The following is a 258981-nucleotide window of genomic DNA, read 5'->3' as shown; positions in this document are numbered from 1 at the left end:
TTCCGGAAATTTTGAATCCATTAGAAAAAAATCATTTGTCCGGAAATATTAGCAAAAGTAGGAACATATGGTTTAAAAACTATTTCTTGGCCTGATGCTAGTCATCTTACTTGCTGTAACATGACTGCAGCATATACAGTAGGAAGTCGAAAATCCGAACTAATTGGGACCACAGGTAGTTCGGATTTTCGAAAATGACCAAGAAAATGCCATTTGGGCTTACATATACTGTACGGTATGTTCTTCTATCGATACAGTGGTTATTCAGTACATGTGGGTACTGTACTGTGAAATAGTGGGTACTGTATTTGGTGCAGTAATTACAATACCGTATGAAAGGCTACTTACATTTAATGTTTCTGAAGAACCTGCTCATACACTAAACTACATTGATCTTGTAAGTCACACTTAAAACTTATAGTCCTAAGAGAAAATAAAAAATAATAAATAAAAATATGTATGACAAACAATTACGTATGAATGAACTTTTGTAAAAACACTAACTTCATACAACGTCGACGGACACACTATTGTTTGTTTATCGCTAGCGTTATATTAAGACAAAATGTAAAAAGCTTCTAGGGACCGCGTTCGGATTTTTGACGTTCGGATTATCGACGTCCTACAGTATATACAATGTATTTCGCTAACGGAAAAATACTTAAAGCAACAGGTTTTAATTCTACTTTTTAGTTTTCTGATTTCTGGTAAAATCCCTCTTTATTCTTTGCATATTTTTCGAGTAACTCAAAAAGAGAGATTACCTTATTTACATATACACACATATACCTCACAAGTGAGTAAATTTGAGCAGCGAGAAATATATTAAAGGGTTGAGTATGTGAAACTTCCGTTCGTTATTATTACAAACTAGCAAAGTACCCGTTCTTCGGACGGGGAGAATATGTTTCATTTTGGATATAAAGGGCACCAAAACTGTCACCAATGAACTTATGGAGCCTCAAAACTATGAATTCGACATTAATATCAGTAATTTTCAATTATCTTTACATGTCACCATTCAGAAATGGAGTGGGTCAGTGGGTCGGTGGGTCAAGTGGGTCTAGTTTTCTGGGTGGGTCAGTGGGTCGTGCGTCAACAACATGTGACCCACCACCCACCATGACCCACTGTGACCCACCACCCACCGAGACCCACTGTGACCCACCACCCACAGTGACCCACTGCGACCCATCACCCACCATGACCGACTGCGACCCACAGACTCAGTCTGACCTACCGACTCACTCTGCTTAGTGCATTGTAGACAGTACCTCATGAAGATTGGTGAATTTGTCTGCGTTTTACTTTCAAGACCTTCATTTCCCTTCCTTTTCCATTTATTTCTGGCTACTTACCTGAGGTGAGTAGGCTATATCTAAGTGAAAAAAGAACTTCAGGCATTTTTGGATATTGATACTTTTAATTGTAATAATAGCAATAGAACTTTCGAGATCTGTGAGTTTTTAGAGGAGCTAACTACTGGAAAAAATACATTTTTGAATCACTGTAATATATAATTTTTATTATAAAAAATTGAATGTAACTATGTGTGCCTGATCATCACGGCCAAATTGCAAAGCCAAATAAAATGACTTTTGGTATATAGTTAGGCCTTAATCCAAACTGGGATGTATATTACTTTCATTATAATACATATCCTAAGGAGGTAGTGAGGATCCGAATTTTTGCGGAAAAAAATGAGTATCTCGCAAGTCGTTCGACTTACGGAGCTGAAATTCAGTGTATTAACTCTTTATTGAAAATAACCAGAATGTGTCCTAGCATTTTTTAAATTCTCCTTTATAGGGGGGGGGGTGCACTTTCTATATACGGAAAATTGGTAGTGAGTTGGTTTGTAAAAATGATCAAAATCGATCGATATTAGTTAAGAAAAAAATTTAGAAACAAAAAATACAGTGCTTCGCTTCATATATCCATTGCTTTCTACTATAATAATTGCTGAAGCTTATGTTTATTATATGGAGCGCTTACAGCACAGGGCAATCAACCCATAAAGCTGTGAGAAAAATATACATAGAATTTGTACTGTAAGCTTAATTACACGGAAATTTTAAGTTTGGATTGTACGCATAATTATATGGAAAATTTTACCCTTTACGTTGGTCTACTTACCTTGATTTGGGACTTTCAAATTTCATCCTTTTTTCCACTGAAAAGTATCGATAATTCATCAAGGAAATAATTACACTATGATAATTTAATTGAAATTCATAGTAATTTGGCCCATGGCAAACAGCAGTGTGGTAATTGAAGGGGAAAAGGGGGGAAATTTCCAGGTACCTCTGAACAGTTCTCGGGAACCTCGTTCCCTTTTGCCTTCTAGGGGGGAGGGAACTTTGTAATGACATCAAACCTTAATGTGTAATTTAAAAAAAAAATAAATTTATAAACAAATAAGAAATCATCAGTTTATCAGGTTTTAATTGATAATTTATACACAAGGTTTTCTATCGAAGATGTGGTAGATGAAGTTTCTGTTCTCCATGAGTCGACATTGCCAACTGACATAGTCGATATGGAAAAGATGTTGTATGGTGATAGAGAGGTGATACTTCTTGCTGAGAATTTTAAAACTGACCGAGAAAAATCGTTATCAGACTTAAGTCTAACAAGCAGATTGTCGATGAGATGCAGAAATTTCTACGTCGGATAGAAGTATTATCAATTTCCACGACAGAGTGCGAACGGGGATTTTCCCTTAGGAATTTACAGATGACTGATATTAGAAATAGATTAAGTGCTCAAATATTGTCTAACTTGTTGTTCATCAATGTTAATGACCACCGGTAGACAAGCCCAAAGTAGACGAGCTAGTTATTTCTTGGCTGAAGGATGGACATCATTCCGCTGCGGATGATTTACTACGAAAAAGTCCTGGAAGCGAATAGGAAATAAACCCGATTTCACATTTGTTTTAAGGTGGCAAACGAGTTATAGAAAATATATACTTGTATTGCTAATGGCTTATTTGTGTTATTCAACTTTGTACGTAATTTTTAATAAGTCTCTTATTTGCTTTAGGTAAACTACTTTGAATAAATATTCATAATAATGGCAATTATGCATATTTGTAACTTAAATTTAACGTAGTGTTTTAGTGATTACACAAATTACAATTATGAGAATACTTTATGGAGATGTTCTCAAAGAGGGTACCCGAGCACCTTTATATGCTACGAAAAACTGATTTTTCAAGTCTTTTGGAGAAAAATACTGTGAACTGAGAAATCATAACCTTTTCCATATTGTACAGGGGTATTTTCCTGCGAATAGAAGTTTCTTTTGGAATACGTTAAGAAATTAACACTTCCAAGAATACTCTCTTAGTACAAGTATATTTTATTCACACACTAATTTCCTCCCACCTCGAAGTGCTACAATTTCCTCAGTGACGTAACACTTTACTATTTTATATCGTAAAGGTCAGATCCACCGTTATTGTAACAGATTTGTGCTTGAGCGATTGACCGCAGATATTCAAACTCCGATTAGTGACAATATCACAGTCTTGTTTTATTATAAGTGTAAACTCTTTAGTCAGTAGAGAAGAGGACATGGATCATGTGTCAGAGTTGATGACGATAGATTTTGGTGAGTCAGAATAGGTCACAGTGTATGAGAGTGGTTCATGGTGGGTCAGAGTGGGTCACGGTGGGTGGTGGGTGAGAGTGGGTCATGGTGGGTGGTCGGTCAGTGGGTCGTGGGTCAAGTTTTCATTGACCCACGCCAACTCTGTCACCATTCCCCCTTAGAGTACTAATGAGACTGAATTTGGACTTAAACGGCCGGAAGTGTCACTGTTCATATCAGCGACCACGAAAACTATCGATTCGACACTAATATATGTCATTTTCCCCTCTCTTGTTCCCTCAAGTTGCACCTTCAAAGTGAAATAATAAAACTATCCCGAACCTCATTTATGTTGAAAATTTTATCGAGATCGGTAAAATTTCCAAAACTTTTGAAGTCGTTAATAAAAAATAGCAAAAACAGGAAACTATAATTTAGAAACTATTTCTTCGTCTGATGCTAGTAATCTTACTTGCTGTAACATGTTTGCAGCATTATACAATGCATTTTGCTAACAGGAAAAATACTTAAAGCAACATATTTTAATTCTACTCTACGAAAAGTATGGATTCGATGGATAATAATAATAATAATAATAATAACAATAATAATAATAGACCTAATAATAATGAGCACAATATATAGCACAATTAGCTTCCAATGTTCAGACTTCAAATCCTACATTTTTGAGTAGAACAGCATTTTCATAAAACAAAATTGAAATATAAGCACGTACGCAGGAATTTTTTCGGAAGGAAAAATGTAATGAAATCTTTAAGTTTTACGTCCCACAGTTATGCTGGTTAGGCTAAAGGAGACGGTGATAATGAGAAATGAATGAAACGGTGGAATGAAGAAAGTGGAAGGAAACGGGAGAACCCCGAGCAAACCCACGAGCGCGGTGTTTGTCCAACACAAAGTCTACACATCGCTAGCTGGGATCAAACCAGGGACCCCAAGCACGGGAGGTGAACGCTCTGCCACTGAGACACCGCGCCCCTGTATATTTCGGAAGGGTCAAAGGTATTCAGGGGGGTTCAAGTTCAATTTGAGGATAAATTATATTAAAATTTGTAAGCTTGCCCCTAGAATTAGACTAAATTTGCACAAAAATCAAGCTTTCGGGGGTCCGGACCCCTAAATTCCACCCCTGCGTTCGTCCCTGTTGAAATATCTAAGTTTATAGCCTATTCTAGACAGCAACGTAAATTACGGAAAGACAGCGTAATATTTTAAAATATAGTTCATAGGATAAGAAATATACTCACATGGTCCTTGGCAATTTTAAAAAAGCAACTATATTTTTTCTCATGTCTGAAGATAACTACTCGACGTTCCTTTACACACTACACTTCTACACACAATCTTTTCCACCTGAAATTAAGCAGAAACTCAGAAAAAGTCCGGTCGGTTCAGAGCCTTTATGGTTTATATTAGCCTACCGTGCGAAAAAGGAATGAACAAAGGGAAGCAAGAGGACGTACCAGCGAGGGAAAGATCCCTGAATATTATTAACTGGCTTCAAGAAGGAACAAAGATTCTCAGCTCTTTCTCCTGAAAGAAAAAAGGAAAACGAAAACAAACAAAAAAAAATGATTTTCAATAAACCTATACATTTACTATACTAAGAAAAAATCGTTCTCCGGACAGCGATATATTGTACAAACATAGGGAATACTCTTGATTACTACAGAAATCAGTACGGAGCATACGTTATCCGTATGCTACATAGGCACTGCCCTTAGATGTTACATCATGCCCTTGCAGGATGTCTGACATCTAATGGTTTTCTGTATATCACATGCATATACTTATGTTACATTAATCAGCTTTATGTTATATACGTCCATTTGTATGTGAGATCCTGACCGCCTATATTGCTTCATACAGAAAGTACGTATAGATGGAACACTTATACAGAAAGTATTATAAGTACAGTTATACGTCTACTGTACGTTAAGTCCAAAAACTACAGGAATTACTTTAAGAGTCGGCGGGACTCAAGTGACCTTGACAAATCGAAGGTATCAGCCTTCCTCAGTTTCTCCATGCAGTGCAGGGGCCGCGGTGGCTCAGTGGTAGAGCGTTCACCTCTGGTGCTTGGGGTACCGGGTTCGATCCCAGCCCCCGCCAAGTGAACTTTGTGGTGGACAAACACCGTGTGCGTGGGTTTTCTCGGGGTTCTCCCGTTTCCTCCCACTTTCTTCATTCCAACATTTCATTCATTACTCATCATCACCGTTTCCTTTAGCCTAACCGGCATAACCGTGGGACGTAAAACTTAAAGATTTCATTTCATTTTTTTTTCATGCAGTGCAAAATGTTTCCTTATTTTGGCAACAGATGGGGTTGTTGCTGAAATGCCGTCAAAGCAAATGGCACCCCTTCTTTTTCTTCGTTTTCCCCTGCATGTGGTCAAAGTTGGACAGCGCAGGAGGGGGTTGGTTACGGCTGTAAATGGGACAGAAGAGTGAAATTCCTTTCTTTTGCCTTGAAGAAAAAAATAAATAAGAGGGACCAACATGATATCTGCCCGTGTCTAGAGAGCCACTCAAATATCTACAACGGTCACAAACATATCATAGAGAACTAAAGCACTTGTCGCCTATCTCTTTCTCAAAGGATTCTACCTATGGTAAATGACAGAATAGTGCGGGAAAAGTCTGATATAAGATGAAGAACCATGCCGATATTAAAAAAAAAAAAAAAAAAAAAAACGGGAGAGCCGATATTCTAATTTATTTAGGGCCTTCGTGGTTAAAAAAACTTGGAATTGAAAGGCAGAAAACCCAGGCAAAGATCTGAAATGTATTGACAATGTGACTCTTTTTTAGTGGAATCCATTTTCTTATTTTCTTTTCAAAATATGACCACCAGATTTACCGTCTCTCTCGCCCTCACATTCAAATGGTCCTGGGTTCGATACTAGTGGCTGACCATCCAGAGTTTTTCCTATTGCAACAGGAAAGGGCCCCAATGTTGCATTCAGATTGGGGACCGGCTTAGAAGGCCAGGGGGGCATATGCCCTGCTTGATGTTGGTTCTTATTTGGGGAAATGGACCACTCAGTAGCGTAGCTAGAATATTTTTCAAGGGGGCCAACGAAGGGTCAAAGAAAATTTTGAGGGGACCATTTCCAATGAATGAAAAACTTGATTCACATAAATTATATATATATATATACATATATATATATATATATATATATATATATATATATATATATATATATATATATATATATATATATATATATATATATATATATACTAGCAGCGTTCACCCCGCTTCGCTGCGGTCACCCCGGAACGCAATAAACTTTGTTACTTAGATAATTTTTACTTTTTCGCTTTCAAGTGATATGATAAAAACCATAGAAGATTGCAGTAAATGTTAACATTATATCGCCTGTCATTTATGTTAACCCGCCCCGCTTCGCTGCGGTCACCCCCGAACGCAATAAACTTTGTTACTTAGATAATTTTTACTTTTTCGCTTTCAAGTGATATGATAAAAACCATTATAACGCCTGTCATTTATGTTAACCCGCCGAGTGACACGGTCATGCGGGTTGCATATACATACGTTTATTTTTATACCTATGATGAACTAACAAAGGATTTGTACGTAATGGACACCTGAATGGTCAATTATCTCAAGACACTGGTAATTGAAAATTAAAGTTATATGATAAAAACCATCTAGGGTCCAAATCCTAATAACCCCCCAAAAATAAAAGAAACTGGTTCAGCCGTATTAGCGTGATGAGCGGACAAAGGATTTGTACGTTCTCTTTTATATATATAGATGTGTGTGTGTGTGTGTGTGTGTTCAAAGATGAATGTTTCCATCTTTGTTGTTCATGATTTTACTGTTTTCAAAACAGTGAAAATATAAGAATTTACTACCTCAAACAACTAGGGCATATTTATACAATTGATTTCCATTCTAATATAAGTAGTTACTTAATCACGGCGTTTAAAATATGTGTGACTGATTGATTTAGGTGGAACGTAGAAGCAGAGAAATATATACACACGACACACATAGTCAAAATCAAAAGGGAACAAAGTGCCTTGTTGAAATTTGCACTTATATCATGATGCTAGTTATTTTAGGAATTTGCTTCTTATATACAAAGGCAAAACTACCAGAACTTAGGTTTACTTTCGAATCAAGCTGATATGCATACGGCTATGTTAGGTTTTCACAAACAGACTAGTGGAAACTCCATTAAAAGTAAACTGAACTTATTCTATTTATTGTAATGATTTTCCTCACTCTCACAACAAAGGAAAACATTAAATATAACACTTGTATAAACTATACACTTTCGTTACCTATCTAAATCTTTTAATAAACAAGTATTATGACGTGACAAGGCAAATTAATTTAATGCTGTGTTAAACGGTAGTACGGACAGTATTATTTCAGAAAAGGCGGAAGATTATAAATTTCAAAAACAGCGCTTCGTCTATATTGTCTTGTTGAAATAGCTAATTTCACTTGTGTGCTTGGCAGCTGTAACACATAGAAGCATTGATCAATACCAGTTTGTAACAGTTTACTTTACAAAAAAAAAAAAAAAAGTATGTAGTTTACTTAGGTAGTTAATAAAATTGCTTATGAATACAAAAACAAAAGTATGATCAACCATGTGCATTTGAGCTTAGCGGTATTACAATGACTTCAGATTCGGAAGATGATGTGATCTATCCCTCGTGGGCAAATATTTCGACTTAGGAGTTTACCAAGATTCTTCCTTAGTTCACTAGCGAAATGTTTATGGCCCAATTGACTCATTTCCCTCATTTATATTCTCTGAGCCTAAGATGTTTCAAAGCCTTAAAATAAATTCAAATGTAGTTGAAGTAACTTAACGCTACTATCCTGTAGTCGATGCTAAATTAATATTGTTAGTTTTGAAATTGGATAGGAAGGCACAGCATTAACTAGTAGGCTTATATCCTGTTAAAAATTCACGTCACCACTAATTTACTGTTCTGCATAATTCCTACAATGTAATTTTCTCGGAAATGGTTAAGCATATTTTGACGAAGAATAAATATAAATCTGCGATAAAATTTGGTATTCAGTGACTGAACTCACTGAATGGAGTCTTTATAGAGCAGTTCCATAAACTCCTGATATCTCTGATTACTAAGTATCAGATAAGATAACGGGATGACAGCCTGGTTACGGGAGTAACTATTACTTTTATACAAAATAACATTACTGCCGCGACCAACTTGTATCATCTCGGTATGTTACCTGATGATTAGCAATCAGGAGATTGTACCACTGGCTCTGTGATAAACTATGGAATTTCTGTATGAAGTAGCATTTTAGGGATGAAACTTCAGTTGCAATTTTTAAAGGAAAATATTTCTGAACGATTTATTTACAAAGAATCACTGAATTTTATTACATTTCCCCAGGCTTTAGTTAGTAGTATCGGTCCATCAAGCTCTGACTCCGTTTTCCTGGTGGCCGCTAGTATCACTTGTTAACATTGAACCACAAGGATTCTACAGAATTGCTAATGGCCAAGAGCGTTAGGAAACTAGACGTGCTAAAGGCAAGACCAGAAGGTAGTCGAGCAGGAGAACCAGTATCGGTAGCAAATAGTACTTGCTCGTAGTATTCAGTATCTAATTTTTCTCAAACGATCAGGATGCGAACAACAGAGGGAATATTTATTTCACAAGTAATAAAAACTTCTGCTCTCTTTTATTGTTAATGGATGCTATGCATTTGTTCTATGTCGCCATAATCAATGGTAATTAATTACTTGGTGCACAAATTTTAATAAGTAATGTACGGAAACTTGTTTCCTCCAACGCAAGTGTAATGTTTTTCTGTAGTGTATGTTATTTGTAAGTAAGCATCTCATATTTTAGTACATTTTAGTTGACTTTCAACATTGAAGCGAATGAGAATGCCGAATGATTTGATTTTTCTCTCTGGTTCTTTGTCTAAAACAAAGGAGATAACTAGATAACAGACAGAGGTTAAAAGGAATGTTCAGGTGGTGAGGTCAATGCATATGCATCGATGCATATACACCGCACAGATTTCAGTGAATTAGATCTTGCTGAACTACAAGCAAAAACGAATGACGATACGTTGAATTTGCATTTGTAGCAAGCTTTCTCTAATTGGCCTTTCACTATTTGGTAATGGATTTTTAGATTGATAGCGATTTCAAACATGTCAGTCTTGCTCGAATTTTACCATAATGTAATCCATTTTTGCTGTGAGGAGCGTCTTCGACATTGAAATTTCCTGATTGATAGTAACTGAACTATATTTCTGTACTTGCTTTTGATAACGTATCTTGCCCGCATTTTCGGCCAAGGAACAAGAGTTGATTCTATTTCACTTTATAATTTATGGAAGAACTCGCCTAAGCCTTTCACTGTTAAATTGTTTTCTTGAGGTGCTTTCTTGAATTTGATGTTGAAAAATCTCAACTGACGTCTATAAGCATTTAAGCGATTAAGTCATATTGTGTCGTATTTAGCTACTCCGATGCAGGTTTTGTTTTTTTCTTTGGCCAGAGAATAGATAAACAACCTTCATTCATCGCAGCTGCTCCGGTAAGTTGGCAAACTTGAGGAAGAATGTGTCTTAAGGCCATCAGTGTAATTGGGCTCTTAAGCAGTACCGATAAAAATATTTCTTTGTTAAATGAACACGCCAATAACTTCAAAGCTTGTTGAAGAGTACCGCAAATAAGTACATTAAATCATCACTGTATAAAATACTCTCATGCTCATTTGTTGCTCTAAACTAAACACGAAATCACATAAATATATCTACGGCCTTATGCAGAGTTGTTTTGAAGCGCGATTAGAGCCATACTAAAGAGTTTGACTAACATAGGTCTCCTGCAGTAGTCAGTAGCTTAGTATGACTCTAATCATTTGTCGAAATGACTCTGCATAAGGCGGGTAATTTTTAACCGCATACGAAAATTCCAGGTTCATTTGAAAAGTGATCCGAAGTAAGCATCGTCGGGTTCCAATATGATGATTTTTGCCAATGTTACAATGGTCGTCTAAGTACTTGACTTACGTTCAGATCATTAATTTCGAGCATGTTGCCTTTTGGTTGACACGTGGTTAATAGCAACTAGCTAATATGAGAGTATCATGTGGCATATTTCACGGCGTATGAACTGCTACCTCACGAAGCTAATGCTTAAGAATTACACAGATTTCTACCTAAATAATACTAAAGTAGCGAAAATCTACATTGGAGAAGCACTACTCGTCAAATTTGGCTATTAGTTTCATGAGAATAATTAGTTTCTGAAAGTTACGTTTTACGATGTAAGTTTCGAAAATATCCAGCAAGATGTCACTTTTACAGCAGAGCCATTGGCGACTTCTACAATAGAATCTAGGGAATTCCCATCAAATTATCTTGCTGAAAATGGGCTAAAACATACTTTTGTTGTATCTCTGTATAGGTAATTAGACCTACCAATATGACGAAATAATGGATTCTGCTTTTATGTACGCGTTCTTAACCATAATGATTTCCACTTCAATCTGTGAGGCAGTTTCAAATAGCTGTGGAAACCAGATGTCCAACGTTTTGGCGAATTTAAGTAACATTTCAGGAGAAGTTTCTGTAAATTGTTAAATGAAATTCATGCAACATGTCCGTTGAAATATCTGTAAATTTTTGTGTGAAATATCTAGCACTTGAGGTTATGTATATGCTATTATTCCCGTAAATTCTATAACGCACAAATAGTGAAAAGGTGACCAACTCGACACAGACTTACCCCGGGACCTCCGACATATCGTGTCGATGCATTAACCACTATGCCACCCAGTCCTTTTCCCAGAAGAATCACTCACTTTCGAGGTCGATGCTCTACACTCAGACCATGGGTTGTACCAGAGAACCACTGCTGTGCTCGGACAATGCCTGTGTCCGTACATTGAGCACCTATGACGGTTGTGATTTCATATAGATGTTAATGTAAGAGTAAACAACATATTTTTTAACGAGTTTTCATATTTTTTTACGGAATAAGCATATCACACTGACGTGAATTAAATGATCTTGGGTTTGGTTACACTATATGTAGTTCTCCATGTATATAAGGCATACAAGAAAATTATTAATTGAATGAAATATATTGGATTTTTTGAATCAGGAGCCAATATTTCTTTACATGCCGCTTGACTGTCCTATGCACAGTCGTTTTAAACCTAATCTAGATCAAAGTTATTTTTTACATTTTCACACACACCTGATCAGGAAGCCGTTCATTTATCATCCGTTGCCATTAGCGGAGAAGATATAACTGCAATACGTTAAAGATTTCGTTTCATTTAAATTCTTCTTCCAAGAGTTGATTCTGTACTGAGACAAAATAGATGAATCACACCTATGTATCTCTCTTTCTTTCGAATTCTGAGTGTTCTTCTAACTTGAACGATGCACTATTATTTTTGAATGTTGAAATCTTGCACTTGATTGTTGTTGATTTCCTCATTCAACGTTTGATGAAATACTCAAAGGAATACTCCAGTTTCTTCGGGAGTCATCCTTGCATCGCCACTGCACTATATCCGCTTGTACACTAATCTAATCTACGACTAAAAATAATGTTCATTCTTTTATCCAACTTCGATCCGATGTTTTGTTCAGGAGTTATGGTTGTTTATACATTTTTCCGATAGATTTCCGGGTGTTACACCCAGGTTGGTGTATATTTTTCGTTCACCTAACGACGTTTGTTATATTAATTAACTTACACACTCTATATATACGGGCGCCATTTTATGTATTAAAACCACCAAATTTGTTTAGTAACGTAAATAACTAAACTATGAAAACGTCTTTACTAGAGAAACACTTTCTAGTTCTTGTAATAATTTTATGTCAAAGTGAAGCTAAATATATACCAATAAATCAATGTAACTATATTTTAGAAATACAATAGGCACTGATTATTCGAACACTGCTCTAAAACAAATAGGAGCAGTCAAATTTGTAAATAAAGAGTTTTTTTTTTTAATGAATTCTTTAAACTGCGCTATATCGATTGCTCTTAGCTTCTGAAAGTTTTTTTTTTTTTTTTTTTTTTTTTGCAATCTATGAGTAGCAGCACGAACAATTCCTATATTATCTTACATGTTAATTGTTTTACTGGCTTTACACATAGTTTTTTGAAAAAGAGATTGTACTCTTTACCTGTTCCCTGCCAAAAGCAACTGTATGAATGTATGATTCAAAACTGGTATATAAAAGAATTGAAAAAAAAAATATTTATTCGCAGATCGCCTTTTATAAGGGCGCACTGTACCCTTCACAGGTTCTTTACCTATATGAATATACCACTATGTGAATTTACTATACAGAACTGGCATACACAACAACAACTAAAACCACTTATCTATAATGTGATGTTTCGCAGGGCGCACTGTACCTTTTATGGATTCTTTACCAACAGTAACAGTATGTATTCATTGCATAGAACTATGTCATACTCAAGAATAAATAAAACCGTTTATCTTTGATGTGGTTTCGCAAGAGCGCCTTATGTAAAGAGAGCACTGTACTTATGACGGGTTATTTACCAATAACAACTGTAAGAATTTATTATATTAAAATAATGTACCTTATTTATAATGTTATGTTTCGGAGAGCGCACCGGGACACGTCCGGTATCTCGCTGGGCCTGCCATGATCTCATGTATGTTGAAAATTTGATGGAGATTGGTCGGGGGTTCAAGAGATACGAAGTCACATAGTGACTTTCAATTTTACATATTAAATTACATTTCGTCTCCATTCTCAACTCTTTACTAAATACCCAAAGTGTTTGAAGTTTACAACTTCCGGTTTGAAAATATATACACGTGTAGCAAAAACGAGAACAGGTAATGACTTTTCTTTAATCGATGAAACGTTCTAAACATAATTACCATATTCTCTCAATCCTCTGTTGAAACTGGAAGTGACATCAAAAATTACTTCCGGTTTTAACATTGATTCCTATTGAACCAAAACTGTAATAACGTAAATAGCGAGAAGCAATTTTCTGTAATCAAGTAAGCGTTTCAAAAATACATTTCTTTTCACTGTAATCTCTCTGATAGAACCGAAAGTAGTAGAAATCAGCCATTTGCAGATCTAACGTTGATCGCTATACAGTAAAAACAGTAATAAATAGAAGCAGAATCCTGCAATCTATTACACGTTTTAAGAACACATATCATTTCCATCCCCTGAGCTCCTCCGTGGCTAAGCGGTTAGCGTACGCGCCTTTGGCGTGGGAGACCCGGGTTCGATTCCCGGCGGGAGCTCATGTGGTTCGGATTCCACGTTAATCAGTAGGTCCACGTCTCATATAGCCTCGCTGCTGAAAGGGACGCTAAACTAAAATCAACTCAACTCAACTCATTTCCATCCCAAAGTATCTACATACACCCGGAAGTGGTAGGAATCCACTACGACTTCAGGTGTCAACATTGCTCGACATCCAGCAAAAAACATAAGAGTCCGTTTTCAACGTTCATCTTAATAGAGTGAAAACGTTAGCATGTAGCAGGAAGCGGCTTTGTGCAATCAATTAAACATCCTAAGAATACATTCCATCTTCACTCCAATATCTCTGCTAAAACCGGAAGTGATATAAACCTACCACCACTTATGAGTTCAGTAACATTTCATAAAATATTATATCATAGAATCCAAACTCTATAATGTGGTATTCATATGGCACTGTTACTTGCTTAATGAATAAAGGGAGGATGAAAGGTTACTTTTCTAATTCAATCTTCGTTCGTTTTAAGTACTATTACGCTCTTTCTTCTGAATTTGTAATGTATAAAGCAATTATAAACCATTGCGTTGTTATCCAATTCGTAAGTGCCTCCAGCTTTAATTTCAAAGTTTAAAATAAAATAATGAAATATAGTTTATTATCGAATCGGTATTCTTGTCAGGTATTATTATTATTACTGTTATTGATCTTTTTATTTTTCAATTGTTAAAACAAACAAGTTAAAACAAACACGAGGACAGTGCAGCGATGGTTTAACAAATTTAAGGATGGTGACGAAGCACTCGAAGACGCAACACGTGCCGGAATATAAAGACATGTATAAAATGAAGATCTTCAGGCAGCAATTGAGGTGAAGAGTAGCCAAACATATGAGGAACTGGGCCTACAATTCAGTGTGAGTGGAGAAACCATTCGACAGCACCTCCGTCAACTTAGGAAGCACTACAAATTGTGTCGATGGGTCCCACATGATTTGACTCCGGGCCAGATAGCAACACGAGCAGACATCTGTGTTTCTTTGCTGTCTCGTCTGAGCAGGGAGCCATTTCTGAACAGGGCGTTGGCATCTGACGAGAAGTTTGTCCTGTACAAAGCTCCACGGCACCGTCATCATTGGTTAGCATCACGTGAACCGGTTACAAAACAGCCAAAACAAGCACTACACCAGAAGAAGGTCCTCCTGTTTGATTGGTGGACTGCTTACCGCACAGTGCATCGGGAACTGCTACCAGCTGGCTAGAGCATTAATGCAACTGTGTACTGTTATCAGTTGAGCCATGTTCAAGAAAAACTCAAACTCTGCATCCAGAACTCCTGGATCTCAAACCGGTCATCTTGTTACAGGAGAACGCTAAGCCCCACGTGGCTAGAATGATCCGGGACACCATTCTACGCCTTGGATGGGAAACACTATTGCATCCGTCATACTTCCCGGACATTGCACTGTTCGATTATCACCTGTTCCATTCCTTGGATCATCACCTTCGAGGACGCCAGTTCAAATCCTTAGTAGAGGTGCAAAATGCACTTGACACTTTCTTCGCTTTACGGTACACCAAATTCTACCGCAATGGAACCCATGGTCTTCGAAGACGTTGGCAGAAGGTCGTCGATGCTAATGGGAACTACTTTGGATCTTCCAGGTACGTCTTACGTGACATATCGATGTTCGAAGGTGAAAAAGCGACAGAACATTCTTGGTTACCTGTACACTAGACATACTACAGAATGCAAATATATATTCTAATGTTCCAATCCTTACAATACAATAAAGTTTCATAAAACAAAGTAGAAGGCCATTTTCATTATTCTACGTACAAACTATACTCAAATTCATTTTATATTTCAGTATCTAATAACGAAAATTAATTATGAAAATAATTTTAAAAAATGATTCATTCCTTATAATACAGTATTCTCTTGTTTCTCGACTCAACCATCAACATGGACATTTTAAAACTTTTCTCTTCCTTGGGAGAGCTATTTTATACTTTGATAAGCTCTCTTTATCGTAACTACATTTAGATATTCTATCCTTGGTCTTCCTCTTTCTAGTTCTCCTTCTTCCTTTCCCTCTATTAGCATGGTGATCCAATCGGAGTGCCGAAGATGGCCAATCATACTGTTCCTTCTTTTTCGTATTTTCTCCAGTGGCGAAGGGTGATAGTTTCTAGTGGGTAGGCCAATGTTCTATTACTTCTACTACTACTACTACTACTACTACTAGTAGTAGTAATAATAATAATAATAATAATATAATAATAATAATAATAATAATAATAATAATAATAATAATAATAATAATAATAATAATAATATGAAACAGATTAGACAAATATTTTACTACAGAAACACAAGAAAACAAATTCACATAAATTTAACGTAATTGTAGTCCATCGACAGTACTTATTCGATCCGCATCTCAATTTTCATAATGAAATTCACGTATGTGACTCATAACTTATTTTAATTCGCCGTAATGCAGTTTGTTTTAATTGGGCGTGATCTGGTGGGGAAGGTGAATTATCACATTATTTGTGCTTTACAAGAAACATATGGGGTCGTATTCAGAGTCGTTCTGAAGCGCGATTAGTGCCATACTAAAGAGCTCCACTAACATGTTTCCTGCAATAGTCAGGCTTTTAGTATGACGCAAATCATACCTCAAAACTACTCTGCATAAGGCCCATGTTGTTTAGTCTATGACTGAAAGAAACCCTGCTTGTAAAATTTCGTCGTTAATTATATTCTTCAGAATACATGAAAAGCATTCAATCAAGTCATTTTGTGTCATTTAATTCCCCTTCAATCATACTTAAATATTTTTTTCATACCTTGCTCTTTATATGTCAACAGCCCCAAATATTTTTTGTACTAATGCATGCGGAACTCTCTTGCTCTCTGTTATATTTTCAACACAGGCATTAGTCTTCGTTCCTTAATAACACATGAATTTTCATAAGACTATTGATAAAGAAGATTGTGACCAACCTTGGTCCCACTGCTCATCCCGCAAAGAGATCTCTGAGTTAGCAACACTGTAAACAGTGAATAGTCTGTGCATAGTGGAAAGAGAAACAAACGTGCTGCTTGCAGAAACTGTATGTGCGAAGATGAAATAATTGGTTATCTGTACCAATCCGTCTTAGCCTGTGCTTATACAAGCGTGATATAGTATTCTTTCAGTGACAAAGGTTATTAACATATATATTTTTACTATATTACTATACATTAGCAGTTTTGATTCTTGATGTACTCACGAAAACATATGGCGCCGTGAGTTGGTTATCAGTGTAGCGTTGTATTTATTTGCTATCATCGGGTGTAATAAGTGATAATCCAAGACGCAAATGTGAATATATTGTGACTAACAGTTTATATTATACAAGTGATCTTATATATTACTTGGAATTGCAATAGTACAAGCGGATGGCTTACAGTATGTGTGATTGGCGAAAGGTTCCATTGTCATAGGCCAAGATACAAATCATCCTGTACTCTAATTGTTCTTATGTTATATTGCATAGTCTAAATATATTTAAATACGTTCCAGTGTATATCCTATGTTCTTTTATTAGCACTTATAATCTGTGTGCATGATTACGCTTATATGCGCGTTATCGCTACCAGAGCTCGTTTACTAAGTTTGTGTTGTGTACGATTACTAATCCTCACACACCACGTATACTGTTAAACGATCCACCTCTACAAAGTGAAATAATTACCGTTACATACAAGGTTATGAGACTCAGAAAATAAGCTGTAAGTGCGTACAGTTACAAGGTGCAGACGAGAGAAAAAAGAAACATTGGAATACAGTTCCGTGCAGATATATTTTAAGTGAACCATCAAGATGAGTGACAGTGAGTCAGCGTCATACACAGTAGAACCGATGGACAGACAAGACATGATGTTAGAACTATTGAAAAGTGTGAAGGAACTCAAAGAAACCATGACGACGCAGCAAAACAAAGCAGATGCCCGAATGGAAAAGCTTACAGAAAGTATAGGAAACATGTCCATACATGTCACGGAAATGTATGGGGAAATACAAACAGTAAAGAACAATATTAACCAGGTCACAGAGGAAGTGAAACAACTTAAAGAAGAAGTGCGGGCAGACATTTTGCACATCAACGAGGAAGTGCAAGATGTAAGGCAGGAAACAGAAGCAGCAACGAATGGTATGCGGCAGGAGCTAGATAAGCTACGGAAGAGCTGTGAAAGCCAAATTGGACATATAGAGGCAAAGCAAGATACCATCGAGCACAAGTTCTATATGATGGAGAAGGACTGGAAAGAAGTTAAGAGCCTTGTGGACGCGCAGACAAGGGGACAGGCTACAGAGGTGAAAACACGCGACGGTACGATGCAGGCAAACAGGAATGGATCTAGTAATTTGAACCAAAGATGCGAAGAATCGCACGCATCAGAATCTGAGTTACCCTATGACTTGGTGTCGCAGTCATCCAGCATGGAAGAGGACTGGTCAGAAGACAGCGAGCTTCTTAAGCTTAGAGCGAGAGGTGAACTAACCACTAAGGAGAATGGAGGTAAAAGGAGAGGAAGACGCCAGCCCTGCAGGAAATATAAATGTACCGGTTCAGAGAGTAGGTGTGTAGGTGATGAGTGTAACAAAAGTCCTCAAGAACACACCGAACCAAAGAGGTTAGCTTCTCCAGGATACGGACGGAGTGAAGAAGACTGTATCCCACATCGGGGAAGGAAACCATGCTGCAGGATACGCGGGTTAGGAAATTCTTCAAGGTGCAAGACAGGTCGTGATGCAGTAAGTCTTAACCCTAAGGACATACAATTATTTACAATATATTCAGGTGAGTCTAGTAGCATTAGTACTTCAACATTTTTACAACATCTGAAAGACGAAGCTAGCGCATTTGGTGTTACCACCGACTATTTATTACCAATGTTACCTATACTGTTAACTCACTCGGCTTATAGTTGGCTAAAGTTACAAGCGCAGCCTTTTAAAACTTTTGCAGAATTTGAGACTGCATTACTTTCTACTTTCGAGTCGGATAACGTAACCGCGAACCGACTGGTAACTTGTAAGAATACAGTGTTCGATCCTCGTGTGCACAGTAGTGTGCGTGAGTTTGTGTTAACACAATTTCAGACTCTGAAGGAACTCTTACCGACTGTACCGGAAAAAGTAATTATCGCGGATTTAATATCGCGAGTGCCACGAAGGGTGCGAGAACTACTTATACTCCATCCACCCAATAACCTCATTGAACTTTTGTCTATGGTTGACAGACTGGAAACGCTGTATCGTACAGAAGGAAAATACAAGAATAGTGGTGAGAAAAAGCAACAAACTAATGCTCGAAGTGTACCAGTGAACAAGGTGAAGGCAGAAAAGACTGCTCAGCGAACAAGTGAAAACGAAGTGCCGAATAATCAAAGTAGAAGGAGACGTCAGTGGAAGAGGGACCGCGATAAGCAAACCCGGAGGCAAACAAAAGGAAGTGTGACTAGCAGCTCGCCAGAGAACGAAAGATGTGACTGCCGCAAAAGACGAGAGACGGATAGTGGGTCCAGAACAAGACAAGTAGTAGCGGAGAAAGGGAACCCGAACCAAAGGGAAAACCAATGCTCATCTCGCGACGGTTATGGCGTATATACGTCAACACCTTGGCAGGAAAACTAACATGTCCTGGCCAAGACCCCCCATCTTGGACCAGTGAAGCAAACTGGGGGCCTGTTCAAGAATATTTAGTGTGCGGGATTTCTAGCATTCCCTCCCACTCAACTAATGGCAATCAATCGGAAAATGAAAAGGGCAAACTGACGCATTCGCACGCTAGAATTAAAATACACATCAACGACGTAATAGTAATGGCTCTGCTCGACACTGGAAGTGAAGCGTCCCTCCTAGGTTATGACACATGGAGGAAAGTCACGCACGATGTGTACCGGCCTAGAGTTGAAAGGGCAGACGGTGTGGTACTAGTTGACTTTACTGGACGGAAGAAATTCGGAGTTAGAGGCAGTGCTGTGATTCCGTTAACGATGTGCGGTGTTGAGTGCTCTGTTAAAGTGTACATAGTAGAGCACTTGTCAGAAGAGTTGATATTAGGCATAGACGTGTTAAATGAATTGGGAGCCCTGATAGATTTCCGATCACGTACGTTGAGTTGGGGCGATGGTAAGGTAAGGAGAATTCTCCGCATGCTGCCGCTCCCATCAGAGATGGAGGTGTGCGAAGAACAGGAAGGATCATCTATAAACTACCTGAGTAGGGTGTGTGCCTTGGAAGAGGATGGTGACAAAAACATAAGTGCACGAATCCATGATGCGATTAGGAGCGCGGATGTTCTCAATGGGTTGGAGCAAAATCAACTCCACGAACTACTGATGGAATACCAAGATGTGTTCAGCGAGACACCGGGGTTATGCCGTGACTTTATATACAAGATAGAGGTAGAAACGGATCAGCCTATAGTGAGGAAACCCTATCCTGTACCACTGAAGTACCGGAACCAAGTGAGAGAGGAAATAAGGAAACTCTCAAAGAGCGGGATAATCCAGCCCAGTCAGTCCATCCACAATAACCCAATCTTAGTGGTTCCTAAGAAGGATGGAAACAAGATTCGCATCTGTGTCGATCTCAGAGGACTGAACTCTTTCGTAAAGTTGAAGCAAGTAAGAACGGAACCCCTCGAAGATGTCCTGGGAAAACTTCAAAAGAAGAAGTACCAATCGTCGGTGGACATAGTGCAGGGTTACAATTCCCTCTTACTGCACCCAGAGTCCAGAAAATACACAGCGTTCTCCTTCGAAGGACAGCAGTGGGAATTCCGTGTCGTGCCTTACGGCTACATAAACGGTAGTAGTGCACTTAATGCTGCTCTGCAACGAGTGATCCCATCAGAAAAATTTGGTGACTCGTTAATCAAGTACATGGATGATATCCAAATCCTAGACGATACATTCGAAGAGCATCTGGACCATTTGAGGAAGTTGCTACAGGCCTTTCGTCTCGCTAATCTCCATCTTAACCTGGACAAAAGTGTCTTCTGCAGAAGAAATCGAAAGTTCTTGGGATATGTGATAACAACAGAAGGCGTGACAAAGGATATGGATGCGGTAAGACCGATCATCAATTTCCCACGTCCAATGACGAAGAAGGCGTTGCAGCGTTGGCTAGGGTTGATCCAATATCAACATCGTTTTTTAGAGAAGTTTGCGGAGACTGCGCAACCTCTTTTCAATCTTTTGAAAGGAAGCAGCAAGTGGTCCTGGACAGAAGATTGTGAACAAGCATTCACAAAACTCAAAGAGCAAGTGCAAAAAGATGTACTTCTGGCACATCCTGACTGGAACAAAGAATTCATCATCCAGAGTGACGCCTCACATGTTTCGTTAGCTGCTTGTCTAAAACAAGAGCACAATGGTGAAGCACAAGTCCTCCAGTATGCTAGCAGGACGTTGAAGCCACAAGAGAGGAATTATAGCTCCAGCGAGCTGGAATGCTTAGCCGTTATGTTCGCCGTGCGGAAATGGTCTAAATGGCTCGTAGGACATAAATTCAAGGTATTATGCGACAACCAAGCGCTGAAGTGGTTGAAGAATGCACGAAACTGGAGCAGCAGGCTAACTAGGTGGTCCATCGAGTTACAGCAGTACGAGTACGAAGTAGTGCACGTACCAGGCAAAACTAACATAGCCATGGACGCATTGTCACGGGTAGCCATCGATGAGGAAACTTACCAGTATAGGGTGAATACCGTACAGGCTCTATGTGAGGAAATCCAGCATCTAACACCAGTATTATTAAGTCTTCAACAACAACAAGATGAAGACCTAATTCCGATTATCCTAGCCCTCAAGGATCCGCGAGTAGCAAAAGATGATAGGAGGTGGAAGTATTGGAAGGAGAACTACCGCCTGGACAATGGCATCTTGGAGGTAAAACACCCACGGGAACCACAACGATGGAGGATTTGCCTTCCAGCCGGTCTGGTACCGGACATGCTGCGGATTAGTCACGAACGTACAGGACATTTCGGCGTGGGGAAAGTCTACGCGAAATTATCAGAAAACTTCTTTTGGCGGAACATGAAAGAACATGTGCAGAGATTCATACAAGATTGCGTAGAGTGTATGAGAAACAAAGTAGATAGACACCCTCCTGCACAACCTCTTAAGGTATTTCAAGCTTCTAGAGCTCGGCAAGTACTATGTATTGATTACTTGGGCGCATGGCCAGCTTCAACTCATGGCTATAGATACGTATTGACAGCTACGGATGCTTTCAGCAACTACATTGTAGTATATCCTAGCACCAAGGCCTCAACCAGCCATGTCATCAAATCGCTATCAACGTACATCACGCACCTTGGGCGACCCGACGTGGTAGTGTGCGATAATTCCACCATATTTAGAAGTGGACGCCTCTCCGACTTCCTGGCAGCACAACACATTCAGTTAGGTTTCACTACTGCGTATCATCCTTCCAGCAATAGGGCAGAGAGGAACCATTCAGAGCTCATCAGGCTATTGAGGCATATTTGCCACGAGAACCACGAGAAGTGGTATTCGCATTTGCAGGAATGTATCATGCTCCTGAACAATTCTGTTTCCAGCTCCTTAGCAGTGACACCAGCTGGATTAATGCTGAATCATTCTCCACACTACTATGTGCAAAGGTATTTAGGACTAACCCAGACAAATCTCGATCCGGAAGACATAAAAGCGGAATGGGACAGACGACTACTCCAAGCCTATACGAATAAGTTAACCAAACGACAAAGAAGAAATGAAGCCCATAACGAGAGACAAGCCTCCCGAAAGGAGATCAAGGCACGAGATTGGGTGTTCTTACGAACTCATTATCTCAGCAATTTCGCACGAAGAAAAATAAGCAAGTTCTTCCAAGTATACCAAGGTCCCTTCTGGTGCGAGAAGGTGATCGACGACAAAGTGTTGATCTTGAAGGACCCGTTGACAGGAAAAAATCTTCGACCCCAATCCGTCGACAATTGTAGAAAATGGAATCCTACACCTAAAACTGAGCAACAGTGGATAGAGGTCCTAAACAAGAATTCGAGAAGTAACTTAGACACGACAGGTGAAAATCGATCGACTGATTAGTAGTGTTGCTAACCTGGGGGAACTAGCTCACACAAACATCAACATACAGGTGATACCATCATGGGTTCTGGAGCTTAGTGCTCAGTAGGACTGACCTAATTAAGCTCGCCCACGCTGGGAAGCCATATTGTGACCAACCTTGGTCCCACTGCTCATCCCGCAAAGAGATCTCTGAGTTAGCAACACTGTAAACAGTGAATAGTCTGTGCATAGTGGAAAGAGAAACAAACGTGCTGCTTGCAGAAACTGTATGTGCGAAGATGAAATAATTGGTTATCTGTACCAATCCGTCTTAGCCTGTGCTTATACAAGCGTGATATAGTATTCTTTCAGTGACAAAGGTTATTAACATATATATTTTTACTATATTACTATACATTAGCAGTTTTGATTCTTGATGTACTCACGAAAACATATGGCGCCGTGAGTTGGTTATCAGTGTAGCGTTGTATTTATTTGCTATCATCGGGTGTAATAAGTGATAATCCAAGACGCAAATGTGAATATATTGTGACTAACAGTTTATATTATACAAGTGATCTTATATATTACTTGGAATTGCAATAGTACAAGCGGATGGCTTACAGTATGTGTGATTGGCGAAAGGTTCCATTGTCATAGGCCAAGATACAAATCATCCTGTACTCTAATTGTTCTTATGTTATATTGCATAGTCTAAATATATTTAAATACGTTCCAGTGTATATCCTATGTTCTTTTATTAGCACTTATAATCTGTGTGCATGATTACGCTTATATGCGCGTTATCGCTACCAGAGCTCGTTTACTAAGTTTGTGTTGTGTACGATTACTAATCCTCACACACCACGTATACTGTTAAACGATCCACCTCTACAAAGTGAAATAATTACCGTTACAAGATTCTTTAATAGGAATTATATTATGTTCATATTTTCCACTTACTGACATTTTCTCTCATTCACTTTTACGAATGTAAGAAAACAAATGTCACTCACAATATCTCGAAAACGCACACTCTCTACTTAATTCTAATGAACTCAACGAGTCTGATTTCGTACAGGCTTGCGCCAACGTAACGGAATAAAGAGGCATTAGTTTGCGATAATAGGCGTAGCACCTTTATAATAGCTTGCTCTAGCTTTTGCGTTTCGTTAGAAGCCGCAAAATTAGGCAAAGTTGGTACGGAATGGGGCCCTACATTCTCTTGCTCTTTATTTGTTTGACATATCGAATCGAAATCGAAGGTCTCGAGAGAAACGCTTTATGTAGAAACGAAAGTCGATAAGCGCTGAGGCCGGTCTCCTTCGCAGGTTATTACCAACATGTTTTCTCGCGGGATTTTCTGAGTAGCTTGGCGGTAGTTCTACTGCTGCCTGAGACACTGCTCGGTGAGCCTCCTGGCAGTGGTGCTAACCACGATTTCTTTATCAAACAATTTTTTTCAACTTAGAAAACTATCATACATTTTGTACAAAGGAAATGGATTAATTATAAATTATAATTTTCTGGAAGTAACTGGTTAGGCCGGGCATCAGGACCTCTTACCACCTTTCGCCACTGATTTTCTCCATGATCAGTTGTCCTGTATTAGCTTCCTTTAGTACGTTTTCATAGACAGTAATATAGTATAAGCAGCACATATAAAGTAATCTTGATCATTCTTGCATTTTCTTTGTTCACAGATAATTTAAAAAAGGTGCATAAAACATTTTTACCACAGAATTAAGAAAATGTTAATGTACTAATTATCAAATGTCATTCATTAATGTCACCAATTTAAAACATGTAACTTTAGAAAGACAGACAGGGGCGCACGCACGGAAGGTACACTGGGTCCTGACAATCCCCAAACTCAATATACACAGTATGTAGGAAAAGTAAGGGAATATTTTTTTCTTAACAGATAACCATGAGAACCGATTAACGGAGTGTCAAGCTATAGCAAGAGAAGAGAATGTATCTGGTGTCACCTCGTTACAAAAACACGATGGAGCTGCAAAGAGCGAATATTAAATTTTGTTTCAAGCTAGTTAAAACATTTACATAAACATTGGAAAAGATGAAGCAAGTGTATGGTGATGAGGGCTTATCTCGTACACGAGTGTTCGAGTGTCTACGCAATTCCGGGACGGTCATGAGTCCTTGGAAAATGACCCAAAGCCAGGCAGACCGAAAAACATAAATCGCGAAGAGTTGGTGAAACAAGTGCGTAAAATGATCGTCCACGATGCGAATTCGACTGCGGTATGGATGGCGGAGAAATTAAATACGACGAAAGACATGACTGACGAAATTTTTGCGAAGGATTTAAAGAAACGGAAAGTCTGTGCTCGGTTTGTTCCGCACATCTTAACTGACGTCCAAAAGCTTGCTCGCGTTTAAAATTACAAGGATCTGATTAAAACAGCCAGATGGAATTGAACATCTCTGGAATCGATTGTAACTGGTGATGAGACTTGGTGCTTCAAATACGATGCACAAACAAAACGTCAAAATCCCCAGGCTCTCTGAAAGCGAAAGAAAATGCGTTTTCAAAAGTGACGTGAGAAGACAATGTTAATATGATTTTACGATTCTAAAGGTATTATACTTCGGGAATTCGTTTCACTGGTCAAACTGTTAACGGTGAATGTTATCTGCGTGTTACGAAATGTTTGTGGAAGAAAATCATTCGCGTAAAGCCCGAGTATGAAGGGCCAGACACTTGGTCCTTATTGCAAGACAATGCACTATGTCACAGAACTATCGCAGTTCGTGACTTTTTGGCTAAAACCTGGTAAAAAAAAGATCTATGTGCTTCCACATCCTGTGTATTCGCCAGATGTATCTCCATCTGACTGTTTCCTATTCCCAAAATTAAAATTGGCCATGAAAGGAACATTTAATGGCAATGTTACACACGTGCAATCTGCCGTGACGAGGGTGATGGTGCTTAAGAAAAGAAACATTAAAAACTATACTAGCGTTGGTTGAACGTGCCCAGCGGTGTATTGATGCGGAAAGGATTGCATTTTGAATAAAATAAAGTACAATTGGTATAATACCTAATTCGTTTGGTTTAATTTTAAAAGTTCCGTTATTTTTTCCAACATACTGTGTACATTTGCATATTTTCTTAATAAAATTGTAATTACTTGTATACGAGAGAAATACTTGACATAGGCCAAAGATTTGATATTATTCATTATCTGTACTATTTCTTTTCTGATAAAAACAATATAATTTTATTATTTTCCATCAAAATATAGATGTTTGTACTTAAAACTTACTTATCTTTCTTTTTTTCTGTTGAATAACACGCATTAGAAACTACATAAACATAATGTCTTGTATTATCGGAGCCTTCCTAACAAAAATTTCTGGGTGCGCTGCTGGGAACTGCACGAATTCTTAACAACGTTTCCTTTTAGAGCAATATTATAAAAATAAAAATAAAACAACCAGATAAATATATAATGTAACAAGCTGATGTGAACTGAACTCAGAAGATCCCGACGTAGGGTTGCAATTCGTCCCGGAAATATTTCTCTTGACGCTTAAATGTCCCGGATTTCAGTGAAGAAGAAATGAAGGGAATATTATAGTTTGCTTTTTTTCACAGGGTTAGGTATATAACTATTTTCTTTAACTTCTGGGTATGGCAATTCAAAAGCTGAAAAAAAAATGAATACATAAAACAGGAATTTAATTAAGTTTACGACTTAAGTACTTTCACATTGAACGAAGCATTCGTTTCATTGGGCCAGTACGTTCAATCTTATTGTTACCTTTAATACTCTGTTTCAATCTGCATCTTTCTTCTGAAATATTTTAATCAATAATCCCTGACCGATCCTTTTGGTAATTTTGCGCTGACCATTCAAGAAGAAAAATATGTTGCTTTAATTAATACAACTGAACAGACAGCAATAGAAAAATGTTGAAGTACGTTTTGGAAAAAAAAAAAACTTATGAGGTGCGGGAACACCTTTTTTTTTTAATTATTTGCAGCAGATTTATTTTCCCTTCTTTTTACGCAACAATGGCTACGCGCTTCCGTTGCCCCTTCTGAGCCACCACTTCACTGAGCTTTGAATGAGCTACAACAGACTCTGAAAGCCACGAAACATAACAGATCCTGAGAAATCATCAGCTTACGTTTGCTTAACTAGGAAGAAGAAGGAAGGTCTATTGAATGACTAAAAATGTGATTACGTAATGCTTGAATATCTCTATTTAATGGAAGAAAGGAAATTAGTATATAACATTTCTTTCCATTTTAAGCATTTCAAGGATTTTCGTAATTTAGTAGCGTGCCGAATTTTCATTTTTGAAATATGGTAACCCTATCCCGACAAGCAAAGCTATGGAACACCTCTTCTTCTGTCGAGCCGAGCTCAGCTATCAAATATATCAAGATTTAAGGTACATTTAGTTGTGGTGCGGCATCTTTAAATTTGAATTATAACTACCTCAGCATTTTGTTTATTTTTGTACAACCAAGAAAAAATGTACCATTCAGAGTAACAATAATGTTGCTCATTAAAATATTTGGGTCACTTTGATCACCTGTAATGCGACATTTTCAAATTCGAATTTTAACTAGCTCAGAATTTTATCCAATTTTTGTGCATTTTTGTACCACCAAAAAAAATATCTACCATCCAAATAAACGAAGGAGTCTCATTTCAAAATTTGGGGGTTGCATTTAGTTGTAGTGCGACATCTTCAAATTCGAATTTTAACTAGCTCAGAATTTTGTACTATTCTTGTACCTTTTTGTACCACCAAGAAAAACGTTATTTAATTGACATAAACGAAGGAAGGACACTCCAAAATTTTTGGGCCCATTTAGTTGTAATGCGACATCTGAAACAACTGATTGAATTTTGATTTGCTTAGAATTTTTCAGTATTACGGAGTTCCTGCGGACCTTCAAAAATCGGGGGGCCACTCTGCTCAGTGCATTGTAGACAGCATCTTCTGAACACTGGTAAATTTGTTTACGTTTTACTTTCAAGACCTCCACTTCCCTTCCTTTTTCATTTGTTTATGTTTATTTTCCTCATATAAGTATCTCTAATTGAAAAATAAATTTCAGGCACTTTTAGATATTGATATTTGTAATTGTAATAATCGCAATGGGACTTATACTACTACTTGGCTTTCGAGACACACAGACTCTGAGTTTTTAGAGAGTTAACTACTGGAAAAATGCATTTTTGAATCATTGTAATATATAAATTATTATATAAAAACATTGAATCTAACTATGTGTGCCTGATCATCACGGCCAAATTGCAAAGTCAAATGAAATTACTTTTGGTATATAGTTAGACCTTAATCCAAACTGGGATGCTATCATGTCGCTTTCATTATAATATATATCCTTAGGAGATGGTGGGAATCCGAATTTTTGCGAAAAAAAATGAGTATTTCGAATCCGTTAAACTTACAGAGATGAAATTCAGTATATTAACTCTTTATTGAAAACGAGCAGAACTTATCCTAACATTTTTTAAAAATTTCTCCTTTATGAGGGGGAAGGGGAGGACACTTTCTATATGTGGAAAATTGGCAGTGGAGTGGTTTGTAAAATAATCGAAAACGATCGATTCTAGTTGAGAAACAAATTCAGAAACAATTATTAATTGAGAAACAAAAATACAGTGCTTCGCTTCATATATCCATTGCTTTCTACTATAATAATTGCTGAAGTTTATGTTTATTATATGGAGCGCTTAGGTACAGGGCAATCAACTAATAAAGTTGTGAGAAAAATAGACATAAAATTTGTGCTGTAATCCTAATTACACGGAAATTTTGACAATACGCATAATTTTATGAAAAACTTTACGCTGGTTTACTTACCTTGATTTGGGACTTTCAAATTTCATCATTTCTTCCACTGAAAAATATCGATAATTCAACAAGAAAATAATTATACCATGATATTTTAATTGAAATTAAAAGTAACTTGACTCATGACAAACACTTTACCAATTTATACCGTAAAGGTCAGAACCACAGTTATTGTAACAGAGCGGTGCTTGAGCAATTGACCGTACAAATTCAAACTCCGATTAGTTAGAATTTCACAATCTGGTTTTATTACAAGTGTATACTCTTTAGTCAATAGAGAAGAGGCCGTGGATGATGTGTCAGAGTTGATGACGATGTATTTTGGTGGGTCAGAGTGGGTCACGGTGGGTGGTGGCTCATAGTGGATCACAGTGGTAGTAGGTCAGATTGGGTCACAGTGGGTAGTGGGTAAGCGAATCATGGGTGACGATGAGTTGTGGGTCGTGGGTAAACTTTTTCATTGACCTACGTCAATTCTGGTTGACACCATACACTCTGCAGAGCGGCAGCCAATTGTGGCCTGTTCGTGGGTTGAGGATCCAGTGCCCAGAGCCTGAGTTCAAGGCCATCGCAGATATGCTCAATGGGGTTCATATCAGGGCTTCTGGGTGGCCAGTCCAGTCGTTCGATCTCACCTGCATGCTCATCGAGCCAGTCACGGACAATGTTGGCGCGATGTGGCCCAGCATTGTTCTGTTGAAAGGCCGCAATGTAGTCAGGGTGTTGAAACATCACAAACAGGTGGAGACGATCTCCGAGCACCGCGTACCAGTCAATGTGTCTTCCAGAACAACCAGGCGGCCCATTCTATACCAGGAAAAGACACCCCACACCATGACTGATACCCCACCGGCCTGGACTACACCCTTTTGGCATGCGGGATCCATCGCGTCATGCGGACACGCCACACACGGTGCCTCTGATTGGTACAGTTGATAACGTGACTCGTCGCACCATATGACTTTACACCACTGTTGCAGTGTCCATCCGTGTTGATTGGTGTCAAATGCATACCGGAGTGTCCGATGACGGTGGGCACACGTGTAGGGCGACGGCTCCCATTCCCTAGGACACGCATTAAAACGGATTGTGCATTTGGAGACGTTTTTAGCACAGCCAATGTTGAATTGGTCTGTGATTTGTTGCACAGTTGCTCTCCTATCTCTGTTGACCATTCGTCCCAGGTGTCGCCGCTCTCGGTCATTTAGGGCTAATGGACGCCCGGTATGGGGTATGTTGTGAACTGTGACACCTTCATTCACCCATTCTCAGTGCACCCTTGACACGGTTGAACGTGGGAAGCCGAATTCCTGCACCATCTCCGAAATCGAATGTCCCTTCCGTCGGGCACCTACCATCATGCCACGATCGAATGCCGTCAACTCACGACGACGTTGCGTTTTATTGGATCACTCACACAGCCAGTTCCCACAACGTCTTACACACAACTGAAGCAGTTGCCCTGCAGGTGGCGTTGAGCACACCTGGTGTACATCCGCTAATCAGTGACCTGCTATTCCATGAGTTTTGCTCAGTCAGTGTATATTCCCGTTATTATTATTATTATTATTGTTAGCAAAAAGCAATTAGGTACTGATACCTCACCTGGTTTTAATATTTTTATAACGTCGTTTAATTGGTATGTATGGGTAAGAGATTTCTGCAGTCCTTAATTCTTTCTTCATCGAGAGTGTCTGCACAAGAAAATGATCAGCGTCACATAAGTGGGGTTTGGTAAAAGTAACGTAAGTAGACTCCTTTGTTTCTGTTTCGATATCTCTGGCAGAACACGTTTCCGTTTGATACTTCAAATAAAAATACTATCCTAAAAACTTCCTGTGTTCCCTATCGCCAAATACAGCTACACTTTTATTGCAATTTATTAATCCAAAACACTTACATTTTGAAACGTATTCTATTCTCCACACGTAAATATTGCATCAAGACTATGAAGTGTGTTACACAAGAACGTTCTACACTATACTAAAGCAAAATAATTAAACTAAAGTGAAATAATAATAATAATAATAATAATAATAATAATAATAATAATAATAATAATAATAATAATAATGATAATAATAATAATAAGAAGAAGAAGAAGAAGAAGAAGAAAAAGAAAGAAAGCACACTACGTTGCAGCGCTTCTCACTCAAAAAATATAACGATCACACTACATGGAACCAAACATTGCCTAAATGACTAGGCCCTGTCTTCTTTCCCCGAGGTGATCGAAATACGGTTCATACCAGTAGAGTAATGCAAAAATGTAGGGTCCTCCCGCAGGTTTACTTTGGGCACCCCTTTCCATGCCCATTAACTTCCCACTATATTATGTTTCTGTAGAAGACAATGGTTAATGAATACATGGAATATAATAAAATTACAATTAAAAACAATACTCACCGAAAAAGTCAAAAATTATTTTCCCTTAACCTTCAAGTGCTACGATGATTTTTTAAACTGATATTGCTAGAATGGTCGAATTTTCACCCAGAGCATATTTTTCTTTTCTAAAGTAAATAATGTTGTACAAGGAAATGGATCTTCCGTATTCAGCTCACATTTGGTAGTCTATAGCTCTTGGCATTTGCTTCGCGGTTGGCCCCCAAACCCAGTGGGCCTCCCTGCAATGCGGGCCCCTCAGTTACGCCACTGGTTCACACAAACAATATTTTAGCAGAATAACTAGGGAAACGATTGTCGATAATAAAAATAAATAAACACGGCATAAATATTAAGAAATGCAATTGTCTTTTAAAAGTTTGGAAGTATGATGCCTTTTCCTTTATTTGTTATAAACTATTTCCAGATTGGCCCTGTCTGCTCTGGAAAAATTGTCATGAAAGAGCTGTCTCGTCTCGTCTCAAGAAGTATATATTTCTGTTGAGAGAATTGTCTTTTCTCGAATTTCGCCTCTGTCTTGAGAACAGTGGCAATAGCAGTATATAACAATTTAATTATATATATACCAATGTAATAATATACATTAATAATACATTTAACAATGGACCATATATAGCTCCCAGAAAACAGAATCGTTCTAAGCGCCACTTTCCTTGATTTCCAACTAAGAGCATATCTTGACTACCCATTTCATGTTTAATGTGCAGAAACGAGAGAAGTGCCAGGAGATAATATGAAAGGTCTATAGTGAAAACTGAATTCTAGAAAGAAAATAAGAATCCGAATTAATTAGTTTCATTTGTTTTAAATGCTCTGCAGGAAAGATTGGCATTTTGAAGCTTGGCACCATTTTGCTTTCTGGGGGCGATTTATCCTCCCAAATGAATAGTCTACCACCGTCACTGCTCATTAGGAAACAACTTGTATCCAGTACTTTATACAGAGCTAGAGGGGAGCAAGAAGCCTCAGAACCATGATTATAATTAAATAGTAACGATATACAGTAGAAGTGAATATTATACGAAAATTTCATGTTTCTGCGATGTCCAATCCAAATATGTAGTAGACAATTTCTTTTCGATTATCTTACGAGGAAGTAAAGAAGTTTTGGATCTTGTATCATAATTTCGTGTCAGGGATTTTTTGTTCATAAATTTGAATATAATGAATCACATTATTAATATTATTAATATTATTAATAATATTGCTTACTACCACTACTACTACTAACTAACTAACTAACTCTATGGCCTATGGAACCCGGAGGTTCAATGCCGCGTTCACAAAAGCTCTCCACTGACTTCTATCCTTAGCTAACTGCATCCCGTTTCTACTTTATATTCCAATCTCTGCGAGATCCATCTTAATATTGCTCTCCCATCTGCGCCTAGGTCTTCCTAATGGTCGTTTTCCGATTGGTTTTCCAGTCAAGACCTTGAAAGCGTTTCTACTTTCTTACATTCTAGCTACATGACCCGCCCACCTAAGTCTCCTAGACTTGACGACCATAACAATGTTGGGTGAACCATATAAATTATGTAGTTCCTCATTATGAAGTTTCCGCCATTCCCCATTCCCATTCCTCTTGAGTCCGAATATTCGTCTCAGGATCTTGTTCTCAAATACTTTCAGTCTATGTTCTTCCCTCAGAGTAAACGACCATGTTTCGCAGCCATATAGAACAACATGCATGATTATCGTTTTATATATTTTAAGCTTCAAATTCCTCGACAGAATTCGCGACGACAAGAGATTTTGAACCGAATAGTAACACAAATTCCCTGCTTTTAGTCGACATTTAATTTCTCCGTGAATATGGTTTTTCTCTCTTAATATTGATCCTAGATATTTGAAACTATCCACTTTATCAAAAGTATTATTTAATATTTTAACGCGTCCATAATTTTCTGTATTCCGGTCCCGACGCACTTCCATGTATTTAGTTCTCTCTGCATTTATAGTTGATGTACCGGGATATTGTATTCCCACTTTTTTTCGAGTATTTAGCGAATGGTAAATATTTGGTTGATAGTTGATCGATTTCGCCTGAATCCTCACTGATAACCTCCAATAGTTTCATCTGCGTATGGGGTACAAAGAGAGCACACTACTTCTCGTTACATCATGAGAAGATTAGGTACTACTTTATCTACAGTTATTCCTAAACTGGAACTATTATACATTCAAAATAGAAACGGTTCTCTACCATACCACCAGAGACTTCCCTGTCTGCATCATGCATATGTCAACCTGCGCCGTTGGACCCATGTCATATACCGGAACCCTCCCCTCCCATGCTATAACATAAAATATAGTACCACATTTCAATCTGTGGAACTGAAATTGCCGATCAGCACAAACAAAAGAACGAATCTTTTAAGTCCTGAAAGTGTGGCACCGAGACGGGAACACTACATGTCTCTACATCATCCTCACCGCATCCTAATATATACACAGATGCTTCGAAACGAATGCACGAAGGTTTGGAATATACCGGAGCGGGTATATACATACCCCACACATCACAATTTGTAATACAACGACTATCGAATCATATGGCTATTTTCCATGCGTAACTCTGGGCTATTCGCATTGGCTTAATACACGCCATGGAGCATAAATATCAATGTTTTGGCATCTGTAGTGATAGCCTCAGTGCTTTACAAAACCTTCACACAGCAGCTCAATCGAACTGTCTGACATGGATTCATAGCAACATTAAACAACTCTCAATTATTAGGGAATGAGGACAATGTCAATTTTTTCATGTCTTTCATGTCTTAATACTTTGGTGTACCTGCCAACAGTGCAGCCGATATCTTAGCAAAGGAATGAACGTGTCTGGACCACATCATCAACATCTCTCTTCCTCGGAGAGCCTACATGCTCACCTCCAACAGCACCGACAACATAAGTGGAGACGTTACCAAGAAGAAAGAAGACACTGCGAAGGTAAATATTAATGAGCTATATTCCCAAGCCCTAGGACACAAAAGTGAATTTCACCTCAAGGTTGGACGAGGATGCATGTCTGTTTACTTTCTAGGTTATGTCTAGGTATTGCTCAAACGCCGTATCGATTATATCAGCAAGGATCCCGCAATACACCTCTATATTACTGTAGGGATGAAGACGGAAGATTATCTAATATAATCTAAGACTTTCTACTATTGTAATTCAAAAAAGAAATAATTATAAACCTAAGTCCAAACCTGTTTCTTCGAAGAAAGAATAAAGACTAGAACCTTTCTCGCAATTGCAAACCCAACAATAGAAAGTAGATACGTCACACACGATTGAACAGTGATTTTTGCTTTAAAATAAACCAGAAAAAAACATTTAATCAGCAAAATAAGACAGTGTAAATAATACGTCATTTGGGAAAACTCGGAAGGCCTTACACGGAACACATGAAAAATAAACAGTTTTCATAAACAACCCTTTTCTTTAAGGATTTAAAAGACCCTCAGCTTCCGTGAATTTAAAATTGTAAACAGAAAATGAAAGTGTTTTGTGTCTTCGAACAATGACTATAAAACCCTCTGACAATTTTACAAAAGCATCATTCTCTCTCCACTCCGGCAATTACTCAAGTGGTGCAACGAGTTAGTGTTGTGTGATCAGCAGCAATGAACTCATATGAACTGTAAGTAAGCTTTTGCATTTATGCTTTTTTATCATAATGTGATGACATGAACATTTCACAGTCTTACCTAGACACGAGTTAGCTAACCCTACGTCTTCTAAGATCACGACAGTGATCCTCAGCCTTGATTGGCAATGCAATGTATCCGTTGAATTCATTTTGAAAATCTCTTTTTGGTGTTGCCCATGATTATTATGTATCTTTGTTTATAAACCCTTTTTAGCGGTGTTTGTCTTGGGAAATCACTATGTTATAATTTCAAACTATTCACATTCTTTAGAGTATGCAACTCAATCACCACTATACTATTCAGTCAGCAATATCCACAATAGTAATTGTATTTTTCATATCTTTTACATTTTCCAGTGTAAGTTAACTCTAATGTATTGCTCTATTCTCCTTAGAGTGATACATCATTTTCACCATATCATCCCAGTGACTGCTTCTTTTCTATTAACGAGCAATATACGCACCGTAGTTTATCACTTTCTCCAGTATTTGATAGTGAACAGCAATTCGCATTAACCATAATTTCTACAACAGTACGGTGAACCTCCTCATTCAAATCACTCTTCTCCGAGAAGGTTGACTAAACTCATTTATAATAACATAGTCATGTTTAAATGAAGTGCCCAAAAGGTTACAAGCTGGGACAAGAAAGCAAGAACAGAAGACGAAGTTTTAATTATCATTTACTAATGTCTTTCCAGTGTTGCCAGGTATCTTGATTTCCTAGGAGATGTCCTGGTTATCTCCTGTCTACTGATTTTTTTTTTTAAATGTTAAAATTCTCCTGGTTTTCCCCCATCACCTGAAACCTCTTTGAGAATGTAGACTTTACAAACCCTTGGAAGTTCTTATCTAGAGATTAAATGTGCTTTGGAGCGATAGTTTTCCTATTAAAGTCATCGAGACATCTCCTAAATCATGGGCAGCGAGATTTTAAACTCAGATGTCCTGTAAATCATGTCACGTGAAATTCGAGAGAGATATGAACTTCATGATCCAATCATGAAGCACTTAGAGATGATTAGCCTACCAAATGTGATACACAAATCGACACAATATATAGCTGCTCCACTTATAGTTTACTTTCCTAATTTTTTAGAACAGAGTAAATTGCAAGAAGTAGACGCGGAGTGGCTGTTATTGCGAAATACATATTTGCAAACTGAAAATGATATTTCTGCTCAAGATTTTTGAATGCTAGTCAGTAAAAAAAAAAAAAAAAAGACCCTTTTTTTTTTTTTTTTTTTTTTTTTTTTTTTTACGAATTTATCCTTTGTCTCTGCTCTGCCTTCCTCACTCAAGTGCCGCTGTAGAAAGTATGTTTCCTACCGTAAATTTGATGAATACAAAACAAAGAAACAGACTGGATACCGAAACTTTGCATGGATTGCTACACACAAAAAGGCACACTTCCAACACTTCATGATATGGATTCCCAGTGCATTGCTCTCACCGGCAGAATCAATGTTGACATGTACGCAGATTAGTCTCTTATTGGTAAACATAATCATTACTGTTTTCTTGTAAAATATAATCTTCCTAATTAACATCTTTAGATAGTAAGTTGTGTCTCCTGGATTTCTGCTGGACTTTAGGTAAAACGTTTCCTGATTTTTCGAAAAATTGATTGGCAACGTTTTGTCTTTCCTTAGAATATCTTCTATCACATCAGGGTAATGGGGCGTTTACACTTAGTCGATTTGCGTTCGATTCAGTTGAATTGACATCACTTTCAACTTAATCGACTGTGTAAACTGGACTTCAATTTAATCGCTTGTTGATCGAAAGCGACTAATCGACTAGCAACTGAATTGAAAGACGTTCTATTTTTTGTGGTCGATTCTATTTCCTTCTGCTATAACACTGCGAATTGTACCAATTACTTTTTGCTTGGACATCTTTAAAATTGCCAGTCGATTTCGAATCGACCAGAGGAGAGCGAGTCGACAAGCAGCATTCAATTTCGGTTGAAACAATTGAACACATCCATCGATCTCATTCGGTCTAGTTGCTTCGATTTAGTCGCAAATGCAGCGAGTCGATTTAGCCGTGCGACTAAATCGACCAAGTGTAAACGCCCCGTAAGATAGGGAGTTCGACAGTGACCGTTACTGCGAGTGCCTCGTCTATGGTGGTGCTCTGTGAGGAAGAGAGTTGAGTGGGATCTCCTATACACATACGCTACACTTGCACTTTCTTCTTCATTTACACATACATACATCCCCTTCTTTTTCCTACTCTTTGTTCTTCTTTCATTTTACACTTCCCACTTTCCTCTAAATTTTTGCCCTGTTCAACTTGGCTTTCAGCTCTCTTTCACTGTCTGAACGTCTTTCCCGATTTTGCTCTTTTCCTGACTTTGACCTTTTTCCCGATTGTGTCTTTTATTCCCAATTGTGTCCTGTAATTCAATTTTGTTTCTGACTCGTAAATCCTCCGTGTGAGGTACGCATTTGACAATTTCGAACTTGTAGTACATACGAGTTGCGAGCTGGTGCACCTGCTTTTTCGACCGGTAATGGTCTACGAGAAGACAAGACAAGGGTAAGATATCTATAAATATTATAATATATGTTTTAGTGGCTTTCATTTTAAGGAAAATAATCACTTAATCCGCCATGTATTTATTTATTTATTTACCATTCACCTTAAACAGAGCTATTACTCCTTTTACAATAGGTATTGCAATAATTGAAATAAATATGAAGACTTACTACAAAAATGTAAAGAATAAAATAAGAATAGAATGCAGTTCATAATACCGTACTAATAGTGTCATATTATACTTAGCTAATAACAGATTTTCTTGGATGAGTTCCATTAAATATCTCGTTACACAGACATGACTGTCATTCTTCAATATAATATTATGATAGATGCATGCTCATATGAATACGTATAACAATGGCACTTAAAAATAATAGATTTAACATGCACAAACTCCCAGTGATCCCACAAACATTTTAGTGTTAAAAATTTTAATTATTAACAATCAATTTTACTTTTGGACAGGGCTTAAGTTTAGAGTTGCCCCTCCCGTTTCCAACCTACAAAAATGCAGTTAAAACATCAAAAAAATGTTAGATTGGATAGGTTCGGTTAGATTACATGGTAAGACTAGTTACATTAGAACAAATTTTCATATAAGTTTGAAGTATAACTTAAATTCACTAATCCAGGGTTCTCATGAAAATTTAATAGATTTTCTTCATTATTCTTATTTAATTCTGTAAAACTCAATGCAGAGATATCATATTCAACGCACCGACTCCCAATCATATACGACTACCATGCTGTTCAGTTATCGAAACCTTCAGCGTCTTACAAATAGTACTACCCACTTCTACATATCTTTTCTCGTATTAAACATAACTTTACTGCCAAACTTTGACACTTAAACATCACACAAGAACGCTAAATCATCATTTCTTACCCCGTTTCTCCTGTAAATTTTCCTAATTTTTATTTAAAAAAAAAAAAACAAAAAAAAAAAAAAAAACAGGGGCAACTCTAAACTTAACCCTTGGACAGTAACAGGGAACAGGCCATTTGAGGCTACATTTGGGCCTACCATGAACGCATTTAATTATGCCGAAATAGAATGGAATATCATGAGTTAACTATAAATTTTCCAAAAAAAATAGTTTAAATTATTTTTATCACTCGGGAAACTGGGGGAACTAGGCCCCCCGTCCCGGGATAGATCCGCTAGTGCATGAATTCAATGCATCTATATACTTCTTTTTCAGTGAATCCATTTTTTGTATCTTAATCATTTTTGGGGTGTGGACTTGTACTCCCCTATTGAGATTTTAGGACGGCTTCAGTGTATGGACGCTATAAGTATTGTGCAAAATATGCTAACCAACTCGTGCTAGCTGGTTACTGAAAGGCACGAATGCTATCTAACCTCGGTGCATTTGTAGGGAACAAATGCGTCAGCAAAGGTGAGTTTATATAAAAGAGGATAACGAAAAGAACTATATTGCACAAAATTACTTACCGGTTATAACCGACGAGCCTAACTTCCCGTTTAGGAAAGAAGGAGAAACTACATACCGGTACTATTCATTGACAATGTACGATGTTAAAAAGTAGGTAACAAAGCGACTTTGATTTAGTTAGTGAGTCATTGAACAAGAAAACAAAACGCACCTGTAGCCAGCTCTCCGGCTTGTTTTCGTCTCTTTGTCTCTTTTGACGACTTGCGCGTTTCAAATGTTTGATGAGACGTCAGTAAATGCAACTGCCTCTGCGCAGATTATCGTAGGTAGCGATGGAGTAGTGAGAGAGAAGGAAGAGCAAAATAAAACAGGTAAAGGATTACTGGTGGGGAGCTTTGTTCTCAATATTTTTATTAAATTTTTAATATTTACAATTTTTACTTTTGACAATTTAACTATTTAATACAATTTTGATATACTGTGTTACATTTTCCAACCTACGTGCACCGCTTCTCCCTCTTATTTGCAATTGCAGTGCGGAAACATTTTTACGTAAAACAGGCAATTTCAGCCAATTTGGCACATGCCATTTTTGTACGTACAATTATTTTTAAAAGATTGCTGTTGGGAAAATCACGGAAATCACCACTGAATACGTAAAAATCATGAAACACGTGTCCTGCAGGAGAATGGAGTACTTGCAATTACCGGTAAGTTGTGTTCTAAATGTTGTAAGGACGCGTTTTTTTTTTTTTTTTTTTTTTGGTAGGGAAAGGAATGTGTTCCGCTCACTACTTTCTGTTGGAAGTTGCTCGCATATACCCTCCAACCATTTGAGGTATGTGGAAATGAATGCTTCGTGGTCCTTATTCTCTTTTTCGTTGCACTTTTGAAATTTGTCCCTGTACCTAATGTGTGTTTCCTAGTGCCCTTGTACTTAATGTATGACGGGGCACAGTGGCTCAGTGGTAGAGCGTTCACCCCCCGGTGCTTGGGTTCCCTGGTTCGATCCCAGCTCGCACCGTGTGGACTTTGTGGTGGACAAACATCGTGCTCGTGGGTTTTCTCGGGGTTTTCCCGTTTCCTCCTACTTTCTTCATTCCACCATTTCATTCATTTCTCATCCTCATCGTCTCCTTTAGCCTAATCGGCATAATCGTGGGACGTAAAACTTAAAGATTTCATTTCATTTTCATTTTTAATGCATGACTAGGTGCGGGGGAAACTGAACCCATATCGCATGTACCTTGCATGTGGTTACTTCTTACTGTTGTACTGCCTACAAAAATGATTCAATTTGATGTGCAAGTGGTAATAAAACATACAACAAACTGAGACCACGCTGTATTCACACTGCATGTTGGAGTGTGAACAGAACATGATCTGGGTTTGTTGTGTGTTCTATTACCACTTGTACATGATATGGTATCATTTCTGTAGGTAGTACAACACTAAGAAGTATCCACGTGCCACGGGAGATGAGAAATTACTGTTGGAAACTGTTAGCAAACCATGCTTAACACGTTCGAATTTAATTAATGCAGTTCGAATTATACGTACATTATCATGTCACAGGTAAGAACACAATGTGCTTAGATTATTTACACAATAGTCTATTAAAATATTATTACAAAGTTGTTCTGTAAGTTTTACAAATATATGTATACTCACGGAGATGGACTTACAAGGAAAGGTCACACAAGTTATCGCTCAAATCTGATTGTTCTATAGCACCTCTGATAGATCATGAGAAATGAAAATGAGCAAAATTTATGGTGTTAAGGACCAGAAGGATAGGACCTACGGGACTTCAAAATTTAATGAGAATTGCATAATATAATGAGAACAAAATACTGTGTTGAAAACCACAGTGTCACCATAGATGAGACAGTATTGCGAACTAAACAAAAGTATTTTGCTTGAAATAGCAGCATTTACAAATGTACACAGATTTAAAATGCACTATTATCACGAAACTTTTCAGTGAAGTGTAGTTGTACAGTGTTGTACGCTGTTAGAGCTACGTGTGCTGAAAATATAAAATGGAGAAGTCTGATATGTGGCAACAGAGGGTAATAAAGAAATGCATTAGAAAAAGTGAGGAATCTGTATTACACTTCCGTAGCCCCGGTGAATAAGAAGATAACTCGCGAAAACAAAATGTTACACGCGGTAGGAGAAACAAGTATTTTCTGATTCTGTAAATGGTTTTCCAGATTATATTATTCAGATTTGTTAAAGTACTTTGTTGGTTTATGTCTTTCGTGTTAAGTAACATATCTTTTACTTCCTCTCCTACACATCACATGATTATTTTCGTACACTGTAATGTTACCACATTCATATTGGAAATACAATTATTTTATCACTACCTTATTTCGTTTCTAGTTGACCGATAACCATGTGGTCTAGAGGGCTAGGCCACCGACTTATTGGGAATCGCGGGTTACAAGTCCACCTCGGACATTGAGGTTTTTGTTGTACTTTTCACCTAGCATTTCATTGTCATCTCTCGTCTTTCATAGAGGTTTAGATCTCACTGTACGTTGTAGATCCGGTCCTATATAGCCTTTATGCTGACACATGTAAGAATGGCATAATTCATTTTCGTTTTTTTTAATGCATCAATATTTTGTGAACCTTCTGATATTTTGCTATATTATACTGTCGGTGCTATGCATTTGAATTAAATTCGTAATATGAAACACAGATTCCTTTACTACCCCTTGTTGCCACATATCAGACGAGCCGATTGTACATTTTCAGCTCACGTAACTCCAACAGTGTGCAAGACTGTACCGTTACACTTCACTGTTGTGTTTAGTGATAATAGTGCATTTCAAATCTGAGCACATTTGTTTGTTGTGCTATTTCAAACAAAATACTTTTATGCTCAGTTGGCAATGCTACCTCATCTATGATAACACTGTTTCTTTCCATACGGTATTTTTTTCTCATTATACTGTGCACCTTTTGTTTTGATTGATTTAATGGTTTTCAGGATATTTACTTAAAACATACATTTCCATGGTATACATACATACATACATACATACATACACACACACACACACACACACACACATATATATATATATATATATATATATATATATATATAGGGTGAATCAAAAGTCCTTAGACACCTGCATAAGTTTGAAAATCGACGGGAGATGTAAAAAGTGATGATGGGTTTCATGAGGGGCCGTAAATTCTGGAGTGTATGCCATTCATGGCCGCCATTTTGGATTGAAGTCATTTTTAAATGGGAATTGGTGTGCGTGACACATCGAATAACACTAGCTTGAGCTCAGGAATTTAGTGGTGTAATTTGTTTTATCTATCTTGTACAGTTTAGAAGTTATTAATGTTCAAAGGTGGGAAATTACCTTGATACTGACCCATTTCTCTCTTTGTTCCAGGTGATCTAAAATGGATCTGACACGTGAAAAGAAGATCGAAATCATCCTTATATCAGGTGAACGCAGCCACCGAACAATTGCAGCTGACTACAACAGACGGCACCCAGGCAGAGAATCGGTATCGCACAGCACGGTGGCTCACGTGATCACCAAATGCCGGGAGACGGGATCTGTTCAAGATAAGGCACGTAGTGGACGATCAAAGACTGCCACCAATGAGGAAACTGCAACGGCGGTTGTTGCGTCATTTGTGAAAAGTCTTAAACGAAGTACCCGTCGTGTGTCCCTAGCAAGTGTAATAAGCCAATCCTCCGTTGTCCGGATATTGCGCGCCAATCAGTGGCATCCTTACAAGCTGCACATGCAACATAAACTGAACGAAGATGTCCCTGATCGCCGGTTGAAGTTCTGTATGTGGGCTACTGAACAGCACGAACTAGATCCTGCGTTTGCCAAGGGCATGCTGTTCTGCGACGAGGCGTATTTCACTTTGAACGGGGAGATTAATCGAACTAATTGTCGATACTGGTATGACGCAAATCCGAACTGGGTTGATCCGAGTCGAGAACATAGTCTAGCGAAGATGATGGTGTTATGTGGCATATGGGACACCCGCATCATTGGGTCATTTTTCATTTACAACACCTTAACGGCACCACAGTATCTGATGCTGCTGCAGGACCTTGTGTTCCCTGCCACACTGAACGCTGACGGCATTTTCCCATCTTATTTTCAGAACGATGGAGTCTCTCCACACTTAGGACTTGGTGTCCGTGAATGGTTGGATGAACAACTGCCAGGGAAGTGGATTGGTCGCCGTGGTCCCGTGGAGTGGCCGCCCAGATCCCCTGACTTAACACCCCTTGATTTTTATCTATGGGGGACATCTTAAGCAGATAGAGTATGCTGAGACAATCCGTGATTTGAGACAACTGGAGGAACACATCCAACAAGCCTGTGACCAAATTTCAGGAGACATTCTCCTCCGTATGCAGTCAGAATGCTTGCGGCGACTACAGTTGTGTATCGCACGGGATGGACAACACGTGGAACATGTGTTGTAGCATTCAGTATCAAGGTAATTTCCCAAATTTGAACATTAATAACTTCTAGAATCTAAAGATAGAAAAAAATTTACACCACTAAATTCCTGAGCTCAAAGTAGTGTTATTTGATGTGTCATATACCCCCCTTCCCATTTAAAAAATTGAATTCCATCCAAAATGGCGGATTTTAAGGTGGCGGCCATAAATGACATACACTCCAAAAGTTTGCGGCCCCTTATCAAACCTTTGTTCCCATCATCACTTACTTTTCCCGTCGATTTTCAAACTTATGCAGGTGTCCAAGGGCTTTTGACTCACCCTGTATATATATATATATATATATATATATATATATATATATATATGCATATTGAAATGTTGATTTCCTGTAGGTTCTATCCTTCTGGTTCATAACACCTTAAAATTTGCTTCTTTTCATTTCTCATGATGCTCTATCAGATGGGCTTTGTGGCAAACAGATTTGATTTACAACTTGTGGGGCCTTCCCTTGTTAGAAAACCTCAAGTGAAAGGATGACGTCCCTCTGCGAGCACACTATGCGGGGGAAAGGAAGAAAGTATTGGGGGAGGAAGGAAGGGACCCGGGATCTATAAGTTAGGTACCACTCCGGCATTTGCCCGGTGTGAAAGAAGAAAACCCAGAAAACCTCATTCAGGGTGGCTGGTCTGAAAAAGCGTTTTACACTTGTTCGACCGAGAGCACCCACCGGGAATTGAACCTAGAATCATATAGAAAAGCTACACCCTACTAATTTTTTTTTTTGCCATTTAGCAATGTAATAGTATTAAAAGTGAGATAACTATAAACTGACAAGAGTGTCTTTTCTGAATAGCAGGGTACAAATTTCCAATTTAAGTTTTGAAATTTATCGGTTCACAATCCAAAATTATTACATGATACAAAATAAAATGACATACCTCTGTATATCAACCTCAAATAAAGTAGGAACATACAATATAAGTGTAATTGCTATGTAATTATAATAATAAAAGCATTGCACACACAAAACATTATAAAATAGTACATGAACTTCCAAAAAAAAAAAAAACTTGTGTTTGTATCTACTTAAGAGGTGCAAATTATGATGGTCGCCAGGCAGCTACATTTACCGTTACATGGGCGCCTCTGGCGGGGGGACGAGGGGGACGCGTCCTCCAATATTTTGAAGTACAAAATATTCAATATTTTATTCTAATTTAATTTATTTACTAACGACAAAATAACATATAGATAATAATAATAATATTTATTTCGAATATAATATTCAGGCTGTGAAACGATTATAACAGAGTACTTGATATACCTTAGTGGGTCCATGAAGATAAGCGGAAAGGTAACAAATTGACCTAGGTAGTACCTAGTACAATTTAAGTCAATTTCTTTGATGTCCCCTCCAAATTTTACATTTCAAAGACTCCAGTCGTAAGTTATTCTGTTTGGTAAAATGAACGAAGAGTATGAGTTGTTATTAGAAAAGATTGTAAATTTGGATTGCAATTTGTCTTTGTTTACTTTTGGATCAAACAGCATCGTTTCAGTTGTTCTCCTCCAAACCACTGGCGGATCTACGGGGGGGCGGAGGGGGGCGACCGCCCCCTCCAAAGGTCTTTAAATTCCAGCTTTTGTCGTTCGGAAATACAAATATTGTCTTTTCCCGGCCAATGCAATCAGTGTGACAAGCCCAGCAGAGTCGAATCCTTCTGTCCCTAGTTCCTTGAGACGGTCATCAGAAGCCGCAAACGAGCAAGAATGATTCATTCCTTGAACGAACAGCTGTAGAAAGAAGTAAATACGGTTCACTTTTTGAACTGAAAATGTATATTTTAAAATTGTGTCCTAAAAAAATGTGGGGATGGAATTCAAAACCTGAAGCTTCAATTACCTTTACCTTGAATAAAGAGAAACATAGAATATTCAGCGCTCCTTACGTAAAGGTCTCTGAATCTGAGATGAGACTTTTCGGTTGGTTTATTGATTGATATGTATTTACGTCGTTTGTCAAAAGCTGTGCTTTACAGAATAAGAACTAGAGTTTAAAGTTGGATCTGAACCACAGTAGTGCGTTCGATGGTTGCTCACCGGGTATCAAACCACAGAACCTCATGCATCAAAAGTCAAAGGTTCGTTCGCTAGCTACTACATCAACAAAGAACTGCGACTTTTGGGGTTCAACACGGAAACTTTCATTGTGACTTTTAATAACATTTCATCTTTTCTTGGGAAATAACACAAGCTGTTATTGTAATCATATATAAAAGAAGTCGTCCTGATCTTCGCACAGGTGAAACCGCTTAAGCTAGAAACTTGATATTCGGAAAGTAGATAAGATTTGTGATCTATGGTATCACTAAGGAAGGATTTTTGGGGAAATTCAAAGAAAGGAAGGGGGAATGGGATGAAAATTATTCTAATAAGATGGTCATCTCTCCGAATCCCTTAAGATTAGAGACTTGAAATTTGGATTTGAATTTCTCATTTAAAATAATTTGACACGCGTTTCAACATTTTTTTATACTTTAGTAAAATGGGGGAAAGAGGTGGAAAGAAAAGAGGGCGGGGATTGCAATCATTATAAGTTATCTATGAATCTTTGAAGGTTAGAAACATAATATATTTCAGCATTTTTGTATATTATTATTAGTATTATTATTATTATTATAAGATGACAATATCTCGGGATCCCTTACGGCTAGAAACATGAAAGTTGCTAGTTTGATTATTCATTTAAAATTATAAAACATGTATTTGAGCACTTTTTTGCCACTTTACGTAGAAGGGCAAAACAAGAGGTGGAAGGTTCACTAAAATGCCTTGCGACGTGTTTGAATTTCGTGACAGCATTTTAGCTCAATGTAGTTCTATATGAAAGACACTGAAGCGAGAACGTGAAATATTGTGCCACAGTAGCACTTAGAAGCATTTGCTATATTCTGCGAAGCCGTATTCCGAACAAATTGGGGCTCTGGGAGCGAAATCCCACCTAGGCGAAGGCTACTATAATATAATTTTATTGTTGTTGTAAGCATAAAAATAATTATACATGTTTCTAAATGCTGCTTTTAAGAAATTACCTAATACAGCCAATTTCCAACCCTCTGTTCCTAATCTGGTCTAATGCTTTTTTTCTTTACATACTGAATTATACCATTGCAAAATGGAGTATTAGGACAAAATACCCTATACGGTGCTCATGGTCCCAGGTTCGATTCCCGGTGAGCGCACGTTTGAACGAAAAAGGTGGTTCGGATTCCACTACGATCAATAAGTGCACGTCTCCTTAAGCGGTCATGTCATTACCGTGGAACATTAAGCCCAAGCAATAAATCAAAATACAAATAGAGGTCTACACTTTTCTAATAGTGTCCTATATTTACTATATTTTTGTTCTCTCCTGTTTAAGTGAAAAAATCCTGAAAATCCCAGAAATCGAATTCCTTACACATTCACCTTTAAATGCATCAATTGAGTACAGCTGGGAGCTTTTCTTGAGAAATAAACAATTCCATGGATACTTAACGTCAAGGTTCATCAGTGACTCCCCAACTCCTCGTGAATCCTAGGTTCTATACCAATCATAGAAATGTTTTCTTCACTTTTGATACATCAGAAGATTTTGGTACGATTTATGTAGCGGCAATCTTAACGCGCACTTAAGATAATGTCAACAATGTTGACAAACTGAAATCATGGTGAAATATTGAGTTTTGCAAAACGAAACGTAACGGAAATCCAACATTTTGCCCTCAGGAAATGTTCTTCGCATATCGCCAGAGACCAAAGATAATGCCTCCCTCAGAGAGACACTAAAAAATGTCATGCAAAGGGGTCGACGACCGGAACATACCCTCGCATTCTATTGGATAACGAAATTGATAGATTTATGTCAAGATTCATGTTTTCTTGCTATCACTTTAGTGAAACAAAGGGAAAGGAGAAATGGAAGAGGCTTTGTGGCAGATAACAGATGACAGATAAATACAATCGTCAATATAGTACTTTCTTTTGTGTAAGTACTTTGCAAAACAGCGCATCTGATATAAAATCGCGGTGACTAAGTGTGAAGTGAATCATTACACCAACACGCCTCCGAAACGGAAGTACGTATTTAATTTAAAACTAGAAAAAGAACATACTTTCTTTAAACAAAACTCACAAATTCGGGTCACAAAATATACTCTGGGAATCAGGTTTACAACTCCCCCTCCAGCTCCGGATTCATGTGTGTCCCATTTTTGTAAAGTAAAATTCTGGTCACCTTGAGGCTACGCTGGTCTTCCAGGAAGCGAACCGCCTCCTCCAAACGATACTTCTGGATCCGCTAGTGCTCCAAACGCTTATCTTATCTTCACCTCTGGACTTGTGCTGTGAGATAACTCAAACTGTATCATTTAATAACCTCCCTTTAGCAGTGTATTTTATTTCCACTCCTGACATACCGGTTCATTCCATAAATAATTTCCTATACGTAAAGAACGATAACCAACCTAAAACAATATCCTTAGCCAGGAAAACATTATTAATTGAATATCACAAGACTGCTACCTGTTAACCAACTGTCGAACGTCATCCTTATCTTGCAGTGTTTTCTGGAAAGGTTATTTCGTAGGCTGGGAGAAAGTATAGTTTGTTGGTGCAAGATCTGGTAGAAGCGCCTCGATAGAGAGTACCCCGCCACTTTCATCGATCATAGCACAAGTTCTTTAGACCGTGTGTTGGCGCGTGTTATTACCATGGACGATCCCTCGCGACGAAACAGAGTAGGAAGTTTTTTTTTCAATAACGCACTCTATCGGCGTTCAATCTGGTAATAGTAGACATTTGCATTTATTTTTTTTGGTTACGTGGAAACAGCATAAAATCAATTATCACATGGAATATCTCATCAAACATTCAATTTCACTTTGCAGCCATGGAGGTCTGTCATGGAAAAGTTCCTGCGGCTCCTCTCTAGTTATCCACTAACGTCTGAGCAGAGATTTTGAGTTTAATGTCCCTTTCAGCAGCGAGGCTATGAGACGGTACATATAGATTAACGTAGAATCCGAACTACATGCGCCTCCGCCAGGAATCGAATCAGGGTGTCCAGCGCCAATCTGAGCGCAATGTTTTGCTAGGTGACATGTGATTTGCTCTCATTATAGTATTCCGAAATTGATCACGTTTGTAGACAGTGATGAGGTACTGCAGATGTTCATTCACTGTTGCTTTCTGGAGGCGCTAACAGATGGAGTACGTACGCAACCATTTACCGAGTTTGGACACGTAGCTAATGTCCTGTCGATAACGATGAACAATCGAATGTGTGACATGGAGTTCTCAATAGTTTGAATTGACTGTGCTTCCATTGGTATTCGCTGGGCACGGTTGTGTCCATTCTTCTGGCTTCTCAGTGAGGTTGGTGCTCCTAAACCAAAACATATGAAATTACGTCTGGCTTCTTCGCATATTCTCAGTCTCCAAACAAATATGGTATTCATATTTCGTTTCATTGCTTTGGTTTAATGTCTGTGTTAAAATTCGTAGAACACGATACACCGTATGAGATTTCGCTATACTGCAGTGATCAAATAGATGTCCGAAGTACAAAACATGGAATGGACCATTCCTTTTCTGCACACTACTGCACAATTATGTCCCCAAAATGCCAAAGCTATAAAACGGGCCGTCTACTTCACTATTATCTAGTCGGATGGCATGAATCCAGCGCCTATACAAATAACGGTATTACTTATGAGATGAACTTATACTCTACAATAACAGACTATGACCTCGAACGATTCATTTTGTGCTGATCAGGTTCACTTTATGCTATTCTCCGCGGTTGATATCCATCAGCCAGTTACATAGTGTTGCGACACAACTTAACTGTCGGGATAGAAACGAGAGGCGCCTAAAAGGTGCGGGATAACAATACCATATTTGTATGAAATAAAAAACATGATAAATGGGGGCGACTCCACCACTAGTCTTAGGCGACTAGAACCACGAGCAAAATTAGACAAGGTAATGAATATGAATTTAGTGTTAAAATAATTTGAAAATAACCAATGCATTTTCATTGAGAATTGGTAGCAATACGGGCGTTAAGGAATAGATAATAAAGCAAAGGAATAGCAACTAATTTTGAACAGTCTCACTCTAATTCCAAGTCGTTCCATTCTCCTCTTTTTACACGTAGGTGATCCTTAGGCGCTGTCCTCGAAATTCCAGTGACTTGCAGGTCGGGATGTCTTGATGATCTCCATGCTGAAAACTTGTCCGACAAACACCCATGGCACTGAATGCCGGACCAAAAGGCAGGGAGACTCCGATTTGTCTCGCGTCGTGGTTGACATCCAAAGACCAAGCTCGTGCTCTCTCAATTGCTTTTGACCTGACTGTCCCTCTTACGTCAGAATGAGATGGTGGTGACACCACAAGATTTCCTGAGCATGATCGATTACCCAAAACTGACATTGACCAAGTCCATGTTTCTACATGTCGTCGATTCAACACAAAGTTCTCAAACTTGTTCCTGAGCTTGATAACGTTGCCAGGTAAACGAACCAAAAGGAGACTCACCTGATTCAAAGTACTTACTTCTATAATCCTTACTTCATTGTTGTAACATCGTGTCGTGGTGAACGAATGAAACGGACAATGTCTTGTAGTAGCCTGACGATAAGGGGCCAATGAGGGCGAACCAATTGAGAGAATCAATTGATCTAACAAAGCAAATTAAAAGCATCGCATGTGAGAATGTTAAAGGGTGAAGGTTCTAAAGGTCGCTACCACTATTTATTACAAATTACAAGTACAAATACTTCCTGAATAACAGCAAAGCAATAGTAATTTATCTTTCAATGTAAAGTCAGCTAGCGACGTACCACAGAATATTGGTGTTAATAACATCAGGCAGTGAATCCTTGAAGGCTGCTTGGCTTCCATTGATGACTGGTTGAATTTCCACATGAAATAAAGATGTCCTAGCTTGTCCTTACTTCTTATTTCGTAACAATAAGATGTAGCTTCAAACTAACACTGTAACGTATATAACGCCCCTTCCACCTAGGATACACAGAAAGCTTCCAGTTCGACAACATTATCATTCAAAGTAATAATAATAATAATAATCGTCAGACCGAATGTAATCCGATTAACACCTAGTCGATGGGACATGGAACGGAAGAGTTAGTTCTCCATCGTACAACTAGTCAGTGTGAAAGTTAATTATTATTCCAGTATTTCCAAAAACCACAGTAATTACAAATATAAATAGGAAACAAATCTTATATACTAAATAAATGACCACAACAGAAATTCAATTTTAAATAACAATTTTATTAACAACTTGGGTTGTGTATTTACACTATTGCGTTAGAATAATGTAGATACACTAACGAAATAATACAACAAGAAAAGAAAAATATTATAAAAAATATATACTACTGAAATATCGAAGTGATTCTAATGTGCAATTAAGTTTCTTTAGTATTCTTTATTTCTAAATAGCAATATACTTTCAAAAATTATTTTTCGAAGAAGATTCTATTTATCAAGCAAATACAATTGGAATAAATTACATTAATTTCCTCTTTATATCAAAGATTCTTAATAATATTTCTATCAACGTTACTTCAAATCAGAATTAATAAAATCAAGCAAAATTTCTACAATTTACTAGCGCGCATCTAAATTTCTCTTTCTTTACGAAGAATTAACAAGATCAAAGTTACTGAAATAATCAATTTCAAGAAAAATAAGTATATATAATCTCTGTTATACTATATTAAACAATTCTTCTTTCATATGAACTCTCAGTATCAAATTTTAGAATAGTGGAATGAAAATGTTGAAATATCAAATCTTGATTATATATATATATATATATATATATATATATATATATATATATATTATTCAAGATTTCGTGCAATTTTCAGTCAATAATCTATTAATATCTATAATTACTCTTTTCAATAAACGAGGAATGAGAATTATAGAGGAAAAATATTTGCAGTCTGGTTTTTTAACGGGAAAATATTCTGAACAATCAAAATGGAACGAATACTAACTATTAACTGTAAAAGAAACCAAATTAAACTGGAAATATTGGAATTATTACGATTTTCCAAAAAAAGGTCAGTTTTGTCCCCCCGTACTACTTAACTCTGCGAAAGATCAAAAATGCAGAAAATCTGGAAATTTCCGTAAGGGTGAAAAAACGTTGGAATTGCATTAGCAATACAACCTGGAGTGGATCACAACTCAGACAACCGCACAAAACACAAAATTAAACAAGTCACAGCCACTACTTGGAAAAAGTCAGAAATTACACTCACCTTGACTTGTTTCGAATATGGATTTACCTTCTATGTGCAACACTATCTCTGTTCAGGTAATATGGCTTCCGTCTGAGCTTTTCTAGTGTTCGAGTAAAATCAGATTGGTGGAAAAACGTCAGTTTTCTAATGAAAAGTAATTCCTTACAAAATCTTTCTTTGCCTTAGTTTCCAAACAAAAATATAAAGCAAGAAAGAGTTATTACTGGTATTTAAGCCAACTAAACCAGCGAATGCCCAACAGGAAATACTATAAACGTGATCTAATCGGGCTTTCACTTGGCACAATAGGCCCCACAGAACACTGCCCTTTAAACTCACTATTTCTTTGCACAGAATTAACAGAAAACGAGAGAATACGCTTATAAAGCAAATAACTATCTGTGCTATCAATTCGCAAGCACAAAATACACTCTTAAAGAAAGCTTTCACTCTGCTATTCACTTTCATAACTTAGCAGCCACAAAACGAGGAAAGAAAAAAAGAGCCCGTTTGACCTGCCACTAAGTTTGCTTGCGAGAATTGAATAGTGAAGGAATAAAACATTACTTTTTCCACTGATCACTTTGTTATATACAACTGACACAACACCAATATGATTTTATCGATAGACGTTGATAATACACACATCACACCAACAGGAATAACAACGGTGAACAATTCTCAATTAAGAGAAACCCTGCCGAAACGAAACTACACTCCATAGACTGAAAAATCCTCCCGTTACACCAATACTCCGTAAGGGCAATCTTCCGCCAAATAAATACGAACACAAGTAAAGTAGCCACGGGGCCCACTTTAACTTGTAGGTTCGGTTTCGATGACCACGCCCACTATTCGCGGCTGCAATCTTCTCCTCTAACAGTCTTTCCAACTGTCTTTACTTAAATTTTCAACTTAGTTTCATGATTTTTTCTTCGTTCCTTTCTAACTTTTTTTTACCTTTTCTATAGTTTAAAAAGAACATAAGCAAACCAATGATTCTTACATATCCAATAGTGACTCTTACAACCAATAATAATTAACTCAATCTAATTTACAGAGTTTTTATCCTTTATTCGATTGAATTCTTCTTGTGTCGTGTCCATATTCGTCGGCCTCATTCCGCACGAAGTCGACACGGCACACGTATTATACACACTCTTTTAAATATACATTTGAAGTGCAATATGTACTTTTTGTTATATACAGAAAAGTTATCGCCACATATAAATTTATCTTGTCTGATATGAACTAGGGTTGTCTAAGACATCATATATTTTTATTCTATATTATTACTAGGCATCTAGGTGTAGTGTTGCTAAACATATATGAGTACAATTTTTTATTTGTCAGTAATCATGACCTATTTATTTTGTTTGTACAGAAAAACAATACAGATCAATAACAACTTAGTACAGTGTAGTGTGTGTACAAAGGCGGAATATAATCGCATTTCTGTGGTGGTACAGTGGGGTGGGGTGAAATAGGGAATCCAGGTTATCCTTGAAATTCCGAAATTCTTTCAAAATTTGTTTCTGCGAAAAGGTAGACAGTATGAGGGAACTTTATTGGGCACTATAGAGGATGTCACCAGAGAATGTATGTTGCCAACCCAACATGAATTTACAATTTTTCTATTAGCACAATGTGAGGGTATTGTATCTATGAAAAGCACATCAAAACCGTAAGCAAACAAGCTACTAGTTGTCTGTTAGTTTCGCAAACTAACACCACTACAGCACCATGAATATTACAAGGTATTAACTACAACAAACGTACTACACTTTCGTTCCATTTGCATTCTCAAATAAAATGTTGAAATCACTGTCTTCTGCATCAAAACCTGTCAGGTTTATTTCCACTTGGCTATCTTCGAGCTCACTACCTTCTGTGTCAGATTCATTTAAAAATGTTCCGTAAGTTCTCTCTCAATTTTTTTAAACTTTGGCGAAGGGTACGATTTGCTATTGTTCCAATACTGCTGCTCTTTCCCACATACAGACACAGAATAACAAACTGAAAATTTCCTTTCAAATATACGTTTTCAGTCAGTGTTGCAGACTGTTGCTTGTAAATTCTAGGACTAAAATGCTTCATAACACTAGAGTTCCAGCTGCATAGCTCTTTCCTGTCACTACTTAAAATTGATTCTCTCTCATATACATATATATAATATGTGTGTGTGTTAGTTATTATAATATAAAGTATTAAATTTAGGTGTTACAAAGTTTGAACGAATAAACTAATAGAAAATAAAATATTTAGGTGCCAAGGACATAATCAGAATCTCTCTCTTTATATATATATATATATATATATATATATATATATATATATATATATATATATATATATATAAAATCTTTATATGACAGCGTATGTGGAGAATAGCCCTTTAGTACTACGAAGAGGTAGGACTCGGAGGCCCACAACGCTTTCTTTCTTTATAAATAGAGAAAAAACAAAACACTAAAAACTAAGCGAGTACGCTTTGAGATGAATGGGGTCAAGCCTGAAAATATCATTTTTTGTTTTTTTTAGATTTTTTATCCAATTAGAAATGTTACAAAATGTAACAAAACTAGTTTCTGTGCCTTCCAGGCCCTCTTTGGTGTTACTAGGGTTAATATAGAGGGACATTCAACTCCGATAAAGCAAAATTATAAAGATTTAAAATGCTCACAAATCTGTTAAATAAACACCGTAGAGGAAAGCATTTTATCTTTGGCCCCCTGATAGTAATTGGCCATTTTGCAAACGAAATTATATATTAAGCCTTACATTTAATTTTGCTGCGTCATCACTTCTCATACTGATGCGTCATTTGTTCTGCTTGTGTTGGTGGCTTGAGTTGATCACACGAGAATTTGTGGCTGGTAATTCTGAAACACCTTATTTGCAGGTAATTCTTGCTAATTTTAAAAGGAATCATTACTTATTTGTGCTTGTGTCATTCATGAATTATTGCTGATCAACTCGTCATTTTTAAGAATCAATTTGAAGAGAGAGAATGTAATTAACTTCTGAATTTTTCTATTATTTTGTGTTTGTTTTGGCACTTATAAGGCGGGTGGCTGATCAGGGAGTAATCTACACCCCCTAACAGCCCCCCAAATTTCTTTACACACACCTCTGGATGGAAAAGGAATACTCCCCCACATCCAATTATATCAATCGGTATCATAGGTTATTTATGACATCAAGTTAGAAAACGTTTAACGTTTAGGAAAGAAGGCAATATTTTTATTTATTTATTTCACTTCAAAATACGAAGCGACCTTGTTCTCATGTACGGCTTCGAGAACCACATGACCTCATTGTTTCGGGCGGTGTTTCGATCAAAATAATTGACAAAGCAGACCCACTCATATCTACTCTCCATGGTTCCGCGGTCGTTTCCGAGAAAAGAGATTGACGGACAGATGCAGATGACTGAAATTGGCAACGTCTTCAACGGTCATTCGCTTACCTCCTCCTCAATAAGGAAAAATTGACAATATACAGTAATAATAAGCCTATACCAGATTCAGTTAGTGAGCGGTACTCTAGAAGTGGAGTATCAACAGACGGAAGTTAGAAGGGTGTAGTCAAAAAGTTTTTAGAAATGAAGAGATCGATCGAAGCAATAATTATATATTAGACTGAGTCTAGTGAGTATGCAGGAACGCATTTGTTGCTAGCTTAATTTTTTTTGTAAAGTACATTTTTATTCATGTTAATTCATTGAGAGGATTATTAAAATTACGCTGCATTAAAAAAAAAGACAAAACAGAAAGATTCAAAATATTTGCAAATTGAAAAACTGGACTTCTGGAAAACAATTATATCAATGGATAATTTTCTTATGAAAGTTATCCAGAGCGAATAACGTAGACAGGAAGGGGCAGGAGCGAAGATTAAGAGATCATATAATATCACAACAATTAACGTTAAAAACAGGGATAGAACATTGTAATAATGAAATTGCAACTATGTACAGTATTAATTATTACACGAATGTGATTTCAACATGGGACGAGGGAATTTTTTCCCAATTAATACGAGGCGCATCCAGAAAGGAAGTTTTCTACGCGTCCCATAGCTAGGAAACCGTATGTTACGCGAAGCGACTACGTGTACGTGAGAGAGTAAGATCCTAGCATGGCACATGCACTAGCGGAACTTCCCTAGTGCTCTCAGTAGCGTCCTGACATTGATTGAAGATGGACGTTCCTATTCCAGCTCCCGCAGCGTGTGAAGTGCGAGCAGTGATAAAGTTTTTGAATGCACAGGGCATAGCACCAATCGAAATCCATTGTTAGCTGTGCCAGGTACATGTGCCTAGCGGCATGAGTAAGCAGTTGCTGCAGATGTTCCGCTCCTTATTGCACACCACTGTCACGGAGTGCCTGTTGTTCAAGAAATTTTGTGTTGAAGCAACTGACGCTAGTGCACAAGGCAAGACGCAAAGAGTCAGCATTGACATTTTTGCAACGATACAACTGACCATGGATTTCAGTCGGTGCTATGCCCTGTGCATTGAAAAGCTTTATCACTGTTCGCACTTCACACGCGGCGGGAGCTGGAATAGGAACGCCAATCTTCGATCACTGCCACGACGCTACTGAGAGAATTAGGGAAGTTCCGCTGGCGCATGCGTCATGTTAGAACCTTACTCTCTCATTTATACGCAGTCGCTTCGCGCAACATACGATTTCCCAGCTATGGGACGCGTGGGAATCTTACTTTCTGGATGCGCTTCGTATTTTAAAACAAATCACGCACTAAAACTTGCTGGGAATGAATAAATTGAAATAATGGCAGAATTTTGCAAAATGATTACAATAAATCGTATGTAATCAATTCATATGTAATTACTGGGTAAAATAGAGCTAGTTAATTCCTAATACAGTGAAACATCTCTTAACATACGAAGCTATATACGTTTTTTAGTTTTACGTCCCACGCATATGCCGGTTAGGCTGAAATAGACGTTGATGATTAGAAATAAGTGAAATGGTGGAATGAAGAAAGTGGGAGGAAACGGGAGATAATCCACGCGCACGGTGTTTGTCCACCACAAAGTTCACTTTGCGTGAGCTGGGATCGAACAAGTGACCCCAAGCACCAGAAGTGAACGCTCTACCATTGAACCACCGCGGCCCAGCTACATACGTGTTACACTTATTAATGTAATATAAAACGAAACTGAAATCAGACACTATCTAACCTTGTATTGTATACCTGGAACAATAACATACGTGTATGTGTGTATGTATGTTTGTGTCCTTTTTAACGGTATAATTCAATGTCGTTACTCCATCTTTCATTCTTCTTCCAATCCAACAATGTGAAGTGACCTTTTTTTTATGAACAAACGTACGGTACATGTGTGGGTGGGTCCTCTGTTCGATTCCAGTTCAAGTTTGCTTCGCGTATTATTGTGATATAAGATGTAACTTACACTTTTATTGCTCCAGCCATAATCACGGGACGTAAACTTAAAGCAAGATGAATAATTATATTTTTTTTCGTTTATTCACTACTACTAATGCAGTGTTTTGTTAATTTTATACTCACCTATTTTAATAAACAACAAGCAGGTAGACGCACAGACAAATCCACTTCTATATGAATAAAGAAGTAGGCGAACGAACAAATACAAACACACTTCACTGGCAGTGTTTTGTTCACTTTATACTCACTTATTTTAATAAACAACAAGTAGGCAGACGCACAGACAAATCCACATCTATTTGAATAAAGAAGTAGGCGAACGAACAAATACAAACACACTTCACTGCCAGTGTTTTATTCACTTTATACTCACCTATTTTAATAAAAAACAAGTAGGCAGACGCACAGACAAATCCACATCTATTTGAATAAAGAAGTAGGCGAACGAACAAATACAAACACACCTCACTGGCAGTGTTTTATTCACTTTATACTCACCTATTTTAATAAACAACAAGTAGGCAGACGCACAGACAAATCCACATCTATTTGAATAAAGAAGTAGGCGAACGAACAAATACAAACACACTTCACTGGCAGTGTTTTATTCACTTTATACTCACCTATTTTAATAAACAACAAGTAGGCAGACGCACAGACAAATCCACATCTATTTGAATAAAGAAGTAGGCGAACGAACAAATACAAACACACTTCACTGGCAGTGTTTTATTCACTTTATACTCACATATTTTAATAAACAACAAGTAGGCAGACGCACAGACAAATCCACATCTATTTGAATAAAGAAGTAGGCGAACGAACAAATACAAACACACTTCACTGGCAGTGTTTTATTCACTTTATACTCACATATTTTAATAAACAACAAGTAGGCAGACGCACAGACAAATCCACATCTATTTGAATAAAGAAGTAGACAAACGAACAAATACAAACACACTTCACTGGCAGTGTTTTGTTCACTTTATACTCACCTATTTTAATAAACAACAAGTAGGCAGACGCACACACAAATCCACATCTATTTGAATAAAGAAGTAGGCGAACGAACAAATACAAACACACTTCACTGGCAGTGTTTTGTTCACTTTATACTCACCTATTTTAATAAACAACAAGTAGGCAGACGCACAGACAAATCCACATCTATTTGAATAAAGAAGTAGACAAACGAACAAATACAAACACACTTCACTGGCAATACCGGATTTAGGTTTGATGGACCCCTTAATACACGCATATATAATATATTTTCCAGTGACAAACTGTAGCCATTTTTGGGGATTGAATATATGCCATATTTTAATTTATAAACCTAATAGATGTCTAAATAGGTTTACACATCAAATCTGTATTTTATTACCTTACATTTGATCAAGTTACAACATTTACAACACATTGAAAATTCTCTAGAAACAAAATACAGACTCATAATCTAGTCTCCGGATGCTTGGTATAGCATGAAATAATAAAAAATGTCAATATATTATGCAAACTGCTAATAATTATACAGGGTAAGTCAAAATGATGGACCCGATTTCAGAAAGTTGTTGTGTAAAATCTAATAAACTTATGTTATTGTGAGACATGCGCTTCGAAAGGCTAACTTACTAAGTTTAGTTCCCACCCCATGTTTCCAGTTTCTACTGCTGGAAGTTAGGAGCAAGCAGTTAAGGAAAATGGTGTTGAATGGAAGGCAGAGATCTTTCTGTGTGCCTCACTATGATGTAAACAAATCTGTGATTATTGTATACATGACTTGATTCCATGTGATTTCTTCATGTGGGGTTTTGAAAGGATCATTTGTACGTAGCACCACGTCCAACAACATTAAATGACTTGCGTGTCCACTTCACAGCAACCAATGCTGATATTGACCGCAATATACTGGAAAAGGTTTGACAGGAGAGAGACTATCGGCTTGATGTGTATCATGTTACGCGAGGTACTCACATTGAGCATTTGTGAATGTTTCAAGGAACTTTGGACAGTTTGCCTTTCTTAGCACACGTTTCATAATAACATATGTTTGTTGGATTTAACACAATAAATTTCTGAAATCGGGTCCATAAATTTGACTTTCCCTGTACATAGCACTATTAGCACTAACCTAAACACAATACAAGTGCAATTAATAGAATGTGTTTATATAGTATCAATATCATCATAGTAGTCCACACTGTTCATTCGGACAGCAGACTTTTATAGAGGAGCAAATAAATGCCGAAATAAATATTTGCAAAGTGAAAGCAGATTGCTGAGTCATAGTAACGATATCTCATGCAAAATAATATTGTCTATCTCACTGCGTTTCCACTTTTCGATTACGTTTGTCTGTTTTGAAGATAGTACAAAAAACTGTAAAATTAGCTGTAGTTTAGTTTCATCCTAATTAAGCCCCTTGCAGATCTCTTTTTCCTTCTATGCCAACTATGATCAAAGCTCCACTCCATCAAAGCTCCTCCATACGTGGAGGTCGCAACATTACTAATTTGAAGTAATTCAGGTTTTTTGGTAAAATTTCAAACGTCTCCAGAGATCCGATGTAAATACAGTCTGAATATCACCCAGGATTAGTAAGTATTGCCTGATACTTAACTTCACTTTCAACCAATCGTGTGAGTTTTTTCAGGTCAAGTTACTAGAGTAAATCAGGTCAAAAGGGAATGCAAGCCCTGGAGATTACACGACGTGTAGTACGATGCAATTCGCTGAAAATCAAAATGTCGTTGAAAAACGTTAGTGTTAGACTAAAATGATTATAAAGCCTATAAATATTATACATAACTCCTTTGTACTGCGACTTGACTAGATTTAGCATTTTATCTTGCTATGTAGTAACTAGTGCCGATATTCCTAACACATTCAAACTACTACAAATTAACTTACACAAGTTAAATTGAGCTGTGCACTTCTGAACACAATGATACATAATAAAATACAATGTGCTGTTAATATATCAAAACGAACCACTCAGAAGCCTAAAACGAATGATCCTTGTTCTTCTTCTTTTCTTTAGTGAACCATTATTGACACTCTATAGATCATTATAAAAATGAATGGTAAAAATAGTAACTCTATTTACATATTATGAAAATACTTCTTGACACTACTTCTAATACATACAGCGAAATATCTATAATTTCGCGTTATAAAAAGTATCGCCGCTTAGAGCTGTAATTTCTTGATATTTTACTATTATTTTGCCAGCTTGTCGTTTCATATCTAATTCTTAATGAATCCACCGTTAGTAGCCTTAATTTCTTGTCATATTCCAAAGAGTAGGAGAAAGGCAGCACTAGAGTTCCATCAATATACAAGTACAAGGCACCATAACACTTATACTGTGAAGTCTTATTAAAGTAGGTGAATGTAATGGTTGGGAAACAAGGTCCCCATTACAAGCAGGACTCTGAAACAAGGGGCCCATAAAGAGCATGGCTGGGAAACGGGGCCCATTAGGCCTATAAGCGGGACTGGGAAACAGGGTCCCATTATAATGGGAAACAGGGTTCAATTATAAGCGGGGCTCTGAAACAGGGCCCAAATTACAAGTGGGGCTAGGAAAAGGGACCCCATTTCAAACAGGGCTGAGAAATGGGGATCCCATGACAAACGAGGCCCTCATTACTGCTTCTTAAGAGCCTAGTGCATAACAATACAAAATACCGTTGTCTTTGCGTTTTATCTTATTTGCTTTCTCTTATTACCTGGAAATTACATTACAGCCAGTTTTTGTCTTTAAAATTTTTGGAGTCCCCAAGAAAGTGGGGCAATAAGCTATAGCTTGTTTAGCTTATACGTAAATCTGACACTGTTCACTGGCTATCAGTTAAGATTAAATCATCCATTTCTATAGAAGCTTCAATCACACACACACACACACACACACACACACACACACACACACACATAAAGTGACCCGATACTTCTTTCAAAACAAAAACGTAGCTTTGACAACCAAAATAATCATGAAACGCAAAATAGCCATAGTAACATTCAACTTTCCTATGTAGACCTTGATTTGAAGGAATGAACATCCAAGTTTCCTATGGGGAACATGATAATGACGGAATCTTAAAATTCGACGGAGTCTGATGATCAGCTCTTCAACATAGCTATGAAGAGCTATGCCATCTACAACAAATCAATTTTATATGGGAACGTCCGGACTTTGACGGTGGGCGGAGTCTACCAGTGTGTCCAATAACCATAATACACTATAGCACTATAACCAGTTTAAGAAGTTTCCCAAGGTCAAATTAGATGAGAGTTTGACTTTCTAATAGATAAGAGTTCGGCAAGCTACTGTAGGTTAGTCACGGAACGTAAAAAATAGAGTAACAAAGTAAAAAATAGAGTAATCACAATGAAACTGGGCCAACATTGTAAGTTAGTCACAGAAATCTTGTGCGTGACTAGTTTTTAATTTATTATTATTATTTTTTTTGTCAAACTTTGGTGCTTCTGTCATTATTAATTCCTTATGAGCAACGTAATGAATGCGTCCCGCAATACTCTATCTACTATTTGCTTTAGACTAATTTGTTTATCTTAGGATATTGGTTTCTTCATACACTCAATGTTCTCTACGGTTACTATAATTCTGATTCATACTGATTACGCCTCTCGTTCACTTGAGATTTTACCCTCTTCGGAAATCAGCTACCCACTCGTTGTCTGTGCTGTGAGAAGTAGCTGTTTATCTATAATATTATGCAATTTATCCTTACATTAAATGGCATTCGTCTCTGTAGATAAAAGCTTATTCTTGACTAAGGATCTCATGTTTTAAAGTGAATTCCATATTTTGCTGTGTAATAATTTACTGATACTGCAACAATATAACGATTCTTCATTTTCCATTTTTTCTAATCTCCTTACTTTTCCTTCTATATTATGCGGAAACTTTTCAACGTTATTCTTAATTTACAAGTTTTCATCGTTTGGTCTTATTGTTTTTTTTCTTTTTTCTTTAAGACTATTAAGAATTTTATATGCAAAATTGTTGTGGAACGAAAAGTTTACTAAATTTAACGTTTTTCTTATTCATAGTTAAGACTATAAATTTCTACATAAAACTCTTCTTGATTTGCTTCCACTCCGTTTAAAAGTAATATTATTTCACTTTCAGAGTTCAAAGACGACAACATGGCATGGTGGACTGTGAAATCATGTTGCTGCGGAGCATGTTCATTGAGGAGAGGCACAATAACTATTGCAGTCATAAATTTGGTAGGTATTTTATTATTTTGCTAACAGTGATTTAGAATAAGTATTTTGAAATGAAAAATGAATTTTTTTAGTGCTAAGTCTTATGGTTATGCCGGTTAGCCTAAAGGAGTCGGCGGTGATGAGAAATTAATGAAATGAAGAAACTGAGAGGAAACGGCAAGAACCCCGAGGAAACCCACGAACACAGTGTTTTTCCATCAACAAAGTTCACACGGCGCGAGCTAGGATCGAACCAAGGACCCCAAGCACGGGAGGTGAAGGCTCTACCAGTGAGCTACCGCGCGAATATGAGTATTTTAACAGGGCGAGCAGTATACTTGACTTTAGTTATAAATGAGTTTAAGTTTTATAAAATTACTATCCAATGTAAACATTCAAATTATGAAATATTTATGTGATTGCTATCTTGGGGATTATATTGTTAGCGTCCGCGGCACGAGAGACCCGAGTTTGATTTTCATTGGGAGCTCATGTGTTTCGAATTTCATGTTATACTGCAGTTTCACGTTTGATATACAAGTAGTTTCGCTGCTGAATGGAACGCTTAACGCAAAGTTAATTATGATATTTTTAAGAATTTAATCTCAGACACTAGAAAAATATAGAGAAATCGCTAGGGTGCGTCGGGACCGTAGTACCGTGGTACGCAAAATTATGGATGCGTTATAATACTAAATAATACTTTTGATAAAGTGGATACTTTCAAATATATAGAATCAGTATTAACAAACGAAAATCATATTCACGAAGAAATTGAATGTCGACTAAAAGCAGGGAATTCGTGTTATTATTCAGTTCAAAATCTGTTGTCGTCGCGAACTCTGAGGAGAAATTTGACGCTTAAAATACAGGGTGAGCATAAAGTCTTGCCCTGGTTACAAAAAATTATTACAGAAGAATCGTTTGACATAATAATGTAAATGCTGGTCAGTTACACAGGTTAGTATTACAAGTTTTTTAAGACCTCTTACGTTAGACCACTTCAATGTGTGCCCCCTTGGTAACTCGGAGAATGTCTAAGCAGTATTCCAGTTCCTAGCACTTCTCGAAAGATCTTCGACGCTGCCTGTTTCTTTTTTTTTTTTTTACAAGGTTAAACCGGTCAAGGGGTACACCCTTTCTTCGGGAAGGGCATGAAGGGAAAGCTAAGGGATAGGTGAGAGAAGGTGAGGGCTAAGTGATTTATTTGTTTATTTATTTATTTTTTCCAGTGCATTTTTGGGGGGTTTGCATTGATTAATGTAGTTGGGTTTTCACATTCTTTATTTCTTTTATTTCTTTATTTATTTATTTATTCATTCATTCAGGACATCCATTGCATATATCGGACCTTTCAAATATGGAGGGCATCATTTAGGTATCTATAAGCGGCGAGAAATTGAAGCTAGGAGTTCATCCACAGGATAATGAGATGATAGATGAATGCAGTGCAACTGGACAAGACAAACATAGGGAAGATGATTAGTAGAGACAAATGCAGGGTTAGCTTCTGTTCTGTGGCAACTCAGAAATAATGAACACAGATGAGCCTCTGGAACCACAATGATGAGTACTAGTGCAAAGATGGATAGATGTGCCGTGATAAATGGTCAGGGTGGTAGATGGCAAAAATCTTGTTTAGCCTTATCTGGTAAAGGTTGCGGTTTAGCCTTATCTGGTAGAGGTTGCGGTTTAGCCTTACATTTGTAGGAATAGGTAGCATGAGTTTCGGAGCAGGTATTGTATTTAGGAGCGGCTTGTAGATTGGGGCAGGATTTGGTATTGTGATTGCCAGTGCAGTATCCACAGATACGAGTTTTGGTGCATTAAGCAGTGGTATGTTGATTGTATTCTTGGCTACGTGCACAGAGTACTGATAAAGGAGCTGGAGTTTTAGAAGGTTCTACGCGATGTCTTTTACAATAGATGGAAGCACCGTAAAGAAGGAGGTCATCGATGGTATCTTTAGAATTGGTGAGCACTCGTACCATATAGATAGGTCCATTTTGGCCGATGATTCGAATACATTTTGTGATTTCATGTCCAGCATAGCGTAGTTCATCTTCGATTTCTGCATCAGTGTAGTCTGGAGGTACACCTCGGATGACGACTGATAGTTGTGGAGGTCGCCGAGGAATAGGCAGTTGTGTTTTGGAGGAAAGTGAAAGGCGTTGCATATTATCCTGTGGGCCAAAAATTTCAAAAGAGGCCTTATTTCGAAGTTTTGTAGCGAAGTTGACGTCCGGAGATTTGAGAATAATCCCATTCTGGGTGAAGATTATGTCAGCAATATCTGCTCTCAGCATATATTTTTGAAGTTGAAAATAGCCTAATTTTGGTGTTCTAAATTTAGTATCATATTTCGTGATCAGGAAATTATGGATGGTAGGTTTGGGAGAAGCAGATCCGGATTATCCATTAGGAACATGTTCCAGGTCCATATCAGTTAGTTTGTCTGTAGTAGAGGATTGGTTTGGCATCTGATAAGTGTAAACTGGAGATCTTGAGCGTGCTCGTTTTCCGAAACTTGTTGATTTCTCAGAAGATCCTGATCAGGTTCGTGTTTTGCGGGAGAGGTCGGTGAAATGAAGTTTTTCTTTAGATTCACGTTTTAGAGAAGGTGGTCGACACACTCCCAGTAGTTTATGCATGATGAAAACAAGAGAAGACAGTTACAATAGCAAAAACGGGGCACTCAAGGAGTGTTGCCCGTGTACTAAGTTGAGGAAACTGAGTGTTTCGAGGCGATCGTACGAAGTAGAGGCAGAGAGGAAACCCACTGTGGCTCTCACTTGAGGCAGCAATACATCCTCGCGGAGATGTCGGTCAGTGCAAGCACTGGCCCTCCACAAAAAGGTGAGGAGATGACTATGTGATGATGGCCACGGGGTCCCACTTGAGTCAGCAATACGGACTGCAAGGGGATGTCGATTGTCTGTAATAGGACAATCCTCCCTAAATGAACAAAAATGCTAGAAAATGCTCGCAGAGCGTTCCTAATCGTTCCCAGACCGTGAATCGGTAATCGATCCTGAATTCTGAGTCGGGTTCTGAACGCTGCCAGTTGCTTTAAATTTTTCATAACATCGCTTTATTGATTTCACAACCGGAGGGCTACGACCATACAAAGTCACAAACCTACACTGAAGACTGATGGGCGATTTGCTTTCGTGATACCACAGCACGCATTACACTTTCTCCTGTTTCGATGCCATTTCGCCAACTAACCCGTGCGCGCCAAGTAACGTACTGCGTCGCTCTTGGGTAGCACTAGTGCCATCTATTAATCTTTAAAAAAAAACTTGTAATACTCGCCTATGTAACGGACTAGAATTTACATTATTCTGTCCAACGGTTATTCCGTAATAAATTTTTATAATCAGGGCAGGACTTTATGCTCACGGTGTATATAAAACGCTAATCATGCCAGTTGATCTGTATGGTTGCGAAACATTGTCGCTTACTCGGAAGGAAGAATATAGACTGAAAGTATTTGAGAACAAGATGCTGAGACAAATGTTAGGACCCAAGAGGAACGGGAATGGGGAATGGCTGAAAATTCATAACGAGGAACTACATAATTTATACGGTTTTAAAAACATAGTTAGGGTCATCAAGTCTAGGAGGCTTAGGTGGGCAGGTTACGTAGCTAGGATGGAAGAAAGTAGAAATGCTTTCAAAGTCTTGACTGGAAGACTAACTGGAAAACGACCATTAGGAAGACCTAGGCGCAGATAGGATGACAATATTAAGATGAATCTCGCAGAGATAGGAATACAAAGTAGAAACTGGATTCAGTCGACCATGGATAGAAGTCAATGGAGAGCTTTCGTGAACGCGGCATTGTATGTCCGACTTCCATAGGCCAGAGAGTTAGTTAGTTAGTTAGAGAAATCCCTTAGGTAAATAGGGAAATACAAATGCACCTTCGGTAAAAATAGGGATGAGCGATATGTCCTTAAAACACAAATGTACTAAAAACGTCCTTCTTTTAATACCTGAATATTGTCTCATGTATTACAGTCCAGCTTTTCTCTAAATATGATATTTAATCCGAGAAACAGTAACAACATTTTGAAGAAAATCTTCAGGTAATTTGTGTTGATTGAGAAAATCAGGCTTAGGGGATAAGCCATATTAGCTTTTCAAAAACCACGAGAAATAGTAAAAATGATACGAATTGAGTATATATGTAATTTGATTCCATCTTTGGAACCAAGTACAAAGTGGTTTTAGATTTTTCTCAACTACCATACTCGAAATATTGTAAGTAGGATATTACACATTTTCCTGTATCTAAGTTTCATTCTATTTTTTTATAGTCTTGAAATAAAGTAAATATACATTAGTAATGAAAACGAACGTCACTCTACTTCTGTCGCAAACACGGTAGAGCAACTACTGAGATATGAAACACTTTTACCTCTGACCAGGAATGACTTCAAACTTGAATCTTGAATCTTGGGATAACCTATATATTTTCTGAAATGGTTTGTCGAGCTAGTTCCGAAACATGTTCTAATTCCTTGCCTGCAAGTGAATCCACCCCTCAGGCACGTAGCCAGGATTTCGTGATAGGGGGGTCCGTGACGAAGTACTGTGGTTATCACACCACGGCCTCGATCAAACTAAACTATTTTCCTGGCAACATATGTTGGTCTGTTTAGTCTGTATTTCTTAATAGGAAGAGGGGCGTGACGTGAAATACTGTGTTTACACAGCAGGGGCTTGATCCATCTAAACTATTTTACTGGCAACATACCCATATTGGTTTGTTAGGACACTAAAATGAGGATGTGTCAGTAAGTATTTTAATTACAAACTATGAAGAAATCTCGAGTAAAAGAATATGTAAAACGTATTGAAAACAATACCATTTTCCGAGGTCATTCGAACTCAGTTCTTGTCTTCTTTCTTCTTGTTTTTCTCATCGTCATTTCATGGCGTCAAAGGATAGCAACGAGATCTCTTTCGGCAGTAAACACATCCTATAAAATGAATTAGTGTTGCCGCGAAATTGAAAATTTCTTCAACAAGTGTAACTGGAACCTATGTTGCCATGCTCAAATTATTGGTGATTGGGAGCATTTCTTAAGTTCTACCCGAGAGTCTGTCTGTTCAAACCAGTTTATCGATCTTCATTTGTAGTCCATAGGATTAGCATCGAACTAGATGGAAGTCGGTATGTTCCATTACAATAATATACATTTTTAACTTGAATCATCCCGTTTCCTCCACACATAGCTCCTCATAAGAAAGAGTAACCAAACGCTTCCTGTGGCTTTTTATTTTTAAAGCTGATTCTTTTTTCCTTTTTGTTTCATCCTTCCTTAAGATTTTTTTCATTCCTGGTTCGAAGGGGGGCCGGACCCCCCGGACCCACCCCTTGGCTACGTGCCTGCACCCCTTCAGGGTTAAAAATATATGGACAAAATTGAAATATATATCCTATATATCAAAGGGATCTGTATGATTGGTAGATTAAGAATATCGTACACATCACTTAATTATATCCTATATTAATGAATACAACCAAAAACATGATTATTTCAATATATATACCCTTTATCAGTGAACTTGTAAAGATGAGAAAAGCATAACCATTTTATCCAATCAAGAGTAAGTCATTTGGTATCGGAACTAATGTGACTCATTGTTAACGGCTAGATGTAACACATTCGGTACGTATTTCGATTTATATGTATTCCATTATTTCACTCACATACATTGTCAGATCAGCACGTTCATTTATACCAAAGGTGTTAGCCATAAGTCTTCTTTTGTACTCACCACCAAAAAATGTTTCTAACAAGGGCGTTAGCCAGAAAATCCGGCGCTTACTCCACCATAACATATGCGAACTCATTGGATCGAAATCCAGACGTTGACATACACGATCATATCCTCACGTATCTCATACAATAATAAACATGTTAGCATGATTACAATTTAGAGTGCAATCTCATAACAAGTTTAACCATTTAATCTAGGTAAAGCAATAATTTGTTAAGATGGATAGTTTTAATTGTATAAATAGAAACTAGAGATATCAGATTCGATAATTACCCAAAACTGATGTTGTGGCCTTATGACAAAAATTAATAATGTCCAGTGGCGTATTTAGGGGGGATTCCGGGCTTAAGCCTCCCCGAAATCTTACTATAGTAAAGTATATGAAATATCTTGCAGAATGTTCACATTTTCAGGCAAAGCCCCCTCGAAACAAAATCGTAAATACGTCACTGATAATGACTGTCATATTTAATTAGGAGTTAGATTTTCATGTGAATGAAAATGGTAATGAAGTCGAATAATAGAAGTGTGTTATCGATTCGTAACCAGCATGTACTCACCAAGATTTTGATCGAAGAAGATTTAAGAGGTCGAACCTTCCTCTGTGATGGTCACTTCAAAACTCTCTCGAGTTCGCTACTCTTTTTGTTCTTCCTAGTTTTCGGTAGCGTCATTTCTTCCGCTTACAATTACATTTTCAAGAATTTGCTGATGACTCAAAGTAGGAAGTGTTTGTTATTGTATTGACACATTGCTGCACAACATAAGTTATATTACGTATTAAAAAGAATGTTTTTAACCCGACATAATTTTGAGTAGTTATGAGACTTCCTTGATTGCTCTACACATGTGAACGACCTAACAGCACCAGAGTGAGAGTTGACTTTTTATTTCCATTTAGAATATGAAAATTTACAAAATATTAATATCAAAGTTAATAAAATATCATTTACCCTTTACCAATTAAGTTCAGTCATATTACAATATATTTGTCAGCTGCTCATATAGACGAGTTTGTTTCATAGGTCACACGGTACAAAAACGTTCAATAGATTTTGAGTTACCAATTAGGTAAACCTAATAGTGGTAGTATTTTTAACTCCGAAGAGCTCTTTCTTTGTAGCTATATAAACCTCATTGTCCACCCTTCAGGGTTTTAAGCCCTCTAGCCATGACAATGCCCCGGCAATGAGAGGAAAGAACGCTCCATCTGCATGTTATTTGGCGGAGCTTGCCTTTAGTTTTTGGATATGTGTGAGAGTCATGTAATTTCGCACGTTACGGTCCAGGCAAGATGGTGCTGCTAGGACTTTGTCTTTGTTTTTAAGGTGTGAGGGCCACGTAACTCACACAGTCTCACGACAACTCTACGGCATGATAATGAGGTTAATTAATATAGGGTGTTTATAGTGAAATAATCATTTGTTGGGTTTCTTACCTTGATATACGATATAATTGGGTGTGAGTGTATGTCCTCCCTCACTCCCATTTCATTTTAATTTTCCCCAGTTACTGTTGTTTGAAGTGGAATAAGGCTCCATGCACTATACGTTGACGCAAACTTTATGTTATGATTTATCTTTTTCAATATGCTGGCAACACTTTGCAGCAGTGATTTGTATTAAGTGAACGGAATACCGTAGGTTGTGAAGTGGCTAAGATGTTTGAAAATTTAGTTCGTTGAGAGCAAAAGCCATCGACGCTTGTAATTGTTCTTTTAATATTCTAATCGATTTAATTTAAATGGCAATTAATAAAAAAAACCTGCCAAGGTGTATATTACTTGTAAATGAACGTTATTCGTCAATTTCTCAATGTTGTTCTTTGTCATCAGACGGCGCAAGGACATGAACATTGGGGATTGAAGGCGGGAAGCAAGGCATTCTGGTAGGCATCATGGACCGAATGAAGAGGAAGGCAAATTGAACGTAATGGAAATCTAAGATTTATATTACAATCTTTAATAGTGCCACGAAATGAAAAGTATAAATGACTTCAAGAAAGTGCACATAGCTTTAAAATGCCTACAATTAAGAAGAAATAAGTGCATAAGCGTTATATCTATGTAAATTACTCAAATTAGAGAAGTGCACGCCATGGGAACTAGGAATCCAAGTGGTATCGTAAAAATATTTAATATTTGCTCTCAACATCACCGATTATTCTGATAAAACAATACGAATGGTCAACAAAAACAATCCTATTTGTTGTGATCAGTTTATGCAATTTTTAGTGATTCAGTCACAAGTCTAATGATGTTCTGAGCCAACCTGCAGTAACCTGGACGGAGCCAGAAAACGATTATGAAACAGAGAAAAGAAGATTCCGAGCAATTACTTCAATCCCCCCTCTTCCTTCATTTTAATCTCATGTTGGTGTTGTTGTGATGTGAAGTGATGTTAAATAAATCAACGAGTGCTAGGTGGTCATTTGCTAGCAAGCCTATAGGCAAAATTGATTATTTCCTTCTAAATTTACTCTTCGTGCTTTTTTTTTATTTTTTTATTGGAATCTCATATGGGCTAACAGATATTAAAAACGTACAAAGAAATTCATTAACAAAAATTTATTGAAAAAGGGTGTACGTAAGTAATTTCATGTGTGAATTATTTTTAATCAAATAAAATCTATTTCATGTATTTGTTTGTTTTCTGTTGTTGTTTCAGCATGAATCACTACCGTATAAAGTACTACCAAGATTGTGGGTATTACATTCAGGTACTTGTGTTCACTCTGTAAATGTTAACGGGCGTACCGAAGACGGTGGGTACGCGGAAGTGCAACCTCAATCTAAGTTCGTATTGGTTCGTGATCCAATTGGAGGTTTGCTTGCTATTTACTGTAGCCACTACTAATAGCGAAGTGAATTACTCGTTCCTTCTAACCACTAAACCTACCATAAATAAAATCTTTAGTACCCGAATAAGAGAATCGAACCCAGGCGGGTTATATGGGTAGTGTATATTATATTATAAACCTACTAGTCAATCTGAGTACTTTGATATATAGGACGTATAGGTCAAGTTGTTCTATATTCTTCCAACCCTAAAAGGGTGGGATCACTTCCAGGCAAGGAATTGAAACCTGTTTTGGAACTTGCTGGACAAACTCTTTCAGGAAATATATAGGTTGTCTCCTGATTTAGGTATTAGATTTCGCCACATCTGACGCCTATTAAATCATACCTTGTAGATTGAAGGAACCAATTGTCGTCACGGGAATAAATACTGTCAACACAACGTTCGGCCGCTTTATTAAACTGTGAATTTTGCTCAATAGCTAGTTACACCCAGAGTACGAAATACTGGGGAAATTCCCCCCCCCCACTAAATATTTTTGGAAGAAAATTTCCAAACTAGAAACCTGTTGAGGAATGACACCTCTGCTAGTTGATGTAACTGTGAAAGAGGAAAATAAAGGTCATGGAACGTTTCTTGTAAACAAACAAACAAAAAAAAAAAAAAAAAACAACTCAAAAGATACCTTTCATATTTGAGAGAGACTCAGTAACACCCTTTCATCTTGTGCACGAGAAACGTACGCGCCTGTTATTGTCAATTGGTGTGATGCGTAGAGAACGTCTCATTGGGTTGAGTTGCATACATATAATATGAATGCTTTGATAGCGCTGTACTACACTGTTGAAACATAGTTGTGAGAGTAGTTGTAGATGTTGACAGTAGCAACGATGGGAAAGTGAATTAGTTTGTCATTTGCAGTACAACTATTGTTTGTGCAGTCACACTACGGGATGTGTTGTGCTTCCATTAGTGGTAAGATTTTCTCAAAGGGTTGACTGAACATGCCTTCTTCAAGGGCGTGAAAATGTCCTGAAAGTTCATAGGCTCATTCATAATAACTTAAGTAGCATCGGTTGACCTGAAGAAGTTGTTTGATAATTCAGAATTGAACAAAATGTTAATAATTCTGAACGAAGCTGGAATAATTTGATTTGATTTTGATTTATTTACTCCATGAAACCATAATACATGGTATTTGGAGAGTTCCGCTGCGAAGAAAACAATGAAAACTTTTACATTACAAACATATTTAAAAATTTGCATTAATAAAAATAGTATTAAGTGAAGGAAAAACAAATAGGAGATTAAAAATTTACATAATTTACCAGGATTTGCCAAAAAAAAAAAACTAATTTATCAATTTCTGACATTTTTTAATCTAGCAGAAACTCAAGTACGTGTTTTGTATTAAGTATTTTTTTTTTTTAGCTTTTTCTTAAACAACTTGTAATTGTTTTCAAGTTTCATGTTATTTGCTAATTTATTGTAGTTTTTGCTCATATGTCTTTGTCCATGCTGGACTAGTCTTAATATACTGAAATAGGACTTCTTATAAATGTTCCTAGTACTATATGTGTGTCGTTAAAAAATCCTCGCTTATGTTTTTGATAAAACTAGCTATTACATATATATATATATATATATATATATATATATATATATATACAATGACGCAAAATTAGTGTTTTAAATTTCCTAAAAAATGTTTACAGCTGTTTCTACGCTTTAAACCTGCTATAATTCCATTGCTTGTTTTTGTTTTAAAAATAGTGCAGAGCTTTCCCCAGAGTTACCCCAGAAAACAATTCCAAAACTGAGAAGCGGATGGATAAGCCAATAATAGACTTGTATGAGAGTGTTTGTGTTTAAACTGTCTTTTCATATTCTGAAAGCATACAATTTTGTTTTAAGTTTATGTGATACTGCCTGAATATGTTTTTTCCATTTAAGATTTTCATTAATGGTAGTCCCTAAGAATTCAGTAGTACTTGCTAGTTGCATAGATGTGTTTGTTTTCAGGCCATCTTTTCTTCTTTTCTTTTGAATTGTGTGAATGAATGTATATTGAGTTTTAATGTTATTCAAAACTAATTTGTTACTGCTAAACCTTTTTTTAATGTTTCAGTAACCTCTTCAAATTTAAGAGACAATGAATTTATATTCTTAGCTTTTATTATTATACTCGTGTCATCCGCATTCAGTATTATATTTGTATCTGATATAGGAAGCAAAGAATAAAATATAACCTTACAAAGAACAGACGACCACAAATGAAGTAGAAGAGAGAGAGAGAGAGAGAGAATAATTCAGAAAAGAGGTAAAGAAGGATGCTCGTTGTCAAAAATTTTATTTAGTATCTACATTGGAGAAGCAATGAAATGAATAAAAAACATTCACAGCGTTGGAATAACTATTTATGTACGGAAAACACACACGCGTATGTTCGCCGACGATATAATTTTCACAGACAGTGAGAAATATGTCAGATCTATTCGGTGTTCAGTATATATTTAGCAGCGAATTCCACACGAAAATTGGAACCATAGGTATTAGAACAAGAGCCAAGGGGGTGATAATTCCCATATGGGGAATTTTCGCCACTATATTAGTAATGTTCATTAGGGTCCTTAAGCTTAAGAAATAGTGATTGGTCAACATAAAGTGAAACAAATCAATCCTGGGGCCCTTAACCCTTTAGCACTGGTGTATTTGTACAGAGTTCGATGAATTATCTTTATATGATCGTAGATCAGACCGTTAGTGCAACACTAGAACAAATTATACCTCGATCGATTTGTAAGAGGGTAGGATTTCAGTTTACATAATGAACGGGACATTTCTGATTACAAAGGGAAAATAATCGACGGATATTTAAGAAAATTTTCGTAAAAGGTCCCTTCTCGCGATTATTTTACTTATTACGATGCAACACTGCAAACTAAGTAAATAGCAAAATGTATTTGTCTTATTTTATGTTCAACATAAACAAAAAAAAATTGTTTGATCCATCAAATAGTAGCAAAGGAAATATGTATTTTATACACGGTGATTTTTTTTTAAAACTCACGGATTTCATTTGGGTCTAGAGTTTCCAACTGAAGTACGATTTTCTTGCGGTTTGTGCCAAATCATCAAGATAAAATGGGAGATTTGTAGGACGCTGTTTATTGGTTTAAATTCAACCTGGTTAATATCGACCACGCCTCAAGAAAAACAGCAAATTTTCTCCAGGGTACCTTACAACTGGAATGAGGTTTTGGATTTTTGAAGCGAAATTGCAGAGTACAAATTAAGTCTTAAAGGGGGTTGCCACGTTAGAAGAACTTGTACTTGTCATAAAAAAATCTTGAAAACCTACCATATTTCACCATGTACAGTGAGCCAAAAAAATTCTTGATGTACAAAGTCCGTGACTTAGGCATCCAAACTAACGCCCGCTCCAAGATTAATTACGCCTGGTAGTAGCTAGCACAGCAGTGTGAAGTTGCTCCCACCTGTTAAAAGTACATATCGTAAAGAGTATTTTTGTGCAGAAGTGGAGCGAAACGCTGGCTCACGAAATGAAAAAAAAGGAGTCTTTGGATGTTTGTACTCACAGTAAACAGCACAATACAAGAAAAAATATACAGACACCAGAGGCGCCGATGAGAAGATAACAGTCAGAGGACTTAAATAATATTATAATGAACTCAAGTGAGGGATTATATAAACGAGTTAACTTACTTCAAATGACTATACATATATGCGTATCAAATAATATACGGATAGATGATGCGGTATATGTAATAGGTTATTCTTTTAAGTAAACAAAAAGCCTTGCGCTGAGTTTTAAAACTATAACAGTAGTCCTACCTGCAAACTAATTAAAGTATCAATGCATCATTCAGGGGAAGATCCCAGCCTCTACTGAAAATTTTGGGTGTCTAACAGGGCCTGAGCTCTTAGGTTCCGGCGCCACTGATTGATACGTAAGATTACTTCAAAAGAAGAACTTGACCGGTTTCATTATTTGTTAAATGACTTTTAAAACTGTTAAGTATTGGTACGCAGTAATTTATTTATAAATATTAAAAATGTAAAATTCGATAACACTGAAACGAGTTGGAGAATCTATCCGTATTTCCCCTTAGGTTGTAAAAATAACTGAAGGTACTTGATTTGAATAATATTTGTGAAAATTTACACATTGAGACACAAGGAGAAACGAGGAAAATATAGTGTATATAAACAACAATTTAAAAATGCACGAAATTAACGGTTAATATCAAATATAGAAACATTAACAGAATTAACTCTGTAACTCGTTTTCCCCATTCATTTTTCTCCTTTACTTCTAGGATTACATCATCACTGAATTTCTCCACTGGAGATTATCTTTCATTTACCAGGATCCAACTTGAGCTCAGCTTTGTAAAGAAACATTTTAAAACGTTGTAAATGGCGAAGGCAAGATTCGAACTAGGCTCACCGGTTTAGAAAAGCACAATGCAAACCACGCACCTAAAGCGTTACTGATTTGGGCGTGATTAAATAAAGAGCCTTTTCTGTTCGCTCACAGTCAAAACAGTAGCTTGTTAATAGTCAAATTCAAAACACAGGAATATGTAATTGAGAACTCGTAGGGTATTACATTACTGTATTCACTAAATTATTAACATTTCAGATTTTTTAAAAGCAAAATACAAACCGCCTTTATTTTGAATGAAATACGGTGCGTATATTATACTCGTAAACAAACTAAAGATGAATCAATTAGTGTGAAGTAATTGTGGTTCAGTGGTTAAGGCGTATGATCAGTAATCTGAAGGTAATCAACTCGGATCCACGAACTACCAGTACATTTTCCTTTAGAATTTTCGGTGGAGATTGATCAGCGGTGACACCCTTAACAGCACAATTACATAGCAGGCATAAGCCTATCATATTCCCTCAGGTACATTGGAATGTGTGTAGTATGTGCCTTATATACTTCTGAGAAAGAAATCACATGGATGGCAAATGATAGTCACAGTCTATGTCCGCCACTAGGCACATGCCTCACATGTACCTGGTTAACGTGCTTAGTATGTTCTAGGTATGGTCCCCATGCCATAAGCGTAAATGAATCACAAATTACTCTCCCAAAATATGATAAATCACCTATAATGTGTAATGTGTTTATATTAAGGTGAGTCTAACCAACACTCTATAAACAAGTAAAAAAGTTGCCCTAGGGCGGGGCGAACCACCAACCTTTCAATTACTAGCCGCATGCTATTCCGACTTGGCCACAGAGGCGATAAAGAGAACGTCGCTTGCAGAGTCATAAATTATTGAGGTCTTTTGCATTCGGATAATGAGAGTGCTCCTTTAATAGCATATATTCCACTATAACCGTTTGGAATCAGATAAAATCTGCTCGCCATGTAATTTCATAAGAAATTCACGAGTGTCTATTTATTTTATTTCATGATTCTTCCATATTCACTTTCAAATGATCGGCAAAAGTTGTAATCTAATAAAGTTGATGCGTTTATTGCTTCTAGTACACAAACGCTTAGAAAAAGAAGCAACAAATGCATCAAATGTAGGAGATGAATTTAGAAGACCTAAATGGCAAATGCCTAGCTCATCTTGTGCTGTTAGCATATCTGATACAATATGTACCTAAAGGACGTACCTAGAATATGACAGATATATGTCCCAAGTCACTCTCCTTGGTCCACATCATGCTCGTGGGCTTTCTCGGGGTATTCCAATTTCCTCCCACTTCTCCTTCCACTAATTCGTCCATCATAATTCAGTTGCTCTAATCATGGTCTCCCTTAACTTAAGAGGCATAATCGTGGAACATTAAACGCAAAGATCACGAAATATCAAAAGTGTTAATAACAGTAGTGTCAGAAGTGCCTAAAAGACATGAAGTGTTGTAGCGAAACTTTGTGTACAGCCAATACGCAAACAGGAAATGAATATTTGTTTCTATTTTAATTTTCTGCGGCAAAACCGTTTTAGAGTGCAAAAGCCCCCACCAAAAACTGTGAAAGTTGACACCCTAAAGGCAAGAAGACGTAGATTGAAGTGAATGTAATTGTGCACAGATATTCTATACGTAAAATGAGGGAATTTGTGTTTCGTATTTTCCTAAAAAACAATTGGGTGGGGCGCAAACCCTTCGAAATCTTTGATTACGAATTAGCAAAAAGGCTAATAAGTATACGTCAGAAGTGTCTAAATAATATGGATTCTTCTTACAGTACAGATTGTACAGATTTTTCTTACAGTCCGAAAGATATAGGTTATTTTAAGGGATACGAGCATAAAACACGCATAGATAAAAGCGCGTCATTCCGTCAAAGTTCCCCACCTATTTCATTAGAAATAAGGGACCAAATTGACAAGCAGATGCAACAATTGTTAGATGCTAAAATTACAACAGACGTACAAACGAGTAATTACTCTTCGCCTCTAATTGCGATCAAAAAAAACAATTCAGTTTTCAGGCTTATGTTTAATCTTCAATCATGTAATAGTCATACCAAATATTTAAGCATCCCGTTCCAGTCAACAGAGGATGTTCTGCAGGTTTTAAAAGAGAAAACCTAATTTCGACCTTGGACATTTCCAAAAGTTATTTTCAAATTTTGTTGCATCCAAAGAGCAATAAATAAATGACTTTTGAGGTGAACCATACACGCAACAGTTATCGATTTCTAAGGTACCTTATGGGTCACGCTACAAGTTCACAATCTTTGACTATTGTGATTAAAATGGTATTAGATGGTTTACCAAAACGCATTACCAGTTTTTAAGATGACCTCGCAATTAGTTCATATACATGTGAATAACAACTTTCCGATTTGAACTATTGTTTCAATAACTACGCAAGCATGACTTTAAAGCCAATTCCAAGAAGACACACTTGCTATATGTATAGCTCCCAGTATTAAGATTTCTAGTATCCGGAGAAAAGATCAGCATCTCACCGACAATAGCAAATAAGATAAAGTATTTTAAGAAACCGACTACTAAACGAACACTTAGGAGCTTCGTAGGTCTTTACTCTTATCTTTAAAATCATATTAAAGACTTCACCGCCAAGGTGGAACCATTTCAACAGCTTCTTACCAAGAATACTAAATTCAAATGGAACAAAAAACACGATGAATTATTCGAGAAACTCAAAGACGACATCTTCAACACCCCTTCTCTTTTTCATTTTGATTAAATTCTAAGGATAAGACTGTGCACAGATGCCAGTTCTCGGCAATTGGGGGTTACTACCTTTTTATAACCCCAAAACAGACGAGAAAAGTATTGTCTTGTATTGTAGACGTCGTCTTACAACAGCCGAAACTAAAAGTTCAAATTGGCAAAAGGAATTATACGCTATTCTCTATGCTCTACGCAAATTTAGGTATTTCCTACTTAATCGTAAATCTAAATTGTCTACAGACGCTAAATGTCTTACCTTTCTAAACACGCAATCAGACAAAGTAGGAAAATACACACGTTATAGACTTTTCTTAGCCGACTATAATTCTGACATTGCCATATTGAAGGAAAAATGCACACGGCCGATATTATCAACCACTTAGAACAAAACAGCAGTAACATGGAGGTCTACAATAATCAAGGAGCCAGGGACCTGCAGCAGGCGTCCGAGGATATGCATTCATATAGTTCAAATTGTTTAGAACAACTCATTCTTCAAATACATCAAGGATCTTTGAAGAACTTACCGGAAGAACCGCACAAGGATGATTTGCACGCTGACATAATAGCAGTTTTAGAAGAGAAAGAACGAACAAAAATTTCTACTATGAAAGTCGCTAAACATTTTCGCTTAAGAGACAATCTAATTTAACGTACATAAAAACATCCAGAACTAGGCTTAACGTATCTTTTGTGTATCCCGAGAAGTTTGGCAGGACGATTCGATTCTATTCACAAAGAACACTCAGCACCCCATTTTGGATTTTCGAAGACATACAAGACTGTTCTCAATAAATATTACATGCCAAACATGAAGTAATACTAAGCGTTTAGAACTAAGAACTGTCAAATTTTAAAGAAAAAAGCCACAAGGAGAACTCAGTCATCATCCGCCAGGCATTGTAGGAGAGCGATGGATGTTTGACGGTTTAGGACCTTATCCAAATGAAGAAGGGAAACCAAAATATGTTTTAGTTGACATCGAAACAAGCACTCGTTGTATAGTGACGAAAGCTGTTAATAGCATAACGGCAAATACAATTGAACAATTTTTATTGGAAGAAATTATCTTAAAATTCGACGCCTTTCGTTTTCTTCATCTGGACACACACCCAGTGCACAGAGCGAAGAAATTTCAAAAATTACCAGAAGTATAAAATTTTGAATTTAACTTCTGCCCTACCTTTAATCACCAAGATATAAGTGGACGTCATGAATAGAACTACAAAATTCCTTAAAATTTTTCGTCCAGTAAAATCATGAAACATGGCCATAACTATTACCACTCATCAGCTTTGGTTTGAACACTTTCATCCAATTAGGAACGAAGAAATGAAGTTTGTTTTTAATGTACGGATACGAACCACGGACAATCGACGATTGCCAATTACAGACTGTTACCCAGCTACAAATCGACAGAGACCAACTTACAAAATTAAAAGGAAAAGTACGTCATAACCTACTTAAAGCTTATGAATAATAAAAGAAATAGTTTGACAAGAGAGACAAGAAAGTTTCAAAATGGAGATAAAGAATTAATTACCTCTTTCGACGGGTCCGTGAATTATCACAGTGTTCCGGCAGGTACTGCGGGCCGACCACAATAGTTTAAAAAATAAATAATCTATACCGAGTTCGAATGCCCGACAATTTCAGAGAGAGAGAGAATATCCATATAGACAGAATAAAACAATATTATGATGACGAAGAGCACTCATAATACAGGGATAATGAAGGACGCAACAGGCAAGAAGACGAAAAGAAAAGAAGAGAAGAAAGAAGAATAACTTATTGCAGCAGATACGAACCAGCGACACGGGCCAAGCAGTCTTCATGTTTCAGCGGCAGAGGAAGAAAAAAGAAAAGAAACAAAAAATTGAATAGCAGAAAAAAATTGCTAAAGCTAAAAAATTGAATTAACCAAATCTAGTACGTACCTTAGTGTTCACATTGCATCAGATCCCTTGTCTTTTTTACTTATAATTCCTCACATCACTGCATTATGTTATTCAGACCGCCCGCAGAGTACAATTTGCTTCCATGAACAAAATTGCAAGCCAGCATTTTCTTTAAGCCTCGAGCGAATTAACTTCACAAAGCCAGCAGCAGCGATGAACTTCTTCGCTGCGACTCATATAATTGCCAGTAACATACAGAGAGTGTCCAGAAATTAGGGATTTTTCATCATAAACTTACTTCCGACATGACAACGCTTCTTGCAGTAGTAACTTTCGCCATTATTATAAGTGTATTCTGTCATCAATTTTCTACGACTAGTGTGAACTCGACTGATATTATACACTTTTTATATAATGGCACTCTATGACGTGCGAACTTCGAAACAATGCACTACGGCCATTACTATCAGTGTCCTAGTATATAAATACTAATTATAACCACCAGAGCCTAGACAGCCTCTCCTTTGAGGGAGATAAAGTAGTCTTTGCGGATCCTCCTTAGATTAGAGGACAAACTGTTAGTGCTTCAACTTTAATTTTATTTGTGTGAGAGTGTTGTATACAGTGTTTTATATGTGACCAGCACTTTTAACTTTAATTTTGTGTTCAAGTTTTTCAGTGCTTTTCCAGTGTATATTGCGTCCAATATGCAGATTTTCAATAATAAAACAATAATCCTATGTCTCATTTTTTTCCACCCCACGGAGGTGTAAGGTTCCGCATGTTTCACACCATGCTGTAACCAGATGTCTACTACACGTGCTTACAGTAAATAACCACAACGCAGAAGACAGTAACGAAGAGGAGTTGCCCAGCATCGCCAACAGCCGGCAGGACGAGATCAACGAAGGTAGCCGGCATTTTAGGATAAAAGACAACAGCACACCTCAAACAGTATCAATCTCACCCGGTTGATCAAACTACCAAAAGCCCTAAGGCTCCTAGTCATTAGGAACACCTTAACTCTCTCAGGACGCCTGGACAATAGAGAGGAACCTTTCCTATAAGCCCTAAGACGCCTGGTCATTTGGTTCCCTTTTCTCTCACGACGCCCGGTCACCGAGAGAGACTTAATCAAACTCTCATTCCTTCTCTCGGCGCCTGGTCAAAGAGAGTAACCTAACCTACAAGAGCCCTAAGATGCCTGGTCATTGGGTTCCTTCCATTTTCTTACCTTAAATATTAGACGAAAAACTACTTATTTTAATATATTTCTGTAGTCAAGAGAATCTTTTATAAAAAAGTGATGGAAAAGTCCAAACTCCCGTGTACCATGTTTTGTTCTACCTTACATAACAAATAGAATTTTGCAATATTATTGACAAATTAATCTAATAGTTTCTAACGATATTTTCTACCACAAAAGAAGTTATTTATTTTTAGTTTAATGGTATTCTATATAAGACGGAGAGCTTTTTCTGGGCCTAATATTTAACGTAAGACCCGAACCTTAGTTTCGAACCTAGGATGATCTGATCTTAGTTTTGCGTACTGCATGATAGAACGTTAAGCACTATAAAAAGCAACTGCAATGATCAGAGAAAATGAATCTTTAGTTGCATAAACTGGACTTACATGTGCCTGTTTAAGTATTCTGAATACCGTATTACTACCTAAAATCTTTTGTTTTACATGCTGCGTTTGTGGTATGGGAAGTAAAAGGTTTAGGTGATTGTTCAAAATGAGGGAAGATTCAATAATTGGTGACATGAGGAACGGGAAGGCAGAATGAGAACGCCCAGGAAACCTACAAACACGATGTCATACTCCGCGAACTTACAAGGCATGTGATCGAACCTGTTTGGTGCAGACCTGTTTGGAGATCTATGAATTTTTAAAATATCTTTCAAAAGTAATATAGTAATATACACAGTTTTCTTAGCAGGAAACAAATTTTAGAAGTATGGGCATTAATATTTAAAAAGCAAACCAATGCAATTATCAGCTTAACTCTCAAAACAGCCTATTAAAAATCCAGGATGAAGTCAATGACATTAAAAAATATTTCACTGGCTTTGGTGTGCACTGTCTTGTTAGTCACTCTAAATAGCCAGTGATCTTCACAAGCCAAGTCCAAAGCACTGAATGGAAATTTGACAACACATAAGAGGTCATTCACTTCTTTCCGCAAAGCGAGGGTTTCCTCCTTAAGAGTGCGATGGTGGTGGGGCAGAAGTATGTTTCACATATTTTCCAAGGGTAAGCGATTCCAAAAAGAAAGTATTTAGAAAATTACGCCACTTGCTAGAGTTTTATCTTTATATAGGCAATCTCTTTACAAACGCAGAACGCTTTTACTGTTAGCTTGTAACTGTCTAGAGCACAATAAAATGTATTGTTGATTTTTGGTGAAACGCACAAATAAATATGACATGTTTATTTCGTCACAATACATAATATCTACCATTGTCCAAATGTAGACGACCTATCTGTGCACAGATAGTAGGCATAAATTAATTTTCTCCGATTATGCACATCTAGATCACTACTACAAAATATTTCTCTTACCCAAAGACTTCCCGCACCAACATCTTAAACGCTTTTGAATAATGTAGCAAACAAGTTGCTTGCCGAACAAGGGAAGACATCGATTGTTCCATCGTTAGTATCAATTTCTGTTTCACAGCCGTTGTACACGTGAAACCTTTAAAAATAAAAATCTTTGAAACGTGTACACGTAAAACCTGTTGCTACGTTCACGCAACGCTGTCATATATTCCAAAAACGTTAAGAACAATTTCAGGTCTGAATTTCCTGCGGGTCACATAGACCGGGGCAAGGACAGAAAATATTAAAAAGAAATACTTGGGGCGTTCAGAAATGATTGGCACTACAATTAATTTGTTTTCACAGGAACCATTTATTGAGCAAACGATTACAGTTTACTTTAGAGGTATTCCCCGGCAATGTCTATGCACCTTTGCTACAGTTCCTGAGCTTCCTTATTTGTATAGCAAACCATTCTTTGGGGATACCTCTCTACCACTGGTGGACAAATGCGTGGAGTTCATCATTTGTGTTGAACTTTTTACCTCTCATGCCCTCTTGCATTGTGTCGAATAAAGCATAGTCACTAGGAGCCAGATCCAGCGAACATGGAGGATGTGGCAGAACACTAAATCCTAGTTCATGCACTGTGGCAATTGTCTGGCGACTGACATGTGACCGTACATTGTCGTGTTGGAGAAGAACGCCACGGCCCCATTTTCCTTGTTGGCGTTGTTGGATGCAACGGCGGAGTCTATGCAGTGAACTGCAGTAGCTCGCACTGTCGATGGACGTATTGGGAGGGAGACATTCCACCATCAGTATCCCTTTCTGATCCCAGAAAACGGTCGCCATTTGTTTCCGCACGAATAACCCCATCTGAGCCTTCTTGGGACGAGGGTTTTCAATATGCCTCCATTCCTTGGACTGGCGTTTCTTCTCTGGAGTCTCCTAGAGGAACCAAGTTTCGTGGAAAGTGACCAGACGCTGAAAGAACTCGGTCGGATTTTCACTATACTGTTGCATCAACTGCTGGAAAATCTCCACACGCTTGTTTCCGTGCAACGGTGAGGTCATGACGCACCCATTGTGCACACACCTTGTGCAGCTTCAAATCCTCATGAATGATAGTGTAGAGGGAACCATGTAAGAGACTTGTTTCTTTCTCTATTTCATCAAACATGATTCTCCTCTGCTCCATTATCAAATTATTTACTCGTGCGGCATTGCTTGGTCTGCGTGCAGTTGCAGGACGCCCAGTGCTTTTGTTTTTTGCAGCACTGTCTTTGCCTTCTTTGAATTCGGATACCCAACGAAACACGGATCTGCGACTTGGTGCTGTGTCCCACACATACGGCTAATAATCTGTTGTGGATTCTGAAGTATTCACTCCTTCCTTCCAGGGAAACCACACTATCCACTATTGCCTATGTGTGTCTGCTTCCATGCTGTCTTTTCGTTGTCCACCAGCGTCCTGGCAAGTTGGAACAACTGTTGCTATAATGTGCTATTTATGGAAAGAAACAAAAGCATTTAGTAGTGTTTGATAGTACCATAGTCTATCTTAATGCATATGCATACATCAACAAACATTTCAAACTGCTACTTGGCACCAGTTATAGGGAGGAGTGCCAATCCAGTGGCGAAACGTAATCCCTCAAGTAGGGTAGGTCCGATGAACTAATAACACAAAAGACACTTAATGCATCATAAAGTGTTCAAAATATAGTCAGAATTCTATTTTCCTTATTGAGTTAAACAAAAAATACCAAATATATTTATTTTCAAGAACTTTCTTAGCTGTATTTCTAACGCTGTTTAGAGTTAAGTTTATGCGCATGTACATATAGTAGATTTTTGTTTAATTTAACCAAAAAGAATGAGTATTTATATAAGCAGACGAAAAGCAGTCTATATTATTATTATTATTATTATTATTATTATTATTATTATTATTATTATTATTAATAATAATAATAATAATAATAATAATATTGCTCAACAAATATTTACATGAGGAAAACACGCTATATATATTAATGGAATATCCCCATTTAGCTCCACTACAAATATTTTGAAGTGCAGTTCATATATTCTTTTGTCTGGGATTTGCAGAGGAATGAGGGGAATTTCCTCCTCAGTTGCTGTTTTCATTTCCTGCATATTTGGAAATGGAGGGAGAGAAAAAGAAAGTACACTCTTACAGTTAGTTGTCAAATTTTTGGACAAGCGTTTGTTACTTAGATCTCCATACAATACTTGGATCTCTAGTAAATACAATACAGCATTTAATTAATGCATATGATAATGCATTTCACTAGAAATGCTCAAAAGGAACTTCATTTGAATCAACGCAAAGTATTTAATATTGTATTATATGCAGTGGCATATTTAAGGATTGCAGAATTTCCACATTTCCAAGAATAAAGTTAGCAAAGCTCATTCCGGAAAGGAAAGCCCCCGAAACAAAATCCTAAATACCCCTCTCCTTCTATCAAATGGAAAACTCAACTAAAATTACACAGAAATATTATTATTTTATCCTGTACGGTAGTGTTTGATAAATTTATACATATGTATCAGACTTATACTGTATTTTAAAAGCTATTATGGACCGGGTCCCATATAGGAAAAGAAAACAGCTACCCTGAGTAACTCCTGAGAGTATATACCTAAACTAAACAAATTATCACTAATAGAAATATATAATTCTCCACAGAAATTTATTTCTCTGTGTTAAGAAAATCATTTTATAACATATTAGCATTGAAGATGCCTCTCAGGGGCGAGTCTTCGCATCTTCCCAACAATGCGTGCAATGCCCAGCCATAATAGCTTCCCTTCCTGAGTAGCATGGCCCGTAAGCCTGTCTAGCATGCTGGTGCGGCTCAGACGGAAGGATCTCCAAGTGTTTCCAACCTACTATTTTGTCACCGAAAAAAACGAAATGTTGAAGTATTGACTTTATTTTATAAAGAATCAAAGATAAAAGAAATATACATAGAAAACAGGATAGGCCCTGCCTCAGAGCCTCATAGTACGCTTCGCCACTGTACCAATCATTATTGAGCGAACTAAATATGTGGAAAACACGCTGTCAAGGTGAGAGAAATGTAATAAAGAGACATATTAAATATATTGATGGTACTTCGATGCTACCACGTTTTCTCGTTAAGATTCTACTTACATTAGAGGGAGCTGATAGCGTTACTTATTATTTATTTGCTTTGAACGAAATTTGTCCATTTGCTTCAGTACACCTGTCTACTGTAAGCGCAGATCCATTGTTTGGACATGTACTAAATGCAATCAGATAAGGGAGATAGAGAGGAAAATTCTTTTAGTTTCAGGGCGTAAAATACCTAAATAAGATTTCGATATTATAGTTCCCACTTGAGTTCTTAAGCTATTACATTTCGTTCTATTAATATTTCTTTTTACTGTTGTGTTTTTAATAGTGTTTGAAAAGTCAATTAAAAAAAGTAGTCCAATAGATTTTCATTTATGTTTTATATCTTTTAACGTATACAAGTTTTTGTTACTTTTCCTAGTGCACATTTCACTTATTTCGACGAATTTTCATTATCTTTTCAGATCATAGGAATAGTGGGATTACTATCGATATTAATGTTCTACGTTATGATAGGCGCTATGGGAAAAGAATATGAATCGCATGGATTTTTTGTTACAGGGGAGATTTTTCGAGCGATGAGGGAAGGTAAGTACTATTTAACACTTTCCATCCTAAGCCCGAGTCAGACTCGGGTTAGCTGTTTATTCCAAAACGGCGAAGCCCGAGTTCAACTCGTTTTTTTTACGTAATAGCCCCTAATGTAATTTATTATGGCTTCCGGTCGGTTGTCGGCCGTGTTAAATAGTTACTGAGACTCAGTTCTTGAAGAAATACTATTAATCTGACATCCAACAAACAATAGCGGATTTAGAACGTAAAAAAATTTGGGAGCCTCCCAGTACCCAGACTATGATAGGTATATATGAACTTTCAAAAATATAAAAACAATAACTTAAACTATTTTGTCACTGAAAGAACTGAGGGCCTAGGCCCCCCGGCCCTGGCCTAGATCGGCCACTGCCTTCTTAGAGTAAACGTACTTTTGCAGCTTGATTGTTGTGATTAACTTTCTTCGTTTGACTGCAACACGCTCGATAATCTAGTGCAATATTTTGTTTAGAAAACTATTTAATTTTACACTAGTCTTATTTGAGCAAGTAAAATGAATATAGAAGAAATATCAAAGATTTTAGAAGAGTACTGTTTAGATTACGTTCGGAAGAAGAAATTGAAGATTCAGATTTAGAATCTGATTTTAAAAATTAAAAAGCAGATGAGTGCATGAGCAGTTCCGTGCTAGAAAAATCAGCGCCCGGGAGCGGGAGTATACGACGGCACCATCCTTCCCGCACACATGAGTGAAGTCGACAGACCAGGCGCAAAGCGCGACAGTAGTTGGCGAGAAGCGAAAAAATTTTCAAAAATAAACACGGCTTTTCCTTTATTTTGAGCACTTTTTATGACTTTTTCCTTCCATCTTATATATATCTTTGCTTTTTCCCCCGAATTCTCACAATAACGGAACTCAGCTTTCAGTTTCCGCAGATTTCCCGCTCTCTCCTTATTATACACCATTGCCACTGTTCGCACTTCATACGCAGTGGGAGTATTATTTTTCTATTGTAATTTTTTTTCGTCTGTTCAAAAAGCACATATTTCAAACAGCAGTGTAGCGAACTACCTCGTCTTACATCACCAAATTATATATTCATAACAAAATCTAAAGTCCAAAAACTTGTTATAATGTTAGTGCGTCTATTATTATTTAGCAATTTGCTATAATTTTTAAAAGACCTAAAAACCCCAGGTTGCTGGAATAAACAAGGTCAGATTAGCCCGGGATTGAAAGTGTTAATTTACGGTTTAATACTCGGTACCCAAACAAAGTTTTAAATAAAATCAGTTCCGGCCCTGAGAACAAAATTAATTTAAAAAATCGGTTGAGAGATGATAAGAAAACTTCTAACGTCTGCGACAAACGTAATATAAATAAGTACTTTACGGAGATTCTACTTTAGTACACTTCAAAAAAAATCATTAAACTTAAATGGGTAGATAAACGTTGAAGGATGATTTAAAGGGACAAGTTTTGGCCATAGATATCACTACAGTCTTCATATCTCTCTAATGTATTTTTTTTAACCTTTCACGAACATTTACAATTTCTCTTACAAATTTCAACCTACAGATTTCAAATTTTTTTAGAGAAAGAACTTCATAGCCTATCAAAGGTAACAATCCGTGCCAGTATTTTATTTAGAATTTTCGTCATTGTTGAAACTTAAAAGTTTGGATATCCATTCCAACAATCAAGTCATTTCAACAATAAAGAAAATTCTAGATAAAAATATCGACACGGATTGTTGCCTTCGATAGGTTATGACGTTCCTTCTGCAAAAATTTGAACTATGTAGGTTGAAATTTGTAAGAAAAATTGTGAATTGTCGGGAAAGATGAAAAATACACTGGAAAGATACGAAGACTGTAGTGACATCTCTCGGCACAACTTTTCTCTTTAAACTAAACTTAACGTGAAGATACTCTCTATAATTTGTAGTACAACCGACCAAAGTAACTCGTAATTTACAGTAGTCAACACTGGGCCCCGAGCAGAGAGAATGTAAGCTGAACTAAGTACTATATCGTAATAAAAAGTACAGGTGGTCCAAATATGTGAAAAGAACCAAATAAAATCCAAACCGTTCAGAATTATGAAAAAAGGAAAAGAACCTTGTTGGTAACAGACGGAAGGGAAGTCTTTGGAGACATATAGTACCGTCGGCCGCCATTTTGGAAGGGCGGAAACGTTTTTAAATGGAAACCGTATTGTGTGGTACGTCAAAAAGGGCTGAAATTTTTTCAGTAATCCAGTGGTGTAATGCTTGTGACTTTATAACCAACCGTCACAAGGTATTAACTGATTTTATGCACTTACCTGAAGATAACACTGCGGGCAATGTGTCGCTCACTGACCAATGTTATAGCAATTGTTCAATGTGCTGTCCCTCCTGAGCAATCATTAAATGTATCCGCTACTGCTAGTCATCCATTACAATGCCCAGCATTTTCTCAGATATGCTGACAAATGCGTCAATAATCCTACGTTGAAGGTGATGTACACCCATGCGCAAAAAAAAAAAAAAAATTGAGCGTATACTGTAACTCACGATTTTTCGCATTTATTCCATTTTCCTTATGTTTACGGGTAAAATTCAGTTATTAGTAAGTGGAGATAATAGAAAGCAATCCATCTAAAGAGATATTTCCAAAAAATATAATAAAAGAATAAAAATATCAGCAAAAAACAAAATTATGTTCGGTTTTGTGTATACTGGCAATAATGTTTTCGAGGGATTTTTTGCAGAGCAGAGCGCGATTGCAAAGGGAATAACAGAATTCGTATGGGCAGAGTTGAATCAAGGAACTAGAAAGTGGAGTAAAATATTGCATTTATTGGCTTAAATCTAGGGTGTAAATTGTCTGCCAATTATAAATTAGTTTCTGTAACCAAGATGTACGGAAATATAGAAACAAAGAGAAAAACTGTTCGCTTAAGTTTGGAAGTGACATGCTCTATAGCCATAAGCATTTATTTGTTAAGGAAGAAACAGGCACCAAAAGGTAGTCTGTGTGGTCAAGTGGTTAGTAATTCTTATACTGTTTTGACACCAGATCGAATCCCATCCAATTTTTTCTTTACAAAACATTGTAGAAAGTGTATAATTTTTATGTTAGTAAGAACTTAATATAATAATGAAATAACTTTTTGTTTTTTCTGATGACGTATTTATTTAGAATTAGTGTACTATTAGTAATAGCGAATGCTTTCAGTTTACGCTGTTGTATAGCTTATTTTCTCATCCCCTTTTCTTGAAATAAAAAACAAATTTGTCTCCAATAAAGTATGAAAAATATATATAGAGAAAAACAGACATCTTAGTATCAAACGTGATTTAACGTGATGAAATAAACAAGTTTCCCGTTATTAAAAAAGAAAATTATAGAAAATTATTGAATTTGGTCTTTTTTAGGTTTTCAGTATGCTATATATATTCCTTATAAGACTACACTTTATAAGGCAAGATCTGCCATCATACCCACAAATTAAGCTAGTGAGTGAAAGATGTTTTCGGAACAAATATTTTACAGGTTTAGATGCATGATACACCAATAGGCCATGGTCTCGACCTTCGTTTATTCCACATTATTATCCGACATATCATAGCAGGTAAAAAGCAGCATCAATCGGCAAGAAGAACTACAAGTTGTGGTCTTAGTCTGTTTTTGATGCTTCGATCGCCTAGCACGCCCGTCTATACCATGACTCATACGTCTATCATTCAGTGCAGGCACGTAACTTTTCTTTTCGGAGGGGGCCTACACGAATCCTTGTAAGCACGTAATTGTAATGTTTCAAAAATATCAATAATAATAATAATAATAATAATAATAATAATAATAATAATAATGCAACAGTTCCGTATTTCTCTTAAACGTTTCTTACTTTTCATTTATGAACCTATCAAACTGCATTGTAACACAAACGAAATCAAAAAATATTTTCTAGAGACATGTAAGGAAAACTGTCTGCTACGTATGTCACATAACAAAAATAGCAAATGGCAATGAGTGTATCGTTCTAATACAGTAATGTTATAAACAGAACGGAAACGAAATTGTAATCCCATTTAAAAGTGTACTTTAATTCCACCTGGTATCAATGGCATTACGGTATATTCTTACAAGTAACACTTCCCAAGTGTAACTCTCCGATTTTGATAAAATTTGACAGGTAGATACTACACATAAAATAAACTAACACATGTTTTTATTTTCTGTGAAAAACGGTTTTAGGAGGCAAAAACCCCACCCAAAATTTTGAAAGTTGACGCCCGAAAGGAAAAAACAAGTGGACCAAAGTGAACGAAATTGTGCACAGATATGGCAGACGTAAAATGAAGGAATACATGTTTTGTGTTTTCCTGGAAAAAACGGTTAGGTGGGGCACAGACCCCTCCAAACCTTTGATCACGAAACATCAAAAGTACTAGTAACAATATGTCATATGTGTGTAAAGGACATAAAGAATTGCAACGACACTTTGTGTATGAACAATACGCAAAAAATAAACGAATGCGGTTTTTTTTATTTTCTGCAGAAAAAACGGTTCTAGGGGGCAAAAACCCCTACTCAAAATTTTAAAAGTTGACGCCTGAAAGGCAAGAGGAAGTGAACTGAAATGAATGAAATTGTGCACATATATTGTAGACATAAAATGAGGGAATACGGGTTTCGTATTTTCGTAAAAAAAAAGCCGTTGAGTGCGGCACGGACCTTCTAAGCTGGTGATTACGAAATATCAAAAGTACAAATAGGTATATGTCAGAAGTACCTAAAGAGTATGGAGAATTGCAACGAAACTTCGTATAGGAACAATTTGCAAAACAATAAATGAAATGTATTTTAATTTGTACTGAAAAACAGTGTTGGGGCCTAGAGCCCCTCCGAAAACAAAGTAAATATTACCGTAAAAGTGCAGAAAGGAGTGGACCGAAGCAAATAAAATTGTGTGTAGATATTGTATAGACTGTATGTAAAATAAGGACTTCCGTGTTTTTAAGATGTCCCTATCAATTTTGGCACATCAACACCAAACAGGAAATTAATCGGCACGTGTTTTTGTTTATGCGGGAAAACATTGTAAGGGTTAAAGTTGCCTCGTGAAATACTATAAAATACGCTATACTGTTTGTGCTTGTTGTTGATCTGCCAAATTTGAAGAAATCTGATGGAGACGCTTGCGAAACACGAGAGGCTTAATTTTCATATCCAATATCTACAGACAATTTCATTCGCTTCGGTCCACTCCTTCTGACACTCAACGCCTTGGACCACTCAACAGTTATTTTTTCTTTTCAGGAAAATACGAAACATGTATTCCCTCATCTTACCTCTACAACATTTGAGAACAATTTCATTCGCTTCGGTCCACTCCTTCCGACACTCAACGCCTTGGTCCACTCAGCAGTTTTTTTATTCTTTTCAGGAAAATACGAAACACGTGTTCCCTCATCTTACCTCTACAACATTTGAGAACAATTTCATTCACTTCGGTCCATTTCTTCTTGCCTTTCGGGCGTCAAATTACAAAATTCTGGGTGGGACATTTTAGTCCCTAAAACCGTTTTCTCGCAGGAAATAAAAAGGCAGTATTTGTTTATTTTTTACTTATTATCCTAACACAAAGTTTTGTTCCAATTCTTCATGTAAATTTAGGCACTTCTGACATACTGTTATTAGCACTTTTGATATTTCATGATCAAAGGTTTGGAGGAGTCCGTACCCCACCTAACCGTTTTTTCCAGGAAAATACGAAGCCCGAATTCCCTCATTTTTCGTCTACAATATCTATGCACAATTTCATTCACTTCGGTTCCCTTTTTCTTGCCTTTCAGGTGTCAACTTTCAAAATTTTCTGTTGGTACTTTTGCCCCCTAGAACCGTTTTTCCGCAGAAAATAAACAAACAACCTATTTGTTTATTTATTTATTTTTTGCGTATTGTTCATACACAAAATGTCGTTGCAATTCTTCATGTCCTTTACTCACATCTGACATATTGTTACTAGCACTTTTGATATTTCATGATCAAAAGTTTGGAGGGGTCTGCGCTCTAACCAACCGTTTTTTCCAAGAAAATACAAAACACGTATTCCCTGATTTTACGTCTGCAATATCTGTGCACAATTTCGTTCAGTTGGGTTCACTTGTTTTTGCCTTTCGGGCGTCAACTTTCAAAATTTTGGATGGGGGCTTTTGCCCCCTAAAACCGTTTTTTCGCAAAAAAAAAATAAAAAACCTTATTTATTTATTTTATGTGTAGTATCTACCTGCCAAATTTTATCAAAATCAGAGGGTTACACTTGGAAAGTGTTATTTGTTAGAATTATAACAACGCATTGCCCACAGTTTGGACACTGACTCAAAGTAATCTGATATAAAAGAACCTCAAAAGGAAAAAAATAGGTTTATTAACAAGTGCTTGAGGTTTAGGAAGACACAGCTTCCATGTCCTCACGCTGGATACGTCCCTGAGTCAATGCATTATATTTGTTTCTTGCAAAACATGATTATTAAATGCGTAATATGTAAAATTATATCATAGTTTGACTTTTAATAGGTCTTTCCTTAATACATCCATATTATCCGGCGTTCTGCCTGCCGGATGTTTTATTTCGGATAAGCAAAACTCTACTGTATTTTCAAAGATAACATATACACAGGGGCTAGAGGTCTGCACGGACCGGAATTTGTAGAACAGACCCGTCCCGGCCCCTTTAATTTATAATCTATAGGCATTAGCAAATTAAAGGCGGAGCCAGTGGAGCCCAGGCTTCGGGGCCCCAAGCTCAGGGGACCCTTTAAAATCCCGCTATTTAATACTAAAATATAGTCATCAATTTATTATATTATAGGATTCAGACCGATGCTAATTTTTTTCCCGCTCGTTACGCTCGTGGTATCCCTAGATTTAAGTCTTTCCATTCAGCGGCATTTAACTGTTAATAATGAATGCAATTATTTAGTTGTTAATAATGAATTTAACTAAACTAATTATGGTAAACTTGGAGCACATTCAAATATTACAGCATAGTTTTCGGTAGTTCCATAAGCCTATGAGGCTGTGGAAGGCAGAAAAGAAAATTTATGCATTGGAACTATTCTTAACATAGGGCTCCCTTAAAATAGTCGGCTCTAGGTCCCCAAAAGCCTTAATCCGCCCCTGTCTATAAGCAATATTTCACGAAAAGCTGGTATTTTTTAACATAACAAATGTGTTCGTCATCAAGTTTTCATAAAGTAGTCCCTTTCTCCTTTAAGTAAGTTCAGAGGCCACGGTGTTTCAGTGGTAGAGCGTTCACCTCTGGTGCATGGTATAATTGGTTCGATCTACGGTCGCGCCAAGTGAACCTTGTGCTGGACAAACACTGTGTGCGTGGGTTTTCTCGGGTTTCTCCCGTTTTATCCCACTTTCTTCATTCGACCATCTCATTCGTTTCTCATCATCACTGTCTCCTTTAACCTAGCCGACATACACGTGGGACGTAAAACTTAAAGATTTCATTTCAAATAATTTCAATCAAAAAACAGTTGCAGGAAGTATGTAGTTTTTAATAAAACAAACTACTATATACAATTCTGAGTATATTATTCTTTTATGAAATTCTCGCGAACCTTATTTCTAAATCGAAGGGTAAGAAGACTAAATTCACTCTCTTATAGATCCATTTCAATTGAAGCAGTTGGAATAGTTGGAAAAAATTAAAAAGCCATTCCCTATATTCCAGTGTGCCACAATCGGTATAACTCGGCGCACTGGTGTCCAGCAAAGTGAACAGTGTGACGCAAACTGTTTCCTATTATTTGCAAGAATATTTGTCGAGTTTATGTGTATTATTATTATTATTATAATTATTATTATTATTATTAATATTGATATTATCAACGATTCTTCCATGGATCAGCTGTCTGTATACGGTTAAGCAACCACAAGTATCATATTGACGGAATGAAAAATGAAAATGAAATTTTTGAGTTTTACGTCCCACGGTTATGCCGGTTAGACTAAAGGAGACGGTGATGATGAGAGATTAATGAAATGGTGGAATGAAGAAAGTGGGAGGAAACGGGAGAACCCCGAGAAAACCCACGCACACGGTGTTTGTCCACCACAAAGTGTACTTGGCGGGAGCAGGGTTTTCTTTTCGGAACATGCGAGTTATACTTATTGTAAGATTACTACAGATAATATTTTTACTGAAATTAGAACAAATTTGTCTCAGTTATTACTGAGAAAATTGTCCCGAAAAATTTCAACCCTTTAGAAAATCACTTCTGTATGTTATGGGAATAAACGATTTATGTTGGATGTTAGTTTATTAATGAAACATTCCTTTACGAGATATGAACAAAATTGCCTGAGGCGTTAATGGGAAAACGATCGGGGCAAAGCTCACCCTAAGAGTAAACTACTCCTTCGAACGAGTTGTCATATTGTTAGGTTATTAATGATACGTTTATTTATGAAATGTGGTTGAGAAAATTGTGCAAAAAGAACGCATACCATACAGTAAATTACACCATATATATATATATATATATATATATATATATATATATATATATATATATTTCAGAAAAATTATTCATATACGGTGGAGATTTGTTAATAAAATATATATTTATAGAAAGTAAATAAAATCGTCACAGCTTTTCTTCTTGAGAAAATTTAATTATTTTAAATTTTAATCCTTCAGTAAATTACCCTTACTTTTACTTGTCGAAGGATATAAAATTCGAAAGATAGTATCTTATTAAAACGTTATGTCTAGAATTCGGTCTAGATACTTAGAACAGTATGGCCTCTATTTGAGTGCATGTAAAAGCGTGACGAATCGAGAGACGAATAGAGGGACAGACATCGAAATATCATTTTTTCGATATGAAATCTGGTATTCGGTTTTTATAGCTATCACCACACTTTCTTCTTTCGTCGCTCGAATGTGAAAACGAACAGGCCTACATTGACATGTAATGTGATAATTTGTAATCCCAAAAATTTAAATTGTTATGTTTAATGTGTTGTTAGCTAGAAAAAAAAGCTTATGCATGTTACATCATTTTATTATCAGTTTTTCACGCTATTGTATAATTCGGAAGAACGATACGATTACAGTTCATAATGTTTTCATCACCATATTTTGGAAGCATTCGTGTTTCTCACAAATAGAGCTGTAAAATTTAGTTTTGTTTAAAGAAAGCATTCTTTATTTCTTACACAGACCTATGATTGCAAATTGCACTTGTGGATATGAAAGAAAAGGAGAAAGAGAGAGAGAGAGAGAGGGAGGGAGAGACAGACAGACAGACAGTCAATACTCTAAAAAGAAACACACAGAAACACTAGAACAGCATAGAACAGTAATTTAACATCAGCTTTTTTTTCTTCATGACAACGAGCTATCGCTGTGACTGTGGACTGTGTTCGTCACGCTGTGTGTAAGGCTGCAGGTCGCGCATGTTTTGTTTCTTTCTGTCCCTGACTCACAGACACACTCACAGTGAGTTGAAGTTACTTCTGCTCTGTGAAACAGAGAGGGAATAATTTAAGCATACCATACCACAAACTGAAAACAATAGCTATTAGTAATAGCAAAATTACTCAGAATAAATACTTCATCAGAAAGAAACAAAAAGTTATTTCATTATTATATTGTTTCGGTTCTTATTAACATAAAAAATATAAACTTTCTACAAGGTTAACAAAAAATTGGATGGGATCGGATGGGATTCGATCTGGTGTCAAAACAGTATAAGAATTACCAACCCGCCACGCTAACCACTTGACCACACAGACTAAATCGTGGTGCCTGACTTTGTCTTAACAAATAATGCTCATGGTTATAGAGCATGTCACTTCCAAACTTAAGCGAACAGTTTTTCTCTTTGTTTCTATATTTCCGTACAACATCTTGGTTACAGAAGCTAATTTATATTTGGTAGACAATTTACACCCTAGATTTAAGCCAACAAATGCAATATTTTACTCCACTTTCCAGTTCCTTGGTTTAACTCTCCCCAACAAATTCTGTTATTCCCTTTGCAATCGCGCTTTGCTCTGCAAAAAATCCCTCGAAAACATTATTGCCAGTATACACAAAACCGAACATAATTTTGTTTTTTGCTGATACTTTTATTATTTTATTATATATTTTGGAAATATCTCTTTAGATGGATTGCTTCCTATTATCTCCACTTACTAATAACTGAATTTTACCCATAAACATAAGGAAAATGAAATAATTGCGAAAAATAGTGAGTTACAGTATACGTGCATTTTTTCTTTTCTTTTCTTTTTTTCTTTCTTTTTTTTGTGCATGAGGGTACGTGATCTTGGTTTCATATACAACGGATTTCACGTAGCCCCATAGAAAAAATACAAAGGAGTGAGGTCTGACGAACGCAATGGGCATTCCACAGGTCGTCGCCGACCTATCCATCTCTGTGAGAGTTGCTCATCGAGGTACTCAAGAGCATATAATCCGAAATGAGGTGGTGCTCCGTCATTTGATAGAACAAAGGGAAAGAGACATCCTATAATGCGACGGATAGTAGGATCTCTTTCTAAAGCATATTACGGTAGGTAATTACATTTTAATTGCCCCCGATGAAGAATGGGCCGACCACACGGGTACCACACACCCCACATCACCTCACAATCACTTTGTTAGAGCCAAGGACCCGAGAATTGTTGTACCAGTATAGATTTTTGCCACATCAATATCAGTGATTTTACTTGTTCAAGTCGCCCGACACAAAACAATGGTCTCGTCCGAGAACAGCACATCATATAGGAATCGAGGATTCTGTCCGATTTGTGCCTCGGTCCACTCATAGAATTCGACTCAGAGGTCTGGATCATCCTTGGTTACATGTTGGAATAGCTGTATAATTTTGGTTACCACTTATGCAGGGATACGATTCCCAGGATTGACGTAGGAGATACACCACATTCTTGCGCTAGGCGAAGGATACTGCTGGTGGAACTTTTCACGAATGATGCCAACACGGCAGTGTCCGTCGCTGTGCGAGGCCAGGCTATCTTGGTTTGTTTTCCAACGACTTGGTTTCCTTAAATTTCTCTCTAACTTTCCACACTGATCTCTGGGAAATGGGCTCCCGCTCTGATGACGATAGTTGAAATGGTCTGCTGCTGTGCTCTTGTGAGACGAACACGTTCTCTATACGCTTATCCCTTAGTGCTATTCCGTTTTACGCTATCTGAAATAAACGAAAGTCGGTTAAAACTTTTCAACGATTGGTAGTAGAGCCAAAAACATTTCACCACTGGTTTTCCGTAAAAAAAAGTTCTATTTGATGTATCACACGGTAGGGTTCCCATTTAAAATGTTAACGCCTTTTCAAGATGGCGGCCGATAGTGCTATATGTATCAAAAACTTTTCTCCCTCGTTTATCATCACTTTTTTCCTTTTTTCCCAATTCAGAATGGTTTGGATTTTATTTAAGTGTTTTCAGGCTCTTTGACCACCCTGTAAATTATGAAGTCAGAAAGCATCCTAAACGTAAGAATTAAAAGTTATTGATACAAATAATATAACATTTGTTCTACTTGCTATAAGTTAAAAGATTAAAGGATGAGGATATTTATCATATTAACAATATGAGATTTCTTTGAAAACTACAAATATCACTGGTACATATGTTTGACTAATATTACAGATCTTTGAGCAAGGATATGAAGAATATAGAAAAGCAAATGTGTCATCAGCATTAAGTATGTGGGTAATCCAAAACACATCAGTAAGCACTGCTATTTCTATGTACGAAAACATTCAATTAGTTTCTGTGTTTTATTTATTGAAGTTTAACGTCCATCTTCAGCACCGACGCTATATCAAACCTACAGGGCAAAGTGGTTTCAGAACCATAGTAATGAATTATGAATTCAATCATCTCCCACAATGAAATGTGAGCGCATTACTTTTGTACAATTGCATATCAGGTAAGACTCAGGACTACAAACGGACGTTAATAGTAAAAAAAAAAATAAAAAAATTGTCTAATAGATTTAATTTTCTATTTAGCGGCCCTTTTAAGAGCAAGGCTACATGACGCGTTGGCCTACACCTTTACGTGAGATCAGATTCAGAGAAGGTTCCAGCTGGAATCGAACCCGGAACCGAAACTCAACATGCCCATACACTAACATCTTAATCACAGACGAGTTCATGACATTAAAGAAATATCAAAATAAGTGTAGTACTTATAGCACAAGTGTAATCGCATCATCTAATTCGGAATTTATACCTTTCAAGGAATGCACAGAAATCTTATCTTTACGGGTGGCGATCATGGGAGAAGTCCCGTCAAGACATATTGATGAAGCAATGGAGTTCTAACGATAATAAAACACTAAGGTGTCATGTTTGTTTGCTTGTTAGTCTACATCCAAAAACAAGGAGCTATGGTCAGATAACCTTACCGCTACAGCATTAGTAGCTCTAAAATAATATTTTCCCTGAAGTGTAATTTGAAGCTCCATATTACATGGTGAATTCATATTTATGTTTATTGCCAAAACATATAAATAATAAGACCGTGAAATATAGCCTATGTATTTCACGGTCTTATTATTTACTGTTTCAAATTATAGAAATGTATACAGATGAATTAAGGCATTAGTTCATTATTCATTTTTGGAGGAAGCTATTTGACAGTCAAGCGATCCATATGATTGTATAAGTCAATATTAGGTGTGTGGTCTACTACAAGTTCTTGTATGGTGTGAGTTGAGGTGTAATGAAAGAAATCAATGTTGGAATTTCAGATAATTTTATCCTTGAAATACTCTAACTTGTAAACTAGAGTATAATATGTCAAGCTAACTACATTTTCTCAATCAGTAATTTCCAATCACTGGGAACCACTATGTTTTGTTTCTGTACATGATAAATATTTTTTGTTGAGTAGTTTTATCATTGAAAATGTCAACCAAGGATCTAGAAAAGAAATAATTATTGCAGAATGTCTTTCGAAAGGTACAGACATCACTACACCAATATACTGAACTTAAATAAACAATATATTGAACTTAGATAAATAAAGTTAATTATACAACTGATTTGGCCTGCATGAATGCAATATCATACAAACGCAGATATTTTTTATCATTCCAGTACAAAGGTAATTCAAAGTGCATACATTTATTAACCGCTGCTACGCTTACAAACTTTCTTCTGTTCTATCCAGTATCCAACTCCTGGAGACAGCCTACCCAACTTCAAGGTTTGTCTTCTTTCTGAGACAATTTATCTATATAATGCTTGTTTCAGTATCATTATCATTGGCGTTGTATTCAGTAATGGTTCATTTCTGATGCAATGGTTCATTTCCTATATTTATGTTATGATGTTGGTATTTCTGTTGAATTTCTCTGAAGAAAGAATGGAACCGGTATACAGAACTTTAAACACCATATATATGTATTGTCAAATTTCAGTATGCATTTTTACTTTGAATATTTACCCCTTATAACAGCAATCCTGCTTTTTGAGCATCCATTCTTTAGCCAATTGGCTTAGGAGTCTTGCCTTATTCATATATGAGTACGGCGATATGCTAGCAACATTGTTTCTAGTTCAGTACTTGTGAGACCATATGAAGTAGTTGTTACAGTGTGGAAAGCTTCAGTGGATGTAGGATAAAAGTAAAATAGTATGGGTAGAACGTTTACGATCATCATACCATCGTATAAACGTACGTGATCAAACACGAGTTCATTCAATACATCTTCGTAAAACTATTTTCCGTTTGTTTGCGTTACTGAATTTTGAATTTATTTTATCTTTACTATTCGCAGGCAGCAAACAGTACTAGCCGGCTTTTCGTGTGCCAAAAACGTTAAAATATACGATGAAGTGTAACAGCCAACGATATTATTGAGAATTTTATATCAACGAATATAGGTTTGAAAGTCATCCTAGTTTGTCTAGCAGGTGCTATTTCCTGTTTATCACTGGCACAAATGCCGGGGAGATGAGAGGGACATGTCCCCTCCAATCTTGGAACTCGGGGGGACTGTCAGCCCAAATAATTCGATTTGAAATGTGTTTTTTAGGGGGGAGGGAATGTGATCATTTGTGTCCGATTGCCACAAAGGGAAGTGAGATGAAATTGATGTTCCACAGAATAAGCCTCAAATCTGCCTGCTTTCCAATGCTGAAGACAACTCTGCTCCCTGATCCTCCACAGTATTGTTTCTTTAACTTCAAAAATATTTTGAGCATCACTTTGCAAAAAAAAGGAACGGTTTTACTTTATCCCCCCCCCCCAATGTTGAAGACAGATTTTCGCTGCTGCTATTTAGTACCCTGTAACGTCCAACAGCAGATTGGTTGCGAGAACTTTGCGCCAGGAAAATTTGCGCCCTATCCCAAAAAGCTGGAAAAATACACCCGCTATATATTTACATCGGGATGTTTTCGCCCTACAATTCGTTTCTATATCGTGTAAAGTAACTTTCCCTTACACTTGAACCAGACTTGGGTCTATCAGAAAAATGAACCAAACCTGTTGTTCCTTTCTCTGGCGTGTTTACAAGCTCCAGAGGCAGATTCAGGGGGGGGGGCGATCGGGGCAATCGCCCCCCAGAAGAAGATACTTTTTATTTTATTTTATATATAAATAAAGCCCATCCCAGAATTTGGAACCCTTAAAAGTAGCTCTAAGTAGCAGTATTACAACCCCCCAGAAGTCCGTCCTGGATCCGCCCCTGAAAGCTCAAGCACGAAACTTGCCCTTGTCCTTTCTTTATTATTATTATTATTATTATTATTATTATTATTATTACTATTATTATTATTATTATTATTATTATTATTATTATTATTATTATTCCTCGATAACATTATGCAGGGACCCTTTCCCCTTGTCATTTATTTTTATTGTGCCTTGATAAAATTATGTAGGAAACTGTGTCCTTTATCATCGTTTATTATTCTTTATTCAATTATTTCCCTTTTCATTCTTGTTGCTCTGTGTTTATATTGCTTCCTCGTTTTCACTCCAATTCTTTGAAGTAGGATAGACTTCTCAGACATTGAACAATATCTTTGTGCTAACTTGTTTTATATCTGTGCAGTTTTATTTTTCAACTCGGTTGTCTAGTCGTACTCGTACATATGCCTTTTTCCTCTGCCCCCTTGTTTCCGAGCTATTGGCACAAGAAAATTTGTCAACTGTCAAATATTTTCTTTTCCGTGTGTACTATATAAAGACTACTTTACCTGATTCTTTTCCTTAATATTTAATAGTATCCTCTTCCAAAATGCAGAAGTTGTTACCACAAGAGGCGTGAATAGGATTTTCCAGAAATAACTTCTCTGCACATTTTAATTAACAGATAAGTTATTTTTTAAATGTCGCTATAATTAAAAACATGGTGTCAGCTGAAAACGTGTTCCCTCACAAGATGATTCCTACACAGTACTCGCCATTAAAAATGCAACTTCAAGGAGACAGGGTAGCTACGCCAAAGTGCCCAGGCTGATACCTAATAGTAAGTGTAGAATATGTTTAACCCTTAACATACCAAGCGGGATACTCTAGGGACCCCAGAGAGTGATATTTGGTGATACTGCCGCAAATATAATAATCAATTTATTCTCGATTTTTATATGTATCCTGCAACCCTTTGAGATATCAATTACATGATTAGATCAACGATGCACTTCTTTAAAAAATACAAAAAATAAAAAGACGCTTGAAAATGTAAAAACTCCATTGTTAAACCTGTGTTTCAGATTTAAGAACACAAAAGTATAAAATTGCATGAAAAACTGAATAGTGCTCAAATATACATAATATTTGATATCAACAATGTTCATTTAACTTAAGTATGCTTCTAGACATCCAAAAAATAATAGTTGGAGTAACCCTCTGCAATACGATGTTGAGAAATTAAAATAATACTTGGGGTCCCCAGAAGACTCCAGCTTGGTAAACAACTTTACCAACTTAGGCTTGGTACGTTAAGGGTTAAACTTACCGCTGTATTCGCTGTGTGACAACGTGGTGACAGCGGAGCAGAACTGACCCAACATTGACAGCCAGAACGACTGTAACACAGCGAGACATCGAGAGGATGTTCTCTTCTGGTATGCTAAGCCATGCCTCTTACGATCCAATGCCACAGCTCATCAACTGTAGCAGGCGGAGTTCACAGGTATGACAAGCTGTACAGCCATCGACCAAACATATTTAACCTTCCCTGCTCTACACATTCTGCAAATTTAGGCTTTCCTGGATGTATCCTTCTTAGTGCAACATTTTAAGCAACGAGCAGTGTAATGGTCTCATACATTACTTAAAGAAAGAGCGATGATTCTGAGAATTACTCGGAAGTTTCTAGTTTACAATTTTATATCTATCTATCTATCTATCTATCTATCTATCTATCTATCTATCTATCTATCTATCTATCTATCTATCTATCTATAGATATAATCGAACCCAGTAACGTATATATACTGACAGCACGTACGTTAGTCACAAGGTTACATGAGTGAAACACTAAATTATTCGATTGACACTTGCGGCCTTGCCAACACTAAAGAAAGATACAAAGTGATTAAATAAATACGCAACATAGTTCATAGAAAAATAGCAATGTATGAACATAGCAATGTATCTCCTTTTCATACAATTTGGATAAACGATACATCTGTAGAGAGCAACATAAATGATTTCTCTGGATAATTTGGATTAGTCCAGAATTCGAAGAAAAATAATTTTGAAATACGTTGGTAAGTCCAACATTTTTTCTTTCTTTCTTCGGATTCTCAATAAAGTTGACTACTGAAAAGCTGAGTTACAGATTTTATGTTAAAACATGTTCACTATACCATTGCCTTATTCACAGAACAATACATTAGTTATTAATGTATGTCTGAAATAATAGTGCTTCGTGCAGAATTTTACTTTATCCAATCGGAATTGCACAATGATAAAAAATGTTGCAAGGTATAATGTTCTTATTTACAGAGAAAAAGAGTTGAAAGGACTTAACACTAACAAACATTTTCTTTAAACAGACATACATTTATTCTAATTTATGGAAGAAAGAAATTATTTGTGGAGCAGTATATTTATTAAGCTTAAATATTCGTACAAAAGAATAAATGCACTTGCTTTTAGCCACAAATTACAATGTTTCTTTTCGCTGTCATTCATGCAGAATCCTGGTTTTGTTTTGATGCATGAAATATCTGAAACAAAAATTTAAAAAAAAATTAAAATGTTACATTTTAAAATATTTAACATTTTTTAGATTAAATGGACAAACTCTGTTCGGTCAGGTATGTACTTTTGGGTTTGTGGTAGAAAAACGATGAATTGAAAAAAAGTGTTTATTGATGTTAAACAACTCGAAATGTATTACTATGCAAAAGTAAGTGGGTACCCAATGGCGTTCGAGGTACCATGAGGTACCTAATGTCTGCATTTTTAGATATGTGGAAATATATGTCTCTAAAATGTAAAGAACTGATATCTATTTAGTACAGAAAACCGCAACTCGGTAAGCCTTATGGATACCGAGGTATGGGAAAATAAAGAACAACACCATAGAACTGTGAGATTTGCGTACTAGATTGTGCAGTTTCGAAAACGTAATTACTGAGGGCTAACAACAACCTCAAAAGTAGTTTCAATTCAATACACTACACACACGTCCTTATGGAGGTTTTCGGGTACTATGGCATTCGCAGACCTCCTATTTCTAAACATTCTATAATATATCTTAATAAACTTATAAAGAACGTTACAGGTGTGTGTTTACCGAAACCGCAAGTCGGTACGTTTAACAGTTACCGAAATATGGTGAAATAAATAGGAACACCATACGTATGTGAGGCTTGCATACTTGACAGTACAGTTTAGAAAATTAATGAAAATATGACTAATGGCTATAAATATATTGTCAAATAAAGGGAGGACTCACACAGTTATAGAGTTTTCGTGTTAGGTGGTAAAATTTCCGAAACGGGTCATGGGATCTGAATAAGCACCAATAAAATTTCATCCTAAAGTAATTGGGTATTTCCACGTGGCTTTAGAACATCATGGGGTCTAAAAATATAAAGTTTTAAAAGCTTTGGAAAATATAATTTGACATTTGTAATGAATATTAGAAAAGAGAATAGAGTTGCCTAAAACTTCCAGCCAGTACATCTTACAGCTAGAGAGACACCGTGAAATAAAAGAGTTTTAGATCATGAAATTTCATAAAACAATTTTTGATATTAATAAAAGTTAAATAAGATGGTACTTATATGGGTTAAGTGAGTACCTCACACTCGTCAGGGCAATTCCGATCGAAAGATTAATTCAGCTCGAAGTTTTCTTCGGGTAAATCCAAGCGTGATAATTCCAAGCGTACAAAAGGAATGAAAATTCTTTGTCAGTATCTAATATAGCAACCGAGATATAAGTAATTACGTATTTTATGACGTCGTAAAAATGGAGACCCACATGGATTTGTACTGTTGAGTCTTTGCTGTAAGAAGAAGAAATTTCAGAAAACTACCGTATATACCTTAATAAATAATTAAATGAGCGGAGGCACGGTGGATTAGTGGTAGAGTGCGTGCCTTTGGTGTATTGGGTCTCTGGTTCGATCCGCGGCCAAGTTAGTTTGTAGTCGACATCGTATTCGTGGGTATGATCGGGGTTTTCCCGTTTCCTCCCACCTTTGCACTCCATCAATTCTATCATCAACATTCACTTGCCTTAATTTCATTTTAAAATGAAATGGGCAGTTAAGTGTGATCGTATCTCTGTGGATTAAGAGAATACTCCAGTGTAGTTTCTGCAAAACACACTAGATAAACAACCTATCACTAAGTTACTGTGTCCCCGCTGATTAAGGTATACAGAATAGGTTTTTGAATTTATTTCTTATAGCAAAGACCCAGAAGTACAAATCCTTAAAGATCTCTATTTTTACGTCATAAAATATATGACTCGTTATATTTTGGTTACTATATTAAATATTCACAGGGAATTTTCACTCTTTTACACTGCTCGATGAACCTTTGGAACTGCCTGAAGAAAACCTAGAACTAATCTTTCCATCGAAATTGTACTGAGGTATTCACTTAACCCATAGAAGTACCATCTTATTTAATTTTGTTGCGACCAATAATTTTTTCCGATGTTTCAAGATCTCATACTCTATTATTTCACGGTATTTATATGTTATATGTACTGGCTGAAAGTTTTAAGTAAATACATATTTCTAATACTCTTTACAAATGTCAAGTTATATTTTCAAAAGCTTTTAAAATTTCATCTTTATAGACTGTAAGATGTTCTAACACCCCATGGAAATATCTAATTACTTGAAGATGGAATTACTACTGGAGCTTATTAACTTTCCATGACCGGTTTCGGAAATGTTATCATCTAACACGAAAATCCCATACCTGTATTGGTCCTCCCTTTATTTGACAATATCTTGATAGCCATTAGTCATATTTTAATTCATTTTCCAAATTGTACCTTCAAGTAAGCAAGCCCCACATACATATCGCGTCGCTCTTTATTTTCCCATATCTCGGTATCCGTAAGGGTTACCGAGTTGCAGTTTTCGGTAAACAAATATCAGTTCTTTATATTTTAGGCACACGTATTTCCATATATCTAAAATGCCGAAATTAGGTACCGCATGGTACCCCTATACCCCATTGGGGTACCCACTTACATTTGCATACCAGGGCAAAAACACCAGTGGTCGTTACTTTAAGGTTGAAAACATACTCTTTTGTCTCTTCTGTGAGCACCGTGAATCGGTCGCAGATGTATCATAGTTGGAAAGACACACTGATCCTTCCTATATGATTATGTAGTTAGAATTCAAAATCGAATAGCCGTTGAAGGAAAAACAATATTTTAAAACCCCTTGTATTGCACCGGTAGTAGACATCTCAAAATCGAAATGTTCCAGTGATAGGGTTTTGTACCAGTGTTCGTCACTCAAATAACTTGACATAATTTATTCAGAAACGCACTGTTTATCAGTTTAAAATTAAGAATAGAGTATAAAGTACTAATCTTAATAACTGTGCATCACTTTTGGCACTCAAGAAAGAAAATAAAAACGTTTTTACATACTTTTTAAAGCAATTTCAGAAAGAAAAATGTTAACTGAATTCAAAAGTTAACTGTATATTAGTTTAATGTTAAGAGTACAATATTAAATACTACGTTTAATAACTATAATGATTTTAAGCACTCAAGAATTAAAATAAACATGTTTGTACATACATTTTTAAAACACTTTGAGGGAAAAATAAGTTAACTGAATTCAAAACTTAACTATACACCACCTTAAGATTAAGAATGCACTATAAAATACTGAGATTAATAATAATGCATTTCCGAAGAATGAAAACAAAAATGTTTTTAACTACCTATATTGTATTTACATGTTGTTATTTCTCATTAATATGCTTTTTGATAACGCACGATATGGCGTAGGAGTGCGCACGAGAAATGATTTGAAACTGTCACCTCTCGCAAAGATGTCGCGAAAGTTGTCTCGTCTCGAAAACTGTATCTGTTTCTATTGGAAGAGCTCTGTCTCGTCTCGAATTTCGTAACAAAAATTCTGTCTAGTCTCGTGCCGTGCGCAACCCTAATCAGGCCTATAGACAAAAACTTCATTTCGGAGAGGGCTCGATAGGGATTTGTGATATCCAAAATTTACAAATAGACAATCGATATTGACATAGTATTGAAACTTGTTCGAAATATCGAAAAATACAGCAATATCAGAATATAAGCAATATCAAAAAACGAAAATATAGAAATATGATAAAGGTCAAAAATATCGATATATCGGTCAAAAATTTCGATATCGATAGTTTGATATTTGAAAATATCAATCGTTCGATCGAAATATCGCACACCTCTTGGCTCCAACTGTTACCACCTTAAAAAAGAATGTGAAAATTTCTAACTACCTAGATAATCTGTAAGTACCTTAAGACGGGGTTACTTTGTACTTCAGGGTTAACTTCGCACAAAATACAAAAAAAGTTGCACAGTCATCCGTCGGTAAACCCATGAATTGTAAAGATAAAAGTTCAACTGCCACCGTAGGATAGAACATCTAACTGGATTTTGGCTATAATGTTGGCGGTTAACATCAGTTCTAATTACCTGAGGGGTTTGTTGTTGTAGAGGTATGGAAAGCATTCACTGTAAATGCAGACAAAATTTGGAAGATATCACCTACAAGAATTTCCGTCAAAGTTAAGTCGGTATCGTAGAATTCTATTGTGTATGATGGGACTTCCAAGCAATAGTTAAAACTGAAGTGTGAAACATTGTAAAGTCATAGAAAAAATAACACTGGGAGAAGGCTGTTTTGAGCCTCAAATCGTGGTTACTTTGCACTGAGCCAACGTTACCCCGTAAATGGGAAATTCTTACTACTGGCACGTCCTGGCGTCTAACTTTAGGAAAATTTCCTCTTTAGGTAGATGTCGGAATGGATTTCTTGTTGAAAAATAAATTACAAACAGTGGCGGATTCAGAAGAATAGTTTGAGAGGGGCTTCACACAAAAAGACTTCGATTTATTTAGAAATCACTAGACTTTTTGAAGGACTTGACGCGCATGCGCATAGGAATGACTAACATTAGATTTTTAAAAAAGAAAAGAAATCCTGCAATTTGGGTGGTCTTCAGCCTGAAAGCCCCAAATCCCGTAAATCTTCCAATGATTGCGGTTGGGATGATATTCTTGGATATAAAGAGCAGCCAAGGCAAATCAGTTCACGGAGATTTTTTCTGTTCTTGAGCTGCCATTTTTGTGGGTCATGCTAAACTATCAGAATGTGGCTCCTATTTCGGTACCAGAAAATACATAATTTTCTTTACAAATATCGATTAAGTACTGATACCGGTACTATAATTCCAACATCAATATTTGTAGACTGCATGCAGTTTAGTGTAAAAAGTGAAATGTATAAATACAGGAGAGAAAATATTGCAAACAAACATTATGTTAGTATGTTGAACATACTTTTTTGTATGTGGTGCAAAACATCTTCATCTATGGGGTTACTTTGCACCAAAGTTTATATGAAATGAAATATTTGAGTTTTACGTTCCACGATTTTGCCAAGTATGCTAAAGGAGACCATAATCATGAGAAACAATGAAATAGTTGAATAAAAACTGTGAGAGAAAACGGGAAAACCTCGAGAAAACCACGCACAGTGTTTGTCCAACACAAAGCCCATTTTCACATATACTATAACCAGGGGTAAAAGTGGACCTGAAAAGGTGGGGGACGGTAGGTAGCGGCATCACTCCACGCCGTTCCCCCTGCCTATCTTTGCCCATTGTACCATTTTAGGAACTGGGGGACGTCGCACATATTTTTCGAGGTGGAGGACGGCATCCCCCGCGTTCCCCCTCGCTTTTACCTCTGACTATAACAGAGAAATGTATTCTAAGTGGGAAAAATCAGAGGCGGTGTGTTTTATTACGATTTTGACTCGACATATAGGCTATCTAAATGTTCAAATGCAGTGAGGTGTGTAGCCTACAAGATTGCATTTCTATTTACATAATGACTGAAAACCACTGGAAAGCTTCTTTTAGTTACGGAGAGAAAATGGAGAGACTGATCCATCGTGAAAAACTTTCTGAAAAAAAAATAAATAAAAATAGTCCCTTACGTTGTATAAGAGAATTATACACGAAACTGTTCAAAAACCGACTTTTAATATTAACAATTTCCAGCGGGAAAACTCCTGGACCACACACTCGAATGAGGGATATTTCAGACTCCCGTAAGATCCGTCCCCACAGCAATCCCCTAAATACGCCCATGCTCAAAACACGACGCTTATAAGAATTCAGACAAGACGACACATACATACATACGAAAGAAACAATTCAATATGGCACATCAAAATATAAAGTAGATGAACTTCTTTCAAAACATCTTATTTTACAAACAAAAGGTAGAAAAAGGTAAAAATGTCAGTATTGTCAACTTAGAAGTTACTTCTACGTAAGAAATAAAATCTTTCTATATGCAAAGCTATTCGTCAATATGTATAAAAATGGATTTATTAAAGGTATTTAGCATTTATTCTTCCGTGAAGGTATATCTTGATCACTAAAAAACCAGAAACGGTATGTCTCTATCACTGAAAAAAAAACAAAAAACAAAAGGGTATGACATACCACTACATATAGTCTAACTTGGTTCACTGCCAATAACATTTCACCAGCATACGTTACATGATATCTGATTGCATATTTGACATCCTCAGAAAATTTTAGTGCATGGCCATGTATCACACTGCCAAATTATCGTCTGTAATTACAATTTCGAATCTAAGATGGCGACCGTCCGCGTGACGTAATCCGAAAGTATCCCTCTGGGCCTAATGTGTATCTCTTATCTCGCATTCAATGAAACTACATCCCGGTAGTTTTCAGAAAGGATGACAAGGGACTTCTGATGCACCCTGTGTATAATAGTTGTATCAATAATGAAGTCGGAAATATGTGATCTAGTTCGTTGTTTCCAATTTAACCTAATGTCTTGTTGAAATCTTTGAGTTTTACATCCCATGGGTATGCCGGCTAGGCTAAAGGAGAGATTGATGATGATATAATGAATGAAATGGTGGAATGAAGAAAGTGGGTGGAAACGGGAGAACCCCGAGAAAACCCACTCACACAGTGTTTGTCCACCACAACGTTCACTTGGCGCGAGCTGGGATCAAACCAAAGACCCCAAACACCAGAGGTGAACGCTCTACCACTGAGCCATCGAGACCCGACAGGAATATTTGCTGAAGTCTACTGTCTTCTTCATTACCAAGGTTACACAAAAATGAGCCTACGGTTTGATGGAATTCGAACCAACATTATATGTATACTCTCAAATCAAAGCTGGCACCAAGTTTACATATGCGCGCGCAATGATCACTTAACTAGAGGATACGGCTATGTGAGATATCAATCCTCGCATAAAACTCCGAGTAGTGATTCATAGTCCACTTGCAACAGTATTGCTCCAGGAAAAGGAGATCATCGACTACTAAACGCCAACCTTGCACGAGCCTGGATGGTGTCTCCCATCCTTTACCGCTCTTCGAATGACTTACCAATTCCTTCAAACTTTTATTCTATAATCAAATTTCCATTTTCAAAGGAGGTGAAGTTCACAGGCCATGATTGCTTGACCACAAATAGATACATTTGAATGAACTTGAGCATGCATTTCAAGATGTGCATTTTCATTTTAGGGCATAACGTTCAAGTTAAGCAAGCAGGGGCGTCGTTAAGGGGGGAAAGGGAGAATCAACCCCCTCCCAAGTTACCAATTCCTTAACAAGATGGCAAATTAAAATACCTAGCTGGCAATTTCAAGAATGCCGTTTTGTTCAATTGACTTATTTGGTTTAATATTTTCTTAGGTACCCAGTTGCTGTAAATTATTATCAGTTCTTTTATAAACTTGGCATACATTTTGAGTAGTGGCCCGCGTAGCGTGGTCACCAATGCTCTCGCCTTGGTTCGAGCGGTCCTTGGTTCGATTCACGGTGGGGTCACTCGGTCGAAAAATTAAAGAAAAAAAGCTTTTTCAGACCAGCCATCCAGAATGAGGTTTTCCTGGGTTTTTGCTGCAAACAACCTGTTAATCTGTAGAGAAGCATTATTAGTTCAAAACAGTATTTATGTTCTTTCCTTTGTTTTTGTTTGTTTTAATCAGCGCAATTGATGAAGAGTTTGAGATTACAGCGTACCCACTCCCCCACAATCCTGCATTGTTATATGTTACCCTTATCCTCTAACGGAAAACAATTACAAACCTGATGTCCTCTGGTTCGCGGAGCTTCCGTTGAGAGACGCAAGTAATACAGCATTACCGATAGCAACGAGATTACCTATGGATGCGTGAATAAAAGCGAAGTGGGTGTTTGTTACATCTGCCCTTTGAAATCTTTAAATTATTCTGCGCTTTTTCGTTTACAAAAAATTGCATAATGTAAGTACTGCAGTGTTAATTATTTCTGAACTATTTTGACTCCAAAATATTAACAAAAGTATCCGAAACAATGTCAAATGATCCCTAAATGCAAGGATTGGTTGCGCCCTGTTTACAAAGATGTAAGCAGAACATATTGTTTAGTTTACATCTACAACTTTAAAACAATGCTTATAGACAAAGAATTTCACGAATAACTTTTTTTTAGCGACTTTTCACCTTAAAATTGGAGTAATTTCTTCTCTGGTTTAGGGACCTTTGGGGGAAGCTACAATGGATGAGTCAAGTCATTTCGTCGCTTCCGCTGTGAATCTAAGTACAAGATTCCAAAAGTCACAATTTTTTGTTCCAAACAATATGTCTGCTGCTTGAAAGCATAGACTGGTGCGTTTCACCTCATTTTATACAAATGTGTTGCCTTTTCTACCTTATTTTCAATCCCTAGTTGCTTCTTTCGGAAAGTTAAACAAAAATTACAATTCTTCTTTTCTTTATTGTATTTATAAATCAAAGCATTACGTAAGCATTGTGTGTTACTTATGTAGCTCACAGAGCTATGGGCGAGCAAGCAAGTAAAACCGCTACCAGGTTATTGAAATATAGACAGTGATTATTTCGTAAAGACAGTGATTATTATTTCCGATTTATACTGTGTTCTGTGACGCAAATAAGTTCTTTCTTCGGTGGGAATTGCTTCCTTCCCACACAATTAGACAAAGAAGTCTTTCATTGCTTTTTCATATATATATTTAAAACGTTGCTTTTGGTGAGAACATTTCAGCGAATGACAAATCTTTTCCGTGTTTCTCCCTGACTTATTATTATGCACAGTATATATTCTGCAGTTATTTGGAACTGAATTAAGTGCTTTCTTTAATCGCTTATGGAAATATTGCAGTAGTTCAAGAACTGACTGAACTGACCAGATGTTCAAGTTACCAAAGTGGCCGCTAGTCACGTTGGTTTTTCAGTTCCTTATCTGTACTTTCTCACGCCCGAGTTTCGCAGTGTCTCGTGCATCGTAGCCAGTAGGCTAAAATTAACATAAATTATTTTCTGTATTCCGTTTGCATGTGCAAACAGGTACTCTAACTGAGTGGTTTTCGGAACGAACTGCCAACACTCTTTAGTTAACCATGGCAGCTTGCATCTTAAACTTTTGAGCTCGGAGAGTTTGACTCCGGTATTGTGTGCAGCCACCGCGCACGTTGCGTCGGAAATTGAGTATGATTTTGTGTTAAGGGGCACAAGCTATTAGCCGGCGAAGTACGTTTTCTTACGGCTAGCCCCAACTAGTGAAGTCCCAGGTTCTCAAACCTTGTGCGTACATGTCAGTTATATACGCGCCCTCCAGCAACAGCATTCTACTTTGGAAACTCTTTTTTAATTTGCTGAAGACTCATCTTTACGCTTCAGGATTGTTTGGCGCAGCAACTGGATTTCTACGCGGGTTTGTCTCGGTAGCTTCCCCCCCAATGCTAATCCCCCCAAGTGCGTCAAGGTTTGAGGGAAACATTCATGGTGAAATTTCAGATATATATAAAGGGCTACATTGCATTAAAAAGGCAAAGTGTGATTTCAGTGATGGAAATTATTCACATATTCTGTGTTAAGTGTTGTGTTCATTTCTCTTCATTATTTTTTTTATTATATTCGTATTCTAATAAATAAGTATAGTGTTATTTAATCAAGTGTGTTTTCGTTGTTTGTATGAGTGATATTTGTGTGCGTTATGGTCTGGATGACCGTCTGATCGTCCGTGAGGTTTTCGAGACGAGACACCCGAACCTCTCGGTGCCTAATGCTCGCCTCAACATTGAGACCGACGAGCGATTTGGAAGCAATTTGTAACCCTTCTTGTGGTTCATCGTCCTATCCAGGTAAGTTCAGGCATCAGGAATATACTTATTGGTAGGACCATGAACCACAAACAGCGACTCGAACACGGAGTGGTTACACAAGGCATATACCCCGGGCGCGTGGTTGGAGGGGCTACTAAAAGAGAGGTTATATATTAGTACCTTTCCATTTTGGTGTTTAATACTTTTCATCAGAGTGCGAAATCATGAAATCAAAGGTGGAGAGACTGAAGGACTGAAGAAAGCAAAAGAGAGGGAAAAAAAGCTTTGCGCAGTTTTACACTTCAAAGAATTGTAGTGAACTGACAAGTGAGAAGGTCAGAATTCAAGATGACATTCGGATCAGAATTCAAGATGACATTCAAGATGGCACGAAGAAAGACATTGCAAGCAATTTTGAAAAAAAAAAAAATAAAATAAACTTAAATAATGTGATAAATTTTGTAGTCTTTGGATATGTATGTTTTAGTTGGCATCAACAATTATTGGTGTTTTGTCACAATTGACAGTTTAGCGAGAGACTAGGCTAACTGACAATTTTAACTTTCTGAAAGAAAAGGAGACAAATGAAAACAGCACGTTACAAAGGATACGACTCATATTCATAGTTTGGCTTCGTATGCAACAGGGGTGGGTCCAGGATGGACTACTGGGGGGCGGTCGGTTGTAATGCCACTACTTACAAGTTAGAGCTACTTTTAAGAGATTCAACTCTGGGCGGGTATTATTTTATATTAAAATACACAAAGTTTCCTCTTCTTTGGGGCGATAGACCCTCCCTGGATCCGCCCCTGTCTCAGGACAAGCCACACTAACAAGTGGTTGAGGCAAAGGTCAATTAATGACATTGGTATGCTGTTCCGTCAAAATCTCAATCTTGACCTGGATGTAGGTTAGTCTGGTCTCTCACGGAACTCTTCAATTGAATGTTTAATATGTAAATTAGGTACTCCTACATCAGGTGCGCCCTCCGAAATATCACACTATAAATAATGGTACAAGTTTTTAGTAATAAATTCTTACAGTTTTATTGGTAAAGAACCTGTTAAAGGTACAGTGAGCCCTTTACATTAGGCGCCCTTCCGGGACCATATCAAAGATGAACGATTTTATTTACTCTTCTGTATAGCACAGTTCTGTATAATAAATACACGCAGTTACTGTTGGCGAAGAACCCATGAAAGGTACAGTGCGCCCTTTACATAAGGCGCCCTATGAAACATCACATTATAGATAAGTGGTTTTAGTTATCCTGTATACCAGCTTTGTTTAATAAATTCAAATACTGACTGGTAATACAGAACCTGTGAAGAATACAAGGCGCCCTTTACACAAGATGCCCTGGGAAATATCACATTATTTTTTTATTTTATTTTATTCTTCTGTATTTCAGTTTTATATTATAAATTCATACAGTTGCTATTGGCAGAGAACAGGTAAAGAGTATAATCACTTTCAAAAATATTATAAAGTTATATAGCTATAAAACGAAACAATGTGATACATCAAGAATAGTTCGGATAGTCATACGTACGATGCATTTATGTAATACTATACTGACACTAGTCTCTAATTTACGATTTTTACGGCATCCAAGCTTTCACAGTCTTAATATCCATCCATATATGCGAGCATATTGATTGTTCCTGTGTGTTTTAAAGCAGTGTTCGGATAATCAGTACCTGTTGTATTTCTGAAATATAGCTGTATTAATTTCCGTAAAATGTAGTCTTCCTGTCACCACGGCACGGTGCGTCCTCAAGTTGTGGATCGAGGAGAAGGCCTCTGGGATATAAAGGTTAGCTGCGAATATACTGAGTAAGCAGTCGCGGACAGACAAGGGGTGATAATCCAGCTTGAGAATTTGGTGTGAGGCTAACAACCTCATCCTGTAAAAAAAAGGATTGTTCAGATAAGTTCGCAGAATCCTCGGATCAGAACTGATAACTTGGCACGAATTCCGCAAAGTAAAATCGACATGAGATTCGGAACATGAAATGTAAGAAGTCTCTATATGTCAGGCGCGTTAAAATTTGTAAAAAATGAGTTTAGAAATAGAGGTTGGACCTAGTGGGATATCAAGAAGTTAGATGAGAAGGAAATGGAGGAGTGAAGTCGGGAAATTTTATGTTCTTTTAAGGGAAACAAATTAAAAATTACCAACTAGAAACAGGTCTTTCCGTTCACAAACGAATACATAATATCAGCAATTAGATAGATTGAATTTGTTAATGATATATTTTCTTTTACTTCTCTTAAGGGTCGGTGGTGTAATATTATTTTAAATGCACATGCCCCAACAGAAAATAAGGATGGCGATTAAAAAATACATTTTTTACGAAAGAATAGAACGGATATTTGATCATCTCCTGCAATACCATATGAAAATTCTGTTGGGCGGTTTCAATGCGAAGGTAGGACCAGAGGGTATTTTCAAACCGATTATAGGGAATAAATGTTTGCATAAGGAAGGTTGTGACAATGGCGTTAGACTCGTGAACTGTGCAATATCCAGAAACCTTATCGTGAAGATTACAAAATTCCAACATCGCGACATTCATAAATATACTTGGATTTCATCAGATGGAAAAACACATATTCAAACTGATCATGTTTTAGTAGACAGAAAAAAACAGTCTGATGTTCGGTCGTTCAGAGGAGTTGATTATGATAGTAAGAGAGAGACTATCGTTGAATAAAGGAAATATTCAATATCTGAAAACGAAGCTGTTTATTTTTTAAAAAAATAGAGGAGAGTCAGCTAAAAGGGGAACCAGATTGAAGTGTCGAATAGATTCTCGGTTTTAGAAGGTTCGGAGTGCACTAGTATTCACGATACATGGTTGAAATTAAAGATAACATTAAAATTTCGGCAAAAGAAATATTAGAGCACCCAGAAATACGTAGCACGCATTCATGGTTCAACGAGGAATGTACTAAAGTAGCAGAGAAGAGAAAACAGAAGAAACTGTGTTGGATACAAAATCCGAACGAAACAACTACATAAAATTTCATTGTCATCTAGCAGTGACTTCTAACACTTCTAAAACTTTTAGAACAAAGAAATGCGACTTTTGAAAGTTAAAATTAATTAACTTGAAGATAATAGTGAAAACAAAAACATTCGGGACATGTATAAATGACTCTACTTGACTATAGTAAAGCATTTCAAACGATTGATTTTGATATATTACTTCAGAAATTATCATTATTGTTTAATTTTTCTGAACCAGTGGTTAAACGGTTTCATTCTTACCTTCATGAACGTAAACAAAGAGTAGTGATCAATCAGGATCACATATCGACATGGCATTGTATCAACAGTGGAGTGCCGCAGGGTAGCGTACTAGGTCCCCTTCTCTTTGCCCTTTACATTAATGATCTCCCTAAAATTCTCACCTATTGTAAATACCATATTTACGCTGATGATTTTCAGTTATATGCTTCTTTTCCCCCACAAGATATTAATAATGCGATTGAAAAAATAAATACTGAGTTAAACAAAATCAGCGAGTGGTCTACGGCTCATGGGTTAAAATTAAATGCAACAAAATCGCAGTGCATCTTAATTGGCTCTCCAAGAATTCTCTCTTCTATTAATATCTATCAGCTCCCGAATATAAAATTGTCCAATACTGTTATTCCATTCTCCACAACTGTCAAAAATTTGGGAGTCATACTAAATCAAAATCTCTCCTGGTCAGATCAAATAAATGGAGTTTGTAAGAGAGCATTTGGTGCCCTGCATACGTTAAACCGACTAAGAAATTTCTTACCAATATCTCTGAAGATCAAACTTGTCAAGGTACTGGTGTTTCCACATCTTGACTATTGCGACTCAGTCTATTCTGATCTAACAGAAAATCAATCAAAGCGCTTGCAAAGAGTGCAAAATGCATGCGTTAGATTTATTTTCAATATAACTTACAGGGAACATCTCACATCCTTTTATAAAAAACTGTCATGGCTGACGTTAGTTGGAAGAAGAAATTTACATAATCTTACCCTATTGTACAAAATACTTACTACGTCAGAACCATCGTATCTTGCCCGTAGATTTTTATATTTATCAGACTTTCATACTAGAAGCACAAGATCACAAGATAATTTCTTACTCTCCATACCCAGTCACAATTCTGATTCATGCTCAAAATCCTTCACAGTAAGTACTACACGCCTCTGGAACAGTTTACCTCAATTAATACACAACGCTTCCACAGTTGCCAAATTTAAAAAATCTGTAAATTCCCTTCTCTTAAGTAAAGATAAGGATACTGGTAGCTCATGAGTCATCTTCGTTTTACGAGATTATTAATAACCCACATATGAACACACAACCAATAGGTAACCTATGCTAATTTGTACAGCTTATATATTCATAGTTCTGGTACCGCTACATGATATATGCATTTTAAGTTTCTCCATGTTATTTTGTTTCCTATATTGTATATTATTTTCCATTTTTGTTTTTGAAGTGTTTAACTATTTTTTTACTTCAGTGGTATATTCTTTCTTTATGTGGTTAATACTTTTCTTTTGTAATTGTTAATATTTTCTATATATTGGTGCTTTTTTTTTAAAAAAAAGAAAAGAATGTATGCACGTGGTTAAGTGCTCGGAGAAGGCTGCAGAGCATTAACTTCGCCACGTAAAAGAAGTCATAAATAAATAAATAAATAAATAAATAAATGCATCAACAAACTTAAGAAAGGCTATCAACTTCGTGCTTATATATTAAAGAAACCTAAAGGAACAGTTCTAACTGATACAGATAGCATCTTAAATAGATGGAAAGATTTCTTTGACGATTTGCTTAACACATAGCCAAAAATTAATGCGCGTGGAGAAAGTGAAATACATGCAGCATAACCGTATATTCCAGAACCTAACCAGACAGAAATAGAAATCGCTATTTAAAAACATAAACACACATCTCCGGGTGTAGACGAAATTCTGGTTGACTTAATTTTAGCTGGAGGGGAAAAATTGTACAGCAAGATACACAAACTCATTATCTGGAACAAGGAGGAATTGCCACAAGATTGAAGAGAATCAATCATTGTTCCAGTTCAGAAGAAAAGCAACAAAACAGATTTAATAGTTATCGAGACATTTCTCTTCTGTCAACATCCAATAAATCCTCTTAAACATTGTATTAGCAAGATTGACTCCGTATGCAGATGAAATTATTAGAGATTATCAGAACGGATTTAGGTAAAAATCGATCAACTATCGACAAGATATTTACCATTCGACTAATACTTGAAAAGAAATGAGAGAATACAACATCCTGGCACATCAATTATTGACTTTAGACTCTGGTAGGAGGGAAACATTGTACAACATGCTTATAGAATTTGCAACACCAAAAAAGGTAGATTAATTAAGATATGTTTAAATGAATCCCAAACTAAAGTTCGAGTAGAGAAATTCTTGTTCACGAGCTTTCACGTTGAGAATGACGTGAAACAAGATTCGTTGTCGTCATTATTATTTAACTTTTGTTCTGGAGAACACGATAAGAAAAATCAAAGACAGCAATCAAGTCCTAGAGCTGAATTGTATTTGCCAGGTTGTGGCGTATGCTGATGATGTAAATTTAATAAGTAATAGAATAATAGAAAGGAATGCAGAGATCTTAATTAACGCTTGCAGGGATATAGACTTAAAAGTGAATACAGAGAAAACGGAATAAATGGAAGTTTGTCGGGATCGTAATACTGCATTTTATTGATGCGTTAAAATACCAAATAATATTTTCTTTCGACAAAGTGGATACTTTCAAATATCTAGGATCATTATTAAGGGACCAAAACCATAATCACTAAAAAATTTGATATCAACTGAAAGCAGGGATTTCGTGCTATTATTCAGTTAAAAATCTTTTGTTGTCGCTAATTCTGTTGAGGAATTTGTAGCTCAAAATATAAAACGATAATCATGCCTGTTGTGCTGTATGGTTGCGAAACATGGTCACTGACTCTGAGGGAAAATAGCAGACTGAAAGTATTTGAAAACAAGATTCTTAAACCAATATTCGAACTCCAAAATGAACGGGAATGGGGAAAGGCGGAAACTTCATAAGGAGAAACTGCATAATTTTATACCGTTTACCAAACATTGTTAGGGTCATCAAGTCTAGGAGGCTCAAATGGTCATTTTATGTAGCCAGAATGGAAGAAATTAGAAACGCTTTCGAAGTTGTAACTGGAAATCCAAATAGGAAAATGACCGTTAGGAAGACCGAGGCGCAGATGGGAGGACAATATTAAAATGGTTCTCGCAGAGATTGAAATAAAAACAGAAACTGGGTTCAGTTTTCTAAGGACAGAAATCAATGGAGAGCTTTTGTAAACGCGGCAATGAGCCTCCTGCGTTCATAGGCGTGCTATATTAAGTTGTTGATACATTTAGCTTCTTTTTATTTGACAGAAATGTTATTACAGGAACTAAAAAGTTTTTCTGTAGTAAAGAGAATTTCGATTCGAGGTTAGCTATTTACGTTAATACTAAAACAAATTTGGTGGTGATTTTGATATAAAATAACACCCATATTTTCTTTCAAAGTCTCTCTCTCTCTCTCTCTATATATATATATATATATATTCCCGTTTGTATAGGCACCCATTTAGTAGACTTGTCCACCGCCCTCATTAGTATCCCAGCACGGCCCTGTCCTACATTACAAACAGTAAATATAACCTACCTTATTCTAAGTTTTTAAATGCATTTCTTCAACTGATTGTAACTTTAAAGGTTCTCGTGAAGATTAGCTGGCGGGGTTCCATAACATAGCTATGGATCGATTGAAATTGAAATTTCGATTGAAATTTTGATTGCGTGAACAACGGAACAAGGACGTAATTGTGGCGAGTTCGATGCGAGAGAAGAGATAGAATGGCGGAAGACGTGAGAGACACTGCCGGGGCTCAACGTAATCAATACGCGGGAGTCCGAATCAATCGAAGTCCCCAGGCGCGCAGAGCGGTGCTCCTCTTCCTACCCTCAAACCTCGAGAACTGATTCGTTTCCACCTGTCTCCTGGGTTTTGTTATCCCAGGATCCAGGTGGCGTGTTCCGATTGGTCGAGGGCAGTAAGAGGATCGCGCCCCCAGCGCGTGAGGCTTCATCTGCTTTATTTTCCTCAGATGCTACAAACTGTAATACATAATTAGAAAGGTTAAACACAACATGAGCAATTGACAACAAGTACCAAACTCGACAAATTTTCCGCGTGTAGCAGTATATCACAGCCTGATTATCACAATGAATTACCACTTTCTTGGGGTAGGCCAAGGTTATGGCGAATGCCACGGCCAGAAATTCAGTCACAAAAATGGGGAAGTGTCGTAACGCTGTCCATTGAAAGATAGGCGTTCCTTGGGCATCTACTACTGCCAAACTGGTAGGGGTAGCGTCCGTGTACCATTCCATGTCAGCCTGAAAGGTGTCCCAGATAGGAATCGGGCGAGATTGCATATTTTGTATCACTTGGAGCACAAACTTGAAAAACTTTTCATGTAAGATAGCGTAAGCCATGGGATAAGTAAGCGTGGAGACCGGAGTCACCCATACTATGTATCCCGCCAGAATCTGACGAGCACGATGCGAATGAAGCAAAAGTTGCCAAGGACAACTTTTAATGATTGTAAGGTAACGCTGATCCACTTGAAGGGTGTTGAGGTCCAGATCCACCTGTATGCCTAAGTAGAGAAGTTGTCGGGATGGAACCAAGATGGACTTTTCTACATTAATGGCCCAAGTAGATTGTCCCAAAACACGAAGAGCTTCTTGGAGATTGCTTGGAGTGCCAATCAGTAGGATATCATCATAGTACACCATGTAGCGAACGAGATGGGCCACATGAAATTGAAGTTCCTGCAAAACGAAGCGCTGCATGATGAGAGGGCTGAGCGCCCAGCCCATGGGAAGACGAGTAAAGCGAAATGTTCGTCCTGCACATCTAATGCCGAAAAAGCGGCGAGTGTTAAGGCTCAAAGAGATATGATAGAAACCTTGCTGAAGGTCGATCTTCATTAAATAATCCGAAGGTTGCACTAATTGCGAGAGTTGTGTCACTTTAGGTAGCGTAACATGAGAAATGTTCTTGTAGTACTTTGTCCATTGAGAGCAGTCATAAATGACCCGTACACTATGCTTATTTCCTTTGGGAATGCAAAACACTAGAAAGGTATTAAGCACATTATCCGTTTCTTCAATAATTCCAGCACTTTCTAAGGCACATAACACTGGTAGATAATTGTGATTTGTACGTCTAATTTGACGAGGAGCCTGAAGTGGCGGAGTGTGTGTGACCTCAGGGACACAGCAAAAGGTGCCCGGAGTGTCAAAGAAAATATTAGAGGGAAAAACACGTTTCACAGAAAAATTAGCGAAAAGAGACTCCGATTGCGGAGGCTCATCACTATCACTTTCACTATCTGTTGCACTATCACTATCTCTATCACTAGTGGTGGAAGCATCTTCCTGAGGGGCATCTTCATCATCTTGTTGGTCCTGAGGTTGATCCCGTTGCCAGGGCATGTCGGATAAGGCCTCAATGGCCTCTCGCCAGAAGTCCCAGTCGTCTGGATGAGTGAAGAAGGGTTCCTGAATGCGCAAATGACGTACCACATCCACATTGCGTTCCTGCTCTGCCAAGTAAAGGAAGAGTAAGCGGGGATCTTCCGGAGGCCACTGGATATCCTGGGGTTGGAGATCAAGGTCCACAATCAATTCGGCCAAAGGGTCTGGGAGTTGCATAGGCTGGAAGGGGAGGTCTTCCATAGGGTTGGCTGGTGCACCTTCAACTGGAAGAGGCGTCCAAAAATCCACTAGGTGATGCTCTGGGAGAACTTCATTCATGTTTGGTTGCAGACGATGTACCCTGAGTCTTCTTTTTCTTTGCCGTCGCCTTCGGCGGCTGCCGAAAGGGCTGCTGGGGCATCTGGATCTGGAGACCGGGAATACTGGTAAGAGATGCGTTGAGAGAAGCAGTCCTCCAGTCGTACTGCAAGGCGATACAGAGTAGTTTAATCCTTTCCAGAAGGAACTGACGGTCCGTCTCAGCGAGCTGAGCCATGAACGGATAGGATATAAGGATATGGCGAAGTTCCGCTGCGTCTCGGCGACCAAGCGTCGGGTCCAATTGGCGAGATTGCAAATAAGCGACCGCAGCGGGGACATCATAAGAAGCACCATAGGGGTGTTGCTGCTGCTGCTGGGTTTGGTGTTGCGAAAGTTCGCGCACCTGAGTTGTGATGGCCTGGAGGGCATCGAGCAGAGCTTGGTTTGCGTCTGGAGTAGCAGGGCGAGATTGGTCATCATGCTGGCTCATGGTTCGTGGTGTCCAGAAGGCGTGGAGCGAGGATTGAACCAATTTTCTTGGGCGAGCTGATGAAGACGCTGCAGGCGTTGAGGTCGAAGCGACGCTAACACTTGAAGAAGCACTGGCACTATTCAACACCGGCAACGGGCGGGTTGCTTGCACACCGGGAGTAACCGACGTAAATGTGGGTAAGTACCCAAAGTTCGATGCTGGCGACGGAGCCGGCGCAGCAAGGAGCGAAGAGTCAATGAGAGACACTGGCGAAGGCACCCGCGAAGCGTCGTATGCACTGTGAACTGGGCAATCAACCACGGGTTGATTGCGTGAACAACGGCACAAGGACGTAATTGTGGCGAGTTCGATGCGAGAGAAGAGATAGAATGGCGGAAGACGTGAGAGACACTGCCGGGGCTCAACGTAATCAATACGCGGGAGTCCGAATCAATCGAAGTCCCCACGCGCGCAGAGCGGTGCTCCTCTTCCTACCCTCAAACCTCGAGAACTGATTCGTTTCCACCTGTCTCCTGGGTTTTGTTATCCCAGGATCCAGGTGGCGTGTTCCGATTGGTCGAGGGTGTTGAATAGTGCCAGTGCTTCTTCAAGTGTTAGCGTCGCTTCGACCTCAACGCCTGCAGCGTCTTCATCAGCTCGCCCAAGAAAATTGGTTCAATCCTCGCTCCACGCCTTCTGGACACCACGAACCATGAGCCAGCATGATGACCAATCTCGCCCTGCTACTCCAGACGCAAACCAAGCTCTGCTCGATGCCCTCCAGGCCATCACAACTCAGGTGCGCGAACTTTCGCAACACCAAACTCAGCAGCAGCAGCAACACCCCTATGGTGCTTCTTATGATGTCCCCGCTGCGGTCGCTTATTTGCAATCTCGCCAATTGGACCCGACGCTTGGTCGCCGAGACGCAGCGGAACTTCGCCATATCCTTATATCCTATCCGTTCATGGCTCAGCTCGCTGAGACGGACCGTCAGTTCCTTCTGGAAAGGATTAAACTTCTCTGTATCGCCTTGCAGTACGACTGGAGGACTGCTTCTCTCAACGCATCTCTTACCAGTATTCCCGGTCTCCAGATCCAGATGCCCCAGCAGCCCTTTCGGCAGCCGCCGAAGGCGACGGCAAAGAAAAAGAAGACTCAGGGTACATCGTCTGCAACCAAACAGGAATGAAGTTCCCCCAGAGTATCACCTAGTGGATTTTTGGACGCCTCTTCCAGTTGAAGGTGCACCAGCCAACCCTATGGAAGACCTCCCCTTCCAGCCTATGCAACTCCCAGACCCTTTGGCCGAATTGATTGTGGACCTTGATCTCCAACCCCAGGATATCCAGTGGCCTCCGGAAGATCCCCGCTTACTCTTCCTTTACTTGGCAGAGCAGGAACGCAATGTGGATGTGGTACGTCATTTGCGCATTCAGGAACCCTTCTTCACTCTTCCAGACGACTGGGACTTCTGGCGAGAGGCCATTGAGGCCTTATCCGACATGCCCTGGCAACGGGATCAACCTCAGGACCAACAAGATGATGAAGATGCCCCTCAGGAAGATGCTTCCACCACTAGTGATAGTGATAGTGATAGTGCAACAGATAGTGAAAGTGATAGTGATGAGCCTCCGCAATCGGAGTCTCTTTTCGCTAATTTTTCTGTGAAACGTGTTTTTCCCTCTAATATTTTCTTTGACACTCCGGGCACCTTTTGCTGTGTCCCTGAGGTCACACACACTCCGCCACTTCAGGCTCCTCGTCAAATTAGACGTACAAATCACAATTATCTACCAGTGTTATGTGCCTTAGAAAGTGCTGGAATTATTGAAGAAACGGATAATGTGCTTAATACCTTTCCAGTGTTTTGCATTCCCAAAGGAAATAAGCATAGTGTACGGGTCATTTATGACTGCTCTCAATGGACAAAGTACTACAAGAACATTTCTCATGTTACGCTACCTAAAGTGACACAACTCTCGCAATTAGTGCAACCTTCGGATTACTTAATGAAGATCGACCTTCAGCAAGGTTTCTATCATATCTCTTTGAGCCTTAACACTCGCCGCTTTTTCGGCATTAGATGTGCAGGACGAACATTTCGCTTTACTCGTCTTCCCATGGGCTGGGCGCTCAGCCCTCTCATCATGCAGCGCTTCGTTTTGCAGGAACTTCAATTTCATGTGGCCCATCTCGTTCGCTACATGGTGTACTATGATGACATCCTACTGATTGGCACTCCAAGCAATCTCCAAGAAGCTCTTCGTGTTTTGGGACAATCTACTTGGGCCATTAATGTAGAAAAGTCCATCTTGGTTCCATCCCGACAACTTCTCTACTTAGGCATACAGGTGGATCTGGACCTCAACACCCTTCAAGTGGATCAGCGTTACCTTACAATCATTAAAAGTTGTCCTTGGCAACTTTTGCTTCATTCGCATCGTGCTCGTCAGATTCTGGCGGGATACATAGTATGGGTGACTCCGGTCTCCACGCTTACTTATCCCATGGCTTACGCTATCTTACATGAAAAGTTTTTCAAGTTTGTGCTCCAAGTGATGCAAAATGTGCAATCTCGCCCGATTCCTATCTGGGACACCTTTCAGGCTGACATGGAATGGTACACGGACGCTACCCCTACCAGTTTGGCAGTAGTAGATGCCCAAGGAACGCCTATCTTTCAATGGACAGCGTTACGACACTTCCCCATTTTTGTGACTGAATTTCTGGCCGTGGCATTCGCCATAATCTTGGCCTACCCCAAGAAAGTGGTAATTCATTGTGATAATCAGGCTGTGATATACTGCTACACGCGAAAAATTTGTCGAGTTTGGTACTTGTTGTCAATTGCTCATGTTGTGTTTAACCTTTCTAATTATGTATTACAGTTTGTAGCATCTGAGGAAAATAAAGCAGATGAAGCCTCACGCGCTGGGGGCGCGATCCTCTTACTGCCCTCGACCAATCGGAACACGCCACCTGGATCCTGGGATAACAAAACCCAGGAGACAGGTGGAAACGAATCAGTTCTCGAGGTTTGAGGGTAGGAAGAGGAGCACCGCTCTGCGCGCGTGGGGACTTCGATTGATTCGGACTCCCGCGTATTGATTACGTTGAGATCCGGCAGTGTCTCTCACGTCTTCCGCCATTCTATCTCTTCTCTCGCATCGAACTCGCCACAATTACGTCCTTGTGCCGTTGTTCACGCAATCAACCCGTGGTTGATTGCCCAGTTCACAGTGCATACGACGCTTCGCGGGTGCCTTCGCCAGTGTCTCTCATTGACTCTTCGCTCCTTGCTGCGCCGGCTCCGTCGCCAGCATCGAACTTTGGGTACTTACCCACATTTACGTCGGTTACTCCCGGTGTGCAAGCAACCCGCCCGTTGCCGGTGTTGAATAGTGCCAGTGCTTCTTCAAGTGTTAGCGTCGCTTCGACCTCAACGCCTGCAGCGTCTTCATCAGCTCGCCCAAGAAAATTGGTTCAATCCTCGCTCCACGCCTTCTGGACACCACGAACCATGAGCCAGCATGATGACCAATCTCGCCCTGCTACTCCAGACGCAAACCAAGCTCTGCTCGATGCCCTCCAGGCCATCACAACTCAGGTGCGCGAACTTTCGCAACACCAAACCCAGCAGCAGCAGCAACACCCCTATGGTGCTTCTTATGATGTCCCCGCTGCGGTCGCTTATTTGCAATCTCGCCAATTGGACCCGACGCTTGGTCGCCGAGACGCAGCGGAACTTCGCCATATCCTTATATCCTATCCGTTCATGGCTCAGCTCGCTGAGACGGACCGTCAGTTCCTTCTGGAAAGGATTAAACTTCTCTGTATCGCCTTGCAGTACGACTGGAGGACTGCTTCTCTCAACGCATCTCTTACCAGTATTCCCGGTCTCCAGATCCAGATGCCCCAGCAGCCCTTTCGGCAGCCGCCGAAGGCGACGGCAAAGAAAAAGAAGACTCAGGGTACATCGTCTGCAACCAAACAGGAATGAAGTTCCCCCAGAGCATCACCTAGTGGATTTTTGGACGCCTCTTCCAGTTGAAGGTGCACCAGCCAACCCTTTGGAAGACCTCCCCTTCCAGCCTATGCAACTCCCAGACCCTTTGGCCGAATTGATTGTGGACCTTGATCTCCAACCCCAGGATATCCAGTGGCCTCCGGAAGATCCCCGCTTACTCTTCCTTTACTTGGCAGAGCAGGAACGCAATGCGGATGTGGTACGTCATTTGCGCATTCAGGAACCCTTCTTCACTCTTCCAGACGACTGGGACTTCTGGCGAGAGGCCATTGAGGCCTTATCCGACATGCCCTGGCAACGGGATCAACCTCAGGACCAACAAGATGATGAAGATGCCCCTCAGGAAGATGCTTCCACCACTAGTGATAGTGATAGTGATAGTGCAACAGATAGTGAAAGTGATAGTGATGAGCCTCCGCAATCGGAGTCTCTTTTCGCTAATTTTTCTGTGAAACGTGTTTTTCCCTCTAATATTTTCTTTGACACTCCGGGCACCTTTTGCTGTGTCCCTGAGGTCACACACACTCCGCCACTTCAGGCTCCTCGTCAAATTAGACGTACAAATCACAATTATCTACCAGTGTTATGTGCCTTAGAAAGTGCTGGAATTATTGAAGAAACGGATAATGTGCTTAATACCTTTCCAGTGTTTTGCATTCCCAAAGGAAATAAGCATAGTGTACGGGTCATTTATGACTGCTCTCAATGGACAAAGTACTACAAGAACATTTCTCATGTTACGCTACCTAAAGTGACACAACTCTCGCAATTAGTGCAACCTTCGGATTATTTAATGAAGATCGACCTTCAGCAAGGTTTCTATCATATCTCTTTGAGCCTTAACACTCGCCGCTTTTTCGGCATTAGATGTGCAGGACGAACATTTCGCTTTACTCGTCTTCCCATGGGCTGGGCGCTCAGCCCTCTCATCATGCAGCGCTTCGTTTTGCAGGAACTTCAATTTCATGTGGCCCATCTCGTTCGCTACATGGTGTACTATGATGATATCCTACTGATTGGCACTCCAAGCAATCTCCAAGAAGCTCTTCGTGTTTTGGGACAATCTACTTGGGCCATTAATGTAGAAAAGTCCATCTTGGTTCCATCCCGACAACTTCTCTACTTAGGCATACAGGTGGATCTGGACCTCAACACCCTTCAAGTGGATCAGCGTTACTTTACAATCATTAAAAGTTGTCCTTGGCAACTTTTGCTTCATTCGCATCGTGCTCGTCAGATTCTGGCGGGATACATAGTATGGGTGACTCCGGTCTCCACGCTTACTTATCCCATGGCTTACGCTATCTTACATGAAAAGTTTTTCAAGTTTGTGCTCCAAGTGATGCAAAATGTGCAATCTCGCCCGATTCCTATCTGGGACACCTTTCAGGCTGACATGGAATGGTACACGGACGCTACCCCTACCAGTTTGGCAGTAGTAGATGCCCAAGGAACGCCTATCTTTCAATGGACAGCGTTACGACACTTCCCCATTTTTGTGACTGAATTTCTGGCCGTGGCATTCGCCATAATCTTGGCCTACCCCAAGAAAGTGGTAATTCATTGTGATAATCAGGCTGTGATATACTGCTACACGCGAAAAATTTGTCGAGTTTGGTACTTGTTGTCAATTGCTCATGTTGTGTTTAACCTTTCTAATTATGTATTACAGTTTGTAGCATCTGAGGAAAATAAAGCAGATGAAGCCTCACGCGCTGGGGGCGCGATCCTCTTACTGCCCTCGACCAATCGGAACACGCCACCTGGATCCTGGGATAACAAAACCCAGGAGACAGGTGGAAACGAATCAGTTCTCGAGGTTTGAGGGTAGGAAGAGGAGCACCGCTCTGCGCGCGTGGGGACTTCGATATAATGATCCTGAAGTTAGATGTTAAATTGGACTCGAGAGCGGAACAAGGGCTGATCTTCTTCGTGTCTCAGACGGGGCATGGAATGGAATGAATATGCAAATACGGTTGCTGAAATAGTTTTCCACAGGGTTTGTAATGTTTTCGAAACACTTGGCATTTTTTTTTTATCAAGACTTGACATTTTTAATCAAGATGGCAATTTCAAGTTTCATCCCCCTTCCAATCTTGTAATGTTTGCTACGCCGCTGTAAGCAATACGTATTTTCGCCAATATTCGTTGCTCATCTGTTTCCGCTGGGTTCCAACGTGGTGAGCTGCATATGGGACTTTAATAGTGTTATTATAGTGAGAAAGAATTTTAAATTATGTTCATGTTCCTAAAATGGGGAAATTGAAAGAGAAATTAAATTAAAAATAAATAAGGGAGAGAAAAGTAATTACTTGAAAATAAAAATAAAATCTTTGAGTTTAATGTCCCAAGATTATGCTGTTAGGCTAAGGGAGACGATGATTAAAGCAAGTTAATGATTATGAAATATTTGGATGAATGAGAAATTGGGAGGAAACCAAGTCCCTGAGAAAACCTACGAGCACGTATATGAAAATGAAATATAACATACACTGGCCTATGCTTTCTTTGTCTAGCAGAGTCATAGTTTGGAATCGAAAATGTGTTTTGAATCCTTGTATTTAGAGATGGAGAGTGTAAGTAACGAAATCACTTAATACATCCATTAAGATTTCCGAAAGCAAAATCTAAATTTAGGTAAGCTAGCTCCATGTACTAACTGCTTGCATCCGCTTCGTACATTGTTCGAAGGGTCACGAAGCAAATCACCTCATGTAGTCTACACATACCTAGTACTAGTGTTAATTACCTGCTTTGTTGGGTTAAAGTGAGAAACCCAGTAATATGTTACGTTAGTCAGTTAATTTTTTACTATTACTGAAGCGCTCTCCCATATCGGTTGTTTTCGATCATTTTTATCTCCCCTCTTTCCCTCCCCAAGTTGCTTGGCTAAATTTTCATTTAAATAGCATCGGAAGTGTCACTGTCCATTTCTGCGCCCCCGAAAACAATGGATTTAGATTAGGATTGGTTCACTTAACTTAGTAAGCCTACACAGCTTTGGCGCGGCTGGACATGTTGGAAAGCAATCCAAAATCTAAACAAATGTATCGATATCATTGGGTTTACTAAAGTGTGTCGTAAGTCAAGAAGATTGAGAATCACTGCCTCGATTATTCACTTCAATTAATCACCAAACTCCTTTAACCTGAAGTACATAATCGTGGAATGTTTAACTAAAATTATAATTTTATGGCATCTAGAAAATGCACATATCGTACATTACGTTACATTACCATTCAATCGCAATAGGTTATTTCAGACGTAAGTTGGCTTGAAGTTTAGCGTCCTATTCAGTGCCAAGAGTGTGTGCGACATGCACCTACAGCATATTATGGAATCCTACTCGCATGAGCTTCGACCAAGATTTGAATCAACGGGAGGATGAAGATTTTCCCTCTCGTCAAGTAATTTCCCCAACTCGCCAAAGAATTTCTCCCTTGCCGGGAAAATATTTTCCCTCATTTCATATTTTACATATTATATACTGTATACATGTATTATATCTTGCATCACTGAGAAATAGAATGCTTGGATTGTATATCTGAAAAGTCGCCCCCCCCCCCCGCAGGCACGTAACCATTATTTCGCAATACTGGAGGTCCGTGACGAAATACTGTGGTTATCACACAAGGGGTTCGATCATTCTAAACTATTTTACTGGTAACATATATTCGTTCGTTTAGCCAGGATTTCGTAATGGAAGGGGGAATGCGTGACTTGAAATACTGTGGTTACAACACAAGGGGATCGATCATTCTAAACTATTTTACAGGTAACATATATTCGTTCGTTTAGCCAGGATTTCGTAATGGAAGGGGGGGGGGGGTACGTGACTTGAAATACTGTGGTTACAACACCAGGGGATCGATCATTCTAAACTATTTTACTGATAACATACATTCGTTCGTTTAGCCAGGATTTCGTAATGGAACGGCGGGTGTGTGACTTGAAATACTGTGGTTACAACACCAGGGGTTCGATCATTCTAAACTATTTTACTGATAACATATATTCGTTCGTTTAGCCAGGATTTCGTAACGGAAGGGGGGGGTGCGTGACTTGAAATCGTCGTCGGCAATTCAAAACCTGCTATGTGCATTTTTATAAATTTTTCAGGAGAAACAAAAAACAGTACCCTAGTTAGATTTTCGCTTTATAAAAGTGATGTTATAAGTAATATTTGATGCTGCACGTAACTTGATACCTTCTCAAGTAATAATAAAATAAAGAGTCTAAAAGCTGCACAAGATAGTACTATTATCTCGAAATGGCCGAAAATGTCACATAGCAGGTTTTGAATTGCCGACGACGATACTGTGGTTACAACATAAGGGGATCGATCATTCTAAACTATTTTACTGGTAACATATATTCGTTCGTTTAGCCAGGATTTCGTAATGGAAGGGAGGGTGCGTGACTTGAAATACTGTGGTTACAACACAAGGGGATCGATCATTCTAAACTATTCTACTGGTAACATATATTCGTTCGTTCAGCCAGGATTTCGTAAAGGAAGGGGGTACGTGACTTGAAATACTGCGGTTACAACACCAGGGGATCGATCATTCTAAACTATTTTACTGATAACATATATTCGTTCGTTTAGCCAGGATTTCGTAATGGAAGGGGGGTACGTGACTTGAAATACTGCGGTTACAACACCAGGGGATCGATCATTCTAAACTATTTTACTGATAACATATATTCGTTCGTTTAGCCAGGATTTCGTAATGGAAGGGAGTGCGGGACTTGAAATACTGTGGTTACAACACCAGAGGTTCGATAATTCTAAACTATTTTACTGGTAACATATATTCGTTCGTTTAGCCAGGATTTCGTAATGGAAGGGGGGGTACGTGACTTGAAATACTGTGGTTACAACACCAGGGGATCGATCAATCTAAACTATTTTACTGACAGCATACCCATATTGATTTGTTAGGACAATAAAATGAGGATAAGTTAGTAAGTATTTTAATTAAAGAATTATGAAGAAATCTTGCGTAAAAGAATAGAAAAAACTATTGACAAAGACATAGTCTTTCGAGGTCATTCGAACTCGGTTCTTCTAGTCTTCTTTCTATTTATCTTATCTTTGTTTAATGCCGTCAAAGATAGCAACGAGATCTCTTTCGGGAGTAAAGACATCCTATAAAATAGATTAGTGTTGCCGCGAAATTCAAGATGGTTCATATTATTGGTAATACTGGGCATTGCTTAAGTTCTAACTGACAGGCTATCTCACCGAACCGATTTATCGATCGTCATTTGTAATCCATAGGGTTACTGGCGCAAATCCCGGGGGGACGAGGACGACATGTCCCCAACAATCTTAGAACTTGGGGGTGACTTTCCTCTCAATAATCCGATTTGAAATACGTTTTTTGGGGAGAAATGTGATGATTTGTGTCCGATTGCCACAAAGGAAAGTAAGATGAAATTGATGTTCCCACCCCAGAATAAGCCTTAAATCTGCCCACCTCACAATTTTGAAGACAACTCTGCTCCCCTGATCCTCCGCAGCATTGTTTTTCAACTTCATAAATATTTTCAACATCCTTCAAAAAATTATGAGAACTGTCTTACCCGTCCCTCGTAATGTTGAAGACAGATTTGCGCTGCTGCATAAGGTTAACATGGAGGCAGATGGAATTCGGAATGTTCCGTTACAATAATATCCAATTTCAACTTGATCCTCCCTCCCTTCGTTTCCTCCACACAAAGCTCCTCATAATAAAGAGTAACCAAACGCTTATTGTAGCTTTATATTTTTGAGGCTGATTCATCTGTTTCTCGTTTCTTTCTGTTTCATCTTTCCTTAATATTTTTCATTTCTTGTTCCGAAGGGAGGAGGTCCGGACCCCCCGAACCCACCCCTTGGCTACGTGCCTGCTCCCCGTAAAAAGCTTCATTCGAACCATAAATCAAACAACTCCATCTGTAAAGCAGTGCTGAGTTGATTTTAATGTCCTTTTCTGCAGCGAGGCTTTATGAGACGTGAACTTACTGATTAACATGGACTCCGAACCACTCCCGCCGGGAATCGAACGCGATTCTCCCACACCTAAGGCGCATACGCTAACCGCTTAGCCACGAAGGAGCTCATCTCTAAAGCAGTGTAAGCAACAAAAACAGACACACACACACACACACACACACACACACACACTAGAAGTTTGCGCAATTGGGGATCAAAACAGACTATGAAGACAATACTATGATGACACTGTGAAACAATACTATGAAGACACAGTACTTAAACATAATCGAAAGAATAAGACAAGGAAACAGAGTAATTTCCGACTGATTAAACTAGTCATATATACTATACCTAACTGTTACATTATATTTCTTACCATAATACGAAAGCGATTTAACTTTTTTACCAAACATAGAAGCTGGACGCAATCCAATACTGCAATTTAGACGCTGTAACGAAAGCTGAAATTCAAACGCCCGACCCTCGTAACTCTTCAAGCTGTGTTGTAGCTGTTTCAAGCGGCCTGCAACTTATAACCTTGAAACTATGTGCTAGTAACCAAATTAATGAAAAGGTACGATACAAACACCCCAACTTCCCACAATGACGTCAACACAAGGAAAGAAAGAAAAACACCTAACTTTTTGGTTCCAAAATGATGAAACAATAACAATAATGTTTTAATTCTCAGTAACCCAAACATTAATTAACTAGAGAACATAACAAGCAAAGCAAAACAAAACAAAACAAAACCTTAAAGGTGAGCTCTCCCTGACTGCTGTTTTTAAATTTCAGTGAGCCTATAAAATATGTTCGTAAATAAAGTTCTTTAAACAAAAGGAAGCTCTGTAGTACAGCGATTACCTCTGACTTTCTCCCTGGTTCGATTCCTGCTCTCGACCTTAAGGTTTTCCCGTTTCCTCCCATTTTCTTCATTCCACAATTATCATGTATCTCGTCGTTACCTTCTCCCTTACATTGATGTACAATCATGAGGCGTTAAACTAAAAACAAAAACAAAAAAGAAGAAGAAGAAAAAGAAAGAAGTGAAATAATGTTTTTTGCAAATATCCTTGTAAAAATAGGTGTTCTAGACTACACAAGTGGTTTCGTGTAACGTAGTTGATAACGCTCTCGCCTTTGGTACGAGCGGTCCCGGGTTCGATTCCGGTAGGGGCAATCGGTCGAAAAAGTATCAAGAGGTTTTAAATCTAGCCATCCTGAATAAGGTTGTCTTGGGTTTTCCTCATTTCATACCAGGCAAATGCCAGGTGATACCTAACATATAGGTCCCAGGTTTGCTTCCTTCCCTTTCCCCGGGTAGTGTGCTCACCGAGGGACATCATAACTCATATGTGACGGGATAACAAGGTCAAAGCCCAGAAATCTAAATCCTAAATCTTCACTACAAAAGAAAATGTTCGCGCTGAAAACGATTTCTTAGCAATTATATTAAGTAGTCCTGTAGTAAATCTCCATCAAGTAATAAACCGTCACATGTAAAAAGGAATGAATAAACACATAACATTCATTTTGCGTACCTTGAAATGTAAAAAGGTACAAAACATTAATATTCAAAGATTTCTCAAAATTCAGTACTTTCTTAATATGGTAAGAAACACAAAACCATTAACGAGAAACAATAGTAAGAATTTTAGTCATAAACCACATTACTTCTTTGGTACTATATTAAAACTAAAGGAATATATAATTAATGGAATATTTAACTAAAGTGATAGTTTACTATTGTACCCCAGGCTTTTGTTTCCTTCCTCTCTTCTTTTCCGTTTGTAAACAACCTCGTTTATAAACACACTCGCAAGCAAATGACAGTTGTTTCATGACGTCATCTATGGTGCAAGAAAGAGATGTCTATAGCCGGTCAGGACCTCGCACACAGATGGACGTATATAACATATAGCTGAAGTATTTAACAAACGTATACATATGTAAAATACGGAAGAATGTTAGATGTTAGACATCCTGCAGGGACATGATATACTATCCATGCGCGTAAAAGGCACTACCTGTGTAGTATATGGATAAAGTACGCTCCGTACATATTTCCTTAGTAAACATAACGAATCCTTGTATTTGTACAATATACCGCTGTCCGGATAATGGATTTTTCTCAGTGAATTACGTTAAGAAAGCAACTCCAAAAGAGTAATTTATTCCTTGAACTTCCTTTCATGATAAATAACTTATACTTCTGTGCAGTGTTATTAATGGTATATTAAATTGAGAAAAGAATCAAACAGTCTGAATCGCTTGTAATAAATTAATTTTAAGACAACTCACACCAAGAGTATTCTACGAAGTTGTGTACCTTAATGGAGAAATGAATCATGCCCGATTGCCAAGTTCTTAATGAAATAATTATTTATAAGAAAATGAAATGAAATCTTTCAGTTTTATGTCCCACGGTTATGCCGGCTAGGCTAAAAAAGAGGGCGATGATGAGAAATGAATGAAATAGCGGAATGAAGAAATTGGGAGGAAACGGGGAACCGCGAGAAACCCACCCCATGGTGGTTTTTCACCACAAAATTTACTTGGCGCCAGCTGGGATCGAACCACGGACCCGATGCACCAGAAGGGGAACGCTCTACCACTGCGTTTCTTGTAAAATTTCGTTCCAATCCGGATATTGTTCTCCATAGTCCTCTCATATACATTCTAGGTAATCCAAATACGACAGGGACACGAACATGGAAATATCGAGGAGGGTTAAAACTCCGAACATGCTCTTTAGAGGGATTTGAACCCGGAATGGATTGTGGCTCATGATCAGAAGGCGAACGCCCAAGACCACTTGGCTATTGCCACCGCGGATCCTTTATTTACAAAGTATGAAGAAATTGTTCTATCTGTCTCTGAGAAAATAAACAGAAAAATTTACCTTTGTTAGTGCTTTTCAAGAAAATGAGCTTGACCATTATACTGGATTATTCATGAAATATTTATTTATGGAATGTGAACGAAGTCGCCATAGAGTATTTTTCTTAAAAAACAAACAAATTCCCAAGAAAGAAATTATACTTGGTATCTTCTCTCTTTCTGAAAGTAATCACATCATGTATTCTACTGTATAGTTACAAAAGAAAAATGAATTAAATCACTTGACCCTCGCACACCCAAGTTCAAAATAAGGACATAAACGATGAAGTGAGGGACCTAAGAGGCCCCATAAGAAGTTGTATTTGTTTCATTGACTTTTCTCTATACACAACTTCTGTTATAATGTCTGATAAAACACTGTTAATATATACATGCTACTGCAAACATTACTTTCACAACAAACATTGAGTAATACATTTTTTGTGTTACTATCTACATTGTTGAGTTGAGTTGATTTTAGTTTAGCGTCCCTTTCAGCAGCGAGGCTATATGAGACGTGGACCTACTGATTAACGTGGAATCCGAACCACATGAGCTCCCGCCGGGAATCGAACCCGGGTCTCCCGCGCAAAAGGCGCGTACGCTAACCGCTTAGCCACGGAGGAGCTCTATCTACATTGTATATCTCACTGCATATCTTCGTCCCAATTTTTTCCTTTTTGCATTTAGATTTTATGCACAGTTGCTATATAGTCTTTCTGTGTCTTCTACTTACCTATCGCTTACAGGTTTCACATTTATCGTTTGACTTACGAGGAAACCGATTCAAGTGTGACACGAAATTGTGGACGAGCTTATGCGTAATGCAAGTGTTTTTATGAATAATGAATTCCATTAGAGGGAAAAACCCTCGATCTCAACCGTTCCGGAGATATAGAGGACTAAGGGGAATGTTGGTGCTTTACTATTTTGTGGTTTTTCGGCTATGTTGCGAGTGAATATGTTTGAAAATTGCATTTAAACGTTAATAAAGATGCACCAGAGCGAATGAAAGTTGTGCTGAGAGTTGAGAAATGAATGTTGAGGTGAGTGGCGTAACTTTTATCCGGGGCCGAAAAAGAAGGACCTATGAGAATAACACCATTGACACGAAAAACAAAATTGTATGCTATTATTTGCTAATATATCATGACTTCAGTTCGTAGAAAACGAGAAAATGTATTAATAATATTGCCAAAGGAACAGTGACGTTATTATGTGAAAAAATACAAGGTCATATTCTAAAAGCGCTATGGAAAAAGAAATCACATAATATGAAACATAAACACACATTGTTGCGAAACATTCACCATTTTTTTATATTTTTACTTCTATTTGACCTAATTATGCTTTTATTCGAGTGAACGTACCAAGAAACCTAAACATAGACACCTTACGGCCTATTTCAGGCAAGAATTGAACTTCGTTATTTTTCGCCTTCCCCTTCTAAAACATTCTTCCCCTAAAAATTTTATGGACACCTCGGTTTTATAACCTTCATGTCTAAGCCGACGTATTACTAAAGTTTCGTCGATGGAGGAATACTCCATTTTTAAAATCTCTTTTCCTTGCACTATTCAAAAATTCGCAAAATATCGGAGCACCAGTCTTCCGGTTATTCATCTATATCTCCAGAACGGTTGAGATCGAGGGTTTTCCCCTCTAATGGGTTTAATTGTACACGAAAACACTTCGTTTCCGCATAAACTCGTTCACAATTTCGTGTCACACTTGAATCGGTTTCTTCGTTAGTATCCTGCTTTCTGTCACACTTTCTTCGTTTCCCTTCCTTCTGAGCTTTTTTCAGTTTCATCATCAGACACACATTCAGTTTCATCTAAAACGGACGCATACATCCAATAAAAGGCATTATCACAGCCTTACAAAAGGCGATTTCTATGTTTCTTTTGATACTATATATAAAAAGACTATTTCTATATTACCCCATGCTTATCTATTATATGCAAACAGTTCATAATTTGCATTCATCGATCTATCTTTCTATCTGTTTATCCGTTCTTCTGTCCATCTATTAATGCATACACACATGTGTCTATATATATCTATCTGGGCTGGCTTGTAGTGAAGTCGGTAGAGCGTTTGATTGCCTATCCAACGATCCGGGTTCGTTTCCCGGTGGGTGAATATAAGGAACCCTTTTCATCTCAACCTCCAGAAATGATTACCTGGTACAATCCTGGGGCCAAACCGGTACTTATAAAGCGATTGGGAATAGCCGCATGCTGTGCACGTTCCCCTCCCCCAAAAGAGCTGAGTGGTAGGCCTTAGCCGTTTAGAGTTGTTCAGCAACGTGGCTTGATTTGTACATCTATCTAACTGTTTATATATAACTCTCTGTCATACAGGAATAATTAGTAACCACTGTTTAGTTATTTTGTGGGCATAAAGATATACTGCCAATTCTAATGAAAGATACCTTCTTGGTATTTATTGTGTGAGACTGAAGTCAAGAAAGAAAGTCTCAGTAATGATGGTCGATCACAGAATTCGAACTTTGAAATCTTCTATTATACAGCAAGCGCGTTCATGCATTCGTACTGATTATATAGAAACGTCAATATTTGTCTTAAATATTATTGAAATATTTTAGTAACTTAAAAAGTAAACTTGCAATAATAGAATATAGAATCTTACCTTGATGAATTTGGAGAATATATATAGGGTGAGTCAAAAGTCCTTGGAAACCTGCATAAGTTTGAAAATCGACGGGAAAAATAAAAAGTGATGAAGGAAACAGAGTTTTGATGAGGGGCCGCAACTTTTGGAATGTATACCATTCATGGCCGCCATATTAAAATCCGCCATTTTGGATTTAAGTCATTTTTTAAAATGGGAAGGGGGTGTCTGACACTAGCTTGAGCTCAGGAATTTAGTGGTGTAATTTGTTTTTTCTATCTTGTTCAGTTTAGAAGTTATTAATGTTCAAAGGTGGGAAATTACCTTGATACTAACCCAGTTCTCTCTTTGTTCCAGGTGATCTAAAAGGGGTCTGACACGTGAAAAGAAGATCGAAATCATCCTTATATCAGGGGAACGCAGCTACCGAACAATAGCAGATGAGTACGACAGACGGCACCCAGACAGAGAATCGGTATCGCACAGCACGGTGGCTCACGTGATCACCAAATTCCGGGAGACGGGCTCTGTTCAAGATAGGGCACGTAGTGGGCGACCAAAGACTGCCACCAATGAGGAACCTGCAACGGCGGTTGTTGTACAGTTTGTGAAAGGTCCTAAACGAAGTACCCATCGTGTGTTCCTAGCATGTACAATAAACCAATCCTCAGTTGTCCGGATATTGCACGCCTATGAGTGGCATCCTTACAAGCTGCACATGCAACATAAACTGTACGAGGATGACCCTGATCACCAGTTGGAGTTCTGCATGTGGACTACTGAACAACACGAACTGGATCCTGCGTTTGCCAAGGGCATACTGTTCAGTGACGAGGCGTATTTCACTTTGAACGGGGAGGTTAATCGACATAATTGTCGAGACTGGTGTGACGCAAATCCGAACTGGGTTGACCCGAGTCGAGAACATAGTCCAGCGAAGGTGATGGTGTGGCGTGGCATATGGGAAACCTGCATCATTGGGCCATTTTTCATTTACAACACCTTAACTGCACCACAGTATCTGATGCTGCTGCAGGACCTTGTGTTCCCTGCCACACTGAACGCTGACGGCATTTTCACATTTTATTTTCAGCACGATGGAGCTCCTCCACACTATCGACTTGGTGTCCGTGAATGGTTGGATGAACAACTGCCAGGGAAATGGATTGGTCGCCATGGCCCCGTGGAGTGGCCGCCCAAATCCCCTGACTTAATGCCCCTTGATTTTTATCTATGGGGACATCTTAAACAGATAGTGTATGCTGAGACAATCCGTGATTTAAGACACCTGGAGGAACGCATTCAACAAGCCTGTGACCAAATTTCAGGAGACATTCTCGTCTGTGTGCAGTCAGAGTGGTTGCTGCGACTACAGTTGGGCATTGCACGGGATGGTCAACACGTAGAACATGTTTTGTAGCATTCAGTATCAAGGTAATTTCCCACATTTGAACATTAATAACTTCTAAACAGTACAAGATAAGAGAAAGCAAATTACACCACTTAATTCCTGAGCTCAAGCTAGTGTTATATGATGTGTCTTACACCCCCTTCCCATTTTAAAAATGACTTGAATCCAAAAGAGCGGATTTCAAGATGACGGCCATGAATACCATACACTCTAAAAGTTGCGCCCCTCATCAAACATCTGTTCCCATCATCACTTTTTACTTTTCCCGTAGATTTTCAAAGACTTTTGGCTCACTCAACATATATATATCCTGTAATTTCTCTTCCGCTTCCGATTATAGGCTAAGATAAATACAAAACTACTCTTTGGGGTTGATTTGTTTCAGGTTTCCCACCTCGATTCCCAGTGTGCACTTGAAGGTTGTGAACATAACAGTTTTCTGAGTCCGACTGTATCCAAAAAATTTAATCCCGTATTTGACAGGTTACGATTTCATATATTGAAATGATTTGTAGGTAGAGTCAAAAATGGACCAGGAATCTAGCCCTTCACGTGTTTATTATAAAAATACAGAATACTCTTTGTATTTACAAAGCTCTTATAACAGAATCTCTTTTATGACCAAGGTTGAAGGATATAGCAATTCATACCGGAACCCCTTCGCTCATGGCAGACACCGGGGTGTCTTGTAGTGACCCCTGGTTATGGTCCTAGGAAACCTCAGCTCATAGCAGCCTCGTGAGGTTTGGTTGTGTTGAGGAATCCCCTTCGTTTCAAAGCAGCCTCCAGGGATGTTAGGAGTCCAAAGCGACCTCCAGAAGTGTAGTGGGTTGGCGATCAGTGGTCAACGGATGCCTTCTTCTGCTGTGGTTGCTCTTTTGTCATGAATGATAGTTAAGTTTCACTAAAACACTGATACACTTGAAAACACTTTATACTGTAAACAAAAAAGGTAATAGTACTATATTTCTTTTCCGGCTAGGCAGGATCAAATTGTAATTATCAGTTCCCTCAGAAAGTGCCATAACTGTATTTAGAAAATATACACTAGTTAACTAATTGTGGGTGTTGGTCGAGTTTTTGTTCACTAATACAAATAATAATAATAATAATAATAATAATAATAAAATAATAATAATAATAGTTATATTTTAAACAAGGTTTGTTGTTCCTGCAGAATTATTGGCTCTCTCCTCTCCTTCTGATTTATTATGTTCATTTGCGTTATTGTATAATGTTGCTTATCGTTCTCCCGGCAACATCTCCCTCTTTCTCGCCATATTAAAAGGCGTACTATTATCTGTGCAAACTCCTCGATATGATGTTATAAATATCGATGTTTAACACGTTGATGTTACTTTCCTAGTCCAGGTATCGTAATTAGAAATTTAATCTCGACCTCCTTTTCAAAATTTAATTGAAGAAAATATTTCATTTCTTCTCATGATCATGCCATCTGAAAATAATAATTTCAGTTAAGCTTTAATTAAAAAAAAAAAAAAAAACTACATTCCTTAACATTTTCGGATACATGTCTAGAAAAATAGGAGTGGACACTATACCATTAGTCAACAATGCTATATCGTCATTATTACAATTGAAGATTTTATTAAAACAGTATTTGAAATACCGATTGTTTGCACAAGTAGGATAATGTTTATACTGTACATGATATTTGAAAGTGAACAAACGAGTGAAATGAATAATATAACTGGCAATGTGAGTGAATATGTAAGTAAATAATTACTACTTTTCTGACGAGAGTATTTACTTTTTCTTTATTAGAATTTACTTTAATACGGAACAGTTTCCATAACGTAACGTTATCTTTTTCAGACGTTAATTGGCATATGCATATTCATACTAATGGGGGTAACAGAAAATGGAATGAATTGAAATCTTCAAGTTTTAGGTCCCACGTTTATGCCGGTTAGGCTAAAGAAGACGGTGATGATGAGAAATGAATGAAATGGTGGAATGAAGAAAGTGGGAGGAAACGGGAGAACCCCGAGAAAACCCACGAGTACGGTGTTTGTCCACCACAAAGTCCACACGGCGCGAGCTGGGTGTAGGTAACAGAGATAATATTTTAATCGTTGCATTTTATATATTTTTAAATTTAGAATATATAACAATAAGCTATTATTATAATTTCTCGTTTCATTTGAAAATTTTATAACTGATTTTATTAATATATAAGAAGCGAGAACAATTAAGAGAGAAAAGAGAAAGATTAATGAATTGGACAAACCGTCCTCAAATTCATGAATTTTCTTATCTACGAATTTTGAATCTTGAGTTTTTTCTAACAACGTATCCCAGAAATCATAAATTTGAGAACTGTTTGTGCTATTCATTAATCTTTCTTTTTTCTCTCTTAATCCTTCTCGTTTCTTTCCGTGTTCTTTTTAATGTTCTATTATCTTTTTGTAAACCTTTTATCCCTTCCCAATCTATGTCAGGGGGGCGCGGTGGCTCAGTGGTAGAGCGTTCACCTCTGGTGCTTGAGGTCCCGGGTTCGATCCCAGCCCCCGCCAAGTGAACTTTGTGGTGGACAAACACCGTGCTCGTGGGTTTTACGGGGTTCTCCCGTTTCCTCCCACTTTCTTCATTTCACTCAACTCTCATTATCGGTATAACCGTGGGACGTAAAACTCAAAGATTTCATTTCATTTTCCAATCTATGTCATGTCCTGTTTCTTTCACATGTTTATATATCTCATTATTCTCTCTTTTAAGTCTCACGTCACCCTTATGTTCTTTTACTCTTTCTTTCAGTTTGTTTTTCCTGTTTCTTTGGTAAATTGTTATATATTCTAAATTTAAAAATATATCAAAAGTAACAATTAAAATATTATCTCTGTTACCTACATTAATATGAATACACATACGGCAATTAACGTCTGAAGAAGATAACGTTACGTTATGGAAACTGTTTCGTATTAAATTAAATTGTAATAAAGAAAAAGTGCATACTCTGGTTAGAAAAATAGTGATTATATAAAAGTAATAGATCCAGAGTAAATGTGAAAGAAGTCAATAAGAAGTACTGACTCTATCCTTTTCAATATGAGAGAAATAAATATAGAAATTAATATAGAAGGGCAACGACTTTCGGGTTGCCCTAGTAATTCTGCTACCTGCTGACGTCTCTTAATGCAAAAAACAAAAAAAAAAAAAAAACTCTTGAACTATTATCCTGCAAACACCTGGGTTTCTCAATGTTCACAGACGCAACCAGAAGGTCCAAAAAATTTGCATAATCCTGGTTTCCCCTAACGCAGGGTTATGGGTAACCTGAATGCTTTGGTACCACGATGCTGATTGGCTGAGATGTCACGTGATCTTAGGCTCTGGAATTTTTTAAAATTCGTTCGCTTTTACGGGTAAGATGAGTACTTTGATACCTGATTCTGATTGGTTGATAGAGGTCACGTGATCTTAGGCCCTGTGATTTTTGAAATTCGTTCCCTTTTACGGGTATCCTCTCTGATGTGTACTTTGGTACTACGATACTGATTGGTTGATAGAGGTCACATGATTATAGACCCCCACACGGTGAACAGGTTACATGATATAACGTCATGAGTCACCTTTGTGGGGAAATCCCACACTCCCGTTTATAGTCAGGATTTTTTAAAATTCGTTTACTTTTAAGGTTATCCTCTTTGATGAGTGCTTTGGTACCTCGATTCTGATTGGTTGATAGAAGTCACATGATCTTAGCCCCGCTCACGTGGGAAATTCAAATTTTTGATTACGTTGTATAGCATTATAAGTTAACATTTCGTGGAAATTTATCACTTTGAATTTTAGAATTACGTTACCTATTATTGCTATCCTTTTTTATAGTATATTGAAGTTCCTCTTTTAGGGCACGGACCCCACTTTAAGTATTATTGTTTCCTAGTATAAGGGTAATACGGTTCTTACCTGATATGTTTACGTGTCGAGATCGTGTCCTTGAATTAGTGTGTCTCTGAAAGGATACATTTATTTTAACAATGGTGAAAGAGGGATCCATCAGTGTCGCCTGTAGATTTCATTGTCAGAACTCTTATAACACATTGTTGTGAGTTTGAGTTATTTTAAACGCTCAGCGTTTTGTTGCTCAGTAAGCCTTCATTGATGGAAACAGTGTTGCCAGATTTTTAAAATCTAAACTGCTCCGATTCTTTTGAAACGGTTCCGCAGAGTGTAAGAATTTTCAAACTAAATTTTTCGACTAAAAAAAATTTGAAACTAAATTTTTCAAAACAAAATTTTTAAACAAAAAAAAATGAAACAAAATATTTCAAAACAAAAATTTTTCGAAACCAAAAAATCCAAACAAAAAATTTCAAAAAAAATTTCGAACTAAATCAATTTTTAAAAACAAGTTTCGAACTAAAGATGTAAATCACATCTAAAAATTTTCAAATCAAACTTTTTCTCGAACTAAACTTTTAAAATTTTCGAACTAAAAATTAAAAATCAATTTTCAAAAACTACATTTTCAAATCAATTTTTTGAACGAAATATTTTCAAACTAATCATTTAAACCAAATCTTGGATATATTTTCCATCTCAAATCTCAAACCAAATTTTCAAGATTACCATTTTTTGAAAGGAAGTGTTCAAAGTTTCAAGAAATAATAAAACATACTTTTTTCAACTTGTATTTTAAGGAAAGGTATTTGCTCTTCTCATACAATTTTATTAACACAATAAATACAGAATCTAGTTTAATGAATATTTTCGACGTGTCATCATCTTCGAATCTTGCACACGTATCGTGTAAAGAAAAAAGAAAAAGCAATAGATTACTTTAAGAATTTCTTTTTTCCTGAAACAATAAAAACGAGTAAATATTGATAAGAGAGAAATAAAACTTACCCGTAAAAGATGGAGGTGTAACACTCTCTGTTTAGCCTCCTCTTCCTCCTCGGGTGCGAGATGACTGCATTTCTTCCACTGATGGTGTTGGTGGTTTATGAACACCTCTGCGTACGAGATGACTGCATTTTTTTCTTGGTGTTGCTGCTTTATGGTCAAGGAGGAAAAAGGAAGAGGAAAAAAACTATGTTACAATGGTGGCCTCATTGTGTATTTATAGTTTTTCTTCGTCTACTTTTTCCTGTTCCAGCTTTCGTTTCTTAACGTACACGTACGGAACCGTTTCGTAGGAATTGAGTTCTTTAAATCGACGTTTTGTGTACTGGATTCTGTAAATTTTTTTTTCTTTGCGAGTGACGATTGTATGGTCTTTGATCCTGCATATTTTATGAGAGATAGTAATGGTGACTTGTCCACGACATTGATTCATAATCATTTCTTTTAGGGTGTTGAAATTTAATTGCTGTCCTGCATCGTAGTTTAAGGCAAATCGTCTAATTTTACATGTGTAGCTGGTGACGTTGGTGTCTGGATTATATATTTCTAAACTGTAATTTTTCGGCCCTCCAGTAACAAATGTCTTGATGTAGGCTCGTTGTCCATAAGAATCCATCTCATCCGATAAGCATCGCAAGTACGTGGAAGGTTCAATGGTTGGCTCCCCCGGCTTTTCTGTTAATATCACAGAATCCGTGTCGGAATATAAAACACGTTCCTGCCACATTTCCAGGTACCTGTACAGTTCCACACGTGCCTGACATGTAAATGCTCCCAAAACGACATTGGTGATTCGATTTTGAACAGGCACATGTTCATTGTACTCCCAGAACGCATACAACATGGTATCATTGATGGGTACAATTTGATGGAGTTCAATGTCAGGGGAAGTGAGTTTTTCGTAAAATTCTTCCAGCCGATCAATATTCGTGGTCTGGTTAAAGTTGTACATTGTGAGAGCTTGTCCCATAGAGAGTTAGCGCAAAGTTTAGATACTTTTCTTCGTACAGGATTATTTTCAATTTTGGTCGGATCCAAAGCAATACCTTCACGCTCCAGGACGGCTTGTATAACTTTCGTTTTGTCTTCTTCGGTGACACATGAACTCGGCCATCCAGAAGCTTCTATTTTCGATTTCAAAAACGTGTTGATGTATTTCGTGAACAAGCCACCTGTTTTCGTGATGGGGTCATATTGTTCAATGTCATAATCCCAAATTTAAAAGATTTCCACCGGTGGATACCCTAATTCTATTGCCTTTTTTATTTCGTATGATACCCATGTTCCAGTGAGGCATCGCTCTTGATCGTTGTGCGTACACGTTGCTGTAGGGTCTGGGTTCATTTCTTCGGCACAAGCAGCACACAGTGGAAACAGTAGTTTCTTGTTGCATCGATATGGGAGGAGACCATGATAAAGATGGCGACTTGGCAATATCGTCATTTTGATCAGACCATTGACTTTATTTATTGGTGGTATATTTTCATCACCCTGTAGATAAATTCTAGGATGTTCTACAGGGTATGAACGGATAAAGCGAAACAATATCGAAATATTTTATTTTTTTCTCCTGCTTTTTCGTGGACTTGGTGGTACAATTTCAGACAATTGGTCCTGCCTCCAAAAAACTATCTCTTGGATTTAAGGGTCCGCGATTCTTGTACGGATGATTCTTAAGATACGTCGCCATTGCTGGATTTAGTTTCAAGAACTGTTTAACCCGTTTTTTCCTGGTGTTCCAATATTGGAACAATTTTAAAGATGACGCAAATACCTGGTCTGCTGGCTACATTGTATCGCGATTAGTTGGGAACGTGCCAACTGCATTCACAAGGGATGGAATGAAGAGGTGATGTACTTGTTTCCTGCTCTATTAGCTTTTGTACCTCGCGGTAGTGACGTCATTGTCAAAGAAATTTTTACATACACCATGGAGGAAAGAAAGTAAGAAAATATTCTTTTATTTTTATAATTTTGTCCGTTTATTGCCTCAGATACCTTGATTAATAGTTGTTTCAAGCCATATTAAAGATTTATAAAGAAAGTAATAATTATAACTTGTACAGTGTAATCTAAAGTACAATGTTCCAATAATGGAACACCAGGAACGAATGGGTCCATTATTTTCATTATTGTAAAATTTCATTTCTGTCTCACAACTTGGAATGTATATTACTCTTTTATTAAAATATAAATGATTTTCGCTTTCCGTACGATTTCTCTGCTTATATTTACTTTGTTTCTAGCTGCGGCGCAAGCACTCACATCATTCTAAAATATCGAAAATAGCTTATAATATTATTTGGTTGTAATTTTATACTATTTGCACTATATACATATTATAAATTATTTTCTCAAAGGTATGGAGCATTGATGTATGCTGGATGTGTAATTCTTCACTGAACCAGTTAGTATCACGCATGTATTTGGTGCACTGAGTCCGAGGTTCAATTCCCTTTTGGAGTAGGATTGTACATTCTACAGAGATACTTGATGATTTTATGATTTTTTAACAAAAAAAAAAAAACACTTCCCTTTAACACTAGATTTAGAGCTTAAAATGGGATTTGAATCACATAGGCTCTTGCCAGAAATCGAATTTGGGTCTCTTGCACCAAATGCGAGAACGTTAACCATGTATTCATAAGAGATTATTATTATTATTAGTATTATTATTATTATTATTATTATTATTATTATTATTATTATTATTATTATTATTATTATTATTATTATTATTGTGTAACAATTCAATTTTTATTTCCGTGCTGTATGTGAGGACCTCGAGGATACCTGATACAGTTTCAGCCATACGTTTGACGAGATGTAATTACACCTAAAGAGACTGGCTTGGGAGAATACGTTGTAATACAGTTGACAAATTGAATTCCAAAATATATGCATCTCAAGATATACGCGGATAGACTATTTTCATCACTTTCATTAGCAAGTGAGTTAGCCGAATTAGGTATTTGTTTCACTGGAACTATTATGAAGTACCAAATAGAGAATTACCCACTAAAAGATCTACAGGAACAAAAGAACGAAGGTGGAGGCATTTGTTTCAAACCAGACGCAGCTAGCAAATGCATGGTGGTGGAACGAAATGACAATCGTGTAGTTCATTTGGTAATTACATGCAATGGTGTGGAGCCTGCAAAGAGATGGATTGCTTGGGAAGAAATTACCAGTTCCACAACCTAATACTGTTTCAAAGTATAACAAGTTCATGGGAAGAGTGGATAGGATGAATGAAAACATTGAAAGTTACAAAATTTCAAGCAGATCCAGAAAATGGTGGTGGCCTGCTTTTGCGTTCTGTATTGATTCCCGTTTCCACAATGCTTGGCAACTCTATAGGAAAACAGAATCAAACCCATCATTAGATTATCTCAGCTTCACAAGAAGTATAGTCGAAATATATTTGCAGAAATATAGTTCTCTACCATCTTCAAGCGGAAGTTCGGAAACAAGCAAGTAATTTCTGTAACGCATCCGTAAGACTTGACATTTCTGATCACTGTATAGCTCCGGCTTCACACCTTACTACACTCAAATGTAATTTTAGTTCTTGAATTAGTCAGATCTGTTGGGAAGAAAATCAAACGTTATTTCCTAAATATCAATCTATATTGATTTTGCATATATCTGAAAATTTAACGTGTTAATATTTTATTCCTATACCTCCTTATAAGAACTATAGAATGCATAGTTTAGAATCATTAAAGAATATTTATATTCATATTCTGTAGTAATCATTTATATTTTATACTGTTAGTCCTGTATTTCATACTATAATATTCGTACGAAGTACATTTTAAAATAAAAATATGAAAATTGATCGGTTGTTTTATAACGATATTTCTTTGTAGAAAAAGTAGAAGTATAGAGGAGTGTTCTATTTGTAGGATAAATAACATATATAACTAACATTACTGTCACGTTCGTTCGTAATGTCAGAGTTTAGGAAAAAATCTTACTGGTACCGTTCGTTCCTGGTGTTCCAATATTGAAACAAATACTACTGGTCCCGTTCGTTCCTGGTGTTCCAATATTGGAACATGCCCAAACAGCCGAATTAATTACGAAAAGTGGCAGAATTTAATATTAATCGTACAAGTAGAAGCCTCTCATTCAGAAAAACACAAATTTTCTAAAAAAATTCGAAAGTAAAAAAATTCGGGCGAAAATGGGTTAAATTCACACTCCCACATTTCATGTACAATGTACCCCAATTCACGCAGTCTTGCATTTTTTTTCGTTGCGTCCGTTCATAACGGAATTCCATGGTGTTTTCTGGATTGCCGTAGATGGGCTGATTACGGCCTGTAGTAATACACACTTTACAACCATGATAAAAAAAACACCCGGCATGTTCATAGACGTGCTCCTCTAACGTTTCGGGATCTTGGTAGTAGCCATCAACATGGAATCCCGCAATAAACACTTCTTTTTGTCGAGCCGCATGTAAGATTTGTTTTCCTTCAGTTTTTTCAATATAGGCCAGCCATTGCATTGCAGCGATCGATTACGTACTTCTCCATCGATAACCATGCGCCGGTAGAATTCCAATGGTATTGGGTTCGAGGAATTTCTGGCGAAATACTAAATTGAAAGCACTTTGCAATTGATATCATCTCCAGAAGGGATTCACTTTGGTTTCTGCTTCAAATGACGTCATAAACGAAACACATGCTTGTCGCAGTACATTGACATCTTGAATGCAATAGTTGATAATTTCCTTCTGGAAATCACATGTGTCATTACGATGGTCGTTGTACCACTGCATGAACTTGTTTCTGTCTTCAACGGACATTTCATTTGCACCATAATAGTTCGTTTCTGGAAGTGGTCCAATATACGATTGATTTTCTTTGGTGTTGAAGAAATGAGGGAAGTATCCTTTGGTAGCGGGTAAATTGAACGCTTGTGATAATTTGCTTAATGCCATAGGCAGGAAGTTTAAAGAGCCAATGAATGTCAGATTATTTAACGTTAAACTCAATATCTTTGTCCCATTTAATATGACGTCAGGTCTCCATTGACATTGTTCTACCATAGTCTTTAGAATAAAATGTCCATCGTAACCCTTCGAGTTGTGAGCGAGACAGAAAATCCTATTTATGTTGGGGCGTACATACAGTAATTTTATATTCTTTCAGATAAGATTGTCATTGTCGAATATCATTTACACTGGCACCATGGTCCAAATTCTCTCCTGCATTTGTACATAACGCATCCACTTCTTGATTCACAACACATTTTCTCTGATGTTGATATTGTGTATATCGTTTCCCATCTACATTCTTGTATTTTTTTCAGGCCAATAGCAATGACAAGGGCGTACGCCAGATACCTTGAATCTTGATTTTTTACGTGTACAATTTCTCGCTTGCTTCGTAACAATTCTTCATTTTATAATATTCCTTGGGCTAAACGATCTCCATATCCGTATTCTCTTGGAATGTCCACACGATGAAAATAAACGGTGAATGGTTCGTGAAGGAGAAATGAATTGTTGCTTTGTAATACCCTTTCAAGCGAGGCCCGCATCGTCTCCAGTGTCAGGTTTCGGGCTTGGCGAAAACTCACCCAAAATGGCTTATTGTTATTTCGTGGAGATATAACCGATAAACCAACCATTGCCTCATCATCGACATTAGCTAATAAATAATCCAGCATCGCTTGAAAACTATTATGTACGTATTAAATGATATCGGTTCCTGCGGGTGGTGCGTTAAATTGTACTTCCATCATTCTGCCCTCAATATTAAATCGTCTGCAATGACGAGTAATTTCATTACGAACAGTAAAACTCGATTCGGCCATGGTTAAAAAGGAAAACACAAACAAAAATATACAATTGCGATGAAATATGTAATTGGGGAAAGGAATGTAATTTACTACAAAAGAAAAAAAGAAAGAAAAATCTTAATCACCTGATAAAGAGGAAATCATAACATTCATGATAAATTCTTAACTAAGCAATACATGTGAAGGTCATGAGTTTGATTCCTGTTAGGGCGTTCAGAGTCCCATTATTAAAGCATAAGTACTAGAAATCAAAGTTTTTCTCTAACTATGTGTTTTAAATAATTATGTTACTGAAATGAGTGATTTATTGCTGTCATACCGGAAATCAAACTCGAGACCATTACATCAGCATGTAACTGACTCACGATTCTGTACTGATAAAAGGAATGCATGGGTGAATAAAAATTGTCTTCCAACTGCGGTTAAAAGTGAAAAAGTACGCGTAAGCAGTTTTCCACTCACAATTCTGATCATGACGTCATCCCAAATGCTTTCTGTTTGGATTACCTTTCGTAACTGTGACGACATTTCTTTTTCTTCATATTCAATAACAGAATGTCAATGTTTGCTTTTCATGAATCATTCTGATGTTTGTAGTAAAACAAAAGTAATACGATACATTTATGCTGACGCATGCATTTCAATCATATGTGCTTCTATGTCAACACACAAAGAAGTCTTTCAGCATTTTATTTTAATTCAAGAACGAAAACGTTATTTTCTTTTACACATCTTAAAGTATTTCAGGGACCATGGTTCGAAACCCACCAAGCACGATTAAAGCCGAGCTCGTTCATAGCTAAGCGGTTAGGATACACGTCTTTGGTTTGAAAGACGTGAGTTCGATTCCTGGAGAAATATTTTTTTTTTTTAGGATTTGTCTTTTTAGTTTTCCAAAACTTGGTTTACATTTCAAAATCTGGTTTTAAATTTTTAGTTCGAGAATTTTAAAAGTTTAGTTCGAAATTTTTAGAGTTAATCTAAAGCGACAAGTATGGACCCCTCATTCACCTTTAGAAAATAAATGTAACCTTTCAGAGACATGCTAATTCAAGGACAGGATCTCCACAAGTAAACATATAAGGTGGGCTCCTTCTCCATCAAGGTAAGAAAGCTAGTAATCATCTTATCTGTCAAAGAGAACGATAATATTTAAGGTAAACTTCAGTAGATAACCAGTACAGTAACAATAAAAGGGAACAAAATTCTAAAATCCCGGTCGAGGGTGGATACCCTGATCTCATGACGTCATATCACGAAACCTAAAAAAAATTAATTTCGCGCATGGGCTGGGCTAAGATCTTGTAACTTCCATCCTCCAATCAATATCGAGGTACTAAAACACTCATCTTACTCTTAAAAGGAAACAAATTTCAAAAATTCAGAGTGAGGGATTTCATCACAAAGATGACTCATGACGTTATACCACTCATCTTATCCGTAAAAGGGAACGAATTTTAAAAAATCCCAGAGCCTAAGATCACGTGACATCTATCAACCAATCCGCTTCGTGATATCAGCCAATCAGAATCGAGAAAAAATTTGCTGACTCGACGCAATATAACGGGGCCCCTACTACTAACGCAATCATCGATAGAAATGGCATAATATTCAATTAGATATTTGACTATATCTATTTCTGTACAAAGTTTGATATCTCTGGTTTACTTCTTTCTATACAGAAAAAAGACAGGCATACTCACAAACAGACACAGATATTGGTTGTATAATTATTAAACATGAAATAAATTTGTCTTTTTTTTTTCGTTTTTTTCTTCTGTTTGTATTTCTTAATATGAAAATATTTTTAAAATATTTCTTCTCTTTTACAGTGTACACGACTCTTGTGATTATACATTGTGTGCCCCTATCAATAATAGTACTTAATAGTTGTCCTCTTCTTTATGGGGCATGTCAGGTAAGACATTTTTGAAGTACCAGTCTGATAAACAAAATAAAATAAATAAAACAAGCAAGTAAAATTCAATGTTACTTTATCACTTAACTTCAATAATAATAATTAATCTAAAAGACAGATTATGTTTGTAAGCTTGTACAATGTGTTTACTAAACCCGGGGGTGTAGCCACCAGGGGGGACATCGGGGCCAGGCACACCAAATGATTTCCGGGCCCCTCAAATGACCAGCTTTTAAAACATCATCGTAAGATTATCTCGCTTCAGTCCAGGGGCGGATCCAGGGCGAACTTCTGGAGGGGGCGGTGGGTTGTAATACTGCCACTTAGAGCTACTTTTAAGAGTTCCAACCTCTGTGATGGGTTTGGTTACATATAAAATAAGAAAAAGTTTCCTCTTCTGGGGCGAGCGATCGCCCTCCTCCTTGGATCCGCCCCTGCTTGAGTCATTTAAAAGTAACAAAGTTTACATATAATAAATAATTTACAGTAAAATAGTATGGAAAAATACTATTTTACCATACCGATCGAAAAATAGTATGGTAACTCTTCCATATACGATCGGAAAATAGTATGGTACCGATATACTTTTTTGTGACAGCAGATTACACAATTTACTGCGATTTATATTTGACAGTTTGAAGACAAATGTTTTAACAAAGTACTATAAATACAGGGGTGTAGCCAACAAGTTTAAGTAAAAGGAGCCGGTCGCTTTTGAAGGGGACCAGCTACAATGTACAAAACCAAAAATTTTGCAGTTAGTGTTTTTGAGGCCAGAAAAAGCGGAAAATTTTGGTAGATTGTTTTTATATTGTGGTAGATTGTAGAAAACTGTTTTTAGATGATGATGATGATTATTATTTTTATTATTATTATTATCATTATATTTTTTATTTATTTTTTAATTTTTAATTAATTAATTTATTTTTTCTTTTTCTCCATAAATTATGTTCCAGGTAGTTTTTATTATGTTTAACTAAGAACTACTGTTCCGGACCAACACTTGTTCCGGACCAACTACTTCAGTTTAAGCCCTCGTACACAGAACCTATCTATAAAGGTAACCAAGAAAGTTATATCGCTTTTTCACCCACCACCTTCGAACATCGAAATGTTCCATGGGGCTAAAACTACGTGGAAGTTTAAAAATAGTCCCCATCAACATCGATGACCCCTTCTGCCAACGTTCTGAGAGGACGTAGATTCCATCGCGGTACAACTTCTACCGTAAAGCGAAGAAGGTACCATGTGCATTTTGCATCTCTATCAGGGATTTGAACTGGCGTCCTTGATGGTGATTGTCCAAGCAATGTAACAGGTGATAATCGGACGGTGCAATGTACGGGGACTATAGCGGATGCAATACTGTTTCCCATCCAAGGAGTAGAATGGTGTCCCAGGTCAACATAGCCACGCGGGACTTAGCATTGTCCCCTAACAAGAGGACGCCTTAACGATTCAGAAGTGCTGGCTCAAGTGTTTTGAGTTTTTCTTGAACACGGCTCAACTGCTGACAATACACAGTCGTATTGATGCTCTGACCAGCTGGTAGCAGTTTCCGATGCACGATACAGTGAGCAGTCCAAAAAACACACAGGAGGACCTTCTTCTGGTGCAGTGCTTGTTTCGGCTGTTTGGAACCGGTTCATGGATGGTAACCAATGACGACGGTGCCTTGGAACTTCGTACAGGACCCATTTCTCATCACATGTCAACACCTGTCCAGAAATGGCTCTTTTCTCAGACGAGACAGCAAAGAAACACAGGTGTGTGCTCGCGTTGCCTTCTGGCCTTGAGTCAAATTATGTGGGATCCATCGACCCAACTTATAGTGCTTCCCAAGTTGATGGAGGTCCTTCCGAATGGCTTCTCCACTCATACTGAACTGTAGTCCCAGTTCCTAACATGTCTGGCCACTGTTCTCCTCAATTGCTGCTTGAAATCTTCATTTTGTACATGTGTTAGTTTTCCGACACGTGGTGCGTCATCGAGTGTTTCGTCACCCTTCTTGAACTTGTTAAACCACCACTGCACTATCCGCGTAGTCACGACACCTGTCATATCTTCCACCCCGCTGGAGTGGCGTTTGACCCCAGTTTGAACTCGTACAGCATACGTCCTTATGACGCTCTGCGGAGGTCCCATGTTCACTCTTCATTACGCAAGTCCACGATGTAACTGAACTGCCAAAAGCAAGTAGTATGTTGGATGTACCCACACTAACAACTGACCTTCGTTTTATCTTCGTTCGCATTCAACTCACGGTGTGAGGGCCAATTGAACACAGACCTCCACAAAAAGCAACAGAACATTCTTTATTACGTTTATACATAAGACAGATTTACTTTGAAATTGCACTTAATTTCTTTAAGATTTCCTGCCAAAATATTTATTTATAATTTGTGATTAAAAAAGATTATTATTTTATTAACACACACACACACACACACACACACACACACACATATATATATATATATATATATATATATATATATATATATATATATATATATATATATATGCAGAGCGTCATAAGGACGTATATATATCACTTCCTGTTTTACACAGAAAATAACGTCAGATAACAGAAGATAACTTGCATTCGTCAGTACTAACAAATACCTTGTGATGTGGTGTTCAGAGCACTGCATTTCATCTTCATCTACTTCTCTCCCTCCTGCCTCCTGTTCATTCCAGTTTTGCATTCTCTTAACTCAGCAGTACATGGTAATAAATGTATTATTTTCTACAATATTGCTGCCTAGTGCTTATATTATGCTTGTACTTCATTTGATGTTATTGTCACCCTTTAATCGTCTCTCTGTGTATATAGGTACTTAATAAATAAATAAATATAATGTATTTCTATGCCTCATAGACAAACCACATTATACTGCAATCTACCTTTTATATGAAGCACTTACCCGAAGAAAGGGCAAAACCCTTTAGCGGGACGACGAACAAAAATAATACGCAAATGAACTCGCTTATCAGCTTGACGTACCATACGTCACAAGCTGTATTTTGACGAAGTGTTAACGTGCCTTCGAGGATATTGTGTAGCAGACGCTCTTACTAGGATTGACAGTACTTTTCAGTGCTGGAGGGTGAGACCTATCATCATCGTTGTGCACCGTTTGATCATATCATCCTATCACCTCATATCATATTTGCGACATCAATCAGACTGATAATTGTTGTTCTTTTCTCATACTGCACTGGCTTCGAACACTCTGCAGTCTTCGCGATCCGTGGGTGTGTCCCCTGTGAACTCGATGTAGTGCAAGGGGGCTAAACCCAAAACGGGTCCCAATTCTCAAAAACGATCAGGTGATACACTACAATCGCAAAACCAGAAGAAACAACCTTGTCCTCGATCAAGATCTCCTGTCAGCCAAGCATCCGGAAGTGACCTCTATGATCTAGCTATGGACGTCGCTTCAAACCAACCTCCATCAAGCGTCAATTATCTTCTTATTAATGCTGACACGAAATACTCTAATCCTAAACATATCTTAATCCAACTCATGAAATACTATCCGAGAGTCAATATATCAGAAATAGTCTTCGCCAAAAACGGAATCATCATCAAATCTCTAGACCAAAAATTCATTACTACATTTCAAAACAAAGCAGGCTTTCACATTTTTGGCGACAAAGCCAACATTCAATAGCTCTCACAAACCAGAAAAAAGGTACCACCACCACCTAGATGCCAGCCCATGTTCTCAGCAGTGATAAAAGGCGTTCCACCAGATATTCAGACGAAGAAATCCTAGACGAATTACGACTCGAATGTTATGAAGTACATAAATGTATCAAGTGTCAATCAAGCCCTAATCAAGTGTCAATCAGGCCCCAACTATCTTGTATAAGTTCTTACACAATCCAAAGAAACAGTAGACGATCTGATTCAAAATGGTGCCTATATTTATCGCAGACGCCACATGGTTGAACCATCCCGCACATCAGCCCCACTTCTTATCTGCGAATGGTGCCAAACATATGCCTCACACCTAACAAAAACTGTCCTACCTCACTCCGCTGTGGAAATAGCAATGAATACCATACAACCAACAACTTCCCCAACCTTAAGAAAACACCTCTATGTAATACCTGCCATCAACAACATCCAACATACAGCTACAAATGCCATCAAGAATCTGCTCTACCAACTGACAAACCTGAACTATCAGTCCTAACCCGCAGTACCGATTCCACTACATCTCCTACAAACTCCTTAAGAGAACCCATAACAGTAGAAGACTTGCTTCGCTTCACGACGCTCATTCTACAAAAGATCCACCCCTTCTTACGCCCTCACATTCTTATGCAGGTCGACCAAATCGCTCAACAATTATTAGGCCTACAACTTTCTGCCACTTATACAGGTCTGCTTGCTCATTTTCCATAACATCTACAAAAACAGATCCAGAATGGCCATCTCTGTAAATACAAAACCCATCCAAACAACCTTTCTCATGTTCTCAATCACCACGGCAGTCACCTTCCTCTTCCTTAACATTCGATCTCTTGTCACTCACAAAGCAGTTTTTGATCAATTTCTCCGAGAGGAACAAATACAGGTTTTTACCCTAAATGAAACTTAGATACCGATGATAACCGCATTCCTCAGTTTCAGTTACAACGTCATGACTGTCCTAGACCATATCAACCAGCAAATGGTGGCACAGCAATTGAAACCTATCATACTATTCCTGCGCGTCCTCATACTTTCCCAAAACCACATGATCTCCCAGAATATTCCATAGTCACACTGTATCTTCGCACAAAAATCATTACTCTCTGCACCATATATGCCAGACCAGGCCACCCTATTCCCTACGATTTTTTCAATACATCGACATTACGTTCAGACATTATATAATCATAGCAGACATTGATATTTATAGTCACCCACAGACAGAGAAACAACATTTTCAAAAGTATATTTCTAATTATTAGCAGTCGACTCCATCATCTCCCATAGCCATCCCGCCCAATAAGTAATACTTCACCCGACATAGTTATCAGTACTCCTTCTCTGACTATTCACAAGTTATCAGTACTTATTCTCTGACTATTCACAATCTCCGAGTTCTACCTCGTTTCGGCAGCGATCATGCTCCGATACTCCTTGATCTTATAATCACCACACCCCCTAAAACACAACCCCCGCCAATTCCCTCTTTTGATTACACTCATGCAAAAGAGGCTAATTTTCAAATCGACCTCACATCATTAAAAATTCTACAGAAGCCCACTACTGAAGAACAACTCTATAACCTTGTGGACCAAATCACAACATACCTCTTCGTACACGTCATCCGTACAAACCTCCAATACCTCCACAATATCAGTCTATCATTGCTGCTTCTAGACATTCCTCCCATGACTTCCAACGTACGCGTAATCCTATATCATTAGAGCATCATCGTCGCTGGAATCACATGCTTTACCTAGATCCCTATAAACAAAAACGTTGGATCTCAGCCTGCAACACTCTATCCACTACCTCGCACCCTACCAAATTCTGGCAAAAATTTCATCAGTTAACTGGAAAAAACCGTCATACTTCATGCCCTATCATCTCATATAACAACCCTCTTCAAACCGATACTGACAAAGCAAATGCTTTCCCTCTTTCTTTCAAGACATTTTTACCCCAACCATACAAACACTTCATCCAGCTTCCACCCCCCGTGTGGAACATCTTGCAAATCCGGACACTCCCCAACTCCAACCCAATCTTCACCACCAACTTACCGCTTCTCCTCTTAACGATCTCATAGCTCCTGAAAATATCTCTTCCACCATCCGATCAAAACGAAACACGGCCCCCGGCTTTGATCACATTATCTAAAAACTCATCATATCATCTCCCCCATCATCTTTTCACTTATCGCAACCATCTACAACTTCATTCTTCGCACCGGAGTTTACCCTCCCCAATGGAAAATCTCAAAAACTCTCCATTTCATCAAACTAAGCAACCCTCCTACTGCACTCTCATCATACCGACCAATCCAACTAACATCAGTCCTTAGCAAAAATCTTTGAACGCATCTTAGTCAGCCGTCTGCATACTCATCTTTTCGACCATAATCTCATCCCTCTACATCAAGTGGGCTTTCGCCCACATATTAGTATTTCTGACCAGCTTCTGCGTCTCACCACTGCTATAACAAATCATTATAATACCTCCAAACCATCTTGTCTGTTACTGTTTGATGTGGAGAAATCTTCTGACAAAGTTTGGCATGCCGGCCTCATCGCAAAACTTCACTCTTTCAATCTTCCTATCTCATACATCCGATGTATACTTTCTTTCCTTTCCAATCGTATGACATATATTAATATCAACCAATCCCTTTCCTATCCGGTCTTTCTTCACTGTGGCGTCTCTCAGGGATCTGCCCTTTCACCTCTTCTATATATTTCATATGTCGCCGACATTCCCCCCTCTCCCACCGAATGTCTCAGTATACCAGTATGCAGATAATACCGCTGTTCTTGCCACATCTAGTACTGCTCAGAACATAACTAGAACACTCCAGCAGGCAATTGAAGGCTTTTACCTCCGGGTGTTCAAAATGGCGCCTCACCATCAATTCTCTCAAAACACAAGCTCTTATTTTTCTCTCACCTCGTTACCGCTCAGGAATCCATCGCAATCCTTCACTTCTTCACATACTTTCATCCGCCCATCATCACAGGTTAGCTACCTTGGGATCATCTCTGATTCTAAACTCAGTTGGAAACCCCACCTACAGGAGATTCGATCACAGGCAACGAACCGCTTAAACCTCCTCCGACGGCTAGTGGGTACAACCTGGGATTTACATACCGACACTGTCATTACGACCTATAAAGTATTCCTAGGACCTACCCTCATACATGGCCATATCTGCTGGATTTCTGCCCCTTATAATAGACTTGCCATCTCCGAAAGACATGCTGTCCGACTTGCTTATCGTATCAAACTACTAGCACCGACTGTCAACCTCTATCGCCGAATCTACTTTACAACAATATTTCCACACTTAGAAACATTTCGCACTAAATATATTACAAAAGTCATTGCAGAAGGAAATCCGATATTCCTAGACACCTTTCAACAGGATAAAACATGATACGCCCCACGTCACCAAGCCACTCCTCTACATCTTCTCACTCTATACCATAACACTTTAGACGACAATGACCCTTAAAGGCCGACTTTGCCATTTACCATCCACCTCATCTTAGTCCATGCATTTATCAATCTCTGCACTATTATTCCATCAATGTTGCTAGCAGCGGGCTTCATCTGTCTTCATCAGCCCTGGACGCCCCAGGGCAAAAGATAACCATTCACTCGTCCACACTAACATTACCCTTGGGGGCGCGGTGGCTCAGTGGTAGAGCGTTCACCTCCGGTGCTTGGGGTCCCTGTTTCGATCCCAGCCCGCGCCGTGTGGACTTTGTGGTGGACAAACACCGTGCTCGTGGGTTTTGTCGGGGTTCTCCCGTTTCCTCCCACTTTCTTCATTCCACCATTTCACTCATTTCTCACCGTCTCCTTTAGCCGTCTCCTTTAGCCTAACCGGCATAACCGTGGGACGTTAAACTTAAAGATTTCATTTCATTTTTACTAACATTACCCTTGTGTTTGTGGCGTCCACCGGCACTTCACCTAATCTCTCATAATATACCAATAGCCCGGCCTTCAGTTACCGCAATAGTGAATAATAAATTCCCCATATCTACTGCAAATTGATGTCTCCATGGATATATTTTAAAAAATGATGCCCACAACTAAGAATAAAATAAAATAAAGTAAAATAAAACAATGTTCCAAACCTTCAATGCCCCCTATAAATAATGAAAGTTCCCCATACCTATAATCCTCGTCCCGAAGGAAGGACGTAACCCTTTGACCTTCTTAACTCTTAAAAAATCACGCAATTACAACTGATCCACAAGCTGTGTTGCCAGTGCCCCTCCTCCCTCCTACGTAAATACAAAACGGTTGCGATCGAGGGTTGTTCCCTCCTATGCATTTTCGTGTTCACTACCACAAATCGATTGACCACAGTCTCGTTCCACATTTCGTGCGACACCAGAAAAAGTCCCCTTGTTGGTGTAAAACATGAAGTGAGATATAGTTGTTAATAATATAATTGTGATTTTTTAGTCACGAATAATAAATAAATATTTTTGTCAGGAAATCTTAAAGAAATTATGTGCAATTTCAAAGAAAATCAGTCTAATGTAGAAAGGTAACCAAGAAAGTTCTGTCGCTTTTTGCGGAGGTCTTTGTTAAATTGACCCTCACAACGTGAGTTGAATGCGAATGGAGATAAGGCGAAAGTCAGTTGTTGGTGTGGGCATATCCAACATACTACCTGGTTGTGGCAGTCAGTTACACCGTGAACTTCCATAAGGACAGAGTGAACATGGAACCTCCACACAGCGTCATAAGGACGTGTATCTGTACGAGTTCAAACTGGGGTCAAACTGCGCTGCAGCGGGCGGGAAGATATTCCAGCCTTTTGGTGAGGGTGTCATGACTACGCGGACAGTGCAGCGGTGGTTTAAAAGTTTAAATACTGACGAAACACTATGAAACGTACCACGTGCCGGAAGACCAACACATGTACAAAATGAAGATCTTCAAGCTGCAATTGAGGCGAACAGCGACCAGACATATGAGGAACTGGAGAAACCAAAATTGATGAAAATAATAAATTGGTGTCGAAATAAAATACTTGACTGGCCTGCAACTGAAGAGAACTCGATTAGTGCATTTAGATACCTTGGTTACTTCCAAATTGCATACTCGCATTTATTCCCTTACGGTGTTCTTGACTTCAGAACACTCACTAAGCCATCATGTAAAACGGCGCCTTCCCATTTTTTCAGAAGACTTTCCTTCACTGACGTGAGATTTAGAAGGGACGCGCGATTCGGATTCCACGCTCTCAATGCAATTCACAGACATAAGGCAATCATATAAGGCAACCTTTTTGTTAGGAAAGACTACATCAGGGAAACATCTATCGAAATTTTGAGAGATCGTCTGAACAATGATCGATCTCTTATCAAGAACGTAATGCACTACAGTGCAAGAATGGATGGAACCAAAGCTTTCTGTAGCTCACGTAGCCAGGAGTTAAAATACATGGTAAATCAGTTGGGATGTACTACCTTCTGATAATATTCTCATTAGCAGATCAAAATTTGAATGACTTTTGTTATTTCATCTTTGAACATAAAAAAATCTCAATACCATTAACAGGTCACCAACGGATGAAATTTTGAGTAATAACCCAGCAGATGTAAACTGGTATATCGTCAAGCGATTCAAAGCTTTTCTAGAAATCGTATTGATCCCTTATCCCTAAATTAAGGATTATTGGCTCCGCTTCGAGTGGCAATTTAGAGGAAGTCTCCACATTCACGTTCTGCTGTGGATCATTGGAGCTCCTAAACCTTCCGTAATCGAAGAATTACATAAGATAGGCCAGGCACGTAGCCAGGATTTCGGCATAGGGGGGGGGGGTCCAAGACATGAAATACTGCGGTTATCACACCAGAGTTCAATTATTCTAAACTATTTTACTGATAACACATATTGGTTCGTTTAGACAGGACTTCGTGATGGGGGGGGAGGAGAGTTTGATATTAAATATTGTGGTTATCACACCAGGGGTTTGATCAATTTAAACTATTTTACTAGCAACATATATTGGTTTGTTAAGACTTTAAAGTTAGGACATGTTAGCAAGGGCGCCGATTTCTCTGTAAATTTGAGGAGGTCCATTCAGATGCAGAAGGCATATATGAGGATTTTCAGACAAATTACATTCAAATTATGCCAATACATTGTATATTCATAAATACAACAAGGGGGTCCACATGACATTTGGGGGAGCGGGCCCCCTCGGCCCCCCAGGATCGGCGCCCATGCATGTTAGTAAGTATTTTAGTAATAAACTATGAAGAAATCTCGAATAAAAGAATATTTATAAAAATATTTTAAAAAAATACAATATCTACGTTCCTTCTTTTGTTCATCCCAATATAACAATAGTTTCCTTTCGTTATGACCTCAACTATTAAAAAAAAGTACGTATCCAATAATGTCTTGTAAAGTATTTTACATATGCGTTCCTTTCTCTGTTGAATAAAATGTTAACAGGACTTGCTTTCCACATAACTTTTTTGTTTTATTGTTCCGTCAACTACTGTCTGTTTCAAATGACAAGTTAAAGGAGCAATAGAAAACCGTTTCTAAAATAACATGTTTGATATTACAGGGAAGCGATTCTAAAAAATTGTTTTTATTTTTAGCTTTATTTTTATCTTTATTTTAACGCTGATTCTTCCTATTTCTTGTTTCCTTTTGTCTCGTGCTTCCTTATTTTTTTTATTTCTGGTCTCGAAGGGGGGGGGGAGTTCCGGACCCCCCGGACCCACACCTTGGCTACGTGCCTGGATAGGCGTAGATATAACGAAGCCACTGCCACGACACCACTGCCAACCCATACATCTGACGTGTTGCTAACTACAGGTGTTTCCATTTTTCTGATCACCATCTCTATATCCTTCTTAAGGTCACTCTAACGTATAGGTCTTTTTTTATAGATTTTAAATAATTTTTCAATAATTTGACCTTTTGACCTTGAGAGTGACCCTAGATGACTTGTTCGGTTATTGGATCTCGGTATCGACCTAAGGTACCTATATACCAAATTTGAGCCCTCTAGCTTTTATGGGTAATAGTTATCTTGTTTACAGACAAATGTATTTCATCCCATTTGCGAATTTGTATAGCTCGTTCTTTGCCATATTATAGTTACAATTTGGACAATCCGTATTCAGCTATAATTTTGTACTGTGTGTGTAAAAGTTTTAAATTTTAGTTAAATGATCAGAGCCAATAACAAATAATGAGTGTATATCTGATTCACCAATTTATTTTTCTTATAATGTACACAGAAACAAACCAATAGGGTGGGGGACAACAGTGGCTTATTGCTAGAGCGTTCACGCCAATTGGATCCCATCTCACGCCAAAGTAAAGTTTGTCGTGGACAAACACCGTGTGCGTGTTTTTTCGGGTTTTCCCGTTTCCTCCCACTTCCTTCATTCCACTATTTCATTCATTAATTCTCATCATCACCGTCTCCTTTAGCCTATTCGGCGTAACCGTGGCCCACAAAACTCAAAGATTCTTAAAAAAGAAAAAAAGAATAGCATCTACTTACTTGATCTTAAAAGGCTGCAATCGCCTATTCTTCATTGCGTTGAACTTCTGCAGAACTTTCATTATATCTATGTTTGCAGTTCGTTTCTTTTCAAATGCAAGAAACACCAGGTTGGCCAATCGTTTCTGACTCATGGAAAGTCTTTCTGGGCTATTTATGAAGGGTTAACACAGAAAACGCGGTACTGCATAACATAACGCGGTACTGCATACAAGTGTCCAGATAAAAGCAAGTAGAGCATAAGTATCTTCATAAGCCATTTTAACCTTATAGATTTCACTGAAGGTGGCAGAAGAATTTCATTTACTAGCATACGCCTTTGAAAGCTCAAGTTCTTCTTTAGACGGTATGGTAATTCCTAGTGAAGATAAGTAGTCTGTTTTCGGAGGCTCGAGATTTTCTGCTGAAGTAACTGCGTCCAACAAAGCATTGTTACTGTGGAATCGTCTGTTAATTTCTGTAAGAACTAAATCAATTGACTCGTAGAACACCTGTCGCAAACACTCAACTTCTGTATTCCTTGTACCAGTTGTTTCTGTTAAAACAAAATCCTGGAGTGACGTGTTTATTTTTCTTCTCCTTGTAAGGCGTTGACAAGCTTCTTCAATGTGGGTATCTTTATCATGCGATTTGTTTCACCTACAATATCTCGAAAGTTTCATCATTTCGAATATTGTTTAATGTTTTACACCAGCATCAACCAGATTTCTTGCGGTATTCAAAGTTTCTTCATGTGACTGGAGAATTTTATCAACAAGATGAAGAATTTCAAGTATTTTTCATCAATATTAAACAAAGTCGGAACTGCAACTTTCCAATAGTCAGAATAAGTCCAGTACTTTCTACTAATTCATCCCCATTAAAAGTCCAGTCTTAACCAACTTTAGCACCTCCAATATTTCCATATAATTGTCGCGAATTATTTGTATTACCCTTAAATGTTCTGGCCAACAGTGTTCTAAAAGAAGAGCAAGGTTCCGACCTTCATACAAAATGGCAGTTTTACTTCTTTTAAGGAAAGTATAAAGCATGACACACTGATCAAAATGTTGTTTGACAAGATGAATATAGAGCACATATTTGATTACTACTAACTGCAATCTGTGATTGAAACAATGAATGTAAGGAATATCACGTCCTAGTCGTTGCTGTATTATTGCTTGCACTGCCCCCTTCTTTCCGCTCATCACAGATGCCCCATCGTAACACTGGCTCAACAGTCTTGTGCAATCTAAACCATAGTCCCGAAGAACATTGTGTAAGATAAGCACTAAGAGATGGCAGAGTTTCTATGCTTAAAATAGACTCAAGAACTTTCCCGTCCTTCACATATCAAATACCGATAGCAAGGGCGCCGAGGGGGCCAGAGCCCCCAAAGCTCATGTTGGCCCCCTTACTGTAATTGTAAAATTACAATATTTGGCATAATTTGAATGCAATTTGTTTTAAAATTCTCATATATGCTTTCTTCATCTGAATGCCCCCCCCCCAAATTTACAGAGAAATCGGCGCCCTTGACCGATAGCCACATTTTCTCGATTATTTTTGTCACGTGCCCTATCCTCCAATAGAGTAAACCATGGCACATCTGCACTGTTAATGTCATCAACAATATTTTCTCAAACAGTATCTGTCATCACTTGAATTATATCATTCTGGATATTCGGAGATAAATATGAAGCATTTTGAGCAATTTGTTTTTAACAATCGGCCAGTTTCTCGTTCTTTCTTAGTGTATATCCAAACGTGTGATGGATCAGAAACAACTGGGTCAACAATATTTTCTCAAACAGTATCTGTCATCACTTGAATTATATCATTCTGGATATTCGGAGATAAATATGAAGCATTTTGAGCAATTTGTTTTTAACAATCGGCCAGTTTCTCGTTCTTTCTTAGTGTATATCCAAACATATTTCGGAACAGGCTCTGTTCCTCGTGTTCTTCAACATTGTAAGTTCCTATCGTTGGTAATTCATTCACAGCTAGAAACTGACTAATTCCCGCGATGCTTTTTACATAATACTGATTTTTTCAAGTACACTTTGATTTACTAAAAGTGAAACTAAAAGTGAAAAGGGAAACTGTATACAGCTATGCGCTTTTTTTTCTCTCCCAATATATTTATTGCAACGATATGTGTGGTTATTGCGGCATGTTTTATTAAACTTGCTTTTGATTTGTCACGAGCGGCCTTCCAGTTACTAAAACCTTTAGATGTAAAGGCAACTTCTTTACATCCATAAGGTTGAAACTGTCTGCATGTGTAATAAAACGCAGCATCCCGGGATTGCGAATATTCCAACCACGTAAATCTCTGAAACCATTCCGTTTGAAGAACATCGACCGTCTTTGTTTCGAGGATAAGATTTCAGCTTTATTTGTTTAATATTTCCCCCGGTTTTGAAATATCGTGTGGTATAGTACTAATATTCTTATTTTTTTCATTTGCTGATGGATCAGAAACAACGGGGTCACTAGTGACTTTCGTGTGTGTTATAAATGTATCCATTTTTACACTGAAATCTAAAAAAAAAAATTGTGCTTGCAGAAAGAACGCAAAACACATCAATGCGCAATCAGTTAAAGCAGATGCTTAATTACAATAAAAGTCATTAGTTATTAATGCACTGAAAACTCAAAACAGCTTCCACTAAGACCTATGCGAACCTTCGAGCGGCATTAAAGCAAAAACATCGACTTCTCTCACGCACCACACGAACTACGCGTATGAACAAATGTTATCTATTGATGGCTACCGACTGGCATGAAGAGAGGCAGTAGAAGAGGCAATAAAACTGCCACTCCACCTACTATACTCACCCTACATACGAAAGTACTTATGGATCGTAGAAAATGATTTAGTGTACTGCCATATAAAATCTATATTTTGAAACCTCTCTTGTACGCCACTGAAAATTGGCGAGATGGGAAAAAAGACAAAACATTTCCTCTCATTCTCTTTTCGTTTGGTGGCACTTTTTTTTCAGTTTCCCCAACTCATTTTACAACAGCAACTCTCCATCCCTAACCTGCTTCCTTGAATTCGAAGATGACTTATTTATGGCACAAGCCACTAGACCTGACAACGGAGTTCTTTGTATACCAACTGCAATCGGGTTGAAACATAAGAAGACAAAACCATGTGATTCATTTATAAAAATACTGAAGGAGTGTAGTTGACAAAATAAACAACACGTTGTTGCTTCCGACAAAGTATTTCTCATAACATTAGTCTGTGGCCAAAGTCTGAATACGATAAAACAGAAATAATGTTTTCATTCATTGCTCGTTTCTTTATATAGAAGCATTTAAAACAGTGGTGAAATTTTGAGGTGGAGCTGAAGGCAGCCACAGGGGGGAGGCTCAGCCCCCTCTCCCCCTCCTAGCTACGGGCCTGATGAACAGGTTACAAAACAGCTGAAACCAGCACTTCACCAGAGAAAGGTCTTTGGTGGACTGCTCGTGGCATCGTGCATCGGGAACTGCCACCAGCAGGTTAGAGCACCAATGCAACACGTGTAGTGTCAGCAGTTGAGTAGTGTTCAAGAAAAACTTAAAACTCTGGAGTCAGGACTTCTGAATCGCAAAGGGGTCCTCCTGTTACATGACAACGCTAAGTCCCACGTAGCTTGGATGACCCCGGACACCATTCTACGCTTTGGATGGGAAACACTATTTTATCCCTCATACTCTCCCCACATTGCACTGTTCAATTATCACCTGTTCCATTTCTTGGACAATAACCTTAGAGGACGCCAGTTCAAATCCGTAGTAGAGGTGGAAAATGCACTTGATACCTTCTTCGCTTCACGGCCCACCAAGTTCTACCGCGATGGAATCCAGAATGTTGACAGAAGTCTTTCAATGCTGATGGGGACTATTTTTGATCTTCCAGGTACGTCTTAGTCCCAGGTGACATATCGATGTTCGAAGGTGGTAGGTAGGAAAGCGATGGAACTTGCTTGGTTATCTTTATAAATATGTTCTGTGTACAAGGATTTTAAACTAAAATAGTTATGCACAAAGGTATAGTGTTTGGTCCGGAGCAATAGTTCTTGGATAAAAATAAGAAAAAGTAAATGGAATATAATTTATGGAGAAAAACTAAAAATAAATAAATAAATAAAATAATAAGTTAAAATAACAGTGCTTTTAGTTTTCCGGAAGAGAACAAAAAAATCCGTTTTTTTCAGTCCCCAAAAACACTAGCTACAAAAGCTTTTTTAGTTTTGTACATTGTAGCTGGCCCCCTTTGAAAAACGATGGACCCCTCCTACATAAAACTGATGGCTACACCCCTAACTAAACCCATTTTTGATGAGCTTGAGTAATCATTACAACCAACGGGATTTTAATTGCTAAAAATAATAAAAATTTATATTTGGTAGGGACAATAGGAAAATTGAGATATGTATTTAATCGAGAATAACTTTTTCTAAAGCAAACAATGAATGAATAGCCTTAAACATTATACTGAGAAAACTCTTTCATGTTCAAAAAACGAGCTTTAACGTTCATTCTGAACATTTGAAAATCAAACCAGGACTAGCATTCATATTGCATTTGCAGCTCAAGTGGTAAAAGACTGCCTCATACGAAACTAATTTGTAGAATTTCATCGAGTTCATGAACAACGTTGAAAAATAACCCTCGTGGGCACCAAAATACAAGATTTGTTGAAGATCTCTCAGTATCAGAGGATGTTATTAGTGGAAGATGACCTGATGGAAGAGTTCTCACATGTGCATATAAGATATGAGGGAACATATGAGGGGTGTAATATCAAACCCTATCATATCCTTTTCTTTAAAAAAATTACTTATGATACAGATTATTCACATTATGTCAATGATGTAGGTTATTTCACGACCTACCATACCTACTATTTGCGAGTTTCTAGTCTAAGCTACACTCATAGAAAACGCATTGCAAAGATGGTTGTTTGTTTGAAAGCCTGAAATATCCTTCAAAATAAATTGTTTAGCAAGTTTATAAATCTACCACAACCATTCCGCAATCACAGCGAATTATTTTCAATTTCGCGCTTCTTTCACATACATGTAGTCAGGTTAGTGTGAGTAAGTAGTAGTGGTAGACGTTCGCCCGAATGACTCACTGTGACGTCATAGGTCAAAGGTCAATAACCTTGGCCCGGGGTCAATGACCTAGGGGTACATAGGACCACCCCCTCTAAATTTTGGCAGGGGTACCATGGCCCACCCCCTAAATTTTGGCATGGGTACCTAGGACAACCCCCTTTAAATTTTGGAAATTGCCAAATCTAAAAATTTGGTATGGTAGCCTAGAAGCATAGTATGTACCTCTATTAGTATTCGGGGTCTATGTCGTTCCCTTTCGTGGGTAAAAAATTGCCAAAAACTTAAATTTCGGTAGTTTTTGACCTAATTTATTCCTTTTGATGAGGTGTTATTATCCTATATAGTTATATGGGTGTATACAAGGGTCCATTCCCTTTCATAAGATATGGGTATATTTGTGCACCCCTTTAAAAATTTGGGAGCGGTACCTTGGCCCACCCCTTAAATTTTGGAAATTGCCCAATTTAAACATTTGGTATTATAGTACTGGACCCCAAAATGTATTATGATAAATTTGGGTGGTCCACCTCGTCCCCTTTTCGGGGTACAAAATTACCAAAATAGAAACGTAAGTAATACGTTGTACCACGTGTTTGGTCTTTTGGCCCAATTTATCCTCTTGGATGAGGTCCTGTTACCCTATATGGTTATATGGTTATCTATAGGGGTCTATTCCCTATCATAAGACATTGGTACATTTGTGCACCCCTTTAAAAATTGGGAGGGGTGCCTTAGCCCACCCCTTAATTTTAGAAATTGCCCATTTTACACATTTGGTATAATAGCATAAGACCCTAATATATATTACTATAAATTTGGGAGGTCCACCTCGTTCCCTTTCATGGGTAAAAAATGCCAAAAATTTAAATTTCGGGGTGTTTTGATCTAATTTATTCCCTTGGATGAGGTCCTATTACCTTATATGGTTACATGGTCAAGTATAGGGGTCCATTGCCTATCATAAGACATAGTTACATTTATGCACCTCTTTAAATCTTTGGGAGGGGGTAACTTGGCACACCCCTTTAATTTTGGAAATTGCCCATTTAATATATTTGGTTTTATAGTATAGGACCCTAATATAAATTACTATAAATTTGGGTGATTCACCTCGTTCCCTTTCATGGTACGAAATTGCAAATTTTAGTACAACCACGTGTTTGGTTTTGGCACAATTTATCCCACTTGGATGAGGTTCTATTACCTTATATGGTTATATGGTTATGTATATTTGTCCATTTCCTATTATAAGACATGGATATATTGATGCACTCCTTTAAATTTTGGGGCGGGGTAGTTTGGCCCACCCCCCTTAAATTTTGGAAATTGCCCAATTTAAACATTTGGTATTATAGTATATAACCCTAATATAGATCACCATAAATTTGGGTGGACCCACCTCGTTTCTTTTCATGGGTACTAAACTGCCAAGTCTTAGTACAACCACGTGTTTGGTTTTGGCTCAATTTATCCCCTTGGATGAGGTCCTATTACCATATATGGTTATATGATCATGTATAGGGTTCCATTCCATATCATAAACCATAGGTACATTGATGCACCCCTTTAAATTTTTGGAAAGGGTACCACGGCCAATCCCTTAAATTTTAGAAATTTTCCAATTTAAAAATTCGCTATCATTATATATGACCTCGACATGTATCATGATAAATTTGGGTGGTCCACCTTGTTCCTTTTCATAGGTAAAAAATTTCGAAAATCTAAACATAAGCAATATGTTGTACCACGTGTTTGGTTTTTGGCCCAATTTCTTCCCTTTGACGCGGTCTTATTACCGTATATGGTTATATGGTCATGTATATAGGTTAATTTCCTATCATAAGACGTGGGTACAATGATGCACCCTTTTAAAATTGGGAGGTATCTTGGCTCATCCACTCAGTTTTAGAAATTGTTTAATATAAGCATTTGGTATCATATTATAGAACTTCAATATGTACCACTAAAATATTTGGATGGTCCACCTCGTTCTCTTTCATGGGTAAGGACTACCAAAAATCAAATTTCGAAGGTTATTAACCCCTTGGGTAAGTATTTAGCATGTTATATGGGTATTTACAGAGGTTTATTACCTTTATATGTTTATGTTCCCTTTTAAATTTGGGAATTATCAAATAACAAAATTCGGTAAACGTTTTCTAGGACCCATTGTAGATGTTGGTGTTCATCTTATGGCCAAATATTAAAAATGTAAAGGTGATTGACCTATTTTTTGGAAACGGCTTTATCATTGAATGACTACAGGATTTATTACTTTTTCATAAGACAAAGGTGTATGTGTGTGCCAATCTTTAATTTTGGAAGGGGTACATTTCTTATTGTCATATCAATAATTGGTAATTGTTCTTAAAACTGTATAGTATCTCATTCATTGGGTAAATCATTGTCAAATATTAGTATGATCACGTGATCAGTTATTGACCTATGATGGGATTAGGAGTCCAGGACATTGGTACATTCAAACTTTGTAGGATAATTTGAGAGTTGTCAAATGAAATTGCGTCATTGGTTTTGATTCTTACAACCTATGGACCAAATATAAACGTAAGCAATACGATGTACCACGTGATTGACCTTGATGAGTTGGTGTACAGGGATTCATTTCCTTTGTTGTGGTACTTCTTAATTTTAATGTTACACTTGTAGAAAACAGTTGGTTCTACTCAGGTAAACAATTGACGGACATTATTGACCTTATTCAACATATAATGGTGTGATTAATTCTAAGGCTTAGGTATATCAAGAGAAGTATTCTTTAAATTTGGGAATTGTGATAAACAGAACTTTAACTTAAGGCGCGAAATTTTAAACAATACTTTGAACTTTAGTCACAGCTCATAGTCTAACGTAAGATCATTTGTGGTGATTGATTTGACTTTGAGCTTTAGAAATCTGATAGCTAACCTTATTGAATCTTATGACCCATAGTCTTAAGGGAATATATGCTACAACACTGAAATTTAGCCACAAGGTGATGTAATCTGACACTGGCAAAGTTATTGTTGATGCAATTTGATTGGTTGATCACCATCTTTCGTGCAATCTGATTGGCTGATCACTATCTTTCGTGCAATCTGATTGGTTGATGATTTTCAAATCTATGCTGCATTCAGTTTGGTTTTGTTTAACATTTAAAAAGTTTTTGAAATGTTAGTTTGAAAGTTTGGTTTGACATTTTTTCGTTTGATATTTTTAGTTTAAAAATTTTTGTTTCGAAAATTTGGTTTCAAAATTTTTTTTGAAAGTTTGGTTTGAAATTTTTTCGTTTGAAATTTTTAGTTTGAAAATTTGTTTCAAAAGTTTTGTTTGAAATTTTTGTTTTTGAAATTTTTTTTTGAAATTTTGTGAATTTTTTTTATTTTTTTGAATATTTTGTTTCAAAATTTTGTTTGAAATTTTTTCGTTTGAAATTTTTAATTTTTTTTTCGTTTCAAAACTCAAAATTTTTTTGTTTAAAACTTTAGTTTTAAAAAATTGTTCGATTTTTTCTGTTTAAAATCTTTTTGTTTGGAAAATTTTGGTTTCAAATTTTTAATTTGTGCACTCATTAGTGAAGAACCGGAACTGCTTAGAAGAAAATATGGTTTCAAATTTTTTCGTTTGAATTTTTTAAAACTTTTTGTTTCGAAATTTTTGTTTGAAAAATTTTTTGTTTGAAATTTTTGTTTCAAAGTTTTTTTTGACATTTTTGAAAGTTTGTGCACTCATTAGTAACGAACCGGAACTGTTTAGAACAAAAACCTCGGCAACATTGTTTATTATGTTGCAATAGTACACTTCAGAACATGGGATTGTACTTGAAATGAAAAAAGCACAAATCATTGAAATGGATCATTTTATTACACTGCAATGCATTTTATCACATACATTCATACCAGACAAAGGATCTGGATATTGTCGATACAATGTATTTTGAACTTCTTGCACTAGTTTTTCTTTAGCGTATAAATTTAATTTTATTTCCAGTTGAAGTCTTTTAAGGTCTATTGCAATATCAATTGGTGGAAACTCAATGTCTATTTGATCACACATAAACTGTTTATCAATACAGGTATGCACCCACGAACGATGTTGATAACGATCACAACATCTAGATGCGTGTTGTACAATATGCATGACACATTTCTCAAAATAGTACTTTTTGAAGAATATACTTGTTTTGTTGCACACTTCCACTGCATGTTTAACCCACTGGAATACTTTGATGAATTTGTTCCATTCCGTTTGCGTTTGATATACCATGTTGCGAGGGACATGCAATGTACTCTTGTTACGTATTAGTACCATCTTCTCTTCGAGGACTGTACGCAGCACCAATTCATGATTTGAGCCTAATGATTTGACAATGATCATATTTAGCTCATCATGAAAATAATCATTCATTTGGTCGATTCGTGAACATAATATTTACCATTCTTCAAAGTTTAGTTGTACACCAAATTGTTCTGCTTTGCCCAATCGAATCACTGGTTCAAATGTTCTAGCACTGATACCAATCATTACATGTTTTGTTTGAAGTACATTTATTGGATAATAGCTTGTGAAGATGAATTCTTTATCGTTAGAAGTACACAACTTTCCCCCTCAAACGCACTTCCTCAAATGATTCCATGGGATGACACTCTATTTGCTGATTTATAGAACTACGGCTGACGTCGTTAGAAAGAAATGTGCTGACGTTTGAATTCATGATTCCATCACAGTTGCTGACGTCATGCTGACCAACCAAATTCATAGATCGCATTCAGCATACAACTACGTCTGATGTCAAAGGAATGTGTTGCTGTTTGAATTCATGATTTCATCACAATTACTGACGAAACCAAATTCACTGATCCGGCTGTGTGCTAAATTCAAATTGATGACATCGACCCAAGAATCCTTTGTAACATAAAGATACAGATCCAGTATTTAAGAAACGTATCAGTTCTTCTTGTTTTGATTCTTCCATTGGTAAATATCTTGCTGGTAAAATTATATTCTTATCATTTTCAAGCTTCACTACGATTCTTAATCCAAACTTAGTAGGGATTTTTTGGCTTGCTAAGATTCTATAAGGTACATTCTGTTGTAAATCATTAATCTTGGTAAATGATTTCATCACATCACGTGTGTTTAGAAACTGCAGACAAGTAGCCATGATGATGCTATCATGAATACTAACTCGAACGATACCTATATATGATGCAAAACTGATAACGTTGCATTATCATGTTCTGACGTGTACTATTGCACCATGATAAACAATGTTACCGAGGTTTTTGTTCTAAACAATTCCGGTTCTTTACTAATGAGTGCACAAACTTTTAAAACTGTCAAGCCAAACTTTGAAACAAAAATTTCAAACAAAAAATTTTTCAAACAAAAATTTCGAAACAAGAAGTTTAAAAAAAATTCAAACGAAAAAATTTCGAACCATATTTTCTTCTAAGCAGTTCCGGTTCTTCGCTAATGAGTGCACAAACTTAAAAATTTGAAACCAAAATTTTCCAAAAAAAATGTTCAAACAAAAAGATTTTAAACAGAAAAAATCGAACAATTTTTTAAAACTAAATTTTCAAAAAAAAATTCTTCAGTTTTGAAAGGAAAGAAAATTAAAAATTTCAAACAAAATTTTGAAACAAAAATTTCAAAAAATATTACAAACAAAAAATTTTAAAAAATTAAAAAAAATTGAAACAAAAATTTCAAACAAAACTTTTGAAACAAATTTTCAAACTAAAAATTTCAAAAGAGAAAATTTCAAACCAAACTTTCAAAAGAAATTTTGAAAAAATTTCGAAACAAAATTTCAAACTAAAAATATCAAACGAAAAATTGTCAAACCAAACTTTCAAGCAAAAGATTTTCAAACAAACATTTCAAAAACTTTTTAAATGTTAAACAAAACCAAACTAATTGCAGCAAAGGTTTGAAAATCATCAACCAATCAGATTGCACGAAAGATAGTGATCAGCCAATCAGATTGTACGAAAGATACTGATCAACCAAATTGCATCAACAATAACTGCCAGTGTCAGATTACATCACCTTGTGACTAAATTTCAGTGTTGTATCATGTATTCCCTTAAGACTATGGGTCATAAGATTCAGTAAGTTTAGCTATCAGATTTCTAAAGCTCAAAGTCAAATGAATCACCACAAATGATCTTAGACTATGAGCTGTGACTAAAGTTCAAAGTATTGTTTCAAATTTCGCGCCTTAAGTTAAAGTTCTGTTTATCACAATTCCCAAATTTAAAGAATACTTCTCTTGATATACCTAAGTCTTAGAATTAATCACACTTTTATATGTTGAATAAGGTCAATAATGTCCGTCAATTGTTTACCTGAGTAGAACCAACTGTTTTCTACAAGTGTAACATTAAAATTAAGAAGTACCACAACAAAGGAAATGAATCCCTGTACACCAACTCATCAAGGTCAATCACGTGGTACATCGTATTGCTTACGTTTATATTTGGTCCATAGGTTGAAAGAATCAAAACCAATGACGCAATTTCATTTGACAATTCTCAAATTATCCTAGGAAGTTTAAATGTACCAAAGTACTGGACTCCTAATCCCATCATAGGTCAATAACTGATCACGTGATCATACTAATATTTGACAATGATTTATCCAACGAATGAGATACTATACAATTTTAAGAACAATTACCAATTATTGAAATGACAATAAGAAATGAACCCCTCCCAAAATATAAGATTGGAACACAAATACACTTTTGTCTTATGAAAAAGTAATAAATTCTGTAGTCATTCAATGATAAAGCCGTTTCCAAAAAATAGGTCAATCACCTTTACATTTTTAATATTTGGCCATAAGATGAACACCAATATCTACAATGGGTCCTAGAAAACGTTTACCGAATTTTGTTATTTGATAATTCCCAAATTTAAAAGGGAACATAAACATATAAAGGTAATAAACCTCTTTATATACCCATATAACATGCTAAATACTTACCTAAGAGGTCAATAACCTCCGAAATTTGATTTTTGGTAGTTCTTACCCATGAAAGAGAACGAGGTGGACCATCCAAATATTTTAGTGGTACATATTGAAGTCCTATAATATGATACCAAATGCTTATATTAAACAATTTCTAAAACTGAGTGGATGAGCCAAGATACCTCCTCCCAATTTTAAAAGGGTGCATCAATGTACCCACGTCTTATGATAGGAAATTAACCTATATACATGACCATATAACCATATACGGTAATAAGACCGCGTCAAAGGGAAGAAATTGGGCTAAAAACCAAACACGTGGTACAACATATTGCTTATGTTTAGATTTGGCAATTTTTTACCCATGAAAGGAAACAAGGTGGACCACCCAAATTTATCATGATACATGTCGAGGTCATATACAATGATAGCGAATTTTTAAATTGGAAAATTTCTAAAATTTAAGGGATTGGCCATGGTACCCTTCCCAAAAATTTAAAGGGGTGCATCAATGTACCTATGGTTTATGATATGGAATGGAACCCTATACATGATCATATAACCATATTTGGTAATAGGACCTCATCCAAGGGGATAAATTGAGCCAAAACCAAACACGTGGTTGTACGAAGACTTGGCAATTTCGTACCCATGAAGGGGAACGAGGTGAACCACCCAAATTTATAGTAATCTATATTAGAGTCCTATACTATAATACCAAATATATAAAATGGGCAATTTCCAAAATTAAAGGGATGTGCCAAGTTACCCCTTCCTAAAAATTTAAAGAGGTGCACAAATGTAACTATGTCTTATGATAGGAAATGGACCCCTATGCATGACCATATAATCATATAAGGTTATAGAACTTCATCCAAGGGAATAAATTAGGTCAAAACACCCCGATATTTAAAGTTTGGGCAACTTTTACCCATGAAAGGGAACGAGGTGGACCTAGTGATGGGTAAATTCCCCGGAAGATATTTTTCGGGAATATTCCCTGGGAATATTCCCGGGAAGATTTCCAAAATGGGAATTTATCCGGGAATTTATGTTTAATCGGAAATAAAATTGTCTTCTATTACTATATTATGATTTCAAAGTTGAATTAATTTTTATATCATAGCATAGTATTACTGTTGTCCACACAGGATTCTTTAAAATGTATATTCTGAACGGTAGTATGTTACTTTATTAACACTTTATTATATTTAGAGAGTACGCATAAATGTATATTTATTTACAATATGTTCTTTTAATTAAATATGTGTGAAAAATTATATAGTAAATTATATAGTAACAGTTTAAATTTATATGTAAGTGGATTTGCTCAACTTGACTCTATTACTGATATTATAAACACATTAAATTTAAAAATGTTATAAACCAATTAGATTGGTTAAATGCTAGAAGATACATGCCTCACCAATTTATCAACATTTGCGCTTACATATTTATGTTCAGAAAAGTTTCAAGATACTTACTTATCTTTATATTTTAGCACATAACATTGCCATACACGATCTTTCATTCTACCTATTTGTCGAAATTGCATACGTTAATTCACATGTGAAAGAAGTCCGAGTACTTCTTCAGAAATTCGAGTCAGTGAGAGGAGACAGACCGACGTCTATTACTAATGGTGGTTCAGGGTTTATTAATAGTACTTCATCTCTATTTGTACATAATTCTAAATTACTTTACAAAATGGTTCCTTTTCATTATTTGTACATTAGTACTTTGCTAATTTTGGCTGTTCTTTAGCATTAAATTCGTTGGCAACAATTCACTTTCTTTTCTCACATAAATCATTTCCACTTACCTTTCCGTTTTGTAAATCCCCTACTGCCCTAAAAAAATGTTTTCGATACTTTCTTGACTACTTAAAGATCACTATCAACTCATTTCTTCCGTAAATCATCCTACTTTTTGCTAGCTTTGGCCCCCCAATTCTAAACAATTACTGTCAAATAATTTTAAAATTTTTAACCTCCAAATTCTTAAAACCTAGAAGTAAATCAAAATATATTAAAATAAAGTAATTAGTCATATGGTTCTTATAATTTGGAAGATAATGTAAAGAAATGGAAATAAATTCATTCCCGGGAATTTATAGGCCAGGTGAAAAAACCCGGGAATATTCCCATTTTTAAATTCCTTCCCACCGGGAATATTCCCACTGCCCATCACTAGGTGGACCTCCCAAATTTATAGTAATATGTATTAGGGTCTTATACTATTATACCAAATGTGTAAAATGTTCAATTTCTAAAATTTAAGGTGTAGGCTATGTTACCCCTCCCAATTTTTAAAGGGGTGCACAAATGTACTTATGTCTTATGATAGGGAATAGACCCCTATACATAACCATATAACCATATAAGGTAATAGGACCTCATCCAAGAGGATAAATTGGGCCAAAAGACCAAACACGTGGTACAACGTATTGCTTACGTTTATATTTTGGCAGTTTTGTACCCCGAAAAGGGAACGAAGTGGACCACTCAAATTTATCATAATACATGTTAGGGTTTAGTACTATAATACCAAATGTTTAAATTGGGCAATTTCCAAAATTTAAGGGGTGGGTGAAGGTACCCTTCCAATTTTTAAAGGGTTGCACAAATATACCCATATCTTATGAAAGGGAATGGACCCCTGTATAGGCCCATATAACTATATATGATAATAACACCTCATCAAAGGGAATAAATTAGGTCAAAAACCACCGAAATTTAAATTTTTTGCAATTTTTACTCATGAAAGAGAACGACATAGACCCCGAATACTAATAGAGGTACATACTATTGTCCTAGGCTACCGTACCACATTTTTAGATTTGGCAATTTCCAAAATTTAAGGGGGGTTGTCCTAGGTACCCCTGCCAAAATTTAGGGGGTGGGCCATGGTACTCCTGCCAAAATTTAGAGGGGGTGGTCCTATGTACCCCTAGGTCATTGACCCCGGGCCAAGGTCATTGACCTTTGACCTATGACGTCACTATGAGTCATTCGCGCCAACGGGGACCACTACTACTGAGTACAACATTGTAGCAGGTGAGATACCAGTATGTCGATTGTGTTTTGTTGAACGCTAACTGCTCCGAAGAAAAATGTTCAACGTTCAGAGTGGAAATCTGCGAAAATTACTGCTTGAAACATTCTTAAAATATTGAATTCAGGAAAAACTAAGAGTAATGTAAATGACGAATGCTGTGATTTGGAACAAAAATAAAACCCTCATGATGAAAGCATTGTGCAAACCATTATGTATTTTAAAGTTCAATTTAAATAGTACAATACCCAAAGTGACTTTTGTGTAGCATTTACTCGTTATTGGCCAGGGTTAGAGCAGAACCCGTTAAACTTAGGCACCACCAACAGCGGGTAATATGACGTACCTTTCACGCGTGTGGAGCTTGAATCTGCTCTCCGTGATTCGCCCAATACTGCCCCAAAATCTGTCCATATCTCCTATGAAATGTTACGCAACTTCTTCCAGTTTGCATTATTAAAATTGTAAATCGCATCTGTTTAGATGAATTTTTCCAACCCCATTGGAGTGTGATTAAGGTTATTACCATCTGTAAGACAAGGAATGTCGCAACCAGTTCCATTATCCTGACCTATTCCTATACCTCAATAGACCTATTCTCTTACGAGCTGCGTCTGTAAGCTGTTTGAGCGCATGATAAGCACACGCCCGGTGTGGTGTTTGGAATTTAATTAGCTATTCTACAACTATTAATGAGGATTTCCAACTTTCTGAAGAGCTACTGGTAATCTCGTCCACCTTTAGGGATATTTCATAATGCCTTTCTCAACAGAGAATATCTATTTTTTTTCACTTAAAGAAATACAGGGTGCGGCACGTAAAACCGGCCCGTCGTAATATTCTGGTATATTGTGTTTTTGGCAACACTTAAATAATCTACCTTCCTACCAAGAGATGGCGTGTCGAGGTCGAGTCGACTTACGTGACCTGCAGCATTCACGTGCAGCCGCAGCCAGTGAAACTTGTCGAAACCAGTTGAGAAAAAGGCATCGTTGTGTTAAGCCGGGTGAGTGTCAGTGTGTGATAATGCCGTATTCGATACCCGAGTGTGTTGTTTCCAGTGGTTTCTTGAATCCACTAATGCTCATCATGAGTGACGAGGCGTGGTTCCACCTGTCTGGGTACGTAAATTCCCAAAACAACCGGTATTGGTCAACAGAAAATCCACACGCAATCCACCAGGTACCCTTGCATGATGAGAATATTGGTGTTTGGTGTGCCATTTCCGCCATACGCGTTATTAGGCCCATATTCTTTGAGACGACAGTGAACAGTGACGTGTATATGGGAATCCTGGAGGAGTTTTATAGACACTTGACCGAAGAGGAGCGTCAGTTATGTTACTTTCAGCAGGACGGTGCAACATGCCACACATCTGCTGCATCATTGTCCCTTGTGCATGAGATGTTTACACCAGAGAGGACAATCAGCAAAGGCTTGTGGCCTCCTCGGTCACCAGACTTGTCCACGTGTGACTTTTACTTATGGGGACTGTTAAAGGGAAGGAGTATACGAAACAAATCCACACACAATTAAAGAACTCAAGACCAGGATCCAGGATGTCACCAATAGCATTACAACACACGAACTGACAAGGGTATATATGAATCTCCTCAATCGTGCTCACATGTGTGTTGAAGTGGGCGGAGGACACTTTCAGCACCTGCTGTGAAGGTGAGTAGTCATATTCAATACATTACATTTCATTTATGTGTTGTAGTTAATCATATTCAATACATTACATTTCATTTTATGTGTTCACTTTACGGGCCGGTTTTACGTGCCGCACCCTGTAGTACGACGGTACTTGGTGTTAAGGTATATTGAAACAATTATGTGAGTATTGTCTTTGTCGCCATATGATTCACCTCATTTTCAATTTTCCTCATGGGCGACATAATCTAGAACATGTTAGATCTAGTCTTTTAGAGCGATATGTAGAAAACAATTGTGTTCCACAGGGCAGTGTATTTAGTGACACGTTGTTTCCTATTACCCTCAACAACGTTCTTTCGCAGCTCCCGGTTACTGTGCTTGGTGTATTTAGGTTCACGATCTTGTAATCTATTATCGTTTTAAGCTTCCTACATTCTCGGCATTACTTGACAACTATAATTGGCTTTGCACCATCTTTTTGGCTTACCGAATGTACAGAATATCCATTTCTTCCTTAGAAATATCAGTGTGTTCAATTTGCCAACTCGCTCGTATTATTGGGGGCCGCGGTGGCTCAGTGGTAGAGCGTTTACCTCTGGTGTTTGGGGTCACGGGATCAAACCCTGCTCCCGCCAAGTAAACTTTGTGGTGGACAAACACCGTGTGCGTGGGTTTTCTTGGGGTTCTCCTTTTCCTCCCACTTTCTTCATTCCACCATTTCATTCATCTCTCATCACCGTCTCCTTTAGCCTAATCGGCATAACTGTGGGACGTAAAACTCAAAAATTTCATTTCATTTTCGCTTGTATTATTGACCGGAACTTGTATATGGATTACTCTTGTTTTTCGTTAGTTGATACGATCCATTTTTATGGCCGACTCTTTGGCTATCGATTGACTGGAGCAATGCACATTCTTTCCCTGTATTTCTTCTCTCTGCGCGCTCCCAGTATCCTTTGCATCCTGTGCAGTAGTACATGAGGTACTGATCAAAGTCTTCTGCTACGATTATACCACATTCAAATCCGTTCCAAGTTAGACTATAGAATATATTACTTATGCGTATGCTTCCTCCTGTCTGCTAAGACAACTTGACACAATCTATCGCAGTCCATTTCTAGCTACTAGCGCTTCCGTACTAGTTTTTTTTTTTGTAGTCTTTATGTTGAGGCCAAAGAAACATCGCCTCCAGTGACTCCTCCTCATCTATTTTGTACATGTTCGTTGTGTTCTTGACCATCCCTATATCTTATGTTCGTTTTTTTCTTGACCATCCCTGTATATCTTATTTCATTGTGTTCTTGACCATCCCTGTATATCTTATCTTCGTTCGTTCTTGACCATCCCTGTGTATCTTATATCCGTTGTAGGTGGACTTACGAGCGCTATGCTGCATATTATCGTGCTACACGACCACTGAACATTTGTGCCTGTAAGGCTTTTGTCTCCGATGAATTCATGTTGCGCTGTCTCTCATTGCTTCTATTTTATGCTGTACTCTCATGGCTAGTTTCTACATCAAGATTTGACTTACACATGCCTTTGAATTCATAACTAGTACAAACTAGTTCCCACGTATACCAGCATGAGTTTGCAGCATTGTTAATCCAGTACTAGGATTTCATTGTGCTTTATAAAACAGTTCTATGGATGGAAACGCTGTTGGTTCTGCCTTTATCACCAACGACGGCAGCTCAGAATTAAGCGTAATCGACTTGTATACTGCGGAATTGATTGTAATTAATCTTGCCCTCGACCATGCGCTTAGGCTTTCCTTACACAGTGCGCTAGTTTACATCGACTCCCAAGGAGTTTTTACTAGCCTGCCGACTGTTTCCAATAAGCACACCCTAGTTGGAAACGTTCTTGTGATAAACTATTAACTTCAGTAACAAGATTGATTGCGTTGTTATTGTCTGTTGGGTGATGAGTAATGTCAGCATTAATGAAAATGAACGTGTTGACACAACTGCTAGCTTTGTCGATGTTGCATTGGAGCACAGTTTTCCTATCTCAGACCTCTGTATGTAATGTACTCTCATTGTCAAGCAGATTGGTACCAGTAAAAGGAAAATATACTGTACGCTGTTTAGCCACGAATAGAAGAATCTCACATACGTGCTCATTCTCGTCGTCTAGATGAAGTCCTCTTGACAACTTTACGAATCGGACAATCTCGTCTAAAGGACAGTTATTGGTTGCCTGCTTCGAATCATACTCATTGTGTGGAATGTACTGTCCCATAAATAGTCTGCACATTCTTGTCAAATGTAATAAATACTCAGAACTCAGAGAGCGTCAGGGAGTGCTACTTACACTTGATTGTGCACTGGACATTGAGAGTGATAATATTGAGCGTGTATTTGATTTTATGCAAATTGGTAGCGTTGTTCAAGTTCTGTACGCTCTTCAAGTAGTTTGCTCTTTCATTTATTCTTGCTGCACTTTTGTATTTTATCCCTTTAACATGTTGTGGTCGATTAAGTAAACACTCATTATAACATCTATTTACATTAATAATTCAACCATACTGCATAGAGATGTTTTTCGATATGCCCTTTAGTTCGGAAAATAACAACTACACGTCTACACTGTTTTGCCAACAGATGGTACTGCCTGCTTTCACAGTAACTGTTCTGGTGGTTACAATTGTAACCAAAATGCGTTTGAGGGTATGCGTTCCGGTTACATTTGGGGGTATGCGAGCCAAAATGCGTAAGGTTACATTTGTAACCACTAGAACAGTTAGATTGAAAGCAGGCAATATCCTCTGTTGGCAAAACAGTGTAAACGTGTAGTGGTTATTTTCTGAACCACAGGAATATCAAAAAACATTCCTATGCAGTATGGTTCAACTATTAATGTAAATACATTTTATAATGAGCTTTAAAGGCAGTGGTTACTTAATCCATTACGAAACGCTAAAGAGTAATGTGGAAAGTAACCGTCCTCATGCAATCCATACCTTTCGGCGCACTAGAGCCAAAAATTTTCAATAAAATGTTTTGGACGTTAAAGGGTTATTGAGACATTTTATTGTTTTTTAGTTTATATTGATATCGTGTGTGTGTTTGTTGCCATAACTTGCAACAATTTGTTATTGTTATTTACTAGCTAATTTTATACCTTACTTTTTTAGGTAATTTGCAACATTTTTCTCATATTTTAGTATATTCGTTTTTAAGATTTACTTAAGACAGTTCGTGTTTTGAAGCTGTTGTATTGATCGTAAAAGGGCAAGTAGTCTCGACACTGACGTTTCCATTAAAATTCAATCAATAAATCAATTATACACTCTAGAAACGGAACCGGTACCCATGATTTTGCACGAGGTACTCATGAAACAGCAGGTAATTTGTTAATGTACCTATGAAAGTTCAATGTACTGAAGACTGCAGCCCATGATTTAGTGGGTACTGGAAAAATTTATAGGTACAGAAAATCATACCAAAGAATGTACCCATGACAATATTAGAAGGTACACGATACACATGAAAGCAACTGGACAGACGCCATATTGTGTGTTTTGCTGACGTTTTGTGTGTGCATTATACGTACACCCAATTTCAAGGAAAAGTTGTAGGAACCAAAGGCATTATTTTTAAAGTAAGTGGAATATCCTGTATTTGTAGTTGTATTTGAATATTGTAAAGAGAGTGTACTTACAATATTGTCTATGGAGTGTACTATATTTCACTAGTTAAACACTAATGTTAGCAATATTTCATTTTCAACACAATGGATGTTTAGGCCGAACATGGAATGTAAATTTTAACTGTTTTTTAACTTGCACCAAATGCTAATTTTAATGACATTAACTGTATAATATTCAGACTTTTCCATGGTTGCCATGGGCTAACGTATCTAGGAAAATGAAGAATCATTTATGGAATTCATTCATTCATTCATTATTTTATTCATCCATGTCGTATATTATTGGTCAGAGACCAGTACATAGGACTTGTCAAATAATAATAAGACATTTCAATATAATTAATATTACATTAATTTACAAACTATCACCCAAGTATTCATTAATATCATAATACATTTTGTTACACAAAAAATTAAATAGTTCATTTTTGAAATTTCGTATGTTTTTGATATCCTTTAAATAACTTGGGAGCTTATTAAACAACTTAGCAGACATAGGAAGAACACTTCTTATGGTGCACGCATAGTTTTGGTGTGCTGTGAATGTTATTCTTTTGTCGTGTGTTGTATGAATGTATATCGTCAACATAAAGAAAATTACTTTCATTTCTCTTTACATATATAATACTTTTGTATATGTACAGACAAGACACAGTTAAAATTTTATTTGACTGAAAGACCCTTTTGCATGAGGATAGATAGATTAAAAATAGATCTTATTGCCTTTTTCTCTAGACGGAAATTAGTAACACTGAAATAGGAGGCTCCCCAGAAAATTATTCCATAATTTAACAAGGGTTGAAACTTACCATACTACAATAACAGCAAAGTTTCTTTTGACACTGAATCACGTAGTCTATAAATGACAAACCAGATACGGCTTAATTTGCTGTTTAGCTCAGGAATATGTGCATCCCATGTAAGCCTATTGCTTATTGTTACACCTAAAAATTTATTGAATTTTGAATAGTCTACATCAGTTGAATTTATCACAATGGGAGATAATGTTCGAGGTGTACATGAGTAATGAAAATTTAGTGCTTTTGTTTTCTTTGCATTTATCAGCAGTTGATTCTGAGATGTCCATTTTATCAAACGGTCCACAGTTTGTTTTAGTTTACTTTCTAGTTCAATTGTATTGTCCGCTGTTACAAGGACTTTACATCACCAGCTATATGTTGGGGATACATATATTGAGCAAGATCATTTATGTAAAATAAAACAAGAATTGGCTCAAGAATTGAGCCTTGAGGAATACCAGCAGAGATGGTAGCAGTTTTGGATGGAAATGTGACTTGCTTATTGTTAATTATTTTCTTGTATTTTTACTACTTGTTTTCTGTTTGTCAGGTACGAGTGAAACCATTCATGTACTACACCTCTAATACCATATTTCTGGAGTTTTGCCAGTAGAAGAAAATGTTGAACACTGTCGAATGCCTTGGAGAAATCAACAAATAAACCTACTGCATAGTACTGTAGATACCCTTTTAATAAAGTTAAACAACGCTGTATCAATTGATTTGCTTTTTTGGAATCCATGTTGAGAAGACGAGATTAGGTTATGGCAGGATATAAAATTTCTTAAGCGCGATAACATTAGTGATTCAAAAATCTTCGAGAAAACAGACAAAATAGAAACAGGCCTATAATTTTGAACATCATAAGTATTTCCTTTTTTTTTTTTTTTTTTTTTTTGCAAAGGTATAAGTTTTGCAGTCTTCAATCTGTCAGGGAAAACGCCTGATTCAAATGATACATTTACAAGAAAGCATAGATGTTTCACAATTAAATGCGCACTCTTTTTTTAATTAGGGATGGGATTTCATCTATACCTGCAGAACGGGTACTAGAAAGCCTTTTGATACAGTAAAACAATTCTTCTTCAGTTACTGGAGTTACATACATACTATGCTTGTTGCATGGAATATTTGGCTCTACAGCAAGATCCGACTTTTCAGGTGGTAAATTTGTATAGGGAAAATACTGATTAATGACTTCAGTAATTGCAGCAGGATCAGCGAAAGAATTATTTCTATAATTAACTTGTGATATTTCGCGCATTGGAACAGTCTTTGATAAATTGTTTATTACGTTCCACGCACCTTTCATTTTGATTTTGTATCCGTATAATATAGTGTCATTGTGGATTCTTTTGGCTGTTCGAATAACATTCTGATATATTCTTTTGTATGTTTTTATATGGGAAATAACATTAGCTGGTAAATTAACAAAGGTGTTGTTAAGTTTATTATAATACTGGATTGAATACAACACTGGATTGTCAGTGTTATGGCGTCAGCGGTAGTTGGGCAGAGCAACTCGTCCCGTAATGTTTGTGCTAAAGACAATGGTAAATGCTTCAAATGCGTAAATAAACCCACAAACAATCAGCGCAGCATCTGCCATAATATCAGTGTAGGCAACAAGGCTAAAGGAAAAAGTTCCAATATGAAACAACAAGTATTGAATAGAAGTGTAACAGAAGATACAATTGAGCATCGAGAGCTACCAGGACAGATTGTTAATAGCTACGAATATTCTGTCGTTGATTCCAGGTTGCAGGAAATTGGAAACCTTCGAAATGAAGTTGAAAATCTACACAAGATTATTGAAGTTCTACACGAAGACGTGCGCAGTCTACAAAATAGTGATACTAATAGTAAGTAGACATTTGACGGTACTCTAAATGCAATCGAGAAAAAGTGTGCGTGGAGTGATATTGTCAAGCAAAATAGTGGTGCAGTAAACGATCATAATCCAAATCAACTTAATGATTCTTGCGTACGATCACGAATTACGTTACCAACAAATCAAAGCAGAATTAAAATACAGCCATGTACTCCCTTAGTACAAGGCACATTTCATGTCAATAGACACACCAGTAGCACTAACCCAAATGGAAGTGAGTGGCGTGTTGTGAAAGATACAAGAAACCCTACAAACAGAAAAAAATAATCTACCTACTAAAAACATGATATTCAAATGTTCAATAGATATTCGCCATTAGCTACAAACGAGATGGGCAAATGGGTAGTTGAAATTGAACGTACGGAGTGTGAGTCTAAACTGGTTCAGGAAAAACCTGAAAGTAAAATCGGGAAAGATTACAATATTTTAATAGTGGCAGACAGCCACGGTCGAGGTATTGCAGAAAGAATCAAAGAAGGAAATAAAAGCAAAAATGTATTTGGTTTTGTGAAACCAGGTACCAGTGCCAGTGAACTAATAAAACCAGCCCTTGTAACTGGAGAATCCATGCTTGGTAAGGATGCTATTGTCATAGTTGGGGGGTCAAATGATGTTGCAAGAAACGAGGAGAGGAACTTAATGAGCACCCTGCGAACAGCTTTACCAACTCTCACAGATACAAATGTAATAGTCGCTACGTCACCGCATCGCCACGATCTCATAGACTCTTCCATAGTGAACAAGGAGGTATATGAAACAAACACTAAAACTCAGAATATTTGCAAGCGATTTAGAAATGTGAAGATTCTTAATATTAGCAGATATCCAAGACATTATTACACGAAACACGGTCAGCATCTTAATGGTACTGGTAAAAACTCCCTCGCCGACGACTTAACCGATCTACTATTAACAATAGAGCCAATGAAGACTCCTATAACACTACCGTTTCGTGTAAATTCATCTGAAGTGGATCAAGTAAAAGAATTGACTCCTCGGAACAACAATAATATGCAAGTGGTTAGTAACAATAGCAGTAATGACAGTGATAACCGAAACATACGTCAAAGTGATCATAGTGATCTACCGGCTAAAAAGACAGTTCACAAAGAAAACGAGGATGAAATAACAAGTGACAATAGTGAAATATCTCCCAAAAGTGTCATTGTGTCAGATAAGATCGCGAGTGTTATGAAAAATCAACAAGCGTCAAAAGTTGAGAATGGATCTCCCAAAGGTGTCATTGTGTCAGTTAAGATCACGAGTGCTGTGGAAAATCAACAAGCGTCAAAAGTTGAGAATGGAATTAAAAAATGTTCAAGTGGAAATGAATCGACTTTGCAAACTAGAAAATCGGTAAGGTGTAAAAAACCAAATACCTTCAAAGACGATTTTTTATGGTGAATGAAAAGCCGGGTGAGTTAGTAATATACAATCAGAATGTGCAAGGGTTTACGATTGATAAAAGAAATATGTTGGAAGTGTTAATAAGTGGCATTAAGATAAATGTAAATTTAATATGTTTAACTGCGCACTGGTTGAATTCAGATGAGCTGAGTGTAACTAACCTTCCCGGGTTTAATATAATCGCTAGTTACAGTAGATCTGTTAAAAATAGAGGGGTGTCTTGTATTTATGTCAAAAACAGGTTTAGAAAATAAGGTCGTAACTAAATTTAATTACAGAAATACAGAAAAGGATTTTGAACCATGTGTAGTAAAAATACCATATATGAAGCTAATTATTTTGTGTGTATATAGAACTCCAGACAGCGACATTAATATTTTCGTGAAAAACTTAGAAATTATCCTTGAATCTTATATTAAAACGGGCAAGCAAGTTGTCATAGTAGGTGACATTAATATTCAGTAGCGTAGCGTGGTATTCTGAAATGGGGATGCCAAAGTTAGCCACTTGTGCGATACAATACTGCTGCAATCAGCAATATGAGGGGAAATATATGATATCGAGGAAATATGGGATTATAAAAAAAATTACGGGGCCAGGCCACCCTAGTTGGTGGCCTAGTGGGGCATACAGAAGCAAATGCGTGGATTACGTTAGAAGCTAACAAGCAATTGTCTCAGCTCCTTCTTGCCACTACCGTTGTGACGAGAAAACTTGCCCCATTGTTGAATGAACATTGTTTTCAGTATAGTTAGTTCCCTTCATTTCTTTTTCGTGGAAAGCTTCTTTCTCTTTCTTCACATACCATCCCTCAATCTCGTTATATATATATATATATAATGTAGCCCCTAGAAATTTGTCATCTTGGGTACGGAACTCAGTGTATACGTATATCATTTGAAGATGTAGAAAGCACTTAAAACAACTCAGAGGGCCTGTTTCTGTGTGTCTATTTTGCTGTCAGATATCCAGACTCGAAATGTCCAAGCAATCTTTGCGAGGAGCGGGGAGTACTGGCTCTCTTGGCCTACCAGATCGGTGACCGTGATTCTACATAATGCTTTATATCTATGCTTGTGTGTGAGCTCCCTCAGAGTTTCTTGCTACGCCACTGGGCATACTATGTATTTGTGATGAAGATTAAAAGTTTGCGTTTAATTACGATTACAATTACGATGCATTTAATTAGGACTAAAGCATAACTCTTTTTATACTATTATTTACATAACCGACGTGCTTCAAAAAGGCATTGAACTAGCCATTTTTTTTTCATCTATTTCCTTGCAGTTCGCACTCGTACGTTCTGTATAGCTTAGTTCAAAATAGATAGAGTTGGAAATACTTGAGAATATGCCAGCTTATATCTAAAGCAAAATGTAGAGTTGCGAGGGGTGAAGAGGAGTGAGAAAGCAAGTAGTTGAGCATGCGCATTCGACAGAAAGCAGACGAAAACCCCGATGCTTGTAGTAGGCCTGGATGCCCAAGGAACATAGCATACAAGAGGAAGGAATGAATGTGCATTTTAGTGACGCGCATGCGTAGGTTCCGCTTGTCAATGTAAAGCGAGAGAGCGCATTCAGAAGATTGCAGTGAAAATATTTGTGATAATTACAAGCAAACAATTTATATATAATGAAATAGTACTTTTTCAACAGGGAATGCCGGGCGTACTGGCGTTCCCTTATGCTACGCCGCTGTTAATATTGACTTTTTAGAACCCAAAATAAATGGCCAGCTTGAGATTCAGTTGCAAGCATATAACTTAACTGCAGCAGTCAGAGTGCCAACCAGGCTCTCTAGAAACAACAACAGTGCAATAGATCAAATTTTACACAATACCGATCGTCTTGCCTGTAATGTTCAAGTACTAAACAGTAGGTTCTCAGACCATGAGGCGCAGATTTTTACAGTAATGCTAAAAAGTGACGAGATTACTAACGGTACAGTATATAAACGCGGTACTAGATTATTAACGAAAAGAAACTTTAATGACTCGAGCATACAACATCTAAACTGTCGTTTATTCAACGAAACTTGGGAGCAGGTATATACGGCTAATAACATCAATCAAGCGTGGGATCGCTTTCGCAATATCTTTGTAAATTATTTCAACGAAGCGTGTCCAAAAAAATGTACTCTGTTCCTACATCTACATGTAATAAAAAAACATGGGTAACCACCAGTATTAAAACATCAAGCAAAACACTAAGGTCTCTAAATATGGCGTATAAAAATGGGAATTTATCTCCAGAAATGCAGGAATATTATCAACGCTACAAAACCGTTTATAAAAAGTTGCTTAAATTTGCCAAGAAATCACATTACTCAAATTACACAGACATTTGTAAAAACAAGCAGGCAGCCATGTGGAAGGTAGTAAACATAGAGTTAAAACATAGCATCAAAACGAAAAATGAAATTACTAGATTGGATGTTAATGGGAGCAAAGTTTCATACCCAGACCATATTGTAAACGCCTTCAATAATTATTGCACAGGTTTATATAACCAGCACGTTCCTAATGATAAATCGAACCCAAACATTTGCAAGATAAACACAACTATCAGTACCGGTACCATGTTTCTACGCCCCACCCCAGTAAGAGAGGTACATAATATAATAATGTCATTGAAGTCAAAGTGGTCTTCTGGTCTGGATGAAATACCAATTGCCATCATCAAAAAATGTAGCATTCACATCTCGGAATCAACGTCCTACCTCATCAATATGTCCTTTTAGACAGGTACCTTTCCTGAGAAATTAAAATATGCCAAAGTTAAACCGCTATATAAGAAGAAGGACAATACAAAAATCGAAAGTTACAGACCAATTTCCTTGTTGTCTTCTTTTTCAAAAATTATAGAGAAAGCCTTTCTCAACCAAATTATACCATTCCTATCTAAGCATAATGTAATTTCACCTTTATAGTTCGGGTTTCAAAAATGCAAATTAACTCAAATTGCTATCTATAATTACATCAATGATGTCACGGATGCCCTGGACAAAGGCAAAAAATGCGTGGGATTGTTTCTTGATTTATCCAAAGCTTTTGATTCTGACCCTCATAACATTCTTGTCCATAAACTTAACAATTACGGTCTAAGAGGAGTTGTTAACTCATGGATTAAATCTTATTTGCAAAATCGCACCCAAGCTGTTGAAATATCTTTTTGGTCAAACACAGCTGAATTAGCAACTTATAAATCTCAATTTAGAAGCATCTCTACCGGTGTCCCTCAACGTTCGATACTAGGACCCATATTATTTTTGTTATACGTAAATGATTTGCCACATGACGTATCATGAGCAAATACAACTATGTACGCAGATGACACTAGCCTAACAACTACAGGTACAAACTATGATATTTTCTGCGATAAAATTGACGAGACAACTCGTAGTTTAGAAAACTGGTTTGCCCAAAACAAACTAAAATTGAACACAGACAAATCTACAGCTCTAAATTTCCATCACATTCAAAATAAGCAGTGCGTAGAAATTGATATAATGTTAAATAATCATAAAATCATGTACTCAAACTCAACCAAATTTTTGTGACTCTGGCTAAATACAATCCCTCCTGGGAAAATCCCATATTTTCACTGGCCCAGAAACTCAATAAAATGCTCTATGCATTAAAATCAATCAAACATGTTTTACAACTAGACACGATTCGTAATTTATCGGGCTCTTTAAGTCTTTACTTACATATGGTATAATCTTCTGGAGAAATTCTCGAAAAAGTAATATGTTGTTTGTAATTCAAAGAAGGCTTTTAAGAACTATAGCGGGGCCAAAATAAACAACACATGTAGGCTAATATTTACGGAATTTAAAATTTCCTCCAACACCCGCTATTTATATACAGATGGCTCTAAATTACGTCACTGTGTCGGTTCGGGTTTCTACGATTCTTTTCTCAATCAACATTTCAGTTACAAATTGCCCTCTTCTACTACTATCTTTCAAGCAGAAGCTAACTCTGTAGCTTTTGCCCTCCGTCACTCTCTTCAACATTCTTATGCTATAGTATTTCTTGTTATTGATTCCAAATCCCTTCCTTTCATATTACAATCGTACCCTTGGACTTCTACTATCGTATTAATTATCGTATTATTTTAGAGATCAAATCATTAATAGCTCTACGTACCACTCATGGCTTTTCTACTTTCTTTTTATCAGTGAAAAGTCACGTGGGTGTCGTGGGCAATGAATCAGCGGACCGCGCTGCACGTGTTGGCAGTTTGTTTGGTCACCCGATTTCTCTCAAACTCACCCCTCCTCTTACCGCTCCCATTCCCTCTCTCGTCATCTACAGCGTTGGAAACATTATAACTCCCAAAGTCCTACAGCCAATTGGTACTTCCATTACCCTTCCCCTCTAACCTCCCCTCCTTGGTTTCTTTCCACCACCCTCTCCACCTTTCAAATTCATATCTTACTCCAACTCCGTCTTCATGTCGCACCTACTCCCGTTCGCCTCTATCGCCTCCGTCAACGTCCCTCTCCCCACTGCGACTGTGGAGTGGACCTTTGTACAGATAATCAATTGTTTTTATCATGTCCTCTTTACTCTTTCTATCGTTCCCAGTTCTACTCTCTCTTGTATGCAACTTATGGTTCGGGACCTTTCAACTTGGATTCCATTCTATTCACGGCGCCAATTTCTCTTCTCAATTTTTTTCTCTTTTATCTCTCTAAAAATCGCATGTTTCCCTGTAGTTCATAGTGCTCTCTTGTCAGCCGCTTATCTCTTAAATTCCAAAGAGTTTACTCTCTTCCCTATTTGACCTATCTTACGTTTTTGTTGTTACCTCTGTAAATTTCCGATAGGTCTTATTCAAGACGGTGGCAACATATCTGCGTCATATTTGACGCAAGAGCAGTGAAGTGAACTGAACTAGAATATTGTTATTCTGGAGCAAATATTCTGAAATCACCATTGCGTACTTGCAATCTAATTCAATATTATTTCGGCCTATATTAAAATATGTATTATGAAGCTAATAATACACATTGTTCGGAGTTTTGGTACCAACGATGAAAGATGTTTTCTTGAAGATGCTACAATAAGAAGCTAAACTCCCCGTCGTCTCCTCAATGTTACCATCCTTTATTCCATTTGGAAATCTATCTGTTAACATTAACTTTTGTTGGTTGGTTATTGAAGTTTAGCGTCCCTTTTCAGCAGCGAGCCTATATGAGACCTAGACCTACAATTTAAAGTGGAATCCCAACCACCAGAATCGTTCAAAATTTTCCAAAGCCTCCCACACCGCAAATTGAACCCGAAACCCTGTGCCCATGCTACTCACTATAGACTAGTGGGAGTTCAACTTTAACGTTGTTGATACGTGGTGACAAAAATGAACTAAACATTCAATAAAGTATCAAATCCGGGAAAATGTATCCAAATCGCTTAACATTTAGAAAATTTTTAAAAAAGCTCGTAATCAGCCAATAGAAAATACAATCAAAGTTAAAATTTAAGGGGACAAGTGCAGAGGAGTACATAATAATATTAATAGGAAATGTATTAAAACAAAGACATAATTCATGTTTTATAAAGTAAATGTTCAAAAATATCTTAAATGAAACTAAATATCTTACAACGTACAACAAATTATTTTATTGTTGAAGTATATTTATGATGTTTTATGCGTTCAATTACCGTAATTTTCCGAGCACTTGTTTCACAACGGTTCATTACTGATAATGCAACTTTATTTAAGTCATGTTACGATAGATTTCTGGGCTATCGACATCTATAACCATGTTAGCCCGTGACGTATGAGAGACGACGTCCTTCGGCGAGCACATTATCCAAGTAAAGGAAAGGAAGAAAGGACTGGGGAAGGAAGGAAGCGGCCTGGGACATGTATGTCAGGTACCATCCTGGTGTGAGTGAGAAAAACCCGGGAAAACCTCATTCGGATAGCTGGCCTGAAAAAGCTTTTACACTTTTTCGATCAAGTGTCCCCACCGGGAATTGAGCCCAGGATCGTTTGCAACTTCATATAATGTACCTTGAAACTTTAAGTATAAAATTGCACATTTGACTTCAAATGGGTCCGCAGTGACTCAGCGGTAGAACGTTTATCTCTGGTGCGTGGAGCCCCTGGTTCGATCCCAGCTCCCGCTAAGTGAGCTTTGTGGTGGACAAACACCGTGTGCCTGGGTTTCCTCCCACTTTCTTCAGTGCACCATTTCATTTATTTGTCGTCATCACCGTTGTCTTTAGCCCATAAGTCATAATCGTTGGACGTAAAACTCAAAGATTACATATCATTTCATTTACTTCAAATATAAGAATTATACTATACATAGGGTTGCCATATTTCAAAACTGAAAATTCGGGACGCTACTAAATTACGAGAATCTTTGAAATGCTTAAAATGAAACAGAATGGCTATATACGAATTTACTTCCTTCCATTAGATAGAGTTGCTCAGGTATTACGTAACCAGAGTTTTATTAATTTTGATAGACCTTCTCCTTGCTAGTTAAACAAATGTACGCAGATGATTTACCTCCTTTCCCCTGGTAAGCATTTTTTTAATAATTTCTCAGGATCTGATGTTTCGTGTCTCTCAGAGTCTGTTTTAGCTCATGCAAGGCATGATATTTCCTTTGACACGTTTTGTCTGTTCGTGTTGGATCTTTTTGTCATTGGATTCTATTAACAATACTCCAACATTTTCCTATTGTTATCTGTTCAGTTTTGTTAATTAAAACAATATTTTTTTTTCTTGAATGGTCAGTGGAAAATTACCAAAAATATCTGTCAGGGATTATCGATTAAAATATTTCAGAAGCAAGATGCAGATTAAAACACAATAGTAAAGGTAACAATAAGATTGAGCAGTAAAACCTTTTGTTCCTGATACAATGAAACGAATGCTTTGTTCAATGTCAAAGTTGTTAAATCGTGAACTTCATTAAATACGTTTTATGTATTCAAGCTTTTTTAAAGTTTTGAATTGCCAGAGTCAGAAGCTGAAAGAGAATAATTATATTCCTAATTCTGTTTCTTTTTAAAGAAAAAAGCAAACTATAATATTTCCTTCCTTTCTTCTTCGCTGAAATCTGGGACATTTAAGCGTCCCGAGAAATGTTTTCGGGACGCAGATCTCGATTCCGTGACGGTCCCGAGTTATCCGGGGGAATGACAACTCTATCCATAAGTCAATTTGTTGTATAATTATCTCAAGCTTTTTCTGTTTATATTGATTCATTTAATGCATTCAGAACACTGTACAAAGGCCCTAGGAAAGACTTAATTAGTACAGTGAAACCTGTCTTTAGCGGAATCGAGTGGGACTCACAAAAAATTTCCGTTGAAGTCAGGTTTCCGCTTAATCGAGGTAGACCTTGTGGTTAAAAAAAAAGTACATGCTTATAACGCACATACCGAGAAAATATATTGCTGTACGTACCTTGTTTAATTATATACTTCTTTCTTGCACGAATTAATATACAAAAAATTAAAATGAATACAAAATATGCTATATACACGTTTTCTTTATTTTTTCCAATAGTTAAGCAGGGTTTTCTGTATACATTGCTGCTTGGCTACTCGACTTTCCGCTCACACTTTAGCCTGAGACACTACACCAAGTAAATCAGAGTCATTTTTCCGTAAGGCAAATTGTTGCAGTTCTTTCAAACTTCTGAGAGCATCTTAATACTTCTTTATTCTACACTCTTTTTGGAACAAGTACCGTATTCCTCTTCTTCCTCCACCTCGTCTTCTCCTTTCCGACTTTCCGTATGATTCTTGATGAAGATGGTGGGATTAAAGATAAATTGTCGGCGATCAATATGAGTAGTGGTTGGGAAAGGTCAACACTGTCCAGGAAGATTTAACAAAATAACTATGACTTTATTGCAGACAGTGTAATGTATATGTTTGCCCTCTTATAGAATATCTTAACATTTTCTAGTCCGGAACTCAAAATTTTCCGTTAAAGGTTTATTTTGCTTTCCGTTGTCAGCACAACACAGTTTCCGCTTAACGAAGGGATTTTTAAATTTTTGTACTGCAAAATTCATGGGACCATGAAATATTTCCGTTTAAGACAATTTTCCGTTTAATAAAGGGTCCGTTGAAGGCAGGTTTTACTGTATATTTTGAATGTTGTATTATACCTTAACTGTAAGGTATATTCTACTACAGCCACGAAAAGTCCGAAGTTTCGTAAAAATTAATTTCAATGTAATCAGCTTAGTTACCACTAACATACTCAGCAAAAGGTCAAACACCCAGGTGAGTTTTTTTCTGCTGGGTCCACCCCGAATAACTCATCGGGATTTTGGGCTGGGCTGGGCCCACTTGGGCAAACCCTGCCGAAAATAAAGAGTTTTAACAGAAACAAGTGAGTCCCAAAGTAAAATTACCGATTTTATACTATGTCACTACAAAGAAAATATCGAAGTTTATTTCTAAAGAATATTTATATAGGGTGTGCTAATCAGCTAATCTTTTGTTTCAGTTAGCAACAAAAGCCGAAATAATATTTGGCATGTGTTCGCGCACACTGCAAAAGAAATCACCAGCTGTAGTGAATAACGTAGACAATTTAAATATTGAAAAGAACTTAGTGGCCTTGGATGGATATCTTAATCCAAAGGGACTAGCAGATGTATCAGTTTCGTACGTTGAGTTTTTCGTGATAGTTCCCATAATTAGTTATGAGCTCCCCTTTCCTTTCATCTTAGAAAAGGAAGAAAGATGGAAGGTGGTTCGATATCAACCCCCCCTAGAAAGACTTCTGAGATTAAAAATGTCATACCTTTCATTTTAGTAGGTATATTTGAAGGTCTTAAGTACATGTTACTTTATGTAACTCTGTAATTGCGATTTAGATTTCCTGTGCTTGTCTCATCAAACAATGTTAATTGCTTGACAATGGAATTCTTACATTGCAAGATCTATCTACTAGGAACTTCTCAATCAAAAGGATTGCTGATATAAATGTATTGGGTACTATTTCGGTTGTAATTTTCTAAACCGACACCGGGTGCGTCAGTATTTGTCGAGGTATGACGTCTTTGTGACGGTCCCTGTAAATTTGAGCGCTTGCATAAAAACAAAGCTTTGATATGGAAAATATCACCAATGGTATTTTTATTTATTTTCATCAGAAACTTGTAACTTAAACATCCTTCAGGAAGGGCTGAACGTCCAAAAGGCCCTACAATATTTGCCCCACAATTAAGAGAACTTCGCATATTTGTAGCAGCATAGAAAGCATCACTAAGGAAAAAAGAAGTCTTAGTTGTGTATGGCATCCATTCTTAGCCAAAAAGGAAGAAGTTACGATTGTTTGTTCAATAAAGACGAGATGCTTTCTAAAGGTAATGTTTGGTGGATAAGTTCACACTCATATTCATTCCTTGCAGGATACCTTTTGTAGGAGGCCCACATACTTCAGGAAGGACAAATTCTCCCTTATTTAAATCACAAGGCGCGTCCTTCCAGTACGACAAGTGGCTGTAGTTCTATCATTAATATAAAATATATTCAAGAATTTCAAATAAAATAAATATTTGTGTTTAAAATAAGGAGCAATACAGGATTGATTTTTTGCGAAGTTATCCTTTGGACACCATTGCACGAAAGTATGGATTGGAATCCCTTTATTCAATAATGGCATGTTGTTTAAAACATGATTACACAGGTGCAACGGTGTCGGAATGAGTGGAGCACTTAACAATTATTATCATTAGAGGTATGACAATTATTGTCACTTTGTTCAAAGTACAAGGTATATTCATATATGATACGGTACAAGGTAAGTCAAAGTAGGAACCACCCTGATTACTGTACATTCTGAAGTAAAAGAGGTATAATTGTTAATGAGTTTAGGTGCATGTGGGAAATTTCTAGCAGTTTAATGTGTTCTGTAGGCTATTTTGGAGGCAGCCATATTGAATTTGTCTAAAAGTAATCTTAAATGGAAAAAGGAGCCCACATCATTTTGTGTTAGCATTTCATGAGTACTTCATTAAAGAAGTAAGTATTCATTATTACTATTTATGCATCCGATTGCATGTTGTTCCTAATTTCAATATCATTTAAAAACTCAATGCTGAAAAGCATCAGGGTACAAACACTGAAAAACTGACTTCGCCTTTTAATTTCTATTGAAATCTAGTCCTAAGATGATGCGATTCCCTAAGATTCCCTTTTTCAATTAAGAATTTTAAAAAATAGATTAAACCAATATTTCTATTTGTGAAATGGGGATCAGACTCACGTTATCCCAACAGAAAGTTTTCCGGCGCCTACCAAAATTTTATACAGAGCAGTCACATTTTTACCACATTTACTTCAGTCAGAGTGGTTGTGACTTTTAATGGTGACTGGGAAATGCTTAGGTTACAACCCCATAATAGCAAATATTGCTAAGTGTTGTAATCTATGTATGTACTCGTATTAACTGTCACCTTGCATTTATCAATGTAATAAGTACAGTCAAAAACAATATTAAGTAGAGGTTTGAGGTATAAGAAATGATAGCTCCAACCTATTCTTAATATTGTTTCTGAGTATACATGCACCCATGATATTAGGTTTTATGAAATTAGGCGCTTTTGTACCCATGAAATATATTTGTACCTAAGAAATTATAGGTACATTTTACCTGCTAAGTTACTTCTTGGGAACCATGTACCTGCTAAATCCATGAGTACAAAACGGCCGTTTTGTACCTCTGAAATAGTGGCTGCTGTATTTATAGTGTACCACCCAAAGTTTCAGAGGTACACACCACGATTCCACACTCTAAATACAGTACCCACTATTTCAGAGGTACAAAACAGCCGTTTTGTACCCATAAATTTAGCAGGTACATGGTACCCAAGAGGTAGCAGGTACAATGTACCTGTGACTTCTTAGGTACAAATATTTTTCATGGGTACTAAAGTTCCTAATTTCATGGGTACATGTACAGTCAGAAACAATATTAATTATAGGTTGAAGCTATAATTTCATATACCTTCAGCCTATACTTAAGTTAATATTGTTTCTGACTGTGCCTATTACATGGAGCTGCCGTGGCTCAGTGCTAGAGCGTCACCTCTGGTGCATGGGGTCCCTGGTTCGATTCCAGCTCGCGCCAAGTGAACTTTGTGGTGGACAAACACCGTGTGCGTGGGTTTCCTCGGGGTTCTCCCATTTCCTCCCACTTTCTTCATTCTACCATTTCATTCATTTATCATCATCGCCGTCTTCTTTATCCATGTCAGCATAACCGTGGAACGTAAAACTCAAAGATTTCATTTCATTTTGTATGGTACCTGCTTTATTGATAAACACAAGGTGACTCAGTCAATATCTAGATTACAACACTTAACAACATTTGCTATTATAGGTTGTAATCTAAGCATTTTCCAGTCAACATTAAAAGCCGTAATCACTCTAATTAACGTAAATATGCTTAAAAAAATGTGATGGTTCTGTATAAAACTTAGGTGGGCGCGGGAAAACTTTCGTAACGTGAGACTGTTGCCCATTTCACAAGTAGAAATATTGGTTTAATCTATTAAAAAAAAACAATGGAAACAAGGGTCTTGTGATGCATCTCATTTAAGCCTAGATTTCAATAGAAATTCAAAGGCGAAGTCAGATTTTCAGTATTTGTACCCTGCTACTTTTCAGCGATGACTTTATAAATGATACTGAAATTAGGAACACTATGAAACTGGTTACATAAACAGTAATAATGAAAAACTCACTTTTTCAATGAAGTTCTCATGAAATACTAGCACAAAATGAGGTGAGCTCCTTTTTCGATTTAAGATTATTTTTGAGACAAATCCAACAGGGCTGCCTCCAAAATGGCCCACAGAACACATTACACTGCTAAAAATTTCTCGCATCCACCTAAACTCATTTACAATTATACCTCTTTCACTTCCGAATAAACAATAATCAGGGTGGCTCTAACTTTGACTTACCTTGTATCGTATCATACATGAATATACCTTGTACTTTGTTCTTTATTGCTCCTTGTATTGTTCCTTATTTTAAACACAATTTATTTGATTTGAAATGTTTGAATACATTTTATATTAATAATAAAGTACGGCCATTCGTCCTACTGGAAGAACCTTCCTCTTGATTAAAAAATGGAGAATTTGTCCTTCCGGAAGAACATGGAACTCCTATAAGAGGTATTCTGCAAAAGAATGAATATCAGTGTGATATTACCCATCAAACATCACCTTCGGAAAGCATCTCACCTTTAGTGAACGAACAATCGTATTTTTTTTTTCTAAGATTGGATGTCATACAGAACTGAGACTTCCTTTTCCCTAAATGATGCTTTCTATGCTGAAAAAAAATATACAAAGTCCTCGTAACTGTGGGCAAATATTGTAGTACCTTTTGGACGTTCAGTCTTTCCTGAAGGATGTTTAAGTTACAAGTTTTCTGATGAAAATAATGAAAATACTTAAAAATGCCATCGATGATATTTTCGACATCAAAGCTCTGCTTTTATCCACCCAAATAAAACAACATAACAGCTGAGCAATGCAAATACCTTTCATTAAAATTTAAGCTTTTAGTTTTTAATAAAACTTATTTTCTTTGCTTAGCTGTTATTTTCTTTTACTTGGGGCAAAATGCCACATATTCTTCTTCAAGCTGTGGATTAGGAATGAAGAAAGAATACTTCAGTTTGCGCGTGCGGACTCACACCGATTAAAGCATCCCAAATTGAATAAAGCAGATCCGGAAGCTACGCGAAAAATTTCAAGAACAACCAAGGACCAGACTGCTTTGTTGGATTCGGGGGGGGGGGGCTGATAATGCAAATTTGATGTTTTAACATTATTTTCACAATTTTTGCTGCTACATTATATAATCTTATTAAATAATAAATAAACATTATTATTTTAAAATGAAGTGCTAAAAATACTTGATATACAGGAACATAATTCAGGTGATACAAAAACAAGTTTATTGCTATTGTTTAATTGTTATTCTTACAGTTGGTTTCGTTATAATTTTTAGTGTTTTAAGTGGTTCCTTCAGGACGCTGCGTTTAATATTTCTTTGTCACCTCTCAACGTCCCAGAAACTGTCCAAACCAAGTTGGGTATAATAAATTCTTAACTTAATAAATACATAAAAGCAGCAGGGAGGCCTCTTCTATATCTCAGCTGTTTCTCCATTTTCTTTCCACAGCATTTTGGACTCGGCAGTATAGAACAGGGTTGGTTCTTGAGGTTTCAAGATTTCTGGAAACGATGCCTGTAATATATATATCCAAAAGGAATGAGTTTAGATATGTTTAATAAAATATAAAGAATATAGTACATATTTACATAAAGAAATAAAATTACGAAATAACAATGCTATCAGGCACGTAGCCAGGATTTCGTGAAGGGGAAGGTCCGTGATATGAAGTACTGTGGTCATCACACCAGGGGCTCAATCATTCTAAACTATTTTACTGGAATATATATTGGTTCGTTTAGCCAGGATTTCGTTAACGGGGGGGAGGGGGCGTGACATTAAATTCTGAATGCCCAGGAGCTTGATCAATCTAAACTACTTTACTATCAACATATATTGGTTTGGTAGAACAATCAAATGAGGATATGTTGGTTAGTATTTTAATAAGAAACTATGAAGAAATCTCGAGTAAAACAGTAAAAAAATACAATATTTACGTCCTTCCTCTGTTCATTCAAATATAAAAATTTCCCTTTCATTATGACCTCAACTATTATAAAAAGTATACGTATATTCACTATTATAAAAAGTACATACTCAATAATGCCTTGTAAAATATTTTACAATATCTGCGTTCCTTTCTCTGTTGAATCAGATGTTAACAGAACTTTCTTTCCACATAAAGTTTTGTTTTTATTATTCCGTCAACTACTGTCTGTTCCAAATGACAGGTTAAAGAAGCAGTAGAAAATTGTTTTTGAAATAACATGTTAGATACTGCAAGGATGCGATGTCAAAAAATGATTTTAAAAAAATGTCCGCGCTGTTACACAATGGTACTATACTTCTGGAAGCTTAAAATCTCCCTCACTAGTAGCAGAAATTCTGAGAATTCCGTAACTTTTCTAGAAATTCTGAGAATTCCGTAACTTTTCTAGAAATTTCAAATTCCCTAACTCTTCCAGTATATCTCGCTTACCTCGCCACCATGTATTGCAAGCAATACTAATCTCCTCATAAGAAAGAGTAACCAAAAGCATCCCGATTTTTTTTTTAAAAATTTTTAACGCGATCCTTCTTTTTCTAATTTCATTTTGTTTCATCCTTCCTTATTTTTTAAATTCTGGTCTGGAAGGGAAGGGGGTCCGGACTGCCACCCTTGGGTACGTGCCTGATGCTGTGTAAAATATGGAATAATTATCTTATCAAGTGTAACTACATCTAAATTGAAAAGTTGTTTACATACTATCGTTATGTAGACAACACGTTAATTCTCTATAAAGACGACAAACAAATAGAAGTACTCCTTAGAATGTTTAACAATATTAATTTTAAAAATGAAATATGTTATACTTTGGTACGTTTTTTTAGTGGTAACATACTACAAGAACTTAAAACTTTACTTTGGAATTCGCTTGTTCTTGGTAAAACTCTGTATTTTCGTCATAGTTTGCCCATGTGGGCTCAGCTCAGCCAAAAGAGAGAGTTTTTCGCGTTGGAAACAACTGAAAAACCCACCTAATTATTGAGCTTTTGATGAGTATATTAGTCATACAACTAAGCGGATCACATTTAAAGTGATTTTTACAAAATTTGGACTTCTAGACATACTACATCATTCAATATATACTAATTAAGTGTTTTCTAGGACCTTTGTAAAGTACTGAATGAATTTTTAAAAACTCAGCTTGAGATAATTATGGAATTAATTGAGATAATTATACAAATTAATGTATAGATTATGCTTATATTTGAAATAAATGAAGTCTTTGAGTTTTACGTCCCATGGTTATGGTTTGAGGTCTAAAGGAGTCTGTGATGATGAGAAATGCATGAAATGGTGGAATGAAGAAAGTGGGAAAAACCGGAAAAAAACCGAAAAAACCCACGAGCACGGTGATTGTCCTTCACAAAGTCCACATGGCGTGAGCTGGAATCTAACCAGGGACACCAAGCACCGGAGATGAACGCTCTGCCACTGAGCCACCGCGCCCCCCTTGTTGCAAATTGTGACAATGAGAATCTTGAAATATAAATCACATTTTAACACCTCTGGTGTTTGGGGTCCCGGGTTCGATCCCAGCCCCCGCCAAGTGAACTTTGTGGTGGACAAACACCGTGTGCGTGGGTTTTCTCGGGGTTCTCCCGTTTCCTCCCACTTTCTTCATTCCACCATTCCATTCATCACTCATCATCACCGTCTCCTTTAGCCTAACCGGCATATCCGTGGGACGTAAAACTCAAAGATTTCATTTCATTTCACATTTTAACACTTTTACCCACAGACATTTAGATATTTTGAAAAATAAATTAAATCCGAGAAAACCGATATGAGCGCAGGTGTTTTTTTTTTTTTTTATCCCTGATTTTAGTAGCTCTCGACTTTCGCTGGGTACGATGCTATTAGCTGTTAAGTTTCTAAAATCTACAAACAACCATGCTCCAGTGAAAATCGAACCTGGAACATTGAAGTCGGCGGCCTGACACTTCAAAGCGCACTGCTACTGCGGTCAACTCTCGTTCTCATTTACAAAATCAAGTAAAAGGTGATACAAGACTTCTTTCTGAACTGCAAAATTGGTTTCAAAGTATTTTTAAATTCTTATGTGCAACAAATGTAACCTGTTGGTGGTAGAAGGATGTCAGAAGGAAAAGAACAAATGTATACAATAAAAATATATTAAAAAACTGCAGCAATTCCGTGGAAAAGGAGCGGCAGATCGCGGAAAGATCTATGCAACTTTAGATAAGTATAGTTTAATGTGTTAAATTTAGAATTTTGCAATCAATATACAATGAATTTTATGTTGAGCATCCACTGATACAGTAATTCCAGCAATTTCTTCAAAAGTGATGTGTGATTGGAAAACAAAACTAGTACACGTGATTAAAGGTATTGGTACAAGGTACCTATAATTATTACTGCTATTTAAAGATAGCAACACTTTACCATTTTAATGGTAAGAGAACATTTACTTTATCTTTAAAATATCAAAGCGAATATTTGTTAAAACATACTTCGATTTTGCTGCTATCTATGGCTCATAAAATAACGGATTATTTTTTGAAATCACAACGCAAAGGCGAAGAGAAACGAAATTAATCAAATTGCGTGGTCCCAATTTCAAGCACTTCTATTCTAATTAGAAACAAAAAATATCCTTCTGTATCCTACTGCCATATTACCAGATTTTACTACAATACACGAATATTGCATAAACAGGCTATTCAAAATTCCTTCCCCAATTTACTGTAATTACTGATGACGATCTTAGGGACATCCGAAACATTGATATTGCGATTTCTAATAAATTTATTTCAAAATAATAAAAATTCGCAAAAGATAAAAATAAATGGTTAAAATTTCGTGCAATACTATTACCTATGTTAAATGAGTTAAAAAAGTAGACACTGGCCTTATTTAAGGCATCATTACAGCATTTGCCTAGTACGACTGAGAGAAACCAGGGATAAGCGGTTTCTGAGCGTGAACTCAGGACCTTCCTAATACGAAGCCAACGCTCTACTCAACTGCCCTACGGTCACTCGCTAATATAAAGCAATACTTTAATATAATTACCTCTAACTCCAGTAAGTAGTCAGATACATTTTCTGTTGAATTTGCTGAATGTGATTTCTCATTAGATGAACCGGCCAAGGGTTGATTTGGAACGACACGGGTTTGTTGTTTCTCTTTTGATATCAGTTTTTGCCTCTTTCTTCCTCTGTCAATCTTCTTATGAAAATACCTTACGAAGAAGAAGAGGAGAGACCTGTCACTTTTATTTTACCAATAATAAGCTAATTCATAATTATAAATCAAAATAGAAGTTACTGTGCTTTAAAGATGAAGCAAGACATTTGTATTATAATCGCGCTATTTATTCCTATTGTATCAGACAGCTAAACATTTTCCTTGTAATCGATGTCTACTTTCGGAAAAAGACCTAGTTTCATATCACTGCGTTGCATAAGGACGTTAAGGCCAAATAAAATTATTTACATCCATATGTAATCTAAATAAATTAAGAAATTTATTTAAACCAAAACACCGGTTCAAAAGAAACGTCTTTTTTGCTAACCCTGTGTAGCAGACACTGGCACCCAACAAAATATTTCCCACCAGCTGTATCGAGTAATATTAAATGTTAGTAGCGTAAGTTATTTTGGGCGTCTTATAATTACACACCAGTAGAATCACAGTATTTAGACAAATTGTTGAGTGGATTAGGAAAGTTTAACGAAATTGTATTTGTCTGTTTGTTTGTTTAATTTGAGATATTGTATTTCCTATTTGAGTTTGCGATACTGAGCAAGAAACTGAAATTTCGAAGGAACCGTATATTTTATTTCTTATTTTTGGCCAAGTTTAAGCTAGCACCGTTCATAAAGAAAGAAAAGAAAAGAGAGAGAGATTGGTCAGTTGTAGGCCTAGTTGCTAAATCTTTCCTTCGATCGTTTTAACTTTTTTTTTTGGTACGAACTCTTGTGGAATATCAGCTAGGGCCAGGATAATTTAAGTCCTTTTAGTTTTCGTTGCTACTTTTTGTGATGTAGGCCTATGAGGTGAGGCGCATTTTGATAAAAGTAGGCCTTCTCTGTGTGTACATTGGGTATGTTTTCTTTGTCATGTACTTGTACAAGGACTTCGAGGTATCCGTAGAAGGTAGAGGGGTGCAACGTTGTGACTGGTGTCCGAGGGAGAAGGGGGCATTTGTGTTATATCGAGGGCCACATGAAAATAGAAAAAGTACCAAAGTGTACTACACTTGGTTAGATTACGTTACGTTACGTGAGGCTAGGTTAAGTTCAGTTACCTTTAAAACAGAGGCATGTAGACTTTTACAATTTGGCATAAAAAATCACTATTGCGTATAAACACGGCGTCCGAATGTATACTAAGTGCTGGGTGCGTCCCAAGGAAGTAGGCGTGTCAGCGACGGTGGGTATGCGAGTTGGTAGTGAAATAGATGGTTTTGGCAATGATACTAACTTCAATAGCACTTCATATTAGTAAAGCTCCACTTGTAAACAGTATGCTGTGTCTTTCACATAATTTCAACAACTGACATTCGTTATTTTTGTATAATTCTACAAAACGCAAACACGATATGTCACAATCTTGACATATACGCGCTATTACCACACTGTCTTTCCCGCCACTAAATCATAACAAGTGTACTTCTCCGACAAACAGTCACTTCCGCCTCCACATACAGTATTCCTTTAAAACATCAAACACAGCCTACAGAAATCACTTTCTTAACTTCAACTATTCCCCTCACCTGACTTTCACTCACTCTTCCTCTCAAACCAAAATAAATTCTCCAATTCACCCTGTAAATTTCCAATAATTGGTCCGGCGATACAACACTTACACGGCAAAGTCCTTCCACAAGCACAAGGTACAGGGATTTAGTAAACGTTCCCTTGAACGTAAGCACCTGAAGCCATAAACACAACCTATACAAACCAGTGAAGTGCAAGGTTCACGTAAGCATGTGTGTGGAATACTTACCCTTGCACTTTCAATTCCTTAAATGACTCTTGATTTTCCTACATACGTTAATGGCACCCACTGAAAAGTCGGAATATTATTCAGATAAAGTCACGAAAATTAGCATGTTGTGCATGTTAAAAAAAAAACTAGCTTAAAAATTTACATTTTATAATCAGCTTAACCATCAAAAATTGTTTCAAAGGAACTATCGCTTAAATTACTGTTGGACTATTGAAATATAATATACATTTTAGACAAGTTAATTCATGTACACTATCCAAATACAATTATAAATACAGAATATTCCACTTACTTTTATATGCGACTCGTTTGATTGGTTACTTGAGTCTTTCCAATCTTCATTCAAATAATGCACAAACAACACATCAACCGATAACACACAATATGGCGTATGTTAATGTTACCTTATTGTCATGGGTACATTCTTCGGTACGAATTTACTGTACCCATAAATCTTCCGTGTACCCACTAATTCGTGGGTAAGAGGCTGAGATGCAGTGTGTACCCACTAAAGTCTTCGGTACATTGAATTCTCATAGGTACATCAGCGAAGTACCTTCTATTTCATGGGTACTAGTGCAAAATCATGGGTACTGTGTTTAGAGTGCATACTAATTTACCAGTTTATAGTTTTGACAATTCCCTAAATTTAAGACGGAAACATATTATTCTCATTAATGTTTAAAGGATAGACCAACATTCCCTCGCTGAAAATAAGAGAAGTGTGATGTAGGAACCCTAGGAACACAACAGCTAGACAAAGCATCAGAAATAGTGTTTATATTGCAGCAATTGGAACAGTAGATTTGTAATATTCAATATATAAATAATAATTGGACATTAGAGATTTACATGTGGTTATTAGGAGCCTACATATGCACGATTTTCTTGTTCTTCTTTCTTCAAGTAAACCTTTTGAGAAACAACAGTCTGAAAGGGAATTAATTGTTTAACTTTCATTACAGAACAAGCCTGCATTCCTTTTTCTATGGGTATGCTTCCAACTTTTTATACTGGCCGTTTTATGTCTTATGACTGTTGCTCTGCCAATATATCTATTTGCCATAGGTATTCCGTTCTTGGCTGTTCTATACTTATTTTGCTATCTTCTTTCGACAGGTAAGATACATTGATGGTATGTTTATTCGTTTTAAGTGTAGCCAGGGGCGGATCCAGGACAGACTTCTGGGGGGGTGGGGAAGCGGTGGGTTGTAATACTGCTACTTAGAGCTACTTTTAAAGAGCTTCAAACTCTCGGATGGGTTTTATTTATATATAAAATAAAAAACTTTCTTTTTCTGGGGGGAAGGGGTAATCGCCCTCCTCTGGATCAGCCCCTGAGTGTAGCTATTTAATATCTCTAGTACCGGCATGACGCGAAACATATTTTTATGAACTATCCTGTAAGTTTCTTATAGTTAGAAGCAAACTAATATATATTTGAAGTTTTTCATTTATTTAGTTCACCACTTTGTAGAAAAAATGATACACTTATGTGTACCTTGGGTTTCTATTTTACAATCAACGTTTCACTATGTGTGATACTCGATAAAGAAATTATAGCGTAGAACACAAAGGTATATTTTATATTTTGTAGAGTAACTCTATTTGTAGAATTACAGCTTTCTTACCAACATTTGCTTCCAAATTTGTCTTATCTAAATTTCGGGAAATGTCCAGTGTTTTCGTAACTAACCTCTGTTATTGATTGACTGATTACTTTTCTGGTTTTGGATGGTGAGCCTGATTTTGAATGGCCTTCTTGAAATTCTTCAGATAACTGAGAACTAATCTGGACTCTTCCTCGTGCTATCTTTGTTAGTCCTTCGTAATCACTTAGTTTGTAAAAGGCAAGCAATAGCGAATACGTGGTAATTCGTTCTTCTTCCAAATGCCTCTGCTCTTACAATGTTTGCGATACATTAGCCAGGAATTGACTAACCAACAAAATGAACGAACAGTCGCACTGTCCACATTTCTCTTCGAATGGTGATTCTGTATTAAGCCAATAAGCGATGCCACCCATCTTTTTGTTATAAGCTCCAACAATAGCAGGCTGAGGAACACCCACTCTTCTTCCTCACTCCTTTCTTTATCTTCTGCACATCAGAGGTAAAAGTGAGGGGGAAAGCGGGGGACTTCGTCCACCCACTTCCATAAAATACCAATGGCGCCCCTCACTTTCTAAAACTACAATGGGCAAAGATACGCAAGAGGAAGGCGCCACGTCATGCGTCCTTTTACCTTTTCAGATCCACTTTACCCCTGCTGCAAACGAACATCGGTTCGCTGCCCAGGCAAGAAGGGAGAAGTGTAACAGATTTATTATCTTTCCTCTTTTGTCATCATCTCGTAATAGTTCTTGCCATTCACTCTATTTCAAGTTTATATAATGCGTTAACTTATAAACTGCATCCTGTATTCTAGTTTTCAAGACAATTCGAACTTGGAACATATTTTGACTTCGAAAAAATCAGCACATTTTATATCAGTGAAAAACCTATCAGTTTAAATTCTTGACATTATTTTTTAAAATTGTATTTGATTCTATTATACAATACCGTCACTTGTACCTAGGATTTTTACGTTAACTTCTGACATTGTCTCTTTCCTTACATAGATGCAAAAATGAAGTATTGAACCATCACGATATGCTAGCAAAATGTTCTTTTTTAATTACTTGTTCTTAAAGCAGGGACGGATCCAGGACGGACTTCTGGGGGGTTGTAATACTGCTACTTAAAGCTACTTTTAAAAAGCTTCAAACTCTGGGATGGGTTTTATTTATATATAAAATAAAAAGAACTTAGAACTTCTGGGGGGAACGATCGCTCCGATCACCCCTGGATCCGCTACTGTCTTCCAGTATCTTTCAAGTATTTGTTTGGCTTATTATCTTCCAATCACCAGCTCCCTCAGTCTGACAATTCATCTTCAGAGCAACTCGATGGCTGATTTGTGACACACGCTTTTAGTATATGGTTGATCTCTTCACTACCAATTGCACCTTTAAAAAGTAGTAAGTATTTCTAATAACCAGTTTATATTTATCTGAAACATGTTTAAAAAATTACCAATACTGTGTGTAGTTGTCCAGGGGAAAGAAGTAACAGAATTTCAGAAATAGAGGAGCAACTCTTAAATTCTTCCTGGACACATATCTGAAATATGAGTTCGAGGGTCAAACGCCTTCGCAGAAAGGCATCTGGATTCTTCTAAATGTTGAATTTACGTAAAATATGTATAAAATTGAGATAATTTTACAAACAAATTGGGGGTAAAAGCCCCATAAAAACCTATATATGTCCTTGCTTCGACAAAAAAAAAAGTAATCATTATATTCATGCTATGCAACGTCTGCAGGATATGTGTACTGAAAACTCTGACAATTTTGCATTGTGTTTGAAAATGTCACTTTAGACCTGCTAAAATTAAAACAAGCAAATTGTTTTTGCGGGAGACACATGTGTCCCTCGTTCGATTTTGGTTTTCTGGTGACTGAATTTTCAGTCAAATTCTAAATATTACCAAATTATTCTTTGCCAAATGTTAGCAATATCCCATCTTTTTTTATACTGAAATGATCAAACTAAGTACCGAAAACAACACTTACCTTCAACAGGTCTCTTACTGCACTTATTTTGTATTAAAGCGTCTTCTCAAATATGTGCTACAATGACACTGCTGCCCTCTGCTTGTCACAACTATAACGAAAGAACAAAGAGGGCTTACAAGTGTGCATAAGCGGTCGTTCTCTCAAACAGAATACAAGGTTTCGCGCTACAGAACTTAAACCTTGGTGCACATGTGTGCACGTGTGTACCAATGACAATAAAATCAGCAATATATGTGTGATATCAATAAAACGGATACTCGAATTGGTATCAATAAAAGAAGACCTGGGCACTACTCGTCTCGGCCAACCTCGAAGCCCCTCTCCTTCGGAGCAACCACACCTCTATTCTCGAGCTGAGTAACTACTTCGCATTTGATATCAATAAAATTCAAAGACTGCTGTGTGGTGCGAGTAACTTGTGCAAATTTGTGGAGCAAGCTCAGTAGGTGACTCCGTGCGAAACATGGGAGAGCATTGATTGTTTTGCAGAGTAGAAAATTTATAAACTGCATAGAAATGTCGCAAATGGTGATTGCGAAAAAACATTGTAGGTTCATGAAAGAAAATGTAAAGTGGTTGGCATAACATTATTGTACGAGAATCAACCGAAACTCGGAGTGGCGCAGCAAGTAATGACGAAAAGCTGCGGTTTTCTTGCGTTACGTAAATAATTCGGGATTCCATGTCGGAGTGTCAGAGAATTTTGGCGTGACTCAAAGTACTGTCTATGACTATTACAAATGTAATGAACTCGTTTATTGCGAAATCTGAAAACTGTATTGAGATTCGGGCAGGTTAGCGTAATATGCAAGTAGCAAAGGTAGAGGGGCAAGAACAATATACATTTCTGGATGCTATCGGAGCACTTGGTTATGCACACGTGGCAATGAAGAAACCTAGTATTTTTGGAGATGAATACGTTAATAGGAAGGGGGTGAACGTGTTTATGTATTTTCTTTATGTCAATGCAGGAGGGGAACATGTGTGGTGTAGAAAACGCAATCAGATTGACGTGCTTTATGATGTGACTGGCTGGACTTTTTTAAAAAGGAAACAAACGGGCCAAGTGTCTGATTCCTTCTTAAAGCCAAAGAATAGGACCTTGGATAACACATGATATGCGCTTGTCGTGTTAATGTTGATATTGCTGGATTCAAATAAAGATTCATCAGCTCCAATAGGTTCCTTCCTATGGTTTCACTATTACTTTCTCGTTTCCGTTTTTTATTCAAATCATTTTTGTTTTATTTTCGCTTGAATATTAAAGATTTTATTTTGTATTTTGGCATCAGTCGTTGTTGTATTTGATATTTTGTTGCATTTCACTGTAATAGCTTTCAAAGTTTTGGCTCTCCTTCGTTAACTTTCTGGTAGTTGTGACTTTGAAAGCATCACTGGAAACTTTTATAATATCCACAAGTGCACTTTGACTGAAACTCGTGCCTTCCATGGCGTTTAGGATACATCGCCATACGTTAACCACAACGGAATGACCGCCCGACAGATGGGAGAAATGAGTAATCACTCCTTTGGTTATAGTATACATAAAGCTGCATCAGTTCCCGAAGGAGCAGGACGCTCATAATTTTAGGGATTATTCATTGAGTAGGTACGAATTTACAAAGGGGGTAACAAAGCGACTTTTATTTACTTATCGACTGATACGAAAATAAAAAAAAAGCACGTACCTGTACTTTATATCTGCATGTGTAGTGCCCATGTACTTTATCTATGACTATGTATGTGTTTGTGGGGGGGAGGGAATTTAACGCATATCACATGTCTTGTGCACATGGATACTTCTTACTATTGCACTAAGAAAATTTATGGTATTTCATGTAGAAGTGGTAATAGAACACAGAAGAAACGCAGATCAGAGGGTTCTCATGTATACTACTACCACTCCTTTTATTGATACTACTCACTGATATGCACAGAGGAAACCCGAGTGAACGTTCATAAATCTGAAGTAGTCTCGACCTGAGTAGTGGCTTGTTTTATTGATACGAAATTGACGGAGGAGTTTACTCCAGGTGCAATTACTCTGATTCAAGAGCAGGACTTCCCAGCAGTAGTTACTCATTTTTTATTGATAACACCCAATGTGAGTGTAGAAGAAGTTCATGCTACTTAATACCAAACTATTTCACGCCAACGACAATATTGTGAATACCCTTCTTGAAACAGAAATTACATAACCAACATCACTACTCTGCGCTTGAGATTCTGTGGAAACTATGCAATTAGGATTTGTATGCGATTGTATGTGTGTGTTTCATAAGAACGTGTTGCTGCAAAGAGAATGTTAACTTTTAAATCAAACAATCGTTTCCTAACATCATCCCACCTCATTGGAAATCTCTCCACATGTAAAATTACAAACATTACTGTGCTGGTTGTTCTCAATCTACGAACAGAAAGTACTGAATGTGACATCCCAATTTGTCTAATGAAGTCTATAAATAACACTGATAAAATACAAGTAATTTTTGAATAACATATAGTGTATAAATATTAATAACTTAATTTGGAAAGGGTAACATTACTCAACCTTTAATCCTTGAACAAATGTTAAAGCACACATCTCAGTAACAGTCTCTCTACTTTCGAAAGTTTCAAAATACTCACAGCTCAATATGCCTACCATTTGTATCCACTCAATACGGAAACTCATACCAAACTTAAACGGGAATGTCTGGCCTAAGATAACTTTTCAATGAATTGGCCCTATGTGAACAATTAAGCTCTTTGTGTCAACACTGTCTGAGGAAAGTGGATGAAGTCCCCATGCTGCTGAAGTTGTAATGAAATCACACTTGTTAGTTTAATGAAGTTCGACGTCTATTTTCAACAGCGATACTAAACGACGTGGACACAAATTGTAAGTGAAATTCGAGTAACCACTTAAATGCATTCAAATTGTTTAATGGTCTGGCACCACGAATAGAAAAAAAAGTTCACTGAAGGTGCCTGCTGTAGGCAATAGACCAGTTCGGAGGGCAAATTGCATTTGTTATAGATGAGAACGCATTATGTTCAATTAGTAGCCACATTCACGAACAAAACAGGTGTCTTCCAAAAATCAAATGAAACACCCTTGGTACATATTTTATATGCAATCATCTGTTTCAAAATTTAATCCACGGTTATATGCTCATTTGTTTGAAAATGACAGACTTATTAATAGGTTTTTGAATAAACGCTCTTCATGTAAATTGTATGATTTTAGAACATTTGCACAATGAGAAATAAATGGAGGAGGGGATAAATGGGGTTTATCTAGTATTGCACAAATATTCGTAACATGTGTTGAGCCAAATCAGAGTAAATCCTCTGGCGTAATATATCTCACTTGGAAAGATACTCCTTGGCTACTTCTAAAATTGTAGTGTATATAAAAACTTATAATATCATGCATCACTCTTTCATCGGACTAATAAAGGAAAACATATATCTATTTGTAGATTTTCCAGAATTTGCGTCACTAAGTACAGTGGCTAATGTCGGCAAATATATTACCAGAGAAAACGAAGTAATGTAATATTATACTTTTAATAAAGCACTTATACAATCCAACAAAATGAAACACCTAGTAGATTATAAATATGCATTAAAATAAGTCAACAAGCTTCGTTTAAACCAGGCCCGTGCTGGCCCACCGGGACATCCGGGAAGTGTCCCGGTGCTCCCTCTGAAACATCACAGTAGAAATAAAGGTACAAGTTTTTAGTAATAAATTCTTACAGTTTTATTGGTAAAGAACCCGTGAAAGGTGCAGTGCGCCCTTTATATTAGGCGCCCTTGCAAGCTCACATCAAAGATGAACGATTTTATCTGTATACTACAGTTCTGTACAATAAATACATACAGTTACTATTTTTAAAGAAACCGTGAAAGGTACAGTGCGCCTTTTACATAAGGCGCCCTACGAAACATCACATTGTAGATAAGTGGTTTTAGTTATCTTGTGTACCTGCTTTATATAATAAATTCAAATAGTGATAATGTTGAAGAATGAATAGTAATAATGAAGAAGCTGTGAAGAATGCAAGGCGCCCTTTACAATTCATACAGTTGCTATTGGCAGAGAACAGGTAAAGAGTATAATCACTTACAAAAATATTATAAAGTTTTGTAGGTATAAAACGAAACAATGTGATACATCAAGAATAGTTCGGATAGTCAAACGTTCGAGCATTCATGAAATACTACACTGACACTAGTCTCTAATTTACGATTTTTACGGCATCAAAGCTTTCACAGTCTTAATATCCTTCATATGTCCGAGCATATTGATTGTTCCTGTGTGTTTTTAAGTCAGTGTTCGGATAATCAGTACCTATTGTAATTCTAAAATATAGTTATATTAATTTCCGTAAAATGTGGTCTTCCTGTCACCACGACATGGCGCGTAATCAGGTTGTGGATCGAGGAGAAGTCCTCTGGGATATAGAGGTTAGCTGCGAATATACTGAATAAGCAGTCGCGGAAAGACAAGGAGTGATCCTCCAGCTTGGGAATTTGGTGTTGGGCTAACAACTCATTCTGTAAAAAAAAAAAAAAAAAAAAAGGCTTGTTCAGATATATTCGCAGAATCCTCGGATCGGAACTGATAAGTTAGCACGAACTCAGCAAAATAAAATCGGCATGAGAATTGGAACATGAAAGATAAGAAGTCTCTATAGGGCAGGCGCGCTAAAATGTGTAACGAATAAGTTTAGAAAGAGAATATGGACCTAGTGGGATATCAGGAAGTTACATGAGAAGGAAATGGAGGAGTCAAGTCGGGAAATTTTACGTTCTTTTACGGGGAACGAATTAAAAATTACCAACTAGGATCAGGGCTTTTCGTTCAAAAACGAATACGTAATATTAGCAGTTACATGGGTTGAATTTGTTAATGATAGATTTTCTTTTACTTCTCTTAAGGGTCGGTGGCCCCAACAGAAAATAAGGATGACAATAAAAAAAAGCTTTTACGAAAGAATAGAACGGGTATTTGACCATCTCCTGCAATATCATATGAAAATTCTGTTAGGCGGTTTCAATGCGAAGGTAGGACGAGAGAGTATTTTCAAACCGATTATAGGGAATAAATGTCTGCATAAGGAAGGTTGTGACAACGGCGTTAGACTCGTGAACATTGCAACATCCAGAAGCCTTATCGTGGTGATTAAAAAAATTCCCACATCGCGACGTTCATAAATATACTTAGACCTCACCAGACGGAAAAACACATAATCAAATCGATCACGTTTTAGTAGATAGAAGAAAACAGTCTACCACAACTGATTTTCGGTCATTCAGAGGAGTTGATTATGATAATAAGAGAACATTCCGGACATGTATAAATGTATCAACGGACTTAAGAAAGGCTATCAATTTCGTGCTTATAATTAAAGAAAGCTAAAGGAACAGTTCTCAATGATCAGGATAGCATCTTAAACAGGTGGAAAGATTTCTTTGACGATTTGCTTAACACATAGCCAAAAACTAATGTGAGTGGAGAAAGTGAAATGCATACAGTATATCCATATATTCCAGAACCTAACCATACAGAAATAGAAATCGCTATTTAAAAATTAAAGAAACACATATTTCCTGGTGTAGACGAAATTCTGGTTGGCTTAATTTTAGCTGGGGGGGGGGGGTATTATATAGAGCAAGATACACAAACTCATTCTCCTTATCTGCAACAAATAGGAATAATCACAAGAGTGAAAAGAATCATTGTTCCAGTTCAAAAGAAAAGCAACAAGACTGATTATTATTCAGGCATTTCTCTTCTGTCAATATCCAATACATTTTCTTAAAAATTTTATTAGCAAGATTGAGTCCATACGCAGATGAAATTATTGGAGATTATCAGAGCGGATGTAGGTAAAATCGATCAACTATCGACCAGATATTTACTATTCAACTAATACTTGAAAAGAAGTGGGAATACAATATTCTGGCACATAAACTATTGACTTTCGACTAGGGTAGGAGGGAAACATTGTACAACATGCTTACAGAATTTGCAATACCGAAAAAGGTAGATTAATTAAGATATGTTTAAATGAATCCCAAAGTGAGGTTCGAGTAGAGACATTCTTGTTCACGAGCTTTCACGTTGAGAATAGCCTGAAAGAAAGAGATGCGTGTTGCCAATATTATTTAACTTTGTTCTGGAGAAAAGGAAAATCAAAGACAGGAATCAGGTCCTAGAGCTGAGTTGTATTTACCAGATTATGGCGTATGCTTATGACGTATGATGTAAATATAATAGAGGATGATAGAACAAAGGAAAGGAATGCAGAAATCTTACTTAACGTTTGCAGAGATATGGGCTTAAAAGTAAATGCAGAGAAAACTAAACAAATGGAAGTTTGTCGGGATCGTAATACTGCATTTTATGGATACGTTAAAATACCAAATAATATTTTCTTTCGACAAGCTGGATACTTCCAAATACCTAGAATTATTATTAACAGACCAAAACCATAATCACACACAAAAAAAAATTGATGTCAACTGAAAGCAGGAATTTCGTGTTATTATTCAGTTAAAAATCTTTTGTTGTCGCGAATTCTGTTGAGGAATTTGTAGCTTAAAATATAAAACGATAATCATGCCTGTTGTGCTGTATGGTTGCGAAACATTGTCACTGACTCTGAAGGAATGGCGGAAACTCCATAACGATGAACTGCAAATTTTATACCGTTTACAAAAGCATTGTTAGGGTCATCAAGTCTAGGAGGCTCAAATGGACAGGTTATGTAGCCAGAATGGAAGAAATTAGAAACGGTTTCAAAGTTTGAACTGGAAATCCAAATAGGGAAACGAAAATTAGGAAGACCGAGGCGGAGATGGGAGGACAATATTAAAATGGTTCTTGCAGAGATTGAAATATAAAGTAGAAACTAGGTCCAGTAGGAGAAAGACGGAAATCAATAGAGAGCTTTTGTAAATGCGGCACTGAAACTTCTGTGTCCACAGACCATAGAGCTATATTTAGTTGTTGATACATTTAGCCTCTTTCTTTAGACAGAAATGTTACTACGGAAGTTTTTCTCTAGTACAGAGGATTTCAATTCAAGGTTTCCACAAATGAGCTATTTACGTTAATTCGAAAACAAATTTAGTGGTGATTTTGATATAGATAGGCATCTATACTTTCTTTCAAAGTATACACACACACACACACACACACACACACATATATATATATATATATATATATATATATATATATATATATATATATTCCCGTTTGTATGGGCGCCCTTTTAGTAGACATGTCCACCGCCCTCACTAGTATCCCAGCACGGCCCTGGTTTAAGCTTAAACTACTCGGATGAAAATGAGTTACAATCCTGCGGAATCTAACAAACTCCAATTGTTTCATTCACGAAAATTGTTTGTTTTAACCTTCTACACTGTCTATGCTTGTTACGTAATATTTCATTCACTATATCTGTTGCGTTATGTTTTCATCACTTTGTAAACTCCTTTACAGTAATTCATCAAAACTCCAATTCATATCAGTGTAATAGTACTTAAAAACGTACACTACTTTTTTTATTATTTTCACAACTGGTATACTTAAAATGCTCTCATAACATTCTAATTCACAATTAGCAACACCTCTCAATTTTATTAAACTAATTCTCTAGATCCCTTCTCTAAACCATCTAATATTTTCTCCGTTTAGAAATCAACAGCTAATCTTTACTCCGTTATTCGAATCAATTACCTGAACTGTCCCTAGCAACAAATGAAGCTCTTATATTTGTTTCTTCTTAACTAGTGTCTTATTACTTTCTAAGCACTTGAAACCTATTTTTACAAACTGGTTCCCATTTGTAACAACCTTCCAACTTCTTTTGTACCTTCTTTCTTTTCAATGCACGTCTCTTCTTTTTAACCTTTAATTGCTGCTCTATTATGGTCACACTCATCCACCATCTATTCTTATTTATCCAAGAACTAAATTCTTAGAACCCAAATTGAAGCACATCATTCTTCTAACCTAATATTTGGTCTCCCATTAAATTAAATTGCTGATTCTTTACTTGCATATTGTTTGTATCGTGCTCCCTAAATACATTCCTTCTTTGTTTTTGCTATTAATTTCTTCTTCCGATTTCAGAAAAAATAACATTATTTTCCGTGGAATTTAAGAATGGCTCTTTTACCAGATCTGGTATAAGATTATAGTAACTTTTTATTAATTCTAACTTAATTTATAATGTCTTCCAATAGGCTGTAGGCTATCTGGGGAGTGCGTGTGTGCAGGACTATTTGCTAATAAGAGATCTGCTCTAATGCACAATGGTTCTCTTTGTGTAGTTCATGTGTTTTTAATGTAATGTATTGGAGGTTCTATACGAATGAATATTCGTTTGTAGATGTTGTGACAAACATACTTGAATTATTCATGGCTTCATAAGCTACAAGAATGCCGAACGACAATTTCAAGTGTAACTTTAAAGACTCTTATAGAAGCGATTTTACGGCTGCAGGGAAGCAAACTGCACCACACCTGATTTTTATATATTTTGTAAATTTGACCACGAAGAACACGAATATGAAGGAATTGTGACATTCGGAATTTCGAAACTCGAGATATTGAAACTTAAAGTTTAATATACATGCTATCCGCCTTATGCAGAGTGATTTTCACGTTAGACTAGCGTCATACTAAAGGCCTGACTACTGTAGGAAAATTATGTTAGTCGAACTCTTTGATATGGCACTAATCACACGTCAGAGCGACTCTGCATAAGGTGGATTATGTCCTATGAGATATATAAAGGTAACCAAGAAAGTTGTGTCGCTTTTTGTGGAGGTGTGTGTTCAATTGGTCCTCACACCGTGAGTTGAATGCGAATGGAGATAAGGCGAAGGTCAGTTGTTGGTGTGGGTATATCCAGCATTCTACCTGGTTGTGGCAGTTCAGTTACAATGTGAACTTGTGTAAGGACAGAGTGAATATGGAACCTCCGCAGACGGTCATAAGGGCGTGTATCCTATATGAGTTCAAACTTGGGTCAAACGCCACTGCAGCGGGGCGGAAGATACCTCAGACCTTTCGTGAGAGTGTCGTGATTACGCAGACAGTGCAAGGGTGGTTTAGCAAGTTTAAGGACGGTGACGAAACATTCACGAAAGACGCACCAACACATGTGGCGGAAGACCAACACATTTACAAAATGAAGATCTTCAGGTAGCAATTGAGGCGAACAGTGGACAGACATGTGAGGAACTGGGACTAACATTCAATGTGAGTGGAGAAACCATTCGGAAGCACCTCCATCGACGTGGGAAGCATTACGAGTTGGGTCTATGGGTCCCACATGATTTGACTCCGGGCCAGAAGGCAACGCGAGCAGACATCTGTGTTTCTTTGCTGTCTCGTCTGAGGAAGGGGCATTTCTGGACAGGAGGTTGACATGTGATGGGAAGTTGGTCCTGTATGAAGCTCCACAGCTTCGTCGTCATTGGTTAAAATCCCATGAACCGGTTCCAAAACAGCTGTAACCAGCAATGCAGCAGAAAGTCCTCCTGTGTGTTTGGTGGATTGCTCGCGACATCGTGCATCGGGAACTGCTACCGGCTGGTCAGAGCAGAACATCAATGCAACTGTCTATTGTCAGCAATTGCGGCTTGTTCAAGAAAACTCAAAACCCTGGAGCCAGCACTTCTCAATCGCTAAGGGGTTGAACCATTACGGGACAACGCTAAGCCCTACATAGCTAGAATGACCCGGGACTCTATTTTACGCCTTGGATGAGAAACACTATTGCATCTACCATACTCTCCGGACATTGCACTGTCCGATTATCACCTGTTCCATTCGTTAGACACTAAGCTCAGAGGACTCCATTTCAACTCCGTAGTAGAGGTGCAAAATGCACTTGATACCGTCTTCGCTTCACGGCAAACCAAGTTCTAACGAGAAGAAATCCATGCACATCCCGAACGTTGGCAGAAGCTCGTTGTTACTGATGGGTATTATTTTTGATCTTCCAGGTACGTCTTAGGTGACATATCGATGCTCTAAGGTGATAGGTCAAAAAGCGACAGACCTTTTTACATTATTTTTATACATAATATTTAAAACTACTGTAAAAGTTCTAGTATCTTGAGTTCGGGAAGTCGGAATATAAAAACTCCTTCAGATTATTGCTCATTTTGGTCTAGTTCACAAAATATATAAACATCAGATGGGGTCCAGTTTGCTTCCATGGTCGCTTTATGTTCGAATATCACGGGTTCCGACATTCGAAATGTCAAAATTCCTTCAGATTCGTGTTCCTCGTAGTCTAATTTACAAAATGTATGAACATCAGGTGGGATCCAGTTTGCTTCCCTGCAGCTGAAAAGTACATTGGAAGTGTCATGAAAGAAATAACTAATAAAAAGTGCGAAGGATCCCAGGTCAGTATTGCTAAACACAAGTTCACATCAGTACTTACGGTTTAGAAGCCCCTCCCCCATTTTCTGATTTTAAAATGTGGCAACCCTAATTTAGCTGTGACGTAGAACCATGAAGCTATCCCTTTCGCACAGTGCTGCAGATATTACCATAATAATCTTGGGGCAAATAAAAAAGTTAAAATACACATATAAATCAACACAATTGTCTCGATTAATAGATGCCTTTCACAAATGTTAAAAGATGTTAAAAAAACACCAAACATTATTTCTGCTTTGAAAAGACAAACATGGTTTCGCTTATAAAACTGCAAACACGGTTTCGGGCGGCTTTCGTTTTCGAAAAGAGCTTTTGCGATTTCTCTTTGGAAATCCGCTTTTGCAGTTTCGGTTTCGAAAACCGCATTTGCGGTTTTAGGTTTTTCAGAAAAACCGTTTTCTCAAAACTCGAAAAGCGCAAATGTCACAAAAATTCGACAGCACTAGTCAGAATGCGTTGCGGTAGGTAGTGGGCCAGAGTGGGTCATGGTGGGTCAGAGTGGATCATGGTGGGTCGTGGGTAACGATGGGTGATGGGTGAGTGGGTCAAGCTTTCATTGACCTTCGTCATCTCAACAGTGATCAGAAATAAAGAATTGAAGCAACCATTATTCCTTCTGATCACTGTTCAGACATTTGGCCTTTGTATATTTTCCTTGAAACAACGAAAACATAAAAGTTTTGAAGGTTACTTTAGATTCCGCAATCACTTCTTCGAGCTTCACGTATTATAAGAAAAGTAACAATGCACTGTAGTGCCTTTCTTTGCTTAAAAAAAAAAAAAAAAAAAAGCATGTTTAATTATATGCGTAACTGCGGTCTCCATTAATGCGGATAAACAACACTATTGGAAGTAGGATTTTTTAAATAGAGAAATGAGACTGAATTAAATTGAGAAATTAATTTTTAGAAAATGAGACTGAATTAAATTGCTCATTACGAAACAACAGCCTCAAGGAGATTTTATTTAAAGAGAGTGAGTGTCATTCAACAAATAAAAGTCATATTTTTGCGGAGGGTGATACAGAAATATAGAATTTCCTAGTAAAGCTATACGTGTAAGAGTAAAAATTTTTGGGGATGACAATAGTTTCAAGAAGCAAGGAAATATGAAGTTTTTTTTTTTTTTTTTTACAGTGTGTCCATAAAGTCCCGTGCAATCGATAAAATCAAATTTGTTCAATGTGCACTTTGTTCAAGTCCACATATGTTCTGAAGCGGAGTCGTAAAGGATGAAAATATGCGGGGACAATTTGGGCAAATTACTTCACATAAATCCTTTGGTTTCGTGCAAACATGCGACGTTTTTATTCTGTATTAAAACAGAGATTTTAACACACTCCTAGAAGGCATAATTCATCGAACTCAAATCAAGTGAGCCTTTGGCTCCTTGACAATCAATCCAATGTGTATGAAATCTCGTGTTCATTTAATTTAGTATGACTCAGACGTAGTGTGCTGGGGCACCAACTTGCATGAATCATGATGCTTTCTTTATACTCTTAAGCCTGACATTTTAGTTGTCCAACAAAGTTTAAAAGACAGGGTTCCTCTGTGCTTGGATTAATATCAACGTCAAGGCGTGAAAATGTAAATTCTTTCAGTCATAGTTGAATTAGCTTACACTACGACAAGAATATATTTTTTTTCGAAACTACAGTTTCACACTACAAAGTACAACATCCTTGTCCATATATTTCAAGAAATGATCACATAATTCTATTCTGTATCCACAATCGTGGGGACGGAGAAGTTACAGCTTAAATAAATGAAGTTTTCCTTCGGGATATCGTGGATGGCTCAGCGTTTTATACTCCTGTTCTCCCTTCCTTTTAAAATATCGTATTTACAGTATCCTAGAGATGCACTTCTTTAAAAAAATCCCCAAAGTCAAGGTGCGTCTTAGGTTCGAGTTATGCAAGTTTAGGCCTACATTTTGCACTATTAGTAAAGCCAATTTAGAGCAGAAAATGATTGAGGTTTGTCGGAGAAGCTAAACGCGTTAGTCATGATTATCTAAAGAATGTATACAAGGAATATCCATATTTTTTTGGAAAAACGGGAAATGATTTCATCAGGAAACTAGAAAATTGGAAAGAAAAAGGAATATGAAAAATTTTCATTGTTTGCTTTAACATATTTATTTATTTTTTCTTTCTTAAAAATCAATTTATTGTAGTTTCTTCGTTTTCGCCAGGGACGCGTCTTACATATCAGGGCGTTCTAGATTCGAGTAAATGCAGTATTTAAAAATAGCCAGCAAAAAGCTTTAGTTGAAACCTACGCGTGAAACGGAACGTACTAAACTTTCTTTTTCCTGTGATCCCTGACTTTGACTCCAGCAAAACTATTTTGGGAAGCTCGGAATCACTTAATATGTACAGATATGAGCATAAGGTTTAAAACTGTGAAATATTGTTCTCATATACCTATTTTCAACGCAAATTTTGTTTTACCCATTTCTTGTATATTGCAGCACTTTCGTAGTATTCTGTAGATATATAAATTGAAAGTTAACTCATTATTTTAACGGAACAGAAATTTACAATTCAAGAAAACAAGCACTCTGCATACATTTTACCTCATTTGCACATTCACCAATTTAAATGAAAATAAAACCTTAACTATATATATATATATATATATATATATATATATATATATATATATATATATGGTTAGATATATAGATATAAATATAGATAGATAGATAGAGATATATAAATGAAAGTATATGTTTTATTTTATCAGAACTGAACATTGTTTGAAACCGCAAGAAATGTTTTCAAGCCTCTGGCTTATTTCACCTGACTCATTTCAGGAATTTTTCAGAACTTTTAAATTAACATGTATACAGGGTGTATCAGGCCATCCGTCCCAGAACTCCCTCCAAGTGCACGTAGATACGTCAAACTAAAAACGAATGACCAAATTGTATGTGTAGAATCAAATCAACGGTACTTTGCAGCTACCTCGTATCTCAAAAACAAAACACAACTTTTCAAAAGAAACTAAAGGTTTGAAGAGTTGAAGATTAGCTGAAAGTCAGCGACTTTTCTGATGGAGAAGACAACTACGATAACGAATTGACATGTCCATCAGAAAAATCGCTGACTTTCAACTACTCTCGAACTTTTTTAAACTTCTTTTTGTTCTGTAAAGTTGTGTTAATTTTTAGATACAGGTAGCTTCAAAGTACCGTCAAAATGGCGATGCCTTCATATCCAGTGGCGTAGCTGGAATACTTCAACGGGAGGTCAACTCCAAAATTTAAAATGAAAGTATTCTGATTCCAATTTTGAATTCTTTGGAAGTATTATTGAAAAAGAAACAACTTTTACAGGAAATGATTTCTACTGTTAGGTATGTACGTCTGTTATTTGTTGTTGAACTGCTACTATCTCACCACCCGTCCCAGGCATTTTTCTCCGCTCGTAGTGCACGTAGATACTTCAAACAGCAAATAAGATTTGATGTTCCAAATAGTTCTCTGCAAGACAGACATTCAGAACGAAAGCAAGAAATAAAATTACGTGTCGCACATAATTTAGAAGATTTGAAGATACTTTCCCCGATTTGTATGAAAAAGAACTGAAATGTCATGAAAAACAGTTATTGATCGATTAATGAAATTATCACGGTAAGAATACCTAACGTTAGTTTCACTTGATAAATAACTAAATATCAATCACAGGTTCAACAAAGATAAACATAGTGCTGTTAAAGATTTTTACTTTGAGTTTATGAAGTATCATTCCAATTTGTTTGTTAGAACACCTGTGCCCACAAGTATATTCAGAGAAACTACTTTCAATAAGGAACAAGTTGCAAAGTTGTATACAAATTAGTGCAAACTGATGAAAGAATATTCTTTCCCACCATCACGAATATTGAACGTGGATGATACTGGTGAATCTGTGCTCATGTTAATCTCAAAGTGATATGTGATAACGGGCAAGTTGACGTTGGGCGAAAGAGGTCGGAGTATAATATGAATGCTCTGCATAAGTGCTACTGTTCAGTTGTACCGTCCCTCTTTATACTCGTATTTTCGCGCCAGAGAATGATTGAGAGACTTACGGTTGACACTCCACCCGAGAGTATTGCTATAACACCAAGTCTGATTGGATAACTAATGGTAATTTTTTAAACTTAGTTGCAAAACTTTGTTAAATTCTGTCATTCTTCCCCTCTGAACCCAGTTCTGCTAAGTTTTGATGGACATAGCAGCCATAAGGAACTGAAAGTGATTCAATATGCGAGCGATCACAGTATTCACTGCTCAGTATTTCTCCACATACCACTCATAAGACTCAACCTATTGACAGGTGTTTTATGAAACCGTTTCAAGACACTTACAATGAAGATTGTTCACTGTGAATGTGCAAGAATGCTGGAGTAAAGGTGACCGAATACGATGTAGCGCAACTTGTTTCAGAAGCATATGGAAAGATATGTCGAATGGACATTGCTCTCAATAGATTTTCGTACACCGAAATATATTCACTGAACCGTCAGATATTCACACACACAGCCTATCTGTTCGTAAAGGGCCACGAATATCTGAGCAGCGCTTGGCACTTCGTGTATAGAGGACTGGGCACATCCATCCTCACCAGAACAAACGTCAGTAGATCAGACATGGTCTTCAGAATAAATGGTCTCCTGACATTCTTGCTGCAGTCCATGCGGATCCCTAAATCTCGACAAGAGGATTAACCAGGGCTGCCGTTATAAGTCGCATGACGGTTTGGAGGATTCTGTTCAATAAGGCGTTCCATCCTTATCATGTTCATCTGCATCAAAAACTTCGAGAACAAAAACCGTCTGGAGTTTTGTCAGTGGATGAGAGACAGGAACCCATGTTTTCATCAGAACATTCTGTGGACGGATAACCTTCAAGAGTAATTCACATCAATATACACAACTGGCCCAAGGACAATCCTCACTCACAAGTAAACCTTACGTTTGGGTGAATCGAGTTGCTGACTGAGACACATATGAGAAAGTAGTACTAATTGTGGTCAGTGTTTCAGTGAAGTTATAGGTGCGAAACTCCAGGGGTTTAGGAGATATAGCTACCAGAACATCACATGGAAGTACAGAATAGTCTTCATACAGTTGGAGGTAAAAGCTCTGTAAGACCTCTTGTAACGACAAAAGGCGAATAAAAAATATATGGGTACATATTAGGACTAGGCGGAAGTCATATAGTAAGGGTATCCTTGACGGCGGCCATCTTGAAATCCGCCATTTTGAATTAAGGTTCAGTTTTTAAAATAGGAATAGGGTCATGTGATACATGATTTGAGGCGAAAATTTAATCAGAAGAACAATGGTGACGTTAATTTTGATTTTCGCACAATTGGTAAAGAGTTACAGGGAAATTAAATATTGTTGCAGCATATGTCTTAGTCCTTTACCCCACCTTGTAAATTTTGTGTTAATGATAATAATTAAATAAAAACCAGGTGGATAAATATTAGGTCTATGGTAAGAGTTGCCTTGATGGCTGCCATCTTCAAATCTGCCATTTTGAATCAGACAAAAGTTTTAAACAAAACGCATAACATTGCCACCTTATTAATAGCAAATTTTACCATAAATCCAACGGTATAACAATTTTTGCTTTTTCATTAACCAGCATTTGTTATCGCATAAACAAGTTGCTAATTTAAGGAAAAATGACCAAAGTGGAATTGAGTCATAATTGAACTTGGGTCTTTCTTCCAGAAAAATCCTCAATTAGTACAATCAATATGTAGTTCAGAAAAGAGTGCATGACTTGTACAAATGCTCTTGTCACAGTGAGCACACCTGACAAAGGCAATCGAGTTACACTTGACACATTTGTCGTTAACATTTCCGTCAAAGCAGTAGTCGTAAGGAGCGATCCATTTCATTTTGTGCTGGTTAATGATAAAGCAAAAATGGTTATACCGTTGGAGTTATGGTAAAAATTGCTATTAATAAGGTGGCAATGTTATGCGTTTTGTTTAAAACTTTTGTCTGATTCAAAATGGCGGATTTGAACATGGCCGCCATCAAGGCAACTCTTACCATAGACCTAATATTTATCCACCTGGTTTTTAGTTAATTATTATCATTAACACAAAATTTACAAGGTGGGGTAAAGGACTAATACATATGCTGCAACAATATTTAATTTCCCTGTAACTCTTTACCAAATGCGCGAAAATCAAAATTAACGTCACCATTGTTCTTCTGATTAAATTTTCGCCTCAAATCATGTATCACATGACCCTATTCCTATTTTAAAAACTTAACCTTAATTCAAAATGGCGGATTTCAAGATGGCCGCCGTGAAAGATACCCTTACTATATGACTTCCACCTAGTCCTAATATGTACCCATATATTTTTTATTCACCTTTTGTCGTTACAAGAGGTCTTACAGAGCTTTTACCTCAAACTGTTTGAGGACTATTCTGTACTTCCATGTGATGTTCTGGTAGCTGTATCTACTAAACGCCTGGAGCTTCGCACCTATAACTTCACTGAAATACTGACCACATTTAGTACTACTTTCTCATATGTGTCTCAGTCAGCAACTCGATTCACCCAAACGTAAGGGTTACTTGTCAGTACCTGAAATTGACGATCAATATATCTGGATTCTAAATGTTTGGTATGGTATAATCGGAGGCCAAATAATTGGCCCCTATCTCTTCGAAGGTACTTTAACGTGGGTAGGATACGCTAATTGTTTGTCAGATGTTCTATGTGAGCTCTTGGAAGACGTCCGACTAGTCACTCGTGAAAAGCCGTGGCTACAAGAAGACGGTTGCTCTACTCATTTTGCAAGAGTTGCCAGACATACTGTTGCTCATTTATTTCCAAACACGTGGATTGGAAGAATGGACCCAGTTTTCTGACCAACTCGTTCTCTAGACATGGCTACTCTCGATTTTTTCTTTTGTCAAGGAGCTGATTTAGCAAGAGTGTCTTACTACAAGAAAAGACATGATGGTGAAGATCAGTAATATCTGACATTGACTAAGTGCAAATGAAGTGTTAAGAGCAGTCAATAATGTCCCGGTACGCATTCGGACGTACAACATTGGCGCTGGAAGATCCTTTGAACATTTATTGTGAGTTGTTTGAACGATATTTTGATTAGAATGTTCCGAACTTGCAGTTCACGTTATTTTATTATATTTAGTTAACTTATTTGTAACTGACAATACAACGTTGCTGCACGTCTTGCAAATAAGAACAGAAATAAAACACTGAACTGCTGAACAAGACTGTACTGTTCGTAAAAATAAAAACTTTACATATTACGTTTCGATCTTCTAACCAAGATCCTCATCAGACATACACTAGATCTGTATACAGTGTAACAATACTGATATAATTATCACAAAAACTTACCTGCTCCCTCATTGGTCGGAACAAATAGCCAATGAACGAGGCCCGTTGAAGACAGCCTAAGCCAATCATAGACGCCCAAATCTATGATAACCCGATCGATAGGTTGCGTTATATAGGATAGATACATGTAACGAACCTTGTGATCACATTAACTTCTGTAACTGGGATTGAATTTCAATGATACTTTGCTGATACATTAAGTGCCTTAAAACCGCGGTCCAGTTCGACGATGGGTGTCGTGAGTACAAAAGGAAGCTAACCTCGTCACCATATAGATGTAGCAATGATCATGGAGCAAGAAAGATGGAACAAACTCCACTCGCAAGCTTTTGCACAATTGAATACAAACAAAAGCAGGTCTAATTGCCGCACCCTGCGTAGCTGTTAAGATCTAGCATGAAACATATCCAAACATTTAATTTTTTCCGGGCTACAACCATCATCACGCACGTGCTTTCTTCGAGTTGTTGCCATTTCCTCACTTTTTCTTCCATGTAATATCAGTCATTATTTGATTGCAATAGTCTATTCACATACAGAATTACTTTGTGGCCTAAGTAGCAATGGTTTAGCACTTTGCCCTCCTGAGATATTACGCCCTAAAACTGGCATCAAAATTACAAACTTCAACTTTCGAACCCCCATAAATCTACAGTGCGAATAGTATTATAGCTCTGGATAATTTTGCATACTCTTTATATGCAATAGTATTTATCACAAAACTTATAATCCCCTCCTCACTTTATGCCATTCCAAATTACAGCCCCTTTAAAAATGTAATTTTCCGTATTTTTTGGTGATTTCATGTATTGGTTTGCAACCTTGCTTATTCAATTAGAAGCAAGACTATATATCCTCCGTGTACCTCATTCTCTCCTGTAAACATTTGCTTTTGTTTGATGTTCGTCTGCTTCGTACGTCCTGAGCAACTGTATTTTTCGTAAACGATTGCAAATGCAAAAATTGTCACTCTACCGACAACAAACATGGCCGCCATTAAGGAACCCTTGTAAATACGGCAACGTGAATAGTGTTATTGATCTCCTCATACAAAGGTTCGTCACACACGTAAAGTTTTATAATTTTCGGAGGTGGTCGCGCAACCATTTTCACCATCTTTGGACCACTTCGTATGGATTCACCCATGTGGTTGGTAATATCTTATAATCTGATTGAAAAGTCATTGAAAAAATCAATTTAATGTTGGATTATCACCATTGTTAGCCTAATAGTATCCACAACATGTCACAAAATGTCTTCCTATCGATATATGAAGCGACTAAATAGCGTTTTCTCTAGCAGTTCTCGGTGTCTCTATATAGGGGTCATGTTGGCCCGGTGGTAGAGTGTTCACGTCCGGTGCATGGTATCCTTGGTTCGATCTCAGCTCGCGGCAAGTGAACTTTCCGGTATAGAAACACCGTGTGCGTGAATTTTCTCTTGATTTCCCAGTTTCTCCCACTTTGTTTATTCCACCATTTCATTCATCTCTAATCATCGCCATTCCATCTCGTTTAGACTCGCCGGAACAAACTTGGGACGTGAAACTTAAAGATTTCATTTATATATTCTTAGAAAGTAACTGCTCCGAATTAACTCTGTTACATCATATTGCATTTCAACTTATATGTTTCTTTATTTTTCAGTTTTAAATGCGTATATGTTCATGGTCGTGTATAGCTTTTATAAAGAACTCAAGTCACCGAACATATCAAATGAAGTTCAAGAACCAGCACAAGAAAACACTGTTGAGATACAAAATGATATACCGGTAACAGAAAACACTCCGGTAGCCTCTCAAGATAACGCCCAATGAATGTTGAAGCTTTTATCAGAATTTAACAAGAAAATGTGCTCACATATTTTAAGGAAATAAATCTTTGAGTTTCATGTAGTTGCAATAATCAGTCGAGTTGCGTAGTCGTGTAATGGAAAGAAAACCAAATTATGAGGTAGGACATTTTATTATTACATATTTTACTAAATGTTAAATGTTGTATTTTGCTGTACAAAATGAAAATTCTTACAGGCTAAAAGCAAGTGTTACGATTTTTTACTTTTATTATTATGCAATCATGTTTTACCTAATAGGGTTATACTTAGCGTCGAAATAGGAATTTGATAAAAATTGAGAACCATGGTAACTATAAAAAATTGTTAGCAGTAATAAAATAATGCAATAAATTATTTCCTCAAATTCTATACTTTCATTATTTACTTATATAAAATATTTTTGGAAACTTTTTTTTTTTTAATAATCTGAGACGCAGCAATCACTTCCAACGTTACCAGGTGAAATGACAAATATTTGTACATATTAAGTAAAATATTTGTAATACTCCGTGATTTCATTGGAATGTATTGAGAATTATTATTAACAAGTTTTATACTTACTTCAGCTTTTTACTAGATCTTCATACAGTAAGCTAATTTAACAGATAGTTTGCCAACGAAGCGAGTAAACGAATTTACTTTTTGCATCATCATGAGACATTGATGTTTTAATATCTGACAAGAAAATGTCAGGGTGGCTGTCACCCAAACCCATTTCAGACATAGCATATCAGAGAGAGCATGATGAGATAAGGAGATAAAGTCGTTATGCACTACTTGCGTAACCATATGGTCATAGCATTTAGCGTTCTACATATTATACTGTAGGCGCCAATATTTCAGTGGCATTATTCTGTAGCTGTACTTGGCTCTCAAGGACGTATGATCTAACATCGTAACGCGCTTCAAGCGTCTTTTATTTCTGAGTCCTCCAGTGGCAGCAATTGAAAGTTGGCATCATGTTCTCTTCCCTAGAAATGTTAGTGCTTAAGATATAACTCATACTATTCTGACCTTTCTATTTTTGTAGCAACATTTTACCCTGTCAATATTTATACTAAATACATAAAGTTTTAACTCTGTTTTGTCTGTTTAATTGCTTCTTTTATATTCAACGTAACCTATTGGTCATGTTAGACCTTTACGAGTACAACTTGTTCATTCAGCAGGTATCATCACACTTATTCCTGAAGTTTCACACTTTCTCAAAAGTTTCGCAGTACACAAATAAACGCTTTAGAAATAAACATTTGTTAAGTTTCATTCACAATCACCCAGAATCCGTAAAATAATTGCTCTTTAGAATATGTTTCAATTATTTGTTTACTATTAATTTAGAAACATTAGACATGATGCAATTGCTACTTTATTAGAAAATCGCATCCCAAAGGATTTTCCTGTAAATAGTGTGAACTAAGTAAAAAAAAATCTTCGAGGAACGTTTCAATATTCAAATAAGGAAAGTGAAGTTGTAGTAGTCAAATAGATGATTGTATAAAGTGTTCGTGGAGTATTTGATACTGTTGAAATTAGCCACTAATCGCGTCAGCAACATATAGAGATGAACAGGCAAGTAGCCAGGATTTCGTAATACGGGGTTCCGTGACGAAATATTGTGGTTACACACCAGAGGCTCGATCAGTCTATTTTACTTGCAACATACAGCACATTGGTTTGTTTTGTATTTTAATGACAAACTATATAGAAATCTCGAGTAAAACAATATTTTTTAAAAAGTATTGAAAAACATATAGTCTTCCGAGGTCATTCGAACTCGGTTCTTCTTGTCTTCTTTCTCTTATTTTCGTTTAATGCCGTCAAGGATAGCAACGAGATCTCTTTCGGCAGTAAAGACATACTATACATACTATAAAGACATAAATGGATTAATATTGCCGTGAAATTGAAATTTCTTTAACAACTGTAACTGGAATCTATATTGCCAGGCTTTACTATTGGTGATTGTGGGTATTTCTTAAGTTGTACCTGAGAGTCTATCTTATGGAACGGATTTATCGATCGTCATTTGTAGTCCATAGGATTAGCATTGAGCTAGTTGGAATTCGGAATGCTCCGTTACTATAATATCCATTTTCAACTCCCCGTGTTTCCTCCACACAAAGCTCCTCATAAGAAATAGTAATCAAATGCTTGCTGTAGCTTTATAACACCGGTCGGCAAAATGAAACTTTTTTCGGTCCCACGAACGAAAATAAGTGATTCCTATAGGTTTTGAGCTCCTGAGTTCGAATCCGTAACCCGTTTTTCTCCAGGATGTACCAGTTTTCAGGTAGGAGGGAGGTGTTTCAATATCCGCCCAAAAATGCTATTCTCCACTCATAATAATTTGTACGTTATAATTTAAATATCAATATAAATTATGCAGATAAAATTACATAAAAAGTTAAACACTTATGTGATACCCGCAAACGAAGGACTATTCGAAAGTAATTAAATGGTTAATAATTCTACTTCGTCTTCCACGTTACCAGATGTAAATTTAGTAAATTTGACCTCATTCGAAGCCCGTACTCGGGGATCAAATGCCAAAGATTGACTCAATTTCCACAATGACCTTTTCAGCTCTTCTGGGAATCACTAGCATGATTCGTTAACCCACACGAGCACGTGAGCTGATTCTTATTTAGGCCTAGAGATAGAGTCGACTTATGACTCACGGCGAATAAATTGTAATGACTTGTAGAAATCCACATGATTAAGGGGGAAACTTGATTTTAGTAAGTAACGAATATACAACTAACAAGGAAGGGTCACGCAGCGGCTCCGCTAAGATCCGAACGAGACAATTATGTTTGCATTTGATATGTTATAGCTAGATGAATACCAAAGTTATACGTGCCACCGGGCGGAATGTCGTGAGTTACAACATATTTTGTAATGTAAGAAATACAAAAAATTACCTGGCAGAATAGTTTGAACCAAGTCATTTATTCGGAAACGGTTAGGTAAGTGGAAAACTCGGTCAACACGTATCCCATCATTTTCAACGACAAATTTTTTGGAGTAAGAAACATTGTCCCAGGGTCCCCCGCAGGGTCGCAGACGGGGTCCAGCTCAAAATTTTCAAATGGCAAGGGGGGTTAAATAACACATCATTTGAAAGCTGTTGTAAAACGAAAGAAAATGCAGTAAGTCTCAACTCTCTACAACAACCCTGTGCAAAATGACGACGGATCAAAGTGTAAACAAAAACTTAATTGAAAAGTCCATGTTCACCCATATAAATCGGAAACGGTGAGACAAATGTGAAAATAGGAAACGAAGTGTGGCATTATTTTCAAAGTACAACGATTTAAGTGAAAACGTTTTGTCCCGGGGTCCCCACATGGTCCCAGGTGGGGTCCAACTAAAAAGTTTCAAATGGCAAGAGGGGTAGCATATCGTTTGAAGACTCTTGTTAAGTGAAAGGAGATGGAGCACGTCTCGACTTTTTACGACAACCCTGTCCAAAATTGCGGCGGGTCAAAATGTAAACAAAAGCTTAATTGAAAATCTATTGTCACCTTGAATGCAACATGGCCGCTTAAAACCTATATCGAAAGGATAAGCATACCAAACTGCTGAAGCTAGTAAAACCAAATTTGGCATTAAAGTTGATTAGTAGGTGACGAAAATATGCGAAATGTTCAAAAACGCGACATCTTGAGTTCAAACTGCCGCACTATGTATCGAACGCATGTCCAGGTCACACCACTGGTGCTGGAGAAGCGAAATGTGATATTTACGTTTATGGTTAATAGTAGATATCCACAAAATATCAAAGAATATAATCTCTAATCCAATATGGCTGCCAGTGTGAAAAATGAGTTTGTATATAAATATGTTATTTTCTGGAATACTGTGGCCAAACCAACGAAGTTTGACGCAACTAGATGTACTGAAATGACTTACATATGGATTGGTAATACTCGCAAATCTTGCAATTTTTTTTTTTTTTTTTTGTATTTTTGGTATTGCTTGAAGTTTTGCGATCAAACCAACGAATGGCATATAAATGTAACCATCGCGAATACGTTACAATAGAGCCCCCAACCTACTGGTACAGCAAGTCCTTTATGCATGAACTACGTATGACAAAATTAGAAAAATACCCGAAGGTATTCAACGTTTGTTTAGCAGTATGAGTAGGAAGTCAGAGTTGTGTATTCATCGCATATTCGTTATATTCAAGTAAATGACGTTGAGAGAACCGTGACGAACGTTCATTAAGAACAAAACATATATATGTTGTTACCGAATGAAACAATAGTTGAAGTGAATCGAAATTCAATTGTTCTTTAGTTTTCCTATTGTTTCTAAATACATAATAGAGAAAACTAGAGATTTAGTTTTGTACTGTTATGAATGACATAGGTTTTAAGCGGCCATCTTGGGCTCAAGGCGGCCATAGTTTTTCAATTAAGCTTTTGTTTATATTTTGACCCGCCGCAATTTTGGACAGGGTTGTCGTAGAAAGTCGAGACTTGCTCCATCTACTTTCATTTAACAAGATCTTCCAAACGATGTGCTACCCCTCTTGCCATTTGAAACTTTTTAGTTGGACCCCACCTGGGACCCTGTGGGGACCCTGGGACTAGACGTTTAGCTTAAATTGTTGTACTTTGAAAATAATACCACACTTCGTTTCCTATTTTCACATTTGTCTCACCGTTTCCGATTTATAGGGGTGACCATGGACTTTTCAATTAAGTTTTTGTTTACATTTTGACCCGTCGCCATTTTGCGCAGGAGTGTCATAGAGAGTCGAGACTTGTTCCATTTTCTTTCATTTTACAACAGCTTTCAAATGATGTGCTACTTATCCCCTCTTGCTATTTGAAAATTTTGAGTTGGACCCCGTCTGGGACCTTGCGAGGACTCTGGGGCAGACTTTTTTTTATCCAAAAAGGCGTGCCCTTGAAAATGATGGGATACGTATTGTCCGAGTTTTCCATTTACCCAACCGTTTCCGAACAAATGACTCGGTTCAAACTATTCTGCCAGCTTTGTAGCTTTTATATTACAAAATATGTTGTAACTCACGACATTTCGCCCGGTGGCACGTATAACTTTGGGATTGGTTTAGTTATAACATATCAAATGCAAACACAATTGTCTCGTTCGGATCTCAGCGGAGCCACTGTGTGACCCTTCCTTGTAAGTAATACATAATTTTAGTACAAATGCGACGAAAATGTAACATCGAATATTTGTTACATTTTGACTCTATGGATTGTGTTGTAAAGAAACACATTTGTATGCATGTCCTTTATTCGTGTCGAATTATGTAATGAATACATTTTGGCTGTTTTATGAACAGATCCAATTTAGGGTTAGTATTGTCACATTAAGGTGAGATCATTCTATGTATTTTAACTTAATTTAGTCTGAATCACAAAAGGAATTGTCATTAGCAAATGGAAAAGTGAAACCATAAATAAAATTTCTAGTATACTTTGTGTAATATGACAAGTTGAAGGCAACAGTAATTGTAACGGTTGGAAGTTTGTATTGTAAATATCACAAATCATCATTTGCAGAAGATCCGAACCTACAACCATAAGGAAAGTTCAACAGAATCAGTATAATCCCCATCAGGATCCTGCCGCCTATAGTCGGACATTTGTCCATGCCGACCAGATGCCGCGGTCGGATTGCCGGCGCCGGACACCGGCGTCATTCCGCTCGATTTTCGACCGCGACGAGCAAAAAGAGATTCGTTCACCAAAAGAAAACGAAGAGAATTAGAAGGTAATTTGTTCCTTTAAAATACGAATTAGGGCTTATATTTCCCTCGTATAAAGCTTTCTCGAAACAGTCGGACGACGACTGCAAAAAGAGACTGCCGGCAATTTCTTGAAAAACGACGTCGGCGAAAGCTGAAATAACGCGTACCAGCGGCAAAGAGTCGAATTTTGGAAAATAAATAGAGCCTGTATCTTCTTTAATGATGAAGTAAAAATTGAAACTGTCCGAAGGTTTTTCTTGTGTGTGGGCACTAATTCCATAAAATATGTCTTTTGAAATCGGAGTCGGCAGAAAGGCGGCATGAAGAGGACGGAACAACTTCGGCATGTGATGGTTGTAAAGACGTCGAAACGTTGACGGCGTGCCGACCATAAAAAGGGTAAATGAATGAAAAGAAATGTAGTGAAGGTACTGCACGTAAAGTATATATGAGAAGTAAATATTTAAAATTAAATTACAAGTACGAGAGGATCCTTAACAAGCATTTTGGAAGAAGACGGCAAACAGCTGACGGGTCGATCTCGGCAAAGATGCTCGGACAGGCGCCTAGCCGCCTTTGCCGCCGAAGAGCCTGATTGGAGCTGGTCACGCTGTCTGTATGTTCGGTTCGCGTCCTTCATTTGTCACATGGTGATGCAGTGTGGGTGAAATATTTGAAAACAAAGTTCTTTGATTATTATAGTCAAGTGAAGATGAGTTTACAAGTGGAAGAAATTGTGTCGTATAAAAAATATTCATTCATTGGCACTTCAAGTTATGTATAAGTGTACCTGGTGAGGAAGACGACGAATAAACTAAATATTAACCTGCACATAAGTATTCCATGTGCAAAGATCTACAGTATATACATGTGGTGAGTTCATGAAATATTATGCATATACATTTCAAACTGTCATAAATTTTTACATGTTGTGTTCCATATGTTAATTGTTATTATGAAAAAGATTCGGTTATAGTATGTTCCCGCGCACTGGCGTCTCTGCATAAAAATTTGTGGGGGGACATCAAAGAAAGTGATTTAAATGGTACTACCTAGCCCAATCTGTTTATTAACTTCGATTCTATTTGTTATCTTTCTGCTTACCTTCACGGACCCCCTAAGGTATATCAAGAACTCGATTACAATCGTAGTGGCCGCGGTGGCTCAGTGGTAGAGCTTTCACCTCTGGTGCTTGGGGTCGTGGGTTTGATCCCAGGCATCGCCAAGTGAACTTTGTGGTGGACAAACACCATGTGCTTGGGTTTCCTCGGGGTTCTCCCGTTTCTTTCCACTTTCTTCATTCCATCATTTCATTCATTACTCATCACCGTAGCATGTGGGTCAGCGACGGTGGGTATACGCGTAAGCGAGGGTAGTGAAAACATGTGGGCTTTAGTAATAATATATTTTTCACTATAACTTGTTATGCTTTCATACTAGTACTGCTTCAGTTGTAAACATAAAATAGAGCTTTCGCACACTGTGCAGAAATAAAATGCCGTGCTCTTCGGTTGAGTTAGAAGCCACTTACATTAAAAACTAAGGTTTGTAAACTTTTGCAATTTCAAGAAGAAAATCGTGTACTACAGTTTCTTAAATATTTCATTTAATTTTTTATTTAAAAAAACGAGCGACAGTTAAGAAACTGTAGTACACGATTTTCTTCTTGAAATTGCAAAAATATACATGCCTTAGTTTTTAATGTAAGTGGCTTCTAACTCAACCGAAGAGTACGGCAATGTATTTCTGCGCAGTGTGCGAAAGCTGTATTTTATGTTTACAACGGAAGCAATATTAGTATGAAACCATAACAAGTTATATTGAAATATATATTATTAACAAAGCCCACATGTTTTCACTACCCTCGCTTACGCGTATACCCACCGTCGCTGACGCACATGCTCCCTTCGGATACCCCCGCGCTGCCGCGCGGACCCATCGGCTTTGCCCTGCCGTGACTCAGTTATATAGAATTTTTGCTTTTTAGTGTCCCTAACGCCAGGGGCGGATCCAGGGGGTCATCGGGGCAACCGCATTTCCTCCCAAAAGAATTAACTTTCTTATTTTATATATAAATAAGACCCATTCCAGAGTTTGGAGTTATTAAAAAGTACCTCTAAGTAGTATTACAACCTACCGCCCCCAGAAGTCCGTCCTGGATCCGCCCCTGACTAGCACAGGTTTGTTTGTGTTTTTTTGCACTGTAGTTTTTATGCCCCTAACCTAATGTAAAGTAATCGAACGTAACTTAATCTAATCCAACCAAATAGAACCGGTTGGAGTACGTTTTAGTACATTTTTTTTTCGATTTTCAAATTGGTCCTGTGATACAACATTAATTCCCTAAATTTAGGTTAGGTTAGTTTGGATAATTTTAGATTAAGAGCTCCGGCTTACTGCTAGAGGTGATAACTTTTTGTGAATAGTTGTTGCATAATAGAGTGCAAAAGTGACCCGCAACGTTTTCTTATGGCAAAAGTACTTAAAAAAGCGAGGTGGTATACAGGCAGCATCCCTATAGTACCATAAAAAGCACGCTATTTCCAAGCAGAAATCCGTACTTGAGGGGAAACACATTAGCGCGGTGAGTAGTACACTGATAAATACCCAGATAGCACGAATACTTGCGGCAAATTTTTGCTTCGTTTAGTGGAGCAAACAATCTGAAAGTTTGCGAAGGCAAAATTTTTAAATATTTATTAAAAGCTTTCAATATGATCTGCAAATTTTCGCTGATTTGTAAAAATAAATTCACCACTGCAATATATATCGTTGCTGAAATATAGCGTTGAAAGTTTGCCGTCGCAAACAGTTTGCAACTCTGTAAAAAAAACTTGTTTCGAAAAACTTGCTGAAAGCAAATATGTGATGATATTACCGAGTGCGCGCGCATGGTACCCAGAATTCACTGCGCTACATCAACTGTGACAAAGCAAGCGGGAAGTGAGAATCGAGAAAAAACAATACATCAGAGGACTCCAGAATAAACTCACTGGTCTCTTATCAGATGTTTTTATTGACCCAGGCAGCCTGATGTTATTTTGTGAATGTGTGTGAGAGTAAGTACAGGGATATGATCGTTGAGTTAGTAGATAAATTGCGATATCCTTTGTCTGTGCGTTTATCGTTCGTAAGTTTATCTTTGGCAAGTAGCTAAAGATGTGTAATGCTTGCCACTAAGAAAAGACGGATCCACATTATAAAAATTTTGATGTTTCATAAAGTTAGGTTTCACTTTATAAATTTGCAACAAACATGATCTTGCGATCGTGAAAACACTTTCTGCAATGTTGCTGCAAACCTTTTAATGTTTTCAGCAAATTCATCAGCTCATTTTCGGAAATTTTGTCAAAGAAAATTTACACAAAATATTTGCAACAAAGTCCTTGCAAACTTTCTTGCTGTGCAGTCGCAAATATTTCGTTTGTATTGGTAGATGTTTTCATTTTCTGAGGCAACTTTGCTGCAAACTCAGCCAGCGTCAACTTCGTTATTTGCATTGAACTTTCGGCAAATTTTCTCATTTGAAAAGGCAAATTTTTTGCAAACTTTTTAGTTTGCCTTTGCAAATTTTTAAAAATTTTTAAAAATTTTTCTGTGCTATCTGGGTATAATCAGTAAACAACTGGAGGTTAAAGGACAATTTGGCTGTAAGAACCAGTTAATAATTTTATGCATGCCAGGTGTGATATTTTCATGTCGCCATGTGGAAATATTTTAGAAGCAATAAGAAGAAAATTGGTGAAATAATTATAATTTTTCATCAATTATTCCGGGTGGTGCGGCAAAAGTAAACCTGCACGAACGCAAGTTCGGATTTGTACATGTTTAAGCCTAAATAACAAAAAGCAAAGATAATTATCTTAGAGAAACGTGGACAATTTCTCATAATGCTTAGTGCCACGACAATGTTTATGTTTTTTAATATTCTCTAGTATTTAGTGTCTTTTTAGTAACCTACTAAGATCTACTAGGTTATATACTGCAGGACTTGTTTCATATGTGAACGAAAATTTCCAATTGAAAAAAAAAATACAGGAGAAATCAAGTAGTGAATAAACACTCTTGTGTACAAATTTACTTGTGGCGCAATACTAGACAAAACTGTTGAAAAATTATAATTGTTTCTACATTTTCCTTTTTATTGTCCCCTAGACGGTTTCCACTGGGCGGAATATATTTTACTTGGCATAAATAATATTCAAGGGGACCTCTAGAAATAATTGTTGAAAAATTACAATTCTTTTACGATTTGCGTATAAATACGGCTTCCAGATACGTAGCATAAAAATAGCGCAAAAAATCAATCTGTGCTGGGTAGCCACTAAATAGCATGAATGTTATATAACCGAGTCTAATAGGTCGAAGCTGGTGGGCCCGCGCGGGGATACGTCCGAAGGGAGCAGGCGCGTCAGCGATAGTGAGTACATGCAGAGGTGAGAGTAGTGGAAGTAAGTGCGTTTTGAAAATGATCGAGTTTCAATAGCACGTGTTTTGGTTTCATATTAGTAACTCTCCACTTGTAAACAAAATACTGCGCAGAAATATGATGCTGGGGTACACGGTGCAGAAATAAGCCGCCCGTGGAGAATAGCATCTAATAGAGCCATTTTTCCTATGCACTCATTTCTTTTATTCGTCGTAAAGCACTTGTAATGATTTAACATTAGTAAACCTAAGATACTGTTGTATTACATTGTATGTAATTAAGTTACCTGTAGAAATTCGTTCCTTATAAACATGTCTTTTCATGGAAAGTATTGAATTTTACCTGTATATCTTCCACAATGTAGTGCACCAGACTGTCTTATTTTGATTTTTTGCGGGCCGCGATGGCTCAGTGGTAGAGCGGTAATCTCTGGTGCATGGGATTCCTGGTTCAAACCCTGCTCCTGCCAAGTGAACTTTGTGTTGGGAAAACAACATGTGCGTGGGTTTCCTCGGGTTCTTCCTTTTCCTCCCACTTTCTTCTTTCTACCACTTTATTCATCTCCTTTAGCCTAGTCAGCATATACGTGGGAGGTAAAAGATTTTTTTAAAAATTTGATTTTATATAATTTGTAAGAAAAAAGTCACAGCTAAATACTTTTCAAACAGAATACAGCAAATGTCTCAAACAGAATGACGCGAATACCTAATTCTTCTGCCACTTCCTCATTAAAACGTAGTGATGTTCTGGCCGTATAAGTCAAAGCCTTGTCCATATGGGTCATCACCTGTTTCGCGTCTGTTAGATACAATTGTGGGATATCTCTCCAGTAGGTAAATATCAGAATGGATTCTTGGAAGTATTTGGCATCCACCTTCAGGTTTTCTTCGACCTTGCGTATCATCAACGTACCCTCATATCCGAATCCCGTAACAACCATAAATCCACGAGGGAAACTCCCTGCACTGACGAACAAAGTTGCTGCGCCGTTTGCCGTCAATGTCATGGTCATGAATGTCATAAAATTGAGGATTCTGCCCATACAACAAAATCGTGAAGCCATACGTTACAGTTTCGCCACACCTACTCTGCCCGCTTCGCGTCACTAAGATGGCAATGTTTCGAGCCAACAATCATGGCGCAAACGAGAGTAGCCAATCAAACGTATCGGCTCAAACGATGCGTGGTTGTTTTTTGCCTTCATTGAGTTCACAGGATGAAGATACGTATAGGCAGATCCCCTATTTTAAAACATCCTTGGTCACGGTATGTGGTCGCCCGAATCTGACTACCAGCAGTGATATGGATATATGACTTTCCATTTGTAACCCGCCAGATACTTTTCATACAGTTTCTCCTGCAGTTCGTCTTACGTTCGGCAAAGTGACGAGATAGAAGATGATGCCTTCGCACACTTCAACCTGAGGCTCTTGCAAATGTTTTTGTTCACTGTTGAGGGCAGGGTTGGCTGGTTTAAACCAAGGTGGCTTAAACCTTGGTTTAAACCAACAGGTTTTTTTCAATAAAACCAACTGGTTTAAACCAAAAAACGAAAAATGTTCGTAAAAGTATAAGTGTTCGGAAATCTTGATGAACAGACATTTGTGGGTTATCACATTTCACTCCCGTATATTATTCGTATTATACTCAGACCTTAATTCTCCATTCATTACTCAAAGAGATTGTACTACAAAAGCAACTTTTTTTTAAATATATAAGCTTATGAATGTTTCTTTTGTGATTATTTAATAGTTTGTTATTGTTATGCAATTGCAATCAAAGAAATTCTAAATATTGTTTCGTTTTAATAATGTTTACTATTGATAAAATACGTTGAAATGCCATACTTTGGAAGGGGGGGTTACAAACCCCACGAGAGGCATTTATTGAAATCAGAAGTATCTTTTGTAACTATTTATGTATAAATGGGTCAGAGCCAAAGTGGACTCAAATAATTCGTATCTTTATTCATTTTTCTTACTGATATGCAAATTAAGTCGTTGTATTTCTTTAACTTGGACTAATAAAAGTCGTAGTGAACTAACTTGGACTAAATTAGTTCTTCGGTACTCTGCAGTACTTTGTAATTGTCCATATGTAATTCTGTATAGTGGTTTCACTTGTGTAACTGATTATCTTTTCTCCTTCGGAAATGACTCTTGACAATTATATTAACAAGTATCTAAAGATTAGTACAACGTATTTTTTTTAATCAGGAGTCCTTCGTGAGTGAGTCGGCAGACGTATCGCATTTGTGGTCAATTAGTCCTGGTTCCGAGTTAAAACGGAGGACAATTTCTCTCGAATGTAAGCAGAGAAGCGGTTTGGATTCCACTTTGGGCTTATGTGACCCCTTCTAGCATAACCCGGTTGTTGCATAATAAGACCGAAAAATAACTTGTTTCTGTCCATATGAGGTGTAAGTACATAGAGCAAATTATTTAAACCAAAAAGACCTAGTTTAAACAAAAAAAAAAAAAAATAAATAAACGTTTTTTTTTGTTTTTTTTTCAATAAAAACCATGGTTTTTGCCAACCCTGGTTGAGGGTACGAAGTGAAATCTGTGGACCATATCACGTTGAGTTGGGAGATTTTCTTAGCACTCGATGGATTCCCCTTAGCACTACGGGTGTCACTTTGCTTGCAGGCCTTCTTCTAGTAGTTGTCGTGGGTGAATGTTTCGCAACGGTGTCCTGTTGTGTGTAACGGGCCACAATAGCTTTTGCAGTAGTCACCCCGAGTGTTAACCCTGTGGGCCGCGGTGGGTCAGTCGTAGAGCGTTCACCTCTGGTGCTTGGGGTCCCGGGTTCGATCACTGCCCCCGCCAAGTAAACTTTGTGGTGGACAAACACCGTGTGCGTGGGTTTTCTCGGGGTTCTCCCGTTGCTATATACAGTATTAAATATATTCTTTTAATAACGTAATACGGTTTATGTGTTATGTCTTATTCTTTAAATGTTGGAGTCTCTGCTGTCGAGTTATAGTTTTGATTTTTTTTTTTAGCGTTTCTCAAAGTTATGTTCATTCGATTGAATTCTTTCGATATGTGTTTAAGCAGAACATAAAATGTACTTGTTTTGAAACTTTTATCATTTTTGGCTACCTGATCGATTTTACCTGTAGTTTATTTAAGTATATGTGCATTTTATTTGTTCCATTAACAAGGTTTTATTTTAAGATGTAATATTTTGTATTCAGCCGAATACAAAATTCTCAATTGCCAATACAATAGTGTCGCAAAACCCTGACGCGTATCGAAGTTCTATTTGAAAGTAATATAATGTTATCTTCACTAAATATGATATTCTATTTTATTACATCTTTTTGTCTGGTGAGGAGACTTAGGGATTTATTGTTTAGGGGAAGGTCGTCTGGTATCGGACACCATAGCTGTTTTCAGTTTGTCATTCTGAAAAATAGCTATATCAATTTATTTAATGCACAAAATGATACCTTGGTATCTTACACACAACGTGTTAAAGGTGATTTGACAGGTAAAAACTATTAATATATATTTTTGTAAAAAATCAAAGGTAATACAAATTAGCATTCTTGAAAAGTGGAGGGTGGTATCGGACAAACATAAAACTATAGAGAATTGGTCTTTTGAGGTAATTTAATAACAGAACTAATTGCAAATATTAGCTGTTTACTTACAAGAGTTCTTACACTCAAAATAGAGTTTTATTACGCTTTGAAATACAGCCTAAAATAAGAGTAAAAAATAGATCTTAAAATTCTTAGTCTCACCAAGAGATGTTATTTTTTTTTTATTCTGACACAAATCACAATGATAAAACAGTCTGCCTTCAAAATTTTCACATTGTTCAAGTCACATTGGACCAAGTCTTTACACATATTGCACTGTATCCAATCATCAAAAGACTCCCAGATAATTATAATGTTTTTCAGCAAGTTTGTAAATTAGTTTTAAAAAATTCTGGTATTCTTAGTGGCATTAGACTAGTTAACTATACAAAGCCTTTACATGATTGTATAGTATTCCTTCTTGGTCACGTTCTACTAAATGTGCCTTTGTTATACGAGCAGCGAGGCTTAGCTGTTACCTCTTTCCCTTCCGACAGTTTTCGACACGATCTCCTAATGTACTCTAAGGAACACCATATCTAGCACTGGCCACACGTGCTTCTTTGGAAATAAGTTTGTAAATGACCAACTTTATACTTTCTTCATCGCAATTGTCACGTATTTTCCCCATGGTTTTCTGAAAAAGCCAGAAACCATTAAAAAACGTCAAGTTTACTTACCAGTGTTTTGTCCGATACCACCCGATTCCCTTTTGTCCGATACCAGCCGAAAGACTTGCAACTTATAAATGGCTATCTACCGGCTTGTAACAACACGAAGGCAATTATACGCCTAAATTATAATATATACACATCCTAATAAATACTACGATTGCAATAATATATCAATACATTTACTTTGTGACAAGTTGCAGGCACACAAATCTGTCTCCGTGCACCTCATTACTCGCAAAAATACAAAAACTTTGAAGCATGAGATACACCATTCATCGAACAAATCCACTATGGCTTGGGCTTGGCTAGTTCATTTTGATCAACTCACTATATGCTTGACATGTGCCGCCTTAAGCAGGAAATAACGAAAACTGCTTTTGTCCGATACCACCCGGTGTCCGATACCAGACGACTTTCCCCTAACTTGCAGCTTCAAGGTAATGTTTCAAAGATTTCTCAAGAAACTCCAATTCCTACCATTGGATATACGGCAGGATTTCTTTTCTTTTCTGATTCTCGTTTGGGGTGGCGACCGTACTGTTGTAATAAAGATTAACCGACGTAATTGAATTCTTCATCAGTGAATATAGTTTTCATTACTCTTACAGGTTTTCTTGTAACATATAGCGTCTAACATATAGCGTTGAAGCCGGTTCATTGCAACAAGGTCTATTACACTGTGTAGTTTGGTTTGGTTTGGGTGTGATCAAGTATATTTTCGATTGTAATAAATATACGTGATGTGCCAACGCCGTACACATTGAAGAGTATATTTTACAAAGCATTATATTTGTTCTATTTTAGATACTTCATTTATTTCTGGAAGCAAGAGGAAATGTTGCTCAAGAAATACAGAAGTGTTGCAATGGAAGAAGACCCACAGAGAGCAGTAGCGTAGCCAGGATGTGTGTTTGGGGGGGGCAAGTGCTGTTATAGGTACATATGGAAAAATTCCAAACAAAAAATATATAAACATAAAAATGTATAAAAAATTACAAACATTAAACTACATTGTCGGACCTCTTTGGGGGCCCGGCCTCTCTGGGCTCCCCTTCCCTACGCCACTAACGGAGAGTATTGACAAAAATCATATGTACTAACATCCTTAAAGATATTTGTGAAGAGTGGTAGGATATATGTGGGACTACAGTTTTTTTTTCCTTTTAGAACGGGTGAATTTCATTCAATCATAACATTTGTAAAAAAATTCCCATTTTAATGCGGTTTATTTCAAATCACACGGGAATTATGGTCATCACTTACCTTTCAAGCGAATATTGAGAATTACGGCTTTGAAATTGATTTTTGTTTTGCCAATATTACCTTAGTCTCCCTATCCCAGTTTTTGTCGTTAAATTCTTTTATTATTATTACTTCATCTTTTCTATGCAGTGTTGTAAAATTTTCTGTATCTCTCTAAATTCTCACAATCCTGATTCTGAGCTATTTAAATTCTACATTACTATTTCATAGGTTTGAAGTTTTCTTCAATTATAAAGACAACTGTTGTTTGATATTGTTCTTAACTTTTTTTTTTTTTTTTTTTACGTGGAATCAGTTAAGAGAGAAAGTGTAATTATATTTCTCAGAGTACAAGCTCCTTAACGGTGAGGTTCAGTACCATCGCCTCCTTTCTTTTCTATCCCATTGATTTGTAGGGGAAGTATTCTTCCTTTTCTTTGAAATGAATACAATTTTTGATTTTCTGATTTTACTGATTTCTTCTGAATATCTATTTAAATGTACCTTGCTTTGTCAAAATGATCTTTTAGTATGTATAAGTATATTATTATTTAAATTAGATGTCATTTATGAATATTAAAAACATACAACACAGAATTTTATTTCCACAAAGTAAGAGATATTTAAATAGACCTGAAGAAAAATAATAAAAAGTAAAACCCTTAAAATCTCAAAGAAACAGAGGAAGATTTCCTCGTATATATCAATGGGCTAAAAAAGAAAAATGGCGGAGTTATTCAAGACAAAATATGGATAGCAGGAATTCTTTATAATAATATAGTGCTTTTTTGAACATTGTAATCACTTCATATATATTTGCTTTTCTGATTTTACATACTGTATGAAGGCTATCTGTGTTAAAACTCAATGTTATGAAATGCTACAAATTTCTGTTTTAAAAAAAATTAGTAGTACATCCGAAGGTATATTACATATAACTTCTAAATGATGATAAGGTTCATTACATAGGCTAATGTATATAAGTTAATACGATGTGCATTGTATTTTGTTAATACAATTTGGTGTGTTTTTAGTGCTAATATAAATATTTAAGGCATAGAGTGAGAACTGATAGCTTAGTCGTTAGAACTTGTGTTTAGTGCATTTCAGTGTTTGGTTTCTACGAATATAGTCATGGGTGTAAGTAGGGGTAAAAGTGTGGACAATGCGGGTGGACGCCGTCCCCTCACTTCCAGGAAATATCCATGGCGTCCCCCCACTTTCTAACTTAATTACAATGTGCAAAGATATTTGCGGGGGAATTCATGCGTCTCCCTACCATTTCAAATCCACTTTTACCCCTGGGTGCAAGTAAAGCTGTACCCTGGCCAAGGGTGCCGATTTCTCTGTAAATTTGGGGGGAGGGGGCATCCACATGCAAAAGGCATACATAGGGATTTAAAGACAAATTGCATTCAAATTATACCAAATATGGTATATTCATAAATAGAATGCGAGGAAGCCCACATGAGCTTGGGGGGGGGGCTAGGTCCTCCAGGATCGGCACCCTAGACCCTGGTTTCAACAATACATATATGATGCATTAGTATCGGGGATTTTAAATTATTGCCTCACAATTTCGACCATAGCCGGACAGGCAGACAAGTGATCGCTCCGGCCACTTTTTTTTTATACCAAAGTTACAACAAATGCAGAGAAATTTTTGGTTTTAGTGTAGTATAAGAAAATGAATACATTCAGAGACGCAAACGTTTAATTGCTAGTGAAAAATGTTTAACATTGTGGCCAGTATTTGAAGCTTGATTCATACACATAATCCCTAACGGCTGAGCTATACGGATATTTTGCAGTATCATTATATTTTAATTAGTTTATTTGACTCTGTGAATAATTTTTTGAGTTAATTTTATATTCACCATCTATTTGCAGTTAATTGAACAGAATATCAAAAACTCTGCAGTATGGAAATGGAAAGTAGAATTCACATTAAGGGCGGAGGGATACTGTCATGACTCTTTATAACATTGTTCTGCTTTTATTTCAATTGTTTCATATTATTCACAATGTGTAAAAACTCACAGAGCTCCTGTTCTACTGTGTTTTACAGGACTATAAAAGCTTTATATTTTACAGGACTATGAAGTGCTTTATATTTTTCAGGGTTAAAATTTTGTATTGATTTTAAGGTTAAGATTTTATGTCGAACCCAGAAATGTGTCCCAGTATAAACCGTTGAACCGCTTAAGTTTGACGTGAAACAAATCCATTCCACAAAGCTAAATTCTTTCCCTTTTATAAAACTATACATTTTTCGTCTTTCTTTAAATGATACAGAAAGGTAGTAACATAATTTTATGGATTATTAAATATATCCTCTACTGTACTTTTAGAAATATGTTATGTTGCAGCCGAAATAATTTTTCAAATTTCAATTAGCAAATTAGTATAGGAAATTAAGGAATTACCATTTCGCATTGCAATGATAATCCTTTTCTCTACTATTATTAATTAACGTTTCCAATTATTCATTCTGAATCATTCTAAATAATGCTTTTACCTTTCTGTATAAGACACCGTCCTCGGATTCATATTGAGAATAAGTACGTCGCTTAATGTGGTTTTATAAACTAGAGAAAAATTTAGTTTTGTACATAAACGTTAGTTTCACATCGCTCTAGCGCTCGGCAACAGTCGGCAAAGGGCATTTTTTTTTTACGATTTTCGACCGCTTGCCGCCTCGGCAAAAGGTCGGCAATTTTGAACAAGTAGATCGTCGTGCCGCCGCGGACGGGTGCCGGCTGCCTACCGGCAGTCTGCCACCGTCGACGGCGGCAATCCCTCTTGCCGACCGCGGCATCCTGATGGGGATGTAATGTTTTATTTTTATTTTGTTTTTATTGTGTTTTATTGTAATTATTTTTATATTTGATTTTAATTTTTATTTATTACTTTTATTATTTCATTCGACAAAAGAGTACATTGCGGTAAGTCTAGTAGCAATGTACAAGGAGTGAGGTACATTATAAGCCATAGACCATATTTTGCCAAAATATAATATTTGTATGTGCTAGATATTGAAGTGAAACTACGTACTGGTTTGCTTCAGACCTGCGCATGAATAGGTTAATATTAGCATATCTTTCCTAACTTTCTGCAGCATCTGTAATTTAATAGATGATATTAAATAATTTAGGAAACGGGTCAATTGATTTTGCAGCAACCCCATCGAATTTTCACTAAGTACTTTGTTCCTTCTACATTAAATGCGGGTTAGGTTAGCTGACGTTAAAAGAGTAAAGTGCTGTTTAAATATAAAATCTCTCCCTATACTAAGCTTTTTTTTTTAAAAAAAAAAAATCTGATTCTTCAAATGGCGTGCTGATGACACAACCACACCCGAAAAGAAAAAATCGAACTGTTTCCAAAAATTGTGTATATCACGTGCGAATGACGGCATTTTGATGTTATTTATGCTATGGCATCGAAGAATGTTTAAACAAAAGGCTGAAAACACGGAAAACCAAATGAAGCAATGGTAATATTTTTTCAGCTACTGGACTTACCGTCCATATATGCATCAGACATTCTTCAAACATCTATCTCATATTTGGTACTGGTTAAGAATAACCCGTCAAACGAATAGTAATATTACTGCTAAAATGTGTGAGTGCGTATGAGGGAGGATTGTCTGGGATACCGTAATAATTTCCAATGTCGGAACATGCCTGTATAATGTAGGAAACCAGTATTTTATGTTTAGAAGTTTAATGTTACCGGTATCAAAACATTACAAGGGCCATAAGTAGAATAGAGGGGGTTCATCCCCGTGGGAAATTTTTGGCCGTGGGAACGTTCCCACGGGGCTTAAACCGGTGTAAACCAGTATGTTGCTATGCTAGAATAAGGAAGTATACTCTTGGACGCCTACCAGATGTAAAAAAGAAGATGCCTTTTTCGTGTTCTTGTCGTGTATTGGCTAATAATTTGAATCACCAAACCCCCCACCCCTCCTGCGAAGAGCGTAAGCGGAACGTATGTGCTTGTGTAAATCATTCTGTTAGCAGCTGTTGCAAAGGAAGAAACGTCAAAATTTAAAGATGTCATCGTCAATGAGTTTATTAGATAAGCTTAATAAGCCATCAATGGTACCCTTTACAAAAATGCGAGATTTGGAGAGTGGAGTACCATTTCGTATTGTAAACTGTGAGATAATTAGAACGGCATATGGTAGGAAGGCATGTGTGGCATTTGAAGAAGTGATTTTACCTGGACGTTGTACTGAAAATTTGGAAGCAGATAATGGTGCATTATTAACGTATTTACAAAGTGGGAATGTCTCTTTAATATATAAAGGAATGAAGATTAATGTATCTGGACGTAACATGCACGATCTTGAATTTACTGAACTGGTTTACTCATCGTAAGTGTATGGCAGTATGTACAGCCAGCGACAGTAGAAAATGGAGGTTGGATACATAAGATATGATAGCTTTTTCCAGTATCAGAATAGTTTCACTCGATGTCTGATAGTTGGACAACCAACATGACAGCAAATACGTGCCCGAAAACATAACATGCCAGGATATTCCTCCACTCGGAGGAAAAAGTATTACTATCTGAGAGCATCATTTAGAGAAACAACCACGAGATAAATCTGCAGAGATTCCATTCATATTAAGTTCAAAGAAATAGGAATTAATGCAAAGAAAACGAAAACAATAATACGCTTCATGCAGAAACCGAAAAAGTACGGATAGCTAAACAAAATGAGAAAAGAAGGAAAGAGGGAAAGGAAAGAGCAAAAGATATGGGAATAAATTAAATTTTAACACTTAAGGATAAACAGTTTCCGTCTTTCCCGCTGCCCCCATCTTGGGTTTTCTTCCTTCATAGGATAAATCTCTTTCAGTATCAAACGTGAACATCATTTAGTGTTGAATTCCTTGAAAAAAAAATTAACTCAGTTTAGACCGAGACTCGAACCCCAGACCCTTAGAATGACAGTCTCACGCGGTACACATTTACCTACACAGGCTCTATCTATTACGTTTATAAATCACCTATTACCCGCGCTGTTATCAAACGTGTTAAATGAGCCATTGTCGGTGAGCCACCCAAGTTCCATTTGAAGTTTAAATTTTATTTACCTCACTTAGCCATCTATGTGTAGCAGTCCCCTTGCTTTCATAAAAAGCATTTGTTCTGTAGATTAAAATCAAGAATGAATTAATCTGTACTCTTGTGAGCTTACTGGTGCACCAACATATCTATCTATCTATCTATCTATCTATCTATCTATCTATCTATCTATATATATATATATATATATATATATATATATATATATATATATATATATATATATATAGATATATAGATATATATATATATACAGGGTGGGCCATTTTAATCAATCCACGGAAATATCTGAAAAATGATAAAACATAGAAGAAATGTTTGAAGTACACGTTATATATTGCTAAGGGGGAAAACCAATTCCGTCAAAAGTACCCCTCTCCGCCGCCCGTAAATGGGTGTAACGGAGGGTAACTCTGAAATGTCAAATGGGAACATGGATCGAGTAATACCTCGTTCGAAAGGTCTTGGAAAACTAAGTAACGCTGTACTAAAAGATGTTTCATATGGAGCACCAGTTTCAAAATGGCCGCCATGATATAGTTCGGAAACTCCAGTGCCCGCAGTATGAAAACCATGGAAGGTAAATGAAAAATTGAAATGAAATCTTTGGGTTTTACGTCCCACGGTTATGCCGGTTAGGTTAAAGGAGACGGTGATTATGAGAAATGAATGAAATGGTGGAATGAAGAAAGTGGGAGGAAACGGGAGAACCCCGAGAAAATCCACGCACACGGTGTTTGTCCACCACTAAGTTCACTTCACACTAAGCTGAAATCTAACTAAGGACGCCATGCATTAGAGGTGAACGCTCTACCACTGGGCCACCGCGGCCCTACCAAGGATAGATGCAGTTACGAAGAAGAGACCTTATCAAATTATAAAACAGCTTTCCCAGGGGAGAGAAAAGTTTTAAAATTTCCTTCTTGCGCTTCAACCTATGATTAAAGTAAGGAAGATTATTATTATTATTATTATTATTATTATTATTATTATTATTATTATTATTATTATTATTATTATTATTATTATTATTTTATCGAGAATGTACTTCTGGGTTTCCTCCTAAAAAAATTCACACACTATTTCCAACTATAGTTATCCTACTTTTTACAAATTTGTCTAATTCAATATTGGTTTAAATAGTAGTAGTTTTCAAGCTACATATATGAGTTCTTTGACTAACTGAATAGTGCACGCCCCTTCTGGCTCACTCGCCACTATTTAACATTAAATTTCAGATGTCTCGATATATTTGCGTAAGTTTATTATTTTTAAAATAAACATTACGTAAAAGGTCTATTCAAATTGATATCAAGTGTTTCTGACATTTGTATGTTACGCATACCTTTCTTCATTTGCATTACTCACATTACCCCAGAGAACGAACAAAGTTTAGAGTTCTACTTGCACTTCTCTTACAATAATAAGCAAATATACGAGGAACAAATTTACCATTATTGACGATGCGGAGGGGAGGAGATTTTCTGGACTAGGAAGGAATGTGTGCGGGTACAGAGCAGAGATCTGCACGGGTCGGAATTTTCAGCCTGGGCCCGGCCCGTGAATTTACAATGTGAGGCCCGACCCGAGTCCGAAATATGTCTTAGCATTTAGGCCCGAGCCCGGACCGAGCTCCGTGATAATCAAATGAGCCCGAAATAAGCCCGAATCACAGAAACTTAATTATTAATGCAAGATTGTATTTTTATTTACAGCAATTCGAGGTTTGATTTTGCAGTTGTGTTTTAAAAGTCCTTCAGAAAGAACGGTGCAATTTGTGTTTTACACTATATTTACAAAGTTAGGCCCGAAAAAGTCCAAGAAATATGGTTGTATATTTAAAAATTCACAGCCCGAACCCAGGGGCGTCATTTAGGGGGGCAGGGAGGGGCATTTGCCCCCCTGAGTTTGAGATTTATATAGATTTTATCAATAGAATAGTAGTAAGTCGGTGAAAAACGCGAAATTTTACATATATCAAGGGGTCTTGCCCCCCAAGCCAAATCTGAAATGACGCTACTGCCCGAACCCCTCCCCGGCCCGAAGTGATACATGCTTTGTAGGCCCGAGCACGTGCAGTCCTCTAGTGCAGAGGCGTTTCAAGTGGTGGGCGACTGCCCACGGCCTTGCATCTTTAGGGACCTCGCAAAGACCAACGAGCCTAAATCGATTTGGCTCTCATTTTTGTCGATGCAACAATAGAAACAAGTATGAATTCGGACTTACTTACAGAAAAACAATACATAAGGCTTCAAACTAACTTTTCATCTATTCGTATATATTAGATCGCTAGCATACGCGACAGGCGGCGAGTTTATTTTAAGATTGCAATAATGAATGTGTATAAGTCTTTATCGTTGGGATGAATTGTTTTCGATAAATTTTATTATAATTAGCAATTTTTAAAAAAGGGGCAGAAAAAGGGGGCAGGAAGGACTCGTAAACCTTACTCGCCTTGCTGTGCAGATGGTATGGTCAAAATCAATACTGGATAGTGAAAGTGTAAGTGTAAAGGCTAATATGGAAAAGAGGAACAAAAGAGAACTTCTTCAGAAGGGAATTGGGAGGGGAGGGGAGGAGAGTACAATGCTGTGACACTTGAAATGCGTCTTGATCTGTATACTTCAAGAAACTTTTCTTATTAGATTACGCAATTTCTAGTTTCTTACTCCGATTACTCAAAGTATTCAAATGTTCTCGGAGGGAGTGACCGCCCCTCCCTTTAATCCGTCCGTGGTGTCATTCAGTTTTGCTTTTTGCTACTAATTCAAAATGCTTTCCGAAACAAGTTGTCTTCTTGTGACTGCAGGGGGTGGAAGAAACAAACAAACCGTGAAAGGAAGAAAGAAGTGGTTTTGGGCTCTTCCAGTCCAGACCATTCTAACCACTGAGAAGTGAGAATCACATTAAAAGCAGCTAGAACAGATGGTCAGCCCTCTCCCCTCTGCAGCATACTTTTTATTCTCTGTTGCCAAACTTACTGAAGAATATATTGCAATTAATCTAACGCATGTAACGTAAATTGGAAACCGTGGTTGGATTTATATGGGTCTAGTGTATTTGTATTAAACATTTCAAGTCATTACCTGCAATACTTTGTTAGAAATTACCATATTAAAATTTACATGTTTTCAAATGGGAACTTAGAAACATAAGCGAAGAGGTAGAAGATCCCCTTAATAGGTGAATAGAAGGGACCCGAATCCATGACGTCAAGACCCCATTCCTTGAGCTTCGTGGCCTGGGCCAGACTTTTGACATTACTACTGCACTCAGGGGCAGTGGTTAGGGATGGGCACGAGCGAGTTCGAGCGAGTTTTTTTTTTGAAACTTGATTCGACTCGAAACAGACATCTTTTAGCTCGACTCGAGAACTCGACTCGACTCAGGGGACCCGGACCTTTCCAACGCTACCACTCGCGTCCAGCAATTCCATGTCTAACATGGTCGTCCTGACGTAGGAGAATCGACTCCATGTTTTTTTCATAATTATTCTCCAAATGGATTTGTATACAAGGTAGTTTGGCAAGTTTAGCAGCAGGTCTAAAATAAGCCTCTTGAGAGTGACTCTTATTTGTTAAAGAATACATAACGATCGCTTTTGGCTGTCTAAGCGGCTTGGTTAAAAAAAAAAACAGCGTAGCATAACAACAAAAAGGTGTTTCTCTTATATGTTAAAAATAAAAGCACATAAAGTAAAGTCAAATCTTGGTAAGGTGAGTGTCGGGGGGCGCTGAATTCTACTTTGCCCCGGGCAACGAAATTTCTAGCTACGGCTCTGACCTCCAACACATCGGCCTTTCAGAGTCTCATCCCTTACCTACAACAACGTAGTTTGATTAACCTGTTATACAAAACGTTTGGAAAGAACCTGTGAGTCTGACTTATTGATAGCTATGCAATATATTGACAGAGTGCTAGTCTTCAGTTTAGCGACGAAGTTGCCCTTAGGCGAATATCATGTTGCTCTCTACCTTTGTCTGTGCCTTGTAAATCGTAACATTGTGTTTAAAGGCAAACAGAAACAAGGTCAGCTGTTTAGTTGTTTGTAGACGTTTGTGTCTTTTACACAAATACTTTTTGCCAGATTGCTGTTTAAAGCCTTTTTGCATTATACACTATAAAACAACATATCCAGAAAAAAGAACGGTGAAAAATATCTTTATTATTCAGATGCTTTATTATTATTATTATTATTATTATTATTATTATTATTATTATTATTATTATTATTATTATTATTTTCTTGAGTACAGAGATACAAAGAACAAGAGCTCCGTCACCAATAACATGGAAGCGAAAATGACTTCGAATTGGATAGAATAGATCAATGTATTTAATTTCGAGGAGAGGCTATAGGGCAGACACGGATCCAGGGAGCGATCGGGGCAATCGCCCCCCTCCCACGGAAGAGGAAGCTTTCTTATTTTATATGTAAATAAAACCCATCCCAAAATTTGGAGCTCTTAAAACTAGCTAAGTAGTAGTATTACAATCCACCCCCACCCCCAGAAGTCCGTTCTGGATCCGCCCCTGCTACAGGGGTACTTTAGGGTTCACTGCTTTTCCTTGCAATCCACGCTCATTGCTGGATAAGTATTATATTTTATTATATTATTTGTCAAATTGAGCGAAATAGTTTTACCACAGCGGCAAATTCAACAATTAGGTTTAGGAAAAACAACTCATTGGTTCAAACACACACAGAAAGACAGAGTCTTCAAACATTTGTTCGGGATGTTTTTTGAGGTTCGCGGCGTCTCCCAAGAAGAAATCTTGCTAAAACATATGTTGTTTTTAACAAGGAACGTAAATGGGTATCAGGTATATCAGTACTTCAAATGAAAAGCAAAAAGAAAAGAGAGACAAAGATGAGTGTAATTTCCTATACTGTCTTTTTGGCATTGAAGAATACCGTTACTGTTTTACTGATCTACTGTACGCACTTCTGCGTTTTACTAACCAAGCCACAATCATGCTATATATACCATATATCGGCTAGGTCCAATCTGATGCCAATGCGCCTTTTCTTCAAGGAACATTTTTTTTATTATTATTACACGCTCAGAAACAAGGATAATCACCCAAAACCTGAGAAGATCTGAAGAATGACCCAGTAACAATAAACTGACAAAGAGAAGGAAAGACAAAAGTGGAAAACTATTGTAATCCAAAGTCGAGGCATTTTTTCTTGCAATAGCCGACCCTTCAAGTCGGGGGAAGTTTCTTGAAATAATAGTAATATATTTTTAACTTGCTCCTTATTTTAGCTTACGTATTAATTTAAGACACAAAGATGTATCGCAATTTGCAATACATTTTTCAATTTGCAGTGCAAACATGTAAATGCAATGTTGCATTTCCATGTTTGCACTGCATTGCATTCCCATTTGCACTGCAAACTGCGATGCGATACTCCATTTAAAAAATGCAATGAGATTCCTGACCAGTTGTTCTTTCAGAAAAAAATGTTCAGGGTGGGGGAAGGGGCACTGCTGGTACTATTCTATTTATTATTGTATTATAGCCGTAATATTTTGGTCTCCTCCGGGGGGCACTCTCAGACCTCCGGGAGGGGGGCAGTGACCCAAAAACATATCTGGAAGGAAATACTGTTCCTGACACCAAGATAAGACAAAAGGTAATAACAAACCTGGGCGCACAAATGCTTAATTTCGGAGTTATAGGCTGCCAAAAATATGAAGAAATGAACTTTAAAGGTCCATAGCTCCAAAACTAGGCGACCTACCGTAGTAGGGTCAAGACCTTATTTAGGAACTAGTACGTGAGCTATCCAAATATCCATGTTTCAGAATTCTGCCATACTTCTGCAACAATTTATATACAGGTATTTGGTGAGTACTTCAAATTATATGCACATAGCCAAAGTTCCTCTCTAAAAATTGTCGCATGTGTACTTTAGATTCTGAAACATTGTATATTTGGATAGCGCACATATTAGTTTCTAAGTGAAGTCTTAACCCGACTACGATAGGTAGGGATGCGCACGAGAGAAGATGTGAGGCTTTCTCGTCTCGAAAATGTGCTGTCTCGACTCGAAAAATGTATTCTTTTTTATTGCAAGAGCTGTGTCTCGACTCGAAATTTGTCAGGAAAATTCTGTCTCGACTCGTCTCGTGCGCATCCCTAACGATAGATCCCATAGTTTTACAGCTATGAACCCTTAAAGCCCCGGATCTAGGATATGATCAAGGGAGCGACTAAATCACAGTTTGCCGCTTTATTCAGTTTAAAGCAGGATTGAAGCTTATTTTATCCAGTGTATACCTGAGTGTCAAGAGGGCTGTAGCTCCCCTTGGATCCGCACCTGTATAATAATAATAATAATATACATATACCCATATATATATATAACTGTTTCTGAGTAATTAGTTTCTTCAAAACTATTTTTAAAAATATGTGAAGAGTTTTGAGACATTCGAGTCGAATCAAGATTTTTACGAGCAGTCTCGATTCCACTCGAATTTTACAAATTGTGTCTCGACTCGTGCGCATCCCTACTTCTCGGTTCGGTTCGATATTGAATAAGCTGTGAGCCAAGCCGCACAAGTCGTTGACAACCGTAGACCCAGGCAGAACAGTTTTAAACATATTTGCCTGGCACGTTATAACTTTTAACAAATTTTGGCCCAAGCACGAACACTTGCTCCTCTGGAACTCAAACCCAGAACCTCGTGAACGATGTCCTTGTTTCCTAGATTTCACGACTATCGAAATCGGCAGTCAACTAGTTTTTAGTATTCAGACGCAAACCGCCTATCTTTCAAGCTTAATTACAGAATTTAATAATAATAATAATAATAATAATAATAATAATAATAATAATAATAATAATAATAATAATAATAATAATAATAATAATAATAATAATAAGTTGTAGTGGAAGTAGCAACATTGATAATAATTATATTGTTTATGCAGAATAAGTGATAAACGAACTTGAAACTACACACAAGATTTGGCTCGACTTGGCTCAACTCGACTCGAAACTCGATCCAAATTCGAGACGAGTTGGAAGAAATTTTTCGAGTCGAGTTTTCGAGTCGAGCTAAAAGATGTCTGTTTCGAGTCGAATCAAGTTTCAAAAAAACTCTCTCGAACTCGCTCGTGCCCATCCCTAACCAAGTGTGATTATAAACCAGCCGTTACCCGCGCTATCAAACGTCTTAAATCAGCCATTGTCGGGAGTTACCCCACTTACATTTGAAGTTTGAATTTTATTTACGGCCTTTAGCTATCTACGGCAACAGGCCCCATGTTTTCATTAAAAGCATTTGTTCTGTAGATTAAAATCAAGAATAACTTAATCTATACTCTTACTTACTGTTGTCAATATATATACAGAGAGAGAGAGAGAGAGAGAGAGAATTGTAGGTATATAAAAATCGGATTAATGGGGGTTAAAAGAGTGATTTCGTAACTGCGAAATGGGTGATCGCATCACTACTGACATCTGGTAGCGGTGTTACGTAACACACACATTAGAAATAACGCTTCGAAACGACAAATTGCATGTTGTGCCGTGGATAAGTCGGTAAGGGGTCTGCTTATTGAGTAGTCAACTCGAGTTCGAGTCTTGAGTATACCAATACTTTTTCCTTCAAAATACATTTCTATATTTTTTATATATGTTATTAATAATTGCTTTCCTGCATTTTTTGTAAATTATCTTAAATTAGTGAAGGTTCAGTAAAATCAAGATGGTTAAAATCATGGTGGATTGATTTAAATCACTCTGATTTAAATCGCGATTTTAATCAAGATTTAAATCACTTGATTTTTTAAATAAAAATCGTTGATTTAAATCAAATTCCGAAATCAATTAATTTAAAGTGAAAGTAAGTAAAATCCCGTTTCTCTTCTATTATTTCGATTATGGAAGACAATAATCATAATACAATGAGACTCAAATGTATGTAAGCACAGTATGAAAACGATTACAATGAAGGGAACGAACAGGGAAAATCCCGTTTGAACGGGTTACGGGTGAACCCTGCTTTCTTCTCTTTGTAACACAAGGTTTTAAAATTTCCATTGCAACGGGGAAATCACCATGGACATTTAAGATGAAAACTCTTTTGTGTCCACGTCTATTTGTTTGTTTCCAGATAATAGTATTTAGAGGGGTCCGATCCCCCTCCGAAACAAAAAATAAAAATTGATTTTAAAATTTTTGGTGAAATTTATGTACCAAATACATAAAGTTCCTCGGGATCGTAATACGACAAATTTCGGATGCGTTAAAATATCGAATAATACTTTTGATAAAGTGGATACTTGACCCCATTGCAGAACATGCCGCGATCTGCGAGTGATCGCAGAAAATTTGCCGCGCCTGTGCAGGAAAAATTGTCAGAGGAAATAAAATAGCCAACAGAAAAGTATAAA

At 37.2% G+C, this 258981-nt stretch overlaps 1 protein-coding gene across 2 annotated transcripts; it reads left to right on the top strand.

The window, feature by feature from the left end:
* The first annotated feature begins 37353 nt into the window (after positions 1-37353).
* LOC145681954 (uncharacterized) lies at positions 37354-230049 on the top strand. 2 transcript variants are annotated; one of them, XM_081753555.1, is made up of 6 exons: positions 37354-37451; positions 62238-62338; positions 86145-86268; positions 151920-152005; positions 207472-207625; positions 229624-230046. In XM_081753555.1, exons 2-6 carry the CDS (start codon positions 62255-62257, stop codon positions 229791-229793), a joined length of 618 nt encoding a protein of 205 aa, XP_081609681.1. In that variant the 5' UTR covers positions 37354-37451; positions 62238-62254; the 3' UTR covers positions 229794-230046. The 2 variants fall into 2 exon arrangements, with proteins under 2 accessions (XP_081609681.1, XP_081609680.1); XM_081753554.1 differs by lacking the exon at positions 37354-37451 and adding an exon at positions 37469-37586 and having other exon boundaries at positions 229624-230049.
* The last annotated feature ends 28932 nt before the right edge of the window (positions 230050-258981 follow it).

The sequence above is a fragment of the Thermobia domestica genome, chromosome 3 (genome assembly GCF_964235325.1).
Source record: "Thermobia domestica chromosome 3, izTheDome1.hap1.1, whole genome shotgun sequence".
Classification (NCBI taxonomy): Eukaryota; Metazoa; Arthropoda; class Insecta; order Zygentoma; family Lepismatidae; genus Thermobia; species Thermobia domestica.
This window is presented reverse-complemented; position numbering and strand designations above follow the sequence as displayed.

Bases quoted from the DNA above. Each gene is read 5' to 3' on its own strand.
- LOC145681954 (XM_081753554.1), top strand. From the start codon at position 37,526: ATGTATTTATTTATTTATTTACCATTCACCTTAAACAGAGCTATTACT. The intron at 37,587-62,237 runs GTATTGCAATAA...TTTCACTTTCAG, and splicing joins TATTACTCCTTTTACAATAG to AGTTCAAAGACGACAACATG. The intron at 86,269-151,919 runs GTAAGTACTATT...TCTCTTTTACAG, and splicing joins TTTTCGAGCGATGAGGGAAG to TGTACACGACTCTTGTGATT.